The sequence below is a fragment of the Erythrolamprus reginae genome, chromosome 2, assembly GCF_031021105.1.
Source record: "Erythrolamprus reginae isolate rEryReg1 chromosome 2, rEryReg1.hap1, whole genome shotgun sequence".
NCBI classification, from domain to species: Eukaryota; Metazoa; Chordata; class Lepidosauria; order Squamata; family Dipsadidae; genus Erythrolamprus; species Erythrolamprus reginae.
This window is the reverse complement of record NC_091951.1, coordinates 285499441-285771933: the sequence shown is the minus strand read 5'-3', so window position 1 is coordinate 285771933 and position 272493 is coordinate 285499441. Positions and strand designations below refer to the sequence as shown.

At 41.8% G+C, this 272493-nt stretch overlaps 3 protein-coding genes across 4 annotated transcripts; 2 read left to right on the top strand and 1 right to left on the bottom strand.

Moving 5' to 3' along the window:
- Positions 1-43506: 43506 nt before the first annotated feature.
- GADD45G (growth arrest and DNA damage inducible gamma) lies at positions 43507-46006 on the bottom strand. 2 transcript variants are annotated; one of them, XM_070736294.1, is made up of 4 exons: positions 45748-46006; positions 45384-45518; positions 44862-45075; positions 43507-44242 (listed from the first exon to the last, which is right to left on the bottom strand). In XM_070736294.1, the coding sequence occupies exons 1-4, from the start codon at positions 45798-45800 to the stop codon at positions 44132-44134; spliced, it is 513 nt and encodes a 170-aa protein (XP_070592395.1). In that variant the 5' UTR covers positions 45801-46006; the 3' UTR covers positions 43507-44131. The 2 variants fall into 2 exon arrangements, with proteins under 2 accessions (XP_070592395.1, XP_070592396.1); XM_070736295.1 differs by having other exon boundaries at positions 45384-45515; positions 45748-46003.
- A 523-nt stretch (positions 46007-46529) lies between these two features.
- On the top strand, positions 46530-64780 carry LOC139158957 (uncharacterized). The gene is made up of 8 exons (XM_070736293.1): positions 46530-46544; positions 54044-54203; positions 56542-56631; positions 61250-61329; positions 62530-62638; positions 63471-63566; positions 63926-64036; positions 64668-64780. Exons 2-8 carry the CDS (start codon positions 54072-54074, stop codon positions 64728-64730), a joined length of 681 nt encoding a protein of 226 aa, XP_070592394.1. The 5' UTR covers positions 46530-46544; positions 54044-54071; the 3' UTR covers positions 64731-64780.
- Positions 64781-124432: 59652 nt separating this feature from the next.
- SEMA4D (semaphorin 4D) lies at positions 124433-270317 on the top strand. The gene is made up of 16 exons (XM_070742821.1): positions 124433-124757; positions 171635-171711; positions 233659-234040; positions 236520-236665; positions 237903-237965; positions 241561-241659; positions 251354-251447; positions 252038-252151; positions 253775-253926; positions 256107-256282; positions 256374-256530; positions 257998-258220; positions 261578-261693; positions 264519-264691; positions 266505-266548; positions 267953-270317. Exons 3-16 carry the CDS (start codon positions 233893-233895, stop codon positions 268867-268869), a joined length of 2622 nt encoding a protein of 873 aa, XP_070598922.1. The 5' UTR covers positions 124433-124757; positions 171635-171711; positions 233659-233892; the 3' UTR covers positions 268870-270317.
- Positions 270318-272493: the final 2176 nt, after the last annotated feature.

Below are 272493 nucleotides of genomic sequence, written 5' to 3'. Positions count from 1 at the left end.
GAGGCCGAAATGTGAAGGTGAAAGGATTTTCAACTTTAAAATTCCTATAATTAGCATGTAGGAAATAGATGTGTTGAAAGAAGAAGGGAAGCAAAAGACAACAGAGAAAGAGATAAAGAAAGACTTGCTCTCAACAAAATATTGTGTTCAGGGAGAAGCAGGAAAGGGCTTAAGGAGGAAAAGGCTTATATAAAGATCAACAATGCAAAATAAAAAAATAAAAAAATAGAGAATTCCAAGTGAAGATACAAAATAAGTAAATTCATTTTTTTTTAAAGTACATAAGTTGATCTTTTAGGTAAAGCTGAGCATGAGAAAAAGGCAAAAAGGGCAAAAATTTACAGGAGTAGGAAGATTTAGAGAAAATATGATATATAAAGTAAGTATACTGAATACCCATGCAAAAAAAAGGTTCCCAAATGTATACAATTTTATCACTGAATTAAAGCCAGATAGCCTGAAAAGTGAATGAGCTCTAGAAAACACTGCTCCCATTAAGCCGCAGTGGTTGAATTTTTTTTAATCAAATCTATGAAATTCTGGGACAGCCAAACTCCTGACTATTCTGAGTAGTTTAAATGAAGAGAAAATAATGAATATAAAAAGTCACAAATGCCTGGGAAAACAATTATTAAAACAACTATACCAGGGGTTTCCAACCTTGGCAAGTTTAAGAGTTATGAATTTCAACTGCCAGAGCTGAAGTCCACAAGTCTTGGACTTCTGAGCTATACTGGACTTCTGAGCTATACTGTAACTAAAGGGGGTTTCACAATTCCCTTCTCGTAGCCCTGGGAGAAGAACAGAGTTTTAACAGTGCATGTTCTCCAGTGGTTCTCCTCCTACCTCTCCGGTCGGTCGCAGTCGGTGTTAGTGGGGGGTCAGAGGTCGACTCCGAGGTCTCTCCCTTGTGGGGTGCCTCAGGGGTCGGTCCTCTCCCCACTGCTATTTAATATCTACATGAAACCGCTGGGTGAGATCATCCAAGGGCATGGGGTGAGGTATCATCAGTACGCTGATGATACCCAGCTTTACGTCTCCACCCCATGTCCAGTCAACGAAGCAGTGGAAGTGATGTGCCGGTGTCTGGAGGCTGTTGTGGCCTGGATGGGTGTCAACAGACTCAAACTCAACCCGGATAAGACGGAGTGGCTGTGGGTTTTGCCTCCCAAGGACAATCCCATCTGTCCGTCCATTACCCTGGGGGGGAAAATCATTGACCCCCTCGGAGAGGGTCCGCAACTTGGGCGTCCTCCTCGATCCACAGTTCACATTAGAGAACCATCTTTCAGCTGTGGCGAGGGGAGCGTTTGCCCAGGTTCGCCTGGTGCACCAGTTGCGGCCCTATTTGGACCGGGACTCATTGCCCACAGTCACTCATGCCCTCATCACCTCGAGGTTCGACTACTGTAATGCTCTCTACATGGGGCTACCTTTGAAAAGTGTTCGGAAACTTCAGATTGTGCAGAATGCAGCTGCGAGAGTGGTCATGGGCTTACCTAGGTATGCCCATGTTTCACCATCACTCCGCAGTCTGCATTGGCTGCCGATCAATTTCTGCTCACAATTCAAAGTGTTGGTTATGACCTTTAAAGCCCTTCATGGCACTGGACCAGAATACCTCCGAGACCGCCTTCTTCCGCACGAATCCCAGCGACCGATTAGGTCCCACAGAGTGGGCCTTCTCCAGGTCCCGTCAACTAAACAATGTCGGTTGGCGGGCCCCAGGGGAAGAGCCTTCTCTGTGGCAGCCCCGACCCTCTGGAACCAACTCCCCCCAGAGATTAGAACTGCCCCTACTCTCCCTGCCTTCCGTAAACTCCTTAAAATCCACTTTTGTCGTCAGGCATGGGGGAACTGAAACACCTCCCCCGGGCATGTACAATTTATGTATGTTATGTTTGAGTGTGTGTTTGTTAGCAAAATGGGGTTCCTTTTTTAAATATTTTAAATTATATTTGGATTTGTTATGAATTGTTATGTTGTGCTGTGGGCCGCCCCGAGTCTGCGGAGAGGGGCGGCATACAAATCTAAATAATAAATAAATAAATAAATAAATAAATAAATAAATAAATAAATAAATAAATAAATAAATAAATGTGAAGATTCAATTCAATTCAATTCAATTTATTAGATTTGTATGCCGCCCCTCTCCGAAGACTTGGTGCAGCTCACAACAATAATAAAAACAGTATAACAAAGAACAAATTTAATAATAAAATTATATTAACCCCCTCCCCCACAATTTAAAAACCATACAGCACATACATACCAAACATAAAATATAAGAAAGCTTGGGGGAGATGTCTTAATTCCCCCATGCCTGGCGATATAGGTGGGTCTTGTGTAACTTGCGAAAGACAAGGAGGGTGGGGGCTGTTCTAATCTCCGGGGGTAGTTGATTCCACAGGGCCGGGGCCGCAACAGAGAAGGCTCTTCCCCTGGGGCCCGCCAAACAACATTGTTTGGTCGACGGGACCCGGAGAAGGCCAACTCTGTGGGACCTTATTGGCCGCTGGGATTCGTGCGGTAGAAGGTGGTTCCGGAGGTATTCTGGTCCAATGCCATAAAGGGCTTTAAAAGGTCATTACCAACACTTTGAATTGTGACCGGAAACCGATCGACAGCAGTGCAGCCCATGGAGTGTTGTAGAAACATGGGCGAATCTAGGAAGCCCCACGATAGCTCTCGCGACTGCATTCTGCACAATCTGAAGTTTCTGAACACTTTTCAAAGGTAGCCCCATGTAGAGATTCTCAGTTATCCAGGATATGGTTGTCTCAAATGTGTTTTTTCCAAAAGAGGACTAGACATTCTTGGCTGTTGCTTTTTATACCGCATGCAATTACAAGATGAACAGTGAAAGCACTACCTTCGATTTGTCAGCAGAAATTGAAAATATAGCAGTGGCCAAAGGGGCTGAAAAGGGTCAGTTTATACACCACTACCAAAAAAGGATGATGCTAAAGAATGCTTAAAATACTAGACACTTACCCTTATCTGACAGGCTAGTAAGATAACGCTCAAAATTTTGCAGTCCAGACTTTAGCAATGCATGGAATGAGAACTTCCAGATATACAAACTGGATTCAGAAGTGGCGGGGGAAACAGTGATCAAACTGTTAGCATCTGAGGAATAACGCAGAGGGCAAAGTGCTCCAAAAGATACACTTTTTGCCTTATTAATGTGTGACTTAGTAAATCACATGGATAGCCCTTCAAAAAGATGGGTATACTAGACCACCTCATCTGCAGAATAGAATAGAATAGAATAAAATAGGAGAAGAGAAGAGAAGAGAATTCTTTATTGGCTAAATGTGATTGGATACACAAGGAATTTGTCATTGGTGCATATACTGTACTCTCAGTGTACATAAAATAAAAGATACATTTGTCAACAATCATGAGGTACAACACTTAATGATTGTCATAGGGTGCAAATAAGCAATCATTTGAAATATTTGTGGGATGACTGGAAAGTATCAGACTGGAATAGGGAGCAATTGACTTGCACTAAATTGGGAGAATATTTATTTAGAAAATAGATATGGCCACCCACTCATTCTCAGTGACTCTGGACAGATTACCAAAAAAATAAAACCCAACACAGAACAATAAAAATAATAACCTTTCACCCCATGCAGCAATCAATCAAACAAGCTACTGGATAATTCCCATTAAAACTGGGCCATGGTTGTATGCTGTCACCATATTTATTTCATATTTGTTTGGTGTCCATAATGAAAACATTTGATTGATTGATTGATTGATTGATTGATTGATTTTATATGCCACCCCTCTTTGAGGACTTTTCTATCCCACTTTTGTTGTAACCTCAAGGCAATAGGGCTAAAATTTCTGCCTTCTATTTTCCATATAGCCCTCTGACATGGGTTAGGCTGAGAGAGTGTGACCTTAATACTTTAACATTATACTACACTGACAGAAGATAGCTAGATGTTATCATTAATTAAAGAAGCATGAGCTGATAAGAAGTCAAAGAAGGAGTTAGTGACAGATAATCCTGGCAAAATGATGTCTATCTGATCATGAACTCTCCAAAGCAACTGGCTAACTGAATAACAAAAGGCCCATCTAGATCAAAACAAAGATGTACAGTATTTAGGCTCTTCACATTCTTTCCTGAGATTCTGACATTGTAACATTAGAGCTCTCTCCTCTGCTCCAATGAATCCATGATGATGGAATAAGTTCAGTGCAGATGGTTGGAGAACCTTGGCACTTGAATAGAACATTTTGTTTTAATGCAAGTATTCAGGAGAAGGGAAGATATATAACAAGGAGGCCGATAGAAGAGAATATTTGTTGCTCAGGGTTGGCAGGCAGGCAGGCAGGTAGCTAGGTTTAGGAATTGCCTCAAGGACACAGGTGTTATACAATCAGCATGTCTAGTGGTGAGTTACGAGCCGGAACGCTAAATTGCACTCGCCACTGCGGTTCATAAGTTCTTGCGGGACCAGCGCGATTTTGCTGCTGCACCTGTGGAGGTAGCAAAACTGCACACAGAGCCACAGGTAAAACCTCGCTGAAACATGGATAAAATTTTGGTACCTCCACAGGTGCAGCAGCAAAATCGCACTGGTCCCACAAGAACTTACAAGCCGCGACGGCAAGCACAATTTAGCCTTCCGGCTCATAGCCCACCACTGAGCATGTCATATGTAAGCTGTACATTGAGAAGCACTATTGTAATTCAAAATAATTTAGCATAATTGTTCTCTCAGAAATTATTTGAATTTCCCTCGCTCCTCATTTTGGCCACTGTTTTTTAAATTCCACTGTGCAAGCCTGCATGTGGAATGAGCAGTGGTTCAAATATCATCCACTCTTTGCCAACACCTTGCCTTTAACAAAAGCAATGTTAAGGTCATCTTGTTCCATTAGGCAGCAACTAGAGAGTTTCTGTTTGCAGGAACTTCATATGCTGCCAACTTAAACAGCCCTTGTGTCTCTACAAGAAACCCAAGAAAGTCTATAATTTTATACAAATACTAAGAAATGTTATGTTCAAAAATTCCAGTGTTATTACAGAACAGTATAACCCCTACAGAGAAAAGAAAGTTAAAGGGATTGACCAGAATGAGGGTCAATAAGGGTATGCATATTTTGAAAATGTTCCTGAAGAAGTGTTTCGGATCTCATTCCTGCATGTCCACAGCATCCCTTTACTATTTATTAATATAGTCTACTTTCGTCAGGGAACCACATGAATGTGAAAAAAGGTGCAGCTGATTTAAAGTACAATGGTACCTCTACTTACAAACTTAATTCATTCTGTGACCAGGTTCTTAAGTAGAAAGGTTTGTAAGAAGAAGCAATTTTACCCATAGGAATCAATGTAAAAGCAAATTATGTGTGTGATTGGGGAAACCACAGGGAGGGTGGAGGCCCTGTTTCCTCCCAGGAGATTCCAAGAGAGGCCCCATGGGGGCTTTTCAGGCCCTGTTTCCTCCCAGGAGATTCCTAGAGAGGCCCCACGGAGACTTCTCTCTGCCTTTTCCAGTTACAGTTTTGGAGGGTCAGGTTTGTAAGTGGAAAATAGTTCTTGAGAAGAGGCAAAAAAATCTTGAACACCCGCTTCTTATCTAGAAAAGTTTGTAAGTACAGTGGTACCTCAAGATACGAACCCCTCGTCTTACGAACAACTCGTGATACCAACCCGGGGTTCAGAAAAATTTTGCCTCTTCTTACGAACTTTTTTCGAGTTACGAACCGGCGTTCGGAGACTGCTGGGAAGCCGCGCGGCTGTTTTAAAAGGTGACAGCCAGGCGGTGGGGCTTCCCAGAAGCCTCCCGAACGCCGGTTCGTAACTCGAACAAAGTTCGTAAGAAGAGGCAAAATTTTTCTGGACCCCGGGTTCGGTTCGGGAGGTTGCTGGGAAGCCCCCCAGCCCGGCTGTCACCTTTTAAAACAGCCGCGCCGCTTCCCAGCTGTCTCCCGAAGCCGAACGCGGAAGTTCGGCTTTGGCGTTCGGCTTCAGGAGACAGCTGGGAAGCGGCGCGGCTGTTTTAAAAGGTCGCAGCCGGCCTGGGGGGCTTCCCAGCACCCACCCGAACCCCGAACCTGGGTTCGGGGGGGTGCTGGGAAGCCCCCCAGGCCGGCTGCGACCTTTTAAAACAGCCGCGCCGCTTCCCAGCTGTCTCCTGAAGCCGAACGCCAAAGCCGAACTTCCGCGTTCGGCGTTCAGAGACAGCTGGGAAGCGGCGCGGCTGTTTTAAAAGGTCGCAGCCGCACCCCCCCCGAACCCGGGTTCGGGGTTTGGGGGGGCTGGGAAGCCCCCCAGGCCGGCTGCGACCTTTTAAAACAGCCATGCCGCTTCCCAGCTGTCTCCTGAAGCCGAACGCCAAAGCCGAACTTCCGCGTTCGGCGTTCGGAGACAGCTGGGAAGCGGCGCGGATGTTTTAAAAGGTCGCAGCCGGCCTGGGGAGCTTCCCAGCACCCACCCAAACCCCGAACCTGGGTTCGGGGGGGTGCTGGGAAGCCCCCCAGGCCGGCTGTCACCTTTTAAAACAGCCGCGCGGCTTCCCAGCAGTCGCCGAAAGCCGTTTTTTTGCGGGGGGTTTTTTGGTTGCACGGATTAATTGACTTTACATTGTTTCCTATGGGAAACAATGTTTCGTCTTACGAACCTTTCGTCTTACGAACCTCCTCCTTGCACCAATTAAGTTCGTATCATGAGGTATTACTGTAGAGGCATTCTTAGGTGACACCGGATGGCCACAACAGGAGTATTTTGCATCTATTTGCTGCCAAAAAATGGTTTTCTGGGTGTTTCTGGTCCAGACGTTGTAGCACAACCATATCCTCTTTCACTAAATAGCTATTAAATAGTGCCTTCTTTATAATTCAGTTATTGATTTTTTCTAGTGATATAAATTATCCTTCCGTAATGAAGAAAGAAATAATACAGCAGTTATGTTTCAGTGGCTTGGAGTAAACCCAGAAAATAAACCCTAGTGAGATAGTACTAGACCCAGAGTTTTAATCCGACTGGCTTGTGTCACTGAAGGACCACAGAAATGACACCTTCCCTAATTGCCCTTACAAGCCATTAACTAAGTGATTTTGTTTTCCTAAAGAATTCCCCTCAGTGGATTCACTTGAGAATAATGTAACAATATCCGTTATATGGATTTGTCTGGGTGAGTTCAGTGAATTTTGCTTTAAAAAATTATTCAAAAGAAAAGCAATGAAACTTTAGACTAAGTAATAGAGTTTGTAGCAGAAACATTCTTCTGTGAGCACATTTTGCAACAATTTAAATACATGCTCTTAATTGCTTTCAAAAAACTTTATTCACTGTAGTAATAGTATCTATCCTATAAGTAGTTATATCATTGATATATTCTATACATCAAAATTCTTTTAAATTTAATACAGCTCTAACATAGAAAAATTAAAAGCCAGCCTTTTAAAATTAATCACAGTTATGCGATATACCCTAAGAAGAAGTTTTATTGAAATAATCACATTTTAGATCATAAGAAACATAGATCATAAGAAACATAGTATTGCATTGGCAGTTCTGTGTTAGCAAAAACTTCAGAACAGAAGGATTTAGGGGTAGTGATTTCTGACAGTCTCAAAATGGGGGAGCAGTGTGGTCGGGCAGTAGGAAAAGCAAGTAGGATGCTTGGCTGCATAGCTAGAGGTATAACAAGCAGGAAGAGGGAGATTGTGATCCCCTTATATAGAGCGCTGGTGAGACCACATTTGGAATACTGTGTTCAGTTCTGGAGACCTCACCTACAAAAAGATATTGACAAAATTGAACGGGTCCAAAGACGGGCTACAAGAATGGTGGAAGGTCTTAAGCATAAAACGTATCAGGAAAGACTTCATGAACTCAATCTGTATAGTCTGGAGGACAGAAGGAAAAGGGGGGACATGATCGAAACATTTAAATATGTTAAAGGGTTAAATAAGGTTCAGGAGGGAAGTGTTTTTAATAGGAAAGTGAACGCAAGAACAAGGGGACACAATCTGAAGTTAGTTGGGGGAAAGATCAAAAGCAACGTGAGAAAATATTATTTCACTGAAAGAGTAGTAGATCCTTGGAACAAACGTCCAGCAGACGTGGTTGGTAAATCCACAGTAACTGAATTTAAACATGCCTGGGATAAACATACATCCATTGTAAGATAAAATACAGGAAATAGTATAAGGGCAGACTAGATGGACCATGAGGTCTTTTTCTGCCGTCAGTCTTCTATGTTTCTATGTTTCTATCTAATATTCCTTAAACCCTGGAGTCATATCTACTCCAAATTTATTGTGCAAATTATTATTATTTAAATGGGAATAATACATTTTGCTATTCAGTTAAAGGTCTTCTCTAATACTCCCATTCTCTAGTACTCTGAAAGTTTACAGCCTGAGGGTCACTGAGGCCAAACAATATATATAACAGGTATTTTAACTATATTTATTACAACTTAGGTTTTTTTTTAAAAAAAAACAGTTTTAGAAATGTCACTGTTGATTTGTTTAATATATCTATATCTATATATCGGCTACAATGCATATAAAACAAAATACCAAATAAAATAAATAAATAGAATAATCAATATTCACTGCTGTTTTCTGAGCAAGTTTTTTAGAAGTGATTTGCAATTTTCTAGGGCTGAGAAAACGTGACTGGCCCAAACTCACCCAGTTGCCTTCGTGCTAAAGGCGGGACTAGAACTCCTGGGTACTTTCCCAGTGCTTTTAATCCCTGTATGAAACAGGCTGTTGAAGTTGGAATGGCAACAAAGAAAGCACGCTACTTGGTGCTGGACCAAGTCGCCAGGAGGCAAAGTTGGCTAATATGAACTCCAATAAACTCATCCACTCAGATTCAGTTTAAACATTGTTAGCCTTCTCATCTTCAAATTGCACATGGAAATTGTCATATAATGGACTGACCTAGTATTTAAACATAGCAGCGCGAGATCAGAAGGTATACTGACCTGTGCAGGCTGCTTTACTCATGAATTGGTAGGGAAGACACCAAAAATAGAGTAGATGTCAAGAATTTTAAAGGTCTCTCCTTCAATGATGGATCCATTCTGTCTCTCTACATTCCCCACCCTCATGCCCAAAGCAAAACACTCAGTATAATGCATTCATAAAGCTACAATGACAAATAACTCTAGAACCTGGTTCCCAACGTGGGGCCCATGCCCACAGGTGGGTGATTGGATTTTTAATGGGGGCAATTGGAACCTTGTTTAAACCAATTTAATGGCCTTTTAGGCTTTCTCTGTATGTGTAGTAGTTCATTTTTTGAATAGTTAGAATAATATGTCATGGGGGGGCATCAGGATTTTAGAGATGCTTGGGTGGGGCATGGCCAAAAAAAAGGTTGGAAACCACTGCTCTAGAGATTCTCAGTCATCCCGGTCATAATTGTCCCAAAGGTGCTTTTTCACTGTCTTGTTTTCTCTTTGGAGTTGTTTTGCTGCTCATCCAAGGGATTCCCCACTATCCTGTCAGAGCTGAAGAAGCTTCTTGGATGAGAAGCGAAACGTCTTCAAAGAACCTGGGAGAAACCCCTCTTAGCAGTAGCGACTGTGAAAGAGACCTTGGAGTCTTGGTGGACAATCAACTAAACATGAGCCAACAATGTGCAGCAGCAGCTAAAAAAGCCAACACAAACCTAAGCTGCATCAACAGGGGAATACACTCCAAGGCCAGGGAAGTCTTAATACCACTCTACTACGCTCTGGTCCGACCACACCTGGAGTACTGTATTCAGTTCTGGTCACCACACTTCAAAAGAGACATTGAAACTCTGGTGAAGGTGCAAAAAAGAGCAATCAAGATGATTAAGGGATTGGAAACCAAGACTTACGAAGAGGCACTGAGGCAACTGGGCATGGATAGCCTAGAGAAAAGGAGGGCCAGAGCGGACATGATAGCAGTCTACAAGTATACGAGGGGATGTCACAGAGAGGAGGGGATCACTTTATTCTTCAGGGCACCAGAGGGCCGGATGAGGAACAACGGCTGGAAGCTGACCAAGGAGAGATTCAACATGGAGATAAGGAGGAACTTCCTGACGGTCACAGCGATCAACCAATGGAACAACCTACCAGCGGACGTTGTGAACTCCAACACTCTGGACATTTTTAAGAGAAGATTGAACTGCCACTTGACTGGTGTACTATAGGGTTCCTGCTTGGGCAGGGGGTTGAACTGGATGGCCGTCATGGTCCCTTTCAAATAAATAAATAAATAAATAAATAAATAAATAAATGAATGAATGAATGAATGAATGAATGAATGAATGAATGAATAAAATAAAATAAATAAAAAATAAAAAAAATAAAATGAATTGAATTGAAATGAAATGAAATAAAATAAAATAAAATAAAATAAATACAAGAAAGTTCATTTGCCTCCTGAAAAAGCAGTTTTAGGACTACAATGACAAATGTACCATATTTTTCAGAGTTTAAGGTGCTCCGGAGTATATGACGGGCATTAGTTTTTTTAGAGGAAAACAAGAAAAGAAATTCTGCCTCTGCATCCATCAGTATTTATTTGGCTAGCATCCTTGCAGCAAACAGCAAACAACCTGATCAGTTTCAGAAGCTATTGCAGCCTGATTCAGCAGGAGCAGCTGATTGGCTGTTGGATTGGCCTTTCAGAATAGTACCAATCAGCTGTTCCAGGCTGCAGGGATCGCCACAGCCTATCGGTGCCTCCATGTGTTGTATTTTTGCCTCTGTGTGTCCAGTTTTCAGCATCCACATGCTCTGTTTTAGATCTGTTCCAAGCCTATGGGGATTGCCACAGCACATCTCTTCTGATTGCCGCCTTCAGGTGTCACATTTTTGACCTCCATTTTTGGCCTCCGCACACTCCATTTTTGGCCTCTGCGCATCGCATTTTGGGCCCATGACATTCCCTAACCTGGCTGCTGCCATCGCCACCAATCCCCACCGCTTGAACCTGGCAGAAAATGCAAAGCATGGAGGCCAAAAATTGGGTGTGCGGAGGCTGAAAATGCAACGCGCGGAGGTAGCAATCAGCAGCGATAGGCTGTGATGATCCCCGCAGTCTGGAACTGGCCATAAACAGGGCATGTGGAGGCTGAAAATGAGACACAGGGAATCCAAAAATTGCCGAAGGGTGGGAGCTGGTGGGTGGCCGGGGCTTCAGCAACATTTGCCCTATAAGACCCACAGAAATTTCCACCCACTTTTTTTGGCGGGGGTGAGGGAGTTCGTCTTATACTCCAAAAAATATGATATTTAAAAACAAGCCAATGTGATCTAATGGGCCTTACATTCAGCTTGCTGCAGAAACATTCAAAGTGGCAACTCAGTTGGTACCAAGGACATTCAAAGCTTTGAAATTCATCTCCACAAGACCAATAAAAAGAAAAGAAAGGGAAATTCAAAGTGTTGGTTATGGCATTGGACCAGAGTACCTCCCGAACCGCCTGCTACCGCACGAATCTCAGCGACCGATAAGGTCCCATAGAGTTGGCCTTCTCCGGGTCCCGTCGACTAAACCAGTGTTTCCCAACCTTGGCAACTTGAAGATATTTGGACATCAACTCCCAGAATGCTGGCTGGGGAATTCTAGGAGTTGAAGTCCAAATATCTTCAAGTTGCCAAGGTTGGGAAACATTGGACTAAACAAAGTCGTCTGGCAGGCCCCAGGGGAAAAGCCTTCTCTGTGGCAGCCCCGGCCCTCTGGAATCAACTCCCCCCTGGAGATTAGAACTGCTCCCACCCTCATTGTCTTTCGTAAACTACTCAAGACCCACCTATACCGCCAGGTATGGCGGATTTGAGACATCTTTCCCCCAGGCTCCTTATAATTTATGTTTGGTATGTATGTGTTCTTTGGTTTTAATATGATAGGGTTTTAGTTATTTCTTTTAATATTAGATTTGTGCCACTATAATATTGTTTTTATCATTGTTGTGAGCCGCCCCGAGTCTTCGGAGAGGGGTGGCATACAAATTATTGTTATTATTATTATTATTATTATTATTATTATTATTATTATTATTATTATTAAAATGCCCAGTCATATTCCTTAGCTTCTGAAGGAGCACTAGTAATTCCATGCTCTTCCCAATAGTCTTCCTTGTAAGGAAAGGAGCACTTAATAGTCCAAGTCCACTAACCATCCAGGGATTGATTCTTTTTCTTTCAAAGGCAGACTTCTACCTTCCTCTATGCAAGCTCTATTTATGTAGTATTATATAAGCAGTTTGACTGATTTCTGAGTAAACATTTTTTTAGAACAGACTCTAATTGTGTTACCTTCTTATTCATCCTACTTAGAAGAAATGATAAAACTTTTAAAAGTTATTCTTTAAACAGGGAAGTGCGCAATCACCAACCTATCATACTACATTTTTATTCCATAGGTAGACAGGATAATAAGCAGGGAAAGTAATTTTATCTATGCCTTTTGACAGTCATGAGAGAAAGAGATTATGGATAAAATGAATGTGCAAAGGATAATACAAGATTTTCTAAAGACTTTACAAAGCCAAACTCCATATTTGGTATTTCTTCCCCTCTCCTGATTTTCTTTCCTTTCCCTTTTTCTTTTCTGGATGAGCTTCATGTGATATTATCAGTATGGTCTCCTCTGAGGCACAGGAAAGATACATTATGTTCAGACATTTAACAGCAAAATCACCAAAACTTTCTCTCAGCAAATGCAGTTCTGAAAACAAAATTCCACCAGTAGGCTCAAAGGAAAGTTATTGCCTCTAGTTTCTCTAATTGGGTGCTGTCTAACAAAATGAAATTCAATGGTGAAAAAAGTAAGGTTCTACGTCAGTAATGGTGAATCTTTTTTTGGCTTGGGTGCCAAAAAGGTGCATACATGCGCAACAGCGCGGGTGCATGTGCCCACACCCATAATGCAGTGCCCTCCCCTGTACATGTGCAGAACTCCCCCATGTGCTGCCCATCCCCCTACATATGCACAGGCCTTGCTGAAGCTTCCAGTAGGCCGGCTGGACCATTTTTCACTGTCCTCGAGATTCAGGAAAGCCTCCTGAAGCCTGGGGATGGTGAAAAACGGCCGAAAAGATTGAAAATCAGCTTGCCAACGCATTTTTGGCCTCCACACATCACATTTTTATCCAGTTCCAGGCAGTGGGGATCACCACCAGAGGTGGGTAGTAGGCAGAACGGGGTGGAACGCAGTTCCAGCGGTGGAAATTATGATACATGCGCAGCTCCAGCTAATTGGTGGCTATCACTTCCTAGATTACTGGTCTCGACTCGGCTCTCCTTTTTTCCCCTGCTGCTGCTGCGTCTGCACTCCTTGCTTTTTTCCTCTTTCCTCCTTCCTGGCCTCGGACAAGCTTCCCCCTGTCCTGCCCGGCTCCCCTCCAGCCTCACGTGGCCATCTCCATCCTGACGTGCAAGCAGAATGCGTGGGTGGAAGCAGCGCTAGCAGCATTTATGCTTCTGGCAGAACCCATCTGCCTAGCTACCCAGCCTGAGGCGGGGGGCGACCCAGGAAGGGGAGCTTGGGAAACGCGAAGCAAATTGTCACTCCAGTGAGAGACACTGGTAAGGTTGTAAGTTGCGGACTTAAGAGTTCAAGCCACTCCCACCTGGTCACATGGCTGGCAAGCCACTTCTACCCAGTCACATCACCATTAAGCCACACCCACAAAATAAGCCACACCCACAGTGTGGCAATAAAAATGTTGGCTGCCCATTACTGATCACCACTACCGCCAATCCCTTGTGCCTGGGGACGCCAAAAATGTGATGCATGGAGGCCAAAAACTGGGTGTGCAGAGGCTGAAAATGTGATAGATGGAGGCCAAAAATACAAACCATGCGGATGGCAATCAATGATCCCCGCAGCATGGAACAGCTCTAAAGTGGAGTGTGTGGAGGCCAAAAATGCAACATGTGAAGGCCCAAAACATTACACATGGAGGCCAAAAACATGACTCACGAAGATGGCGGTCAGCTGCGGCAATCCCCACAGCCTGGAACAGCTGATTCGCAGGATTCTGGGAGGCCAATCAAACCACCAATCAGCTGCTCATGCTGAATCAGGCTGCGATAACGTGCTGAAGCTGACCTTGCTGTTTGCTGCAAACAAACACTAGCCAGATCAATACCGATGGATGCTGGTAGGCAGAGGCAGATTTTTTTTCTCTTGTCTTCCTCCCCAAAAACTAATGTGTGTCTTATACTCCGGAGCGTCTTATACTTCGAAAAATATGGTGTGAAGGGCTACCAAAATGTTTACTACCACACTGTGGCCGAGGCTTATGTAGGACGCCCTGCATTTTCTTTCAACATCTTTCAGTGCAAATTGGGTGCTCTGGGGTGGAGCTACCCCACTGCGTTCACACACACACTATCTGGGCAGTAGCCTACCTGCCGTATGTGTGTGTGTGTGTGTAATATTTGTGTCTATGTGCATCTGTGCGTGCATGCGTGTGTGTGGATGTACTGTATGTATGTACAGTAATCCCTCGCTACTTTCATCTTTTGGGCATTTGCTACTTCACGGTTTTTCAAAAGGGGCTTAAATCCATTAAATCCATTGAAAATTTTAAATCCATTAAAAATTCATAAAATTCTTCTACAGTATTAATGTACTCTATTAAAGAAACTGGTAGGTTATCACATGTAGTTCCAGCTGAGAAACATTATAGAATGACTGTTTAATGCAAAGGATGGGTTTTAAAAGTCCAAATACTTCTTAAATACATAAAAAATATCTTTCCTCTACTTCACGGAAATTTGTTTTTCACGGGTGGTCTTGGAACGCATCCCCCGTGAAAAACTAGGGATCACTGTATGTATGTATTGTGAAATAACTTCACATAACCTGATTCCCTGGAGTAAAGAAAGCCCCTCCTAAAAACTCATTTTAGCCAGCTTCTCTGCCTACCCTGGCAATTTATGATAAGGTACCCAGCAATATTTTTAAACCAGCCTTTCAAAACAATTCTGAATAGTCAGCTTTTCTGTGGGAATCCAGAGTCTTCCTTCCACATTGCTGAAGCTCCCACACACGCCGAGCCTCCGCTCACTTGTTGCACATTGGAATGAGAATGGCATTGGGACTATGAAGATGGAAATGAATATGGCTTGTTTTCATACTTCGCAGCATACCAGCTGCAGGCCTCCCTTTCTGAATGCTGACAACTGGTTAGAGGTGTCCATGAAAGGCTTTGTGAATAGAAATAACTGGGACTTATTATGGTTTGAATTTATGAACTAGATGCTGATCAGCTGAAGTAACTGCCCAGTGTTTAACAGGAAGCTTTCTGCTCTGGAAATCTCACACTACTTACCAGAGCTTACAAAACTTTCGCCAGACCCATCCCAGAATACAGCTCATATGTTTGGAACCCATACCACATTTCTGACATTAACACCCTCGAAAATGTCCAAAGATACTTCACCAGAAGAGCCCTTCACTCCTCTACCCGAAACAGAATTCCCTACGAAACTAGACTTACAATCCTGGGTCTTGAAAGCTTAGAACTACGACGCCTTAAACATGATCTAAGTATTGCCCACAAGATCATATGCTGCAATGTCCTGCCTATCAAAGACTACTTCAGCTTCAACCAGAACAACACAACAGCACACAACAGATTCAAGCTTAATATTAACCGCTCCAAACTTGACTGTAAAAAATATGACTTTAGTAATCGAGTTATTGAAGCGTGGAACTCATTACTGGACTCCGTAGTATCATCCCCTAACCCCCAACATTTCCCCCTTAGACTATCCATGGTTGACCTCTCCAGATTCCTAAGAGGTCAGTAAGGGGCGTACATAAGTGCACTAGAGTGCCTTCCGCCCCTGTCCTAGAGTCTCTTCTATTTCTCGTATTTCTTCTCTACTATATCCTCTATAACATTCATTTCCGGGCACAATTCAAAGTGTTGGTTATGACCTATAAAGCCCTTCATGGCATCGGACCAGAATATCTCCGAGACCGCCTTCTGCTGCACGAATCCCAGCGACCGATTAGGTCCCACAGAGTCGGCCTTCTCCGGGTCCCATCAACTAAACAATGTCGGTTGGCGGGCCCCAGGGGAAGAGCCTTCTCTCTGGCGGCCCCGACTCTCTGGAACCAGCTCCCCCCAGAGATTAGAACTGCCCCTACCCTCCTTGCCTTTCGTAAACTTCTCAAAACCCACCTTTGTTGTCAGGCATGGGGGAATTGAAACATCTCCCCCGGTCCTATATAATTTATGTATGGTATGTTTGTAGGTATGTCTGCTTAAAAATGGTTTTTTTTAACTATTTTAAATTTTAAATTGTATATTATTAGATTTGTTATGAATTGTTTTATTGTGTTGTGAGCCGCCCCGAGTCCACGGAAAGGGGCGGCATACGAATCTAATTAATAATAATAATAATAATAATAATAATAATAATAATAATGTGTATTATTGTGTATTGGACAAAATAAATAAATTAAAAAAATAAACTCTGAATCAGCCTTATCGCTCACTTCAATATGGAAGAAAAACAGAAAGAGCATTCAAACAGATGTGCTAACTATCACAAGGGGGGGAGTGAATGTATAAAAAAAGCAAACAAGAAGGAGGTCATGGGTATGTCATCATTTCACTCCTCTCCTGTTTTTCCCTCCCTTTTTTTGTTCTTGTTGCAAGAATCAACATAACACTTTTGAAACTGAGTTTTGATCCCATTTTCAAAGTGTTTGGTTCAGTGATGGGCTACCAAAATTTTTACTACAACACCGTGGCTTATGCATTTTGTTTCAACATATTTCAGTGCAAATTGGGGGCTCTGGGGTGGAGCTCCATTTTTGCTACCCCACTGTGTCCCCCCCCCATCCAAGCAGTAGCCCACCCATGATTATCTACTATATAAAGTATATGTACACACATGTACACACAGCATTCAACCTCATTTACTGCGATAGGAAAAACATACTCAGAGCCCAGAAAGGGGGGGGGGGATCAAAAATTTTGCTACTGGAACTGCATGCTTGATTGTACTCGTAGAAGCCCATCACTGGTTTGGCTGCATAGAACATGCCTGCCCAGATTTCAATGACAGTGATAAACAATACAGTATTCCCTCAATTTTCACGGGTTCGAACTTCGCGAATAGCCTATACCACGGTTTTTCAAAAAATATTAATTAAAAAATACTTCATGGGTTTTTTTCTATACCAGGGTTTTTCCCGCCCGATGACGTCATATGTCATCACCGAACTAATAATTTTTGCAAATAAATAACAAAAAAAATAATTATTGTTAATAAATAATTATGTTTATAAATATCAGGATCACTAAGTGTCTTATTCAATGGTGAGTACCAGTAATAATGGTGGGTAAATGGTTGTTAAGGGAATGGGAATTGGTAATGTAGGGGTTTAAAGTCTTAAGGGAAGGCTTGTGATACTGTCCATAGCCAAAAATGGTGTACAGTATTTACTTCCGCATCTCTACTTCGCGGAAATTCGACTTTCGCGGGCAGTCTCGGAACGCATCCCCCGCAAAAATCGAGGGAACACTGTATTCCAAAAAAATCATTTGTTTTCACAAAGTTGCCTCTTCTCTACCTGTGTGCACACATGCCATTTCTATGAAATAATTTACACCAGCTGTGGGTTGCTCCCAGTTTTGACCAGTTCTTAGAACTGGTAGCGCTAGCGGATCCACCCACCCGAATGTGCAGAAGTGTTGTGTGCACGCAAACCATTATTTCCAACCCACCACTGATTTACACATCATTCTTACAGCATGCAAACTACTGTGACGGTGATTTCCATCCATCATTACTTATTACATAAGGAGGAGCAGGATCAAAGTATCCTATCCTGTGTAGAGGTCAGCCCCTCCCACTCATTCATTCATGCTCTAACACAGCTCTGGCCAAAGAGTATATCCAGATACCTGCAAGGCCAACTCTCTCTTATGACTCAATGTTATGTTTCAAGGGTTGTGAACTGCATGGAGAACACATGAACGGGTCATTCCACGTATTGATTAGTCTGTGTCCTTTGCAATTTGTGACCTCCCTGTAATGCTGCCTGGCAAAATACTTCTGCAATCAATTTCTTAGTGAATTAGTTAGATAACTCTATGTTCTGTTTCATTTCAAAGCAACTTACTGTTTTTGAACTTCTTCATATTTGATTCGCTAATAATCTTTCATAAATATAGTAGAATAGACAACTGCAACAGTCTACGTAGCAGCAAAAAGATCCAGGCAATTCGACCTCTGCATCCATCTAGCAGACATCCTGTTTTTGCAAGCCAGATATGGCAGCTCTAGAGTTGAGATAGTTGAATTGCTGACAACACACATTTACTTTAGATAATTAAAGAAAATTCAGGAGAATGGATCTATTATACAGAAGGCATGAGCTTCCTGATACATATTTTACTTACTTATTTATTTATTTATTTATTTATTTATTAAATTTGTATGCCGCCCCTCTCCATAGACTCGGGGCGGCTCACAACAATAATAGAAAAACAATGTACAATACAAATCTAATAATTAAAACTAAAAACCCATAATTTAAAAAACATGCACACAACATACCATACATAAACAATATAGGCCTGGGGAAGTTATCTCAGTCCCCCCATGCCTGACGGCAGAGGTGGGTTTTAAGGAGTTTACGAAAGGCAAGGTGAGTGGGGGCAGTTCTAATCTCAGGGGGGAGCTGGTTCCAGATGGTCGGGGCCGCCACAGAGAAGGCTCTTCCCCTGGGACCCGCCCATATTTATTTATTTATTTATTAGATTTGTATGCCGCCCCTCTCCGAAGACTCGGGGCGGCTAACAACAATAAAGAAAACAATGTAACAAATCTAATATTAAAAAATAATCTAAAAAACCCCAATTTAAGAGACCAATCATACAAACAAGCATACCATGTATAAATTCTATAAGCCTAGGGGGAAGGGAAACATTTCAATTCCCCCATGCCTGACGACAGAGGTGGGTTTTAAGGAGCTTAACAGAGTTGGAAGGGATCTTGCAGGTCATCTAGTCCAACCCCCTGCCTAAGCAGGAGACCCTTACATCTGCCTCTACCTAGGATCAAACTCACAACTTCCTGATTGTGAGGCAAGAGCATTACCTCTATGCCACAGCAGCTGGGAATACAAAGGTAAAAGTTTGCCCTGTCCAGTCATGTTCGATTCTAGGGCAGGAGTCTCCAACCTTGGCAACTTTAAGACTTGTGGACTTCAACTCCTAGAGTTCCTCGGTGAACTGTGCTCATTTCCATTTCTTAGCCAAGGGAGCTAGTATTAGCCAAAGACATTTCTGTGGTCATCTGGCCACATGATTATATGTCATAGCACATGGAACATTGTTACCTTCCCACCAAAGTGGTACCTATTTATCTACTCACATTTGCATGCTTTTGAACTGCTAGGTTGGCAGGATACATATGAAAAAACAATTATTCATAAGGTTGATAGCAACCCTTCATCCAAATAAGAGATGTCTTAGAGCAGTGGTTCTCAACCTAGGGGTCGGGACCCCTTTAGGAGGGTCGAACGACCTTTTACCATGTGAAAAGACAAATTTCCTAATTTGTTAGGACCTAAAGCTTCTATTCTGGGGCCTTGGAACATATTTTTACAATCCAAACAATCAGGCATTTTCATTGGGCGTTTCCCTCTGACATTCCTGCCAATCAGCTTAAAGCTCTGTTGGCAGTATTGGCGCTATGATTGGCATATGAAGAACTGTACTAAGGGGTCACAACATTAGAAAGGAGTTGTTTATTATTATTATTATTATTATTATTATTATTATTATTATTATTATTTATTAGATTTGTATGCCGCCCCTCTCCGTAGACTCGGGCTACGGACTTATGTAGGGTCACTCAGGCTCTCATCACCTCATGTCTTGATTATTGCAACACGCTCAACATGGGGCACAAAACCCCTAAAAACATGGGACATGGAACACAAAACCCCTAAAAACCTCAGAAGTATCCAAAATAATATACAGAACTAAAGAAAACAAACACACAATTCCACACACTAGATCCCAATACCTAATATTAGGTCACTTGATAGTGGTAGTCAACTTTATGTTTGACAAATTATATCTTCTATAAAGCAAATAAATATTTCTGTGTAGTGAAAGAAAATATTAACTGAAGATAAGCAAATAACTATCTATGTGCATATATAGAATACTACTGAAACTGAATACGTTTTATATGTTGTTTAAGTTTATATGCTCATTTGTCTGTCTATCTTGGGTTTTTTTCTTCTTTCTTTTTTTTTATTTGTATGTTCTGTTTGTTGAAATTGTTTTTCTTTTCTTTCTATTTTATATGTAAAAACTTAGTAAAGATCATTTTTAATTTTAAAAAAGAAAGGTTGAGAATCACTAACCTTAGAATTACAAGATAAAATGACATAGAATTTTATAAAACATGGAACAAGTGGTACGTCTGGTTACACCAAAAGAAATATTTAATTACATAATTCTCACAAATTACTACCCACTACTTACAAGAAACATCAAAATTCGTCACAGATATGTAATCTTACAATCCAACGTTAAATAGTAACATAGAATAATAATCTTACATTATCAAACATACAAATAGTTAATTAATCAAAAGGCTGTGTAAATAAATACAATCAACAGTTTAGTTGACACTTTTTCTCTCGTTCTCTTCTTTTCTTGTCTATTTTTTTTTCTTTCCTTTTCACTGCTTTTCTTCTTCATTTTCTCTTTTTTCTCTTTTCCTTTGTTTTTTCTTATGACTTTGTAACTGCATTAGATATGATTTTCCTTTTCTTTTTTGTTCTTTTTTATATTCAAAACTAATAAAGATTTTTTTAAAAAAAAAAGAGAGAGAGAGAGAGAGAGAATCATTGCCATAAAACATATCCTATTTTTTACAGGCTAAGGTACAGGTGCTCATCTATAATGTCCACTTACAGCAATCTGATAAACAATTGAAACAACCTTTGACAGCTCTTGTTCAATTAGAGGTTTAGATCCTACAGTTTGTTGTATAGAGCAGACCAGGAGAAGATCCCTGTCAGTCACCTCCCCCATATCTAAAGCTATTATCCCCAGAAAAAAGCATAGCTTCATCCCTATTACTGTAAATCTCTACCCCTTCTGTTGGGCTCCGGGAATATATCTGGCATGTTATTTAGCTGTTCCCAAAGCTGAGAAGAGGAACCCAGGTGCATTGATTATTTTTATGATGGGTATTGCTCCTGGTATTATTATATTTATTTTTATATGCTAATTTTAATTACCAGAAATTGGAATTTTGACCAGGTTTATGGATTAAAGCTGCATAAGATTGAAGAAAGGGGAGGGGACTCAGACATCCATAGCGTGAAGCACTGAAAATAATCCCCCTCCCACAGATCTGCCATGGATATGTATAGGTGACAGTATGTAATTCAATCAGACGTTCTATGTTTCTGAGAACTAAGGGTGGAACATATATTGAGAAATGGAGACTGATAGATCAAACTGCTCCCTTGTCATGAAATTAATCTGTTCAGTGCTAGACTTACCTAGAACAAATTGGGTGTGAACTCGTTGACCTTTCTAGGTGTAACACAATGTATTTCTTTTATTTCTTAATAGCAAACTTGCACTTTAGTCAAGAATTAGCAAAACCTCCATTCAGACACCTTCCCCTTTGCCCTAAATAGCTCACTGTACAAATAAAGGCAGAGTAACATTTCCAAGCAAGACCTTAAAATTCCTTCATTTCCCTGCAAGTTGGAAAGTTTACACTGTGTCTGTCCAAGTGGATGTACCACAAAATGACCCCAAAGTGACCTATTTGGGCCAGGAGGCTCTGTGCACCATCACTCAGGCCCTCATCACCTTAGGTCTTGATTGTTGCAACACGCTCTACATGGGGCTACCCTTGAAGAGTGTTCGGAGATTGCAATTAGTCCAGAATTCAGTGGTGCAAGCTGTCGTGGGTGTACCTAGGTACCTCCACATAACACCTACCCTCTGCGTGCTGGGCTGACTGCCAATTGGTCTCCAGGCACAATTCAAGGTTTTGGTTGTCACCTATAAAGCCCTACATAGCTTAGGACCAGACTATCTATAGGACCGTTTCCTGCCGCATACTCCCAGATACCAATTAGATATCACAGGATTGGCCTTCTCTGAGGCTCGTCGACTAAGCAGTACAGGTTGGCAGGCCTGCGGAGGAGGGCCTTCTCTGTGAATGCCCCGGCTCTTTGGAATCAACTACCCCCCCCCCAACATCCATATTGCTCTCACCCTACTGGCCGTCCAAAAGGCTTTGAAGACTTGGCTTTGCCGACAGGCCTGGGGGCCATGAGAGTAACATCACTCACAGCCGAATTGCAATTGCTTGGTATGTATGTGTATATGACTGTATAGTGTCGTTCAGGGTTTTTTATTGATGAGTTCATCAGGGTTTTACTGTTCTTTACTGTTTATATTACTCTATAGAATCAACTCCCCCCCCAAAGTTCATACTACTCCCACCCTAAATGGCTTTCTATAAGTCCGGCAGGCCTGGGGGCCATGAATTAACAGCTATCATGGCCAAATTGTATGAATGCTACGCATGCATGTTGACTGTTTGGTTTATTTTGGGGGTTAACCTAGGTTTTATAGTTAGAATTGAATATTTGACTTATTTTAATTGGTTTTGTATTTTATATTGTTAGAGAGAGAGAGAGAGAGAGAGAGAGAGTGAGAGAGAGAGAGAGAGAGAGATTTCACTTCGACTGTAGCATTGTATTCTTTTATTGTTGTAAGCTGCCCTGAGTCCTATAGGATTGGGCGGCATATAAATCAATCAAATTAAATTAAATTAAATCATTTTTGCAATGAAGATGTTGTTCATTTTTACCAGCTTCCAGAATAAAGATTTATGCAGTGAAAAATGAGTACTGTAGTAGACAAATCTGGTATCAGAAAGAGTGAAAGATCCTCTTACTAGACCTATACCTTATTCTATAGACATCAGTCACTAGATTCCTCCCTGTGAAGTTTTGTTTGTTATTTCAGAAGAAACATGTGACGATGACAAATGTTGCAAGTGTTCATACCACCCTGTAAAGTGATAGGACCTTGAGTAACCTTCAATGCTATCATAGGAAGGAAACTTGACATTGTGATTGGATGCCAGCTGCTCTCTATTGAATTACCCGGTAGAGGGCTTCTTCAAAAGATTTGTTTACAAACACTAAATTGAAGAGTATCTAGTACAATTCTTCCTGGTACGATTTCCATTTCACTGTAAAATCAAATGATGACGATCATTTTCCCGCCTAATATTTCCATACAAAAGATTCAGGTGTTGGTGACAGCCAATTTCAGCAGACACCACTTTTGACACTTCCACATTTCATTTCCAAAGCACAGAACTACTACAAACTAATGCAAAATCTCCAAAGAATTAAAATTAGTAGGTTAGAGCAATAGCAGTACAGGTAGCACTTATTGTATTTACCGCTTCATACAGCTCCCTCTAAGCCAGTGATGGCGAACCTTTTTTGCCTCGGGTGCCGAAAGAGCATGAGTGTGCCCTATCGCACATGCCCGAGTGCCCACACCCATAATTCAATGCCTGGGGAGGGAAAAAACAGCTTCCCCCCCCCCCCGGAGGCCATCTGGAGGCCAGAAATGGCCTGTTTCCCAACTTCTGCTGGGCCCAGTAGGTTCATGTTTCACCCTCTCCAGGCTCCAAAGGCTGCCCTGGAGCTGGGGGAGGGTAAAAACGCCCTCCCCATCCCCCTGGAGGTTCTCTGGAAGCCAAAAACGCCCTTCCAGAGCCTCTGTGCGAGCCAAAAATCAGCTGGCCGGCACACACATGCACTTTGGAGCTGAGCTAGGGCAACAGCTCGTGTGCCAGCAGATGTGGCTCCCTGTGCCATCTGTGGCACCCATGCCACAGGTTCACCATCACTGTTCTAAGCAGTTTACAGAGTCAGCATATTGCCCCCAACAATCTGAGTCTTCATTTTTGTGGCCTCAGAAGGAGCAAGAGTGAGTCACCCTTGACTCATTAGTCTGCGGCACTACTGCATTCTAAACACTGCACCACCACAGCTCTTATTTTACACAACACAGATTGTCTTAAGGATGTCTATGATCACAGTATGGTGGTACCAATAAAGAAGAATGTTTGTCGTTCAAGGTTGAAATGAGGGGTCCTTGGTGCTCTTTGAGCTTGGTTTTCTCCTTACAGACATTTTATTACCCAATTTAGGAAACATTGTCACTGCAGGAATGAGTGGTGTGTGTTCTCAGATTATATTCTAGTGACTTGCCCTGTCAGTGTTGGTGAGAGTGATCTTGGAAGTTCTTTAATTGGACTGTTTACTGTTAGTTTCCTTGGAAGTCCCTTGATCAGTGCATTGTTTACTTCTTGAATGTTAGTCTGATGTTAATCTTGGAGTTAATCTATGCTCATCTGGATGTTGATTGCTGGTGAGGAGGTTTGTTTTTGGCTTGCTGATTGTCTCTTTTGCATAGTATGTAAACATTGTTTATGTCTATGTGTCTATTAATGGTTAATTTGCATGATGGTAGCTATCCTCAGGTTGGACTTACAAAGGGAATCCAAATAAAATTAACATGTTAATCTATTCCTCCAATTGTTTATTATATTTCATGTTATGTCTTTTAGTTATGCTATTCATTGTAAAACATGCTTTCTATTACATTTATACAAAGAACATTGCTATAGTCATGGAGTAGGCTGAGCGCAAATTAATGAATGATGAGTTGCAAACAACTATGTCAATGAAGGTACTGTACAACACATGTACGTAACAATGGTTATGTCTTTGTTAAACTTAAATGAAAGCTTTGAACATTTTATAGGGAAAATTCTAGCAAGGGAAATTGAAAACATCTTCCTCAAAATACTATTCCTCAAATGTGTGGCCCTGAGTGCTATTATACCAACAGTTTATCATTAGTGTTCTGATCCTGATGTCCTCTTAGTATACTAGGTCTTATTTTTTTCAAATCACATACAGTATTTGAAATAAACACAATTTCTTTTTCTAAATGCTGACAAGTAAACACTTTCATTCTTAGGTCTCCAAATGGACTGATTACTCTGTCTTATCTTATTCTCAGTTATTCTTGGAGCTCAACAGAATATCCCCCCACCCCATCCCATCTTTCAGAATATTGCACAATTTATAACAAACTCAAATCTAGTAGTTCACTCATCCCCCCCCCCCCCTTTGTTAATAGCCTGGACCAGTCTATTCCACATAACAAAGATCTACCCTCTTCAGACAGATCCTTATTAGGAATTGCCCAAAGCCCTTTCTTTACACCACATGGGACCTGGGAAGAAGATTGCATCAGCCAAGGGGGCTCAAACAAGCTTGGACTCAAGACAGCCTGCAGAGTTGTCTCTGCATGGCTCCATGGGAATTTGACAGCCAGTTGAAGTGCATTACGTATACAGGATCAGAAAACTAAAAGGTGGGGCCCAGCCAAGGGACTCAGCATCTTTTCCTTCCTTTTATCTTCATCCAACATCTGAAAGCATGTGATCCACCTTTTCTGTTCAAAAGCTCATGCCATGTGCTCCTGTCCACCATTTAACCTTCTTTCCAAGCAACTTCCATGAATCCAGTGTCTTTTTTCCCACTTGGAACTGAACCCAGAAAGATATTCCTGACCATACCCCAAAGTTATTAATGGTGGACAAAAACCCAGTTATATCTACCATCTCTCTTCCTTTGCATTTAAGTGCTTGTCATTGTCTATCAATAAGACAAGTCGAATGATGATAATGTTATTGATTCAGCTGTGTCCACCTCTTGGCGATTCTATGGGTAAGGTCTCTCCATATTTTCTAACCTTGCACCAATTCTTTGTGTTTTTCTATGCTCTGGTTGGTGTCAGCTTTGATGGTGTCCAGCCACCCTGCTCTTTGGTGGCCTGGTTTCCTTTTATCGCTAAGTTTTCCAAATATAATTTGTTTCTCCAGTGAATTGACACAGTCAAAATAAGTGAGGTGCAATTTTGTGCTTTTAAGACAAATCTAACGTAGTTAATATAAGGCAGGAGTGTGAAGAGCCATGTTTAAACCTACTGGGCAATTTTGACCAATGTCGCATTTCCTACCTATCCATGTATATACTTATAACACTGGGGAACAGCAATTTTGTTGTCTTAAATCTGTGACTAGTGTTGGGCGAACCGAACCTGCAATGTTCTGGTTCATACTGAACTTTACGCGGTTCGGTATACCGAACCCGAACCCAAATTTTTTCAAAAGTTCGGGTTCGGGTGAGTGCCAGGAAGCGCCGCCGCCCAGCTGTCACCTTCCGAAACAGCCGGGGAGCTGTCGGCCAGTCGGGAGGCAAAAAAGGAGGTGGGGAATCCCATGAGGAGATTACAGGGGTGGAGCTTTGACATCACTGAGACGTCCTTCCTGGCCGGCTGAAACAGGGACTCCAGGAAGGACATCTCAGTGACATCAAAGCTCTGTCCCTGGAATCCCCTTGTGGGATTCCCCACCTCCTTTTGCATCTCCCGACCGGCCGACTCCCTGGCTGTTCTGGGAAGTGCCGCCGCCCAGCTGTCACCTTCAGAAACAGCCGGGGCGTTTCTCGGCAGTCCCCCGAACGCTGAACCCGGAAGTTCAGCAAAATTTCAGGTTCGGGAGAGCGCCGGAAAGTGACCTGACTGTTTCTGAAGGTGACATCTGGGGGGCGGAGCTTCCTGGCGTTTTCTCAAGCGCCGAACAGGAAAGTTCGGCAAAAATTCAGGTTCGGGTTCGGGTGCTGAACCAGAACTTTTTTTAAAATTCGGGTGCCGAACCCGAACCTGAACTTCGTTGGGTTCACCCAACACTATCTGTGACTTGTTTACAATAATGTTTGGCCTCTGGATCCAAAAATAACCAGTTTTTGTCTAGCACGTCAAATTTTTAAGCTATAGGACACCCTCAAAAGTAATACAAATTGTGCATATGAAGGAAAGGAAAGTAAAAATGTACCAAATATACCATTTACAAAGAATAATTTTATTCATACAAAGGGTATAATAGTTACTGCAAGTTAAATTGTGTTCATACAAATAGTTGTTTTTTTATTGAATGGTAATTACGGTAAAATTTTTCACTTATAGCTTTTTCTGAAGTGTTTAATCTGTGGACATTCTCGCTTGATGTTCCAACAATAGTCAACCATCGTATGTATATCCCATCTACCCTGATACCGTGCCTCCATGACCTTCAAATTTTGGTGGAATCGCTCACCCTGCTCATCACTGACTGCACCAAGATTTTTTGAGAAGTTAGCAAGATGGCTATGTAAAAAAATGCAATTTGATGCTGGTGTTGCAACCTCATAACCTCATAATTTCCATAAGTTGTAGAGAAAAAGCTTGACATGGTAGAAGAAAACTAATTACAGTTTTGAAACCAGCATGCCTAATTAACTATAAAAAAGCTCAAAAACCAAACTCAACAGAAATTGTGTTACAAATTGTTCCCCAGTGTAATTGAAATACATACAGTAGGATAGCAGGAAGAATAATGCCTGCTGCTTTGAGTTTTTAACAGCAAAGATAAGATACAAATTTAATAGAAACTCTTTCCCCAAAGCCTGAAGAACTGTGGCTGGTCAGTGTAAAAAATACTCTGCTGTTTGAATCAGTGACTTGATCTTCTCCCTAAGGCAATTAAGGCAATTGTCCATGGTTTGAACTGTCTGTAGCCTCTCCAGAAGGATTCCTGGCTTTCCTATAACAACACAGTGAGCCAAATCTAATCCTGCAGCAGCTTTTTGTTCTCCAGGTTCACTTGTAGAATTTCAGCCTGATAACCACTGTTAAAGGCACAGGACTTTGATTAGAAGAAAGTTGCAACTGCAATATGACTCAGCAAGAGTTTTTGGTCTTTGGAAGGAGGAGGGGTAAAAACCCAGTGATTGCTAATGCTGAATTCACTACTTTCAGAAACCAGTTGAAATACAGTAATCATAGTAGCAAGAGTGGGCAGGTATCAAATATTCTTGGAGTTGTTTGAATTTTTCTCCATGGCTTGGTACATATGCATATTTAAATTTGGGGAAAAAATCAAAGCTGGGAATCAAATGCTCCCCGAAGAAACAGATCTGTTGGCAGCTCTCGCTTGGAAGGAAGTTGCTTCTGATAAGCAAAATAGCCCACATAATTACTCAGAGAAAGAGAAACTAAGAAATATTAGTTTCTCTAATTACTTGCTCTGGGAGTTGCCGGGAAGGGCAGGGAAAGCTTTCTCAGTTATTTATTTATTTGTGGCTGCAGCCTGTTTATTTCTCTGAAAATAAGGTGGCTATGGAGGGTAAAACTTTTTAGGTGAATCAAGGGACTTTTTTTTCCAGCTAAAATAAGAAGCTAGGGTTTTTCCTGCTTTCTCTATTATTTTCTCCTGGGCTCATGAAGATTTCAAAGAACTGATTTCTAAAGTATATACCCATCACTAAGAAAAACACACATAGCACTTGAGCTAAATTTAAATACTCAGTTTTAGAAAAGAAATCTAGTTTCTTTTCTAGTATCATCTCTAGTATCATCTGGATTAAGGGTGTACAGAGATGGAATTGAGACAACCATTGGATGCAACAAAACAATCTGTGTTGTGAGTAATTCTGTAGTAGAGTACAACCCTGGGGAGAAATAACCAGGTTTATTGCCATTGTTGAGTGCCTGTTGGTTTTACAAGAATGAAGAACCTGAAGGATGGGAAAGGACAGGTCTTATAAAGAGCTACAATGTGGGAGATTCTAGAGATCTATTTGCTAGGTAGTTTGGAGATGTTTTTGTCCAGGTAGTGCACTTAGAGTATCATGCTACTGTATTGTTAGGCAAAGCAGCCTTTTTGAAAGGAAGCAACAGAGCTGGGAAAGCGTCTTGTTAAGGAGAATGGAATGCTGAGATCATCAGGTGACTGAGAACGGAATGTTAGCATTTCTCACCTGGTTACTATGCAATTCCCTTATTAGGGTTGCCCTTGGCCTCTGTTGGAACTAATGAGCAAGGGTTTGGTTTTGTCCCATATAGATGGGTTTGCAGAGGGCTTTGTCTGAAGGCAGGGAGGATCAATTAAGGTCTAGTAGGATTAGTCAAAGAAGAGCTGGGTTTGGTTAGAAACATAGAAACATAGAAGATTGACGGCAGAAAAAGACCTCATGGTCCATCTAGTCTGCCCTTATGCTATTTCCTGTATTTTATCTTAGGATATGTATATATGTTTATCCCAGGCAGGTTTAAATTCAGTTACTGTGGATTTACCAACCACGTCTGCTGGAAGTTTGTTCCAAGGATCTGCTACTCTTTCAGTAAAATAATATTTTCTCACGTTGCTTCTGATCTTTCCCCCAGCTAACCTCAGATTGTGTCCCCTTGTTCTTGTGTTCACTTTCCTATTAAAACCCTCCCTTTATTTAACCCTTTAACATTTAAATGTTTCTATCATATCTCCCCTTTCCCTTCTGTCCTCCAGACTACACAGATTGAGTTCATTAAATCTTTCCTGCTAAGTTTAATGCTGAAGACCTTCCACCATTTTTGTAGCCCATCTTTGGATCTGTTCAATAGTTCTGGTCCTGTCCCCCCCAAAAAAAACCATGGAGGAGAAAGAATATAGCCTCCACTTTGTTAGGTTTATTTTTTCTATAACTTTTAGACATTCTTTGCTGAATTTGGGGGCCATCTGGATGTTTGTATGTCACATCTAGCAACGCTAAGCTCATTTGTTTCTGTCACAAGCTACTTGGGTGAATGCTGTACTCAAAATAAAAAGCCATTGCTTTGGCAAACAGTGGTTTCTACACAGGAACAGTGCAGGAATGGGTTTCTCACAGCTTCCCTACCGGTTTGAAAGTGTGTGCATCACATCAGAAGTGCATGTGTTACATTTAGGTTCTGACCCTCTGCACATGCACAGAAGTCTTTGCGCATGTGCAGAGGGTTCGTTTGCAACCTCTTTCATGTAGCGGCGACCAGGGAACCAATTCAGGGGCATGGTTAGGCAAATGGAGCCAAATCTCCACCACCGGCTCACACAAACTGGTCCGAACTGGTACCAACCTACCACTGGAACAATAATCATAACTGTCCAAAGCTGCAGCATTATGTGAATTTAAATAACATACATAGCTTATTTGGCAATTATTTTTCCTATCTTGCTTTGAAGGTTTTAAAGAGATCCAGCAGAGATGAAAAGGATTTATGGTATTTATATGGCTGAATATGGTCCATAATCAATTTAAAATTTTATAACACTCTTGAAAAACATCCTGGAGGTGTAAAGAACATATGGGGACCTATTATCACATCTGGTGGACCTGCCCAAAAATAAAGAAACTTTGGATTAAAATACAAGATTGGCTAACAGATAAACTCCAAATAAAAATAAACAGAAGACCGGAAGCGTTCCTGCTAGGAATAATAAATCAAAAATTAGACAAAAATAAATATTATCTGCTGATACACATACTGACTGCAACTAGAATGGCAATAGCCCAATGCTGGAAAAAACCTAACCTTCCGGAAGACTCATTAATACTAAAGAAAATTCTTGACTGTGCTTTTTAAAACAAATTAATAAAAATTACTTTAAAAAGAAAAGAAAAGAAAAGAAAAACATCGTAAGGATGGAATGTGATGGAATGCTAAATTTTAGCTCCCACAGAAGCTATGGGAAGGTCCCAGAGTCAGCAGGTACAAAATCCAGTACTGGGTTTCTGATGTGAAATGTTAATCAGAGACGTAGTATTTACATAACACATTTAACAATAACACATTTTCAGTCATGAATCATCGATGAGTGAGAGCATGATGAAAGAGGTAACGTGATATCTCCAGATGTTTTGAATTTCAGTCCTGATAAGTTAGAGTTGCCAGATCTAGAACTACAAAAATCTGGATGACCATCGAACAGCAGAGACAAAAATTAGAAAATTCTAACACTTTTCTGCCATATGGTGATTGCCCAGATTTTTGTAACCCAGATGTGGTAGGTCTACATCTAACCCAAAAGACTAATGGAAACTAATGACGTGCATTGTACACCAAACCAAAGAAGACAAGTAACCAACCATGTACAGCCATATACAGTGGTACCTCGAGATACGAGTTTAATTCGTTCCGGACCTGCGCTCTTAAGTCGAGCAGCTCTTATCTCGAACGACTTTTCCCCATAGGAATTAATGTAAATAATTTTAATTGGTTCCAGCCCTCAAAAAACTCACAAAGTTAGTCTAAATTATGCAAAAAGACATTGCAAGAATAAATGTAACTTTACTTATTAATAAGATGATAAGCTGAGAGTTTTCCTTCCCTTCCTCTTTTTACCCAAAACAATCAACATGGCAAACTTTTATTTTTATTCATTAAACTGTAGTTATTTATTCAACTTCACTGCCACCCAATCCTGTAGAGGGAGGAAAGAAGGGAGGAAGGAAAAGGAAAGCAAGAAATGGAGGGAGGAAAGGAAGGAAGGAAAGAAAGAAAGGAAGGAAGAAAGAAAGGAAGAAAGAAAGGGTGAAGGGACAGGAACAGAGGAAGGAAGCAAGGAAACTTATGAAAGGGGAGAGTAACTTCACTGCCACCCAATCCTGTAGAGGGAGGAAAGAAGGGAGGAAGGAAAAGGAAAGCAAGAAATAGAGGAAGGGAAGGTAAAAGAGAGAAAGAAAAAGAGCAAGAAAGAAAGCAAGCAAGAGAGAAAGAAAGAAAATGAAAGAGAAATAAAAATAGAGAGGGAGAATGAAAGAAATGGAAGGAGGGAAGGAAGGAGAGAAAGCAAGAGAAAGAAAGCAAGAGAAAGAAAGAAAGAAAGAAAGAAAGAGAAAGAAAGAAAGAAAGAGAAAGAAAGAAAAAAGAATGAAAGAGCAAGAGAGCAAGAGAGAAAAAGAAAGAGAGAGAGAAAGAAAGAAAGAAAGAAAGGCAACTTCAAAGAAAGGCTCACTGAGCATCTCTCACTCTCTCTCTCTTTCTATCCCTCTCTCTTTCTCTCCCCCCTCTCCCCCCCTTTCCCTCTCTCTTTCTCTCTCTCCCTCTCTCTTTCTCTCCCCCCTCTCCCCCCTTTCCCTCTCCCCCCCCAGGCCGGCAGCGATGTTTTAAAACAGCCGCGCCGTTTGCGAGCTAACTCCTGAGGTGCGGAAGTTCGCCTTTGGCGTTTGGGCCACTCGGAATGTGAAATTCAAAACAGCGTTCGGAACCCCCACCCCCAGCAGAAGCCAAGGACCCCCAGAGTGGGGCGGCAGGGGAGGCGACCGCCTCTCCACTCACCAAGTGCCGGGATACGAGCCGAGAAGAGCCGGGCTGGCTTACTTTGCTTCCTTCCCGCGCTGATGCAGAGCCACTCGAACAAAGCGTCACACCCCCCTGATGCTTTTGGCGGCAAAAGAGCCCAGCGTCGCTTCGGAAGCCGCCGAAAGCATCAGAGGGGCGCGACGCTTTGTTCGAGTGGCTCTGCATCAGCGCGGGAAGGAAGGAAAGTAAGCCAGTCCGGCTCTTCTCGGCTCGTATCGCGGAGAGGGGCGGCATACAAATCCAAGTAATAAATAAAATAAAATAAAAAAATGTCTCTCCTTTCCCAGCTCTTATCTCGAGTAGCTCTTAAGTCGAGCAGCTCTTATGTCGGGGTTACACTGTATTTCAATTAGACTGATTGTGTTGCGCCTCTATCATATCCAACTGAATAGACATAAAAAGGGGGATGAAGGTGAGAATCATCATCATCATCATCATCATTATTATTATTATTATTATTATTATTATTATTTATTAGATTTCTTTGCCGCTCTTCTCTGAAAACTCGGGGCAGCTCACAGGATACAAACAACAACACAACAACAAATCTTATTAATTAAAAATTCATTCATTCATTCATTCATTCATTCGACTTTTATGCCGCCCTTCTCCTTGGACTCAGGGCAGCTTACAACATGTTAGCAATAGCACTTTTTAACAGAGCCAGCATATTGCCCCCACAATCTGGGTCCTCATTTTACCCACGTTGAAAGGATGGAAGGCTGAGTCAACCTTGAGCTGGTGATGAGATTTGAACCGCTGACCTTCAGTCAGCTTCAGTGGCCTGCAGTACCTCTACCTGCTGCGCCACCCCGGCACATCAAATTACTACTAAAATCCCATATATATTAAAATCAGTCAGCCAATTCATTCAAAACCACACATTATATCTCATAAACAGGGGAAGGGGGGTGATCTAATTGCCCCATGCCTGGCGACATAAATGAGTCTTGAGACTCTTGCGAAAGGCGAGTAGGGTGGGGGCAGTGCAAATCTCTGGAGGGAACTGATTCCAGAGGGCTGGGGCCACCACAAAGAAGGGTCTTCCCCTGGGCCGATGGGACCTGGAGAAGGCCAACTGCCCTGAAGGCAGTGGGACTGCATGCCCGCACTGCCCTGAATTTCTTGAGAAATTAATAATATTTGGGGGGAGGTAAAGCAGAGATGAGTCCTTAGAATGTATACCACTCAATGACATGTATATACTAGCATTTATGAATTAGTCTTAAGAGTACAACTATATTCCAATATGATCAGGCAGGGATTGCTGCTCCCACTGCTACTGGTGTGCTGCACATGCAGCTTTGGGTGTCCAGCGCGCACAGGCCCACGTCCCAGTGAGATTTTGCTTCCGTGCATGCACAGGAAGCAAAATCTTGTGAGGGGACACGCACACTTGATTTTGGTGATTTTTTTTTGCTTCTGCATATGCAAAAAAGCAAAAAGTCATTGAGATCTCGTGGGCGTGCTTCCCCTCAAGAGATTTTCACACACACTTAAAACATTGCATGGTTTAACCCTTTGACTTTAGCACAAAGAGTAGTGATTAGTATCACCTGCATTTTGCCTGGGGGAAAAAAATCTAGCCAACCAATTTTCTATCCAATGGACTTCCAGATTTTGGGAGCTCAACCATGGTATGTTTACTTTACTTTCTGACATGCTTCTGTAGTATAATAGCTTAATGTAAACCATGCACATGTAGATACTGGATTTGAGCTTGCTATTAATTATCTGAAATAACATGTCCATTCATGCAATTCAAAGCCCAGGAAAAAAAGCAAGGCAATTTTCTCATCTGGCGTTTCCTGTTTTATTCCTTATCAGTTAAAGGCAGACTCTTCCATGTCAATGCTTTCCATATATCCTGGTTCACAGCTCCAAGTTTTAGTGGTATTTACTACGAAGGATGCGGGAGCTTTAGCCCAATACTTCTGGAGGGCACTAACTGGTTTAAGGGAGGTTGATGTAGAGACTACTTACAAAATATAATAGCCATTCTGCAGACTTGTCCTATTCTACATAGGGGGTGAATAGGGGGTGATGTCTAAGTGGCCTGAAGATAAAGCAAACTCAAAGATCTCCACTTCCTAATCATTTGTGTGCTCCTTATGAATTTATTTCATTTTTTTAAAAATTCAAAGCTAAGATTTCAAAGGGCATACTCCCTTGATATAATGTACAGTACGCTGCTTCAAATATATAAGAAACTGAAGTAATTGAAGTACAAAGAAAAGCAGCACCCAAGTAATTTAAAGATTTATAAATAATACAGTGAAAATCACCTTTATTAATTGAATTAAATATCCGGAGATGGGATGAAACTTGACTTTGGATGCTTACCATATTAGATAGCCCCTAATAAGCCTAATGTAACCCATTAAAGTTAAATAATGAAATATTCTCTTGCATGATCTGTTTGTTTACTTTTGGTGTACAATGAGGAATCAGATGCTTCACTGGGCTTATTAAAAAATAAATAATCGTGGCACATAGAAGAAGATCGTATTAAATGATGTCCGTCCATTGTGTTTGAAGAGGACCTTGACATCTAACAGGTTGTGATCTGTCCACGATGTATCTGCAGGTGACCACGGGAACTGGGAGGATGTCAAAACGTGTATGTGAATTGGATTAAAGTGAAGGGGAGGTGCTTATAGTCAGCCTCACTCTCTCTTCCCAGATTCCATCTTGCTCCAATAGCAGGATGAGTCAAGACAGTTGGAGATGGGTTGGGTGCAGTGGTTGACCAGGGTGTCTCTCATGTCTTGTCATGCTCTTGGTCTACCACATCACTTGCAGAGATCACTTTCATGACCATTGTCCTATTCTATTAGATTTCATCCTCTCAGTCCGCCGGAAACTGTCTTCACACGCTCAGGATAGACAAGACGCTATCTCACCGAAGGTCCATGACCCAACGGCTACTCTCAACCTGGTTTGGCCAGCCTCTTGAAGCTGTTGCCCGGGGCATGGCCGCTGCGCATGCTATAGCTACTAGGAGCCACAAATGAGAGCTGAGTGACAGGTGGGAACCAAAGGTGAACGAATTGCCCCTGCTGTAAAAGAACACAACATGCCCCTACACCAGAGGTGCTACCCCTCCCTGAACCCCCCATACATCTTATCATATTAGATACTGTTCTGTCGAGCTCTCTGGCAGACTCCTCCCGAAAATTCAGATACAAATTTCAAACACACACACGTTTGAAAATTCAAAACAATGTTCTTCATAACGAAAATTCACTTAACCTAAGCCCTCTTTTGGTATAGCAAAGAGCACTCGTCTCCAAACAAACTGGTAATTGGTACAAGTCCCTTATCAGTTCTGAGAGACTTAGCTTGCAGCTGTGAGGCAATTCACAGTCCTTCTTCTTTCACAAAGTGAAACACACTTTGCTCTGGTTTAGTTTCAAAGCAAGGAAAAAGCAGCACATGAAGGTCAAAGTCAGCAAAGCAGGCACGAAACACAATGATCAGATAATCCTCCACAATGGCCAAACCCACAGGCTGCTATTTATAGCAGCCTCACTAATTACCACAGCCCCACCCAACCACAGGTGGCCTCATTTTCTTTGATAATAATCTCTCAGTTGTTGCTGCCTATGCATCGCTCTCCGCATGCTTGGCTGTATCATTAACTCTTGTTCTGAATCCAAGGAGGAGCTAGATAATTGATCTCCTTCTGAGCTGTCTGCCACACTCTCCTCCTCCCTGTCACTCATGTCTTCTTGGTCAGAGGAGACTTCATCAGCAGATTCCACCGAGAGCAAAACAGGCCTGCGGCATGTGGATGTCTCCCCCACATCCACAGTCCTTGGGGCAGGAGCTAGGCCAGAGCTAACCACAATAAATACCAAGGTGGGGAATTACATAAAGTCAGTAGAGCTCCCTCACTTCACTCTACCAACTCCTTTCCACCCCCCAATATCTTTTCAGGAAGCAAAATCTTAATCTCTTCTGCAGTCAGATCTGTAATACGACTGATGAAGAGAAGCTTCACATTTGATTCTTAAGGACAATGGTATGCACAGAGCTAAATAAATGAACCAGTTCACTAGTATGGAATGCCTGTAAAGCCTTTGTCCAAGAGACAAAGTCTGCATGCCATTCTGATCAGCAAATTTAGATTTGGACTTTGCATACTGACTGGGGAATTCTGGAAGTTGAAATCCACACATCTTAAAGTTGCCAAGGTTGAAAACATTGGTCTGCTGCCTCTGAGATTATTCTCTGTCTTAGTTTTGATTTTGGAGAGATAAATAACTGAAAATAATATATCAAGAAGAGAGAGATAGGTAGCTGTTGCACAATCCTTTTGTGCTTTGCACACTATGTCATTTCCATACATTTGTTTTATTTATTTCTTGGTAATGTACCGCATATCTACATATGTGTAAACATACACAGAGCTTCATCAAGAGGTGGGGTTCTCCTGGTTCGGATCGGTTCTATGGAACCAGTAGTAACTTGACAGACTGAGTCACTAGAACCAGCAGTGACCCAGGCCTGCCACACCTCCAAACTAACTCTTGTTAAATTTTTAGTTATTATTTTGGTTTTCCCTTTAGATTAGATTAGATTAGATTAGATTTATTGGATTTATATGCCCCCCCTCTCCGAAAACTCGGGGCGGCTCACAACAAGATAAAAACAATACATAATAACAAATCCAATACCCACCAATCCAATTACAATTTTAAGCTAAAAATTCATAAAAACAACCCCAGAATATTAAAACACGCATACAATCAATCTAACATCAAAACAACATGGGCAAGGGGGAGATGTTTCAGTTCCCCCATGCCTGACGGCAGAGGTGGGTTTTAAGGAGTTTGCGAAAGGCAAGGAGGGTGGGGGCAATCCTAATCTCAGGGGGGAGCTGGTTCCAGAGGGTCGGAGCCGCCACAGAGAAGGCTCTTCCCCTGGGTCCCGCCAGACGACATTGTTTAGTCGACGGGACCTGGAGAAGGCCAACTCTGTGGGACCGAACCGGTCGCTGGGATTCGTGCGGCAGAAGGCAGTCCCGGAGATATTCTGGTCCGGTGCCATGAAGGGCTTTATAGGTCATAACCAACACTTTGAATTGTGACCGGAAACTGATCGGCAACCAATGCAGACTGCAGAGTGTTGGAGTGATATGGGCATACTTAGAGAAGCCCATAATTGCTCTTGCAGCTGCATTCTGCACGATTATTAATTTATTAATCTTAAGACCTGCTACTTTACCAAATTGACTTATTTCATTCAATAATATTGGTCCCACTTCTATTGGTTCTTCTATAATAAATACTAGGTCATCTGCGAAGGCCTGTACTTTGTATTCTTGTTCTCTAATTCTTAGGCCTTTAATCTTTGAATTCTGTCTAATTTGCTGCATTAATATTTCTATTGAGAAAATGAATAGTAGTGGGATAGGGGACATCCTTGTCTTGCTCCTTTTGATATGCTGAATCCATCCGTTATTTCTCCATTTATGATTATTTTTGCTATTTGATTTGAATAAATTGCTCTAGTCATTCTGATATAATTTTCATCAAAGTTCATCATGGTTAATTGATTAATTAAAAATCTCAATTTAAATTGTCAAATGCTTTTTCTGCTATAACCCTAGAGGTTATGAAGTGAACTTTGTATTGTGTTGTTTTATTTTGTCTACTTTTTGTATATGTCTTTTTATGTAGCTTTTTAAATGTAAATATTTGAATAAGATAGATAGATAGATAAATAGATAGATAGATAGATAGATAGATAGATAGATAGATAGATAGATAGATAGATAGATTATACTATATATTCCAATTTGGTTACATAAAGAGGCATGTTGACTGTGTAAATATGTCCAAACAGTTTCTAACATGATATTCTATACACCAAGGTGTCAATCAGATATCTGATTCCATATTCCATCATGTGTAGATCTAGAAGCCTACAATGCAATCAGCATTATCACTTGCAGGACTGGAAATGTTACATCCCAAAGCTAAATATAATTTCATCGGTACACTCTACTTATGTTGCCATTACAAACACTTTGTTTCCATATAACAGCAATAGCTATAGAACTTAGACTTATATACCACTTCACATTGCTTTAGAGTCCTCCCTAAGTGGTTTTACTGAGTCAGCATATTGCCCTCTACAATGTGGCTCCTCATTTTACTGACTTTGGAAGGATGGAAGGCTGAGTCAGTCTTGAGCCAATGAGTGTTGAACTGTGAACTGCTTGCAACCAGCAGTCATCAGAAGTAATCTGCAGTACTGCATTCTAACCACTGCGCCACCATGGCTCTTAATAATAGCATCTCTCAATTTGCTCCCATATGTGGGTCACTGGAAGTGTGTTACTGAAACTATGAATATGGTATACAGTTTCTACAATCCATGTTGTTTATTGCTGGTGCTATTAGCCTCTTTTCAGTCTCTAATACACCATAGTGTATTTTCAGTCTTTAATACACCATAGAGGAAATAGTGAAGCATATGACAGTCATCCATTCTAATGTTGTGTCCCACCCACTGCACATGGGCTCTGCTCAGAGACTCAATGCTGGTGGACTTTGCATAATCCAAGAATTTTGGGTTGAAGAGACAGTCTTGCCAACAAACACCAAGGATGGAGTGCACAAGCCACATGCAAACTTTCTCACATCTACCCAGAAGGGAAGGGATCATCATAGCACTATAGACTTTCAGCTTTGTGGCGATACAAACATGTTAACTGAGTGCTCTAATACGCAGTTGTCCCAGAGCCTGACTGACCTTGCTGATCTTGGAGTCCATTTCTTTGTCCAAAGAACCATTGTTCAAGAATTTGAAGTTATTTTCCTTCCTTCCTTCCTTCCTTCCTTCCTTCCTTCCTTCATTCATTCATTCATTCATTCATTCATTCATTCATTGGATTTATAAGTCGCCCCTCTCTGAGGACATTTGACAGCTGGATGTCATCAACAATTATTTTTGCATCTATTGGTTAGTATTTGGTATGTACTGGTAAAGTACTTCATTCTAGTTCAGGTTGATAGTCAGACTGAAGAGCATAGCAGCATCTTGGAATTCGTTCAGCATCAATTGTAGAATACTTTCTTGTGCACCAGGAGTGCATAGATATCAGCAAAGATGGGCTTTTTGAATGACCTTATGAAGATACTATGTGCATCCAAGCAGCAGAGATTCAAGAAACAGCCACCTAACAGAAACCTGATATACACTTCCTTCTTCAGATCTGCAAGTACAACGTACAAGGAAGAACAGATTGAACAAGACTAGGGCTAGTACACAAGCCTGCTTCACTCCATTAGAAATGGAAAATGCAGCTGATATATCAACACGCTAAAGGACCTGTTCTATTATTCCATCATGGAGTAGCTGAATCAACTTCCTGAATTTTCTTGGCCATCCCTAGTGTCTCAGGAAGGTCCAGAGTCTCCCTTTTGACAGTGTCAAAAGCTTTTGTTGGATCAGTGAAGACATAGTAAAGAGATTTGTTCTGCTCAATGCACTTTCTCTTTACTTCCATTTTTTCTTCTTCTGAATGTTTTGTTACTGCTATACCTATAATAGAAGCAGGAATAAAGGACCAAGCCATTGTAGTCATAGTTGAAGTCTGTGTTAATTTCAGCCAGTATATCCAATGGTTAATTAAGGATGATGGGGTGCAGCAATAATGGAGAAAAGGGGTTGCAAATTTCACATGTAGAGAACAGGAAAGCCTGTATATTAACTGCTCTTGCTTTAAGGGTTTGGGGGTCATTCCCAATCCAAAATGTGTGTGAGGTCCAATGAAGCTTATAGAACTGCCTGGATTTTCTATCAAATAGATAGATGTGTTCTACGATTAGTGTGCTAGTACATTTTGGGGTGGTTTATCAAGAAAATCAACCACAGATTTGATCTTCCATTCACCAACCAATTCTATGGTACAACTTGTCGCATGGTTGAAACAATGTCATCCCAGGGCAGCAAGTTCATTGAATGTTGTTTTGTTTTCTTGCTTAGACAAATGAAGTATAACCTTACTCTTGTATAAGTATAACTAGTGTACAGTGTTCCCTCGATTTTCGCGGGGGATGCGTTCCAAGACTGCCCGCGAAAGTCGAATTTCCGCGAAGTAGAGATGCGGAAGTAAATACACTATTTTTGGCTATGAAAAGTATCACAAGCCTTCCCTTAACACTTTAAACCCCTAAATTGCAATTTTCCATTCCCTTAGCAACCATTTAGATAATTACTCACGTTTATTTATTAAAAAAAATATTTATTAAAGTCAGACGAAAGTTTGGCGATGACATATGACGTCATCGGGCAGGAAAAACCGTGGTACAGGGAAAAGATCCGCGAAGTATTTTTAAATTAATATTTTTGAAAAACCGTGGTATAGACATTTCGCAAAGTTCAAACCCGCGAAAATCGAGGGAACACTATACACAACAAATTGTCTCTCCAGTTATAACATAATATGCCTGCTTTGTTCTAAGGTCTTCTTTCCATTTTATCAGCTCAATAGTTTGTTAATTTATTTCATGCCACTGCTTTTGACTCATGCTCTGCATTAAGGTATTCCAGGATAGTGTTTGTTTTTCTCTAGTTCTGGGGTACAGACCACATCAGGAGAGATGTACAAACTAGCAGAATCCTGTAAAGTCCTTGAAAAAATATATTTATCGACCCAAAAGTAACTGGGGTCTCCTATGCAATCTTTTGCCTAAGGCATGGTCAATGAGTTCCTCTAGAAACTTTGTAGAGATGTTCACTGATGAATATTTAGTCGAGCCATTTGTGAAAAGGCTTTAGAATAGTTTTGAGCTTCACCACGTCTAGTAAGAAAAAAAGAGCTTGAAATGATTCAGAATCTCTGTTTGAATTTATTAGTTCATATATAGGAAATATGATTCACTAATTGTAGCACAGATTCAGTTTGATATCAAGAACTAATGGAATTTCATTTCGCTGAATCTTACTGATATAAATTATCTAGTTGCTCTTGCATATTATAGAATTCAGATGACAAAGGTTTAACTCATAATAGGGAACCTGGTTGGCAAGGGAGAAGAGACATCGGGCTAGGGACTGAGAGATCATGAGTTCTAGTCCCACCTTAAGCACAAAGCCAGCTGGGTGACCTTGGGCCAGTCACTCTCTCTCTGCCCTGGGAAAGAAGCAGTGGCAAGCTGCTTCTGTCCAAAAAACCCTGCAGGGATTAGTTCAAATAGTCACTAGGAGTCAAAAGTGACTTGATGGTATACAAGTGTATGTGTGTGCACGCATTCACACAGAGAATCATAATTACATGTGAAGGGGGTAACAGTGCACTGTTAACTTGGGAATATATATTGTTTACATGGTGCAGTGTTCTTTCCTTATGTCAGCTGCAGCACCAATTAAAAGGTTTTTCATAGTTAGTGAAAGCATACACCAAATGGCACCGTGGAGAATGTGATATATACAATCATGCCAGGAATAGTTTTAAATGCCAGGGCTGCAAATGATTTTTCTCCCCAAGATGTAAACAGCTATTCAGATCCAAATGTAAGGATAAATATCAGACACTGGTGAGATAGCTTCGCAGTGCTCATTTGCTGGCGTGAAATGAAGAGACAAGATGTTCATTCCCCAAAGGCATCTAAACGACACCTGTTGTACTACACAATAAGATGAAAAATGTGGCTGATAAGATTAAAAAAATTAGGGAAAGGGGTGTTTATTGCTTAATTATCTTTTATGTAAACTGAGAGCATATGCACCAAGAGAAATTATTTGTGTGTCCAATCACACTTGGCCAATAAAATTCTATTTATTCTAGTGTTGTGTAGTGTAGTCTAGAGAAGTGTTTCCCAACCATAGCAACCTGAAGATATCTGGACTTCGACTCCCAGAATTCCCCAGCCTGGGGAATTCCCCAGGCTGGGGAATTCTGGGAGTTGAAGTCCAAATACCTTCAATTTACCAAAGTTGGGGAACACTGCTCTAGAGTAGTCTAGTCTAATCTAGTCTAGTCAAATTAACATAGCAGTATCTAATGCCAAGGCAAATAAACCATTCTTCGAAGAGCCAAACATCCACACGTTTTATTTTTATTTATTTTTGTCTTTGAAAAATGTTCTGCCAGCAAATGAGAAGATGAAATGGTTCTCTTGTTGCAGCAAATGGCAGATGGACAAACGGAGCAGGCAAGCTTGAAGCAGTTGCAAGTTTTTGGCACTCCATCTGCATATTTCCAAGTGCAATTCCATCCAATGCTTCAGCCTGAGCCTGCTTGTATCTATCAAAACTCAACTGTGCAGGATAAAATGTGTTTGAAGAGAAAGAAAGATGGGTATGAAACATTGTTCCAGTAGTTCCATCTTCGAAAGAACAGAGCTCATGTCAATGCCAGGCATCTGATACTACAAAACCATTTCTGTAATGTTTTGTTCCTTCAGTGTTTTGAATGTTCAGCTGGCCAGTAACATGTGCTGTGCCCTCAGTGCACAACAAAGGCGACCTACATTAGGACTCATTAAACATGCAGCTCTTTAGTCCTGCAAGCTGTTGTGAGAAGCAGCTGTTGCAATGTGTTGGGTGAAAGGTCAAGTCACTTCAATGGAAGGCATTTCCTTTGTCCAGCCACTCACTGCCTAAATCTTTCCCAACCAAGAATAAAAAAAACCCTCTACTGCTCCAAATCTTAAAATTTTAATCTATTGTGTTGACTTACAAAAATAACTAAGTCTCATTAATTTTTAATCATTATTATAACTTTAAATTTCAGGGAGCTCTGTTCTCCACAGTGTATAGTAAGCAGTACATTTGAACCACAATGACTGCTAGATCTGTAGGTAAGCAGTTCAAATCTCTTCACCAGCTCTAGGTTGACTCAGCCTTCCGTCCTTCCGAGATGGGTAAAATGAGGACCAGGATTGTAGGGGCAATATGCTGACTCTGTTAAAAAGTGCTATTGCTAACATGTTGTAAGCCACTCTGAGTCTAAGGAGAAGGGCAGCATTTAAAAAATTGAATAAATAAATAAATGTTTTGGAGCTACACTGTAGAAAATTGCATTATTTTAAAAAGCAACAGATTTATAGCCCAAGACTGTATCAACCCCGAGTAATGGAGTACCTCCTGTTACACCTTTTGAAGATTTCCCCCTCTCTATAGAGAGAGATGTTTAAAATTTTGATTGGAAATCCATTTCCCAACCACCCCTTGTAAGCAAGACCATCACTACATAGAAGTTAAGTCTTCAAAATTTATTACAAAATATATATTTGACAGCAACATCAATTTAAATTAAAAATTATTGCAAAATTGATCTTCAATGCAGAACATATAGTCCAAAGGCCTCTGACAGATGAGTCTTCATTGAACTTTTTTTTATCAATACAATGATATTTATGTTTAGAGTCTTTTGGGGACTTTTTAAGTACCCCCATCAATCATTCCTGATCACAGTGTCCACATATTGTTCACATGCCACCTGTATTTTCAAGTTTTCCAACTTTCTCCCCTATTTTTTGCTACCACAATCATTTCATCTCACTTGGAAACCAGCAAGAATGTTTCTTTTCTTCTGCTCCTTAAAACGTGAGACTTTTTCAGCTCCAGACGCTGCGCCAGCTTCCTTTACCACTGCGGTTTAGTGGGGACTTCCTGTTGGACTAAGCAGCCATCCCCGTCCCTCTTCTCTTCTCCACAAGATCCCACCGTGTGCTGACTGAGCGACTTAATCCAAGCTTGTTGACCGGGCTAATCCCCAGAATCAGCCACTTTGTTGGGTTGCCCAGATGCGTAACTCCAGGATGAGGGAATGCAACAAAAGGTATGAACCTCCTTCTATGCATTGGACGTGTCAAGCCTCCATCACTCAGGAAGGGCAATATTGGGCACCCAGTCGTTCACACTCCGACTCTCCTCGCAAAACAAGTTCAACTTGTCCAAGGCGGGATCTTTCCAAGCATCCTCGTTGGGATTCTACAGTGAAAAAATAATGCAGAAGCTATTAGTGAAAACTGTCAAAGTAGAAACCATTTAGTATTTGCATATAAAAACATTTTCATTACTTATAATAATAAAAGTGCTACTTTTATGGATTATTATTATTATTATTATTATTATTATTATTATTTATTAGATTTGTATGCCGCCCTTCCGTAGTGCTACAACAATATCCTATATATCAGTTGTAATGTTTTTGCATGGAAACCAATGTGCTTTTTAAAAAAAAAACCTCAGTATTCCCGTGTTATTTCAGGGCTGTCAGTCAATGTACAAAATTGGTTCCCCCTTGAGAATAATCTACTGCTGGAATAATCTTCAGTCACGGCTTTATTAGCTGCAACCAGAAGCTCAAAAAGTTGCTCTGGCAATCGAGAAATAGGACTCTAGCGCCACAGAAGCAACTCCGAGGGTGCAGGAAGGAAGAGAGATGGGGAAATCCCCACACACTCTACTTAATCCCTGCGTAAAGGTCAAGCATTCAAAAGTCACAAACCTACCGGGAAATTTTGCAAGCTCAAGGGACCACCCTCTCTCTTAAACAGATACCAAAAAAACCCACACACACAAACACACACACAAAAACCCAACTTACCGTAATGAGAATGCAGTGGAGATCTCGGGGCTCCCCGGCTTCCTCTCCGGCGCCCACGATGGCAGCCAATTTCTGGAGGTCGTTGGTCCTCACAATGTCAATGTCGTTCTCGCAGCAGAAAGCCTGGATGAGGGTGAAGTGGATCTGGAGGGCAATGTCTCCCTCGTCTTCCTCATCCGCCGCCAAGAGGCAGAAAGCCACGGTGTCTGGATCACTGCAAGGAATAAATGAAGGGGGGGGGGAGCAGATTAGCAAGGAATCCGGGGATTTTTTCCAACCACTTAAAAGCCTCGGCTTCCCCAATGGACCCAAATTAGCTCTAGTTCAGGGGTAGGCAAAGTTGGCTCTTGTGGACTTCAACTCCCAGAAATCCTGAGCTAGAATGAGTGGATCAGGAATTCTGGGAGTTGAAGTCCACAAGTCATAGAAGAGCCAACTTTGCCTACCCCTGCTGTAGTTGAAAGGCTGCCAACCACGGCCAGCCAACCCGCCGTAGATCGAGAGCGAGAATTGAATACTCACACGTTCATCAGCTTGGCGGATTCGTAGACGCCGGCGGTCAGGCAGCCGCGGCGCTGGGAAGCCACGAGCAGCTCCTGGAGAGCCTTGCCGGCGCTCTGCATCCTGGTGCCGCCTGCGCTGCTGTTGGCGCTGCTACTGCAAAGAGAAGAGAGCCGGGTCAGTGCCTGAGGAAGAAGGGAGCCGGCCGGGTCGATCCGCGCCGGGGCTTACGCGACGGAGGCGCCGCTTCTCCGTCCTCCGCCTCGCCACCCAAGGCGAGAAACCGAGATATTTTTTTCCCCCTCGTCCTCTTCTGTCTTTCCCTCCCGGGCTGAGCCTTCCGAAAACCAAGCCGTTCCCACGGAGTAACGAGTGAGTTAGTTACCTGTCGCTCGTTTCAGGCATTGATTCCTGGCCGTGAATTTCCTCCAGAGTCATAATTAAGTCCAAAAGACGAGGAGAAAAATGAAATTAAAAATAAAAACAAAACCAGGGTTTATCCACACCAGGCAGTTCGAAGGGAAATTAATAAGAATAATAATCTTCCGGAAAGCAGTCCGAATAAAGAAGGGAGGAAAAAAACCCAGCTGCCGAAGTTTCTCTCAGATAAATCCTCTCGTGTCTCTGAAGCGCTTCTGACTGCTGACGAGCCGGCGCTCGGCTCTTTATATAAGCGCTGCGGAAGCTACCGGGCCGGCAGCTGCCGGAATCTCGCCTCCTTCTGATTGGCTGAGTTCCTGGCGTTGCATTGTTATGTGAAAGCCGATCAAGTCGAGGAGAGCCGGCTCGTGCCGGGAGGCCACGTGGGAGGAGGGAGGGGGGCGCTTCTGTAGTGGGGGAGAGGGAGGGGGCAGAGAGCGGGGAAATGGCGCGGAAGAGGGAGGAGGCGGGGAGCGGGGGGGGGAATTTTCAATGGCTCGGATCTGCTGGCCGCGGGTGCTTTTGTTATGATGTTACTAGGCAGACTTGAGGGTCGGCGTGGTTTCAAACCTTGGAAGCCGGCGGAGGGGAAGAGCGGGAGGATTCCAAGAAAGGGGCTTGTGCTTAGAATGAGCAACTTGTGACAGGAGTTCCGCCGACCGCGCTTAACAACTAAAACTTGTGCAAATATGAGTTTTTTTCTTAAGGGCAGTGATAGGCTCCTACTGGTACGGTCAGGTGTGCAGAACCAATTTTGGTCAGGTATGCAGAACCGGTAGGAAAAATATGATTTTTTTTTCTTTTTTTCCCTTCTGGACGCTGGGTATGTTTTTCCTATGGTAGTAAATGAGATTGAATATATATAATTTTAGAAGAGCTGTGAGTGTACACATACATACAGTTTATATAGTAGATAATGTATATTTTGTGTGCCTGTGTGTAATATGTATGTACACATATGGCATATATACATAGAATTAATTAGTATATTTTGGATGTTCAGTAATAGTAAATAGATAAGGAAATTGTATCTCTTTGAGGCGAGGAGAGCCAAGCACCCTAACCCTTGACGTGAGTGACATCACGTTGGCCACCTTTAAGCCAATCACATGACCTTTAAGCCAGTCACATGACCTTTAAGCCATCCTCAATCACATTAACATCAAGCCATTCCCACCTGGTCACATGGATGGTAAGCCACACCCACAAAATAAGCCACGCCCACAGTGCGGTAATAAAAATCATTTGCAGACCTTCACTGCTTGAGGGGCATTACTTTCTTGTTCTGCTGTGACAATGGTGCCCAACAGGCGACAGAACATTTTGTGCCCATATAGGCCTTAACCAGCCACCTGCAGACACGTTGCATACAGCCCACAACCCATTGTCTTCGGAGAGGGGCGGCATACAAATCTAATAAATAAATAAATAAATAAATAAACAAAGAAGTAAATAAATAAAATAAATATATAAATAAAATAAATAAATAAAATAAATAAATGTCAAGGGACCTCTTCAAACATGATGGATGGACATCATCATTTCTTTCTGGTTAAGAAAGCAAGCCATTTGTTCTGTTTGCCAAACCCAAACTAAATGAACACGGTGTGGGTACTCTGTGGGAGGGGGGGCTCACCCCCACCCCCAATCTCTGCATCTGTCCCAGGGCTCAGGTTTCTAACAGCTAGGATATCCACGCACAAAAAACCCCCCTGTGGGGCTTTATTTTGCAGAAGCAATCCGACATAGAGGTTACAAGTGGAGACTGAACGTGTGGGGGTGGGAGGGGGGAATAGAAAGAGGGGGGCAGGGGAAGTTCCTGCAAAGTTCACCAGGAATGAGAGGGGATCCAGACCCGCATGTCTAATGAGCTGCTCGCTGTGAGCAGATTGTGGAAGGCACACGCTGCTCGTTTGCATTTCTATGGAGACCTCACACAATAGCCCGAAGTCTGGCGTGTGGCAATTTGGAAGGCAAGACAATGGAGGCTTTCTCTTCATAGCTGCACTGTCCACCTGCCACTGGCTGGAGATTTGGCTTTGTGCTGAAGGGCGGAGGGAAGGAGGGAGGGGGGACAATTGGCATTACTCTCTCGGGCCGGCCAATCTGCTCCTGCTGATGAATGTCTCCACTTGGGCGCATTGCACGCACATTTCCAAAGTGCAATTGAATTTGGGAGGCCTTCGGAGCGCGCATCCATCTCCTTCTCAAAAAGGCTCCGTTATTCGCCCTTTTGTCTTTGCCCCCGAGCCGTGCTTTCATCGGCCTTTTGTCTTCGCCCCTAGGGCCGCGCATTCAGACATTGCAGGGCATCACATGAGCACGCTTGGCCTGTGGCCCTCTCTTGCTTGACTGGGCCAGTCTCACGAAGTGGAAAAGCAGAAAGGGCTACACACAGAGGTGAGCTGCTAAGGTGGAACAGTCATATGTGCTTGCCCCCATGGCTCTGAGTGCTAGCAGAGTCCAGCGCAATTCTGCTACTGCACCTGGGCAGGTAACGAAATCGTGCGTATCCACGTGCGATTTTGCTATCTGCCCAGGTGCAGTAGCAGAATTGCGCTGGACTCCGCTCACACTCAGAGCCATGGGGGCAAGTAAACCGTTCCACCTTAGCAGCCCACCTCTGGCTACACACCTGTTCTCCAAAACAGGTGGGCTCCCAAGTTCGTCTTTGGGAAGTGAGAAATGGCGATTCGGATCCAAAGTGAAAGGAATTTCTCGGTGAGGGCCATAATTCATTCCCGGAATTCATTGCAACAAGGTACAATCGACACCAGCTAGGAAGATAAGGAGGCCTATCTTTGGAGTAATAGGATGGGCTGTGCTGACTCAGGAATTCTGGGAATTGAAGTCCACAGGTTTCTCACAGCTGTCTTGAACAATGAGGTTATCAGTAGTTAGGAGACTAGGCAGGATGGCTAAATATTCCAGTATTAGTGAATGGATGAATAGGGGAACAAAAGGTGCAAGTTTTATACTGTCTTCCTGGCCTGCTTGTAGAATTTCCACTGCAGGAATTAGATTGATCCTCAAGGCTGGAATTCTTTGCAATTAATGAAAAAGCGGGGAGAAGCCAATTGTTTCTTTATTGGATTATTTTTTAAAAACACTTTTTAAAATAGAGAAAAGAGCACAATTTGTCTTTTGAATTAAAGAAATGAACATCCTATTTATGCTGAGGTCTCACCTGTTTTTTCCCCCCAATTTGCAGTCTTATCTTTCATTTCAGTAATTTTAGGTTAACATCACCACCTGCTGGATGATTGATGCACATCTTTCTGATTGTAATAATTGACTAAAACTCAGGTTTTTCAGATAAGAAAAAAGCTTCCCAGTGGATAAAATGCAGGCTTTATTCTGCTTACAGCAGATCAAAAACTCCATGTTAACTCTTTTTGCAAATTCTCCTTACCCTCTGAGGTTTGTAGTCTTACGGTAGTTCTGGCATATGAAAGTTTCTATGTATTGGCTGCTATTTTGTTTCTATGTATTGGCTGCTTTGAAAGAACTTTTTCTATGTCAAATAGAATTCTGCCATCTTGTGGATATACAAGTCATGACTTCCAGGAAAAAAATATATTGGATGCAATTTAGCTTACAAATTCATAATCAAGTTGTATTGAAAATAGGCTCCCAAAAGTATTTCATTTACATACTACAGATAAGAAATGTGACAACTTAATGCAGTCAATTTATTTAGTCTGATCCTAACCAGCACTATTTCTAAAAAGGAGAGGCATCTGGATACTTCCAATCAGAGCAATTGTACTAAAGACCAAATATAACAGAGGTCTTCAAACATGGTAACTTTAAGACTTGTGGACTTCAACTCCCAGAATTCTCCAGCCAATTATGCTATTCAGAGTTTGCTTTTCTAAGTTTGAAGACCTGTGAAATAGGACCACAGACATTTATCAGCAAAACAGATATTGTGCCAAAGTGATTAGATTAGATTTATTGATTAGATTTATTGGATTTATATGCCGCCCCTCTCCGCAAACTCGATAAAGAACCTAGAGATCCAAATGTTGCAAAATGATATGTGGCTTTTAGAGCATAAAGTATTTAAAGAAGGAATCCAAATTGTTAGTAATCATTAGCAAGACTTTACCAATACTAATTAGTATTGGAGGGGGGGGTGTTTGGAATCCCTGAGGACTGGGTGATTTTCAATTAATTGCAGTGTAGATTAAGTCATGGGTTTGTGCTTAGGGCAACAAGGTCTAAACTGTGAAGAAACCAGTTTGTTCCCCTAAAAAAATGTAACTGGATTAAGAGCAGAGAAATCTGCAAATAAGAACCTATTGGTTCTGGTTGTTTCATCCAATTCCCAAGGAACCAATTGTTAGAACAAACCTCTTAAAGGAGAAGGCCATCATTTCAAGTGTAAGAATGTTTCACAGAAAGGGTGTTTGGCTGATGAACTTGTTTTCTCATATCAAGGATACTCTTCTGGAAATGGTCAACTTTTGGTTGTGGGTAATTTAAGTCATTACAAATTATCATTTGAGTCAAGATGAGGATTTTAGTTTACTGTTTAGTTGCAAAAGAGAACAGAAATATTTTCTATAACAGAAGCTTGATGGAAAAAAATTGAAAGAGTGGAACAATGAATACTAGACACAATCTTTATAGATAGAACAAGATTTAGAATGTTATTATATTAAAAAAGGTATACAATTCATTGTAGTAGAAGATATTGCAAGACAGAATCACAATTTACAGTAACTCTCCACCCATATGCCTTGGGTCTAAAAATATATCTTTATTATGATTAAAAATAACTTTTATTTAAATACATATATAGACACAATCCACAAAGCAACACAAAGACATTTAAAAAGAAAATTGGATGAAAGTGTAGCAAATCTTAATAACGGTTTAATTTATTATTATTAAAATATATCTGATGACAGGCAAACTTAAGAGAAAGAAGCCAGAGAGGCACACAAAGGGGAAATTATTGAAATATTAATTTTTACACATATCCTCACATAACTTTGGAATGTTTATGCTGCAGGCTCTTCTGCTATAAAGTTCCTCATCAAAGCTCTCTCAATAATCATGGGAAAAGAAGACTGATTGGGGAATTCTGGGAATTACAAATTAGGTTTGGCTTAATCTTTGCATTGATTGACACAAACAATCTGAAGTTGTTAGGTTGATTTGTTTTTATTGTTAAAATGATATTGTTTCTCATGTTAAACAAATGAGAGCAATGCTCAAGAATACCATTACAGTATATCATATTACTAATATCAAAGAAATTGCATAGCATATTCATGGGCCACAAATTAAAACAAATCCAGATCACCTCTAAGTGTCTTATAAAGTGGGTTCAGTTTGGTTGATGGAATAGTTGGTTTTCTGGAAAAGCAAAGTACACAGCTAGCATCAATAGCACAATAGGCAGTAAAGCTCAGGCTTTTGTTGAGCTGGAGAGAATTTAATGTTTAGCTCATTCATCTAAGAAAAAAGCACTGCATCTGATTTCTTCCACCCACAACAATCAAATAGTAAGGCTAGAACTTTAAAAGGCATATTTAGAGGTAGGTTGAACAGCTGGGAGTTCGTTTGGAGACCATATGCTTTGCCTGACCTAAAACAAATGACACAAAAGAACGGTTTCAAAGGTCACCCAATGACTTTTTCTCAGTTGCATTTCTATAGCTATAAAAGAGCCATTAGCAAACATTTTTTAGAGTACCCAGAGAAGGAAAAGGAAATAATACATTCAATAGGGACATGCATCTTCCCTTTCTGTTGAAAATGATACACCTACCAGCATCTGAGTTAAAAACAAAAGGAATGCTAGTTTAATTTAACAGAACCTCAACTGGAAAAAAATGAAGAGTCAGCATGATACATTTCTTTCACAGAATCAGAAAATCAGAAGAGAGCATTTTGGCTGTCAGATCCAATTTCCTACTCAATGCATCTTTCCAACCGAAAATGTATACAATAGATGCATGCTTCAGGGGGTGCTTAAATGGAATTATTAATATTAATTATATTTATTATATACTATATAAGTACTATAATTACAGTATTCACAAAAATTTATCCTGATATTACAGTTAATACATCAGTTAATACAGATAATACAGCCAAAGCCTAATTTATTTTGTTCAAACTTTAAATTTCAAATTGTAATATAAACAAAGCATCTTAAATCAGGCTATCACACTAGACACTTGATTCCAATGTTGAACTCAATTATTGTTAAATGTTCCAATTGAAGTAGAGCCTACCTTACTGTAATTTGAACCAATTATTCCAAGAAATGTTGAGCTTCTATGTAACAAACTTTCAGATACTGTTCTTTACAAGTACAGGAGTACCTCTATTTAAGTACACCTCTACTTAAGAACTTTTCTAGATAAGGACCGGGTGTTCAAGATTATTTTGCTTCTTCTTAAGAATCATTTTTTACTTAAGAACCCAAGCCCAGAAAAATTTCCCAGGAAATTTGAGAGCAGCATGAAGGCCTGGCCAGTTTCCTGCCATTCTCCTTGGGTTTCTCTCTCTGGTGCAGTGTATGGGAGGCAGCCTCGCGCCAGGTGTATGGGAGGCACATGCTCCTCCTCGCCGCCTCAGTGTCCCTCTTTTTTTTTTAAGCCTTAAAGTTTTGGATTTTTTTTTATTCCCCTCACCTCACCTTCTTCCTTCGGCAGCAACTGTCCTCCTCCTTTTCTTCCTCCTTCTCCCACCCAAATTCTGAACTTTTATTTCTTTCCTAATGGGTTTGCACGCATTATTTGCTTTTACATTGATTCCTATGGAAAAAATCGCTTCTACTTACAAACTTTTCTACTTAAGAACCAGGTCACAGAACAAATTAAGTTCTTAAGTAGAGGTACCACTGTAGTTGATGAACATCCTTTCAGTCTTCTTAAGGCAAAACTGCCTAAATTTCTTCATACTTTCTTCATAGGACATAGTTTGCAGGGCTCCTGGCCCTCCTTTGAACATGTTTCACTTTATCCAACTTATTATAAAAGTGTCCAGTTTTGGCCACCCTTCCTGAAGTCAGTTCTGCCCAATGCAAATAAGATGGAGTATCATAATATGGACAAGAGCAGTATTTCCCAACCTTGGCAACTTGAAGATATCTGGACTTCAACTCCCAGAATTCCCCAGCCAGCATTTTCTGGCTGGGGAATTCTGGGAGTTGAAGTCCAAATATCTTCAAGTTGCCAAGATTGGAAATTACTGGACTAGAGGACTAGACATTAGTCACAAGAAAATGGTGCAGCACAGAGGTGGGTTTGTCCCAGTTCAGACAGTTTGTTTGAACCGGTGGCAAACTGCTGGTGACATCACAGTGACATCACAGAACCAATTTGGTTGGTGCCAGTCCATGGGCTCCGCCATCTTTTAAAAAATATATATATATCACATTTTGGGGGGGGAGGGATTTTTTTTCCCAGGGTGTTTTTTCTTCTGCACATGTGCAGAAGTTTAGTTTCCTGCACTGTGCTTGCATTGCCATCTTGTTTTGGGATTTTTGGAGGGTTGGATTTTGTGTGTGTGCCCATGAGGCTCAGCCATGCAGCATGGGAGGAAGCGAACCGGCAGGGAGGTACGTTAGAATCCATCCCTAGTGCAGCATAGAAAAGAGACATAACAAAAAGTCATCATACAGCACCCTAAAAATGGATTTTTTTAAAAATAGAAAGAAAGAAAAAACCTTGGTGCTAAAATAGGGTAAATGCTTAAAGTTGCATCAGCTTGGTAAGGCTATTGTGACCTCTTTCCTGCTGTGTGTCGCCATTATGATAAGGTCTCCATTGTGAAATCATCTCCTGATCTCCAAGGTCAGAGAGATCCTCTAATAGTCTCCTGGGCCAGTTGGATCTGTGAGCTTTTGAATGACTTCTTTTCAATATGTTATTACATATTTATCATTATTGATTAGCTAGGATGCTTGAATTTATATATGTATGTATGCATTTTTTATTTATCAATTTTCTTCATAAAGGGAGTCATTTATTCACTTGATTACCTTTTTACAGCTATTTTGTTGATCATGTATAAGTATTTATTATTTAGGTCTGTTTGTTGATTGGTTGGTTGGTTTGGAAAAACAACACAGTGAAAGATACACAAAATGTAAGTATGATTTTTTTTAATGGCTTCTATATTCCAGAGCAGTGTGGAAAAGGAGATAAGAGCAATAAATTACAAATGAATTGCTTTCATGTACTGTAGATGAAAGTGCACTAATTCCTGTGGCTCATCCCCTTCCCCTGTTGTTCTAGGATAGAAGTGTGGTCCTTCTTTCACAAAATGACATCAAAGGTTTCCCCACTTCAGAAAGAAGACAAAAATAATCAAGAAAAACACGCCAGAAAACAGGACAACGGGGGAGATACTCCACCATCATATCCCCCTGATATTCAGATAAATCATGGAGAACAGGTAAAAAAAAAATTAAAAAACCCTCTCCCAGTGGATGGCTATTTTGGGGAATTGCAAAGTGCTGCAAGTTAACATCACACATGTCATGACATCATTGTACAAGTGGTGCAAGTTATATAATCTTCCTTTCTGGACTAAATAATTTATATAATTCACAACAGGTGTCTGATATCATGGATCAGGTGGCATCATTGGGGAAAATGTTTACTAGAATATTTGCACTGATTAGCTAAGTGTCAGCCTATGTCTGTGATGGCAAACGTGCAGCACGTGTGCCAGAAATGGCATACAGAGCCATTGCTTATTGCTCTTCTGAGTTTCAGCAGGCTGGCCAGCTGGTTTTCACGGGCACACCAGAAACCGGCAGAGCAGCTAGCCAGGGTGCATGCATGCGCCAAGAAGATAATCTTTGTTTCCAGTCTACAGAGAGGGGCGGCATACAAATCTAATGAATGAATGAATGAATGAATGAATGAATGAATGAATGAATGAATGAATGAATAAATGATGGAACAAACAAACAAATAAATAAATAAATAAATGTGCATGCAGGTCAGCCACTTGGTCTTCTGATTTCTGGCATGCATGCATGTGTGAAAACCAGCAATGGCAAGAGCAACGGGTGTGCATACCAAAAAACATAGAGAGGGGATCCCGGCACTCGCTTCCTAGGGGAGTAGAGTCTTTGGGCAGGATGGGCAGGATGGGGCTTCCATCCCACCTTGCCTGAGCGGGCTTCTTGCATCACTCAAAGCTCCAGCCCACTGGGCCAGCTTGGGTGCCCCAAAAGAGCAGGGGGCTCATGCATCGCCCTCCTTCCAAGGAAGAGCAATTGCTTCCCGGCTAGTGCTCTGTCTCTGGCATTCCCCCTACACAGCCCCGCTGCCCCAGATGAGCAGCAGCAAAAGCAGTAGAACTGCAGGGGGAAAGGCTGGAGTGACCAGCTGACTCGGGCACATGAGGCAGCATTTGCTGGCTGAATAACCAGCTGCCCTGCCCGCTGCTTCTACCGCTGCCATGAAACAGCAGTGCGAGAACCACCACCGCTGGGGATGAGAGGGTGGCGATCACTGATGGCCTGCTACCACAACAGCCAGAAGCTATGCTCTAATTGCGATTTTTGGGATGTGCATGCAACTACGCATCCCAACGCATGCACCCCATGTAAAATTTTGTTTCTGCGCATGTGCAGCAAGTGAAATCTTGGGTGAAGACATGGGAGTGAGATTTGAGTTATTTTTTGCTTCATTGTATGCACGGAAGCAAAAATATCAGCAAAAATCGCCGAAATCTCGCTCTCGCACATGTCCTCACAAGATTTTGCTGGCTGCACATTTGCAGGAGCTAAATCTCACGCCAAAGGGTGCGCGTGCAAGTCAGATGTTTGCGCACCTGCAATAGCCTTGGAGGGCGCACTACTAGCACTGAAGGCAGCAGTCCTTCGCTGGTGGCGATGACAAGAACAGGTGCGCCGGGGCTTTCCTCCCTCCTTGCCAGAGGCCTTGGGCCATGCAAGAAGCCTGCTCAGCGGAGAAGGAAGGAAACCCACCACAAGTTTGACTGCCGTGCACTAGGTCAGTGTTTCCCAACCTTGGCAACTTGAAGATATCTGGACTTCAACTCCCAGAATTCCCCAGCCAGCATTCGCTGGCTGGTGAATTCTGGGAGTTGAAGTCCAGATATCTTCAGGTTACCAAGGTTGGGAAAGATTGCACTAGGTCATGTGTATTTCCAATAGCATTCTTAATATTGAATTAAAAGTAATTTGTAATAGGTAATTAAATACATCTGGGAAAGTATATGTGGCAATATGTCAGAAGTGTATAGTGGACATATTCCTTAATTTTGCTTGATTCTCTAACCTCCCAAACAAGGACTTCTGTGTCTCAAATTTTAAGGAGAACAGGGCATATATACCACTTTATGGTGCTTTCACTAAGCAGTTTACATAGTCAGCATGTATGGACCCCAGCAACCTGAGCCCTCATTTTACCAAGCTTGGAAGGATGGAAATATGAGTCAACCTTGAGCTGGTGAAACTGCTAGCAACCGGCAGTCAGCAGACGTAGCCTGCAGTACTGCATTCTAACCACTGCACCACCACAGCTCAAGAATGAAGGAACCACTTAAAACATTGTCTTGGAGTGTTGTTATCCAGTTTCGAAAGCAATGGGTATAAGCAATTTCTCTGTGACTTAGGTTGTCCCAAAAGAGATTCTACTATAGCAGAAAGCAAAAATCTGCACCTACTTCAACCTAATATAGGCAATAATTATAGATAGTATACTTTGATCCTTTTAAACCTTCTGACTAACATTCTGACTTTTGTAACTTCCAGGGAATTGATATATTTATCAACTTTTTGAATGCCACGAATACTGTCTATGGCCCATTGGCAGAAAAAGTAAAAATAATAAAAACAATTGTGGTAAGTGTATTGTTCTGTACCATTTGTACCAACAGTATCAGAGTTATGATGATGATGATGATGATATTATTATTATTATTATTATTATTATTATTATTATTATTATTATTATTATTATTTAGATTTGTATGCCGCCCCTCTCCGTAGACTCGGGGCGGCTTACAGCAATAATAAAAACAATGTACAATAACAAATCTAATATTTTAAAATATCTAAAAAACCCTTATTTAAAAACAAGACATACACACAAACATACCATACATAAATTATATAGACCTGGGGAAGATGTCTCAATTCCCCCATGCCTGACCCCAGAGGTGAGTTTTAAGGAGTTTACAAAAGGCAAGGAGGGTGGGGGCAATCCTAATCTCCGGGGGGAGCTGCTTCCAGAGGGTCGGGGCCGCCACAGAGAAGGCTCTTCCCCTGAGTCCCACCAGACAACATTGTTTAGTCGACGGGACCCAGAGAAGGCCAACTCTGTGGGACCTAACTGGTCTCTGGGATTCGTGCAGCAGAAGGCGGTTCTGGAGATATTCTGGTCCGATGCCATGAAGGGCTTTATAGGTCATAACCAACACTTTGAATTGTGACCGGAAAGTGATCAGCAACCAATGCAGATTGCTGAGTGTTGGTGTGACATGGGCATACCTAGGGAAGCCTATGATTGCTCTCGCAGCTGCATTCTGCACGATCTGAAGTTTCCGAACACTCTTCAAAGGTAGCCCCATGAAGAGAGCGTTACAGTACTCGAATCTCGAGGTCATGAGGGCATGAGATATCAGTTATATAATGGTAGTCCTCAGGGTAACAGTAGAACTTGGGATCAGAATTTCTGTAGCTAAGTGCTGTGGTCATAAAGCACAGTGTCAGATAACTTCCAATTGTTAAACAAATCACTACAGGTTGTTAAGCAAGGACATCATGTTGTTGCCATTTGCAGCTTCCCTATCAGCTACCCTACTTTGCTTATAGGAAGCCAGTAAAGAAGGTCACAAATGGTGATCTTGTGGCCATGGGATGTGACTGACATAAGTATAAGAACTGGTTGTGAGTGTCACTTATTCAGTACATTGTAAATTTGTTCAATCACAAAAGTTTATGCACACAGAAATGCCTGCTTACTTTGTGTGGAAACATTGGTGATCAGTATAGAAATATCAGTTTAATCTGTTCCTTTGGAGAAGACAAGGTAGCAGAAGGCAGTGAACAGAAAATACCACCAATATGCAAAGTCACTGATGTAGGCGAACATTTTTTAAATTGATCCCAGTAGACTGATAGGGGCTGTTACAGGCAGGTATCCTATGGATACGGTCAGGTACGCAGAACCGGTAGGAAAGTTTTGGTCAGGTATGCAGAACCGGTTAAAAAATTTTTTTTATTTTTTTCCCTTCTGGGCTCTGGGTATGTTTTTCCTATTGTAATAAATGAGGTTAAATTTTTTATCTATTTATTTTGTCCAATAGACAATAATACACAATGAATGTTATAGAGCACTGATTTTCAACCTTTTTTGAGCCGCAGCACATTTTTTACATTTACAAAATCCTGGGGCACACCACCAACCAAAATGACACAAAATGACACTCTAACACAGTACATATTATACATATAGTTAATAATATAGTTTCTAAATGTATTTATACTCACTTAGTGTGAAACCTGTACCTGTTTTGATGAACACAAAAGGGATATCTTAGCAGGAATGGTAGTTTGTGGAGCCAATGTTTAATTTCCCCACGACACACCTGACCATGTCTCTCGGCACACTAGTGTGCTGTGGCACACTGGTTGAAAAACACTGTTATAGAGGATATAGTAGAGAAGAAATACGAGATATATGAGAGACTATAGGACAGGGGATGGAAGGCACTCTAGTGCGCTTATGTACGCCCCTTACCCAAATAATAATAATAATAATAATAATAATAATAATAATAATAATAATAATAATAATGTATAATTTTAGAAGAGCTGTGTGTGCACATGTATATGTACACATACATACACTTTATATAGTAGATAATAGTATATGTGTGCAATATGTATGTACATCATATGGCATATGTACATAGAATTAAAGAGTATATTTTGGATGTTCAGTAATAGTAAATAGATAGGGAAATTGTATCTCTGAGGCGAGGAGAGGCCAGGCACCCTAACCCAAACCCAAACCTTTGAGGTGAGTGACATCAAGTTGGCCATCTTTAAGCCAGCCACATGACCTTTAAGCCACTCCCCGGTCACATGGCCAGCAAACCACACCCACAGAATAAGCCATGGTCACAGTGTGGTGGTAAAAAGTTTTGCAGCCCTCCACTGGTTACAGGTTACATGTTAAGAGGTTTTGTTTTCCTTGATCACCAATAACCAGATTGACCCAAACCCAAAGAATGAAAATTTGGACAATTGATCTGATTTCAGTGGCTGATGTGTGTGGGGATGTGCATGCATCAACCTTACAAAAATTAGTACAGAAATGAATATCAATAATAAAATAATTTTCTATTTTACACATCTATTTTCTATAAACTCTTTATCTACAATGTATGCTGTATCACTATATTCTCACATCGTTCTATTTTTTAATCTATATTTGTTTATGACTGCCTTCTATGTTTATCGTTTAATCTGTCTACCTCTTGTCACTTTGTATAGTCTGTCTTTTATCTATTCCAGCTAGCTCACTATTGTTTATTTATTTAATCATTTTTATTTTCCTGGTTTATTCTCATTTATTATCATCATTTTCATCCTCCTGGTTTATTCTAGGCTGAACTTCCTGATTCCCTTCCTCTTCTTCACAGTCTTCGTTGAAAGGGAAATTTCTTGAAAAACTTTTAGCTCTTATCCCTCCTAGGGAAAAAATAAATGTTCCTTCCAAAATTTCTCAGTTGATGCCTTCTTTTCTGTTGCTGCTTCTCCTTGTCAGGGTTACCTGACTTTGAGTTTGCTTCTTTATTTGACTTCTGGGCCTAGGTTTGTTTATTCAGTATGTATGTATGTATGTATGTATGTATGTATGTATGTATGTATGTATGTATGTATTTATTTATTTATTTATTTATTTATTTATTTATTTATTTATTATCAGATTTGTATGCCGCCCCTCTCCGCAGACTCGGGGCAGCTAACAGCAATAATAATACAATATAAATCTAATATTTAAATTAATTTTAAAAACCCCAATTTAGAAACCAATCATACATACTGACATACCATGCATAAATTTTATAAGCCTAGGGGGAGGGAAAGTCTCAATTCCCCCATGCCCGACGGCAGAGGTGGGTTTTAAGGAACTTACGAAAGGCAAGGAGGGTGGGGGCAACTCTGATATCTGGGGGGAGTTGGTTCCAAAGGGTCGGGGCCGCCACAGAGAAGGCTCTTCCCCTGGGTCCAGCCAAATGACACTGTTTAGTTGACAGGACCTGGAGAAGGCCAACTCTGTGGGACCTAACTGGTCGCTGGGATTCGTGCGGCAGAAGGCAGTCCCGGAGATATTCTGGTCCGGTGCCATGAAGGGCTTTATAGGTCATAACCAACACTGAATTGTGCCCGGAAACTGATCGGCAACCAATGCAGACTGCGGAGTGTTGGTGTGACATGGGCGTATTTAGGAAAGCCCATGATAGCTCTCGCAGCTGCATTTGTATGCCGCCCCGAGTCTTCGGAGAAGGGCGGCATACAAATCTAAGTAATAAATAAATAAATAAATAAATAAATAAATTCTGCACGATCTGAAGTTTCCGAATACTTTTCAAAGGTAGCCCCATGTAGAGAGTGTTACAGTAGTCGAGCCTCGAGGTGATGAGGGCATGAGTGAGTGTGAGCAGTGACTCCCGGTATGTGTTAGGATATTATTGTTTTTTATGGTATTGCTCAGGGGTGGGCTACTGCCCGGACGGGGGAGAACACAGTGGGGTAGCAAAAATGGAGCTCCACCCCAGAGCACCCAATTTACATTGAAAGATGTTGAAAGACAATGCAGGCCATCCTGCATAAGCCACACCCACAGTGTGGTGGTAAAGATTTTGGTAGCCCTTCACTAGTATTGTTGATTTTATTGCTGTTGTATTTATGACTACTGTTAGCTGCTCTGAATCCTTTCTGGAGTAAGCGGCATATAGATACAAATAATAAAGAAACAAACAAATAGTTAAGATGTGAGTTATAGGTGAAAGAGAGCATCTGTGATTTTTACGATATAACAAGTTACCAAATTTGTTTGTATTTATTGTGATAGGGAAGGGAGTCAGTTTATATTTTCTTTTCTTTTCCATTTCTTCCTTTTTCTTTTCTATTTTTTCATTCTATTCTTTAGTTTATATTACTTCATATTTTTAATTACAATAATTAATAAAATGATTTTTTTTTTAAGGAAAGAGGATTGAGCCATTAATTTTTGCTTCCATTGGTATGAAAACAGATTTTGGTACAGACCATTTTCAATGGGTGTGGTGGTGGGCGAATCTGGAAAGAGAGAACAGCAGCTTCCTAAAGAAAAGAACATCTGGATTATCTGTAGCATATAGAATATCCTCAAGAAGTTGTAGGAACATGGGCCAATGCTTGTAATAGGCACAGAATTAATTTTCTGTTCTCTGTTATTTTCTTCTAGGAATCCTTGGAGGAACACTACAAACACCCTCTTGCTCTTTTTCTTCTGATAAATTGTATGAATGCAGTTGCTAACTTAAGGTGGGTTTTATCTTCAACAGCCCTTCTATAAAGAATATTATAGATATTTAAGATTAAAAATCATTCTCTGGATGGCAGAGAAAGCTTTGCTCTTCAGGAAAAAAAACAGAAGTGAAAAGAAAAAAGGGATAACAAATTAATGAGGACATACTATAATCTATTAATCCTGACAATTCAACAAATGGGGTCAAAAAATTGAATATTGTTGGTTCTTCCAAAGGATTTAAAGATGAATTCTGGATACTCAGGCGTATTGTTTACAAAAATCTGTTTTAAAAAAAGGTGCCTCAAGTATCTTTACTTCCTCCCCCACCAAAATGAACCAAGTCTTTTCATTTGTTCTTCTACCTTTTCTATGATGAACACACAGAAAATTGCATATATTGCAAAAATGTAAGACAGAAAATATTAGAATATGGTACTGCATAATCTACACGTAAACAGAATAATGTTGATTTTAAAAGAGTTGCTCCCTCGCATGAAGGAATGTGAACTGTCTAGGACAGGGATAGGCAAAGTTGGCTCTTCTATGACTTGTGGACTTCAACTCCCAGAATTCCTGAGCTAATTGTGCTAGCTCAGGAATTCTGGGAATTGAAGTCCACATGTCATAGAAAAGCCAGCTATGCTTATCCCTGGTCTAGGACAGTGATGGCGAACCTTTTTTCCCTTGAGTGCTGAAAAAGCATGTGTGCAGGCTATCGCGCATGTGCAAGTGCCCACACCCATAATTCAATGCCTGGGGAGGGCAAAAACAGCTTCCTTCGCCTCTCGTAGGCCCTCTGGAGTCCGGATATGGCCTGTATCCCAACTTCTGATGGACCTTGGAGCCAGAGGAAGGTAAAAATTCTCTCCCTCATCCCCCCAGAGGCTCTCTGAAAGCCAAAAATGCCCTCCCAGAGCCTCTGAGTGAGCCAAAAATCAGCTGGCCAGCACACACATGCACGTTGGAGCTGAGCTAGGGCAACGGCTCGCATGGCAGCAGATATGGCTCCGTGTGGCACCTGTGGCACCCGTGCCATAAGTTTGCCATCACTGGTCTAGGACCATAGCCTTATAGTGGATTCATGAGCAGATAATTAGGCTTTTGGCAGCATCAGGAACACAGAGTCTTTCCTAATAGCAGACTTTCTGTATATGTATATAGTTACAAGCTCTGGTCAGCATCTTGTTAACTCAGAATCTCACACCTCCTGCCAGCAAAATCCAGCCACCCATAACTCCAGACCTGGAAACACGGTTGCTGAATATTGTTTTGAGACGTCTCATAGGAAATGGACCTGAACGCCAACTAGAAATCTGTGATAAGGTAAATTTCTATTGAAATTGAATATGTGAGAATGTGCATCTAGCAGATCTATGATACCTGCCTGGTTAAAAGTACAAATTTATGCTTAATCTTGAAGGAGAAGGGAATTTTGCATCTTTCACGTAAAGTGAAGAAGCCAATATACATACTCCATTATTTTTACCACATGATTCTTACGGTATAAATCTTTTTTCCAAGATAGGATTTCATTTCATGAAGTAAAACAATATGTTTTTCTATAGCATTTTTTTAATTATTTTTTTTATTTTTTTATTTTTTTATTATTTTTTATTTACTTGTTTATTTATTTGTTTGTTTGTTTATTTGTTTGTTTATTTAATTGATTGATTGATTGATTGATTGATTGATTGAATTTGTATGCCACCCCTCTCCGGAGACTCGGGGCAGCCAACACCAATAATAAGACAGTGTACAATAATAATCCAATACTAAAAAAGATTAAAAACCCATTAATATAAAAACCAAACATACATATAGACATTACCATGCATAAAATTGTAAAGGCCTAGGGGGAAAGAGGATCTCAATTCCCCCATGCTTGGCAGCAGACGTGGGTTTCCTAAGAACCTGTTTGGGACAGTGCTTTAAGATAATATTCTGGGAGACCATAAATTCTAATCCTGCCTTAGGCAGAAAAGCCCCTTTGGGCCACTACTCTCTTTTAGAAAAAAAGACAATGGCAAACAACTTGTGTAAGCAATCACCAGAAGACTAACTCAAAAGAACAACCACCACCCGCAGAACTCAGATATACTATTTCTAGAGAGCAAGACACTTATTCAGCAATGATTTGCTCTTTCTCTTCTTGCAGGCCCTATATAGACAAGCTTCCATGGCTTTTGCAGCAATGCTTAAGGGCTTGTTGATTGAGGCACCAACTATAGAGCATCTCCATAACATCCTGGGAGTAAGTACTGTATTATAAAAAAAAGATGAGGGTGAATAATAGTCCATAGACAGAAGAAAGAAAGAAAGAACCAACCATGGTTTTATCATCACTTCAGCCTTTTGTGCTGTAGCACCAGAACAGTACAGAACAACAGAGTTGGAAGGGACCTTGGAGGTCTTCTAGTCCAACCCTCTGCTGAGGCAGGAAATCTATGAGAGAGCAGGCTTGGCATGTGCCATTGAAACAAGGCTAGGCAATGATGGAGGGGTCCTTCTTTCTGAAATTTGTCTGGCGGGATTTCATGTCACATCTACGCCCTGGAAAGATATTTATGTGATTAAATTATTCTGAAATAGGTTTTTTTCCTTCTTCCACAGCATTTCACAAAGTACATAACATCCAGCAATCGACTAGAAAAAGTCCAGGCTATCAAGGCCACCAATTATCTACTTATGGAAGCTTATCATAACCTTGGTCTTCATTATGATGTAAGTATCTCATCTTTGTACATGAACCTAAAGATCTAGAGAAACAATTATAGAGATGGGGCCAAAACATCACTGCTTCCACTTAATCTATGAAATCTACAGCAATGGAGGGTGCTCCTAGAGATGGCTTTATAGCAGTGGTTATCAACCTTTCTAATGTCGCAACCCCTTAATACAGTCCCTCATGTTGTGGTGACCTCCAACCATAAGTCTGGTGCTAACTCAAAAGAGCTTTAAGCTGATTGGCAGGAAGGTGAGAGGGACACCCCCACTGTAAATGCCTGATTGGTCAGATTGTAGAAATATGTTCCAAGAACCAGAATAGAAGCTTTAGTTCCTAACACCCTGAGAAATTTGTCTTTTCCCATGGTCTTAGGCAACTCTTCTGAAATGGTCGTTTGACCCCCAAAGCGGTCCCAACCCCCAAGTTGAGAACCAATGATTTATAGACTTTGATGCTTACCACTTGGAGAATGCAAGAGGAATTAGTATTTTTCCAGTCAAACCTTAATTAACTGACCAAAAAAGTAATAGAAATAGAAAATTTATTATTATTGGATAGAAAGTAAGAAGTGTTCAAAGGTTGGTTGAGCATTTCTAATTCTTCAATATTTTCTCTTCATTTTTCCAGGCTTATGAAATGAGAAAATATTTGGGAAAAATCTGGTACTGTCCGAAAAAAGTAAAACAATGAGAAATTTTCTTTCCTCCTTATCTACCTGTGCTCGGTCTCTCTCTCTCTCACACACACACACACATTTTGTTTCCTCCTCCTTAATTTCTTTGGCCCTACTTGGTTTTCATATCAAAGAGGACTCACCTCTAATCCATTTTTCTTAGCTGAAATGAGATAATTATATCCTTTAATAGACAAAGTCTGGGATTGCATTTTGGTGTCTATAGAGTGTTCCTCTGCTATCCACCAGGCTTTCTGTCTTAAGATTTATTTATTTTTTTAAGTTGATTGATTCTAAGTAAATTGTGTGTGTACATGCATCAATATAGTTTTTTTTTAAATTACTCTCTATGATCATCATAGCAGGAATGCCTACAATGTACTTTCCAAATTCCACATGACCCCACGGTTCTAAAAAGGAGTTAGGAACTATTGCTATAATGTTCTAGTGCCCAATCCACATTAGGAATCGGGGCAATAGTGAAATCTACTTACCTTCCCTACCTATTCAGAAGTGTGTCACCGTTGCACACACTTTTTCACCCTCTGTGCATGCACAGAACAATTTGCGCATGTGCAGAGGGATAACCAATGAAAATGGCAATGTCCAGATGGGTGGGTGGAGCCTCGTACTGCTGCCACTACCAGTACACCCGAACCGATCTGAACCAGTAGCATTTCGCGCAGTGAAGGGATACCAAAATTTTTACTACCACACTGTGGGTGTGGCTTATGCAGGAAGTCCTGCATTTTCTTTCAACATCTTTCAGTGCAAATTGGGCCCTCTAGGGTGGAGCTCCATTTTCGCTACCGCACTGCGTTCCCTCCCCCACCCCGTCTGGGCAGTAGCCCACCCCTGATTTCACCCCTGGATCAGTGATGTCCATAGAAAGCAATCAAAAAAGTCAAGATGGCAGCTGTGCACATTAAAACCAGATAAAGCTTTGATTGCACTGTCACAGCTGCTATATTGACTTTTTTGATCATACCTTGTAGACACATTGCAAGGGCTTCTTTGGTATATTTATAATAATAATTTAATAATTTATTAGATTTGTATGCCGCCCCTCTCCGAAGACTTATATTTGAGTTCAATATAAAGCAGTGGTTTTTTCAAGTGCAGTTGCAACTTAATTGGTAGATGATAATAAAAAGTAACTGATAACAATAACCTTTTTTCATGGCTAATGTGGTTTTGGATTTGACACACTGCATTCTGTTCATTTCTTCATATAAGGAGAGATGGAAAAGAAAAACTATAATCACCAAATTTTATACTATACATTACGCAGGTAGTTTTCAACTTACAATATTTTACCTTGTGACCAATAGTTACAACAGCACTAAAAAAAAGTGACTTATGACCATATTTCACACTTATGACCGTTTCAGCATCCCCATGGTCACACGTTTAATACTTAACAATTTATATTTATGATAGCTGCAATGTCCCACAATTATGGGATCACCTTTTGTGACCTTCTGACAAGCAAAGTCAATGGGCATTCTATTCGTTTAACGATCGCGTTACTGACTTAACAAATGCAATGATTCACTTAACAACTCTGGCAAGAAAAGTCGTAAAATGGGACAAACTTACTTAAATATTTTACTTAGCAACATTGTGATCGTAACTTGAGGACTACCTCAAGTACATTATATGAAGATTGTTTTCCTCTAAAACTATGTTCTGTCCACCAGAGATTACAACTGTGGTCACTACATTAAAAAAATAATTTTCTTTCCTATTCTATGAAGAATCTTTACTACATTCACAGCGACTTGATTTCCTGCTATTAACCACTAAAAAAACATTGCCTAGAGAGGAATTTTCTAATGAAATGAGTCTGATTAATGTACGTATTTGGCTTCAAATTTACTCTCTCGTTTAGCTTTTCATTAGTAGTTCACATTTTATCTTACCTGCCATTTAGATGCCAAAATCCAAATTAGAAATGCAAATGTTTAAAGGTACATTCCAGAGTACTTCACTTCTGTAGAAATTTGGGGTCAATTCCACTGCAGGGCATGTTATTTTTTTGATACACTGTGCTTTTTCCTTCTTCCGCCTTCCAATGGTATATAGCCATAATGGCAAACCGGTGGCAAGCAGAGCCCTCTCTGTGGACATGTGAGCCAGCTCAGCTCCACTGTACATGCGTGTGTGCCTCCTGCCAACTAGCTAGTTTTCGGGTATCTGCCACACATGTGGGGAGGGCGGTGCACATCTCCAGGCTCCATAGGTTTTTCTTTAGCCTCCGGGAGGGTGAAAATGGCCTCCCTCAGGCTATTTAATGATATTAAATAGAAATGTATTGAATAAAACTATTTTGTGGGAAGCAAAGATTTGGGTTCGGCTTTTTTTTTTTGTATATACAGTGGTACCTCATGATACGAACCCCTTGTGATACAAACACTTCAAGATACGAACCCGGGGTTCAGAAAATTTTTGCCTCTTCTTACAAACTTTTTTCGCCTTATGAACCCACCGCAGATCGCAAAATGGCGCTCTGCTGGCCGCCGCCGCCCGGCTGTCACCTTTTAAAACAGCCGGGGGGCTTCTCGGCGTTCTCCCGAACCCGAACCCAAACCTGAACTTTTTGGGTTCAGGTTCGGGAGGCCGCCGAGAAGCGCCGCCGCCCGCCTGTCACCTTCTTAAACAGCCGGGGGGCTTCTCGGCGTTCTCCCTGGAGGCCGCCGAGAAGCACCGCCGCCCGCCTGTCACCTTCTTAAACAGCAGAGGGGCTTTTCGGCGTTCTCCCGAACCCAAACCCGGAAGTTCGGGTTCAGGTTCCGGAGGCCGCCGAGAAGTGCCTGGCTGTTTCAGAAGGTTACAGCCGGGCGGCGGCGCTCGGCGGAGTGCCATTTTTGTGATCGGCGGCAGCATTTTCGGCCGATCTGGAGGCTGGAAAGGAGGTGGGGAATCCCAATAGGGAATTCCATGGGCGGAGCTTTGATGTCACGAAGATGTCCTTCCCGGAGGCCACACCGAGAAGCCCCCCGACTGTTTTAAAAGGTGGCAGCCAGGCGGCGGCGCCCAGCGGAGCACCATTTTGGGATTTTTTTCCCCCTTGCACGCATTAATCGCTTTTACATTGTTTCCAATGGGAAACATTGTTTCGTGTTATGAACTTTTTGCCTTATGAACCTCCTTCCGGAACCAATTAGGTTTGTAAGATGAAGTATTACTGTATATTCCTCTTTCACCATGATCTGACAAAAATTTTCCTTAACAGAATACAGTATCTACATTAGTTCTTATATTCTGAGATATATTGTGTGTTGCATGATAAATGATAAATTTGTTGCCCTTGACATCAATTTAGATTTGTTTCTTTTCACTGATAAGCAGAACTGTTTACATATACACTATATGTATTTTTAAATACTATTAGTATCCTTGTAGGGGGTAACGTGGAAAATCTTTTTCAGGAAAGAAATTTGTACAATTGTAGAATTATAACTTCTATATATACTGGCACTACACTAAATTTCCATTAACTCCATATCTTTCGTCTGCAACATTATCAATTTCGTAGCATACTGTGATATTATTAAATCTGAATTATAAAGAAAGTTAAAGAAAATTATTAAAAAAGTTCTACAGAATGAACATTACTCCTATTTCGATGTACACAGAACCATCTTCTAGTTTGGGTGCATATTTATCCTCAGGTGTTAATTCCACATGACCCAGTAGTACTTACTAAGTAAACATCCCTGGATAATTCCTTGAGAATACTAGTGAACTTAATGGAGCATTTTTTGTTTGAGCATTCAGTTATAAGATAACATACTTTATCCCTGATTTCTTCTTAAACAACATTCCTCAATTTCCTCTTCATTTAAGATGTGTTAGATTTTAACTCCCATTATTATCCATCCCAAAGATCATGCTGGTAGAGAATTTACAGAAAATGAAGTCCAAAACATCTAAAGTATCAACTGAGGACGACTGTCCTATATAGCATAGAGAACTAGTCTATTCCAGTTTTCCCTGTGCCATATAGAAATACAGGTCTGTAACTCAAGTATGTCAAGATCTGACCTGGTTATGTAAGTTATTATTGATTCCCTAATCTATTAAACCTCAGTTTAATTACACATAGACTATGCTAGTGCAAAAAAGTTTCCAGTTGCTAGGAGACATGCTAGGGAGAAAGAAAAATGGATTTTCTCAGGTTGAAAATATAAATACTATATTTGACCAGTAGATGGCAGAAGAGGCATAATCTTTCTTAATCCCAAAGCCTCGGGAATACAATGACATTGGGTGTTACAGCTTGAAAGGAAGTCCTTTTTAATAAATTTCTAATGGTTTTTTTCCTTCCCTTCCCTCTTTCCTAAAATGTTAAATGAACACCCAAATTTTTAAATGTATAACAACCACATTCACTTTGAGCCCATTTCTAGAAATGCTTTGGTTTTATTTTTATGTTTATTTAATCTATAAAGCTCTAAGTGAAACATTCTAATAAAGGAATCACACACACATGTGAATTATTTCATTGATACATAGCACAATTTTTTTCAATTTTGTCTACTGGTATATTATTGCGTGTGTATCTCACTTTTCATGTAGGAGCTCCAGAAGGTAAGTTTGAGGATTTCATCCCATGTTAGTTTCATAATAACCCTATGAAGTGGTTGGGCTGTAAGATAATAAGTCTGTAAACTCTTTAGTTAAATTGAACCAGAAGCTGGATTTCCTAGTCTTGTTGGTGTGTTGTGTAAACATGATTATGTAAAGATTGGAAATAATTAGTGGGGAATGGCTAACCTCGGTGTTCTGTCGGGCTCTCTGGTAGAATCCTCTCAAAAATTCACAGGTACAAATTTCAGACACACACACATTTGAAAATTCAAAACAATGTTCTTTATAATGAAAATTCACTTAAATTAAGCCCTCTTTTGGTATAGCAAAGAGCACTGGTCTCCAAACAAATTGGTAATTTGTACAAGTCCCTTATCAGTTCTGTGATACTTAGCCTGCAGCTGTGAGGCAATTCACAGTCCTTCTTCTTTCACAAAGTGAAACACACTTTGCTCTGGTTTAGTTTCAAAGCGGGGGAAAATCAGCACACACAAGGTCAAAGTCAGTAAAGCAGTCATGAAACACAATGATCAGATAATCCTCCACAATGGCCAAACCCACAGACTGCTATTTATAGCAGCCTCACTAATTACCACAGCCCCACCCAATCACAGGTGGCCTCATTTTCTTTGATAATAATCTCTCAGTTGTTGTTGCCTATGCATCGCTCTCCTCATGCGTGGCTGTATCATTAACTCTTGTTCTGAATCCAAGGAGGAGCTAGATAATTGATCTCCTTCTGAGCTGTCTGCCACACTCTCCTCCTCCCTGTCACTCATGTCTTCTTGGTCAGAGGAGCCTTCATCATCAGATTCCACCGGGGGGGGGGGACAGGCCTGCAGCATGTGGATGTCTCCCCCACATCCACAGTCCTTGGGGCAGGAGCTGGGCCAGAGCTAACCACAACACTCAGTACCTTAAACTTGGCACCAAGAGCTTAAATTGGCTTTCACTCTAACAAAACTCTTCAATGAGAGGAAAAACGAAGGTGCAGAATAAAATGTAATATAAAGTTGTGGACTAAGGTCAGCATTGCAGCTCCTGATCTGAGAGAAATAAGCTAACCAAAGCAGTGGGTTCACAGTTTTTAAAAATGTGGTTCTACAAATGTTTCATAGAGCACATTTATTTATGACTAAACGTGCACAAAGTTGTACCCTTATGCCTCAAAACATTGTTGTGTTAAATGAATTAAGTATTTAAACTTTTCCCTGCCCATTAAAGGGTTTTTTTTCAAGTTGTACAGATTCATTCTCCAAATGTTGAATGTAGGGACAATTAAATTATTATGGCTCCCATTTGATGACTGCCAAAAATGCAACACAGCCTTTGCAATCTACTTACTATGTAGATCAAACATTCTGGTGATAAGGTTCCCTGGAGTCTACTGAACCCTGTGTGACATCTTGTCAGCTAAATAAAAAGTTATGAGTAACTGTTAAGAGACTTTCCATTTTAAAGGCCTAATGATGAATAGATTTTGAGTCAACAGCTGCACTAACAGCTGTAAGTACTGGTAGGAGGCTGTCTTGGCATAAATATGTAAGTTATCTCTAAAACTAAGAAACGAAGAAAACACTGTAATATATAGTAATATGGGACATACATTTTGTGCTTTCCTACCAGAACATTTGATGTGCATTCATCAAAACATTATTCAAGAATATTAAATGTCTCTACACTACATGTAAACTAAGACTTTGATATCATAGAGACAGCCAAAAATGAAATTTTATGTGTGATAAAGAATTATTTGTAGCTATCTAAAAGATGTTAATCAGATAAACCTCTTCTAGCAAAAAAAGCTCTTCTTTTTTCTTTCAATCATTTGGATATTTTCTGACACAATTCCAGCAAGGCTAATTAGATTCAGAGTAGATATAGATTACATTAAAGGCTCTTCTCAAATTTGCTGGGAAGAAAAAACATGCAAATGTGTGCCCCATTTTTGGAATTATAAATTCCAGCTGTCATGGTTACATTTTTATACTATTTTTGCATGCCTATTGGCCTCTAGATCAGTAGAGTACATTTCATATTATGACATAAAATGTAATATAATGTTAATATATCATATATAGACGATACTAAGCTGGGAAAACCTGCTTTAAAGACTAGATGTAAAAAATTCTTGTTTGTGAAATTTAATAAAAGCTTTTGTAAAGTTAAGCTTGATTCCAGGTGCACAAGTCCAGTTAGATCCTTGCCAACAATAAGGAACAATTTTTCTACTGCCTATTTTTTTTAAAATATCCATAAATCATATATGAGAAGTAAAAATAGAAATATTATATTCTACACTAGATATTTGTCCAGATCAGTTCCCCTCTATTTATTTTAAAATAACGTTTCTCAATTTTGGCAAGTTTAAGATATATGGACTTCAACACCAGGAATTCTCCACTTCACACATCTTAAAGTTACCAAGTTTGGGAAACATTACTTTAAAGTAAGACAAGATACAAAATACAATTAACAGTGTATTGACAATAACACCTTAAGAGTTCCTTGTATCCATTTGCTTCCATTTAGTGGTTGTTTGGATTTCTGCAGTTCACTGCTGGTAGATGGTAAGCGATTTCTGAGACTGTGTGTAGATAATTAGGCTGCAACCTCAAATCTTGTGACAGCTGAACCTTAGGTTGAAGAAACTCCAGCAAGAATGAACTTGCTTGAAGTAGAGACACAATTTATTTGATGCAGCAAACTATTATCATTCCAAGTCAGCTGGATATGAAGTTGCATCATTAAAATCATTTCCTACCTCACCCATGGGCTGCAAACTCTTCACGGCTAGATGATATACAATTAAAGAATGTATTGCCTGCAGCACGGCCACACCTTGGTTCAGTCAACTAAAGATTAGTATGTCAACTTGGCCCCTTGCACGTATTTTGAAATTTAGTAGCCTTGCAAAATTACATGCACAGACACACACATTTATATTTGTATAGACATTTACTCAGAAATAAGTCACAACCAGCTAGGATTTTAAACAAAATGAACAAATACTGTACATTGTTCATCATGTAAATCAGAAATTACACTTCTTTGTTCACAGCAGGGAATATATTGGACAGGTTAGATTGCCTTGCATACTCGATATGCCTATAATATGAAAAGTTTGATTAACTTTCAATTAACCAGTGGAGTGGCTTACCTCTGGAACTTATGGGTGCTCCAATACTGGAGGTTTTTAAGAACAGATTGGGCAATCATTGGTCTGAAATTGTATATAGAGTTTCCTGCTTGAATAGGAGTAATCTAGAAAACCACGAGAGTCCCTTCCAATTCTGTTCTTCTATGTGAAATAGAATCTTTGCATACCATGAGAATACATTTCTATTAGTGCCATAACTGAGTGGGTTATTATTTTGTATCCTACTTTTCTCTATATCTACTCTAGTCAGTGAAAGGCTTCAAAAAAATTTACTATCATGCTGTGGGCGTGGCTTATTTTGTGGTTGTGGCTTGCCAGCTATGTGACCAGGTGGGAGTGGCTTGATGATCATGTGACCAGGGTGACTTAAAGGTAATGTGACTGGTTAAAGGTAGCCAACTTGACATCACTCACATCAGGGGTTAGGGCTAGGGTGCCTGGCCTCTCCTCAAAGAGATACAATTTCCCTATCTATTTACTATTATTGAACATCCAAAATGTACTGTTTAATTCTATGTATATATGCCATATGTGTACATACATATTACACACAGGCACACAAAAATATACATTATCTACTATAGAAACAGTATGTGAATGTACACACATACACACGCACGCACAGCTCTTCTAAAATTATACACATTCAATCATTTATTACGATAGGAAAAACACCCAGAGCCCAGAAGGGAGAAAAAAGAGGGGGGGGAAACAATTTTTTTTCTACCGGTTCTGCATATCTGACCAAACTTTTTCTACTGCTTCCGCGTACCTGACCGTACCAGTAGGAGCCAATCACTGACTCTAGTTGTTTATATCAATCTATAAATATGAGCCACTCCTCAGAAATACCAGAAAGGCTAGGAAACCATTTTATGGAGGCATCCCTGCATGTATTTATTTTTCCTCACCCACGTTATTTTTTCCCCCTTGTTACACTATTATTTATGTGAAGTAAGATGGTGGCGTTTTGTTTGCTAATTGTAACCTTTCTGAACACCATCAGTTGATAAGATATCTTCTGCCAAACACCCCATTGGTGTGAATGGAGTATAGTTTTGACATCTGACTACACCTGCAGAGGTCAGGCTTGCTATCTGTTATTTGATTACCTTCTTAAACCCAATGAATAAAGCTGATTGCTGGGTTAAGGAATGCTGCCTAGTAAGGCTCTCCCATTTTACAGCTCCCCTAGCCTGACAACGTTGTGTCGAGAACTTGTTTTGCAGACACATTTAGCACTTTTTTAATAGGGCACCAAATCTACCGTCAAAACAACTCCATCCAGGTCATCAGAACTGCCAGGTAAAGCAGGATAACATAATTTCTTTGCCGTCCAAAGACAGGCTACAAGAATGGTGGAAGGTCTTAAGCATAAAACGTATCAGGAAAGACTTAATGAACTCAATCTGTATACTGTAGTCTGGAGGACAGAAGGAAAAGGGGGAACATGATCAAAACATTTAAATATGTTAAAGGGTTAAATAAGGTTCAGGGGGAAAGTGTTTTTAATAGGAAAGTGAACACAAGAACAAGGGGGCACAATCTGAAGTTAGTTGGGGGAAAGATCAAAAGCAACATGAGAAAATATTATTTTACTGAAAGAGTAGTAGATCCTTGGAACAAACTTCCAGTAGACGTGGTTGGTAAATCCATAGTAACTGAATTTAAACATGCCTGGGATAAAGATATATCCATCCTAAGATAAAATACAGAAAATAGTATAAGGGCAGACTAGATGGACTATGAGGTCTTTTTCTGCTGTCAGTCTTCTACGTTTCTATGTTTCCACACCTCCCAAATCAGCTACTTGGTGGGCTGGTTTTGAGCGTGGAGTTAGCACTCCCAAAACACATTAGATTGTTGATTTGAATACAGTACTGGGACATGGATAGCAGGAGAGCCCAATTTGAAAAAGCAATTTCTTCTCGCTCCCCAAATTGGTCACCACCTTACAAAAAGAAAAAAGTTAAACTTTTGGAAAAAGTACAAAGAGCGATTAAGATGATTAAACGCCTGGAGGCTTAAACGTATGAAGAACGAATTGGGTTTGGCTAATCCAGAGAAAAAATAGACTGGGGGGAGTGTTATAATAGTATTCCAGTATTTGAGAGGCTGTCACAAAGACGATTTATTTTCCAAAGCACTAGAGGGCAGGAGAAGAAACAATGAATGGAAACTAAAGAGAAGAGCAACCAGGAATGAAGGAGAAACTTCCTAATTAATCAGAAGAACAGCTTGCCATTAAAAGTTGTGGGTACTCCATCACAGGAAGTTTTTAAGAAGAGACTGTACAGTCTTGCCTGAAATGGTATAGGACCATGATGGTGAACCTATGGTACGTGTGCCACAGGGGGCACGCAGAACCATATGGGAGGACTTTTCCACGTTTCAGCTCGCCAGCTGATTTTCGGCCTTGAGAAAGGCTGTTTCGTCCTCCAGATGCTTCAGAGAAGCTTCCCTGAAGTCCCGGAGGCAAAAAATATCCCCCAACAGACAAACCAGAAGTTGGAAAAACACACTTCCAATTTGCCCATAGGGGCTTGTTTTTTAAACTACCAACAGTGGTGGACCTGCGTGGTACTGAGTGCCACATTGGTAGGAACCCACTGATGCAATTTTCTGCAATTTTTTTCAGCGTCTCCTGGGAAGGATCTTCTCAGCTGTGCTTCGGATAAAGACATTAAGATGAGGGCAGGCTGGTAGGTTTCTTCTAACATGGAAATGCTGGGAAAAAAGAGCTGAAAATTGCATCAGTGGGTTCCTACCAGTGTGGCACTCTGGACCACACCGGTATGAACTCACCACTTCCTACCAGGTGTCAGAAAGGCCTGTGCGCATGTGCTGGGGGCAATATGTGTTTGTGTGCACATGCTTGTGTGCACACGTGTATGCATGCTAGCACACACACACACGCCCCTTTTGGCACGCAAACCAAAAAAAGGTTCGCCATCCCTGTATAGGATCTCCTGCTTGAGCAAGGGGTTGGACTAAAAGACCTTCAAGGTCCCTTTCAGTTCAATTCTGATTGATGGATTGAAATCAGAAGAGTTATGGAGGGTATTCCTGAGGCCTGGAGGGAAGAGGACTATGCCTTCATCAGCCTAAAATAGCTGGTAGGTGATAATAAGATAATTAACAGTAAGATAGTTTGATGTAGTAGTTAAATGCATCAGGCTAGACACTGGGAGACCATGAATCCTAGTCCTGCCTTGAGCATGAAGCCAGCTGGGTGAACTTGGGTCACACACTCTCTTTCAGCCCTAGGACAGAAGCATTAACAAACCACTCATGAAAAATCATACCAAGAAAACTGCAGGGATTTGTCCAGAACCCACCAGGTGTTAAAAACTAATGGTTCTACAGAGGAATCATTGAGTCTGTCATCTGCACCTCTATAACTGTCTGGTTTGGTTCTGCAACCCAACAGAACCGACAGAGACTTCAGAGGATAATCAGAACTGCAGAAAAAACAATTGCTGCCAATCTGCCTTCCATTGAGGACCTGTATACTGCACGAGGAGTATACATTGAGGACCATAGCACAGGTTTCCCACAATTAATGACAACTGGGAGGAAGGGTACACTATAGGAGAGGAATGAAATGTCTATACAGAATACAAATAAAAGGATGCATGGACAATAAGTAGCTTCATCCTTGCAATTTGTTCAAAAGATTACAGACCCATGCTACAAAGTGATATATTACACATTAAATCCTAATTCACTCAATGCTGACACTATCAACTCTATACATTACTGCGTGACTTAAAGGCTCATCCATAAAGCAGATGGGAGGCATATTTATGCAGTCACCAAATAATCCAATTCCTCTGCAGCTTTTAACCTCTAGGTCTTCTCATTTCAAATGCCTATCCTTAGAAAGGGTTTTTTTCCTTTGTTTTTTTTCTTCCCACAAAGTTAAAGACTGTGTTTTGGGCAGCATAATACCTATAGAGGTTTTCCTTGAAACTAAGAACAACTTTTTATATTACAGAGTATGGGATGCGTTAGTTATTTTAGCAAAGCCTCATGGTTAAGGAAGATGGTGCGGAGAGCTTGCTTGTTTGTTTTTCTAACAATTCTTGTTTTGTTTTCCGTTTTAATGCTGTGGGGAAGAAAAATTTCATTTTACTTCACAAAAGCTGCCAAATAATTCTTTTTTAAACAGTAAGATGTAACCAAAAGATCAGATCTTTTGCATAGTAGAAGGACAGTTTAAATTGACTCTCGCAGATATTTCCATTAGGAAAAGATGGATCTTGTTGCAATTAAGCTAATCGAATCAGAGAAATACAAGTAGACTCTTAGGTCATCTTTGCCTACCCTCAGGGGTTTGTGCATCAAGGGTTTATTTTTGCTTCCACCAACCTAATTTCAGGCATTCTGATTTGCTAATACTTATTGTTCTTTGATTAATGTCCACTGGAGTGAATAATTTATGCTCTGTTGTATATATAGTTTTCAAACACGAGGCCTAAAAACCTCTTCCAATTCACCAAATTGCAAACCCAGCAAAATTACCAGCAACCCTTGTAACCTCCTCGGTTCTCTCCCTGCCTCCTTCCCTCCCTCTCCCCATATTGCTGGGCTAGGAACCTGAAGGCAGCTCACTCTCAGGGGGAAAACAAAGTGGTTATTAGAGCCCAAACGACAGCCTTGAATTGACTGTGTTACAGCCTCAGTTGTTTAATATTGCAGGGTATCTTCTAGCATATATTTTTGTCCTTGTGCAGGTTATAATCATGTTAGCAAAGGCAACTACTGGCTGCTGAGACACTCCCTTTCCTGCCTCTAATCTGTACCCAATGGCATCTGGTGAAATCCACAGAGGCCGAGCTAACAATCTCATTTCCGCGCATACCATGGCAAGGAGAAGGGATTATGCTGGCATTCCCTCAGAGGTGTGGAACTGCTGCGTTAATTGTTAACCCCCACTGTAGACGCTGCCTCAGCTAAGGAAGAGAGGAAATCAGTTATTTGGGTTGCTGCAGCATCGGGTAATCTTAAGATTGCCAACAGTCCAAATCAGCTTCTATGCCTTTACAGCACTTTGATCTGAAAGAATCCGATGGAGAAAAACAATCGGAAGGAATTTGGTGTCACCTTTTCTGGCTAATACGTTTTATTAAAAGGCGTAATCTTTTGTAAATAAACATTCACAGAAACCTGTAGGTGATATTTTCATAGCAGTAGAGGAAAAATAAAAATCCTCTTTTTGCTAGTGACTGAATCCAGACAACATGTCTGGCTGATATGTGGTTGGCTTGTTTGTGGTCCAGAGTGTGATGTGGTATGAGGCAAGCCAACTAGTTATTATTATTATTTCAGTACAACACAGCAAACGAGATCACTATGCTGGATTTCGTATTTCATCACCAGTCGGGCGCTTCCCAAGCACCTAGGACTGTGTGATGTAGCAGCGAATTATATTTGCCGATCCCAGTAAAGCGGCCTTTTGCAATTGACAGATGGAGATTTTGTCAATTCCGATGGTTTTCAAATGTCCGCTGAGATCCTTTGGTACTGCGCCCAGCGTGCCAAGTACCACTGGGACTACTTTCACTGGCTTATGCCAGAGTCGTTGCAGCTCGATTTTTAGATCTTCGTATTTCACTAATTTCTCTAGCTACTTCTCCTCAATTCTGCTGTCTCCTGGGATTGCGATGTCGATGATCCATACTTTATTTTTCTCCACGATCACAATGTCTGGTGTGTTATGCTTCAGAATTCAGTCAGTCTGAAGTCGGAAGTCCCACAGTAGTTTTGCTTGCTCATTTTCGACCACTTTTTCGACCACTTTTTCGGGATTATTATTATTATTATTATTATTATTATTATTATTATTATTATTATTATTATTAATTAGATTTGTATGCCGCCCCTCTCCGTAGACTCGGGGCGGCTTACAGCAATGATAAAAACAATATATAATGACAAATCTAATTGTTAGAATCTAAAATAACAACAATACATTTAAAAAGTCTAAAAAACAAGAAACCCCAATATATGAAAACATACATACAGTCATATCATACACAAAAAACTACATAGGCAGGGGGAGATGTTTCAGTTCCCCCACGCTTGACGACAGAGGTGGGTTTTAAGGAGTTTATGAAAGGCAAGGAGGGTGGGGGCAGTTCTAATCTCTGGAGGGAGTTGATTCCAGAGGGTCGGGGCCGCCACAGAGAAGGCTCTTCCCCTGGGTCCCGCCAAACGACATTGTTTAGTTGACGGGACCCGGAGGAGACCAACTCTGTGGGACCTAACTGGTCGCTGGGATTCGTGCGGCAGAAGGCGGTCTCGTTATTTCAATAAACCATTGTTAACATGTTATGTAAACACAGCTATTCCAACCCGCCTGCTGTTAGAAACATTTTTTTTAAATGGAAGCTTTAGGCAGAATTGCCTATAAAATGCAATTAGTAGAAGAGCAGTTTTTTCGATCTAGGGGATCTATGAATATGTTGGTCTACAATTCCCATTATGTACATTTTCCAATTGTGTGTGTTAATAAATATGCTATATTAAAAAAATCTCCCATTTTTATGACCCTGTAATCCCTTAGTGTAGAGTCGGGACAATTGGATGGAGCTGAGCATTTACTGAGTGGGTGCCATGTGGAGTTTGCAGCAGATATTTTTTCTTGGTGCCTTAGGATAGAAACATCGGCCTCTACCTAGGATTGAACCCGCAACCTTCTGAGCGGAAAGTGAGCATCTACACCACTAGGCCAACACACTGCTATAAATGTACTATACACCTATATAAATATACTATATACTATATAGTATATATAATATATATATATCTGCGAGACCGCCTTCTGCCGCATGAATCCCAGTGGCCGGTTAGGTCCCACAGAGTTGGCCTTCTCTGGGTCCCGTCGACTAAACAATGTCATCTGGCGGGACCCAGGGGAAGATCCTTCTCTGTGGCGGCTCCAACCCTCTGGAACCAGCTCCCCCCAGATATCAGAGTTGCCCCCACCCTCCTTGCCTTTCGCAAGCTCCTTAAAACCCACCTCTGTCGTCAGGCGTGGGGGAATTGAAATTTTCCCTTCTCCCTAGGCTTATAGAATTTATACATGGTATTCTTGTATGTATGATTGGTTCTTTAAATTGGGTTTTTTTAGATTATTTTTAATATTAGATTTGTTCACATTGTCTTTTTTATTGTTGTTAGCTGCCCCGAGTCTTTGGAGAGGGGCGGCATACAAATCTAATAAATACAAATACAAATCTCCCCCTGCCTATGTAGTTTTTGTGCATGGTATGACTGTATGTATGTTTTCTATATTGGGGTTCCTTGCTTTTAGATTTTTAAATGTACAACTGTTATTTTAGATTCTAATTATTAGATTTGTCATTATATATTGTTTTTATCACTGTTGTGAGCCACCCCGAGTCTGCGGAGAGGGGCGGCATACAAATCTAATAAATAAATCTATTAAATAAATAAATAGTATATAAATATACTATACACCTATACATACAAATCCAATAAATAAATAAATAAATAAATATTGATATAACATATGTCTATATGTATATAAACAGACAAATGCACTGAGAGATATGAGTAAATTTTATCTAAAAGTGTGTAGTAGACACTCAATAGTTATTTTTATATTAATGACTAAGGCTTAACATTATGGACCAAGTATTACATATTTCAATCAATATAATTCCAAATGAAGAGAGAGAGAAAGAGAGAGATCCATGTGATTGTGTGTTTCCTGCAGCAAAATAAATAAATTGTAAAGAATCTTTGTGAAATTGCTCAAATTAAATGAACAAACATCAGAAGACAAAGAAACAAGCACTGACTTCTATATTGCTTTTGAGTGAGGAGAGGCTTCCTGCCATTTGCTTTGAAGATAAAACACTTCTGCTGAAACTTAACCTGCTGAGGAAATCAACAGCTATATGTCAACTGCTTTTTTTAAAAGACTTCTCTTTAAGATTCCATATTGTGCAAAACCCATCCCAATTAAGGGGAAAGGATGTTAAAAGATAGGACAGGCTTCATGTTCCTCATTTGAACCCAAGTTTTGAAGCTCCACCACAACTCTGCAGAGGTTTCAAAAACTAGGATCTGAAAGCAAAAAGGCCATTCTTCTCTGTTAAATTTTTACAGCAATCATATCCTTTATCCCTGAATGCACAACACGTTTTACTAGCAAATTCATCAACCTAAAAAATGCAATCTCAAATTGATTCTGAATTGCAGCTATGGGAGAGCAACTAATCTTAGCTAATCTCAAAATGTAAATTGGATTGGAATTTATTGGTATTTGTATGAGGCACCATCAGAGGATGCCAAGCTAGACTGGAATTTTTTTAAAAAAATACTGGAGGACAACAATGTCCTCAGTTTTATATTTTTGCCATGAATGCAACTGTTTGCTAAAATATTAAACAGCACAAATAAGTTTTCCTCTTTTTGTGGATTGTCTGTTTGCTCTCTCTGTGTGTGCAATAAATAGTGAATAAATGAATTCTTTCTTGTTCCTGCAATGCAACCCCGTTTACCTATTTTTTCAGTTACTTCCATTAAAATGAAAAAAAAAAATCTCTTCCCCACTACAGTTGTACCAGAGGAAAGATCTGTAACCATGATATCAGGCAAAACTAAGAAAGCCTTCTACTTGTTTAGAATGGACTTGGGGTTCAAGCCATTGTATTTTGATATAGAAGTTACTTATTTTATTTATTTCTTTATTTCTTTATATATTTCTTTATATATTTATTTATTTATTTATTTATTTATTTGATTTGATTTGATTTGATTTGATTTGTATGCCACCCCTCTCCGTAGACTCGGGGTGGTTTTTTTTTTTTAATAAAGTTTTATTGATTTTTAAAAGTTTACATAGAACAAACATATAACAGTGGTTAACAACAATAATAAAAACAGCATATAACAAATCTAATATTTAAAATAACTAAAAAAATCCCTTATTAAAAACCAAACAAGCACACACACAAACAAACAAACATACCATCTATAAATTGTATAGGCCTAGGGGGAAAGGATATCTCAGTTCCCCCATGCCTGACGACAGAGGTGGGTTTTAAGGAGCTTACAAAAGGCGAGGAGGGTGGGGGCAATTCTGATCTCTAGGGGGAGCTGGTTCCAGAGGGCCGGGGCCACCACAGAGAAGGCTTTTCCCCTGGGTCCTGTTTCTGACAGGGAAGCAATCTGTAGATTAGCTAGCCTAGGGATATGGAAGAGTGAGAAATCTCTTTGGCCTCATAAGCAACGAGTCAGGTGAACTAACGTGCAGATGGCCATTCTTGTTCACATAGCGGTGACATAAATGAAGCTGCACTATCTTGATCGGACACAATATCCATATAGCAATGAAATTGACTTCCCATCTTCAGTTTTTAATCCCCATCATTTCCTAGAGATGCTGGCAGACTTTCCAAACTTAGTTGAACTCAAATGGTGTGGAAGTTGGAGGGTCATACTCCTAACAGTCAGGCAGAGGTGATCTTCTGGTATATTTTCACCTTGTGAGATAAGCCAGTAAACACATTTAAACATTAAAATTGGTTCCCGTTTATCTAATCAAACAATGATGAAGGGGAGAGGTTTTAATATGGAAATGCTAAGCAACCCATTGGCCTGCCCCACTGCAAAACCACATTAACAAGTGTTTCCCAAGCAATCTCAGTGTGCAAGATAATAGGTTCCTTTAAAGATGCAAAGGAATTCACATTGATAAGCAAATAGAGGAACAAAACAATGAGGCATGACATAGCATAGGAAATCATGCACCATCTACCCCAAGTGTTCTAACTAATTGCATTGTAGGACGTTTGCACCCACCCCTAGGAAACACTTTAAAAGGCAGAACATTATACAGAATATCTCCACAAACCCACTTTTTAAGCAAGGAAAAAACCTCACTCTTAGTAGCCCCGACCTTTGTCAATGTGCCAACAAGGAATGGCCCAGCTCACCTTTGTTAATAGCTGGACCAATCTATTCTACATAACAAACCTCCTCCAGATAGACCCATATTAAGAATTGCCCAAAGCGCTTTCATTCCACCACCATCCAGCAAAAAGAGTCAGCCAAACTTGAACTCAAAAACATACCCTACCAAGTTGCTCTTGCATGGCACCATGGGAGTCTGACAGCCAATCAGTGCATTTGTTGCATAGGAGTAGGAGGGCCCCAGGGTAAGGTCCAAGAGAGAGAGCAAGGAAATTCTCAGTATTTCTGCCCTCTTGTCCTCCTGACCCAACATCTGGAAGCATGCGATCCACCTTTTATGTTCAGAGCCGTACCATGTGCTCCTGTCCACCATTAAACCTCCTTTCCAAACAACCTCCATGAATCCAGTGTCTTTTTCCACACTTGGAACTGAACCCAGAAACAATATTTTTCCAACAGTGTAAACCAAAGAAGATTAACTGTTCAGGGTTCTTGATATTTATTTTCTTGTCCAGTGACTTCAGATACAAGATACAAGCCAGGAACCTCAGGAATAGGCAAAGAAAAAACACCCACTATGGGCCTCTGGCTAGGTTCTGTGCTGTTCAAAAGGGATGACTTTAACTGACAGATGTCTGTTTCTTTAGGCAATGGAATAATTATTGTCATTTTTTTTTTCTTAGGTAGGTGTGAATGAAGCAGGAAGTGGCAACCTTCTGCCAGTCAACTTTGTGTATTTGTAGCAAAGAAATGTTGGCAGGAGTGAATTGAGAGACCAGGCAATGGAATAGCTTTCCCAGGCAATTCAGAACAGGTTTTAAGCATAGTTGGCCAGCTAGGATTCAGTTTCCTCAGAGCAAGGTTAAGTTAAAACAAAATATATTAGAGCACACCCACGAAGGGGTTGATGGATAGAAGAAGCTGGCTCTTTACTCCTGCTGTAAATAAACTCATGTTCAGCCAGATCTAAGTCTTGTTTTTTAAAACGCAATAATATCTGTGTATATGAGCATGATTCTGCCTGCCAAATTATATGGAAGTTAGGGAGGTGAATACTGTGGGAATGGGAGACAAAAGATATATAAAACAAGAGAATGTAATGTCAAGAATAAATGGGTAATGAATGAATATGTATTGAACAGAAAAGTGACCAGTAAAAAATAAGCAGTGTAGGGTTTACAGTATAGAGAGAATGAACGAGGAAAGCAAGTAAAATAAATAAAAAGTAGGAAAGGAAACTCGGGAAATATTGTGGTTGGGGGGAGTTATGTGATCTTCAGAAAGGAAAACTGAGCATGAAAAGTCAAGGATGACTTGCAAAGGCAGGAAAATGTGGAGAGGTATATACAGAATGGTTTGGGGTAGACTTCAGTTGTGTTTCTGACTATTTTATATCTCATGCCCTAATTTTTTGGCTTAGAGGTGGATTCGGAGGGGTTCGCCCAAACTGATATCAAATAATAATAATAATTTATTAGATTTATATGCTGCCCCTCTCCGAAGACTCGAGGTGGCTCACAACAATAATAAAAACAATATTACAGTGATCCCTCGATTTTCGCGATCTCGATCTTCGCGAAACGCTATATCGCGATTTTTCAAAAAATATTAATTAAAAATATTTTCCCACCCGAAGACGTCACTCTCTTCCTTTCTCATCTTTCTTTCTCTCTCTCTTTCTCTATCTTGCTTCTTTCTCTCTCACACTCTCTTCCTCCCTCTCTCATCTCTTTCTTTCCTTCTCTCTCTTTCTCTATCTCTCCCCCTCTTGCTCTCGAGCGGCGCGTGGGCGGCGGGGAAGACCCAGGGAAGGTTCCTTTGGCCGCCCAGCAGCTGATCTGCTCGGCAGCGCCGCAGCAGCGAGGAGCCGAAGATCCGGGTTTCCCCTTTGCGTGGGCGGCGGGGAAACCCGGATCTTCGGCTCCTCGCTGCTGCGGTGCTGCCGAGCAGATCAGCTGCTGGGCGGCCAAAGGAACCTTCCCTGGGTCTTCCCCGCCGCCCACGCAAAGGGGAAACCCGGATCTTCGGCTCCTCGCTGCTGCGGCGCTACCGAGCAGATCAGCTGCTGGGCGGCGGAAGGAACCTTCCCTGGGTCTTCCCAGGTGCGGAAGTAAAAACACCATCTGCGCATGCGCGGCCATGGGAAAAAAGGGTGCGCATGCGCAGATGGTGTTTTTACTTCCGCACCACTATATCACAAAAAATCGATTATCGCGAGGGGTCTTGGAACGTAACCCTCGTGATAATCGAGGGATCACTGTATAGTAGAACAAATCTAATATTAAAAAAAGCATATAAAACCCTATCATATTTAAAAAACCAAACAACACATTCATACCAAACATAAAACAAAATATAAAAAAGCCTGGGGGAAAGGTGTCTCAACTCCCCCATGCCTGGCGGTATAAGTGAGTCTTGAGTAGTTTACGAAAGACAGGGAGGGTGGGGGCAGTTCTAATCTCCGGGGAGAGTTGATTCCAGAGGGCCGGGGCCGCCACAAAGAAGGATCTTCCCCTGGGGCCCACCAAACAACATTGTTTAGTGGACGGGACCCGGAGAAGCCAACTCTGTGGGACCTTATCGGTCGCTGGGATTCGTGCGGTAGCAGGCGGTTCCGGAGGTACTGTGATGGCTGATGATATCACGATAACATCATGGAACTGGTTCAGTTGGGGCCAATCCATGGGACATGGGCCCCAGCATCTCTTTTTTTAAAAAAAAATTCAGATTTTTTGGGGGGAGGGGATTTTTTTGGATTTTGGGCCACTGTGCACGCCCACATGGCGTGGCAGGAAGTGAACCAGAAACGAAGTAAGTTAGAACCCACATCTGATTTGGCTGCCAAATTGGGATTTCCCCTTTGTCCCACTTTCGTTTACAGAAGCCAAATAGGTTTGTAATTATTCTTCGCAATGTTCCATGCCAAATCTTTGAGTAGTGGAGCAATTAGATTATTTGACTGATAGACAAATCTCTTTCCTGAAATCCAAGACACACAGTGGTTCTTTCCATCAAGTGGGAGGGTTGCAATCCATCTATCACTTGTTTTTAAAGCTGCAGCTAGAAGAAAGTAACACATCAGTCTTAAATCAAATCACATTTGCATTCGCAATGCAATACCCAACATTAAGAAGCACAAAACAGGTCTATGGATAAATTACATTTTTCTTCCATCATCTCATGCACATAAGCCCAGTATGCAGTAGTGGGTTGCAAATCCCATTACTACTGGTTCACCGCTTCTGCACATGCCAGAAGCATCCCAGGTAGGTGGGTGGAGCCTCCTACCACCGCCGCTATTGGTTCACCGAACTGGGCTGAACCAAGAGCAACCAACTACTGCTAATATGTAACTTTGCCGCTTCACTTCCAGTATCCGCTGCCACTTCACTTTACATAAATAACACTGGATTGATCTTAGTTTCATTTCCTCAACTATACTATTAGATTTAAATGTGCCAACATATTTCTTATTATATGTAAGCTGTTTATGAGACATATCTTGGTATTTGAGAACAGCATGTTACACTCAATTTCAAAAATATGTTCTCAGGTGCAAACCTAACACCTATCTCCAACGCTTTAAAGCTTCTATGTCATTTCCAAGACTGACACAGGAGCTGCAGGAAAACTGCATAATTGAAAGAAAAGATGGCATCGTTAAAGATTTGCAAACAGGTATTATATATGTGCTCTAAAGTTTCTTTGGCCTTATCCATCCATCCATCCATCCATCTGTCCGTCCATCTATCCACAGTAATTCATATACAATGGTACCTCTACAGTACTTACGAACTTAATTTATTCCGTGACCAGAAAATAGAAAGGTTTGTAAGAAGCAGCAATTTTTCCCATAGGAATCAATGTAAAAGCAAATAATGTGTGCGATTGGTGAAACCACAGGGTGGTTGGAGGCCCTGTTTCTTCCCAGGAGATTCCTAGAGAGACCACATGGAGGCTTCTCCCTGCCTTTTCCAGTTCTGTTTCCTCCCAGGAGATTCCTAGAGAGGCCCCGTGGAGGCTTCTCCCCGCCTTTTCCGGTTAAAGATTTGGAGGCTCGGGTTTGGAAAATGGTTCTCGAGAAGAGACAAAAACATCTTGAACAGCTGGTTCTTATCTAGAAAAGTTTGTAAGCAGAGGCATTCTTAGGTAGAGGTACCACTTTATTCCAATCCAAAACAGAGTTAACATTTTTTTAAAAACAACCCAAAACTGTTAGATCATACTGAAGCTTTATATAGATGAGTGAGCAATTTGTCACAATGGCCAGCCCCATGCTCTACAGGCAGGTTGCTTTCTCTAGGAACTGTTTTGAGAGCTGTATTACCTTTGTTCATTTAGCTATCAAAAAACCCATGGTTCTTGTTATGCAATTTCCATTAAATCATCTAATCCTGTTAAAACCAGCTAAGCTTGTGGGCATGCTCCTGACACGTGGTAATGAATCCTACAAATTGCCAGGTCTTGAGCCTATTGCCAGTGAAAATAATTGGGTAATTCCAGTCTTCTAGTATTGCACTCTGATGATTGTATATAAGATGTTATGCAAGAAAGATTTCCTACTTATTAACTGAAAAACCTGTACAGAGATTTATTATTTATTAGCATGAGCAGATCTGTCTGTGTGCTATTGAAATGAATGCAACCACTAGGCTTAGGCATTAGTATGCCTGAATCTAGACATTCTAGTTTGCGGAACATATGACTACTAAAAAATCATTCTACAGAAACACAACTGCACAAGCTAATACATTGGGATTCTCATTTCTCATTATGAAACTAACGGAGCTACACTGCAAAATGCAAATTAAAAACCACAGGGGAAAAAATGTACTTCCTGTTTCTGAACCTGATATATGCTGGCAGCAACATACCCAAAACATTCTTCCTTCTTCCTCCATCACAATCATTAAAATAACTTTTGTTATCACATAATTTTAAATCAATAAGTGGGAAAGAAGAGTGCATTTTCCAAAACATTGTTTCTCAAGCTTTCTGCATGCATCACTACATCTAAGTTTAGAAAATGTGTACACCCTACCTCTGTGCATCTGTGACTAAAGAACAGAGAAATACTTTTTTTTTTTGCAAATAAGACAGTGATAATGGTGGAATGTGTATATCCTTCTCCACCACCCTAATTTTTAAAGGTCTGTTTAAATCAAATCATGTTCAAAATATTTACTTAAATTATTTTATCTAACCTCATTCCATAGAAACTACTATTAGCACAATCTTTGAGTAGTAAGGCGCTACAGGCAAGTAGATGTCCAGTCCAATAAACTTTCATTTTAATACATTCATTACACTGGAACTGCTTATGCAGGGTCACAGTTCTCCTTAGGAAATTATAAAGGGCTTCACAGTTAATAACTGCAATTAAAATCTGTTAGCTATTATCAGTTTTCTAGTATTGAGTGTTACTTGTAGTTAGGCATGGGCCCCAGGCGGAACGGGCGGAACATCCGTTCCTCCCTGGAAAACGGAGCGCGTAGGCCTGCTCTGGTTGTGGTTGCTGTTTGGCAAATTGCTGGGAGGCAGAGGCCTTTTTCCCTTGTTTTCTTCCCCCCAAACTAGGGTGTGTCTTACTTACTTACTTACTTACTTACTTACTTACTTACTTACTTACTTACTTACTTACTTTACTTACTTACTTACTTATTTATTAGATTTGTATGCCGCCCCTTTCCGTAGACTCGGGGCGGCTCACAACATAATAAAACAATTCGGTGCATCTTATACTGCGGAAAAAACGATAATTACCCTTTTTTCTGTTTATTCCAGGAAAAAAAATGTATTTAAAACTAGAAACTTGCTGATCCAAAAGTTCCTAATAGCCAAACACCAGTTAACAAGGAATTTGCAGAAGGGATTGGTAAAAAAAGATATGCTAACCCATCATCCTTACACAGGCGCTGAACATAGTTTGAACAAGATGACTATCTTATCCTCTGCCAGAGTTTTGTTAACCTACTGGACATTACTGTCTTTCGGGTTCCTTGTGCGGAGTACTTGTCGGTATTCTCATCGGCTCTTCCTTCCACCACGATCATCTGCTCAGCTTTTGGGGGAGTTGTCTTCAGTTTTCCCTTTCTTCCCCAAAAGTCCCCCATGCTAGGGATGTCTCAGCAAAGCAAACTGTATGAAGTGCAGGCCAGGCCATTGTTCAGAGACATGGAATCTGAATCAAATTGATGATATCTAGGGAAGATTGAAATAATCAAATATTTGTAGTTGCTTGACAGCAGTTCTCAGAGCACATAACTTTTTGCCCACATTTTTATATTCAGTTAATCACACCCCCATTAGGCAGATGAGATCTACAAAGCCCACCAACATTCTGCTCCAACCTTCACAAAGAACCAACATTTTTAACTCTGTGTTGTAATTTTTCAAATGGTAAGACATCATCATCACCATCAAATAAAAATAATACAGTACCCTTAAGTTTTATTATTATTCTTTTATTTATTAAACATGATGTTCAGTTGACTGTTTCATGTTTAATGAATAAAAAAAATAACAACAACAACAACAGCAGCCTTATTTTGAGAAGTAGGGATAAAAAACCTAGTAAAATCAATCCCAGGAGGCCTCTATCTCAACTTTGTCAAAATCATCTTCCACTGCTCCCAACTCAAACCTCAAGTAAGAGCATTTTAGTTAAGAGGAAAAACAGCCCAAGAAGTACCAATTGTTGGAAGCAGCTCCTTGGAGGTAATAGTCTACGCTACTCAGAAAAAGGCATTTGCGCCAGCCAATCCAGAAAGGAATAGCTGGGCTTAGATAGCAGTAGAATATACTGGGATCAAACCTTTTGCTGGGATCTGTTCATACAGTGAAACAATATCTGAGGTAATAATGTTTGTCCATTGTGTTTGAAGAGGACCTTGACATCTAATGGATTGTGGGCTGTCCGCGATGTGTCTGCAAATGGCTGGTAAGGCCTATGAGGGCACAAAATGTCCTGCAACATATTTGCTAAGAGATTGTCTTGAAGCGTATATACATTCCATGTGCCAATGATGAGTGGTGTCACCTTACATTTTCTTTGAAATTGTTACTCGGCTGCATGAAACGGGATCCCCTCCTATCGCGGCAACCTGGACAGAGTTTTATAAAGCAACAATGTTTAAGGTACTTTTTCTAGCCCCTTCCTCTTACTGTGGAGGTGAGCAGTGTGGTCCTAGAGAGGGCTGCTCAACTACTAAGGTAGACGTCAAATTCAGCTGTTGCTTTGTTATAGGAGGAGCTGACAAAGCAACAGCTGAAGGTATCTGAGGTAGCTTGAAGGCAGCTGTTATTCAGTTACAAGGATAACTGCAAGTTCCAGCAAAAGTCGATTTGTTGACTTATTTGTCTAATTCTCTGATTCTTGCTTCGGACATGGAACCCTTTTATCTTTAGGCCAGAGTCATTTATATATTTTTTCCTAACTATTTCCAGCATGAACTATTTTTCATTATTATTCTTTACAACATCTCCCTGCCTCCCTTTCTTTGAAGTAAAAAGCAGAGCTGGCCCTTCAAACTGGGTGGATATCAACACCACTGTTTTAAAATGAAAACTTGGGAATATGTGCAGAAGATAAAATCTGTACTCACTCCTTGCTTATCTAGATCAGCTCTGGAGTAACAGACTTTCAAGTGGGCCCAGCTGCCAACTGAGGCAGGTACCAGCAGATCTACCTGTTAAGTAATCAGCCTCTCTATGCAACACAGTCTTGCTAATGAAAAGGCAAGAATTGTTTGTAGAGATCATTTACTGTAGATATACATACAAACCAAGTATTTTCACATATCAGTTTGATACCCAGCCAGCCACCTGCTTATAAAATTGCCACTCTCTACTACCCAGAAACAGTGATATAAAAACAAGCACACACCCTTTTCAAAACCAGAACTGTTTGTTTGCAGTAATTCATCAAGTTTAACTGTCTTTAAATGCTGTCTGCTTTTAAGTATCTTTCATTTCCACTTTGGCCTTTTTGCATATAGTGCATGTAGGCTTTCAATGTTCAATTTTAATCGAAAAGGTTAAAATTAGAATAAGGATGGAGGGGAGCTTTTTCAGAAATGAAAGGAATTTGGTAATTATGAAGTCAAGGAAACCAAAACAAGAAGTTGATTTTTGCTTCATTTAAAATTTAAAGGAGTTGAATCTGAATGTCGGTACCTGAGCTCAATCCAGAGTAATGTACATACCTCACTGGACAAAGTTCTAGTACAATTCCCCTCCTCACTTCTAATCATTATTTTAGCCATTGTCTATCCACTGTAGGATGAAGGCCTCTTCTGCATGCTCATTTCTTATATGTGGAGGAAATAGAAAGCGATATGAAACAGCCATAATGTTATATGGTGATCCTTAATAATAATAATAATTTTCTATCAATCTGTCCTATACACAGGGGAAAGAATGAGATAATTTATTAACATTGTTTGTTTTTGTCCTATCACTGATTTTTTGACTGCCCTTGGTTTTTCTCAAGCACCCATTTCTTTTCCAGTCAAAGTTGTCTTTACATCATGTGTCACAAATATTCTAGCTTCATTATTATTGCTTCTAGTAAATAGTCTGGTTTTACTTCATATAGTATTGAATGATTTGTTTGTCTTGTGATGTAAGGTACCGTATTTTTCGCTCTATAAGACGCACCTGCTGATAAGACGCACCTAGTTTTTAGAGGAGGAAAATAGAAAAAAAATATTTTGAGCCAAAAAGTAGGCTAAAATATTTATTACAATAACACTGCCCTAGGGGAATTGGGAAAATATACAAACAAGCCCCCCTCTCTCTTTCTTTCTATCTCTCCCTCTTTCTCTCTACCTTTCTTTCTCTTTCTCTCTCTCCCTTTCTCTGTCCCTCTCTTTCTTTCTCTCTGTCCCTCTCTTTCCTTCTCTCTGTCCCTCTCTTTCTTTCTCTCTGTCCCTCTTTCTTTCTCTCTGTCCCTCTTTCTTTCTCTCTCTTATCTCTCCTTCTCTCACTCACTCTCTTTGTATCTCTCTCTTTCTCTCTCTCCTTCTCTATCTCTCCCTCTTTCTCTCTCCCCCTTTCTATCTCTCCTCTCCCTTTCTCTGTCCCTCTATTTCTTTCTCTCTGTTCTTCTCTCTCTTTCTTTCTCTCTGTCCCTCTTTCTTTCTCTCTGTCCCTCTCTTTCTTTCTTTCTCTCTCTTATCTCTCCTTCTCTCACTCACTCTCTTTGTATCTCTCTCTTTCTCTCTCTCCTTCTCTATCTCTCTCCCCCTTTCTATCTCTCCTCTTCCTTTCTCTCTCTTTCTCTCTCCCTTATTTTTTCAGTTTTTCTGCTGTGGGCGGTTTAGGGCCCCTCAAACCCCGATGACCTCGCCCCCGGATCCTGGCCGGGACAGGGCAGCCTCCTCTGACAGGCGCCGCGCGGGGCCGAAGGGGCTCAGCAGGAGGCGCAGTGGCGGGCGGAGAGAGGGAGGGGGGCAGCGGCATCCCTCCTGGCCTTGGCAGGCCGCCCGATCCTCCCCACCTCCTGCAAACGCGGCGGGCAGTGGGGGGAGAGCGAGGAGCCGGCTCCGGCGGGCGCGGGGCTTGGCTGGCTGGCTGGCGGGGGGAGCGCCGCTGGTGGTGCGAAGGGAGATCCTCCTCCGGGAGGGAGGGGGCCAGGCAGCAGCTAGCCAGCCGAGTTCGCAGCCAAACTTTGCACAGGCGGCGGCCGGCTGCGAGCGACTGGCTGGGTTTTGTGTCTTCGAGACCTCCCCGCCTCCTGAAGCGATTCCCGTAGCCTTCCCAAAGGCTCGGAGCCGCCAACGCTCCTCCGGTGCCGCTCCGCCTCCTAAACCTGCGGGGTGGAGGCGTCCCCCGGCCCAGCACTTCCGGAGACCGAAAGGCGCGGCTCTCTTCGGGGTTGGGAAGAAGAGAGGCGGCGACAGAGGCGGCGGTCTCCAGATGAGTATATCGCCGCCCCCCCTCTCCTCCAGCGCCTCCCCCCCTCCCTGCCTGCATCTTCGCTCCATAAGACGCTGCTGATTTTTCATCCTACTTTGGGAGGAAAAAAACTGCGTCTTATGGAGCGAAAAATACGGTACTTCCGATCATTTTCTCCAGCACCATAGTTCAAAATATATATACAGTGTTCCCTCAATTTCCACGGGGGATGTGTTCCGAGACTGCCCGCGAAAGTTGAATTTCCGCGAAGTAGAGATGCGGAAGTAAATACACCATTTTGGGCTATGAACAATATCACAAGCCATCCCTTAACACTTTAAACCACTAAATTACCATTTCCCATTCCCTTAACCATTTACTCACCATTATTACTGGTACTCACCATTGAATAAGACACTTAGTGATCCTGATATTTATAAACATAATTATTTATTAACAATTTTTTTTGTTTATTTATTTGCAAAAATTATTAGTTTGGCGATGACATATGACGTCATTGGGTGGGAAAAACCGTGTTATAGGAGAAAACCAGCGAAATATTTTTTAATTAATATTGTTTGAAAAACTGTGGTATAGGCTATTCGCGAAGTTCGAACCCGCGAAAATCGAGGGAACACTGTATATCAAATTTTCTTCATTAAAAGCTTTTAGACCATGTAATTTCCAAAGCCAAACATCACAATTTGAAAACCATGGCCTTGATATTACCTTTCTTGTCAGTGTAAATATCTTTGTACTTTGATATTTTTTCTAGTTCTGTCACAGTTTTTCCCCAAGTAGCAGAAGTCTTTACTTGATGGCTCTATCATTTTGACTTTGAGTCTAGGAATATCTATTCTTCTACACATATTTGCATTGGATTATCTGCCTGTTGACATAATCTTAGTTGAAACTATAATTTTGGAAGAGGAAATTCAAGAGAAAATGATGCTGCAGACGGCATCGTTTCTTATTTTTGTTGACTGAATACATTTTCTTTTACTGGGGGGGAAATGTAGTCAGTGTGATTCCAGGGTTGTTTATTAGATTAGACTAGCACTGATGATGTTACCTAGTTTGGGTAATGAAATGTCTGCAAGGAAACAACCAAGCTTAGAGAGGACCAAGAACCCCTCTACAGTATTCCCTTGGCTTTCGCGGGGGATGCGTTCCAAGACCGCCCGCGAAAGTCAAATTTCCGCGAAGTAGAGATGCGGAAGTAAATACACCATTTTTGGCTATGAAAAGTATCACAAGCCTTCCCTTAACACTTTAAACCCCAAAATTACAATTTCCCATTCCCTTAACAACCATTTAGATTTATAAACATAATTATTTATTAACAATAATTATTTATTTTGTTATTTATTAGCAAAAATTATTAATATAATTAATTATTTTAACAACAATTAATGATAACAGCGCTGATTGGCCGAGATTTCGGCCAATCAGCAATGGTGGATAAAAGTTTGGCGATGACGTATGATGTCATCGGGCAGGAAAAACCATGGTATAGAAAAAAAAACGTGAAGTATTTTTTAATTAATATTTTTTGAAAAAACGTGGTATAGACTTTTTGCGAAGGTCAAACTCACGAAAGTTGAGGGAACACTGTAGTTCCAAGTGAAGTTGTCTGTTGCAGTTGTCTGATTTTGATAATGTCGATCACTGTTGGGCCGCTCTTCTTACCAGCTACCGGAATATCTTTGGAGGTTGTTGCAGGTGAACGTATGCACCCATCAACACGAGATTTGGCTTTTGCACATACCCCAAAAGCTAAATCTCATGCGAGAACATGCACGAGAGTGAGATTTCAGCTATTTTTGCTGATATTTTTGCTTCCGCACATGCTCTCACATGCATCCTCACACAAAATTTGGCCTGCTGTGCATGCGCAGAAGCCAAATCTCACACGGGGGTACGTCAGCTGCGCACACATCCAGGATTTTCTTAGCGAAACTGCACACCTGGGAGCTCTGGCTGCTGTCCATCAGTGAATTGTGGATGGTATTCAAGTGGTGCTCCAGATGCTTTAGAGATGTCTATTATTGTTGGTATTATCTTTGCTTTCTTTTACCTTAGGTGTTCTATTTCTATTTATTTCTCTTCCATTCTGCTGTTTCAAGATGCTGCCACTTCCAGTATCCAGCTTTGGTTTCTTTCTGATTGATAAATTGTTAAGTCTAAGGTAATATGTGGCAGGTGCTTGTCTGTTTGAATTCTAAAGTCCCAGAGCATTTTAGCTTCTCTATTTTTATTATTTTATTATTATTATTATTATTATTATTATTATTATTATTATTATTATTATTATTATTATTTATTATATTTGTATGCCGCCCCTCTCCGTAGACTTGTCTATTGGTAGTGATCCCACCAGTTCTTCTTGCTTGCAGGCAAATGGTGTTTCTTGCAAATATTTCAGTGCACTATTGTTCTTACTTTGTCATGCTGTTGTTTATAGCCAATCTTTACGATCTTCTCACAGCAACTAATTAAGCAGTCCATCATTTCCTTAGCTTCTTTGCAGAGGTGGCATTTGCAGCTTATTGCTGTCTTCCCAATTCTGGCTTTGTATGCATTTCTTCTTATGGTCTAGTCTTGGGCAGCCAGAATTAGGCCTTCTCTCTCTTCAGTTGCTCTTAGCCCTTGCCAGTTCGTATTGTTATATGCTTGGCCTGCTAGCTTTTTAAAAAAATGTACTGTAATGTTTTGCCTTCTTATGTTTATTTTCTAGTCTTTATTTGGTCTCCTAAGCCAGTTTTGGTCTGGCAGTACTCAGTAACCTTAATGATATACTAGCTTCAGTGCACCTTTTTCACTGTCCTTTAGATATTCTTCCAGTGCCCTTTTTTCTCCCCCAACTGTATACTTAGTATACTTACAATATTCCATGATCATTATTGTCCTTGATAAGGAAAATAATCATTTCATTATTTTCATTGATAAGCAGAGTCTGTCAACATGGATGAAGGGCATGATTCATTGTCATTATTTTTCTGATCTTCCTAGCCTGGCTTTTTTTAGTTCTGCTTGAGTCCAGTTCCAGCTGTGCATCTAATGATTGGGATTTCCTAAATGTTAATTGGCTTGATAGTATTTCCTCCACTGAGCTTGGCCTTCCTGATTTCAGTGTGTTTGATGTTGTCAGCTTGAAGGATGCCCAGATATTCATAGTTGATTGCCTTCATCCAGACTCTTGATGTGATTTTCATAGGGCATCTTGATTCCATCAGTTTTCACTATTTCCCTCCTTTTGGTGGTGAGGGTGGTCCACCTTAAATCCCAGTACAATATATTGCAATATATTGAGAAGCAATTCTTTTTCAGGTGGTGTTTTTCCATATAGCTTCAGATCATTCTGATTAAGGAGGTGGGATAGCCTGGCAGATGCTTTTGAAGTTTGACAGCCATGGCCTGAGTTATCCAGTATTGACAGAGGAATCAGTACAATGACAAACAATAATGGCAATAGTGAGTCTCCTTGAAAGACTCCTCTTTTGATATTAACCTCTTTTGGACTATCACCAGGGACTGGCAACTTTGTCTTCCATTGTGCCACCAATCCCAGAATAAATTTTCTGAAGTTTCTACTGACTTCTGTTATTTCTAGACAATTGATTATTCAATCATGTGGCGGTGAATAAAATGCTTTTTAAAAAATCAATCCAAGCAAGGGTGGGGTCCAAATTTGGACCGGTTCTTAGAACTGGTAGCAGCGACAGGAGGCTCCGCCCACTCACCAGGACATTTCTGGACATACACAAACTGGTAATAAAGGATTTTTGAGCTTTCTGCTCAGGTGGAAAGAGCTTATTTTTAACCAAATATTATTCCATCAGTAACTATGCCAGTGAGTATTTTAAAAGTCATAGGTGAACCGCCCCGAGTCTGCGGAGAGGGCCGGCATACAAATATAAAATATAAAATAAAATAAAATAAAATAATAAAATAAATAAAATAAAATAATAAAATAAAATAATAAAATAAAATAAAGCAAGCAAGCAAGCAAGCAAGCAAGCAAGAAAGAAAGAAAGAAAGAAAGAAAGAAAGAAAGAAAGAAAGAAAGAAAGCTGGAAATCGGTCTCTGTTTAGTTGCTATTGCCACATTTTTTGTATCTTTCATCAGATAGGTTTTACTAGATATTAACCAATCTTTAATTCTTTCCTCCTTGCAGTATGTATGTATGTGGAAATAAGTGGATGCAGTGCAGAGCAGCATCTCAGTCAAACTCCATGCAGTTCATCTTCACCTGGTGCAAACCAATCCTGGATCTTCCTTGCCCTTTCTCCATCATTTCTGTTGTTATTATATGTTCTTCAGTGTCTTTATCCTTACCTACCTCCTTTATTCAAGCTGCATTTTAGTTGCATTATATATTTTTTGAATTGTCACAAGTGCAACAACAAACTGCATCGTTTCTTCTGTGGTAGGTGTTTCTTCATTGATAGATTGAAATGTTTCTGATTTGGCTAGAATTGGATATTTTATCTAGTGTGGAATTTGAGCTTTGTATCTTGGCTATAGCTGTTATTTGCTGCTTTATTGTTTCCAGTACTTCCTTAATCTTCCTTGTTTCAAGGGATACTTATCAGGTATTCTTTCATTTTCTTGATCTTCAGCTTATTTTCTTTTATGCCTTCTAGCTAGCTTGCATCTGAACTTCGCATACTGATCTTATTTTCCAGACTGATTTTCCCTTTTGGCTGTGTACTGTTTGTCTTCTTCTTCTTCTTTTTTACTTAATATAATAGTGTTTCACAGCTGCCCAGATTTTAAACCATCTATCAAAGTTGCTTCTGCTCCTTTTAGGCTTGTCGTATAGCGCCCAAGAAAATGTAAAATTGTTCTCAACATCATTTATTTTTGCATTGCAATCTTTTAATAGAATTCTTTATTGGCCAAGTGTGAGTGGGCACACAAGGACTTTGTCTTTGGTGCATATGCTCTCAGTGTACATAAAAGAAAATATACCGTACATTTGACAAGAATGGGATTTCCTATTTGACTGGAAGAGTTTGTTTGTTTGTTTGTTTATTTGATTTGTATGCCGCCCCTCTCCGTAGACTCGGGTTATTTAGCATGGAAAAATTATAAACAATAGGTCTTGGCATTACTATTACTACAGTGGAACCCCGACATACGAACTGCTCTACTTACGAGCAACTCGAGATAAGAGCTGGGAGGGGAGAGATATTTTTGTTCTACTTACAAGCCCAAATTCGGGATACAAGCGCCAAGGAGCTGTCTCCTGAAGCCGAACGCTAACTTCCGCGTTCGGCTTCAGGAGACAGCTGCGAAGCGGCGCGCGTGTTTTAAAAGGTTGCAGCCGGCCTGGGGGGCTTGGGGGGTGCTTGCAGCCATCCTGGGGGGCTTGCCAGCACCCCCCCGAGCCCCCCAGGCCGGCTGCAACCTTTTAAAACACGCGCGCGGCTTCGCAGCTGTCTCCTGAAGCTGAACGCGGAAGTTAGCTCTTTTTCTTTCTCTCTTTTACCTTCCCTTCCTCTATTTCTTCTTTTCTTTCTCCTTCCCACCTTCTTCCCTCCCTCCCTCCCTTCACTCATTCCTCTCTTACTCTCCCCTTTCATAAGTTTCCTTGCTTCCTTCCTCTGTTCCTGTCCCTTCCCTCTTTCCTTCCTTCCTTCCCACCCTCCGTCCATTCATTTATCCCATTCCTCTCTTGATCGCTTAAAGCCGGTCCCTGGTGCAAAAAGGGTTGGGGACCTCTGTCCTACAGGATTGGGTGGCAGAGAAGTTGAACATATGTAAATTTAAAAGTTTAAGAAAGTTTACAAGTTAAGTGAAAGAAACTTCATTATTCATTTATATGTACATGTACATTTCTTCATTAAAAACTTGTCTTTCTGCATAATTTAGACTAACTTTGTGAGTTTTTTGAGGGCTGGAACCAATTAAAATTATTTACATTAATTCCTATGGGGAAAAGTCGTTCAAGATAAGAGCTGCTCGACTTAAGAGCCCAGGTCAGGAACGAATTAAACTCGTATCTCGAGGTACCACTGTACTAGTTTTTCTCATCATTCTTATCATCCATCTCCTCCCATTTATGACTGTATGACTGTAACTTGTTGTTTGTATCCTTACAATTTATATTGATTGTTTCCTGATTGCTTATTTGTATTGTATGACAATCATTAAGTGTGGTAACTCATGATTTTGAAACCAAAAGTAGTATACATACTCTTATTCATGTAATTTTACAAGATAATAGCCCAATAAAAGATATGATCATTTTCCCATTACAACACTGAATGTTTACAACAGAATGTTGAAACAGTTTAATCCTACCACAAACCTCACCCTCCACCCTCACTATTATTTCAATATTTGGCATTTGGATCTTGCAACTTCAGTATGACCTCCTCCACATTTATGTGCAGATTCTGCAAAACAAGAGATTGTGGCTTTTCTTTTATCTTTCAAAAGAATTCTGAGATACACTATTCAAAATCAGAATAGATGTGGAGTAAGGGAGATTGTCTCTTCCAAAATTAATAGTATCAATCTTCCAAGAGATTCCTAGGTCCCAAATAATACAATAGCCATTCAATTGATCTCTTTTCCTCCTGCACCCCTAATAATGCTCAGCAACCTATCAATTGCTTTTTTGCTTGCTTGTCTTCTTGTTCCAGTGTTTCAATCTCTTCAAAATCCAACATTCATAAACGGCAGATCATTATTTTTAGAATAAATATAATGAAAAAAAAGTAGGGAAAATCAAGTGCTGCTTTTTTTTCACATTCCAAGCTAATATGGCAATAAAGGCAGGGGTGAAATGCTATGGGTTCGACCTGATTCGGGCATACCGGTAGCAGCTGCTGATGGTGGTTCAGAAAACCGGTAGCAGCGACAGCGCAAGGCCTGCCAACCTGCACAGACATCACCATTTTCTTGTTTTTAACCCTCTGTGCATGCACAAAGTTTTCTGCACATGTGCAGAGAGTGAAAAAGCACGCATGGCGGTAGTTCGGATTTTTGAAGACAGTTTTATTTCATCTAGTTAAAAGTTATTTATCTCCATCTGAAGGGAGATTTATTATTCTTCATACATAATTTTATATTAAAGATTTATTAGAGATTTTAATTGCAATGATAAAAATAATACAAGAAATTCTTCATTCTATATAATTATTTATAAAGAATCAATTATGAATTATTGATTTAACATGTTTTAAAATGTTCACAAAGTTGCAACCTACTCTTTTGATTTTTGAAGCTATAAAACAAATAAATATTTCTTTTCTCAGTAGTCTTTTTTCAAGGCAAAGCATATCCTGATGGCCCAGTTTCTCCTATGTACCTTAGCTGTCTTTTTTGCCTTTTATCTTCTTTAACTTACTTTGATCTGCTCCAGTTTGTATGAATCCTCATTAACATAGCCAGACTAGACACATCCCTAGTGATAGACTCTAAGCAGTCTAAGGCACTGAGCATTGTTAATGATATGATGCATATCTGATGTGTGGTATGAGATTGCATCTCATATATCTGGCACATGCTAAATACTGCTACAATTTTCAAAACAAATTTTGGCAACTTTTGTTACATACTGCCAGGGGTGAGCTACTGCCTGGACGGGGGGGAACGCAGTGGGGTAGCAAAAATGGAGCTCCACCCCAGAGCACCCAATTTGCACTGAAAGATGTTGAAAGAAAATGCAGGGCATCCTGCATAAACCACGCCCACTATGTGGTAGTGAAAATTTTGGTAGCACAGATTTACATAACCATTGCTGATTGGCTAGTGTAGCGGTGGGAGAAATAAACTGCTGTCAGTGGCCAACCAGCTACGGGAAAGGCTTTAAAAACATCCCAAAGACATTGAATACAGGCAAACCCACTGTTCAGGTTGCCTAGGGAGCCATGCTAGAGTGCTTTGCCATTTTAAAGAGGCAATTTGCCGATGCTGCCAAAAAAGATGGCATATTGCAGAGGCCTGCAGGGCTACCCAACCCTTACCAACCACTCCTCCCTAAGCCATCCAGGGGGCTGGGGCGGCAAGGTCAAAACAGAACGGGGGGGGGGGCATGAAACAGACGCAGAGACAACCAATACAGGACAATAGAGGAATATTCCACACAAGAGTAGACCACTTGGATGCTGGTGGGGTGACAAGTTCCATATTGTGGTTTCCGTCAATGGTAGACCATGCAAAATAGAAGTGGACACCGAATCTATGTTTACTGTAATGTCCTGGAACACACTGAAACAACTCCATCCAGCTGCAGGCCTGTCCTCTCTCAAGCCGCAACCCATTCGCCTCAGAGATTTCCATGGGAACTCTAGGCAGAGTTGAGGTGCAGATTCAATTCAAGGATTTCAAGGGCAGGCTATCCCTAATCATTCCCATATTTCTGGGAATAGAGTGACTCAAGCTGCTGGAGATCGGCATCACCGGCCTACACCAGATCAAGGGAGATGAATTAGACCAACTATTGTCAGACTTCCAATTCCTCTTCAATGGCAGTTTAGGTAAATATGGTAAATGGGCAAGTCCCTCTCATTTAACCTAGACCCCAGCGTCACCCCCATTAGGTTTAAGCCTCAAAGAGTCCCTTTTATGTTGCGTCCCAAGGTGGACAAACAATTGGATAAGCTCATACCTTTTTAAAAAACTAGATGGCCTATATCTTTGATGCAAAGTACGCAGGATGAAATGGGCAGCATTTGCTCATCACTTTTGCTTTAGACATAAAAATAATCTTATGTGTGCAACTTTACTGTAGCAGACCAATGGTAAGGAAGTGGCTTCACATAAACTATCCACTGAACGTCAGGATCCGGTCAATGTACTGTATATTCAGTGTAATTCATTTGTTGTAAGGGTTTCTTCCCGTGTAGGAAGAAACCCGAATATCCCAAGACCGTCATATATATATATAAAATAAAGGCTAAAAAAAAAAAAGACCACAAAAAGATTTTATATCTGCTTTTTTTTTTCTACTGCCTTTGTGAAAATTAATTTGTACCTTTTGAAAACAGAAAGAAAACAAAAATAATAGAGATGGAAAGGGAGGTTGTCTTTTTTAGTTGGGTTTTCTTCAACAACTGCTTACTAAATGAAAAGACTGGCAACTATTACATTGATTGTACTTACTTGCTACATATTATACTGCTGGGTTAAGTGCAATGCATTTACAATATTATTCATAAAGTTGTCCCCAAAATGGATCAAGTGTGAAATTATTTTCAAATTTTTGATTAAATTATGATTGCTATTAGATATTCAATTGTATTTATTTTGTTTTTATTCAGGCCTATTTTGTTGGGTCCCCTCCCTTTTTTTTCCCCTTTCCCCACCCTCTAACACAAGGCAAGAATGCCTGAGGGATGGGTTGGCTCTGTCAGTGAATACAAACAATTCAGTGATCTTTTCTGGAACCTTTCTCTGCTTGAGACACAGATACCCTGTTCCGTTATGGAATTCTGGCAAAAGAAAAAGAAAGCTACTAAAAATAAAATAAAAAATAAAAACCCAAGTGGAGCCCTGTGGCTTGAGTTGGATAGACAACAAACCTCCTACAATATATGTAAGAACCTTCATGTTTGTGCCAGTCCAATTTTGCTAAAGCTACACTTGTATAGCTACAGATTACAGATAAACAAAAGCATGCTTATGTAGGTAGAAATATATATCCAGTTTAGCTAATTACAAAATGCTAACCAGGATCAGACCTGATTATTAGTAAGGTGGGAAGTAACCAAGAAATTCTAACACTAGATTGGAATGGTGGGGTAGGAGAACCCATCAAGAAAACATCAAAACAACCGTACAACAGATATACAAACCAACCAACCACAACATTATTTGTTGTCAAGAAATCTTATATAGAGAAATCCCTGGAGGTAAAAGGAGAGATTCAACCTAGAAGTAAGGAAGAACTTCCTGACGGTCAGAGTGATCAACCAGTGGAACAACCTGCCTGCGGAGGTTGTGAACTCCCCAACTCTGGACACTTTCAAGAGGAGATTGGACTGCCATTTGGCTGGGGTGCTTTAGGATTCCTGCTCAGGCAGGGGGGTGGACTTGATGACCTGCATGGTCCCTTTCAACTCTAACAAACAAACAAACAAACAAACAATAAATAAATAAATAAATAAATAAATAAAAGCTTCTGAGCTTCATTTCAAGTATACAATAAACAAACAAATAAAGGTTGTTCTGTATGATACTCAAAAATAAATATTGATTGGTTGTTTGTACATGATTCAGTAAGTTTCAGTCAAAAATCCTTTCCACGGGATAGTTCTTGGTATGTCATGGTTCAGTAAAGCAGCTTGAGTGGTTTATACAGATATATTTATTTTCCAGGAAGCATTTATTTGCTTTAGGTTTAGCTTAATGCTTATGTAAAGAGGAAAAAAGATATTTAGCTATTTCCACTGTACAAAGAAAAGAGTGAAGATTTTAAGTGCAGTTCTTCAGTTTTACTCTCTCTTGGGAGGGAAATCCTAATAAAAATTTCCCTACTTTGTTAAGCAGAGGAATCTTTCTTTCAAATAATATTCATATTTTAGTAAATGCAAATCTACCAGGAAAAATATGTCTGAAATAATTTCAAAACAATATGCATTTTCCTTATTGAAAATGCATATTGGAACCAGTTGATTATTGCACTCGTTAGTAGTCAATAATGACTTCAATTGCATAAGTTGTAGTTTAAATCATTCAAAATTATAAACACTGTAGCATGTAAATCTTATCAATAGTTGAAAGCGAAAATAAAAGTAAACAGAAGAACACTATAACAAAAGAAGTAAAAGCTTGAATAAATTTTCTTTGATATCCACAGAATGGTCATCTAGATAATCCAACTCTTCATGACCACAGTTATAGAACAGAGATTAAGGCTATTTGTGACCATTGAAGATTCCTAAAATGTTGTTTCTGCAATTGAATGAGTAAAATTTAAATGGGCTACCCATAAATCCTGAAGAGTTTTTCCAGTCTTTCACAGTTTATTTTTTTTATGCATGGGAGATTCACTCTACGTTTTATACCGCCATAAAATGTTCTTTTATGGTTTGTAATAGCTCTTCATCAAAGGACTGATCTTTATCTTTCTGACTCTGTTTTATGAGTCCGCCCGCAGTCAGAATTCTGTTCCCAGAAGATTTGTTTGTCCAAGACAGTCCCCCCCAGAAATAAATAAATAACATGATAGCAAACTATCATGTAGCATTTTATTTCATTGATGCTGGAGAGGTAATGAGATAGTGCACTACTGTTTGTTCTTTCAAGTAGGAAACTCAATAAACGCTAGTGGGGGGGGGAAAGTAAAATCTTTTGCCTGACAATAATAATAATAAACCTCCTCTCATCTCCAGGAAAACTTCTGTAACTCCATACTTGATGGAACAATGAACTGGTTTTACTTGGGCAAAAGGGATTCAATTAATAGGGCAGCATGTTATATCAGGTCTTTGCTTGTCTCTCAGCTGAGGACAAAGATCACAGGGACTGAAAACCTGCCAACACAACAAAGGCAGGTTAAAGGAAGGGAACAGATGAAAAGAAACTCTTCCTTTCCTTTTTATTCCCTGGGCTGTTTCTTTTATATATATTAGCAGTTTGTTATGTGAGAGCAATGTTACATCTATGAATTTTATTCAATTTCCTCAAACCTGTTCCTAAGCTTTACAGAGCTAACAACGTAGTGTGTTACAGGGCCTAAAGCACTTTTATACAACCCTGCCTTACTTAACTGTACCTACTCTTAGCATTTTGAGCAGTTTATTCTTCACTGAATGTATGATTTCTGTTATTATTTATTTGTGTTTTGCTGAATCCAAATAGACTCACAGATTTATGAGACAACTGATGAAACACCCATAATTAAAATGTTCACAGTAACTAATTAACCAATAAAAGGATAACTGACAGCTGATGAAAGCTACAATAATACAATGGAAAGTTATAACAATTGTGATAAATCAAACAGATAATCACACATTAGAATAAAATATCAATAATTAAATCAATGTGAGTAATTCAAGGGGTAATAAATTAAATACAGCAATAATGATCTTTTAAAAGATTTTGGTTTTAGTAGCTCTTAAAAGATGACAAGGACAAAGCAAGCCTTGATTCTAAGATGAAGACATTCCATATAAGTCCAGACTATCAACTCCTGGCCTCTCTTCCCATTATTTAATGCAAGTATGGTATGACCCAAAAAGAAGATATTCAATGGACCAAACCAGATAAGCAATTTATCCCATCAGATTGGACATTACTTTCACTGTTTTCTGCTGCTGTCTTAAACTAAGATCTAGTCTAGTACATCAAGAGTTTATATTTGCAGGTTATACAATTGTTGCAAGGCGTTGTAGCAAATTCATATACCTGCTACAAGACAATATTTAAGTGAGTGTACCAGCACATGTGTGCATAAAAATATTATATATTTCTTTGTAGTTGGTTGAGAATTAGCTGTCTATTTGTGGAAACAATGTTGTTTTTTTGATTTTGAGTTAGCAGTTCTTATGATGTGCTTTAAAAACAAACTACTGAAAGAGGCTTGAAGTGATAATGATAATGCAGATTTAGCTGTTCATTTGTGTCAAGTTGTCAACTTATATTTTGTTATGTTGATACAGTAATCAACTAATGTGGGAGAGATGCATGAATAAAAGTTCAATCACATATTCAGATGCCCTATGATGCAGATGTTTTTTTGAGTTTAATCTGTCCCTTGAAAAACAACAAAGCAGCATTTGATGCCAGCACAGGATAAATTTTAACAGCATTTTCTTTCATGTGTCCGTTTTATATTTTTACAAACTTAATGTTTATTAAAACATCAGAGTCATAGAAAAGAGACTGGTTGTTACAACTCAGTCACACATGTGTGTGATCACTTTGGGGCAGGCTTTTCCAACCTAGCATGCCCCTTTCTTGATGCATTACATGCATTGCAGATGAATTGCAACTCTTATTCTTGTTTGGAACTGTGGGGTTGGTGGCTCAATGCATTTGAAAACAGTAGGTCAGGGAGGGTTGCTTAATATCTCCCAGTAAAGGTGGCGATCTTGTTTTTCTATTCACTGGGACGTGAATAAATCAAGCTCACAAGTGTCACTTGGAGCTTTATTCACTCGTATTCTTGATAGGCAATGACAAGTGTGGAACTTTGCATTTTTTAGAAATTCACACACTGAACTTTTTCATCTGGTCTGATTCCACAGGGATATTTTGTTGTTCCTTTTAAATAGCAGACTGCTAATATTCTTTGCTCAGAAAGTGTATTGTCTGTGCATCAAAATCCCAGCCACTGGGGGCGGGTGGGGGTGTTTTTTGTTGCAGTTAAATATACTACAAATGAGATACTTGCATTGCATACTTCTCCCACTACCATTTTCAGTGTTGTCACAACTAAAACGTTTGTCATTTTGGCGTGTTTTTCTAATCTGAGAGTCTGCCATTGCCAAAGCCTACAGGCACAATAGCTTCCACTCAAGAGCGTGAGGACATTTTATATATGTATAGTACATTCAGGCTTTGTAGATTACTTTCATTCAGGTTTTCATTATTAATATCTGTTGCATCTAATGTGCAGAAAAAACAGTATTTAATTAAAGTATTTTATTTGCCTTGGGATATAAGGCTCCTCTGAAACTTTAAGATTAGGAGATATGTTCCAACTGAACCAAACTTTGAGGCACTTATTCATACCTATTTAAAATAATGTGTATAGCTTATAATGGCATTTAATTATGCTTTCTATATTTTAGAGGTTAGTTGGTTAGTTAACCAACATTAAAACCCTGGCTTTGCAAAATTCAGCAGAAAAGCTATGATTACTGCCTCAACCTGACTTGTCTGGTCAGTCATAAATCTTTTGTAATGTCTGTGGTTACTTTAAAGTATTAGTTAGGAGTCAGCTCCATGTCACACATCATATTATTAATGATCTTATCAGTACTCATTCTGCAGAGAATGACTGAATCATAGAGCTAAAGGACCAAAGATGCATCTTTGGATTAGACAAGCTAGAACTTAGCTGCTTTTCTTTTATGACACATCTCTTAGCATTATGAGGAGACAAAATACTGATTTTTTTCCAACAGCTTTCAGCTATATTGTCTTGAGACTCACACAGCCAGGTACTTATTCTAATGGTGATGTCGATAGTTTTGCAATTCCAACATCTTGCTCTAAAAATGCAATGTACAGTGAATACATTGGTACCTCTATTACAAACACCTCTACTTAAGAACTTTTCTAGATAAGAACCGGGTGTTCAAGTTCTTTTGCCTCTTCTCAAGAACCATTTTCCACTTACAAACCTGAGGCTCCAAAACTGTAATGGGAAAAGGCAGGGAGAAGCCTCCGTGGGGCCTCTCTAGGAATCTCCTGGGAGGAAACAGGGCTGGAAAAGGCAGGGAGAAGCCTCTGTGGGGCCTCTCTAGGAATCTCCTGTGAGGAAACAGGGCTGGAAAAGGCAGGGAGAAGCCTCTGTGGGGCCTCTCTAGGAATCTCCTGTGAGGAAACAGGGCTGGAAAAGGCAGGGAGAAGCCTCTGTGGGGCCTCTCTAGGAATCTCCTGTGAGAAAACAGGGCCTCCACCTTCCCTGTGGTTTCCCCAATTGCACACATTATTTGCTTTTACATTGATTCCTATGGGAAAAATTGCAGGTAGTTACTCTGGATGGAGTTGTGCTTTACCTCAGGGGTCTCCAACCTTGGCAACTTTAAGATTTGTGGACTTCAACTCCCAGGATTCCTCAGCCAGCAAGCTTTACTTGAAGGAAATCTGCTCTACAACTTGGTAGCTCTTTTGGACCAAAGCTGTTGCTTAAATGCATAGGTGGAAGTAATTGGCCAGAAGAGTTTCATTTGTTGCACCAGTTGACCAAGATGCCTTGACAACTGTAATTCATGCCTTGGTCATCAGGTGGCTGGAGTACTGTGGTGCACACAGGTGAGGCAGTGTTTGAAGACCTTCTGGTAGCTTCAATTAAAGCAGAATGCAGCAACTCTGCTAGTGGAACAGTCTATTCATTGCAAGGTTGCTGTTTTGCCTTCCTAGAGTATTAGCTTCTGGGCCCAATTCAAAATCCTAGTTATTTTTTATAAAGGCCTTTTAAGGATAGCACCAGCTTATATGAGACCCTGTCTTGCCAGAGTTTACAGTATCCATGTAGTATGGTCGTTTCATGAATCCTGCTTGGAGTGTCTCCTTTTTAGAGATTCATGGGACCTGAATGAGGTAGCAGGCCTGGGAGATGTTACTCTCAGAAGCTCAAACATCATCCTCTCTTCTTATATTTAGGATGACTTTCTAATCTTTGAGCTCCAGTTGATTGGCCTTAGTCATCAGGTGGCTGAAAAACATACACCTGAAATTTGTCTGCAATGGTATGGTATGTTACATTAATTTATATACTGTACATTAATTTATATAATTATACTGTATACTGCCCCCAGCAATACGATTGGATCAGTTAACAAAATAGGCAAATAAGCACGTTAAATTCATTAAAGTAATTTAAATAGAGGGTTGCCATGGGATAGAGAGTGTTTCAAACCTATTTACATAATTTCCTTCTGGTGTTCACTTGACTTAAAAACAATATTTTAAAAATCCACCAGGTTCTTCACAGCTAAGAGGAAAGACCACTAGTGTCCTCCCTTTTCTATATTTCTGACAGTCTCAAAATGGGTGAACAGTGCATTCAGGCGGTAGGGAAAGCAAGTGGGATGCTTGGCTGCATAGCTAGAGGTATAACAAGCAGGAAGAGGGAGATTATGATCCCGCTATATAGAGTGCTGGTGAGACCACATTTGGAATACTGTGTTCAGTTCTGGAGACCTCATCTACAAAAAGATATTGACAAAATTGAACGGGTCCAAAGACGGGCTACAAGAATGGTGGAAGGTTTTAAGCATAAAACGTATCAGGAAAGACTTAATGAACTCAATCTGTATAGTCTGGAGGACAGAAGGCAAAGGGGGGACATGATCGAAACATTTAAATATGTTAAAGGGTTAAATAAGGTCCAGGAGGGAAGTGTTTTTAATAGGAAAGTGAACACAAGAACAAGGGGACATAATCTGAAGTTAGTTGGGGGAGAGATCAAAAGCAACATGAGAAAATATTAATTTACTGAAAGAGTAGTAGATCTTTGGAACAAACTTCCTGCAGACGTGGTTGGTAAATCCACAGTAATTGAATTTAAACATGCCTTGGATAAACATATATCCATCCTAAGATAAAATACAGAAAACAGTATAAGGGCAGACTAGATGGATCATGAGGTCTTTTTCTGCCGTCAGTCTTCTATGTTTCTGTATTGCATGAAAACAAGTGTTTCTGAATGCTTTTCATTGCTTGCAGGGAAAAGTCACATATAGTTTGCTGGAAAGCAGTTCAAGGAAATGAAATCATTAAGAACTATAATGATAAGGACTAATGACCCATAGAGGCTTCCCACTCACTGTGCTGGCAGCAATTCCTTACAATGAAGCCCAGAGTGGGAACTGGGATGAGGCAAGAATCACACTTACTTTCTCACCTCTGAAAGCACAAACTGCCCCTTGAAGGCCAGGAAACAGGCTTTACCATTTCTATAGTAACATTTGCCAGGCTGTCAAGATACTTCCCCATTCAACTATAAAACAGCTTGACACAAGAATACCACACAATTGCAAAGGCCAGTGAGGATGCTATGCAAATGGCTAAAACTGCCTTGTCATCTGGAAAGCCTTTTCTTTGAAATGAAAAGTATTTCAAGGCTATACTTAATTGCACTGTCATTGCATTGACTTAGTTCCATAATGTGGGCTTTCATCAAAGATAATTTTAAATGCTCAACCCTGAGAAATTGATGGCAGAACTTTAGCTGACTCTGCACCATCACATTCACATCTAACCATCCCTGAATTTGCCTTCAGCTTCTTCGTATTGTTTTATCCGCTCCCTGTAACTCTGAGGTCCGGTTTGTTTGTTTAAATGGAACAAGTTACTAGACATCATTATTGTTTGCCTTACTCAGGAAATAAGATGATCTGGGAAAGTTTCCAGTTATTGACTGAGGCGGTCCACTCTTTCCAATACTGTATTCCTTCCCTTTGTCTCTGTTCCCTAACGTTGCTTCTTCTCGCTCACACTATTTGGCAATTAACAGTGATAAAACAAACACTACTTTGGATGGAATTTCTTTCACCAAAGTTGTTTTCACAACAGCTAATGCTGACACCATTAGCACCACATGGCCAATCTAGTGCTATAGTAAGAATTTTTGAAAAAAATATAAGAATATTGTTATCACCCTTACAGAAATCCAAGCACATATGTAACATGAAAGGGATTATTCGGAAAAAACAAGAAAACACAAGATTATCCAAGATACATAGATAAAGGACAGAAAAAGGGTCTTTCCTCTTTCGTAATTTTGGGGCTGTTTCCAAATGAGACTTTTACCATAAAATTGCCTTACTTTGTTCAAGCCATTTTACAGGGAATCCTGATAATATCTCCCACTTAAAAGTCTCTTATGTTTTCCTACTGCTTTTTCCATCCTTTTTTCTTACCACAGAATAACCCATTAGGGAGGTAAAAAAAAGAGGCATTGCTACACAATGTCCTTTGATTGGTAGCATTAGGAATCCTCTTGAAAGGGTCAATAAATTGATTGGCAGATTCAGGATAGATAAAAGAAATACATTATCTGGACAGTGCTTCAGTCAAAAGACACAGTGATTGCAACTCATTTAGATGCCTTCAAGAGAGGATTAGTATAACTCTATTAAGAGATATTTATGATACATGAAACCTAATTTGAAACAAAACCCATCTGCTGAACAAAGCTAAGAACATTTTGCTTTCATGCCATGTTTGTGATTTTCATAGAGGTATCTAACTGGCCACTCTGGGAAGCTGGGTATTGGTTTGATCCAGTAAGGCTATCATCTTTTTTAAAAAAACAACCTAGTGGTTACCTAATTAGAATATTGTGGCCTTCAGGCAGAGAGGAAGGGGGGAGGGCATGTATAATTTGCTTCTACTTTAATTGGAAACTCACTTTACTAGATTGGTCTGCTTGTTTGAATTTGTGGGAATAAACTTAATGGAAGTCGATCTACATTGGTTCTCCAATTTTTCACCTGGACACACTGGACAGATACGAGTATAGCTTCAAGCATGCATCAGATTCTAAAGTCTAATGATCAGTATAATACAAAGTGTATTGCCATGAAGTTTCTGCATCAGGTACTGAAAAAATAAAATTGCAGTTAGTCTCTGCCCAAATAATCAGTGTAATATAAAGTATTGCCTGAAGTGTAGGGCAAGCTTTCTAAAAGCAGAGGACACCTGTAAGATCAAAAACTGTCATCAAAACAATGAAAACAGTATTGCACCATGATGAAACACATATAAAAGGGCTATGATCATTTGTTTAATTTATTTATTTGTTTATTTGACTTCTATGCCGCCCAATCCTGAAGGACTCAAGGCAGCTTATAAAATAATAAAACAATACAAAAAATACAAAGCAATAAGAGAAGTTGAATATAATATCTAAAACTAACCTCATTATAAAACCCATTTATTATAAAAAGACATAATCACATGCATACACGCCATTCATACAGTTTGGCCATGAAAGATGTACAATTCATGGCCCCAGGCCTGCCTGCAGAGCCAGGTCTTCGTGGCCTTACGGAAGGCCAGTACGATGGGAGCAGTATGGACATGGGGGGGGTAATTGGTTCCATAGAGCTGGGGCAGCCACAGAGAAGGCTCTCCCCTGCAGTCCCACCAACCTGCATTGCTTAGTCGACGGGACCCGGAGGAGGCTAACTCTGTGTGTTCTTATTGGTCTCTAGGAGGTGTGTGGCAAGAGGCGGTCCCGTTAATGAACATTTGAAGTTGCAAATGTTGAAAAAAAATTACATTATTAAATACACTAACTGTTATTGGCCTTTTAAATATCAAGAGGTATGACTCTTCGGTTAAGAATGATCTACAAACAATCCTCACATTTATGACTGGTGCATTGTCCCCATGGTCACATGAACCTGATTCTGGCATTTGGCAACTAGCATGTATTTACAATAGTTGCAGTAACCCAAGGTCATATGATCATAATTCCCGACCTTCCAAACCAGCTTCCCACAAGCAAAGTCAGTAGAAGCAGAGTTGCTTAATGATTGTGAATTTCCTTCACAACTGTGACAAATCTTGTAAATTGGGCATAATTCACTAAACACCTGCATTGCTTAGCGCAGCGTTTCCCAACCGGTGTGCCACGGCACACTAGTGTGCCGCGAGACATGGCCAGGTGTGCCGCGAGAAGCTCCAGCTGGGCGGGGCGCTGCCGGCGCCCCTGCCTGAGTGTCGTCCTGTGGATGGTCTTGGGCTTCACAGTCGCTTCCTGGTTCCCTCTCCTCCCACCGCCTGTGTCTCCCGCCGTCACCTCCCACCAAGCCGTCGCCCGTTGCCGTGGGTTCCTCGAGTGGGAGCTGCCGCTTCCCTCCGTCCAGCTCAGCCACGCTGCCGTAGAAAGCACAGAGGTTATTGCCACCGCTTTTGCCTCCACTCAGGGAGCCTCCGTGGTCACAGCGCCTTTTCCTCTCACTCAGCTCAACCACGATGGCTCCCTGAGTGGAGGCAGAGGCGGCGGCAATAACTTCTGCACTTTCTATGGCAGCGTGGCTGGGCTGCCTGGAAGGAAGCGGCAGCTCCGAGGAATGAGGCGCTGGCGGAAGACACAGGCGGAGGGAGGAGAGGGAACCAGGAAGCAACCGTAAAGCCCAAGACCAGCCACAGGACAACCTTCAGCCAGGGGCACCGGGACCACGCGCAGCCATGGTGGGAGCAGCATGAGAAAGAGAGGATTCTATCCCATGAGGAGACGCCCACCGAGCTGCAGGTCCCGCTGCCGTCGCCTTCTTTCCCTCCGCCTCTTTCTCATGCAGCCTGAGCCCGCCTTTGCGAGTCCGCCCTGGCTTTCGCTTCGCCCCATGATTTCCCCGCAATTTCATCCAGGCCACCTCTTGCCTCCTTTTGAACTGCGGGGAAATCTGCGGGCGAAGCAAAAGCCAGGGCGGGAGAGAAGCGCGGGGGTGGGGAAGGAGGAGAGTCCCTCAGCGCTTCCCCTCCGCCAAGCTGCCTGCTTGTCCTCGCGCGTCGTTGCTACCTCCTGCCTTTTTCCAGGGGCCTTTGGAAGGCACCCAGGGAAGGGGGGGGATTGGGGGTGGCTGCAGCGGCTTCTCGTCCTCCTCATCGGGCTGCTAACGCCCGCCCGGCCCCTCTTGCATGCAGTCCCTTCACCGAGCGCTTTTTTCTTCTCACAGCTGAGGCAGGATTTGGAATGTCGGGTTTGTGTACGTGCGGGCTCCGCATCCCCCTGCCACCCGGAACATTTAAAATAAGAAAAACCTTCGCCGGCCTCCGCAGCGAAGAAAGGAAGAGAGAGCAAAAGAGAGAGAGCAAGAGAGACATAGCAAGAGAGGCAGAGAGAGAGACAGAGAGACAGAGAAAGAGAAAGAGAAAGAAAGAGAGCTAGCAAGAGAGAGAGAAAGAGAGACAGAGAAAGAGAGACAGAGAGAGAAAGAGATAGCAAAAGAGAGAGAAAGAGAGAGAAAGAAAGAGAGAGAATGAAAGAGAGATAGCAAGAGAGGCAGAGAGAGCAAGGGAGAGAGAAAGACATATAGGGAGGGAAGGAGGGAGAAAGAGAGCAAAAAAGGAAGGAAGAAAGAAAGAGGGATGGAGAGAGAGAAAGAAGGGAAGGAAGAGAGAGAAAGAGTGAGGGAGAAATAGAGCGAAATGGAGGAAGATTTTTTTTTGTCAAAACTTTTCTTTAGCGCGCCCCCCCCCCCCCCCGTTCAGTGGTCCCCAGGATTTTGAAAATATGAACAATGTGCCGCGGCTCAAAAAAGGTTGGGAAACACTGGCTTAACAATACAAATTCTGGTCTCAGATGTGGTTTCGGAAGCCAAGGACTATATATATTAGTCATTTCCCTCTCCTTGTCTACTTCTGCCCCTGAAAACACATTGACCTATCAGTGACCAAGTGGAAAGGAGAGAAAAGCAAAACATAATATCTTGATCATTCTTACACTTATTTCTATGGTTTAGTCACTTCTGAGGATTAGCCAACTTTATTCTGTGGAAGCTAGTAAATGGCCAGTAATGTAAGTCAAATAATCATTCAGAAGCTAGTATGCTAAATTTTCAATGGCAGCAGGATGGTATCATATTTTAACTGTTTTGTGAAGCCAGAAAAAGCAGACTTAACAGGTTATTTCCCCCATGTCTGAGAAAAAAAGGAAGTGAAAAAGAGACCGAAAGCCAGAATTAGTAGCATGAAAGAACCCATGAACAAATTGACAAGAGATACTAAATGTAACTCAATGGTACTAGCATAAAAGCATTGCCCAGTGAAGTAAAGCAAAACATGGCAATTTACAATTTCCCTGTACTAATCAGGGTTGATTGGTCTCAGGCATTTATTTTTATTTTATTTATTTATTTTTATTTATTTATTTATTTATTTATTTATTTATTTATTTATTTTGTCCAATACACAATACATATTGAAGAGGATAGAAATATAGAAACATAGAAGACTGACCTCAGAAAAAGACCTCATGGTCCATCTAGTCTGCCCTTATACTATTTCCTGTATTTTATCTTACAATGGATATACAGTGATCCCCCGATCATTGCGAGGGTTCCGTTCCAGGACTCCTCGCAATGATCGGTTTTTCGCGAAGTAGCGCTGCGGAAGTAAAAACACCATCTGCGCATGCGAAGATGGTGTTTTTACTTCCGCAGCGCTAGCGAGGAGCCGAAGATTGGGGTTCCTGGGAAGGGGACTCAGCTGGGAAGCGGCGCTGGGGTTTCCCCACCGCCCACGCAAACTCCTCGCTGCCGCTCGCCCGCCCTTCGCCCGCCCACGCTGCTCGCTCGCGCCGCTTCCCAGCTGAGTCCTGAAGCCAATTAGCTTCAGGACTCAGCTGGGAAGCGGCGCGAGCGAACGGCGTGGGCGGGCGAGCCGCGGGTGCGCGGGCAGGCAGGCGGCGGACAAGCCGTTCGCTCGCGGCGCGAGCGAACGGCGTGGGCAGGCAAAGGGCGGGCGAGCGACGGGCGTGCGGGCAGGCAGGCGGCGGACAAGTCGTTCGCTCGCGCCGCTCGCTCGCGCCGCTTCCCAGCTGAGTCCTGAAGCCAATTCGCTTCAGGACTCAGCTGGGAAGCGGCGCGAGCGAACGGCGTGGGCAGGCGAAGGGCGGGCGCGGCAGCAGCGAGGAGTTTGCGTGGGCGGTGGGGAAACTCCTCGCTGATGCCCGCCGCTCGCCCTCCCGCCAGCAAGAGGGGGAAGACCCAGGGAAGCCGCCCAGCAGCTGATCTGCCCGGCGCCATCTACGCATGCGTGCCCATAGAAAAAAAGGGCGCGCATGCGCAGATGGTGTTTTGACTTCCGGGTTGAAAAATCGCGATTTAGCCCGTTCGCAATGATCGGGATCGCGGTACCAGGGGATCACTGTATGTTTATCCCAGGCATGTTTAAATTCAGTTACTGTGGATTTACCAACCACGTCTGCTGGAAGTTTGTTCCAAGGATCTACTACTCTTTCAGTAAAATAATATTTTTTCATGTTGCCTTTGATCATTCCCCCAACTAACTTAAGATTGTGTCCCCTTGTTCTTGTGTTCACTTTCCTATTAAAAACATAGACATGAAGTATTATATATAAAGAAAAGATATAAAAGTAGAGGAGAAGATATATGAAAGGAAGAAAAGATATATGATATATAAGATAAAGAGAGACAATTGGACAGGGGACGAAAGGCACACTGGTGCACTTATGTACGCCCCTTACTGACCTCTTAGGAACCTGGAGAGGTCAATCGTGGATAGTCTATGGGAGAAATGTTGGGGGTTAGGGGTTGACACTACTGAGTCCGGTAATGAGTTCCAGCTTCGACAACTCGATTGCTAGTCATATTTTTTACATTCAAGCTTGGAGCGATTAATATTAAGTTTGAATTTGTTGCGTGCTCTTGTATTGTTGCGGTTGAAGCTGAAGTAGTCATTGACAGGCAGGATGTTGCAGCATATGATTTTGTGGGTAATACTATCGTGTTTTAGGCATCGTAGTTCTAAGCTTTCTAGACCTAGGATTGATAGTCTGCTTTTGTAGGGCATTCTGTTTCGAGTGGAGGAGTGAAGGGCTCTTCTGGTGAAGTATCTTTGGATATTTTCTAGGGTGTTGATGGTATGGGTTTTGTTTTATATTTGTTTCCAAATGCCTCCCCTCCCCCAAAGTCTTTGGTGATCAGATAAATTAGGGCGTAAATACAAGGGTTCCACCCCATTTTTAAAATAAAGTCTCTGTGAATCAGAAGGAATAAGAAATAAAAGTATAACAGCGGAGAACAGCTATGGTTAGAACTTCCACCTAACCTCAAAATGGCCATACTTCTATGTTGCGATGATACAGTAAGCAAAACCACAAAAGCATAGTGTGCCTTATGAATATGATCTATGTCTGGGTCAAGCCCAACTTAACTATCATGCTTATTAGATAATTGGGCAACTCATCTTCCTGTCCCAATCTTGCTCAAAGAGAGAGTTTAGGAATAAAATGGAAGAGTGAGTGGCAAAGTATAAACACCATGTTAATTATTTTGAAAGGGAAACACAATATACAAATGATAAGTCCTACTCTTAATATTTAAAAGGCCAGCAATACACTGTATTTAACAACTGAATTATGTTGAATACTGTGACAGCCATACACACCATAGATTGTTAGCTTCCCCCCTCCCGCTCTTTTAAGAGTTGCATATTGAGATGCTATGATTTTAAGAAAAATATCAAGGGGGAATACAAGGGGGCACAATCTGAGGTTAGTTGGAGGAAAGATCAGAAGCAACATGAGAAAATATTATTTTATTGAGAGTAGTAGATGCTTGCAAGAAACTTCCAGCAGACATAGTTGGTAAATCCACAGTAACTGAATTTAAACATGCCTGGGATAACATATATCCATCCTAAGATAAAATACAAGAAATAGTATAGATGGACCACAAGATCTTTTTCTACAGTCAATCTTCTATGTTTCTATCAAACAAGAGTGGATTTAGTTAGTACTTGAATAAAGCGTAACATAAATTAGACTTGAAAGTGTCAATGATGAAATACTATATACAGTTGCCAAGGGGAGACACACATTTGGATAAATTTTACTTTTTCTGCAGTTTTGACAATAAGAGTGTTCTGTGTTTATCAACCTGGATATCAGGAAGATTATTTTTCTACCAAATCAGACTAGCACATCTGTTCCATTATTGGAGAACCTCTGGTCCTCCAAAATTTACTGAATGGTAGCATCTTATATCTACTGCTAATCCTAATGGATGAATCTACTAGGCATTTGGTAACATCTGGAAGGCAAAAAGTCCCTCTTCAGAACAGTTCTGAATTTTCCATGCCTATGTTTGACTTCTGGATTTAAGACAAAATTCTTTCGTAAGGTAAGGAGATCAGAATAGGAAATGCAAAACATTTACTCTATCATTTAGCTTACCAATTCATAACAATGATGTGAAGGTGTAGCAATTGCATTTGTGATTCCCAGCATGCAGATTTTAAATGTGATTGTGGGGAAAGGTTAAGTGGCAACCTTAACATGGCATAACTATTGTGCCAGATTCAGTGGAATTTTTTATCAGTTTCAAAAGCAAACTCTCATTCTTTCATTCTCCAGAAAAAGATGATTAAGACACAGAAAAGTCTGTTTAACAAATATTTGAAAAAAATATCAGATTGCCTCACATTCTGTTAGTAAAACGGCGTATTCTGGAAGACCAGATTTGGATGTTACCTGTCATGTAAAAGTATGTTTTCAAGGATAAAATAAACTTTTACTTGCCCGTGTTGGGCTTTTTTAGGAGCCTTTGCAACTAATTATTTTTTCTAGAGAATTAATTTTAACTAATTTATAGGGGTTTTTTTTAAGGATGGATGATTGGAATGGGTGGTGTAATTTTTATATGAATGAGTGGGTTGGATGGGATGGGGATAGTATGAATGTAGAGACTAGCCTACCTGGCGGTAGAGAGACGGGAGGGATGGGGATATCGATCTCCGGGGTGACACAGGGCCAGAATATTCCGGTTGTGCTGGGGAGAGGTAGATATGGCGGGAGTCACGGGGCGAGCCGTTCTGGAGGAAAAAGAGATCGCTGCCTAAAAGCGATCCCTTGTTCAGGCCCCGTGAGCTCAACCCGGGACCCTGGTGACGAGTGTAATCCGGGCCCTGGACCCAAGCTGCTGCTACTCAATGCCAGATCGGTCGTGAATAATGCTCTCCTCATCCGGGATTTGATCCTGGATGAGGAGGCCGATCTGGCATGTGTTACTGAAACCAGGCTGGGCCCAGAGGGAAGGGTGCCTCTCTCGGAAATATGTCCAGCCGGGTTTCAGATATGGCACCAGCCTCGACCCCAGGGAAGGGGGGGAGGAGTGGCTATTGTAGCCAGGGAGAGCCTCCATCTGCGTAGACTCGTTGCTCCTGAGATCGTGGGTTGTGAGTCACTCCTTGTGAAGTTGGACTTAGGGGTTCAGGTGGGCTTGTTACTCACGTACCTGCCTCCCAGCTGCGTGTCAACAGCCCTGCCTGTGCTGCTCGAAGAGGTGGCCGGGTTGGCGGTGGAGTTCCCCAGTCTCATTGTCCTGGGGGACTTCAATCTGCTGTCGCTCGGCGGTTCCTCAGGATTAGCACAGGAGTTCATGGCCACCATGACAGCCATGGACCTGACTCAAGTAGTTCAGGGTCCGACTCACGAGGGTGGACACACACCCGACATGGTATTTTTCTAGGAGCAATTGAATAGTGGTCTGAGACTAAGGGGCTTAGAAACATTGCCTTTGTCATGGTCAGACCATTTTCTACTGTGGCTTAACTTCCTGGCTCCAATCCTCCCCTGCAGGGAGGTGGAACCAATTAGGAGGTTCCGCCCCAGACGCCTGATGGACCCTGAGGGCTTTCAGAAGGCGCTTGGGGTTTTACCAGATTCGCTCGTCCACAGCTCGGCAGAGTCTCTTGCTGAGGCCTGGAACAAGGCTGCAGTGGAGGCTCTTGACCGAATTGCGCCACTGTGACCTCTCTGTGGCACTAGACCCCGTAGAGCCCCATGGTTCAACGAGGAGCACCGGGAGTTGAAACGCCAGAAGAGACGTCTAGAGAAGCGATGGAGGAAGAGTAAGTCCGAATCCGATCGAACATTTGTAAGACCTTTTATTAAGACTTACAAAGTGGCGCTCAAGGCGGCAAGATGCGCGTACCATGCCTCCTTGATTGCATCAGCGGAATCCCGCCCGGCTGCTCTGTTTAGGGTGACCCGCTCCCTTCTTAATCAGGGGGGAGTTGGGGAACCCTTGCAGGGCAGTGCCGAGGAATTTAACTCATTTTTCGCTGATAAAGTCGCTCGGATCCGAGCGGAAAGTTGACTCCAATTGCATAGCAGTATCGGCTGACAATGAGTCAGTCGAGGCGACTGGGGCTAAACGTCTTTGTCCATCTGTCTGGGAGGAGTTTGACTTGGTGACACCTGATGAAGCGGACAAGGCCATTGGAGCTACGAGTTCTGCCACCTGTTTACTGAATCCGTGTCCCTCTTGGTTGGTTTCGGCCAGTCGAGAGGTGACACGGAGCTGGGTCCAGGAGATTGTCACCGCCTCCTTGGGGAGGGGGTCCTTCCCGGCTCCTTACAAGGAGGCACTTGTGCGCCCCCTCCTCAAGAAGCCTTCCCTGGACCCAGCCGTGCTTAATAACTACCGTCCAGTCTCCAACCTTCCCTTTATGGGGAAGGTTGTTGAGAAGGTGGTGGCGCTCCAACTCCAGCGGTCCTTGGAAGAAGCCGATTATCTAGGGCCTCAACAGTCGGGTTTCAGGCCCGGTTACAGCATGGAAACTGCTTTGGTCGCGTTGATGGATGATCTCTGGCGGGCCTGGGACAGGGGCTTGTCCTCTGTCCTGGTGCTTCTTGACCTCTCAGCAGCTTTCGATACCATCGACCATGGTATCCTTCTGCGCCGACTGGAGGGGCTGGGAGTGGGAGGTACTGTTCTCCAGTGGTTCTCCTCCTACCTCTCCGGTTGGTCGCAGTCGGTGTTAGTGGGGGGTCAGAGGTCGACCTCTAGGTTTCTCCCTTGTGGGGTGCCTCAGGGGTCGGTCCTCTCCCCCCTGCTATTTAATATCTACATGAAACGGCTGGGTGAGATCATCCAAGGGCATGGGGTGAGGTATCATCAATATGCGGATGATACCCAGTTGTACATCTCCACCCCATGTCCAGTCAACGAAGCAGTGGAAGTGATGTGCCGGTGCCTGGAGGCCGTTGGGGACTGGATGGGTGTCAACAAACTCAAACTCAACCCAGACAAGACGGAGTGGCTGTGGGTATTGCCTCCCAAGGACAATTCCATCTGTCTGTCCATTACCCTGGGGGGGGGACTATTGACCCCCTCAGAGAGGGTGTGCAACTTGGGCGTCCTCCTCGATCCACAGCTGACATTAGAACATCATCTTTCGGCTGTGGCGAGGAGGGCGTTTGCCCAGGTTCCCCTGGTGCAACAGTTGCGGCCCTATTTGGACAGGGAGTCATTGCTCACAGTCAATCATGCCCTTATCACCTCGAGGTTCGATTACTGCAATGCTCTCTACATGGGGCTACCTTTGAAAAGTGTTCGGAAACTCCAGATCGTGCAGAACGCGGCCGCGAGAGCCATCGTGGGGCTTCCCAGATTCACCCACGTATCTACAACACTCTGTGGCCTGCATTGGCTGCCGATCAGTTTCCGGTCACAATTCAAAATGTTGGTCATGACCTTTAAAGCCGTACATGGCATTGGACCAGAGTACCTCCGGAACCGCCTGCTACCGCACGAATCCCAGCAGCCGATAAGGTCCCACAAAGTTGGCCTTCTCCAGGTCCCATCGACTAAACAATGTCGTCTGGTTGGTCCCAGGGGAAGAGCCTTCTCTGTGGCAGCCCCGGCCCTCTGGAATCAACTCCCCCCGGAGATTAGAACTGCTCCCACCCTCCTTGTCTTCCGTAAACTACTTAAGACCCACCTATACCGCCAGGCATGGGGGATTTGAGACACCTTTCCTCCAGGCTTATTATAATTTATGTTTGGTATGTATGTGCTGTTTGGTTTTTAATTATGATAGGGTTTTTAGGGTTTCTTTTAATATTAGATTTGTGCCAGTATAATATTGTTTTTATCGTTGTTGTGACCCGCCCGAGTCTTCGGAGAGGGGCGGCATACAAATCTAATAAATTATTATTATTATTATTATTATTATTATTATTAATACAGCAACCGTAAATTTTTACAGAAATTGCTAGTCAAGACGAGGTCAGTAAAGATTGGTTTTGCCATTTTTCCACGAGGGAACGGACCTCCTAAACCAATAGGTTAATTACAGGTAGTCCCCAATTTACCACAATTGAGACCAACCTTTCTATTGCTAAGAGAGACATTTGTTAAATGAGGATGGTTTTCACTTCCCTTCCCTACTGATTCGCAAATGTGAGCGTGCATGCCCCCGCCTATGGCCACCTGCACATGCGCTTTACTCACACATGAGCCTTCCATGCATGCACCTTGTCTCAAAACTGTGTACAAATAGGATAGCATAGAGCCTGGGAGGGGGGAGGCACCCATCATTTCCACTACTGGTTTGGGAGAACTGGACCAAACCAGTTGAATACATGGGGCTACCTTTGAAAAATGTTCGGAAACTTCAGATTGTGCAGAATGCAGCTGCGAGAGCAATCATGGGCTTCCCTAGGTATGCCCATGTTACACCAACACTCCGCAGTCTGCATTGGTTGCCGATCAGTTTCCGGTCACAATTCAAAGTGTTGGTTATGACCTATAAAGCCCTTCATGGCATCGGACCAGAATATCTCTGGGACCGCCTTCTGCCGCACGAATCCCAGCTACCAGTAAGGTCCCACAGAGTTGGCCTTCTCCGGGTTCCGTCGACTAAACAATGTCGTCTGGCAGGACCCAGGGGAAGAGCCTTCTCTGTTGTGGCCCTGACCCTTTGGGACCAGCTCCCCCCAGAGATCAGAATTGCCCCCATCCTCCTCACCTTTCGTAAGCTCCTTAAAACCCACTTCTGTCGTCAGGCATGGGGGAATTGAGATATTCCATTCCCCCTAGGCCTATACAATTTATGCATGGTATGTTTGTGTGTATGTTTGATTTTTAATAAGGCTTTTTAGTTATTTTAAATATTAGATTTGTCACATGCTGTTTTATTATTGCTGCTAGCGGCATACAAATCTAATAAATAAATAAATACCACTTCAGGTCTTGTCCCATTTTTTGAGTTTTCTTGGCACAGTTAAGTGAATCACTGCAGTTGTTAAGTTAGTAACGCAGATGTTAATTGAATCTGATTTCCCCATTGACTTTGTCAGAAGGTCACAAAAGATGATCACTTCAGCCAGTATACCGTAGCTCCTACCCGGTACGGGCCAAAATGTGCACCGGTAGTAAAATGGGAGCTGCGTGCGCAGCTTTGGATGTCTGGCGTGTCATGGTGAGATTTTGCTTCTCCGCATGCACAGGATGCAAAATCTCACTAGGAGATGCGTGCACATGTCAGATTTTGGTGATTTTTTGCTTCTGTGCATGCTGGAAATCTCAAAATTGCTGAAATCTCTTTCTCGCATGTCCTCCCACGAGATTTTTCTTCCTGTGCATGCGCAAAGCAAAATCTTGCTGGGACACAAATGTGCGCACACCAGACCCCTAAAGCTGTGCACGCAGTGCACCAGTAGCAACAGGAACGTTCACCCCAGGACACTCCAACTTTTATAAATATGAATCAGTTAGCAAACATCCAAATTTTGATTACATGACCATAGGGATGCTGCAATGGTGGTTCTGCCTCATGTACCCAATGCCTCATGTACCCCAGTGGCCGGTTACGTTCCATAGTCTGCCTTCTCCAGGTCCTGTCGGCCAGACAATGTCATCTGGCATAGCCTAGGGAAAGAGCCTTCTCTGTGGTGGCCCCGGCCCTCTGGAACAAACTCCCTCCGGAGATATGTACCGCCCCCTCTCTCCTGGTCTTTTGCAAAGCCCTGGCGGGCATGGGAGCCATGAGTGATGAGTCTGTCTCTGGTCAATGTTAAATGATTGAATCAGATGAATGTGAATGATGGTATTGGGTTTTTTAGGATTTTATTAATTTTGCATAATTCTTTTTAAAGGTAATTAGATTTCTCCATAGATATTGTTTGCATTTATAATGCTGTATGCCGCCTTAAGTTGTTCTAAGAAGGGCAGCGTAGAAGTCTAAATAAATAAACAAACAAACAAATGTGAAAAACAGTCATGAAGTCACTTTTTTCAATGCTTGCTGTAACTTTCAAACTTTTGTAAGGCAAGGAGTACCTGTAATCTGGTTTACATTATTAGCAAGAATAAGCCGAGATTCTCCCACATCTCAGTGGGACAGGTGTGTAACTAGCAACTAAACAGGACTACTGAAATGAAGAGTGTGTGAGCAAAGTCTGAACAGAGGACCAGTTGAGTCTAGCTTGTCAAGAAGCTGGCAGTTTAAGAAGCAAGCGCTTCTTAATATTTATTTTCTCAGGATTCTGGGAAATGAAGGCCTTTAATCATTGACTTTTTTTGGGGGGGGGGGAGAGAAGATGGCCATGTTATGAGCAAACAATGATTCAAAATGAGCACCTCTTAGACAAAGTGTAAATATACACCATCAGACGATTATGGTTGCTTGCCTTAGCCTACAAAACCATTCTAAAAAAAAGGACTTTTAAAAAAAAACAACACACAAACTTTTAAGCTCTGTGTACTAATAGCAAGAAAATAGGAAATGACTAGGAACGGACCATTCCGGAGTGACCCTTGATCCTTGTTTGCAACACACACCTATGGTTGTGCAATCTCTTTTCGCCTGTCTGTCCTGTCGGTTCCCAGAAAAACCACCAGCTAGACGGTTAACAATAGCATGCTGCCTCTCACAAGCAAAAGGGCTGTTGCAATCTTTTTTTGTGGGGTGGGAGCGAGGAGAGGTGGGGGGGTGGAAAGGGAGGCAAAGATAGATGGATGCCTATGTCTGTGAATTTCTACTAAGGTCTTTCTAGTACGAGCCACCACCCCGTCCCAATTTGCTCATGTGATCTTGAAGATTGGTTGGTTTATTATTTATTATCATCATAATTATTACTATTTATTAGATTTGTATGCTGCCCCTCTCCGTAGACTCGGATTGATAATGATAATAATAATAATAGATGAAATACAGCATAGTAATCCATTTGCTGTGTTGTATTGTTGAAATAATAATAATAATAATAATAGATGAAATTCAGCATAGTGATCTCATTTGCTGTGTTGTATTGTTGAAATAATAATAATAATAATAATAATAATAATAGATGAAATTCAGCAGTGATCTTGTTTGCTGTTATATTGTTGAAATAATAATGATGATGATGAAATACAAAATCTAGTATAGTGATTTCATTTGCTGTGTTGTATTGTTGAAATGATGATGATAATAATAATAATAATAATAATAATAAATAAATAATATTAATTGGGAGCATATGCACCAAAGACAAATTCCTTGTGTGTCCAATCGCACTTGGCCAATAAAGAATTCTATTCTATTCTTATTACGAATTGAATGCCCGGAATGAGAAAGGAGGTGGGGGGAATCCCAGCCTAAATAAATCCAGTCTTATCCCCCCCCCCCGTGATTCTCCTCGCCTCAGCCCGCTTTTTAAATCTCCGCCCCCCCCCCCCCCCCCGCTACTCAAGGCATAACCCCCTCTCACACACACACACACACTCTTCTCCCCTGGCTTCTCTCCCTAACCCCGAAGCGGATCGCTGGAGGGCAGAAAAGCTTTTCTGTGAGCCGACCGCCGTTGCATGGACTTGCTCGGCCTTCTCCTCCTCCTCCCTCGCTAGAGCCACCGCCGCCATATCTGCGGGGCAACCCAAACTTGTTACACACTGGCACCAACTCCTCCCTCCCTCTCTCGGTGCGGCCGGGCTCCTGCTTTTATTTCCCATCAATTGACGCGCGGGCGGGGGCGCGGCCCAGGCCCAGCTTCAACGGTTGCCGGGAGGGCACGTTCTTCACAAAAAGCCGCGACTAAACCAAGTTGGGAGGGCGGCGTTAGCAGGTAAAAGCTCCCTTCCGACGCCTCCCGTGCGCGCCGCTGACCGCAGTCTCCTTCTTCCCAGACTTGCTGCAGCGGAGCGCGGGGGCGGGAAAGGAGGAGGAGAAAAGAGGCGGCGAGGACCAGCAGCACCAGCTCTCCAGGCTTTTGCAAACCCCCGTTCAGCCGCCGGAGAGGAGCTTCTTGTGAGAGCTGCGAGGCTTTTTCTTTTTAATTTTTAAACCCAGGTTCGTATTTGCACAACGCTGGAACTCGGGGGAAGGGGGGGGAGAAATCGTGGAAGGGGTGATTGGTGGTGAGGAGAGACGGTGTTTTTGAGCCAAGACCGGGTCGGCGTAGGCAATTTGAAACCAGCCGGTGTAGGAGTAAATCGGTGTTGCGGTCGGTTGTAGCTACATGAGACAGGCGGGGTGTCTGCATTGGAACTGTATCCCCCCCGCCAGGAGTGGAATAAACACTATATAGTCTTGTCTTGGGAGGGGAGTGGAGGGGGAAAGAGGGACAAATGCGAGAAGGCATTTGTGGCCGGTTTTACACAGTCTTTGTAGTATGGGAGTGGGTTTGTTTTGTTCGTTTTCTTCTCGCCCCCCGATCTAGTTTGCAGGGAGTGGCGGGCGAGTATAAAGGAAATGTGGAGTTGCAGTGGCTTGGCCGCCCTAGTTTTCTACTACGGGGAGAAAGGGGTTCGTAAGACCGGTGGATATTTTGAAACGCATCCCTTACCTTCCGCAGGCGGCTCGCCTTACAACGAATAGCAAAAACGTTGCCACTGCTTAATGGATTAGGTTTGGAGGAAGAGGGGGGAAAATACCACACACCCTAGAATGTGGTGCTGCATTCGAGCGTTGGGGCAGAATTCCCACTCGGGAGGGCGCTTTAATTGCTTTGGGGATCTGCATGTTGTATTCGTTTTATATCACTCTTTTTTTCCCACAGGGTGGTTGACGCCCCCTCTCTCTTTTTGCTTTTGCCCAGAAATGTCGGATGACGTGACCTTTGGCTTTCTTTCTTTCTCAGCAATCACTGTTCATAAAATTCACCTGCCTCCTATAATCTCCAACCACCCCCACCCCCTTTTAATAGTCCGAATCCCCTTTGTGTTTAAGGTTCAATGGTAGAGGTGGATTTCCACTGTTGCTCTGTCATGATTTACTGAGGGCCGCTTAACCTTAGTTGTTGCTGACCATTTCAAAGACCTTTTCTGCTGTCCCAGTGACACTTTCATAAAGCTGAAAAGAAAAGGGCCTTTTGTAAAGAAACATAGAAACATAGAAGACTGACAGCAGAAAAAGACCTCATGATCCATCTAGTCTGCCCTTATACAATTTTTTGTATTTTATCTGGATGGAGATAATATTGGGTGGGGTGTGTGTGTGTGAGACATACATAGGGAGGAAACAAGGTGAAATTCTGTTATGTTAGCTTTACATTTAAGTTGGAGTTATAGTTGATGTGTTACCTTAAAATTTCTTACACTGTTATTTGTTACAGTTCAGTTTAAGGGCTCAAGACAAAATACTACTTCTATAAAGAGGGGGGTGGAGAACATTTGGTCCCCCAGATGTTTTCCGAACTAGAAGCCCCAAGCAGTTGTGGCTGGCATGACCAATGTGAAGGATGCTGAAAGGCGCAGGTCAGCAATTTCTGGAGCACTCAATTTCCCGCTGCTGTGCTGAGAGTGGTAGCCTCGGACTTCACGAGATTTATTGGCTTGCTTAAGGGTAGTAATAATTACACATTTTGACTAGTCTTTGGATAGATTGGTTTTTCAAAGAGTTGCCAAGCTAGTCTTTTAAAATGCTGTTTGACTAAAGAGAGTAAAAAGGAGAACCTTCCTTGACCTGAGACCTTGGCACATTTCGTCTAGTGGGAGTAGGTATTATTTGGAGTTGTAATAATATCCTCAGGAAGCTGGGATGGATAAAGCCAAGAGCGCCTTCTCAGCCTGTGTTTCTTCAGGTCATGAATAGAATGTTTTGGAATTTGCTCTTTCAAACAGAGGAGGGGATGTGGAGTGGGGTTGAGCTGCACCTGTTGTGCACATGAGTTTGTCCTCCAGGCAGCTCTTGCTTTATTGGCCCCAAAATCCCCACAAAAAACCCTTGTAATGCATGAGCCTGTTTCTACCCACTCTTTGTAGCCTGAAAGAACTTTATTAATCTTCATGCTGAACTGCATTGTACCAGAATGTTATTTTTTTTTCTTAGCATCCATTCAAGTTATGTTTAATTTGGCTGTTTTAAAAAAATGTGATCATTTGGTGTGGTTGGATTTTGAATCAATTCTCTGCAGTGATCCTGACATTAACGCATGGAAGACATGACATCGGTTCTAAATGTACTTTATTCACTGATTTTTATACATTAGCTTGTGTGTCCTATCTCCGGGTGAGCTTCCATGGCTGTGGCTGTCCCTGAACTTCAGTCTCCATAACTCTTAGTCATATTGAGTTCCGATGGACTCCAAAGTGGATATAAAAGCTTTGCTTATAACTGTCCCCTATGTGGGTGTGATCTTACGTTGCTGTGTAACCCCCATATGGAGGTTTTGCATCTCAGCAAGAAGTACGTATAACTTTTATACCACAAGGAGTGAATATTGCCCAGGATTAAAAGGCTTTGTCAAGTGGGTGGTGCTGTAGTGTAAATAATCTTGTGGTGTTGTACAAGAGATCTTTTCAGCATTATGCACAAAATTTCGTCTTAAGTGTGTGCATTGGTCAGAAAACGAGTTTCTTAAAAAAATACCATCATATTTTTGAATGGTTGCTTAGCTAAGTGAGGTAGCTGCCAACCAAAGAGTAGCTGGTAGTTGTAAGGATGACACCAAGAATTACTATGTTCATGTCTTAGTTTCCCCTCCGTTAAAATATGAACACATCGCTGCCTATTCATTAGAAACCAGTGGTTCTCAACCTGGGGGTCGAGACCCCTTTGGGGGTTGAATGACCATTTCACAGGGGTTGCCTAAGACCAGGGAAAAGACAAATTTCCCATAGTGTTAGGAACTAAAGCTTCTATTCTGGCACCTTGGAACATATTTTTACAATCCGACCAATCCAGCGCTTACAGTGGGGGTGTCTCTCTGACTTTCCTGCCAATCAGCTTAAAGCCCTGTTGGGAGAATTTGCGCTAGACTTATGGTTGGGGTTCATCACAACATGAGGAACTATATTAAGGGATTGCAGCATTAGAAAGGTTGAGAACCACTGCATGGTATGCTATGAGGAATTATGATGGTGCAAAAATTTATTACATGACGGATAAGTCATACATGCAGTTAGTGTAACACACTGTGAAAGGGGCTACAAATGGAGCAAATATGATATTTAAGGTTGAATCAAAGTGCATAAGATATAAAAGGGATTCCTTGCTTTGAATGGCCTTAAGCCTACAAACCCCCACCCCATCTGTTTAAATGAAATAATAAATAGTTTAGTGGCCTTCAACATTTCCAAATGTAACAGTAATGTCTTATCCTAATTAGTCTCATAATGGTCTCCAGGTTTTGTCTTTTTTGCTTTCTCTTCTCTCTTGCACAAGTTTGAGAAACATCTGCATGAGATTTGGGAAATCTTCGAGATATTGAGTAGGGGGCTACATGTACATGTTTGCATAAATTCATGTCCAGTAGAAATTTTAAAAAGACAAGGAAAATGTTTCTGATATATATTTCTTTTATTAAAAAGAAAGTCTAAACAAAATTTTTGTGGTTCCCCTCTCATATCATTGAGGAGAGGGTCTAACTTGCTAGACAATTGTATTAAAATAGGAACACAGACATTACTAGATCTGAAAGTTTTATTTTAGCACTTGGATCTGGCAAAATAGATAGGAAGAGCTTTGTGCAACCCCTACTATTAACTGAATTCATTCATTTTTGAATGAGATGTTTTTTTCTTCTCAGTGATGTCCCTTGCTGCTTATGGAACAATGAACTAGTTTATAGACAAGGCTAGTAGATTTCAGTCTATTGGTTGCAGACAAATGTAGATTTATTTATTTTTAATCTCGCCTTCATTATTTTTATAAATAACTCCAGCCAGCAAACATCGCTATAATGATCCTTCCTCTTATTTTCCCCACAACACCTTGAGGCTGACAGAGTGTCTGGACCAAGTCACCAAGTTGGCTTTCATGTCTAAAATGGGATATGAACTTACAAGTCTTCTGGTTTTTAGCCTGCTGCCTTAGCCACTAGATCAAATTGACCAATGTATGAAATAGCCTCTCCCACCCTGCATTCTTCAGTATACAGTAATACCTCATCTTACGAACTTAATTGGTCCTGGAAGGAGGTTCGTAAGGTGAAACGTTCGTAAGACGAAACAATGTTTCCCATAGGAAACAATGTAAAAGCGATTAATGCGTGCAAGGGGAAAAAAAAATCACAAAATGGCGCTCCTCTGGGTGCTGCCCCCGGCTGTCACCTTTTAAAACAGCCGGGGGGGCTTCTCGGCGTTCACCCGAACCCGAATTTTTGCCGAACTTTTCGGGTTCCGGAGGCCGCCGAGAAGCACCTGACTGTTTCAGAAGGTTACAGCTGGGTGGCGGCGCCCGGCGGAGCGCCGTTTTTGCAATTGGCGGCGGCGTTTTCGGCCGATCTGGAGGCTGAAACGGAGGTGGGGAATCCCAATAGGGAATTCCATGGGCGGAGCTTTGATGTCACGAAGACGTCCTTCCTGGAGGCCACGTTTCGGCCGAGAAGCCCCCAGGCTGTTTCAGAAGGTGACAGGTGGGCGCTGGCACTTCTCGGAGGCCTCCTGAACCCGAACCCAAAAGTTCGGGTTCGGGAGAACGCCGAGAAGCCCCCCGGCTGTTTTAAAAGGTGACAGCAGGGCGGCGGTGCCCAGTGGAGCGCCATTTTGCAATCTGCAGTGGGTTTGTAAGTCGAAAAAAGTTCGTAAAAAGAGGCAAAAAATTTCCGAACCCCAGGTTTGTATCTCGAAATGTTCGTATCACAAGGGATTCATATCACGAGGTACCACTGTATATTCCTCTGTAATATCTATCTTCTCCATCTGGTAGAAAGTGTAGTTTGGGAAGAACATTCCTTTTTTTTCAAAGATGTTTTCTTGAGCTTTCACACAAATTAAGTTATATTGTCTTGGCTTCAGTTCCTTTCTTTAACTACATAAAACATACCAGAAATTATTTTTTAGATTAAAACATAAAATGGCTTGGGAACTCCAAGCCTGGAAGGCAGGTGACTTCCAGGATGTTCAATGAAATAATTTGCTCATAGCAGTTTGCTTACTCATGATATTTACTGGAGGATCTAGGTCAATTCAGTACTTCAGATCACCCCACCAGTCTTCAGCTACACAGTACATGCTGGACATACAGTCTTAAAATGTCCTGAGGGCACCTGGTTGAGTAAGACTTCCATACTGTCTTGACTCCTGTTGTTCTATAAAGCAACTCAGCCTGACAGAATATCTGTGTAGATCTTTCTGGTTATTTAATTCAGTTACTGGAGTTCTACAGTACAGTGATCCCTCGATTTTCACGGGTTCAAACTTCGTGAAACGGCTATACCACGGTTTTTAAAAAAATATTAATTAAAAAATACTCCGCGGGTTTTTTTCTATACCACGGTTTTTCCCACCCGATGACATCATATGTCATCACCAAGAGTCACTTCTCTCTCTCTTTCTCTTTCTTTCCTGTCATTCTCTGCTTCAATCATTTTCTCATTTCTCTTTTTTTCTCCCTTTTTCTATAATTTTTCTCTCTTTCTCTACCTTCCACTCTCCCCCCTCTTGCTCTCTCTCTCTTTCTCCCTCTCTCTCTCCCTCTCTGAGGCCGGCAAAGATTGCTTTGAATGTCGGCTGCCCCCACCCCCCCCAGCGCCTCTGGCCCCCTCGCCGCTACCGCCCGCCCGCCCGATCCACCCCTCTCACCGGCTTTCTTGGGACACGGGTCCTCCTGCAGCAGCACTGGCAGCTACGGCTTCTCATCCTCTTCATTCGGCCGGTAGCCGCTCTGAGCGCTTTGAGAACACCTGCCCCACCTCTCCTGCAGCCCCCTCGCTGATAGCTGGGACGAAAGCGCTCTCAGCTAAGGGACTGTGAGGGGGGCAGGGCGGGCATTCTCAAAGCGCTCAGAGCGGCTACCGGCCGAATGAAGAGGATGAGAAGCCGTAGCCGCCAGCGCTGCTGCAGGAGGACCCATGTCCCAAGAAAGCCGGTGAGAGGGGTGGATCGGGCAGGCGGTAGCGGCGAGGAGGCCGGAGGCGCTGGGGGGGTGGGGGCAGCCGACATTCAAAGCAATCTTTGCCGGCCTCTGCACTTTCGTCGCTCCCCGCCCTAATTTCAAGCCCGGCTCCTTGAAAAAGGGTGCGTGGGGGTAGTTTTTGGCTGTCCATAGCCAAAAATGGTGTTTTTACTTCCGCACCGCTATTTTGCGGAAATTCGACTTTCGCGGGTGGTCTTGGAACGTAACCCCCACGAAAATCGAGGGAACGCTGTACATCTTTCTCATTGTTTTCATACTTCAGTTTCCCAGTTTGTTTCCATACCTTTTTGTATCAGGGTTCCCCCCTTTAACAAGTTGAAAGATCCAATACATAATTGCAAATTATATCGAATAATACTGAATTTTAGTGGAACAAAATTTATCATAAGCTGCTCTTACAAAGACAAAGTATATTATCTCTTAAATTATTATCTTGAGTTTTAGTTAAGATATCCTAAATTGGTCATGTGGGAATATTTTATTTACATTTTCATCACATTTCATCTCCATCAGTTTTTTAATACTACGTTTTTACTTATTGTTTTTAGTTTTAATAATGTGATGTGAGACATCCATAGACTTTCGAGTAGAACAGAGTAAAAAATGGCACAACACATACATAGTGCAGAATAATTATGCTGGAGTAAAGCTGTGCTCTTACTAAGAAGATAATTTTCTTATTTGATTAAAATTCTGCCTCTGCTCTAAACTTTTTCTCTGCTACTACCTTGTTTTTCCAATCACTCAGTGTGGGAGCTTAATCATGTGAGCATGGCTAACATACAATTAACTTTGATGCTAGAGTGCCTTCAGATATTTTTCTAGATAAGAATAACTTTCCACAGTAAAAGGAAGCACAAACATTATACTATATCCAACTACATTTAACAAGTGAAAGTTTATTTTTGATTAGATTTAGAATCCAGCAATTAGTTGAATTCTAAAAGGGACCATTCGTCAATTATTTAATCAGAAAGAATGTCTCATGCCCTGATAATACTTTGTGAAAAACAAAAGATGTTGCAAGTGTACCAAAATTTCTGTCATTGTTTTCCCAGAACATTGTATTCCACTTTATCAGTTCTCTGTGCATTTGAGAAATAAACTTTGACACAGCAGTTTAAGAGAGAGACTTCCACCCACCATCATGTTTAAAATAGTACTGTATTTATAGGTAAATAATAAAACATTAAATCACGTTATCTAATTTTGCTGAGAAGAACCATGTATAAACGCAGTAAGTACAACATTCCCTTTTTAAGTATGGTCCCATTTCTAAAGTGTTATGTTTAACCTCTGTCTTCATTGTGTATCTTAGTTGAGTATATGCATTTTGCACAATTTATCTGTTACACCTCAGTAATAACTTATAACTTACAAAATACTCAGATTTTAAAAGTTGAATGGTTAAAAGATTTTTATATGCAACTTTATTCCCAACTAATATTACTTAGCTAGTAAATTAAAAATAAGAGATGTCATTAAATCCAGCAACACATGAACATTTAAACCACTGCTAAGCAATGAGTCATATGACGCAGGGGTAGGCTAGCATGATTGGCTCAGGAATTATGGGAGGTGAAGTCCACAAGTCATAGAAGAGCCAACTTTGCCTACCCCAGATATAGTGTGACTGATAATTTAGTGACAGCAATCCTTGCAGTCTTGTTGTCACTGAATCCCACAGTCCTTAGGCAAGGCAGCTTCCTGATGGTTTCTCACCTCCAAGCCAGTGGGGAAACTTTCAGGAAGTTGCAGCCCCAAACGGCTCATTGACAGGCTGGCAGGCAGGTAAGTTGGTAGTCCCAGGTGAGGGAGGTGAGGGTACACTGAAGGATAGATGTTACTGTTGAAGCTTGAGTGTAGAAGGGCTGGGAGAGTGTGAACAGGTGCTGGGACTTACCCTAGTGACTTGCAACATTTCCTGATGGCTTGCTCATTAATTATTTGGGGAAATAGTAGGGAAAGTCACAAGTAAGTTCTTGTAACTATCATAAGTGCAAACTGGCAAACTCCCAAATCACAAATGCAGCTTCATTTGTGTGAGTGGTGGGCGCAGGTGTCTGATGCTTGTGCAAATTCTTGCTTAAGCAACTTGAGAACGTTGTCATTTTTCTGGAATTAAAAGAAAAGTGTTTCATCCCTTTTTACGTAAGTAACATTTAAAAAAAAAAACCTCTAACACTGTTCTGAGGTAATCTGGAAGGATGACATGGTAGATAATCTTGAGAGATCCAAGAGGCATGTTCTCCCAGTATCCAGATCTTGGCAGAGATCATCTGTATACCAGAATTTGAAACTACAGTGGTACCTCGTCTTATGAACCCCTCGTCATATGAACTTTTCGAGATATGAACCCGGGGTTTAAGATTTTTTTGCCTCTTCTTCTGAACTATTCTCACCTTACGAACCCGCCGCCACCGCTGGGATGCCCCACCTCCGGACTTCCGTTGCCAGCCGAAGCGCCCGTTTTCGCGCTGGTGGGATTACCCTGAGGCTCCCCTCACTGGGAAACCCCACCTCCGGATTTTGCGATGCTGCAGGGAATCCCAGCAGGAGAATCCCACCAGCGCGAAAACGGTTGCTTCGGTTGGTAACGGAAATCCGGAGGTGGGGTTTCCCAGCGAGGGAAGCCTCAGCGAAATCACAGCATCGCAAATGCTGCAATTTTGCTGAGGCTTCTAGAGAGCCTCCGGGAGGATCGGAGAGGGTGTTTTTACCCTCCAGAGAAGCCTTTGGAGCCTGGGGAGGGCAAAACATGAGCCTAATGGGCCCACCAGAAATTTGGAAACAGGCCATTTCCTGCCTCCAGAGGGCCTCTGGGGGCAGAGGAAACTGTTTTAGCCCTCCTCAGACATTGAATTATGGGTGTGGGCACTCAAGCATGTGCGATAGCGTGCACCCATGCTCTTTCAGCACCCGAGGAAAAAGTTTGCCATCATTGGCATAGATTGCCCTGATCGTCCCCCTTCCTAAGTACAGTATTTATATACCCTCCTTGCCCCATAGTATTTATACTTTTAGTTTTTAAATTGCCAGGGTTTTATCTTCTTGCTCTTCTGTTTTGTCCTGAGTTTATATTGTAAAATAAATAATTGGCAATGTGTAAATATGGTATTTGCACCTCGCACCTAGAGTTTACTCTACTATTATTTAGTGAATGCAGCTCAATCTTGTAGACCTGTTAATACAGTATATGACTTGTTAATAATAGACCCTTAATTTTGCTTGGTTACAGCATGAAACATTTCTAAGAAATTATTCCCTCGAACATAGTTGAATTTATTTGTGGGTAAATATGCTTGGATGTATACTCAAAAGCATTGAGTATCAAGAACTGTGGTGATGCAGTGGTTAGAATGCAGTATTGCAGGACGACTGCCAGCAGTTCAAGTCTCACCTGGGTAATATGAGGACCCAGATTGTTGGAGGCAACGTGCTGACTCCAGAAACTGTTTAGAGAGTGTTGTAAAGCACGCTGAAGCAATATATCTTTAAGTGCTATTGTGATTTTGTTAAAGACTGATAAAGAGGTATAGTTTCTGCATTTTGCATTATGTTTACCGGTTTAATAAAACTGGCACACAGCTATTTTCTAAGGCAAGGTTTTCACACCTTTGAGACCCCAGAATGTTTTCATTAAAAAAAAAAAAGTAGCCTTAACCCCTCTGATCAATAGATTTTGGAGATCTTGAATGTCAGCTGTCAACACTTTCTGTTGTACCCAGTGGTGAGCTCCAAATTTTTAAACAACTGATTCTCTACCCCAGAGTTTCCCAACCTTGGCAACTTGAAGATATCTGGACTTCAACTCCCATGTCTGCATTCGCTGGCTGGGGAATTCTGGGAGTTAAAGTCCAGATATCTTCAAGTTGCCAAGGTTGGGAAACACTGCTCTACCCTAATGACTGGCTGGGTGTGGCTGGGTGGGTCATGTGACTGATTGGGCATGGCCAACTCTAGTCACTTGTGTGGGCGGGTACCTTTATGGGACAGACCGGATTGAGGAGGGAATCCAGGCGTCTTGGGTGGGGGAGCAGGAGGGCAGGAAGATCCAACCTGTTTGTATGTGCGCACACGTGTGTGTGTGTGTGTGTGAGAGAGAGAGAGAGAGAGAAAGGGAGAGAGACAAACTGTTACAAGCTAAACTGGGAATGCTGGATGTGAGAGGAAAAGTAGCTGGATCCAAACGTTTCCAGATCTTCTTATCCCAGAAGCAGCAACCTTGTGCTCTTTCGTCTCTGCTAGCCTCCTTCTTTGCACGGGATCACCCAGCAGTGTAGATGGAGAGGGAGAAGGGGGCAGTGGCGGCCACTAGCATTGAGGGGAGACTACCACACAGAAAGGGGAGCACATAAAAACATCTTTCACCTGGCCAATTTTGGGAGGCTTTTTTTGGACTATTAGGTCATTTTTGAGGCCGATTTTGGCCCTGAAAAATGGCCTGAAAAATAGGTGGGAATGGAGCCAGCTGATGGTTCAATTTGCCGGGTTTTGGGTGAACCGGTCCAGTCAGGCAGCAGCCCTCCAAAGGTTGGGGGAAAAAATCTATGGGCTTCTCTGGACTAGTGTCCATGTGGAAGTGGAACTTCCCCACCCTCACCTCACTTGTTGCCTTGTAAAGATTTTAATATTTGTGCCAGGGACTAAAGAGTAAAAAAATCTCAAACATACTCATCATTTCCTCTTGCCTCAACACTGCTTTTCAGTGGTGTCCACAGCAATTGTTCCGAGAGGCTAAAGGGGAAAAAATTGCTCTCTCTACAAAAGGCTAAAAAGAAGAGTGTTTTTTTCCATCTTCTATGGAACTAATTCTAGGGGGCCTAGCACAAAAAATGAAAATTCTAGGACCTTATCTAATGGTATGGAAAGCCGTAAAGACCTGGATTTTCCGATAGGCCTGGGGGGAAGGGAATACTAGTGAGGTCGGCCCATGAATGTATGGATGGCTGCAATTATTTTACACTGAAATGTTTTTATATTGATCCATGTTTATTTTTGTTGTGAGCTACCCTGAGTCCCTAAGGAGTTGGGTGGCACAGAAATATTATTAAACAATTAATTAAATAAATAAATATGTATGCTTGCTATAATTAAATGCATCTAGTTCAGTGGAGAAAAGTGGGCAAAATCCAATCCAGATTTGGTTTGAGGAAAATGTAAAGTTGAAATCTTCTCACTCTTTTATATTTTATCACTTTTGCTTGTTTTATCCAATAATATTAAGTAACATAATAAACTATGTTTCTAAAGTGCATACAGGAGAGATACAGCAATGTTATATTATTTAGAAATTATTTTACTTGGGTGTGGAACAAATGAGTGTTTTAATTTTACTAATTACATAAGCCACATAGGTGATAGATATATTTTGAAAAGCTATTGGAGCTTTATTTCTTGAGGAAATTCTGAAAATATTTTATTGTGTCTGGTGAGTATATGAGCTTATGTGAGAGAGTTATGGGTAGTCCTCATTTAGTAACTGCAGTTGGGAATTGCAGCTTTGTCAATAAATTAGTTAATTGTGAAGTGAAATATCACACAACTGTACTTGACTTACAGTTTGACTGTCAGTTTGTTTGACATGCATCAGTTTGACTGGCATCATGAAGGAAATAACTGTAATTTGGGAATTCCTGCTGGCTTGTGCCCTGCGACATTGCTTGTCAGAAACTGGGTGTGAAGGATGCAAAAAGTAATCATGTGACTGTGGACAACTGTCCTGCCATAAATGTACTCTGGTGGCCATGTGCTGTACTGCAGGCCACTGAAGCTGACTGTAGATCTGTAGGTCAGCAGTTCAAATCTCATCACCAGCTCAAGGCTGACTCAGCCTTCCATTCTTACGAGGTGGGTAAAATGAGGACCCGGATTGTGGGGGCAATATGCTGACTCTGTTAAAAAGTGCTATTGCTAACATGTTTGTAAGCCGCCCTGAGTCTAAGGAGAAGGGCGGCATAAAAATTGAAAGAAAGAAAGAAAGAAAGAAAGAAAGAAAGAAAGAAAGAATAATCACATAACCAATGGCAAACTAACAGCTGCATTTCTCAGGCCAGTTTTAAGTCTCCTTTTTTAGCAACATCATAACTTTGAAAGGTCATTTGAGTGGTCACTAAGCAAGGACTATCTGGAACAGTCCTTGCTTATTCCAATACTTGTTCCAATTAGTATTGGAATAATGCACATGAATGTGCTAGGAATCGAAAGATCTCTGACTGACTTCTGCTTCTACCCTTTCATATCAAGGTGCCTGCAATATATCCTGAACTAGTTCTGACTAACTTTGAATTTTTAGGAATATTTAATATTTGTACAAAAGGATGCAAAAGAAGGGATGGAATGAAACACGAATAACAAAAATTACAATATTTTTATTTATTTTAAATAATTAAATTGCATGGTTAAATTATCCTGTGGTGAGTTGTCCAGCGGCAAATTGGCTGTGGTGTGTTGGCCATGGTGAGTTGACTGTAGCAAGTTGTCCCATTCCAGCTTGTAATAATGGTGGTTGAAATTTTATTTATCAGAGTTATATCAGTGTTTCCCAACCATGGCAACTTGAAGATATCTGGACTTCAACTCCCAGAATTCCCCAGCCAGCGTTTGCTGGCTGGGGAATTCTGGGAGTTGAAGTCCAGATATCTTCAAGTTGCCATGGTTGGGAAACACTGAGTTATATAATAATACTAAGGCAGTAATAGCATCTTAATATATAATAAGGACCCTTTCATCTGCTTTTTAAATCCTCTTTCCCTTTTTCTTGGTGCTATTCACCTGCAGCTGATCTGGTTTCATGGGTGTGATGGGGTGTGATGTCTGCCATTACCAAATCCATATCTCAATTGATGTCAATTATTTGAGACTTAGGAGAGGTAATTCTGTGATAAGATTAGAGCAAGCTGTTGGGAACAAAAGGATGATCAGATACTGTAGAAGCTACAATAATCTTCTTTCCTTTGAAGGTGCTGATTTCAACCCTTTTTATAACAACTAAAAAGTACTTGTTGCAGTTTTCCCTTCCAAGTCCAGGTCCCTTTCATGTAGCAATGATGGTTTGATTGAAAATAGGGAATGCCAAATCGGTTAAAAAAGATATTTGAATCCCGAGAAAGTAAAAAGCTTCAGAACGAAAATCAAAACAATTCCCCTTTAATTAGATTATGCTTAATTTGAAGTAGAGAAGGATTTTGACAATTTTAATGAATTATTATTATGGTTAGTCGGCAGTCAAACAGATGATTAGACTGCATTTTGCATTTGTATCTTATTGAGTTCTTCCTAAAGACCTGGGATAGTCAGATATTGTTTGATTATATCAGCAAATAAAGGTCTATTATAAAGCCAGGATGTAAGCGCTTACAAGTAAAGCTACCTTTCCCAATTGACTGAAGGTGATTTTGTTATTATTGACACCACCTTTGAGTTTTATTCATGTTTATTTTTTCTGCTATTTTTCTACTTCTATTTTCTATTTGAATTCTAAAATCCTGAGCACTTTAGCTTCTTTTGCTATCACTTTGTCTATTTTGTGGGTCCACCCCTCCTTGGTCTTTCTTGTAGGGAGATGGTATTTCTTGCAGATGTTGTTCCAACACATCGTGTTGCCGTTGTCTGCAGTTAGCCTGTGCGATCTTGCAGCAGCTAACTAGGTGGTCCACTGTTCCTTCAGCTTATTATTATCATCATCTATTAAAGTTCTTTTTAAATCGCCTAATGACTCTTACCTGCCTCAGAGGATGACATCCTGTTTCTCTTTTACTGGTTTTGTTTTTTATTTTCCTATTTAGTGTTCTTGCTGCAAGGAGGGAAATATGCATGGCGTGTGCTTTTGGACGGGAGTGATTTGCATGATAGAATGCTTGATATATGCAGGTGGAGGCCCATTCATTCTTGTAAATGTGATACCTTATTTTCCAGGCAATTAATTTTAATTAGCAGTTATTAAAATGATTATTCAGTTAGTATAATTTTTCGTCCTTGCCCTGTCTTCTAGCAGTATGTGTATGTACTGTATATAAATATAGATGCCATACACATTACCACACACAAGCATCTGTAAATTTATTTATTTATTTTGTTTGTTTGTTTGTTTGTTTATTTACTTACTTACTTACTTACTTACTTACTTACTTACTTACTTATTGGATTTGAATGCCGCCCCCTCTCCGTAGACTCGGGGCGGCTAACAACAGTAATAAAAAACATCATATAAATCCAATACTAAAACAACTAAAAATTGTAAAGGCCTAGGGGGAAAGAATATCTCAGTTCCCCCATGCCTGACGGCAGAGGTGGGTTTTAAGGAGCTTAGGAAAGGCAAGGAGGGTGGGGGCAATTCTAATCTCCGGGGGGAGTTGGTTCCAGAGGGCCGGGGCCACCACAGAGAAGGCTTTTCCCCTGGGCCCCGCCAAATGACATTGTTTTGTTGACGGGACCCGGAGAAGGTCCACTCTGTGGGACCTAACCGGTTGCTGGGATTCATGCGGCAGAAGGCGGTCTCGTAGATACCCTGGTCCGGTGCCATGAAGGGCTTTATAGGTAATGACCAACACTTTGAATGGTGCCTGGAAACTGATCGGCAACCAATGCAGACTGCGGAGTGTTGGTGTTACATGGGCACATGTACATATTAATTGAGTGGAGAGCAGAAGGGAGTCTTGGATTCATTTCAACTAGAAATGGCAACTTGAGGAGAAAGCTGACCATTGCACATGACTTCCATCTGTGTTCATATGTTGTTTCTGAGGTCTTACATTCAGGATCGAACATTGCTTCATCAATGCAAATGTGTTACCTAGAGCAGTGTTTTTCAACGAGTGTGCCATGGCACACTAGTGTGCCGCGAGACATGGTCAGGTGTGCCGCGAAGCTCAGAGAGAAAGAAAGCAGGAGAGAGAGAAAGCAAGAGAGAGAGAGAAAGAAAGCAAGAAAGAGAAAGAGCGAGAGAGAGAGAAAGAGAACAAGAGAGAGAGAAAGAAAGCAAGAGAGAGAAAACAAGAGAAAGAAAGCAAGAGAGAGAGAGAGAAAGAAAGAGAGAAAGAAAGCAAGAGAGAGAGAAAGAGGGAGAGAAGGGGAGAGAGAAAGACATAGAGGGAGGTAGTGAGGGAGAGAGAAAGAGAGCAAAAAAGAGAGGAAGGAAGGAAGAGAAAGAAAGAGGGATGGAGAGAGAGATAAAGAAAGAGGAAGGAGGAGAAAGAGGGAGGGAGAAAGAAATAGAGTGAAGGGGAGGAATGTGCCCCAGGGTTTCGTAAATGTAAAAAATGTGCCGCGGCTCAAAAAAGGTTGAAAATCACTGACCTAGAGGGTGTGGGTGTGGGTGGGCGGGTGGGGTTACCAGGATTTTGTAAAAAAATAGCAAATAAATCCTTTGAAGAGAAGCTGACACATCCCTAAATCTTTGATAGAAAATACAGCATGGGGGCAAAAAGAACTGAAAACTTCAAAAATAGTTCTGGATAAGAAATTATCTAGAAGAGTTTGAGTTTCAGTTTGCATTGGAAAATATTCTGACATTAATTTCTCACACACACTCAAGCACCTGAAAATATTCATTTACATTTCAAATTGCCAAATTTGTCCAATGCAGAATTAACAGTTCATTTCCATTTCTTATTATCAATGAATGAGCATGTATAATTGGGGTGGGGTATGTGTGTTTATTTTTTGGAGAAAGGAATTACTGGATTTTTTTTCTGGAACACCTCCCCTCCCCATATTGAATAACTCTTCCATTGAATTTTTTTAACTCCACAGTATAAAATTGAAGTAGGGAGAGGCCTTATCCAATTTGTTCCATAATGCAGCAATTCAGGAATGACAGCAGGTGTCTAGAGATTACCCATTTTTCATGTACTGAATCTGCACATAGAATTTATGTTTTAGCTACATGGGACTGCTTTTCTCACCAAAAGTCCATTTTGATGTTTGAAGTAATGAAGCATGCTATATCATCCTCTAGGCCTTTTCCAATATCTTTTTAAACCATGGGCTGATATTTCAAGTCATACTGGTAGAAAGCCTATTCAGTTTGAAATAAGAATACAGTTACAGAGCTTTAGTGTTATTTGGCAAGTATATTTAATGCTTTGGTACCATGTCAGACTATTTTTAAAAAGCTTTAAAAGTAAGTGGGCTATGGGAGAGCACCTGGTGTAGATGTGTGCAATCAAATCTCCTCTTGGATTGACAGCAACGCAGTTATTTTGGGGAAGGTTTTCTGATAGCTGTTACTCTGCCATTTCCTGTGGGGCTGAAAATGACAGGTGAGGACAGGAGTTAATGGGTTTCGGTGTCCTCTGATGGAAATATTATATTTCTTTCTGTCAGAAAGAACATGGGCATGAGTAGCTTCAGCAATTTGCTAGATTATGTTCAAGCATGCTAAAGTTTGTGCACATTTATTTCCAGGGCAGATAATGTGTTTTGAAATCACTTCCACAGAAACTTTGGATTGGGACACAGTTGTGCCACAAAAACTGGGATATTTCGCATACGGCAATGTGGGTTATTGACATACAATAGTGATTAAAATCTTTCTGGTGCTCAGGTTCTCCCGCAGCTCTCTCTGTCTCAGCAAAAAGAGTGATGTATGGGCCTTCTGGAATTGTAAGAAATACCCCAAGCTTCTGTTCCAAGTGTTTGTAAATATTACAAAGACTAAGGCAGATGAAACATTTGGCAACTTAAATATCGTAATACTTTTTCAGGATTTATTTGCTATGTATCAGTGATGGTGAACCTTGTTTATTTATTTATTCAATTTTTATGCCGCCCTTCTCCTTAGACTCCGGGCGGCTTACAACATGTTAGCAATAGCACTTTTTTAACAGAGCCAGCATATTGCCCCCACAATCCGGGTCCTCATTTTACCCACCTCGGAAGGATGGAAGGCTGAGTCAACCTTGAGCCGGTGATGAGATTTGAACCGCTGTCCTTCAGATCTACAAGTCAGCTTCAGTGGCCTGCAATACAGCACTATTCTTGCTGCGCCACCCCGCCTTTTTTGGTTCGCATGCCAAAAGGTGGGGGAGCACGGGAAGTGTGCCCATTATTCCATGCGCCCCAATGCATGTGCGTGTGACACCCACATTCCTGGCATGCGATGGCATGCCCATTTTTTGCTCTTCTAGGCTTCAGAGCCTTTCTAGGAGCGGGGGGGGGGGGGGAGGGATGTAAGGGCTTGGGGAAAGCAAAAAATCGGGTCTTCCCCACTCCCTCCGGAGGCTGGAAACAGCCTGTTTCTTGACTCCGTGGGCCCACAAGGCCTGAAAATCAGCTGGCTGGTGCATGCACGCATGCTGGACCTAATCTCACATACCATAGGTTCGCCATTATGGTTATATATTGTAAAAAATGAAAGTTCTTCTAAATCATAGCGCTGAAAAGGACCTGAGAAATCTTCTACTCCAACCCCTTCCTCACAGCAAGAAGCCTTCCCAGTCAAATTGTTGTCCAGTCTATTCTTGAAAACCTCCAGTGATTTAGATATTTTTAGTTGCAGAACCTCACTATCACTAGCTAATATAACCTGGGAAGATTTACATACTGGCCATGAAATCAAGAACTGAAGACTGGTGGTGATTACTGAGATGTAATTTGCTAAATAATTCCTAATTGGCTCAGTTCTCAGTTTTGTCAATATTTCTCATATTTCTCAATAATACTGGCTGGAGAATTCTGGGAGTTGAAGTCCACAGTCTTAATTGTTAGGACTGAAGCATTGTTCTAAACCATGAACTATACAAATTTATAGTACGATTTAGGAAGTACCATTGACTGCGATTAATTTGCTGCAGAAATTCAAAGAGAAATTTTAAAAAATTATAACAATTTCTAATTAGCAAATACAGACACTTTTTAAAGTAATAGCTATAGTCTGGATTTAGCAAGTTTACATACTGTATAACACCTTCATAATTATAGAATGAGACATAGGAGACTGCCTTTGAAACTGCAAGGTCAAATGTTGGGAAAAAATATTTTAGGTGGTGAGAATTTTGTGACATTTATTGACCTCAAAGCTTACTTGGATGTGTCATAAAATAAGACATGTTGTGTTAAGTACTCGTTTGAGGCGTTTTGTTATGCTTACTTTATGTCAAAAACGTTTTACAGGATTTGTGGGGAAGAGCTAGCTTTCAAGTAGCAGCTTTCTATTCTTTTAAACATTAATTTTTATTTCCATCACTTTTCATGGTTTTGCCTACTTTCTTTTCTGGCAAGCTGATGCAGTTTGCAGCAGAATGCTGATTGTATCAGTGCTTGCTGAAAAATATAAGAATATGAGATCAATCATTAATACAAATCTTTATTTTGTACAAAATAGTTTTGTTGAATATAATATGGGTCTGGTAGATCGGAGTCAGTAAATGATTCAGGTGTCCATAAGGTGCTTTTTCAAGAGACAATTGGATTTTCTTGTTTTTCTTTGAAGATGTTTTGCTTCTTATCCAAAAAGCTTCAGCTGAAGAAGCTTCTTGGATGAGAAGCAAAATGTCTTCAAAGAAAAATAAGAAAGTCCAGTTGCCTCTTGAAAAAGCACCTTTGGGACAACTATGACCTGGATGGTTGAGAATCACTATAGACCAGTGATGGCGAACCTTTTTTCCCTTGGGTGCCAAAAGTACATCCACATACACTATCACGCCTGCACGAGTGCTCACACCCATAATTCAATGCCTGGAGAGGGTGAAAATTAAGAGATTAAGATTATTATTAATAATGACCAATAATAATAATAATAATAATAATAATAATAATAATTTATTAGATTTGTATGCCGCCCCTCTCCGAAGACTCGGGGCAGCTCACAACAACAACAACACAATACGGTGGGGGAAGAGATAGTTATTCCTCCCATCCCTGGCGACATAGATAGGTCTTCAACATCTTGTGGAAGGCGGGAAGGGTAGGGGCAATTCGAATCTCTGGGGGGAGTTGATTGCAGAGGGACGGGGCTGCCACAGAGAAGGCTCTTCCCTGGGTCCCGCCAAATGGCATTGTTTAGTTGACAGGACCCAGCGAAGGCCAACTCTGTGGGACCTGATTGGCTGCTGGGATTTGTGCAGAAGAAGGCGGTCCTGGAGGTATTCTGGTCCGATGAAAATTGCTTCCCCTGCCCCTCTGGAGGCCAGAAACAATCCATTTCTCAACTGGTAGGCCTATTTTTTACCTTCCCCAGGCTCCAGAGACTTCTTTGGAGCCTGGGGAGGGCAAAAACACCCTCCCCCCATCCGCCCAGAGGCCCTCTGGAAGCTGAAAATGCCCTCCCAGAGCCTCTGTGCTATTCGAAAATCAGCTGGCCAGTGCGCACATATGTGCTAGAGCTGAGTTAGGGCACCGGCTCGCGTGCTGGCAGATATGGCTCTGCATGTCAACTGCGGCACTCGGGCCATAGGTTCGCCATCACTGCCATAGACAAATGATTCAGGTATTTCATTAGGAACTTCATGTGTAAGTTCATATGTATTTTTACATCACTTTATCAAGACAAATATGTCACATTAAGGATCCAGTGGGGTTTACAAAGACTTCTAATTGCCCCCCCCTTTGTCTTGCCTGTTCTCTCCCCCCCCATAATGCTATACACAAATCACAGACTTGTCTGCTGTTGATTTATATGTTCCATATTATGATTTGCTGCTTTGTGCTTAATGTATTGAATAACATCGCTGCCCTGTCTTGTTGTGGTGTGAACTCACAACTGTCCAGTTTCATGCTCAGAATATTTTGAGATTGGTCAGAATATAATTGAAGTACTACTGTTAATTTGTAATAACCTATCATGAAATTGAAGCAATTGTTCTAGGCTCAAAACTTGTACATCTCTATGTTTTAAACCTCCCAAATCCTATTTCAGTGATGGCTTTACTGTTTTGAGAGAAAGGGGAAACTAGCTGTGTTAGATCTATATTTTCTGATTTAAGGTTTTAAAGGTTTTTGTATTAAGGTTTATTTGTGTGTATTAGCATGTTGAAGGAAACAAAGAAAACTTCACTTTTTATGATCCTCTAGTCCCTAAAATGGGTGTCAAACTGGATTTCTTTCAGGACGGGATCAACATTGTAGTTCTGCTCTATGGGCCAGCTGAAAGGGGGAGGGGAGACGGGATAGATGCCTCCTGCACTTTGCTGGCCAAAATGTGCCGTTCAGGGGCCATGTACGGCTCCCGTGTGCCCCATTTTGGGCCTGGACCGACTCCTGCAGCACTTTTCTGACCAAATCAGCAAGGTTTTGACTGCCAGAGGCACCGCGGGCCTGTCCTTTTCTATATCCAGGCAAGCCCCATGGACCAGCATCTCACATGCCATGGGCCTTGGGTTTGATACCCCTGCCCTAAAACATTTAAATTAATGTTGATTTTTTTCAATGCAAATGAATTATCATTTTTATTACTTTAAATTCCTAAAGGAGCCTGGGTGATAGATAGACAGTTCCAACTTTTCCTTCTAACTACTTCATTAGTTAGACTAGGTTAAAAATCTATATCAGTTCCAAAATTGCCTATTGAATTAGAGCTGAAACTTTATCTTCCTGTGCTCCTCTCTCAAGTACCCATGTTAATAATCTGCGTCAAGCAGAGATGAGTGATGTCTCCTTCATCACCTTGCATTGGCTTGGAAGGGAAACCTCCTTAATTGCAAAAATATGAGATGGTCACAAGTTCAATCCCTGAGATTTCCTGTCAGAAAGATCTACATCAAGAAAGCTTGATGGACAGAAATTAAGGCATCTCTGAAATAGTGTCATAAGCAGTCAGAATTTATGGGTTTGTTATCATATACATATTTCTTAGTTCTATATTTCATTTCTTACTTTATTTGTGTTTGAAAGCAAACTCATTTCTAAAGCAGGATGACAGCTTTTTTTGTTTGTTTGCCAAATGAATGATTAAGTGCTTTTGGTCACTTGCCCAATTTTGATGTATTTTCCTTGATTGAAACTTGCTGTAATTTATACAAAATTCGTATGAATTCATCTTAACTTTTGGAGTAAAATGAATGCTTTTTATTTTAATAATCACTGTTCTGATAGTGTTTGTATTTTCTTGTCCCTTTTCTTCATTCTGTTCTGATCCATAATATCAGTCAAGTGCTAACTACTCAAGGAGTACTTAGAATTAAGTAGAATGTTTTATTGTATCAAGTCATTATCACAAATTTATTTTATTTATTTCATTTACATTTAAGAACCACTCATGTCCTTCCCATAGGGATTCTGGGCCTAGTACAATATATAGTACATGCATGTTGGAGCTGAGCTAGGGCAAAGGCTCGCGTGCCAGCAGATATGGCTCTGTGTGCCACCTGTGGCACCTGTGCCATAGGTTTGCCATCACTGACCTAATTATTAATTGCTCAAACACTTCCGACATCATTTCACCAATATTGACTATCCTAATTGCTTTGTTGAATTCTTATACTTTCATATCTGTGTCATCGGTGACAGCATCAAGTCACTTCTTCTAATGTTTTAAACTCTCAATTTAAGAGCTAAGGGGGAAAATGTCAGTTTTGATAAAAATGATTGATAGAATGGATGCATAAACAATGCATTACAGTACAAGTATTTTTCATTTAACACAACTACCTTATTCAGCAGCCATTTCAGTTATGATAGTGATGACAAAGTAAGTTTATGACTTTGAATTTATGACCTTTGCAGGTTAAGTTACCAACCATTTCGCTTAATCACTGAATTGCTGGTCCCAATTGTGGTCACTAAACAGGACTAAATGTTATGGCAAAATGTTATGGCACAAAACAAGCCATAATGGGATTATGTAAGAAAACAGGAAGGATTCATGTGCTTCCATTAATTTATATTTTGTGGAAAGTTTCATGATAATGACTGAAAAGGAATCTCTCATCTGATAATATGAAATCTTGTTTATAAAGAAGACTTGATTGCCTAATATTTGACAAAATTTGCCCTACTGCTTTCAAATAATTCTACTGAAAGGTTGACACAAGAGTTTAAGACTTGGAATTGTTTTTCCATAAAGCTGTGCAACCTTACTAATGTAATTAATCCATTGATTTGGTTTAATTTGATTTCTATAGCTGTCCATCTTAACAAGTAACACCGCATTATAAAATGTAAAAACAAAAGTAGTAGTAGTAGTAGTAGTAATAATAATAATTTATTAGATTTGTATGCCGCCCCTCTCCATAGACTCGGAGTAAGACAAATACAGTGGTACCTCGTGATATGAACCCCTCGAGATACGAACATCTTGAGATACAAACCCGGGGTTCGGAAATGTTTTGCCTCTTGTTACGAACTTTTTCCGGCTTACGAACCCACCGCAGATCGCAAAATGGTGCTCCACTGGGCGCTGCCGTCCAGCTGTCACCTATTAAAACAGACAGGGGGCTTCTCGGCGTTCGGGAGGCTGCTGAGAAACGCCGCTGCCCGGCTGTCACCTTCTGAAACAGCCGGGGGGGGGAGGGGGGGCTTCTCGGCGTTCTCCCAAATGTTGAACCCGGAAGTTCGGGTTCGGGTTCCGGAGGCCGCTGAGAAGCGCCCGGATGTTTCAGAAGGTTACAGCCGGGTGGCGGCGCCCACAGGAGCGCCGTTTTTGTGATCGGCAGCGGCGTTTTCAGCCAATCTCGAGGCTGAAACGGAGGTGGGGAATCCCAATAGGGAATTCCATGGGCGGAGCTTTGACCACACGAAGATGTCCTTCCTGGTCGGCCGAAACGTGGCCTCCATGGTGTGAGAATCATATGCTGCACTGGTACATTTTTTTCTCTTTAAAATAGTGCTGGGAATATGATAATCAACATTTATTCAATTTCTAGATGGAGAGTGAAATATTTTGGAACCAGTATGTTAACCGAAGAGAGAAAAAATGCTTCTAATTGCTCTTTTTCTGGCAAGGGATTAGAGACTGACACAGAGTACTTCCAGTGGGAATTTTACAGAATTCATTTGGAGCCAGAGAGATAATTATGATATATAGTTTAAGAGAGGAGACAGTGAGGCCCAATTACATTTTTGTTTCCATTCTTACACAAATGAACAAAAAGTGAGCTGCTTAATGGGTAATTCCCTGTGCAAGATTTAGATAACAATCCAACATATGCTTATTATGTATATTAAATTTAAAGAGACTTAATAGACTTCTTACTTAATAGGCTTGAGCTCAGCCATTTATGTCAGTGATTTCAGTGATAGATCTTTAGAAGAAATGTCATTAGAATTCAGTGATGCCTTTTAGAATCATCAATGTACTTTGGATTATTAGCCAAATTCAATAACACACAAGGATTGCTTTGTTAATGTTAACATTAATGTAATATAAAATGCGATAGTGTGATCTCTTCCCATCATAATTTAAACAGAGTTGCCAAGGCTGGTACCGTCACAAATGACTGTTTGACCTTTCTCTTCAATATTGGATTTGTTTTCCTTTAAAGAAAGTAGTATTGATCTCAAATGCTGTTGGGACTGCGAGGGATTTAAAATTTAAAATAGTCTTTAGAATCTTGTCATTCTCAGGAGTTTTCTTAGGATCTTTCCACTCGATAGCAAATCTCATTTCCCGGGACTCAAGTAAGCCTTTATCTTCAAACGGTCCAAACAAAAGCACGAAACTTTACAGTTTCTTGCTGTACAAGATGAAGGAAGGAAGGAAGGAAGGAAGGAAGGAAGGAAGGAAGGAAGGAAGGAAGGAAGGAAGGTATTTGAGTAGAAAGATTACAAGGAACCAGGCTAAGTATCAATTCAATTCAATTCAGTTTATTAGATTTGTATGCCGCCCCTCTCCGAAGACTGATTAATGGACCATTTCTGGCCTCTGGAGGTTCGGGGGGGGGGCATTTTCACCCTCTCCAGACTCCTAGAGTAATGTTTTTGTTATGCAAATAAAGGTTGTTATTAAATTGTATTAGGTTCATAGTTGTCCCAATGTGAATTCTTTTCAAACATTTGATTTGCGTTCATGAATTAAATATTTTTGTGTATCAGAAACAGTTTTTTAAAAATGAAATTATAATTAAGTTACCAAGAAATGCATTTCATTTAACATAGAGGGTGGGGGGGGAGAGAGAGAGAGAGAGAGGATATTATGGTCTAGAGCAGTGTTTCCCAACCTTGGCAACTTGAAGATATTTGGACTTCAACTCCCAGAATTCCCCAGCCAGCATTCACTGGCTGGGGAATTCTGGGTGTTGAAGTCCAGATATCTTCAAGTTGCCAAGGTTGGGAAACACTGGTCTAGGGAAGTGATGAGGAACCTTTTCAGCACTGAGTGTCGAAAAGGGAGTGTGCATGCTTTGCGTGCTTGTGCTGGTCTGGGCTGCAACATGGAAGAGGAACTGCCCAGGACACATGTGCCACCCCTGAAATGAACTTCCAGTTTCCAGCACATATATGTGTGGTAGCCAGCTAGTCTTCCAGTTACTGGCACGCATAGGTGCCAGAAATACAGAAGAGGCCATGCTGAGTGTGCCAGGCAAAATGGCTCCGTGTACCACTTTCAGCACGCATGCTATAGGTTCGCCATCATGGATTTAGGGTTTATATAGCAAAAACATTACTCTAGGAGTCTGGAGAGGGTGAAAATACCCCCCCTCCAGAACCTCCAGAGGCCAGAAATGGTCCACTAATCAGGTTGTGTTAAATTATATGATACTTTAGTAGCCTAATTTATGCATTGTACAGACCCATTCAATGGGACATAATGGCTTTGCTACGGGTAATACAGTGCCTAGCACCCAGATTAAGCCAAATCCAGACTATGTTAGCAATAACCTTCTATTTACCTTGTTCTTTCTCAGTTTCCAACATGCTTGGTCATCAACCTTATTGGCTGGGAATTATTAAGGCGTCTAAGAAAAGCCAGAGCAAAGTAAACTTAGTATAAGTAGTGTGTGAAGCTGTTTCTCCTAAGGGAACCACAAACTGATTAGAAGAATGTAGAAGTACCAGTAATTAAGTTTATGCCATCTAGAAAATCCACCACCATGATGGTTCTGATCACATGAAGAGTTGCAGATACCTTTTCATAAGATCGTGTTTTTATAAAGTAAAATGTAAACATTTTTAAAAATTTTCAGAGTTCAGTTCAGATAAATAAGGTTGAGAGAAAGGTTAATAGTTCTCTTTCCCTTTTTTCTCATTAAAGCAAAATTGCTTTGTATATCAAGCTTTTTATTTATTTATTTATTTATTTATTTATTTATTTATTTAAACAAACAAACAAACAAACAAACAAACAAACAAACTTCTATACTGTCCAATCCCGAAGGACTCAGGGCGGCTTACAATAAACAATATAAATACAAAAACAATAAAAAGAATTTGAATATAAAATCTAAAACAATAAAACCCTTCTTACAAATCCATTATAGAACAGTCAGGACAACATGCATTACATACTATTCATATGATTTGGCCATGATGGTTGTTAGTTTATGGCCCCCAGGCCTGCCGGCAAAAGGTCTTTGTGGCTTTACAGAAGGCCAGTAGGGTGGGAGCAGTACAGACATTGGGGGGGGGGGGGGAGTTTATTCCATAGAGCCAGGATTCCAAAATATCTTGACAAAGTACCTCTGCCTGTGTTTCTTTAAATTAATATTAGTTTAGGCAGAAACTATGGTAATACTCCGTAACCGGAATGTTTCTTGTCTATTTTAAAAGAGTTAAATTTAGGATATCTTGTTTTAAATTTGCACTACAGGCATGTCTCTAGTAACAGGGCTTAGCATGCTTAACTACCCAGGTGGAACTATTGTATTCATCCTCTCATTTTGATTGTGGTAGGAGAAAAGAAAATCCTTAATACGCTTAAACTATCAAGACTTTAGCATAATTGCATTTCTGGAAGCGCTTGAAGGTAACATATATACAGGATATAAAATTGAGAAAGTATATTCACTTTTCCAATACAGTTTAGTATTGGCTAATATAGTTTTAATAATTCAAAAGTGGTATCTAGTGCATCATAAAGTTGCTGATTCCTCTTTTATTTCTATTTTTAATTTTTTAAAATTGGTTATACCTTAGTTACATGCCAGGCAGATCTTTCCTTGAATATGTGTATGTAGTGATTTTATTTTTTGTTGAATTCCTTCTAGTCAATTTCTGAGTATGGATTATGAAAAGAAGATAAAATTAGTCAAGTCTTTTGTTCCTTGGTCCAGTACAGGAGATAAAGAGACTTTAAAATATCCTAAAGATCTTACAAAAATTCAAAATTGTTTTGAGTAAACTTTCTTCTGAAATTCAATTGGGACCAACTTCCAAGATTCCCCACAAGCACAGAAAACTGCTGGATAGGAATTTTGGAAAGCGCAATCCTAGCATTGCCATAAAAGGACCCTGGATTGGCAGTGCAAAGTATTAAGCAAGCATGTCTTACCCATCATGTTTGTGTGTTTAATAATTTGTTGAAAGAAGGAAAAGTCATTTAATTTAATAATCTACCTCAACATTGCACATTTTCTAAATACAGTGTTCCCTCGATTTTCGCGGGTTCGAACTTCGCGAAAAGTCTATACCACGGTTTTTCAAAAATATTAATTAAAAAATACTTCACAGGTTTTTTCCCTATACCACGTTTTTCCCCGCCCGATGACATCATATGTCATCGTCAAACTTTTGTTTGCCTTTAATAAATATTTTTTTTGATAAACTTTAATAAATAAACATGGTGAGTAATAATCTGAATGGTTGCTAAGGGAATGGGAAATTGCAATTTAGGGGTTTAAAGTGTTAAGGGAAGGCTTGTGATACTGTTCATAGCCAAAAATAGTGTACTGTATTTACTTCCGCATCTCTACTTCGCGGAAATTCGACTTTCGCGGGCGGTCTCGGAACGCATCCCCCACGAAAAGCGAGGGAACACTCTACATACTGCATTGCATTAACATTACCTTTGCTTGTCCCAGCAAACCTGATAGAAAAGGTATGATGTGTCTCCTGACCATCAGGGATCTACATTTGCCCTCCCCCCAAAAATACCCCCAGCCCTTCTCTACCACGGCATCCCCTCCTCTCTGAGTTTAGCTCCATTACCTTGAGTTACCTCAAAATCTGGCTTCATCACCAGTCCTGGGTGTCTCCAGGGATTCTGTGAAATCTTAGAATAGTTCAGTCATTGTGGCTGATAATTACACTCTCCTGTGCCCTATGATTTTTCATTTTTTTTAATATTGTTACATTTTACATTTTATATATTTATTATTTTAGTATACTGTTGTACATTTTTCAGAGTCATTTTTTGTAAGATGGATGGCTAAATATCCATATACAGTAATACCTCATCTTACGAACTTAATTGGTTCCAGGACGAGGTTCGTAAGGTGAAAAGTTCGTAAGATGAAACAATGTTTCCCATAGGAATCAATGGAAAAGCCAATAATGCGTGCAAGCCGATTAGGAAAATCCAAAACATTAAGGCTTTAAAAAAAAAAGCTGCCGGCAGACGAAGCTGAGGCGAACGGAGTGGGGGGAGGGAAACCCATGGAGATCCAGAGGGGAGAATGGGGCAGCAAAGAGTGGAGAAAAACAGAGGAAACCCATGGAGATCCAGAGGGGAGAATGGGGCAGGACAGGGTGGAGAAAAACGGAGGAAACCCATGGAGATCCAGAGGGGAGAATGGGGCAGGAAAGAGTGGAGAAAAACAGAGGAAACCCATGGAGATCCAGAGGGGAGAATGGGGCAGGAAAGAGTGGAGAAAAACGGAGGAAACCCATGGAGATCCAGAGGGGAGAATGGGGCAGGAAAGAGTGGAGAAAAACGGAGGAAACCCATGGAGATCCAGAGGGGAGAATGGGGGCAGGAAAGAGTGGAGAAAAACAGAGGAAACCCATGGAGATCCAGAGGGGAGAATGGGGCAGGAAAGAGTGCAGAAAAACGGAGGAAACCCATGGAGATCCAGAGGGGAGAATGGGGCAGGAAAGAGTGCAGAAAAACGGAGGAAACCCATGGAGATCCAGAGGGGAGAATGGGGCAGGACAGGGTGGAGAAAAACGGAGGAAACCCATGGAGATCCAGAGGGGAGAATGGGGCAGGACAGGGTGGGAAAAAATGGGAGGAACTCAAGTCTGAAGGTGGGGCATCCCAGCGGCCCGGCGGCAGGTTCGTAAGGTGAAAAAAGTTCGTAAGAAGAGGCAAAAAAATTCCGAACCCTGGGTTCGTATCTTGAAAAGTTCGTATGACGAGGGGTTCGTATCATGAGGTACCACTGTATAGATATATACAGTATATATCCATATCAGATGTATGGATGGATATTTTATCTTGAAACAACAGAATTCTGCTTTCAATATTTTCAGTAAGCAGGTCAGAAATCTGAAATCTGTTGTGACTTTTCAAGGTGTGTTCACTCTTACTCGTTTGTTCTCACTCTCTCTCTCTCTATGTAATGTGATTAATTTATTGGAAGGAGGTAAAGGAAATAACTTAATGGCATTCTGATATTAACAACCTCACCCTTGTTGTTTTCCTTAGGTGGCAGGGTGATACCTTCAAATTGCCATGGAAATCAATTGGAGTCATTCCTTTAAATAACTCAGGGCTAGTGAATCATCAGCACACAACCGTTGTCACATGCAGCATTATTAAGAAGGCATTTCACTAATAAATAAACTCAATATTTATTAAAAAAAACTCAGTAATGATAGATTATTTTAATTTAAAACAAATAGGCTTTTAAAAACTCTTGGTATATTACCTAATTACTTCTTTAGAGTGAAATGTTAAATATTATTACTATAGTCCAGTGATGGCAAACCTTTTTTGGTTCACATGCAAAGGGGGGGGGGGGCTTTGGGGATGCTAGCATGCATGCACATGTTCACAACCCTTCCCTTCTCCCCATGCATGCTCACCCCCTCTGTGCTGTCCCCCACGCATGCACACATGCCTTTCTGAAGCTTGGTAGCCAAGGGTGGGTTCATATCGATGTGCTCGGCCTTCTCTTAATGTCTTCAAAGGACAGCTGAGAAGCTCCTTCTCAGGAGACGCTGGAAAAAAATCACTGAAACTTGCATCAGTGGGTTCCTAACAGTGTGTCACGGTGTCGTATCACCCACCATGGAGAAGAGTGCGTTATTTTGAGACCCAGCATGACTGGTCCTGATGTCAGATGCCAGCATATTTAGTTGGGGCACCCATCTAAACAACAAAGTCACTCAGGGTCATTGTTCATGATGAGACATCAATTGGCTAGAGCTGAGGATGGCCCATCTGGTGCGCCGTCATTTCTGATGGGATCTTTCAGATCAACACATCCTTCTGATCACGGGCAATGTCACAGCAAAGGTACATGTGAACAGATGGGGGGTCACTCCAGAGTGTTGCTGCGCAACTCTCAGAGCTTATTCATCTGGGCAGAATCTTACCTCCAGCCCTGCAGACCACAATTTGGAGTAGCCAACACCAGATGGACTGGTTGAGCAGGACAACATTCGACTAGTCCAAATGGCAACTCCACACAGTTCTTTTCGACCAGATTGTGACCAGATTTGGCAATCCGTCTCTGGACTTATTCGCCAGCGCTCAGAATGCACAACTTTTGCAATTCTTTTCCCGTTTCTGCAACCCATCAGCGGAGGGGACCAATGCACTATGACTTCCTTCGGCAGCAGAATTGTTGTATACCTTCCTTCCAACCCCTCTGATTCCATGAGTCATTTGGAAGATCATGGAGGAGGAAGCAAAGGTGATCCTGGTGGCTTCTCATTGGCCGAGTAGGACCTACTAATGTCCATTGCACACCCTTGGATAATTCCCCCTCGTGAGATTTCCCTTTGCTTAGATCCACAGTGGCTCAAGCTAGCTGTGTGGCGATTGAAGGGAAACGTTGAAGAGAGGACACTGTTCAGGAGATGTGATTAATACCATTCTGGCCTCCAGATGGCCATCGACCAGAATATATGAGGCTACCTGGAGGGCCTTCAGCCATTGGTGTGCCACTCAGATCTTGTTACCTACAACTGCGACTACCACAAATTTTGGACTTTCTATATGTAGGTTTGGTCAAAGGGCTATCCACCAGTACCCTTTGTAGACAGGTGGCTGCCTTAGCAGGGGGAAGTCACCAGTCTTCTCTTGCATCACCCAAGAGTGAGTGGTTTCTTGAAAGGCGTTTACAAGTTGCAACCGTCCCGATCACAGGTGCTCTGCTTGGGACCTGTCAGTTGTACTGCAAGTGCTCACTACATTGACGTTTGGGCCTCGCTAGTATTAGATTGTTGGCTTTCAAAGTTGCCTTTCTCATTGCAATAACTTCAGTGCACAGGATCTCAGAGCTTGCTGCCCTGTCAGTATATCAGGAGTTATGTATTTTTTATGCCGACAGGGTGGTCCTTCGATTAGACCCTACATTTGTACCGAAGATCAATACCTTATTTCACAGGATTCAGGAAGTTATCTCGCCGGACCTCTGTCTGAATCCTATGCATCCGAGTGAGAGACGTTGGCAATACGTTAGATGCTCATCAGGCGCTACGTAAATATGTCAAGTGGATGGGATGATTTAGACATTCGAAGACTCTCTTTGTCCCTTTTCAACCCAGGACGATGGGCAAGAAAGTATCACCATCTACCATCGGTTGTTGACTGAAGGCCTGCATCATGTTGGTCTGTGAGCATCGGGCCAGGCCACTTCCTCGCTGCATCATAGTGCACTCAACCCAGAGTACTGCCACCACGGATAGGACCTTGTAGGTCATCTAATCCAAGCCTCTCCTCAAGCAGGAGACCCTACACCAGCGGTAGGCAAAGTTGGCTCTTCTATAATATGTGGACTTCAACTCCCAGAATTCCTGAGCCAATCATGCTAGCTCAGGAATTCTGGAAGTTGAAGTCCACATGTCATAGAAGAGCCAACTTTGCCTACCCCTGCCCTACACAATGTCTGACAAATGGCAATCCAATCTCTTCTTGAAAGTCTCAAGTGATGAAACTCGCACAACTTCTGTCTCCTGTGATCACTGTCTTAACAGTTTCCATTATATCTTGTCTGTCCTTCAGGTTCTTTGGAGAATAGTTTGACCACCACCTCTCTGGCAGCCCCTCAAGTATGGGAACACTGCTATAATGTCTCCCTTGGTCCTTCTCTTTGCTTGACTATCCATATTCTAATCTGAGTTACCATTTAGCAAAATCTAGGGTTGAGGCTTTTCAGACAAAATATATTATTCAAATAAGAACCTTGTGTGTGCTGAAATTTAGCAAAATTTACCATTGGAGGAAAGAAAAACCTGCCCTGAGTTCAAAAGGACTGCCAGCTTTTTTTTTGGCTTTTTGTTCAAAAGCTTTACAATTTAACATTACAAGAGGGCATGACTAGCAGGAAATGCCATTATTCATAGGAATTGAATTGTGTCTGTCCTTTGTCATGTTGCTTAGTCACACAATATTACCTGGAAGAAGGTAAAGACATTAATTTACCCCAAAGGACTGTTGCAAGAAAATATTTCATGTGGTAACTTGAAGGCTTACAAATTGCAAACTACAGTTTATACAGTAATGAATTAGTCAGTCTTTAACTAAAGTGCCATTAGACTCTTCTTTTTGATTGAAGAAGTTGATAGCCTGAGGTCTGGTAATGCTTGTAGGCATTGCAGATGATTTCATGACTCAGCCATAAGAAGTCTTAATACCCTACCTGCAAATAATTTACATATTCTGCCTGTTCTGTTGACCATTTATTCTGCCTAAAAGGAATGGGTATGGTTGGGAAAAAATGCAGGCTTCAGCATGTACTCAAAAATGTTTATAATCCATTTAAACTGAATTGCAGATTTGTGCAATAGTGGTATTTATAGGTATGAGAAATATGTCTTTGTTACCGTTATGATTGCATTAAAGGAATGGATAGGTATCAAGGCTAAGAGGTTGGATTAATCTGCCTATCAGCAGTGCATGTGTCTAAATTCACCCATCCTTTTGCAAATAAATTTATACGTCATAATTTGTGATAAATGTTAAATTTCATATTTTAAAAACGTATCTACTGTCTTATACAAAAGCAGTATATTAGCTACAGAAGCAACCCAATCATATACCTGATAGGAGCTGAAGAAAAGAGCAGGACTCTTGAATCACATTTTCATGGAGAAACCAGCTGCTGTTTGTTTTTACTCAATAGCAGCTGTCATTCCAATATAGTATCTGCTCTACTTCTGTCCCTGCTGGGCATGGTAAAACATTTAAAACTGATAATCGACCTTGTTTTATTCTTCCTCCCTTCCCATTTTGGGCCTTTTAGACTGTTAACTATAAGGTAGAAACTGTCCTACTAATTACAGGCTATGTTTATACATTCGGGAGTACAAGTCAGCTTCTGCTTGAAACACTTAAAGAGACAAGGGTGACCTTTGGTCAGGAGGACTGCTTTGGAAGCTGCTCAACCAGTGAGTGTAGCTGCAGAAACCAACACACACAATCCCATTGTAGCAGCCTGCTTTAACCTTGAGAGGTGGAAAATCCTTCTGTGGAAATAATTGATTTATTGAGCTCTTATCTGAATGAAACCTGGTTGAGAATTTAACTATTTTGTCAGCTTTCAACTCTCCTTTTTCACAGGTGTATTGAAGGTGTTTTCCAGCTCATTAGGATAAATGGCAGTGTTGATTACTTTCAGTTTCCTTATTAGAAATGTGCTTTAGGTATGTATAAATGAAAGCCAGTTTGATGCTTAAGACATCAATCTAGAAATTGGGAGACCATATGTTTCAGTCCCTCCTTGTGAACAAAACTAGCTGAGGTGAGGCTTGAGTCACACAGGCTTGCGCCCAGAGGTGGGCTACTAAGTTGGAACAGTGATGTGTGCTCACCCCCGTGACTCTGAGTGCTAGTGGAGTCCAGTGCAATTCTGCTACTGCAGTTGTGCAAGTAGAAAAATCTCACACGGAGACGCAGGTACACCCAAAGTAAAAAACCATGCCGAAACGGGCACACCTATGTCACCACGCATGATTCTGCTACCTACACTGCTGCAGTAGCACAATTGTGCTGGACTCCACTAGTACTCAGAGCCACAGGTTCCACCTTAGCAGCCCACCTCTGCTTGTGCCCTTTCTCAGCCCAAAGAAGCAAGTAATGGCAAATCACCTCCTAAAAACCTTGTGTCAGAGTGTGCACAGCCTGACTAGTATTTTGAGACAACCCAGGAGCAAAATAACAGTATGCAGAGGTTTGTCTTAATAAACAAGGGTTTATATAAAAGACTTCCATATGGTAGGCACATACCAGGCAATCAATCATTCTTCACTTCTACACGAGAACTACAATGCAGATAGAACACTAGGAGGTGAGGGGGATACGCCCTTTCACGGCCTCCCTTATATAGACAGCTTCTTAAAGTGGCAGTAACCCTGCTGACCCATCCTCATTGCATCATTATTTCAGTTTATAACCGTACATCAGCTGGTCAGGTTTAAATCATCATTACTCTGACACCTTGCTAAGAAAACTATGGGAATTTGTCTAGGAAATCTTCAACACTGACTCAAAGGCACGCTCCTGCCAAATACTATGTATATACTTTTTTCATATATGTATGAAAAAAATAATGTTCACCAAGGAGGACAATTCCTATTTTCAACATGCAAATGATTTAGACTGTCTGTTGGTATTTTAGAATAATAATGTTCACAAGGAGCATTGTTAAGCTATCATATGGTTTCAACAGGAGCAGATGGAGTTGTAAAGCACAGCATGCCAGAACAGGATCCAAGGCTCTAATTGTTAAATGTTCTATAAAATACTGCTTGTATTGTCACCCTGTCAAGTTGGCTTTCAGAACGGCACAATTTTAGCTATGTATGAGGTTTTATCGAAAGTAATGGGTAAATTTTGCTTAGCTTTCTGGATTTGGGAAGTGCTGTTTGCCAAAATAGATTATCTGTCTTAGCATTGAGGCCTGCAATTGAAGCCATCTTTTCAGTCTTAATAAGGGGCAAGTTAAGGAAAGTGTCTGATGGATTTTCCTGACATTGTTTCCCTTGCCACTAGGTATCATTTGTCAGATAATATATTTACAAGTAAATGTGTCAGCCCTTGGGTCACCTGAGGCTCCCTTTTGGGTGGGGACCACCTCAGCTGGGCAGTGTGACCAGGTCTGCACACCACATCTGGAGCCACCAGCTGATCACAGTTGGGGAGTTAATGAGAGCTGCTATGGTATACTTTAGATGTCATTGTCAGATTATATATACTCCCAGTCAAGAAAAGTACTGAATTTTACTTTCTTCCCAATCAACCAACTTTGCAAGTGCTGGTGTAATAGGGATAAAATGAAAATAAAACTGCCTTTGAGATTTCAGAGAAAAGATGAAATATTGATATGACAAATTAATTAAATAAGCTCAAACCTAGGTAGGGGATTTTGTAATTTGCCATTCAGTTTGTGATTTGGGGTAACTTAGCATGGATTGTTTTAACATTTGCTTTGGTGGATCAGTAACAGTATTTGGAGGTCTATCTTTTCATTGGCTGGTTTGGTTTTAAAGCAGAACCATCTTAATTTTGCTAGGGATAAAATAAAACTAGAAAAAAAAGACTTCAATTCTCCCAGTTTCCCCTCTCTCCCGTGGTGGAAACTTTTGGAAATTTGTCTTGAATTATTTTAATACTTTTTCATACTAAGCATGACTTCCTGTGTCAAGTTCCAAGCAATGGTGCATCTTAAATATAGTTAACAGGAATAAGCCAGCTTCAAACAATGGCTTATTTCCACTCATAGATAGAAAGTTGAGTACATACTATGACACTATTGCAACAAGCAATAATGTCATGATATCTAATGCAGGTTTATAATGTCATGACATCTAATGCAGGTATCATCTGATGGATGTCCAGGAAGCGGGTAGTCTATTTTTGCAAGACCTTTTGGTAGGGTTTGCAAATAGAAAGGAATTAGTTAACTGTTAAGCCAATGATATTTAACTGGGTTTGTGATATATAAATATAAGAGCCAGGGTGGCGCAGCAGGTAGAGTGCTGTACTGCAGGCCACTGAAGCTGACTGTAGATCTGAAGGTCAGCGGTTCAGATCTCATCACCAGCTCAAGGTTGACTCAGCCTTCCATCCTTCCAAGGTGGATAAAATGAGGACCCGGATTATGGGGGCAATATGCTGGCTCTGTTAAAAAGTGCTATTGCTAACATGTTGTAAGCCACCCTGAGTCTAAGGAGAAGGGCGGCATAAAAATTGAATGAATAAATAAACAAACAAACAAACAAACAAACAAACAAACAAATAAATAAATAAATGGCACATGCTGAATAGTAAACCTCACCCATGTCCTTCTGTGTCTAATTTTTTTTCTTTTTCATGTAATGACTTCTATGGGTTAAATAATAAATTAAAACTGTTAGAAGATGACACATAGCTTTGTTTTGAATGATGCTGCATGTGAGAAAGCAGACCCTCTAGTTCCATTGCCAGCCATTTCCTACCGGCTATAAATCATTTAAACATTGAGATATGAGTTTCATTTCAGCAAATTTGCTTTGGATTGTAATCCTCCGATTCTTATGTTATAAAGAAAAGCTGACTTTTGGAAACATTCTTTTCCAAATAAATGGAACCTCCTATTATTCATCGTTAACAACTATACTAATGAATAATGTAACTATTAATTAGTATATGTATGGACATTTTTTTCAGGGGTGACATAAATATACATTCCTCTGTTCCCAATAAACCATTTACTTTCTCATTTATTGTTAAAAAATGTGTCCTAATGAAAAGAAAGTATCAGGTCCTCAGCGCAGTGAATCTTAAGTGATGAACCTCAGGAAACATTTCCATTCTAAAACATTTCCTTTCAGAGGGACTTCATTAAATACTTTTGATATTTCAATTAAGTAAAAATTAACTTGACAATTGCTAGAAGGAGCAAGGCATTGAGAGGGAAATTTTATCCATTTCATTGTAAGTTTCACAAAGAAAGGAATTCAGTTGCTCAGTTCAAATTGTATGTGGGTATAAATAAATTAATAGGGCATGCTGCTGTTTCCAGAAAGTAGTAGCAGGGCAGACTCGCAATACATTTGTTTTAGCGTTGGCCTTCTCTTTTTGGAAATAATGCTAAAATAAATCATTTCCCCTCAAAGTTCTTCTCAGTTGTAGTTCAGAACAACTGTCCCCCATCTTTTGGGCACCAGGGACCAGTTCCATAGAGAGAGTCCCATGTGTCACCCCCCCACCCAAAAAAAACCCCTAGAGGGGCGTGGGCTTGCTTCGCTTGTTTCTATGGATCTGTTTTTAGCATGCCATGGATGAATGCTGGTTCACGGACTCGGGGTTGAGGACCCCTGGTCCTAAAAACTAAGATCTTTTTTGAAAAATTATATAACCCTGAGCAAATGGGTTGCAGGAATCCTGGGCAAGAAAAGATCAAAGTTTTAAAACAGACCAAGGTGATGCTTTAAAACTTGGTGTTCCCTTAGCATTGTGGATTCTTTCGACTTATTTCCAAATACTGTATAGTCTTTTTAAAAAGCAGTTGTTTCACTTGCGCAACCTTGGCTTTTTCTCATTTGTACTTTCCCAAGTTACTCAGTAGTATAACCTTTTCACAGATTATAATATCTCTGTAAACATCTGTATTGGTAGTAGTAAATTCTTTTCCTGCATGACTCATACTTTAGTCTTTCTAACAGCTAAGTCTAAGCTATCACCTGGAATTGATGTAGCCATTCCAAATACCCTCCAGGAACATAATGTTTCTGCTTGTTAGACTTCCTGACATAGATAAGAAATTGTTATTTGGAGATTCTAACTAATGCATTGGATCAGTAGAGGCATGCAACTTTGTTGAATGAGAAATGAAGATTGCAGTTCCAGTTGTTCATGGTTTCCCTTGCTGCCTTCACTGCACAGAAAAGGGAAGGGTGAGAAAATGCCTTGGGAACTGGTAGCAAAAGGATGTCCCAGAAAAAAAGATGAGAAGCAACAAGGAGTTTGACATGGGGTGGTCCCCAAAACTCCTCTATTGTAGGACATTGCTTCAGGCATTGTTCAAGTCCATTTCCAAGTTGTGTGCTGTCTCAAAGCTTGCTCTATCTGCCACTTGGAATTTTGTAAATTCCCATTAGCCTGGGAAAGATTGGTTTCTGTTACTTTTCTATGCTGCTGCTTTTGTGAAGTTATCAAAAGTCACATTCAGCAGAAGAAAACTCTTTTCTTTTTGTCTTCTTACTATGGGTTTTCTGTTGAAATAAAAGTCTGAATTGTAAACCTCCCTTAGGCATGAACGTGTGTGTGTGTGTGTGTGTGTGTGTGTGTATACTGTATATATAGAATAGAATAGAATTTTTTTATTGGCCAAGTGTGATTGGACATACAAGGAATTTGTCTTGGTGCATATGCTCTCAACGTACATAAAATAAAATATACATTTGTCAAGAATCATGTGGTACAACACTTAATGATTGTCATAGGGGTCAAATAAGCAATGAAGAAGCAATATTAATAAAAATCTTAGGATATACGCAACAAGTTACAGTCATACAGTCAACATGGGAGGAAATGGGTGATAGGAATGATGAGAAAAAACTAGTAGAATAGAAGTGCAGATTTAGTAGAAAGTCTGACAGTGTTGAGGGAATTATTTGTTTAGTAGAGTGATGGCGTTCGGGAAAAAACTGTTCTTGTGTCTAGTTGTCTTGGTGTGCAGTGCTCTGTAGCGACGTTTTGAGGGTAGGAGTTGAAACAATTTGTGTCCAGGATGTGAGGGGTCAGTAAATATTTTACCCGCCCTCTTTTTGACTCCTGCAGTATACAGGTCCTCAATGGAAGGCAGATTGGCAGCAATTGTTTTTTCTGCAATTCTGATTATCCTCTGAAGTCTGTGTCGGTCCTGTTGGGTTGCAGCACCAAACCAGACAGTTATAGAGGTGCAGATGACAGACTCAATGATTCCTCTGTAGAACTGAATCAGCAGCTCCTTGGGCAGTATATATTGTAGAATAGGAACTCTGTTTTTGATGTTCTATGGAAATCTTTGATTATGATGCATGCAGGTTTCCACCCAACCTGCCCCCCCCCTTGGCACAAATAGCCCAGGAGGAAAAATATTGCTAGTTGTTTATAGGAGGGCTTCTTGAACTTTTTGCCATCACACTTTCTTTAGTGTAACTTTAATGTTCACATCTCTCTTAAAAATCTTTTTTTTAAAAACACTCATAAACAAACAATGAAAACAATAGAATGATTTTTTTTTTTTGGCAAATGTGGACTTATAACTTATAAGTACAACTAAAAGGTTCTCGCCTGGATTCTATATGTACCTCCTCAAGGAAATATACCTGTTTGTTTGTTTGTTTATATTTATCTGCCCTTTATTATTTTTACAAATAACTCAAGGCAGCTAACCAGTGGTAGGTTGGTCCAGGTTCGGACCGGTTCTTATAACCGGTAGCTGTGGTGGTAGGAGGCTCTGCCCACTCGCCCAGGTTGCTTCTGCACATGTGAACCGGTATGAAAGTAATTTAGAACATCCAACTAGTCTTTGCCCTCTTATTTTCCCCAGAGCAACAACTCTGTGATGTGAGTTTGGCTGAATTGAGCCAAACTCACCTGGCTGACTTTCATGGCTTAGGCTGGGGTTGAATTCAAACTCTCCAGTGCCTTACTAGATGTTTGGGAAACCCTGGTTTGTTTGTTTGTTTGTTGATTGATTTGATTTGATTTGATTTTTATGCCGCCCTTCTCCTTAGACTCAGGGCGGCTTACAACATGTTAGCAATAGCACTTTTTAACAGAGCTAGGCTATTGCCCCCACAATCCGGGTCGTCATTTTACCCACCTCGGAAGGATGGAAGGATGAGTCAACCTTGAGCCTGGTGATGAGATTTGAACTGCTGACCTTCAGATCTACAGTCAGCTTCAGTGGCCTGCAGGACAGCACTCTACCTGCTGCGCCACCGCGGTTTACAACTATTATCAGTTGATGCAAAGTGGTTAATGGGCCTAAGGTGTATAGTTTAATATTATATTAAGAATCATTACAAAGCTTCATAGTATTTCAAAATTTCTTTAGAAGAAATAATATCATTTAGATTTAAAGAGTTTGAGATCAATAGTTTTCTCAACCTGGGGGTTGGGACCCCTTTGGGGTCGAACGACCATTTCACAGGGATCGCCTAAGACCATGGGAAAAGACAAATTTCCCATGGTGTTAGGAACTAAAGCTTCTATTCTGGCACATATTTTTACAATTCGACCAATCAGTTTGGTGGAGGTGTCCTTCTGACCTTCTTGCCAATCAGCTTAAAGAATTGACACTAGACTTATGGTTGGGGGTCATCACAACATAAGAACTTTATTAAGGGGTTGTGGCATTAGAAAGGTTGAGAACCACTGCTTGTTTTGCTATTTGGGTAATTTCAAAAATAAATGAGTGGTTTCACAATAACTGTTTCACATGGCTTTCTGAATACATGAGACCAGATAAATATATCTGAGGGTTAAACGCTTTGCATTGCATTGCAGTCAGTACAAATGGCTCTTTGCAACAGCACATTTTCCTTCTTATTTTGTGGTGAGAGGCTGTTGTGGACATGATGAGGCTTGACTATGTTAAGAAACGCTTCAGTGGGGAAAAAATAAATGCATTTGGGCTAAACTATGTGAGGATGCAACGTTTTCAGCTTTTGAAGTGTTCTGACCTGTGGGATAAAAGAAGGTCTAAAAAATGAATGGTGTTTTGACTTGCAGCAAAAAAACCCCAGATTGTCAGTTTAAAGTGTTCCAACTTGCAGTTGTGTGACAGCTGATCAGAGACTGATAATTTCCATTTGATTCAGTTCCAAATGGATTTGGGGGGAGAAGGGGAACACATGGTGACCTTGCAAAGCTACTCTGAATCTTCTATTAACATTTGGAAAGTGGGGAGGGGGGAAATGTGTTGCTTATTAAATCAATTAAGCTTTCCAGCTTCAGCAGGAGCATTTCTAAAGCAATCAGAAGTAGCAACAAAACCAAGTAATTAAACAGGCTTGCTTTTTTACGCGTTATTCTAGGAAGGCTGTAACTTAAAGAAAAAAAGTGTATTTATTGATACAGTCTGAATTAACAACATGTGTATAACCTCCCAAATAGATTTTATTTTAAATTCTGTTTTTTACTTGCTTCATTATTTTTTTTTTACTATTACTATGTTTAATTTTAAAAAATGACTTAGTTTTGGATATTAAGTTATTTTTCTCTAACCTGTCGTCCTTGGGTGCTGTAATTTGAGAATTTCAATTTAGTATGAGAAATTATGGTAAATGAGTCCCAGTAACTCTGCCAGGTTTACAGAAACCAGCAGGAAGAGTTTCTGTTCTGTCTTTAACTTAATAAAGGTACCCTCTAGTAGTGGTAGGAGAATGAATACTACTGCTCACATATGGCATGAGAAGCTGTTTGTTAGTATTACCTAAAATTAATGTAAAAGCAGGGGGTATATGTGGAATGGAAAAATATGCTTTGTTTCCAACCTGGAACAAAGAGCCAGGGTGGCGCAGCAGGTAGAATGCTGTACTGCAGGCCACTGAAGCTGACTGTAGATCTGTAGGTCAGCGGTTCAAATCTCATCACCGTTCAAGGTTGACTCAGCCTTCCATCCTTCGGAGGTGGGTAAAATGAGGACCTGGATTGTGGGGGCAATAAGCTGGCTCTGTTAAAAAAGTGCTATTGCTAACATGCTGTTCTGCCCTTTGTTAAAAGGGCATTATAAAAAAACATTTAAAATAAAAAATAAAACAAACTACAGGTAGTCCTGGACTTACAACAGTTCATTTAGCGATTGTTCAAAGTTATAACAGCACTGAAAAAGTGACGTTACTGTTTTTCACACTTATGACTGTTCCACTATCCCTCTGGTTATGTGATCAAAATTCTGATGCTCAGGAATTGGTTAATATTTTTGACAGTTACAGTGTCCCGGGATCATATGATCCACTTTTGCGACCTTCTGATAAGCAAAGTCAATGGGAAAGCCAGATTCATTTAACAACCATGTTACTAAGTTAACAACTGCAGTGACTCATTTAACAACTGTGGCAAGAAAGGTTGTAAAATGGGGCCAAACCCACTTAACAAATGTCTCACTTAGCACATAAATTTTGGGCTCAATTATGGTTGTAAGTTGAGGAATACCTGTATTAAGTTTGAGAAATTCTGCTAAACCCGTCTCAGTACCACCAGGTTTAGCAGAACTGCCGATCAATTTCCGGTCACAATTCAAAGTGTTGGTTATGACCTATAAAGCCCTTCATAGCATCGGGCCAGAATACCTCCGGGACCGCCTTCTGCCGCACAAATCCCAGCGACCGGTTAGGTCCCACAGAGTTGGCCTTCTCCGGGTCCCGTCGACTAAACAATGTCGTTTGGCGGGACCCAGGGGAAGAGCCTTCTCTGTGGCGGCCCCGCCCCTCTGGAACCAGCTCCCCCTGGAGATTAGAACTGCCCTCACCCTCCTTGCCTTTCGTAAAGTTCTTAAGACCCATCTCTGCCGTCAGGCATGGGGGAACTGAGACATCTCCCCTGGGTCTATACAGTTTATACATGGTATGTTTGTGTGTATGTTTGCTTTTAATAATGGGGTTTTTAGCGTTTTTTCAAATTATTAGATTTGTTCTTACATTGTTCTTGTTATTGTTGTGAGCAGCCCTGAGTCTACGGAGAGGGGCGGCATACAAATCTAATAAATAATAATAATAATAATAATAATAATAATAATAATAATAATAATAATAGAATGCTTTGTTCTGGGTTCCAGATAAGGCAATAGTTTTCCAGAGAAATAGAATAAAGCTGATGTGTAGCATACTATCTCTCTCACTGTTGCTCCTCACAGCTCCCATCCCACCAGTTCCCCCATACTCCAGTGTTTTCAGTGCCTTCCTTACCACCCTCCCTTCAGCCACTTACAGTGTGACAAAAAGGTTACATGGGAAGACTCTGGTTGCAGCTCCTTCAAATAACTGGATCTCTTTATCCAACTACTTGTCCATCCTTTATGGCTCCAGTGTGATCCTAGGAGAAGATTCGCCTGCACAGGAGTTGCACTCACCAAAGCACCTTTTTGCCCTCAGATGCAAAATGATGCACAGCTGCAAAAGACAGTGTTGCTTATAGTGCCATAACAATATAGTGCCTTTGGCAAGCCTTTTATTGAAGCATTCACAAAATGCTTTTAACGTTATAGTGAACCAGAAGGTCAAACAATTGCCTACTTTTCGTGTAAGAAATATTATTTACCCTGTTACTGAGGGTCATTGAGATATACTTCTTTTTGGCTGTCAGGAAAAATATAATCTTAACTCTCTTAACATTTTTACTTACTGTACAGTTGATAAGAATTAACCAACATTCTTCCTTGGTGGAGTTGTTTTTAACAGGGTGTCTGTGGATGGGTGCTGACAAAGGGGAATGGGAAAACCTGCCTGAACTATTTATTTATTTTATTTATTTTATTAGATTTCTATGCCGCCCTTCTCAACTGACTCAGAGCGGCTTACAATAACTACCGGTATATGAAATTAAGTGAACCAATCCTCTATCACAGTGATGGCGAAACCTTTTTCTCTCGGGTGTCGAAAGTGTGCACATGTGCGAGTGCCCACACATATAATGCTATTATTATTATTATTATTATTGTTGTTGTTATTGTTATTATTAATTAAATTTGTATGCCGCCCCTCTCCGTAGACTCGGGGCGGCTCACAACAATAGTGGCAAAACAATGTAATACAAATCTAATAATTTAAACTAAAAACCCATAGTTTAAAAACATCCCACACATCCCGTCCCCTGCACATGTGCGCATGACTCCCCTCTGTTTTGGCCTCATGTTCCAAAACAGCGGTGGGAGAGGGGGAAAAGCCTCCCATCCTCAAACAGATATGGGAGGAGGGGAAAGCCTCTTTCCCCAAACGGAGCTGGGGTGGGGGGAAGGCTCCCATCCCCAAACACAGCTGAGAGGGGAGAAAAGCCTTGCGTGGCCAAAGAGCACTGGGGTGAAATCTCCAGAGATCTGGGAAGGCATGGGCCTCAGAAATTGAGGAGAAAGCTTGAGCTTGTCAGACCCAAAAATCAGTTGGCCGGCGAGAGGTGCTTGCACATGAATAGAATAGAATAGAATTTTTATTGACTAAGTGTGATTGGACACACAAGGAATTTGTCTTGTTGCATATGCTCTCAAGGTACATAAAAGAAAAAGATACAGTTTATTGATTTGATTTGATTTGATTTGTATGCCGCCCGTCTCCGAAGACTCGGGGCGGCTAACAACTATAAAGAAGACAATGTAACAAATCTAATATTAAAAAATAATCTAAAAAACCCCAATTTAAGAGACCAATCATACAAACTAGCATACCATGTGTAAATTCTATAAGCCTAGGGGGAAGGGAAAAATTTAAATTCCCCCATGCCTGACGACAGAGGTGGGTTTTAAGGAGCTTGCGAAATGCAAGGAGGGTGGGGGCAACTCTGATATCTGGGGGGAGCTGGTTCCAGAGGGTTGGAGCTGCCACAGAGAAGGCTCTTCTCCTGGGTCCCGCCAAATGACATTTGTCAAGAATCATGTGGTTCAACACTTAACGATTGTCATAGGGGTCAAATAAGCAATGAAGAAACAATCAATATTAATAAAAATATTAGAATACAAGCAACAAGTTACATGCACAGTGGAGCTGAGCTGTGCCTGCAGAGAGGACTCTTCGTGCCACTTGTGCCATACGTGACAGGTTTGCCATCACGGCAATTTAACCTCCAGAGAAAGAACAGCTCATTGTCCTTTTTTTTTTTTTGGAACCCTGTACACTCAGAGACAGCCTAAATAATAGCATTTCTGGACATCATTCTTCTATAAATGCTGTGTGCTTTATTTATACATACAGAGAATTAGCCCCTTAATCAATGTATCACGTGTTCAGCTTGAGACGTTTCTTAGGGCTCATATTGACTTGCACTGCAAAATGGCAAAAGAAGGCAATTGTTGAAAGGATTAATAGCTCTTTATTATTGGAGGAACAGAGATTATTTGTTGAGCAGCAGTTTTATCAGCCAAGAAGCAGTGACAGGACTTTCCAGTTTTTCCTACCAACTGTAAGTGAAAGGACTGGTTTTTAGATAAATTGCTGTATAGAATTATCATCTTAGACATTTTTTTTAAAAAAATTTCACAATGTGAAACAATTCATATACTTTTAAACATAAATGGTGTAGTTCTTCAAAGCTGGCAAAATTGTGGAACTCCTGAAAAATTATTCTGCTTTGGTTTTATGTTAATTATAAGTTGCCACCCTTTCCAATAACAATAAACCAAAAAGCAGAGTGCTGTCGAAGGCTGTATACAGATGGGAAGGGCATCTTTAGTTCAGATGTCAACAAAACATTTAAAGGTTTTCCTTTACTTGAAGGTCAGCATTCCCACCATGTTACTTTAAAAAAAAATCCAATGGGTCAAATTATATTACTTTCAAGTGCCTCAGAACACTTTGTTCTTACGTAAATAACCTTACATTACGGAATTTAATTTTGATGAGCCATGGTGTTTTTTGGAAGGATCATAAAAACATGCTTTTTATGAGAACTACAGTAGAAAGGGAGTCTGAATAAGACTTATCTTTGGAATTTGGGGCATAGATTTAATTTCTCATAATAAGTTTATTTGTAGAATTTAAGTGTCTTGGCATCTTCAGGTAAAGCAATGTTAGTTTTGACCTTGTGGAAGGGAAGAGATAAATCTTTTATTCTGATGCAGTGCCCAGTGTGTGCTTGACCAAGGAGGGAAGAGAAAAAACAAGCTAAGAAGTATAAATACTATACAGCACAAACACAAAAAGACATCAGTGATTTTAGTGTAACAGCCTACTTCATGAATCGGGACTTCAAGAGTGCGAAATTGACAGACTGAACGGGAAGTGATCTGTCATGCTGTCATCAGATTTTAGACATAAACAAACCCTGAGCTGCAGCTATCACAGGCAAGGGTATTGTGACTCAGCCTACAAACATTCCAGAGACCTTTGACTTGAAGTTGTTTCACCAGAAGTATATTTTACTGCCACACTTCACAGTGGGTGGAAGAAGATATAAAACCAAGAATCAACACATAAGGATGGTTGTGGTATAAAGTGCAATGGTGGAAAGTTCCTGTATCTTGTAAAATATATTAGTTCCCATAGTGGGAAACTGATTCAGCTTTTCATTACAACCTACTATGTCAGTGATGGCAAACCTTTTTTTGTTCAGGTGCCAAAATAATAATAATAATAATAATAATAATAATAATAATAATAATAATTATTATTATTATTAATTGGATTTGTATGCCGCCCCTCTCCGTAGACTTGGAGCAGGTGCGTGTATGTGCCTACACTCATAATGCAATGCTCACCTCCACATATGTATGCACAATCCCCCCCATGATGCCCCCCCCATGCATGCATGCAGGCCTCATTGAATCTTCCGGACTTCCGGTAGGCCTATTAGGCCATTTTTCACCGTCTCCGGGTTTCAGGAAAGCCTTCTGAAGCCTGGGGAGGACAAAAAACAGATGCAACGGGCCTACGAACTTCCAGTAGGCCTGTTGGATCCATTTTTTTTCCAATCCACAGGCTCCGGAGGTTTTCTTGAAGCCTAGAACGGCCTCTCTCCAATGTCCGGAAGGCTGAAAATCAGCTGGCCAGTGTGCACATGTGTGCTGGAGCTGAAATAGAGCAACACTTTGCGTGCCCTCAGATATGGATTCGCGTGGACCTGTGGCACATCATGGCACTATATGAAATCAGAATTCTGAAATGGGATGTTTCATAAATCCAACTCTTTCCACACATTGCTTCTGAGGCAATTCTTTCCTCCCCTCCCCATTTTCTATTTTAAAAAAGTAATGCTCTACATCATGGGTGTCAAACTCGCCATGTCACATTGCCGTCGTGGGTCGTTTCATGATATTTTCCCCCTTCGTGGAGCTGGGGTAGATGTGGCCTGCACGTGATGTATCTGACCACGAGCCTCCAGTTTGACCCCTCAGCTCTACAGCAAGGGTGGGCAATTAATTTTCCAAAGGGGCCACATAAGAAAATTTTTTAATTGGATTTATATGCCCCATCTCTTTCAGGACTATATGGTGGTACCTCTACTTACGAACTTAATTAGCTCTGTGACCAGGTTCTTAAGTAGAAACTTTTGTAAGAAGGAATCAATGTAGGAATCAATGTAAAAGCAAATAATGTGCGCAATTGGGGAAAACACAGGGAGGTGGAGGCCCTGTTTCCTCCCATGAGATTCCTAGAGAGGCCCCATGGAGGCTTCTTCCCGCCTTTTCCAGCCCTGTTTTCTCCCAGGAGATTCCTAGAGAGACCCCACAGAGGCTTCTCCTTGCCTTTTCCGGTTACAGTTTCAGAGGCTCGGGTTTGTAAGTGGAAAATGATTCTTGAGAAGAGGCAAAAAAATCTTAAGAACACCCGGTTCTTATCTAGAGGCGTTTGTAGGCAGAGGTACCACTGTATTTATATTTGATTTCTAATTTCCAATTGACTTTATGAGGGCCAGACAGGGACAACCAAAGAGCTGGATGTGGCCGAAGAGGCTGTAAAGATCTGCCTTAGAGAAATAGAGGAATAAATCTATTGTAACAGTATAGAGGAAAGTAGGTGAAAGTCATAAGTGATGTATTATTAGAGGCATTTGTTGAGTGATTGTAGATTTTAATAATGCTGTAAGAATGAGATGCTTAATAATGTTACAAGAAAGATGTACTTAGCATTCCAAATTTCTCCTGGGCATAAAGATATCTTGAGATCAATTTCTTTGAGAAGGTATTTTCACTAGGATGGCATTACTAACAAGACATTCTCCTTTCTCTTTCTTTTTTCTTCTTTCTCTTTCGCTGAACCTATTGTAGGATTTTTTTTCTCATCGTGGCTTCTGTGGATACCATGTAGGAAGATTCCTTCAGCAGCTACAAGGCTTTTGTTGCCAGTAAGTTGTATTTTTTGTCTGTCTGTATGTATGTGTGTATCTCTCTCTCCCTCTTTCAGAATCTTTGGGAATAAAGTATATTATTGCTTGTGTCCTCTCATCTTCATTCTGTGCAGAGGGCAATTATGATTCTGAAAACAGAAATATGATGAGGGAGTAGAAAATGTCAAAAGAAATTAATGTAATACAAGGTAGTTGGATAAATTCAAATTCTATTCTTTATTTTGATATGTTTGAGAACAAAGGAAAATGCCAGTTTATACAAAGACTTTTCATTTAAATCGGAGAAACATAAAGCTTTTAAAATGCCAATAAAATTCATTGAGGCTTGTTACCACATATAGTTACATAACTTTAATTAACAAAATGAGTATCCGTAGGCTCTTCAAACAATCTGATCTTTAGAATTTTTGTTACCTTTGTCCTTCATTGTTCTATATTCCTTCCTTCTTTCTGTTTTATTTTTTAAAGGGGGAAAACTATTTTAATAGCTCCTTAAACCAACAAAACACTACCACTGCTGGCTTTTTTTTGGCAGGATAAAAGTCTGAGACGAATACATTTAGATGAAATGTAATTATAGATTATAAATTTCAATTATTTTTGCACATAAAGTTTCAAGTGCAGTTCTCTAGACCATCTACAACCAGTGTGACTGACTACACAACAACCAAGAAGTCTTGCATGTTGCTAGTCATTTGGTGTCCTGCATGGGCTGTAACCTAAATGTATGAATTCGGTATGGACTACTAAGAGCAAGATGAATAGCTTTTGTTTTTCCTCAATTCTATTACATGGACTTCCTGTAAAGTGGTGTTATTGATCTCACATCTTACTCAACCATTATGCAATCAGTTTTATTTTTAGCTTGGCATAATGGCTAAATAAGCAGTGATATGATCTAGAGCCAAAAGAGCATAGGCGTGCATTTTTGCGCATGCACGAGTGCCCAGACGCATAATTCAATACCTGGAGAAGGTCGAAAACAGCTTCCCCTGCCGTCCGGAGGCCCTCTGGAGGCCAGAAATGGCCTGTTCCTCAACTTCTTGTGGGCCCAGAAGGCTCGTGTTTCGCCCTCCCCAGGCCCCAAAGACTTCCCTGGAGGCCGGGGGAGGGTAAAAATGCCCTCCCCCATCCCCCTGAAGGCTCTCTGGAAACCTAAAATGCCCTCCCAGAGCCTCTGTGCAAGCCAAATATCAGCTGGCTGGCTGGCTGGCATATACATGCACGTTGGAGCTGAGCCAGGGCAGCAGCTCACGTGCCAGCAGATATGGCTCCATGTGCCACCCGTGGGATTCGTGCCATAGGTTCGCCATCATTGATCTAGAGCAATACCACAATTTTGTTGACTTTGTGATTTCACAAAGAGGTCTGGGACCTCTTCTGCAGTGGCCCAGCACCATTGGGCCCTGAAAACCTGCAGATACTGTTGGCAGCAGCGATGCAACAGGTCTTTGGCTCTGTTTCCACTGGGGCTCAAGTTATCAAGGCCCCGCTGGTCTTGACTTTTTTATGTTTTACCATTTTATATTTATATTTTACCATTTTATAACTTGTAATGGTGAAGGCACCCAAGATGGGCACCAGATAAATTAGAAGGAAGGGATAGATATATATTGATCGATCAATAGATCAATCAATAGATAGATAAGATTAGATGATGGAGGGAGGGAGGGAGGGAAGGAAGGATGGATAAGATAGATAGATAGATAGATAGATAGATAGATAGATAGATAGATAGGGGTTTGGAATACTTCAGATCCTTGTTTAAGGCTTCCTATTCTTGGCATGCCTCAAACTTTTAGCAGAAAATAATCTCTATTTTGATCATTCCACCCTTTCTGAGAAAAGATTAACAAACTGTTAAAATATAGCTTGGGGGAAAAACTGTTATGCTGTGGAAAAATATTTTTTATCCTGTCCATGTTCCAATTTGAAGTATGCTGGCTGAGAATCTTGGGAGATAAGTTTCTGACATATCTGGATGGGAATCAAGTTGGAAAAGAACTTCTATAAATTCCTGAAGTAGCCAATGAGATGGTTTGCCAGTAACAGCTTCATAGAATTAGAATAAGATGAGAAATGTGAGCCTCTGATTTTTGGCAACACCTAGTGGCTTTAGCTCAGGGGTGTCAAACTCGTGGTCACAGCGGTGTCATGTGATATATCAGGACTTCTCCACCCACCTCCCTTCACTTAACTAGGTGTGAGCATGGCCAGCATGAAGCATCCAGCCCATGGGCTGGTAATTTGAAATCCCTGCTTAAAACAATTATTATTGAATGTGTTACAGTTAATTGGACTCCTATATTTGTTAGCACATAATTTGTGTTTGACATCCAATAGATTTCCTCAAGATTCTAAACCAAAGCTAAACCGAACTACAGTAAATGGCTTAGCATAATGTGTGAATTCCATCTGTATGTATTATTATGAAGATAGGAGTCCCCAAACTTGGCAACTTTAAGACTTGTGGACTTCATCTCTTCATCTGGGAGTTGAATTCCACAAGTCTTAAGGTTGCCAAGTTTGAAGACCTCTAATGAAGCTACACTTTCTTAGAAAAAGTAAGTAATGTTTTAACACATGAAAAATTCCATATTATTTCTGGCATCCTCCTAAAGAAAGAATCTAGTACAAGTTTAGGCAAAAGAGATTCAGAGATAGGGAAAGTAGTAATATTCGTACTCTTAAGTATCTGAAAGAAATTCTTTTCTTTGTAACAACTCTGGTTCATCATGACTCCCGTGATCAAGTAAGTCTTAGTCAAGGCTAATATTCAAGTTGTTTCAGAGTTCCAGGTTCTATATAGGTAATCCTCGACTTATGACCATGTTTGAGCCTTTTTTGATCATTTTTGCCATTCAGCATGACGAGAGAGTTTGGTCCTGTTTTATGACTTGTTGTTAAGTGCATCACTGCAGTTGTTAAGTTAGTAACCTGGTTGTTAAGTGAATCTGACTTCCTCATTGATTTTGCTTGTCAGAAGGTCACGAAAGATTATCACATGATTCTGGAATACTGCAGCCATTAATAAATATATTCCAGTTGCCAAACATCTGAATTTTGATTATGGTGATGATGATGATAAAACACAGCAAACGAGATCACTATGCTGGATTTCGTATTTCATCACATTATTATTATTTATTAGACTTGTATGCCGCCCCTCTCCGGAGACCTGGGGTGGCTCACAAAATACAGTACAAAAACAGTATGTATATAAATCTAATAATAGAAACATAGAAACATAGAAGACTGACGGCAGAAAAAGACCCCATGGTCCATCTAGTCTGCCCTTTTACTATTTCCTGTATTTTATCTTACAATGGATATATGTTTATCCCAGGCATGTTTAAATTCGGTTACTGTGGATTTACCAACCACGTCTGCTGGAAGTTTGTTCCAAGGATCTACTACTCTTTCAGTAAAATAATACTTTCTCATGTTGCCTTTGATCTTTCCCCCAACTAACTTCAGATTGTGTCCCCTTGTTCTTGTGTTCACTTTCCTGTTAAAAACACTTCCCTCCTGAACCCTATTTAACCCTTTAACATATTTAAATGTTTCGATCATGTCCCCCCTTTTCCTTCTGTCTTCCAGACTATACAGATTGAGTTCATTAAGTCTTTCCTGATACGTTTTATACTTCAGACCTTCCACCATTCTTGTAGCCCGTCTTTGGACCCGTTCAATTTTGTCAATATCTTTTTGTAGGTGAGGTCTCCAGAACTGAACACAGTACTCCAAATGTGGTCTCACCAGCGCTCTATATAAGGGGATCACAATCTCCCTCTTCCTGCTTGTTATACCTCTAGCTATGCAGCCAAGCATCCTACTTGCCTTTCCTACTGCCCGACCACACTGCTCACCCATTTTGAGACTATCAGAAATCACTACCCCTAAATCCTTCTCTTCTAAAGTTTTTGCTAACACAGAACTGCCAATGCAATACTCAGATTTAGGATTCCTTTTCCCCAAGTGCATTATTTTACATTTGGAAACATTAAACTGCAGTTTCCATTGCTTTGACCATTTATCTAGTAACACTAAATCATTTACCATATTACAGACCCCTCCAGGAATATCAACCCTATTGCACACTTTAGAGTCATCGGCAAATAGGCAAACCTTCCCTACCAAACCTTCCCCTATGTCACTCACAAACATATTAAAAAGAATAGGACCCAGAACAGACCCTTGTGGCACACCGCTTGTAACCTCTCTCTGCTCAGAATACTCGCCATTAACAATAACTCTCTGATGTCTATGCTTCAGCCAGCTTGAAATCCACTGAACTATCCAGGGATTAAGTCCAATCTTCACTAATTTATCTATCAGCTCTTTATGTGGAACCGTATCAAAGGCTTTGCTGAAGTCCAGATAGGCAATATCCACGGCACCACCTTGATCCAACACCTTTGTGACATAGTCAAAGAACTCAATGAGATTAGTCTGACACGATTTGCCTTCAGTAAAGCCATGCTGATTTGGGTCCAATAAGTTATTGTTTTTTAGATGCTGATTTATCCTCTTTTTGAGTAGAGTCTCCATCATTTTAACTACAACTGATGTCAAGCTAACTGGCCTGTAGTTTCCAGCTTCTTCTCTACTGCCCTTCTTGTGGATAGGCACAACACTGGCCATTCTCCAATCCTCAGGAACATCTCCTGTTAACAGGGATTGGTTAAACAAATCAGTCAGGGGGGTAGCAATGACAGATCTGAGTTCTTTAAGAACTCTGGGATGGATGCCATCTGGACCCATTGCCTTATTTATCTTTAATCTTTCAAGTTCTTCTAAGACATCGGCTTCTAAGATCACTGGAGCTGAATCCGTACAGCTGGAAGCAATGCTATATCCCTCTATAGTATATAATTAAAACTATAAGCTAAGATCCCATTACCTTAAAAAGCAGTCAATTTACTCATTATGTGACTATGAGTAAGTTGCATCACAAGTATGAAAAAAGGTCATGAGTCACTTTTTGGGGGCTGTTGTAACTTTGGTCACTAAACAAATGGTTGTTAGTTGAGGAGTATCTGTATAGAAATTCATTTTGTAACTACGGTATCTCCTTTGTGCTATCTCCTTTCTGCTTTGAATCTCCATTTATGAATCAGAGAAAGTGTGTTACTGTTTGATAAAGGAACTGGAAATATTTCAGTGCAGTTTAGACAACAGTGTCTCTCTGGTATGTAGTTTGAACATCAGGCTTTGCCAGTGTATGTAGATGATTTTGTTCTGTAAGCTTAGCCGGTCCTGTACTTTTAGTTTTTAAAATCAGTGTCAAGTTCCAATAACAAATGTCCTTTCCATCGTATAAAAGACATACTAGAAATCATGAAAATCAGATAATTTTCAGTGCGGGTGTATAATAGTTCATAATTTATCCTGATGCTCAGAATGAGATAGCAATAGCACTTAGGCTTATATACCACTTCACTTTACAGCTCTCTCTCTCTCTAAGTGGTTTAGAGCAGTGATTTTCAACCTTTTCTGAGCCGCGGCACATTTTTTACATTTACAAAATCCTGGGGCACACCACCAACCAAAATGACACATAATGACACTCTAACACAATACACATTATGCATATAGTTAATAATATCTATACACACCATCAGAATAGACATAACCAGCTGAGGCTGAGCCTTCATCTAGTGGTGGCAACATTTCCCTCCAGTCCTGACCAAGATTAGAAATCGGGACCATGGGGAGGAGTAACGGCTTCAACTACTCGCTGCGGCCACACAATGACAAGTGCAGGGCAGCCCGAGTAGGGACCTTCCTGGATGTGGATGAGAGGCGGCCTGCTATTGGTTCATCGCTAGTGGTCGGGATTAATCCTAGAAGGTGATTGGTCAGTGAGCGTTCCCTGTGCCTCCACTCTTCCTGTTGCTGATAGCTGGAGGGATTGTGAGGGTAATGTTTATGTTCAGATGGAGGCGGCTGGCGGCAGGCTGGATAAATGGCTTCCACGTGCCATATTCGGCATGCAGGCCGTACTTTGGGGACCCAGGGTTAATTTCCCCACGGCACACCTGACCATGCCTCACGGCACAGTAGTGTGCCGCGGCACACTGGTTGAAAAACATTAGTTTAGAGAGTCAGCATATTTTCCCCAACAATCTAGGTCCTCATTTTATTGACTTTGGAAGGATGGAAGGCTGAGTCTTGCTGAGGTTTCAAGTGATGCAACCCAAAATTACACATTCTTCCTCTGTAGTAAGGCCTAAAGCCCATTCCTGCAAAGAATGAATTAATTATTAGAATACTCACACTGTGTACTAAGTATGCAGTGCCCAACAGCCTTCTGGAAGGAATGTTTCATCATTGCAGAAACAATAACGCAAACATTTCTTAGCATGCCCTGAAGGTGAACTTGAATTTAATAGGTTTTCTTTTTTTTTAAAAAAAAGGTCCAAGTGAGTGTATGTATTTGTGTGCATGCTTGCTTGGTGCAGAAAACTAAATGAAGCTTGTCTTTTAAAATGATTTAAACATGTGCCTAATAAATGATAATCAACAAAATGACCCTGAGGATGAAAGGTTTCCTAGCAACAAGTGCTAGGATAAATTGAAGTCTGAATTTAGCTAGTTTTTGTTTTGCTTGGTTGGATTAGTGTCATAGCCCAGTTTGTGTGGGAAGCAGACCTGTTCACAATTAGAGAGAAATATTGCTTCTTTAGGCATTCACCCTCCCCCCTTTTAAATGGCATTTTATTGATTGCCAATTAGGTTGGCAAATTCCAGCAAATTTGAAAATTATACAAGATAAATTTTGTATATGATGATTTATTATGGTAGTGTATGTATTTTGTCCTTGAGGCTCTGTACATTAATTATTTGACATAGAAGAAAACATGATAGTTATCTTCATTGGGGGTGGGGTGAGGGTTGATATACAGAAGAGACAATGGACTTGTTCATTATTGCTCATTCTAACACTATTCCCTTCATGATCAATGAGATGTTTACTAGAAGTGCATAGGAACACAATCACACGTTTCCTTAGGGATCCCAACAACTATCAGAGAGAGAAAGAGAGATTGCCTCTGATATGAGAAATAGCACATAGTCATCATGATGAGTAGCCAGACAGTTTTATCTTATTTGAATGGATGTCATTCCTTTATTACAATGCGTAATATATAAGGTGTGGAAAAAAGGCTGTCTCATTTGTAACAAAATACCCCTTAATTTAGCTTAATTTAGATGATTCTGGCTTCTAGTTTATGAGCTAGATCCCCCCTGATGATCTTCTCCCCATCATCATTGCCTTACCTTCAAGTTTAAAAGAAATCTCAAATATTGCAATCCTTTTTTCATAGGAAATGATTCAGATTCCTCTTTCCTCTATAAACTTTGGCACAGAGTCAAATCTAAAGGGCATGCTACATATTTTTGGCATAGATTAGAAACTTCATTATTTTATCTTGGCGTTTAAGCTTTGAACATCAAGGAAAATAAGCTGTTGGCTTGGCACTGAAACAACAGCAAACCATGCATCAAATGAGCCTTCCTGGAGCAAGAAATCTAAAAAATAGGAAGCGAGGGCACCACTGGGAGACCCCTACTATGCTCCCGAGAGGGGTTCTGGTGACAATCCAACACCCAAAAAGGCTGATATGAATGTTAGTTCCGTTGAGTAACCAGCTCAAATTGAACAAATAGCTTTAAAGGCACGCACTGGCAATGGAAATTGTGTTGGGAACTGTATAATTAATTAGCCTTGGGCATCAGATGAAATCCATGTAATTAAATTTATTAATGACATTAAGGTTCTAATACAAATCGTTGCCCAGTTTTTCTGCAGGAACAAAGACACACGAAGGGATGTAAAACACAGGCGGGTTGTAACTGAAAACAAATGTTATTATTTCAATACAATAAATAAATAATACTGATGTCGAGAGCCCCTTTCCCCCAGACACACCTATGGACATTTCTTGTTTTAGAGATGATTGTGTCTGGAAATGAAAAGTGAAAGGCATACCTATCCTACAAGGACAGGATGCTGTTCAAAATCAAAATATTAAAAAATTGTGTATTTATTTGGCCTATTATTATTTTTGAGAGTAGTATTTTTTTTTACAAAGTAATTTTCGGAGTATAAGATGCACCATTCCCTCCCCAAAGATGATGAAAACTTGGGTGCATCTTATATACACCGAATGTAGCCGTGTTCAGCCACCCCCCACTCTTTAGCTTCTGCCTCCCATCAATTTGCCTCCTTGCAGCAAACAGTGCAGAATCTGATTAGCGCAAGCAACTGATTATTGGCTTCCCAACAATCAGCTGATTCAGGCTGCCGGCAGGTGGCAATAGGCTATGGCAATCCCTGCAGCCTGAAACTATTAGCTGCTTGTGCTAAAACTGAAAATGAAACTAAAACTGCAAGGAGGCAATTTGCTGGGAGGTAGAGGCAGATTTTTATTTTGTTGTGCTAAATCAGGTTTGTGCTGAAATTGGCTGTTTGTTGTTTGCTGCAAGGAGGTAAGTCAATAACGATAAATGCCTACAGAATGTTCAAATTATTAGACTTATTTTTAAAGACTGCTTTATTATTGTTCTAGAAACTTAATAAAAGGAAGCTTTTGAAAATGAATGCTTGATCTGAAGAGGCCGAATGCTATTGTATCTTTTTTTAAATAGCAGAGAATACTTCCAGATAAACCATATCAATTTTAAAGATCTGTAAAAGTATAATCTGAAATATAACAGTGTCATGTTGTAGTATTAAGGCTGCTGAGGTAGACGCTGACTTAGTCATGTTTGGAGTAGATCTATTTAAATAATTGGGAGGAGTTATTGTGACTACATTTAATAATAATTTAATAATATACTGCCATACTGTACATTCTCCAATTCTTTGCTATTTCTATGGGTCAGACACACATGCACAGAAATACACAGCAAACAGTGTATATCATCTGTACTGTTTGCTGTTGGCTGGGAGGCAAATTGCTGGGAGGCATAGGCAGAATTTTCCCCCCTTGTTTTCCTCCCCCAAAACTAAGGTCCGTCTTATACTCTGAAAAATACGGCACATCTAAGCATTTCATGTTTGGAAAGCCAAAAACAATCTCTCAAAATAGTTTGACTAATCTGACTAACTTCGGAATGTTACACAAATCCTCAACAATACAAAATTTACAAATCCATCTTTCGAAAATGTATTGTCTTACTAAAATATGTTTTCCAAACAGATTGAAAATACAATTTTGCATCAAACATGTTCTAATCTTTTAACTGTTCCTTGTAGGGCTTCATTTCTAGACCTTAAATAGCCAATCTCTTTTAACTTCTTCTAGTTCAGAGCTGTCAAACTCCGGGCCCATGGGCCAGATGTGCATCATGTGCTGACCACGCCCACGCCTGGCTTAGTGGAGGGGGAAAACAATATGTCATGTGATGCTGCCGTGACAACATGAGTTTGACATCCCTCTTCTAGTTTGTCACGGCTTTTTTTTTTTTTTTAAATGACACCAAGAACTGGACACAATATTCAAAATGGAGCCTGAACAGAGTACAGTAATACCTCATGATACGAACTTAATTGGTGCAAGGAGGAGGTTCGTAAGATGAAAAGTTCGTAAGATGAAACATTGTTTCCCATAGGAAACAATGTAAAGTCAATTAATCCGTGCAACCAAACCCCCCCCCCGCAAAAAAACGGCTTTCCGGCTGTTTTAAAAGGTCGCAGCCGGCCTGGGGGGCTTGCCAACACCCCCCGAACCCGGGTTCGGGGTTCGGGGGGTGCTGGCAAGCCCCCCAGGCCGGCTGCGACCTTTTAAAACACCCACGCCGCTTCCCATCTGTCTCCTGAAGCCGAACGGCAAAGCCGAACTTCTGCGTTCGGCTTCAGGAGACAGATGGGAAGCGGCGCGGGTGTTTTAAAAGGTCGCAGCCGGCCTGGGGGGCTTGCCAGCACCCCCCCGAACCCCGAACCCAGAGGTTCGGCAAAAGTTCAGGGTTCGGGGGGTGCTGGCAAGCCCCCCAGGCCGGCTGCGACCTTTTAAAACACCCGCGCCGCTTCGTAGCTGTCTCCTGAAGCTGAATGCTAAAGCCGAACTTCCGCGTTCGGCTTCGGGAGACAGCTACGAAGCAGCGCGGGTGTTTTAAAAGGTCGCAGCCGGCCTGGGGGGCTTGTCAGCACCCCCCCGAACCCCGAACCCAGAAGTTCGGCAAAAGTTCGGGGTTCGGGGGATGCTGGCAAGCCCCCCAGGCCGGCTGCGACCTTTTAAAACACCCGCGCCGCTTCGTAGCTGTCTCCTGAAGCCGAACGCTAAAGCCGAACTTCCGCGTTCGGCTTCGGGAGACAGCTACGAAGCGGCGCGGGTGTTTTAAAAGGTCGCAGCCGGCCTGGGGGGCTTGCCAGCACCCCCCCGAACCCGGAAGTTCGGCAAACGTTCGGGGTTCGGGGGGGCTGGCAAGCCCCCCAGGCCGGCTGCGACCTTTTAAAACACCCGCGCCGCTTCGTAGCTGTCTCCTGAAGCCGAACGCTAAAGCCGAACTTCCGCGTTCGGCTTCGGGAGACAGCTGCGAAGCGGCGCGGGTGTTTTAAAAGGTCGCAGCCGGCCTGGGGGGCTTGCCAGCACCCCCCCGAACCCCGAACTTTTGCCGAACTTCCGGGTTCGGGGTTTGGGGGGGTGCTGGCAAGCCCCCCAGGCCGGCTGCGACCTTTTAAAACACCCGCGCCGCTTCGTAGCTGTCTCCCGAAGCCGAACGCTAAAGCCGAACTTCCGCGTTCGGCTTCGGGAGACAGCTGCGAAGCGGCGCGGGTATTTTAAAAGGTCGCAGCCGGCCTGGGGGGCTTCCCAGCAACCTCCCGAACCGAACCCGGGGTTCAGCAAAATTTTGCCTCTTCTTACGAACTTTTTTCGAGTTACGAACTGGCGTTCGGGAGGCTTCTGGGAAGCCCCGCTGCCCGGCTGTTACCTTTTAAAACAGCTGCGCGGCTTCCCAGCAATCTCCGAACGCAGGTTCGTAACTCGAAAAAAGTTCGTAAGAAGAGGCAAAATTTTGCTGAACCCCGGGTTCGTATCACGAGTTGTTCGTAAGACGAGGGGTTCGTATCTTGAGGTACCACTGTAGTTTAGAAAGTAGAGGTTTGTTTTCATAATTTAACTTTATGCTTCTGTTAGTACTGCCCAACATAGCCCTTGATTTTGGAGCACTGTATCACTGATCAACATGGATATTTAGATGCTTTCCCCATATACGATAAATGTCAAGTCAAGTCTTTTCCCTTTCTATCCTTACACCATATATTTTCCTCACATAGGTGCAAAACTTTGCATTTCTTGTTAAATTACATCTTGCTTGTTTCGGTTCACTACTGAAGCCTCATTACATCTTTCTGAATATTCTCTGTTTCATATAATGTTAGCCACTTCTCACAATTTTTTATTCTCTGAAAACTTTAAAAGCGTCCATAAATACCAAGCTATTGATAAACAAATTAAATATAGTTTACAGCACAAAATCCACCCATCTAAGCTATTGCTCAATATATCTGTCCAAGCTGAGATGGAACCATTAGCTGCAGTTGTTCAACCAATTATGAGTTCATCTAAATAGCAATAGCACTTAGACTTATATACCACTTCACAGTGCTTTTCAGCTCTCTCTAAGCACTTTACAGTGCCAGCATATTGCCCCCAACAATCTGGGTCCTCATTTTACTGACCTTAGAAGGCTACGTCAGCTTAGAGGTGGTCAGGATCGAACTTGTGGAATGAGCAGTGAGTTAGCATGCAGTATTGCATCCTAACCACTGCGCCACCATGGCTCAAGTAGGAAGAGTCCTATTATCTCATCCACAAAGATGATGCTAGATAATCTGTACAAAAAATGCTTGGTGGAGACATCAAGCTGATGGACCTGTTGTTCCCTGGATCCTTCTTTTTGAAAATCAGTTCAAGAAGCAGCAAATAATGTACCTCATTTTGTATGGGTGGATTTTGTACTAATACAGTGGTACCTCATCATACGAACTTAATTGGTTCCAGGAGGAGGTTCGTAAGGTGAAAAGTTCGTAAGATGAAACAATGTTTCCCATAGGAATCAATGTAAAAGCAAATAATGCGTGCAAATCCTTCAGGAAAATCCCAAACTTTAGAAGGGAGGCGAACAGAGGGCAGGGAGGAGAAGCGAAAAGGGGTCGGGTGGAAGAAGCAAGGCTAGGCTAAAGGGTGAGTGGGAAGGAAGAAAGGCAAGGGGGGCGCCCCTCCCTTTTCTTTCTTCAAAAGACACCCTTTCAGTTCCTTTGCAAGCACATTGTTCTCTGAAAATTTTTTCCTCCCCCAAGCTGCCCCTCCCTCCTTCCTTTTCTTTCTTAAAAAGACACCCTTTCAGTTCCTTTGCAAGCACCTTGTTCTCTGCAAAATTTTACCTCCCCCAAGCTGCCCCTCCCTCCTCCCTTTTCTTTCTTAAAAAGACACCCTTTCAGTTCCTTTGCAAGCACCTTGTTCTCTGCAAAATGTTTCCTACTCCAAGCAGCCCCTCCCTTTTCTTTCTTCAAAAAAGGGGGGGGAAGAAACCCCTTCATCCCAGCAGCAGCTGCTTGGGTTGGTAAGGTGAAAATAGTTCGGAAGAAGAGGCAAAAAAATCTTAAACACCGGGTTCGTATCTTGAAAAGTTCGTTAGAAGAGGCGTTCGTAAGATGAGGTACCACTGTATTAGATGAGGAGGGTGGGGTGGGGAGTAAATTGGCAGACTTTAGCTAATGTAACATATTCATTATTAACGTCCCATCAGATTCTAAATTGTGTATAACTCAGATACAGAAATGTGAAGAGGAGGGATGAAAAAATGTCAAGAAATCTGTTCATCTGTAGGTAGCATACGAATTCCATGCTTTAAATGTTTCAAATTCCATAACTTAAATGCCCAGATAACAAACTACACTTAAAAAGTTATGTTTTTTCTGTTTCTAAATCTTTTCCACAATTTTGTAATCTAGTGTGGTGATTTAGTAAGTTGGAATCTTGCCGCAGATTTTACAAACTTTCTGAGTTTGCTTGAATTTGCAAATACATGGGAACTGCCAAGGAGCTTCCAGGTGTCAGAACATCTGTGGCAGGCACTTTTCAATATAGTGGGTAACAAGGTGCAAAAGACTATTTTAACTGAAACAAAATTGAGACCTCAATTAATGGTATAAAATGGCAAAATATTATTAAGTGGGAAGGTCAGAGCGATTGATATGCTTGAACCAGAATAATCAAGTTATTGTGGCGCATTCTTTCCAGGGCTTGTTCTCAGGAAAAATCAACATAATGCAATAGACTATACACCTTGAAATGTGAAGCTGTACTAGTAACTTAATCTGTGAATTCTTTGCTTTTGTACATGAACGTGGAATACAAATATTTATGTGGGACAGAAGAATGGGCTTGGTATTTGCCCTGACTGGTAGATCCTTCAATCCAAGCTATCTTGTGAACACAAGAACAAGGGGGCACAATTTGAGGTTATTTGGGGGAAAGATCAGAAGCAACATGAGAAAATATTATTTTACTGAAAGTGTAGTAGATGCTTAGAACAAACTTCCAGCAGACGTGGTTGGTAAATCCACAGTAACAGAATTTAAACATGCCTGGAATAAACATATATCCATCCTAAGATAAAATACAGGAAATAGTATAACGGCAGACTAGATGGACCATGAGGTCTTTTTCTGCTGTCAATCTTCTATGTGTGTTTGTATCTGCTAGGTTAATCACTAATTTTAAGTTTTGCTTGACATGTTGGCTTACACATGAAACTCTAATTTAAAATACGATTGTCACTGTTCTGTCTGAGCCATGAATACATTTTGAAAATGTGCCTCTTTTTCATAGTTAATTATTAGCTTGTAATAATGCCTCCCGTCGCTGTTATTCAGTATTGCTGAACAGTGGTAGAGGAGAGGTCATTTGGTGTTTGGCCGAACTCGAACGTAATGCAACTGAGAAATTTCAGCAGGCAGAGGTTCTATTACTGTAATTCTCACATAGTCATGTTCTCCCATAACTTGATACCAAATTCAAAGAGCGTATTACGAAAGATCTGCACCTGGATTTCTGAATGGCATAAAAATGCAGTACGTTTTTTATACCCATTTATTAACATAAAGTTCACAGTGACCTGTATTTAATCTCTGTACAATGGATAAAAAAACGCAATCATTCTTCCTGAAGTATTATGATTAATATCACTGCTTACTTTGAATAAGAGGTAAAGATAAAGGTTCCCTTTGCACATAAGTAGTTTTTGGAGAGGAGCGACATACAAATCTAAATAATAATAATAATAATAATAATAATAATAATAATAATAATAAGTAGTAACATTAATTCATGAAGGAACACTGGTCCGATGAATAGCTGGCTTGTACAGCAATAAAGCATTCTCGATTGTTGTATAGAATGCTGTCCTATACTTAACTACAGTGATCCCCCGATCATTGCGAGGGTTCCGTTCCAGGACCCCTAGCAATGATCGGGTTTTCGCGAAGTAGGTTCCTGGGAAGGGGACTCAGCTGGGAAGCGGCGCTGGGGTTTCCCCACCGCCCACGCAAACTCCTCGCTGCCGCTCGCCCGCCCTTTGCCCGCCCACGGCGCTCACTCGCGCCGCTTCCCAGCTGAGTCCTGAAGCCAATTCGCTTCAGGACTCAGCTGGGAAGCGGCGCGAGCGAACGGCGTGGGCGGGTGAAGGGCGGGCGAGCCGCGGGCGCGCAAGCAGGCAGGCAGCGGAGAAGCCGTTCGCTCGCGCCGCTCGCGCCGCTTCCCAGCTGAGTCCTGAAGCCAATTCGCTTCAGGACTCAGCTGGGAAGCGGCGCGAGCGAACGGCGTGGGCGGGCGAAGGGTGGGCGAGCCGCGGGTGCGCGGGCAGGCAGGCGGCGGAGAAGCCGCTCGCTCGCGCCGCTCGGTCGCACCGCTTCCCAGCTGAGTCCTGAAGCCAATTCGCTTCAGGACTCAGCTGGGAAGCGGCGCGAGCGAACGGCGTGGGCGGGTGAAGGGCGGGCAAGCGGCAGCGAGGAGTTTGCGTGGGCGGTGGGGAAACTCCTCGCTGATGCCCGCCGCTCGCCCTCCTGCCAGCAAGAGGGGGAAGACCCAGGGAAGCCGCCCAGCAGCTGATCTGCCCAGCGCCATCTACGCATGCGTGCCCATAGAAAAAAAGGGCGCGCATGCGCAGATGGTGTTTTGACTTCCGGGTTGAAAAATCGCGATTTAGCCCGTTCACAATGATCGGGATCGTGATACCCGGGGGATCGCTGTACTTCCATTTTATATTCTGGAGAATACTGTAACTTGTTATTTTTATACTACATGACTCTGCATCTGAAACATCTCATAACTAAACTATATTTTCTGAGGTTGGAACAACATCATAAAAAATAAAGCAAGTGTATCCTGACTGCTTACTTAATGTTACAATATCAAGAAATTGTTCCCAAATGCATAAAAAAATAATTTGCAACTCAGTGGTGAGAAAGACCATGTTGTGTTTGATACGTTTGCAGGTATGCATCCAAAGGCTGAAATATTAAAAAAAAAAAGTCAATAAATACAAAAGGTTCTCACTTACAATTCTGCTCAAGGCGCTCTTTTAAAGCTGAAGTTATATATTGAAGTCTCAAAGAACAACATTTTGCTTCTTATGTTAAGAGACCGAATTTAGATAATCCAAATGGATAAAGTAAAAGAATTCCACATCAACAAAATGTTTTATTGTCTCTTCCTTGACAAGAAATACCAGCAAAAGCCACACTTGCACATTTACACACTTGCACTGTTGTATTATTGTTTAATAAACTGAATACTGTATTGCAAATACGGAATAAAAATTGGATGGATGGGAAGGAAAATGTGACAATTCAGAAGTTATTGTATCTGAGTTTAGTAGTAAAATATAATCAGGATGACAGTAAATGAAAATGTGGGTGTTTGTTCTCTTCCATCTGATTCTATCTATTCATCCATCCGTCCATACATCCATTTATTGATGAAAATAATCCAAAGCTATGTATTTGTTGTGGCAAACATATGCGAACATATTGATTATTGGTTCCTTTGAAGGGGAAGTTAGGTCAGATATTACAATCAGTGGCATGGTAAGCATGAGTATGAGAAGTCCTAAAGAAGATTTATTGTTGATGCTCACCAGATTGAAAAAGGCCACAATCGGAGAATAAGATGCACCAGTATATAAGATGCACCTTAATTTTAGGGGAAGAAAATAGTGGGAGGAGAGGTGGAGGGGAGAGGCCTACCAAATATTCATCTGGCTAGTCCTTAGCCTGGTCAGCTTCAGCACCTTAGTTCACTTGCTGGTTTTGAGGTTGGGGTTGCTGGGAAGTCAATTTCAGCGCAATTTTATTTATTTATTTTATTTATTCAATTTTTATGCCACCCTTTTCCTTAGAATTTGCTCACTGGTTCTGAGATTGGGGCTGGTTGGGGCTGTGCTTCTAAAGCACAGCCTATTGTCAGATCAGCTGATCTCAATTAGAAAAGCAGGCAAAGCATGGAAGATAGCTTAGCTCGTCTTGGGGCTGAAAAACAGCTTCAAAAGCACAGCTGAGCTCTATGGCTAAAACAGGCAAAGCACAGAAAGGAATAAGAGAAGGTAGCAGTTGTTCTGGGTAGCCATTTTGGGCACTGTGTGTTGAGCATTTGGAGGCTAAAAACACACCACATGGAGTGCAAAAACAAAAGCCATTGTCAGTGGCAATCTCTGCAGCCAGGAAAAGGACGTGTGGAGGCCCAAGGGTAGGGGCCAGCAGGTGTGTGTGTGGGTACATTTAGAATATAAGTCGCACCCAAATTTTCAGCCTCTTTTAGGAGGGGGAAAAAGTGAGTCTTATATTCAGAAAAATACAGTACAGTGATACCTCGTCTTACGAACCCCTTGTCATACGAACTTTTTGAGATATGAATCTGGGGTTTAAGATTTTTTTTCCTCTTCTTCCGAACTATTTTCACCTTACAAACCCAAGCCGCCGCCGCCAGGATGCCCTGCCTCCGGACTTCTGTTGCCAGCCAAAGGCTCCCCTCACTGGGAAACCCCACCTCTGGACTTCCGTTGCCACCGAAGCGCCCATTTTTGCGCTTCTGGGATTCCCCTGCTGGGATTTCCCTGCAGCATCGCAAAAACACGCAAGTCCGGAAATGGGATTTCCCATGAAGGGGAGCCTCAGGAGAATCCCAGCAGCGCAAAAACGGGTGCTTTGGCTGGCAAAAGGGGTGAGTTTTGGGCTTGTATGCATTAATCGCTTTTCCATTGATTCCTGTGGGAAACATTGTTTCGTCTTACAAACTTTTCACCTTACGAACCTCGTCTTGGAACCAATTAAGTTCGTAAGACACAAGGTATCACTGTACAGTACTTCCAAAGAATTTCGATGCCACCAGTTCACTGCTAGGCAGACCATGTACAAATGGAAACAATTCAACACTATTGTCACACTACCTAGAAATTGTCAACCAACCAAGATCACACCAAGAGCAAGGCATATAATAATCTGGGAAGACTCAAAGAACCACAGGGTAACATCTGCAGCTCTCTCTTGCACCCGTCTTGCAATGCCAGCCTCTATGAGATCACCATCAGAAGGACACTGAACAACAATGATGTGCATGGCAGAATTGCAAAGAGAAAGCTACCACTCTCCAAAATGAACATTGATGCCTGTCTATAGTTTATGAAAGACCATGTTGATAAGGCAGAAGGCTACTGGAGGAAAGTTTTGTGGACAGATGAGACCAAAATAGAATATTTGAATTTGAATGAAAAGCATTGTTTAGTGAAAGGCAAAGACTGCATTCCAGCATAAGAACTTTATGTCATGGTGGCAATATCATGATTTGAGCCTGCTTTGCTGCCTCTGTACAGCTTGCCATCATTGTTAAAAGTATGAATTCTGAATAGTACCAGCAGTTCTACAGGGAAATAGGGTAAAATCAGAGTATCTTATCTGTGAACTGAAGCTTTAAGAGAAAGTAGATTATACAGTGAGTAAACATAAGCCATGGTGGTGCAGTGGTTAGAATCCAGGACTGCAGGCTCCTTCTGCTAACTGCCAGCTGCCTGCAATTTGGCAGTTCGAATCTCACCAGCCTCAAGGTTGACTCAGCCTTCCATCTTTCTAAGGTTGGTAAAATGAGGATCCAAATTGTTGGGGGGGGGGGGGGAGGCAATATGCTGACATACTAAACCGCTTAGAGAGGGCTGTAAAGTGGTATATAAGTCTAAGGACTATTACTATTCCAAAACACATACGTTGTATGGCCAAAGAATGGTTAAAGCAGAAGAAAATCAATGTTTTGGAATGACCAAGTCAAAGTCCTGATCTTCATCCTGGAGCAGTAGTCTCCTACCTTTCTGGCTTGGCAGACTGAGGGGGGGGGGGTTGGGGGGGGGGAGGGGATGATTCTGTGTGAGTGACAGGTGTAAAGTGCCCACGACTCCATTTGCACAAGCAGAATACACACTTGCCCTTTGTGTAAAAGGAGCTTTGAGCAGACGTCCACTGCTCATGCAAATGAAGCATCATGCATGAATGCCTGCCACTTGTGCAAGTAGGGCGGCGTTTGCACTCACACTCTCTCACCAGGCCCGACAGTGGGCTGTTGCTCCAGGGGTTGGGGACCTCTGCCCTACAGAATGTTGCGGAAGGGCATGAAACGAGCAGTTCATGCAAAGAAGCTCCAGCATCTTCAAACTGAAGTGGAATTCTAAGGCAGAACGGGCTAATGTTCCTTAAGCTGATGTGCAAGAGTGATCAAAAGTGTTATTGGAAACATTTGGTTGCAGTTATTACTACTCAAAGAGGACACACCAGTTAACTGAAAGCACAGATTGACACAGTGATTGCTATACCGAAATGGGTAGCTTTTGCTACATTATCAATAAATCAATGAATAAGGATAATGTTTTGGCACCTTTGTTACATTGGGGTCCTCTTTATACAGTTTTAGGACTTGTGTGAAGAACAGATATCTTAGGTCATATTTATGTGGAAATACAGTGGTACCTCTACCTACAAATGCCTCTACTTAATTAACTTTTCTCAATAAGAACCGGGTGTTCAAGATTTTTTTGCCTCTTCTCAAAAACCATTTTCCACTTAAAACTCCAAGCCTCCGAAACTCTAACCAGAAAAGGCAGGGAGAAGCCTCTATGGGGCCTCTAGGAATCTCCTGGGAGGAAACATGGCCGGAGAAGGCGTGGAGAAGCCTCTTTCCGTCCTCTCTAGGAATCTGGGCTGGAAGAGGCGGGGAGAAGCCTCCGTGGGGCTTCTCTAGGAATCTCCTGGGAGGAAACAGGGCCTCCATCCTCCCTGTGCTTTCTCCAATCGCACGCATTAATTTGCTTTTACATTGATTACTATGGGAAAAATTGCTTCTTCTTACAAACCTTTCTACTTAAGAACCTGGCCACACAAACGGATTAAGTTCTTAAGTAGAGGTACCAGTGTATTGACAATTCAAAAAGATTTATAGATTTTTAAGTGTCACTATATCCATTTTCTTGCTCAGCTGCTCTCAGATACTGAACTTTTTCCAGAACTTTTAATTTGGCAGAGATTTCAAATTGAAAAGCAGTGCAGTGAGTAGGATTTAGCTCTTGGGTGTATTCCTGTGCCATTCCAGTGAAGAGCCATCAACAGGAAGCAAAAGGATGTGTGTGAGAGAGCTATAAATGCTTTAATTGTCACTTGGAATTGAATTTACTTGGATTTTTAGACTTGCTGAACATTACACAGCATAGGTGTAATAATTCTTGCCTTTATAATAAACCTAGAGCTTTTGTTTTAATTCTTATAATGGAGCCTTGAAAAAATAAGAGTTTCTTTTGAAGACTGTAATTATGCTATTCCATTTAAGTAGTTCCAGGTTTTCAGTCATTCATATTCAAATGGATTTTCCTTTGAATCCTTGTGGGCATGTAGTTGCCAAAATAATTAGCAGTTTATTTTTCTTCTTGAGTAAATAATACACGCGCATCTCTTATAGTGTGTGTCTGTGTATGTGTGAAAAAATTATCCAGCAACGGCTATTACTATTTAATAATTTGGTCTTCAACATTCATCGCTCCTGATCAACATTATTACAAGATATTGTGATGTTAGTTTTATGCATTGCATAGCTGTATAGTAGCCTTGGGCACCATAGGGATTAACCACCATTATGAGGCTGCCCTTAAATTCCCAGAGAGGTTGCCTTATTTACTTGAAAATTGTGAGAATTGCAGTCCAGATTTATGTACAGCAGCAGGTTAGAAACAAATTCATTGTTTTGTAAACAATGCAGAATAGGATAAGAGAACATAAAAAATCTCTACAACTCTTGTTTAGTTACTATGTATACTAAAGCCATCTGCAGATAATCTGGTGGTCAATTTTTAAATAAAAATACTGTGTAAATGTGCCAGAAATAAGTCAACCCTTTAGAATTTTGTTACGTTTTAATTTTCACATTTGGTTTATCCCAACGCATGTGATTTTCAACCTTTTTTGAGCCGCGGCACATTTTTTACATTTACAAAATCCTGGGGCACACCACCAACCAAAAGGACACAAAACGACACTCTAAGACACTCTCCTCTCTTTTTCCATCCCTGTCTCCTCCCCCTCTTGTGTGTGTGTGTGTGTATACATACTCTTGAACCATTTCCAAAAACAGGTGAGGGCTGGGGGGTTTTCTCTCTTATTTTTTGGGTGCTTTTTATCATATGTTTTAAATCATGAGTCACTTCTCTCTCTCTCTCATTTCTCTCTCTTTCCTCTCATTCTCCGTACTGAAGGAGCGGGTCCAGCAGTCACATGGGTTGCTCATGTCCAATCCGGTGGAACTGAGCCTAGTGTTAAAAAAGCTTGCCGGATCCGCCCCTTCCCCAGAATTCGCTCAGTTCGCATATCCTGCGGTTGTATTGTGATAGCTCGTTCAACATTCTAACACCTTCCCTTCGATCTTTTCCTTCAAAAGTAGTAAGAATTGTTTATCCTTATTTGTTTACTTGCACTAATAGCGCCAGCCGTTTGTGGCTCGGCTTTTTTCCTTGGGAGAAGTTGCGGTTTCGTTTTCCCCCGGCTGTTTTTGCCGTTTACGATCCCCGCTGCCGCTTGTGGATTCTTTTAATCCTTTGGCCTGGAGGTCCTGGTGCAAGTATTGATTTGAAAAACATTGATTCATTATTGTATATTGTAAAAGGGCTTAAAAAATACCTCCTGCGGAGTGAGACGCTTGTATCTAGTCTCCTGGACTTAGTCGATCGCTTCCCCTTTAAGAATTCTATTACGGAGCGATTTTTCGGCGCGAAGGCCTTCGCGCCCTTTTTAAATTTAGGCCTCTCGTGTTGGCCTCCTGCCAGCCGCGTAGGCCTCAGTCCACCGCGTGGATCCCGGAGTGGGCTTTGGGACGCTCAGGCTTAATTCTCCACCGGCTAAGCCTCCAACCAGAGTGCCTTGGTTTACTTTAATTTAAGTTTAGGGAGGCTGGGCCACGCTGTATTTGGGGACACGAACTCTGGGTTTGCCCAGATTGCCCTCAAGTCTCAGCAGCTCCGAGGCCTCGGAGCAGGATCCATACCTCTTGGGAAGTCCTTGAAATCTTCTCCCTAATTATTCAGTTTTTGGCTCAGCCTGGTCTTCTGTTAATTGTCAGACTATGGCTACTTTTCCCAAGAGAGGCACAACTAAAGGTCCCAGAGAGGCCAGGCCTACAGGCGATGAGATTACCAGTATCCCCCAGGCCTCGACCTCCTCTTCTTCAGGGGCCCGCCCCTCGACCAAGGTCACCAGGGCTGAGAAGAGAAGGGACCTAGCCCTACAGAGAATCCATGACAAATCAGCAAAGCGTTTGAAAGTACAGGCCCAAGTACTCAGTAGTCAAGACCCCCCAGAGGCTTCTAGTCTGCCTCCTTCTGGGGTCCCTGTGTTATCTCTGGATGAGCCAAACCTAGACAGACCCCAACCTAACCTATGGGGAATAGGTCCAGAGGAACCAGATATTATTGAAGATTCCCCCCAGCCAGGATCCTCCCAGGCCTTCAGGGATTCTTCTGCCATTCCTGCTGATATTTCTAGTTTACCTCCTGAATTCCAATCTATTTTTTCTGTGTTGTCCAAGGCCATTGATGCCAAATTCTCTACCATCAATGAGCTTCCCTTACCTCCTCCTCCTCCTCGCCCCTCCCGCCCCTTGGGTTCTTCCCCAGCGGTTAGAGCTCCTATTCAGGATGATTCAGATTCCTCTCAGGACGAATATGAGGATATGGAGGAGGATGAGGATCCCTTTCAAGGCCTCTCAGATGATGAGGAATCCCAAATAAAGGTTCCTTCTCCAATTACTATTTTTCCTTCTCAATTGTTCAAATCTCTCCTCCTCAAAGCTAGAATTTCTACGGGATTGGCGGCTCAGGAGAAACAGGCCTCCACATCCACTGATCCCCCGGAGGAGAATTTACCTTACTTCACAGAGGAACAGGAGGATAACGAGGTAATTCCTATGCCTAAATTGTTTAAAGATGCCTTACTTAAACAGTGGGATTTCCCAGCCTCTGGGCTTAATCCCTCAACCAAAGACAGAAAATTGTATAAACTCTCCTCTTCCTATGAGGAGCTCTTATCCTTTCCTAAACCGGATGAACCTGTCAAGATCCTTCACTCGGCGGCTGCTGTTCCAGGCGAAGCAGAGGAAGTCCTCCGCCCAGAGGACAAGCGGATTGAACAAATGCTCAAAAGAGGATTCACCGCAGATTCCTGGGCCATTAAAAGTTCTGCAGCGGCTTCCTTTTTCTCCAGAGCCATGCTTCTGTGGCTTCGCCAACTTCAGCAGCATATTCCTCCCGATGACTTGAGAGGTCAACAAGATTTCAACAAGGTATTTGCAGCTGCCCAGTACGTGGCTGATGCCACTTTACAATCTACTAGATTCTCTGCTAAGTCTATTGCAGCTTCTACAACGGCAAGAAGACTCCTATGGATTCGCCCTTGGCAAGCGGGAGTACGCCAGAAGTGGCAGTTATCCCTGGGACCCTTAAAGCGCGACCTGCTTTTCGGTGATCTTCTGGATCCACTCCTCACGGAAACCACGGACAAGAAGAAAGTTTTGGGTCCAACCACCAAAAAGGCTACCAAAACGCAGTCCTTTCGTCGCCCAGGGCGTCAGCAAGATCAAACGGCTTCCTATCAGAGATCTCCAGGTCAGTATTCCCCCCGCTTTCGTTCCCAAGGTAGGAACTCCAGGGGCAGAGGCTTTCGCTTCCAAAGGGGAGCGTCCTCTAACAGGGCTTCAAAGAAACCTAGATGGTAATTTTTCCTCAATTCCCATAGGTGGTCGCCTAGCCCATTTCGCCTCTAGTTGGCGTCTCACCTCCAAGGACCCCTGGGTCATTGACACTGTTCAAACAGGCCTTCTTTTAGAATTTATCTCTCCCCCTCCGAAACGTTTTATTTCCTGCCCTTCTCCCAGGTCCTCCTCAGATTGTAACCGTATGGAGGAGGCCATTTCTCACTTATTGTCCATCAGAGCCATTCAACCGGTTCCCTCCGATCAGAAGGGTCTAGGTTTCTATTCCATCCTATTTATGGTTCCAAAATCCTCCGGAGGTTGGAGAGCTATTTTGGATTTAAAGAAGCTTAACCTATTCATCAAATATAGGAAGTTTAAGATGCATTCCTTATCATCTATTTTGGCCGCCATCCACACGGGAGATTTCATGGTCTCTTTAGACCTCACTGAGGCCTACCTCCACATTCCTATAGCCAAATGCCACAGAAAATTTTTACGTTTCTCCTTTCAAGGCAGGCATTTCCAGTATAGGGCGATGCCTTTTGGCCTCTCCTCGGCCCCTCGGGTCTTTAAAAAGCTCTTGGGGTCCCTGGCGGCCTATATCCGGGCGTCTCCCATTCACATTTTATGTTACCTTGATGATATTTTGATTCATGGGAACTCCCTAGAGAAAGTGAAAACAGACCTTTCTATCACCATGTCAGTCCTTCAGGACCATGGGTTTTCCATCAACTTTGTTAAAAGTCATCTCCAACCTTCCACTTCCATCTTACACCTGGGATCCATTATTAATTCAGAATCCTCCCAGGTTTTTCTCTCTCCCGAGAGAAAATTCAGTATAGGGGAGTTAATTTCTTGCATTTTATCTAAACCTTCAGTATCCATAGTAACCCTGTCTTCCCTTTTGGGGAAGATGGTGTCATGCATAGGCATCTTTCCCTGGGCTCGCCTTCATGCTAGGGAACTTCAGTGGCTCCTATTACCCTTTCAGAGATCGGGGCACAGCAACTCAAATCGTCGCATTGTCATCCCACCAATGGTTCGCAGATCCTTCAAGTGGTGGAAGTCTCCGGCCATGGACAAAGGATCCCCGTTCAGGTGCCCGGATCAATTTGTCATCACCACAGATGCCAGTCTATCGGGATGGGGCGCCCACGCCCAGGGGATGATAGCCCAGGGCACGTGGTCCCCGGAGGAAGCTTCCAAGCCAATCAATTGGCTAGAGTTAAGAGCCGTTTCCCTGGCTCTGAAGCACTTCTCTCCTCGCATCCCCAACCGGCACGTTCTCATTCTCACCGACAACATTGCCACCAAAAGCCATATCTGCAGACAGGGGGGCACGAGATCCAAGGCCCTCATGAGGGAGGCCCTCAAGTTAGGCCTTTGGGCGGAAAAACATCTTCGGTCGCTCCTAGCCGACCACATCTCGGGGAGCCTCAACGTCCAAGCGGATTGGCTATCTCGAGCAACGATAGACCCAGGAGAGTGGAATCTCCATCAAGATCTGTTCCATCAAATCACCCTCAGATTCGGCCTACCAATTCTGGATCTCTTCACGACCAATGCGAACGCCCAGCTCCCTCACTTCTTTTCCAGATTTCCATCCCCGGGAGCGGAAGCAATCAATGCCCTCCGGAGCCCATGGCCTCCAGGCCTACTTTACGCATTCCCTCCAATTCCAATTCTCCCGGACGTGATTCACAAGGTCCTCACCGAGAGGGCCCGAGTAATCTTAATCGCCCCTCATTGGCCCCGCCGGCCCTGGTTCGCGGATCTCCAACAGTTATCCGTACAGGACCCTTGGCGACTCCCCGTTTCGGGGGATATGCTGCGGCAGGGGGCCTCATTCCATCCAGATCCGGAGTGGTTCCACCTCACCGCCTGGCTGTTATCAGGAGAGACTTAGAACTGCGTGGTCACGACCCCGATACAGTGGAGGTCATTTTAAAGGCCAGAAGGGGTTCGACCAATCGAATCTACGACCACACGTGGTCCAAGTTTCACCAGTGGTGTCTACAGGAAGGCCTCTCTCCCCTGTGCATTCCCATACACAGAATCATTTCCTTCCTTATGCAAGGTTTCCATAAAGGACTTTCCACCAGCACCCTCCGGCGTCATCTGGCAGCCATTGCATCTGTCCTAGGGGGCCCCCGCAGACAGCCTCTCCGATCCTTCCCAGAAGTTCAGGAATTCCTCAAGGGCATAGCCAACCTCAGACCTTCCAAGGTTCACAGGTATCCATCCTGGGATTTGCCACGGGTTCTCCATTCCCTCACGCAGGCACCATACGAACCCCTAAAATCGGCGTCCCTCAGGTACCTATCCTTTAAAGTAGCCTTCCTGGTGGCTATTACCTCTGCCCGACGAATTTCGGAGCTGGCTGCCCTCTCAATCAGGCAGGACCTTTGTCAATTTCATCAGGACAAGGTAGTCTTGCGACTGGACCCTACCTTCTTACCCAAGGTCAGTTCCATGTTCCACAGAACTCAGGATATTGTCCTACCTTCCTTCTGCCTCCAACGAGACCATCCCTTGGCAATTAGATGGCACACCCTGGATCTCATTAGAGCGCTGAGAATCTATATCCAACGCACAGGACCCTTTCGGAGGTCAGAAGCACTTTTTATAGCCTATCACCCCAGAGTCATGGGTGCCAAAGTGTCTTCAACAGTAATAGGCCGTTGGATCAGAGGGACTATATCTAAGGCCTATGAGTCGGCCTCCCTCTCAGTTCCAAGGAACATCACAGCGCATTCCACCAGGAGCGCAGCCACCTCGGCCGCTTGGGCGACTCAAGCCCCGTTGGAGGAGGTCTGCAAAGCAGCCACTTGGGCCTCGCCAAATTCCTTCATCAGGCACTACAAGATTGATTCTTACGCTTCAGCGGACGCTGCCTTCGGCAGAAGGGTACTCCAATCCGTTATCTCACATGATAGCAATTTAATCCCACCCTAGGGACCATCTATTGGGTATGTCCCATGTGACTGCTGGACCCACTCCTTCAGTACGGAGAATAGGCGTTGATTGCTTACCTGAACGCCTCTTCTCGTACGGTGAGCGGGTACAGCAGTCACTTCCCGCCCTTGTATGTGTCTTCTTTACCTTCCTATAACCTTTCTTCCTCTAACAATGAGAGTTGAACACTACAGAGCTTCACAGCTGAGCCTAGTCTATGGATTCGCGAATTCTGGGGAAGGGGCGGATCCGGCAAGCTTTTTTAACACTAGGCTCAGTTCCACCGGATTGGACATGAGCAACCCATGTGACTGCTGTACCCGCTCACCGTACGAGAAGAGGCGTTCAGGTAAGCAATCAACGCCTATTCTCTGTCTCAATCATTTCCTCATTTCTCTTTTTTCCTCCCCTCTGCTCATTTCTCTCTCTCTCTCTCCCTTCCTCTCCTTTTTTCTCTCTCTCTCTTGCTTTCTTTTTATCTCTTGCTTTCTTTCTCTCTCTCTTGCTTTCTCTCTTTCTCTCTCTTGCTTTCTCTCTCTCTCTTTCTCTCTCTCACTCTTTCTCGCTCTTTCTCTCTCTCTTTTCTCTTTCTTGCTTTCTTTCTCTTACTCTTTCTTTCTCTCTCTCACTCTCTTTTTCTCTCTCTCAGGAAAAAGTTGTGAGACCAGAACCTGAGCTTCCTTCTTCGCGGCACACCTGACTGTGTCTCGCGGCACACTAGTGTGCCACGGCACACTGGTTGAAAATCACTGGACTATACATTTGTCCTAACATTTTGGCTAAAGATTTGAGAGTCAATTTATTTTCAGGTAGATCTGCAAGCATATATGGCTACTTTTAAAGAACACAGGTAGTCCTTGACCTATAACAGTTAGTTTAGTGATTGTTCAAAGTTACAAATTCATTGAAAAAAAGTGATTTTTTAAAATCATTTTTCACATGTACGACCTTTGCAACATCTCCTTGTCACATTATTAAAATTCAGAGGCTTGGCAACAGTTTAATATGACTGTTGCAGTGTCCCATGATCATGTGATCCCCTTTTATGACCTTTTGACAATAAAATTAATGGGAAAGCCAGATTCCCTTAACAACTGCAGTGATTTGTTTAACAACCATGTAGGAGAAATTTTGGGTTCGACAGTGGTTGTAAGTCAAAGACTATTTGTATCCCCATACAGGTTGTCCTTAACCTGCACCAATTCATTTAGTATCTTTGTGAGCAGTCTTACAAAAAAGCACGTTGGCTTTACTCTCTGTAGCCCACCATTGGGAGGGGTTGATATTTCTGTCCTCTCAAATTCAGAGAACAACCGGGGTTTGCCTGCCCTACCTCTTCTGCCTACTCAGAAGGCAAGTCCACTGATGGTTTTGGAGCAATGTTAGCAAAGGAATGTTTGCTCGCTAGGGTGATCTGGGGAGCCACATGAGGCTGGGGAGAGAAATGCTTGTTTCATGTCATAGAACGTCCATACTAGCTATAGAGAAGAATACTGTAAAAATTGTGTTCCTTCAATGCAAACATACAGGTATTTCAAATCTATGATAGTAGGAACTAACAAATGATAATTATCTTATTTTTACTGTAGGTTAAAATGTGATTTTGTGCAAGGTATTTATTTCATTTCACAATGAAAGAATTGCCAAATTTAGGTCATGTTAGCTCTTGCCTTTTTGCCTTGTTCACATTTTGTTAATGCAGCAATTTCGTCAATGTAGAAAAAAAAGAATATATATATCATCTTGAAAAATAAAGACATATATGCAAGTACACACAAAGACATCTCCAGCTTGTGTTCATTAATTGAAAGTGAAACATCTTCTCTTGCTTTATAACTTAACAATAATATCCAAAATTATAGGTTGTAAGATGAATACCAACAACATTTCTTAGAAAGTACATTTATCTTCTGAAACTCAATAGTTTACTTGAATTTAGTCATCTTCTATAGTCATACTAAAGTTCAGTTCTCCTGCAGCAGCTGTTTCATGCCATTTAGGATCAATCTTGTCACAAATTACTGCAATCTGATATTGTTGTAGATATTCAAGAGACCTTAAAATACTTAATGGTGCGATTATTTAAAAAGGTCTATTACCTTTGTAATAGCCATAAAATGCTTTGATTAAAAAAAAATTGAACCACCTTGGATGGGGAACATTAACTGCAGACATAATTGCAAATTAAACAGCCACTAACTTGAAAGTGGTGAACAGTGACTGCTTTTATTTCATTCTTAAAATGGGCTTTTCTAGTTAGCTCATCATAGTGGCAGCTGATGTTTTAACTTTGCTTGGCTTCTAGAATTAGAGGCATAGCAGACTATGCACTGAGTTAAGTGGGAAATTGTCCCATGCAACTGAAACTCCTATTAAAATTAATCCTTGATGCATTTAGTTTATGAAAAATTTTCTTGCCTTGTCTATTCAACAAATATATATATGTATATATGCTGAGATACCGGTACTAAACTTTTGGGAAGTAATCTACTCAGTCCCACTAACTATAATTAGAAATTAAAGGGTAAGAGAATCTCTATAAAATAAGAATATTAAAACTTCATGGATATATGCAGAAAGAAAAGGTTATTAAATGTATGTGTTGATAATGATAGGAACCATGGCTGGTTTGTAGCATAGTATCTCTTCTGTAAATGTAGAAGAAAAGGTTCTGGCCCATTAGGGTGTCGATACCTATTTTACAGCAGATAACGCATCATTTTCCAAATAATTCTCTTGGCTCGTCATTTGTAATTCCATTTCCTTTCAGCCTTGTCAGATAATTTTGATCTAATCTGTTATTTTCTCATTAACATCTTTTTCAGATAATACATTCATTGAGTCAGACACTATTACTAACACTGTTGATATTTGCTCCATTGCTCAAAGATCTCATTTAATACTTTCACTGTTATGATGTGTTATGATGTATGATACCCTTTTGTAAATCCTAACTGACACCAGAAGTTGGCCTGTATTTTTCCCCCTTCTACTTAGAATCTTTATTCCTCTGTTATGTCTTATCTTTGTTAACAACCAAGGTAGCCAAAAATAATTTTGACTCTCACAAGAAGCTCTTTACTTTTTATAATTAGTTCCAAAATATTATAATAAAAGTCAGTATTCTAAATGTAACGAAGAATTTCATTCATGTAAACCAATGACAGTTGAGACAGATGGCTAAATAGGAACTAGTGTGATAAGAATATTTTTGCCAGCTGATCATATTGGCATGCAGACAAGGCTGATGGCCAGTAAAAGGGGGGAAATTTTAGTAGACCATCTGGTAGACTTCCGAGCTCAGTTTGAAAATCCCTCTAGGAGTCACAGTCCTAGAGGAATTGTTCAAGTCAGTGTTGAAAAATGCCCTTGAGAAAGGTCATTAGACACTAGATAGTTTTTAACTATGAATTATCTAAATTAACTACGAAGCCGCCCAGAGTCCTTCGGGAGATGGCTAAGTATATTAAACAAACAAACAAATAAATAAATAAATTTCAGTTACATATTTTTCTGGGAAGAATTCAATTCTCTTTGTGTGCAGTTTGTTCGTTTCAGGTTCCGTAGCAATAGATGTACAGAAGGTAGGACATTAATGAATAGTTTCCCTTCCTATTCATTCTAAACAGCATTTTAGTTTTTCCTTTTCCTTTTCTTATGAGGTCTTTCATTAGCACTGGATTAAAGTAAGGAAGTGTGGGTTCCCCAAGAAATTCAATTCATGGGGACAAAACGATGGCTATTTAGTGGGAAATAATTGGCTATGGCTGTGCTGATAAATTCCAAAGCCAAACCATTTCCAGTACTAAGACTGCTGAGAAACTTTGCTTTCAAATCCCAAAGGCTACATAATAAATTAGAGATGGATATATAGGGATGAAAGGATATGCAATGAAAGAAAAACTGGTTTATTTATTCTCCGTACTGAAGGAGTGGGTCCAGCAGTCACATGGGTTTGCTCCTGTCCAATCCGTTGGAACTGAGCCTAGTATTAAAAAAGACTGCTGGATCCGCCCCTTCCCCAGAATTCGCTCAGTTCGCATCCTCGGATGTGTGTGAATGCTCGTTCCTCTCGATAAAACACCTTCCCTTCGATCTCTCTTCAATAGCAAGTAAGATTTTTCCATTACTCAGCTTGCCGGCAGTTTTTTTCTCAGCCCTACAGGGCTTTGAGTTGGGGGAGAAGTTAGCGGCTCAGCCATTTGCGGTTTTTCCCTTCGTGCTGTAGCCGCGGCCGGTTTGTTAATTCCGGCCTTGGAGGTCCTGCCGTGAGCAAGCTTTATTTTTTTCAACTAATTAAGGGCTATTTACCTCCCGCGGTGTGGGACTTGTTTTGTCTCCCGGGCTTAGTCGCTCCTATTGCAAATAACGGAGCAGTTATTTTGGCGCCAAGGCTCTGACGCCCAGTAAGTTGCACTTTCGGTTCTGCCCTAAGGGGTCGGCCATTAGTGCCTACAGCCCGCCGCCTGACCCTGGAGTCGTCGCTTTGAGTTCCCTCGGGCCTATTCTCCACGGAAGTGGCCTCCAACCAGTGTGCCTTGGTTTTTCTTAAAGTTAAGTTAGTGAGGCCTGCCACGCTGCACTTAAGGACAAGAACTCTTGGTATCGCCCAGGATTGCCTCTTAAGGCGCAGCTGCTCCTGGGCCTAGGAGCAGGGTCACCTATCCTCTTGGGAATTCCACAAAATAATTCTTCTCTCCCCTATTTTTTGGCTCAAGCCTTGTCTTCTGTAATTGCTCAGACTATGGCTTCCCTTCCCAAGAGAGGCACTACCAAAGGTTCCAAAGAGGTTAGGCCTACTGGTAATCCTTCTGAGCTTCCCCAGGCCTCTTCCTCCTCTTCCTCAGGCTCTCAGTCTTTAGCCAAGCCCACTAGGGCTGAGAAGAGAAGGGACCTAGCCCTACAAAAAATACATGATAAATCAGCCAAACGTTTTAAGGTGCAGGCCCAAGTGCATATCAACCCTACCCCCCCGGAGGCCTCTAACCTGCCTCCCTCTGGGGTACCTGTGCTATCCCTGGATGAGCCAAACCTAAATCCACCCCAACCTAACCTATGGGTTTAGGTCCAGAGGAGCCAGATATTACCGAGGATTTCCCCCAGCCAGAACCTGTTCAGGGCCTCAGGGATCCTCAGGCTTTTCCGGCTGATATTTCTTCCTTGCCACCGGAGTTTCAGTCTATCTTGACTATTCTGACTAACACTATTGATGCTAGACTCTCATCTTTAAATGTACCTCCTCTGTCTCATCCTCCCCCTCGCTCCTCCCGTCCCGTGAGTTCTTCTCCTTCCTACAGAGCCCCAGTCGTGGAGGTCTCTGACTCCTCTCAGGAAGAGGATGAGGACGTGGATGCAGAAGAGGATGATGACCCCTTTCAGCGTCTGTCGGAGGATGAGGAATCTCAGATTAAGATTCCAGCCCCAGCTGCTATTTTCCCTTCGCAGCTTTTCAAATCTCTCCTGCTAAAAGCTAGAGTTTCCACGGGGCTAGCCGGGCAAGAGAAGCAAGCTACTCCTTCCACAGACCCCCCAGAGGAAAATCTTCCTTACTTCATGGAGGAACAGGAAGACAATGAGGTAATTCCTATGCCCAAGTTGTTTAAGGATGCCTTGCTTAAACAGTGGGACCACCCAACCATAGGCTTCACTCCCACTCCCAAGGACAAGAAGCTCTACAAGCTCTCCCCCTCCTATGAGGAACTCCTAACATGTCCCAGGCCAGATGAACCAGTGAAGACGCTCCACTCAACGGCTGCCATGCCTGGCGAGGCAGAGGAGGTCCTCCGGCCAGAGGACAAACGACTTGAACAAATGCTCAAAAGAAGTCTCCTTGCAGACTCATGGGCCATTAAGAGTGCTGCAGCGGCATCCTTCTTTTCCAGAGCTATGCTCTTATGGCTTCGTCAGCTCCAACTACACCTGCCTCCAGATGACTTACGGGGCCAACAGGATTTCAACAAAATTTTCGCAGCTGCCCAATATATAGCAGATGCTACTCTCCAATCTTCCAGATTTGCAGCCAGATCAGTAGCAGCCTCCACAACGGCCAGAAGGCTTCTATGGCTCCGCCCTTGGCAGGCGGGGGTAAGACAGAAATGGCAGTTAGCTATGGGTCCACTGAAACGTAACCTCCTCTTCGGAGATCTTCTGGACCCTCTCCTTACGGAAAACGCAGACAAGAAAAAGGTCTTGGGACCTACCACCAAGAAGGCCCCGAAACCGCAGTCCTTTCGGCGCACCGGGCGTCAGCAGGATCAAAGCTTCGCATTTCACAAGAGCCCAGGTCAGTATTCCCCTCGCTTTCGATCCCAAGCTAGAACCACCAGGGGCAGAGGGTCCCGCTATCAGAGAGGATCCTCTACTACCAGAACTTCCAAAAGAACCAGATGGTAAGTTTTCTCACCTGCCTATAGGCGGTCGCCTAGCCTGGTTCTCTTCCGCCTGGCACCGCTCTTGTAAGGACCCCTGGGTCATTGACACAGTGGAAAGGGGCCTAAGGTTAGAGTTTATTTCTTCTCCCCCTAACCGTTTTATTTCTTGTCCCTCTCCCAGTTCCTCTCCATCTCGTATTCGAATGGAGGAGGCTATTTCTCATTTGTTGACTATTAGAGCTATTCAACCGGTCCCCTCTCTCCAGAGAGGTTTAGGCTTCTATTCCATCCTCTTCATGGTCCCTAAGACTTCTGGAGGCTGGAGAGCCATCTTGGACCTAAAGAAATTAAACCGCTTCATTAAATATAGAAAATTCAAAATGCACTCCCTATCTTCCATTTTATCAGCTCTTCATCGAGGAGACTTTATGGTGTCTCTAGATCTCACTGAGGCCTACCTCCATATCCCCATTGCCAAGGTCCATAGGAGATTTCTGCGCTTTGCCTTTCAAGGCAGGCATTTCCAGTATAGGGCTATGCCTTTTGGGCTCTCCTCAGCTCCCAGGGTTTTCACTAAACTCTTGGGATCCTTGGCGGCTCATATCCGGGCCTCTCCCATTCATATTTTATGTTATTTAGATGACATTTTAATTCATGGTAATTCCAGAGCTGGTGTAGCTGCAGACCTCTCCTCTACCATGTCGGTTCTACAGAACCATGGTTTTTCCATAAACCTTAACAAGAGTCATCTTGATCCATCCACTTCCATCCTGCATCTGGGGACTATCATTAATTCCGAAATATCCCAGGTTTTTCTCTCCAATGAGAGAAAACGCAGCATTTTGGATCTCATTGCTCGCATCCTGCCCCAGCAATCGGCCTCCATTGTCACCCTATCCTCCCTTTTGGGTAAGATGGTGTCATGTATTGGTATTGTTCCCTGGGCCCGCCTTCACGCCAGGGAACTTCAATGGCTACTATTACCATTTCAGAGATCAGGCCACAGCAACTCGAACCGACGCATCACCATCCCACCGACGGTTCGCAGATCCCTCAAGTGGTGGACTTCTCCAGCCCTAGACAAGGGATCCCCCTTCCGGTGTCCCGACCAGTTTGTAGTCACCACAGATGCCAGCCTCTCGGGCTGGGGAGCCCACGCCCAAGGTCTTTTAGCTCAGGGCACATGGTCACCGGAGGAGGCTTCCAAGCCCATCAATTGGCTAGAATTAAGAGCCGTGTCTCTAGCTCTAAAGCAATTCCAACCTCACATATCCAACCAACATGTGCTGATTCTCACCGACAATATAGCCACCAAAAGCCATATTTGCAGACAGGGAGGCACAAGATCCAAGGCCCTCATGAGGGAGGCCCTGAAGTTGGGTCTTTGGGCAGAAAAAAATCTCCAATCGCTTCTAGCCGATCACATCTCGGGGAGCCTCAACGTCCAAGCGGACTGGCTCTCACGAGCCACCATAGATCCAGGCGAGTGGAATCTCCATCAGTCACTGTTCCACCAAATCTGCCTCAGGTTCGGCCATCCAGTGTTGGATCTATTCGCGACCAGAGACAATACCCAGCTTCCCCGCTTCATCTCCAGGTTCCCGTCTCCGGGAGCGGAGGCAGTCAATGCCCTCAGGAGTCCTTGGCCTCCAGGCCTACTGTATGCCTTCCCTCCAATTCCAATTCTGCCAGACGTGATCAACAAAATCCTCCTGGAGAAAGCACGTGTAATCCTGATTGCCCCTCACTGGCCTCGCAGGCCCTGGTTCGCGGACCTTCAACAACTGTCCGTCCAGGACCCCTGGCGACTCCCCGCTTCGGAGGATATGTTGCGGCAGGGGGCCTCCTTCCATCCGGATCCAGAGTGGTTCCACCTCACCGCCTGGCTGTTATCCGGAGGGACTTAGACCTGCGAGGGTATGACCCAGACACAGTGGAAATCATTCTGAAATCTAGAAGGGGGTCTACCAATCGGATCTACGACCATACTTGGTCCAAATTTCATCAGTGGTGCTCGCAGGAGGGCTTATCCCCCCTGTGTCTTCCCATACACAGGATAATCGCCTTCCTTATGAAAGGTTTCCACCAAGGTCTCTCTACCAGCACCATCCGCCGCCATCTGGCCGCTATCTCTTCCGTCTTGGCGGGGCCTCGCAGGCAGCCCCTACGCTCCCTTCCAGAAATCCAAGAATTTCTAAGAGGAGTGGCCAATCTCAGGCCTTCTAAAATCCACAGATATCCAACCTGGGACTTGCCACGGGTTCTCCACTCTCTTACTCAAGCACCTTACGAACCCCTGAACTCTGCGTCCCTCAGGTACCTATCCTTCAAGGTAGCATTCCTGGTGGCGATTACTTCCGCCCGACGCATATCTGAGTTGGCAGCCCTTTCTATCAGACAGGACCTCTGTCAGTTTCATCAGGATAAGGTGGTTCTGCGGCTGGACCCCACCTTTCTACCCAAGGTCAGTTCCATGTTCCACAGATCTCAGGATATCGTTTTACCTTCTTTCTGTCTCCAACGAGAGCATCCCCTGGCGATTAGATGGCACACTCTAGATCTCACTAGAGCGCTAAAGATTTATATCCAACGCACAAGATCCATCCGGAGATCTGAAGCACTCTTCATAGCCTACCATCCCAGATCCTTGGGATCCAGAGTGTCTTCCACAGTAATAGGTCGTTGGATCAGAGGGGCCATCTCAAAGGCCTACGAGACAGCTTCCCTCTCAATTCCAAGGAATATTACAGCGCATTCCACCAGAAGTGCTGCCACATCTGCCGCTTGGGCGACTCAGGCTCCGTTGGAAGAAGTCTGCAAAGCAGCCACTTGGGCCTCGCCAAATTCCTTTATAAAACACTACAAGATTGATTCGTACGCATCAGCAGACGCTGCCTTCGGAAGAAGAGTACTCCAATCCGTTATCTCTCACGATAGCAATGTACTCCCACCCTAGGGACCTATCTCTTGGGTATGTCCCATGTGACTGCTGGACCCACTCCTTCAGTACGGAGAATAGGCGTTGATTGCTTACCTGAACGCCTCTTCTCGTACGGTGAGTGGGTACAGCAGTCACTTCCCTCCCTTGTGTGGTCTTCTTTACCTTCTATTCTAATTTCTTATAACACATGAGAGTTGAACATTAAAGAGCTTCACTACTGAGCCTAGTCTACGGATTCGCGAATTCTGGGGAAGGGGCGGATCCAGCAGTCTTTTTTAATACTAGGCTCAGTTCCAACGGATTGGACAGGAGCAAACCCATGTGACTGCTGTACCCACTCACCGTACGAGAAGAGGCGTTCAGGTAAGCAATCAACGCCTATTTTATTTATTTGTTTGTTTTGTCAAGTACGTATTGGTGGTATACAAATATATAACAATATTTATATACGTGATACTAGTAAACGAGAAACAGTAGGACAGGGGACGGAGGGCACTCTGGTGCACTTATGCATGCCCCTTACTGACCTCTTACAAATCGGGAGAGGTCAACAATGGATAGTCTAAGGGTAAAGATTTTGGGGTTAGGTGATGATACTACAGAATCAGGCAATTAGCTCCATACATCAACTACTCAGTTACTAAAGTTGTATTTCCTGCAGTCGAGTTGGAGTGATTTACTTTAAGTTTATATCTATTGTGGGCTCGTGTGTTGTGGTTGAAGCTGAAGTAGTTATTGACAGGAAGGACGTTGTAGCAGATGATTTTATGGGCTATGCTTAGGTCGTATTTAAAGTGAGGTAAAGCTTTCTAAACCTAGGATTGTAAGCCTAGTTGTGTAGGGTATTCTGTTGTGAAAGGAGGAGTGGAGGGCCCTTCTAGTAAAGTATCTCTGGACATTTTCTAGAATGTTTATGTCTAGATTTGCCACTATATTTGAAAAGTTCAGTAGTCTAGTGTTGCAAAACCTCTTGCTTTCTAAATTTGAGAACCTATCTTAAAAATGAATGCTCAGTAACAAAGGATAATTCATCAAGCAGAATTACCTGAGTTATATTCTCTTTCTACTACAAACAGTCAGAAGCTGAGCATGAGTCAGTTCCCAATATATGGAGACCTACTTATTCTGCCATGAAACATGCATATGATAATCCCATTTAACATATAATATGTAAAAGTCCAATTCTGGAAGAGGCAGGATTCAGTGAAACTAAGTGTCTCTTATTTGTCAGAAGCATGTCAGTTGTTTTCTCCTCTGGGCAAAACATACTATAAGAAGCATCACACTGAGAAGCGAAACAAGATTTTAGGTGAATTTTGTGTCAAGAGGCTTCCAGGGCGGTTTGAACTTTGGAATTTCTCACTTCAGTGTTAAATCACTGCAATAAAAGACACCTCTCCCCAAACCAAAACACACAATGAGGAGTAAAATAGTGCTTACTTTCTATTAAGGAAAGCAACTGTCAAATTTGTTTAGTTCTGAACTGAAATGCCAACACTTTTTTTCTCATAGTTTACTAAGAGTAAAACAATACTTTTATTAACAGTAATATAATATAAAACAATGTACCTTTTTATTTCATTTTTAATAATAACACTGAAGATTTATGGGCTATAATGTTAGAGTTCATGTACTATGTTATACAGAAAATATATCCTGCCCACTTAGCAGTTCGAAAGAATGTAAATACAAGTAGATTAATTCCCACATTGGTGGAAAGGTAATAGTGTCCCTGATCACAGAAACTGTTGTTGGACAATGCTAGGTTCCCTTAGCCAAAAAACCCACAAAATTTAAAAATGGAGATAAGCATCATGCCCTAGAATCAGGCACAATTAACAGGGAAACCTTCACCTTTTACTTTTACAGAAAACTTGCTTAAAAGTAGTTGATTCGTGAGGGAGAAACTGACAAGTTCCAAGTGGTGACAGGTAGTGTTGGGCGAACTGAACCCGCACAATTTGAGTCTGTACCGAATTTTGTGGTGTTGCCGGACCTGAACCCGAATTTTTTTAAAAATTCATGCTTCGGTTTGGCGTTTGTGCCGAACACCGCAAAAGCCACCGCCCGGCTGTCCTCTGCTGAGAAGAGGAGGAGGAGCCAGACGCCGGTGGCGGCGGAGGAAGGCGAACACCGGGGAGCTGTCGGCCGGTCGGGAGGCACAAAAGGAGCTGGGGAATCCCACAAAGAGATTCCGGGGGCGGAGCTTTGACGTCACATATACCAGCAGGTTGCTAAGGACGCCAAGGTGATCACTTCCTGGATTCCATGGAATCCAGGAAGTGATCACCTTGGCGTCCATAGAAACCTGCCGGTATATGTGACGTCAAAGCTCCACCCCCGGAATCTCTTTGTGGGAGGGATTCCCCAGCTCATTCAAAGGGAAGTCTTTTCATGAAAAAAAAAAATTACGAAAAAGGACGCCGCAGCAGTGCCGCAAGCAAAGCAAGGTCTTTTCACGTAAAAATAAAAAAAATATATTTTTATGTGAAAGGACCTCTCTACTTGCGGTGCCGCTGAGGCGTCCTTTTTCATAAAAATAAATAAAAATAAAAAATCTGTTAAAATAAAAAACGATGGGATTCCGGGGGCGGAGCTTTCATGCCATGGACCGTTCGGGTTTGGCCAAGCTTTGCGTGAAGTTCGTCTGAACTTGCCGAACCTGAACACCGTTGGGTTCGCCCATCACTAGTGACAGGCCTTCCTCCCAACCAACCAACCAACCAACCAACCAACCAACCAACCAACCAACCAACCAACCAACCACATCTCAGTCTATAAATGCATTTTGTCACTTTTAATGTCCGTGGTACAATATCTGAAGTGACAAGTGTTTTTTATGGGATTTTATATTAGAATGTCTAAGTCTTAGATATTCTTATATACTGTAAAATCCCTTGCATCTTTCAATAGCAGTGCATTAAACCTCGATAAAATAATCATAACATTATCTATCTGTCTGTCTGTCTTTCTGTCTGTCTGTCTGTGTGAAATACCACCCATACATCATCACGAAATCTCCAGAACTGTAAAGTCTACAAACCTGAAACTTGGCACATATGTTCCTCTTGGCTTTTATGTGCTCATTAAAAAAGGATTTTTCGAAATGACCATCATATCATTAGTATTTCTTTTTTTACACATTCTGATGCTAAGGAGTTAGATGTTCTACTCCCCCTCCCTACCTGAAAAGAACACTGTTGCAACTGCTAGTTGCCTTATATTAACTCCCCACTTGAAAGGGAGAAAAAGGGATAAGATAGGAGAGGCTTCTGTTGGGCAAGCCAGAAGGGGAGAAGAGAGGCTTCTGTGGGGAAGCCTGAGGGTGAAAAGGGGAGAGGAGAGGCTAATATTAACTGCTCATTAATGTTCAAGCTTTGACTGTCAATTTATCAAGCCTAATCACATAGTTCCATAGCAGAGCACGGGTACCCAGTACTAGTGTTTTTATATAATAATTTTGCCCATCAAAAATAAACTTTAACTCACCCAAAAGCTTGATTCAGGATTGAAACAATTATGAAGGTAATTTGCTACTAGCTTACTAATATATAGAATAGTTTCTAACAAGTTACTTTATCAATAATTTTTGGCTCAGTAAATTTTCTTCTTTACCTTCCTGAAAGTTACTTCTGCCTTTTCTTTATATAGTATAAAATAATCTTTAAAAAACAATGACATATGGCTGCATGTTGATGTTAATGTACAGTATTAAAAGAATAGATAGATAGATAGACAGACAGACACTCATAGATCTTAGCTGTTTTAGGCTGGTGCTGCTGTAAGCATTTTCCTGGCATCTATCATCCCACAAAGATCAATCCACATAAATTATCAAGTGGCCTTTCGATAATCCTTTCCCTGTTTTCAAAAATAGCTTTATGTGCTACTCCAATTTTGCATGGAAAACTATAAAAACAAAGAGAGTTTTATCCTTAATCTGTTTTTTAAATAGAAATTTTGGGGGATAAATTGTGTCGAGGAAAAGAAATGATGCCATTTTTCAAAATGAACAATGGACGTTTGGTTATTGAAACTATAATACAATATTTTTCAGGCATCTCTGAAATTATATTCTTAAGCAGACATGAAATACTTTCTATTTCTTTTATGTTTGGTTTTATTTTGGCTTTTACTTATTTTCTTCCAGTGGCGCCACTGATTTTTAAAAAAAACCTGACCTTGAAGAGATTGCTCTAACAATAAACGTAGAAATTGTGCAACTTTGCTAAAGCCAGACCATTTGTGAGTTTTAACCCGCCCATTAGTTACAATTTGTCTGGATCTTCCAAGCGGTTAGAGGTCTCATCATACATTAGTATATGCATACATCCAGTCTCCAGACTTCTTTGGCTTTTAATTTATTGTGTGGCCAAGGTTTGGGAATCCTGTCTGACAGATTTTCATGCACCTTGGCCTGCAACCTGAGAATATCAGAATTAAGGCAGAAAAAAAGGAGACAAGTTTCCCAAACAAATCAGCAGTAATTTCTTCTGACTGTTGAAAAATGCAGCTTCTCTTTCTGCCATTAGAAATCATTCCACTGAAAACAACATGAAAACCTGTCTGCCTATATGTATTGAACTTATGCTTTTGACAACCATATAATTAAACAATTACCGCTCTGGAATTGTATTTGGGGAAATGGCTTTCTGTATTCGCTTGTCTGAAAAGACTGTCATTCGTGCTTGGGAATGAGGGATGACAAGTATTTCATGGCAACTAATGTCTGACAGATAGTTAACTTTAAGCCCTTTAACTGATCTTGACAGACAAAAACACTGAAGGCCTTGTGGCCAAACATTCAACAGTGTAAAATCCATTACATTTTCCTTTCTACACAACCTCTACTCTTCTAGCAGCATGTAAGAATCCTGCTGCCCGAGGAATCCTTGTCAAAACATTCTGTTAACTCTTGGGAAGGCAAAGGATTTAAGGCTTTGTTTTCATGAATGGCTGCTTTTGAATTCAAACTGCCAATCTCCTGCACCCCCAACCCCCAGCCTGCCTCTCAGTCTCTGCTGGATAATCCCACAGTATTGCATGGAGAACAGATTCCAGAGTCTACTCCTTTAAAGCCCAGCAATAAAAATCATCTTTTTAATGGTATTCAGATAGTCTAGAGCAGTGCTGGGGAACTTTGCTTTCAAATCCCCAAAAGAGGGTGTATGTGTCTGTGTATACAATAACAACAACAACAACAACATTATTATTATTATTATTATTATTATTATTATTATTATTATTTAGATTTGTATGACACCCCTCTCCGAGGACTCGGAGCGGCTCACAACAATAAAACATCATATACAAATCCAATGTTAAAACATTCTTTAAAAAAACCCTATTAAAAACAGTCATACAGCCCAAACACACCATCCATAAAATCAAAGGAAGCTAAGGATATATCAATTCCTCCATGCCTGGTGATATAGATGAGTTTTCAAAAGTTTGCGAAAGGCAAGGAGGGTGGGGGCCGTCCTAATCTCCGGGGGGAGCTGATTCCAGAGGGCCGGGGTCGCCACAGAGAAGGCTCTCTTTTTTAAATTGATAGGGTTTTTAGTTTTTTTCTTAATATTAGATTTGTGCCTGTACAATATTGTTTTATCGCTTGTTGTGAGCCGCCCCGAGTCTTCGGAGAGGGGCGGCATACAAATCTAATAAATTATTATTATTATTATTATTATTATCTTCCCCTGGGTCCCACCAGACGACATTGTTTCATCGACGGGACCCGGAGAAGGCCAACTCTGTGGGACCTAATCGGTTGCTGGGATTCGTGCGGCAGAAGGCGGTCCCGGATGCTATGAAGGGCTTTATAGGTCATAACCAACACTTTGAATTGTGACCGGAAACTGATTGGCAGCCAGTGCAGGCTGCGGAGTGATGACGAAACATGGGCATATCTTGGAACTCTCATGATAGCTCTCGCAGCCGCATTCTGCACGATCTGAAGTTTCCGAATACAGTGGTACCTCGAGATACGAGTTTAATTCGTTCCGGACCTGGGCTCTTAAGTCGAGCAGCTCTTATCTCGAACGACTTTTCCCCATAGGAATTAATGCAAATAATTTCAATTGGTTCCAGCCCTCAAAAAACTCACAAAGTTAGTCTAAATTATGCAGAAAGACATGTTTTTAATGAAGAAATGTACATGTACATATAAATGAATAATGAAGTTTCTTTCACTTAACTTGTAAACTTTCTTAAACTTTTAAATTTACATATGTTCAACTTCTCTGCCACCCAATCCTGTAGGACAGAGGTCCCCAACCCTTTTTGCACCAGGGACCGGCTTTAAGCGATCAAGAGAGGAATGGGTGAATGAATGGGCGGAGGGTGGGAAGGAAGGAAAGAGGGAAGGGACAGGAACAGAGGAAGGAAGCAAGGAAACTTATGAAAGGGGAGAGTAAGAGAGGAATGAGTGAAGGGAGGGAGGGAGGGAAGAAGGTGGGAAGGAGAAAGAAAAGAAGAAATAGAGGAAGGGAAGGTAAAAGAGAGAAAGAAAAAGAGCAAGCAAGCAAGCAAGCAAGCAAGCAAGAAAGAAAGAAAGAAAGAAAGAAAGAAAGAAAGAAAGAAAGGGGGAAGGGACAGGAACAGAGGAAGGAAGCAAGGAAACTTATGAAAGGGGAGAGTAAGAGAGGAATGAGTGAAGGGAGGGAGGGAGGGAAGAAGGTGGGAAGGAGAAAGAAAAGAAGAAATAGAGGAAGGGAAGGTAAAAGAGAGAAAGAAAAAGAGCAAGAAAGAAAGAAAGAAAGCAAGAAAGAAAGAAAGGGGGAAGGGACAGGAACAGAGGAAGGAAGCAAGGAAACTTATGAAAGGGGAGAGTAAGAGAAGAATGAGTGAAGGGAGGGAGGGAAGAAGGTGGGAAGGAGAAAGAAAAGAAGAAATAGAGGAAGGGAAGGTAAAAGAGAGAAAGAAAAAGAGCAAGAAAGAAAGAAAGAAAGAAAGAAAGAAAGGGGGAAGGGACAGGAACAGAGGAAGGAAGCAAGGAAACTTATGAAAGGGGAGAGTAAGAGAGGAATGAGTGAAGGGAGGGAGGGAGAGAAGAAGGTGGGAAGGAGAAAGAAAAGAAGAAATAGAAGGGAAGGTAAAAGAGAGAAAGAAAAAGAGCAAGAAAGAAAGCTGCAAGCACCCCCCGAGCCCCCCAGGCCGGCTGCAACCTTTTAAAACACGGTCGCCGCTTCGCAGCTGTCTCCTGAAGCCGAACGCGGAAGTTAGCGTTTGGCTTCAGGAGACAGCTCCTTGGCGCTTGTATCTCGAATTTGGGCTTGTAAGTAGAACAAAAATATCTCTCCCCTCCCAGCTCTTATCTCGAGTTGCTCTTAAGTAGAGCAGCTCTTATGTCGGGGTTCCACTGTACTTTTCAAAAGTAGCCCCATGTAGAGAGCGTTGCAGTAGTCGAACCTCGAGGTGATGAGGGCATGAGTGACTGTGAGCAATGACTCCCGGTCCAAATAGGGCCACAACTGGTGCACCAGGCGAACCTGGCTGAACGCCCCTCTGCCCCCATGCTTGTGCACAACTTATGATGCCCACCACGCAGGTGCACAGACTCACAATGGACTCCTGAAGCCCTTTTCTGAACTTCTGGTTGGCCCATTTGGCCATTTTTCACTGTCCCTAGGCTTCAGGAGGTTTCCCTGAAGTCTGGGGAGAGCAAAAGCTGCCCCAAAGAGCCAAAAATCACCTAGCCAGCACACACACGCATGCTGGAGCATATGGGCATAGTACAACACTTTGTGTGCCCTTCACGTGCCACTGTGACACGCATGTCATAGGTTTGACACCACAGGTCTAGAGCACAGGTCACCAACCAGTGGTCTGTGAGCAAATTTTGGTGGTCCGCGGTACACCCGGGTGGAGGAGGTGCTCCGGGATAACTAATGGCCAGTCCTGTGACTAGAGCTCTGGAATATGGGACTGGCAAAGCAGCTCATGGTGAGGTTGGAAATTTCTGCCATAGAGGGAGCTATGTGAAACTTGCAACTATGTTGAAGCAATGGATGTCACCAACCTGTGACTTGTTCTTTCCCCTGCTGTGGCTTGTCGGCTGAACACACCAGTGGTTGGCCTGCCCCTCGCACTGCCTTCCCAGTCATTCCTTGCCTGACCTGAGAAAGGAAGGGCAGGGGATGGAGATTTGCTCCAAATTCCAGAACGGGAGCAAAGCTTCATCTCCTGCTGGGTCTTGCCGGCATTTCTTCCAGGCCTTGTTGGTGTTCCGTGCCCCTTGGTTCTCTGGGAGATGCCGGAAAAGCAGAATGAGAGAGAGGCACAGAGAGGGGGGGGGAGGGGGAGAGAGAGATGAGAAAAGGGGGAAGAAGAGAGAGGAAAGAGGTGAAGAGAGAAAAAGGGGAGAGAGAGAAAGAGATGAGAGAGACACAAAGAGGGGGAGAGAATGCCTGAAGGACCCCATCCCATCACTGGGAGTCCAGGTGCTTCAGCAGGCGGTGTGCTGAGTTCATGTTAGTGGTCCACGGGATTTAAAAGTATGAATGTAGTGGTTGCTGAGGTCCAAAAGGTTGGGGACCCCTGGTATTGATGAGTATCCTTTTTTCTATTGGAGGCATGCACTAGAACAGTGGTTCTCAACCTGGGGGTCGGGACCCCTTTGGGCGTCGAACAACTGTTTCACAGGAGTCGCCTAAGACCACGAGAAAAGACAAATTTCCCATGGTGTTAGGAACTAAAGCTTCTATTCTGGCACCTTGGAACATATTTTTACAATCTGACCAATCAGGAGTTTACAGGGGAGGTATCCCTCTGACCTTCCTGCCAATAAGGTTAAAGCTCTGTTGGGAGAATTGATGCTAGACTTATGGATGGGGGTCACCAGAACACAAGGAACTGTATTAAGAGGTGACGGCATTAGAAAGGTTGAGAACCACTGCACGAAAGTGTAGGCAGATTTTTCTAAAAGAAAATAAGTGTTGGGAATGAGGAATAAGGTTTTTTCTCTATCACTCCAACTGAAATCAGCTCTTTTTCTAAATTATAATTATAAATAAATACAAACAATAAGGGGGTAAGCTTCCATGCATTGCAAATGGGGACTAATTGTCCCTGAGAGACAGGGATAATACATTTTGCATAGGGATGTTTCCTTCTTGCATAAGAACTCTGTGTCTGAGCTGAAGCAGTTCAGCCTGTAGATAAAATATTTATTTTTGTTAATGTATTTGTATGATTTATATAGGTTGATATGAGAGGGTGTGCCTCCATATACTGATAAAGCCACAACATTTGATTATGAAGTGAAGCTTCAGCCATTCGATATGTCAATCAACCTAGTGAAGCTGTCCAATCCACATATGGGAACCAAGCTGTATATAAATGTAATAAATAAACAAATGCATAAATATATTTATGTAGAAAAATAATGTTGCTTTTGAAACGTGCATTTTTGCTGGAGGAAAGCCAATGGAGAACTTGCTTTGTGAAAGTTCCTTTCAACAGCCGTCGAGTCTGCTCATTTTAGAATTGTATCATAATTGGAAACCTGTCATCGTTTCAAAAGTAATACCTTACGATCAACCACTTATGAATGGAAGAAAGATTTATATGGAATTATGTCAAGCACCCGGGAAATCGGGAGGTTCGGGCGGTTCAAATGAGTATAAAGGTTAATTGCAAGCTTAAACTCTTTACAAGAATCTGAACTATTAATGGCCAAGGGACTTTAGTGGGAGTTAAGAATAGAATAGAATTCTTTATTGGCCAAATGTGATTGGACAAACAAGGAATTTGTCTTGGTGCATATGCTCTGAGTGTACATAAAAGAAAATATAGATTTGTCAAGAATCATGTGGCACAACACTTAATGAAAGGAGCTGGGTTTAGATATTTCTAAGCTGGACTTAGATATTTTTGACTCATGATACCTTTAACACCCTTCCTAAGGCTCAGCTTGGTCATGTCCAGCAAATTCCAACATCTGATTCTCCAGTCATTGTTGCAGTCCACAGTCAGTGAGTTGACCTCAGTCTGTCAACCAATCGGGACTGAGCCCATGTTATAAAAGCTCAAGTTCTGTCAATCATCCTGCTTTTTTCCTCAATCCTCAGCAGGACAGGACGTGTGGTCAACTTACTGACTGTTGTTTATCTCTTACCTTTGATCTTTATCCACCTTTTCACCTCAGGTAAATTCCTTAAATATACTCCTTCTGATTGACCAGCAATTGTATTAAAGGAAGAAAAAAGGCAAAATTTTACATGTCTAAACGTTTACACCTGGCGTATTTTTAAAAATTTGTTTAGGTAGTATGCATAGCTAGATTAAAAAAAAAAACATTTTGCATACATAGGAAGTTCTTGATTTCGAACTACAACTGGCACTGGAATCTCCATCACTGAGCAAGCAGATGTCATATGCAGCACGATGGTTACATTTGTGGTTGTCAGTAAGCGATCTCATGAGTCATTAAGTGGATGGTGGATGGAATCAGAGGTATGACATACCTAAGGGAGTGGGGGAGACCCAGCATAGGCTGTAGGGCCCATAGCAGCATGCAGAAATCTGCTATGGCTCAAGAGGCCTTGGGCAGCTATAGGGCCCGCCTAGCAAGCACAGGTTGCATTCCTTTGGCATGTTTTCTGCAGCTGCTGATAGGTACACCCTACTTATCGTAAGGTGCAGTCTCAACAAAGGCCTTCTTGTTCCATTCTGCTTGTGGGCCTCATTTATGTGATCATTCAGAAGGTTCCTTCTTCAAATTGGGCAAATTGGTGAAGGAGCCTTTTAGACAATTGCAAGGGTGATGCTTACATGCAGAATGGCATGGAACAGTCTCAAGAAAGGCCACATCTCACAATAGGCTGACTGGGCCTCCCTGCCAACACTGCAGAAAAACCTCAGAGGTTATGAGGCAGTTTGTGCACACCGGTGGGTCCTGTAACTTTCGGGCCTGAGGGGGCAGGGAGCAGTCCTGGGCTTCCCAGGTGTGGTGATCTGGGTGGATGGCTAAGATGGCGGGGCGAGAAAAGTAAATGGGGGACATTTCAGTGTCCATGCAACGTATTGTGAACAGACTGCCAAACACTTGCATTTTTATCATGTAATCACTGGAGCACTTTAACAGCCATAACATTGGGCACAAATAAGTCCCTTCATTCATCATGTTGTAATTTTGAATGGTCACTGAACAAATAGTGATAAGTGAAGGACTACTTGTATTTATTTAGTACTTTCTAAGCAGTAGCTTTTAATAGTATGATGAATTGTCTCCTACAATATTTCATACAAACCAAAAGTATGTTTTGTTTTGCACTTAAAACATAAAACATTCAGTGTGCTGCTACTTAACTGGAAAGCACTACAAGAGACTCCCATTTTCACAAAAGATCCTTTCAACAAAATTATTACCATGTGTTTAAGCTATGATGGAAACATTCCAAAGTTTAACTGTTGCAGTCTTAAATTTTTTTCTTTCATAGCCAAGTTTAGAGATGCAAAGCCCATTATTTTGTCTTTTCTGTCTTATAGATCATTTTAGCAGCGCTTGATATACATACTTGAAAAAAGGTACTCCACACCCAAGGGCCACGTTAAACAAGTTCTTGGCTTGAAGATGATTTGTCAAACAGATTTTACTAAGCATCAGCAATTGCCAGACTGCTCACCAATAATAGTGTATGGCTATGTTGTAGATATGCAGCTGCTTTGCAAACAAAGAATATACTTGCTAGAGTGAAATGCTGTTCACAGGTTGACAACCTACAAATCTTGAATAAGCATATTTCTCAGATCTACACCGCGTCTTCATAAAAGACATATGCTGCAGCAATTAAAAGAACAGGTTTGTTTCTTAATGCCATGTGTCTAGTATTCACTATACATGTGGAGAAAATGACAATAAGATCTCCCTCCTTTAAGGTTGCTTGGACCAAGAATGCTTATGCGGAGTGTGTCTCTTGCAAGCCCCCAGGGAAACTGCAATATACAGTGATCCCTCGATTTTCGCGATATCAAGCTTCGCGAAACGCTATATCGCGATTTTTCCACCCGATGACGTCACTCCTTTCCTTTCTCATCTTTCTTTCTCTCTCTCTTTCTCTATCTTGCTTCTTCCTCTCTCACACTCTCTTCCTCCCTCTCTCATCTCTTTCTTTCCTTCTCTCTCTTTCTCTATCTCTCCCCCTCTTGCTCTCGAGCGGCAAGCGAGCAGCCGGGGCGAACGGGCAAGCGGCAAGCGAGCAGCCGGGCGGGCGGTGCGAACGGGCAAGCGGCAAGCGATCTTGGGGTTTCCCCTTTGCCTGGGCGGCGGGAAGACCCAGGGAAGGTTCCTTTGGCCGCCCAGTAGCTGATCTGCTCCGCAGCACGGCAGCAGCGAGGAGCCGAAGATGGGGTTTCCCCTTTGCCTGGGCAACGGGGAAACCCCATCTTCGGCTCCTCGCTGCTGCCGCGCTGCGGAGCAGATCAGCTGCTGGGCGGCCGAAGGAACCTTCCCTGGGTGCCGCCCGCCGCCCACGCAAACTCCACCATCTGCGCATGTGCGGCCATGAAAAAAAAGGGCGCGCATGCGCAGATGGTGTTTTTACTTCCGCAACCTACATCGCGAAAAAATCGATTATCACGAGGGGTCTTGGAACGGAACCCTCGCGATACTCGAGGGATGACTGTAGGACATTCTCTCCATTGGCAAGCTTACTGTTTCCATCAAAGAAATGTGTTACCTTTGCCTGTTGGAAGCACATTGTTTGAGACTATTTTTTTAGATGCGTTCTAAAGACACTCTTGCATCCTAAGAAATTAGAACTTTGTTACAATAATACACTTACAAGATGGTGCATAACAGAACATTATTTTATGCCCATGTTATTTGGTGGGAATTGGATTTGTTACTATGTAATCTAATCTATTTCTCCATCTTTCCAGTTATTAATTGTGGTTGGCATTTGAATTCAGACGATATCAAAAAGCATTGGCTGATAGCTTATTTGTTCGCAAACTTTCCTGAACCATTTCTTCTATCCTTATATAAAAAGGCAGTAATTTAATCCAGCTAGGCATGTATTTGTTGTTGTTGTTGTTGTTGTTGTTGTTGTTATTATTATTATTAATTAGATTTGTATGTCGCCCCTCTCCGAAGACGTGGGGCAGCTCACAGAATAGATACAAACATAAGGATATAGCACAAATCTAATAATTTAAAATACAACTAAAAACCCTAGTTTAATACACAATCATACAGTCCTATCACAACAGTCCAATCACACCATTTCCATTTTCCATTATATGTTTGTCTGCCCACTTAGTTTGTGTTAGCCTGAAGTAGATGCAAGCACTTCCAATGTATGGTTATGTATGTTTGTATACCATACCATGCATACAAATATATACTACTACAATATATTTGAAATATGTAGTCATTTAATTCAATTTATATGTTGGTATATGTATACCTATAGATAATTGTAATAAAATGTAAAACAACGTCTTAAAATAATTTTGTTTGGAGGGATTTATGGAGACTTAAAAATGGGTAGATCATTTGCAGTAGATAACACTGCTTAACTATAGCAGCTGTTTCTTGGGTGACACATACTAATTTATCCCAAAACACAAAGATTATTACTTCTGCCATTAAACTAGTCCACAATAAAAAAGATAAATATATTTTAAAAGGAGAGTTAACAGATTCCGTATCCATCTGCCTGGCTTCCAATTTTGTGCAGCACAAGATTATATAGTAACACAGATCTTCTGTCATACAATTAAGAAGAGAGTTGGATTTCATTCTAAGTGTTCCTCTGTTATTTTAATGGTCTGCTTGTTGCATGCAAAACTTTATAGCACTTATTCTTGTTCTTTCTGGCCTCATTTCTCATTTTTATTACCCAGCGCTGGCAGGCTTAATCACATGTATGCTTTCTTTTAAGTTTCTCAAACCTCTGAATATGTGGAACTTTAGAGGCCTAAGGAGTCTAGCAGGTGATCTAGCCCTACCACCACATTTATTTATTTATTGATTTATTTATTTATCAGATTTGTATGCCACCCCTCTCCGCAGACTCGGGGCGGCTCACAGCAATAATAATACAATGTAAACAAATCTAATATTTAAGTTAATTTAAAACCCCAATTTAGAAACCAATCATACATACTAACATGCCATGCATACATTTTATAAGCCTGGGGGAGGGAAAGTCTCAATTCCCCCATGCCTGACGACAGAGGTGGGTTTTAAGGAGCTTACGAAAGGCAAGGAAGGTGGGGGCAACTCTGATATCTGGGGGGAGTTGGTTCCAAAGGGGAGTTGGTTCTAATTTATTAGTCTGATTTGGTTTATTCCCCTTAACCCAGAGTTTAATGTTACTGAATTGGTGAGTTTTTCTGAGATAAAAGTTTTAGTCTTCAGGGATTTCTATTGAATATTCTTTATGAGCAGGGAAGACTCACGGCAGGAGTTGTTTATAAAATACGGGTATACACAAACTAAGATGAAGTTTACATTTAAGAGCTAAAAACATTTAATGTTGGATTAATTTTTGGGTCAAAATTTAGTTTTAAAAGATCTTCAAAATGGAACAGGAGATGGAAACTCACACAGTAATCATTATTTTATTTGCCAGAAAGTATGAATATCTCTGCTGTTAAAAAACAGAAACAAAAGAGGGGTAATATCCACATTTTCTGAACATTTATTTAGTGATACTATCTTAGAAAATTTTATATTATTATTTTATGTATTTGTTTAATGTTGGCAGTATTTTTTAGAAGTAATATAAATCGATACAAAGTTACCAAAAACATTTTTATCATTTTATTCCAGTTTTCAATATATAATATAAATCGATACAAAGTTACCAAAAACATTTTTATCATTTTATTCCAGTTTTCAATATAAAACATTAATATGGTTGTCAATGAAGATGAGAATAAATAAATAGCTATCAGAAAAGAAAGTAAACTAGTAGATCAGGATTTTTAATCTTTCAAAGAAAAATTAGAACTAAAAGATTGTTATTCAAAGCTTATAATCAACGTCAGAGGAAGTTCTAATTCCAATTAGTAATCAGCTTCTTCAAAAAGTTTAAAAAAGTATCTTCTTCCTTGTATCATAAGATTTTCTTCCACATTCAACCAGAGACACTATTCCAGAAATAAATCACGCACAAAACATTTGTCTATGAGCTATTTCCATAACTGAATTTGCCATTGAGTTGCTTGTCAACAACTGGTTTCGTAGATGAGGTAAACGGGACTTCTCTCTACATTGCCTCATGATTTTAAAGAACTGTAAACATTTAGGTTATTGCATAATAAAATGTTTGCAATCTAAATCTAAGCTTATGTAACAAAGATACATAATTATCTGAAAAGCACAATATATATTGAGGTTGTGCTCATTTGTAAAAGGATAGCGTTGAAAAGCCATATGCTGTAATTCTGTATTAACTTTTGGAGTAAATATTTAATATTTTTTTGTCAATCAAATAACTTTTAAAAAACCCTCTGTGAATTCTGTGGAACAGGGAAGTTGAATAGGGGTTTTCAAACCATAAAACCTGTTTGTTTTGTTGTTTTTTCAAGAGGCAAAGCTCCAGAGATAGAAACTGGCAATAAAATGAAAAGTAAAATGTTTACTATAATTACAAAATTAAAATTCGCAATATTCCCAATTGTTTCCCCACCACCACAAAGACCCTTTAATTTAACAGTTACTGTGAGGATATTGTTTTAGCAAAACAAATCAGTGATGGGGTATAATTGTTTTATTTGGATAAAAGTTCAGTATTTGTAAAGACTACTTGTAAATATCTTCTGTATTTAGCCTGCTTCTGCAAGCAATATAAAGATAAGTTTTTTCTCACAAAGAACATTTCAGTAGTTCAGTGTTTCCCAACCTTGGCAACTTGAAGATATTTGGACTTCAAATCCCAGAATTCCCCAGCCGGCAAATGCCGGCTGGGGAATTCTGGGATTTGAAGTCCAAATATCTTCATGTTGCCAAGGTTGGGAAACACTGCAGTAGTTGACCGGCAGTTTCAGAATATTCTTTTAAATCTTTATCCAGAAATTTGTAAATTTTACGAGGAAACATTTGTCAAGTGAAATCAGATGGATTTAATTTTAATTTCTCAAAATTTGTGTCAAATTAATTTGGCTTTTTGGCTGCCATCTACAAGAATCCGCAGGGAGTTGGGGGGGCATACAAATCAAATGAAACCAACCAACCAATCAATCAATAAATAAAATTATATCAGTTTGTAGCCAGTGATCCCATTTCTGGAAAAATGTTCACATTACTGAATGAATGGTAATGGTAGCATTTTTAAATTAGAATTTTTAAATGAATTGTTTTAAATGTATTATTAATTGGATTGCTTACTGTTTGTTCTCTGTTTTTGTATATGCCATGAGCCGCCCCGAGTCCCCGGAGAGGAGGGGTCTACAATTCCAAATCCAAATCAATCAATCAATCAATTTACATAAATATTTAGAAGGCCTAATAAAAATGTATACAGTGTTCCCTCACTTTTCGCGGGGGATGCGTTCCGAGACCACCCGCAAAAGTCGAATTTCCACGAAGTAGAGATGCGGAAGTAAATACACTATTTTTGGCTATGAAAAGTATCACAAGCCATCCCTTAACACTTTAAACCCCTAAATTGCAATTTCCCATTCCCTTAGCAACCATTTAGATTATTACTCACCATGTCTATTTATTAAAGTTTATTAAAAAAATATTTATTAAAGGTGGACGAATGTTTGGCAATGACATATGACATCATCTGGCAGGAAAAACCGTGGTATAGGGGGGGAAACCGCAAAGTATTTTTTAATTAATATTTTTGAAAACCCGTGGTATACACTTTTCGCGAAGTTCGAACCCGCGAAAATCGAGGGAACACTGTATATAGAATAATTTATATCTGGAATGAATGTTGATGGCACATATAGATTTTCTTGTGAATGCCAGGATGGAGCCTCTTAAGAGCAGCCATCTTCTCCGGCTTGATTTTGTTAACCTTGAATGTTTGCTTCCATAAGTCTCACTTATAAGGAGGGTATTGCAGCTGATTAGTGCAGTCCTAAATTTCTTTATTGATTTCCCAGCTCAGTACATGAATGCACAAGATGCTACTTTGATGATTAAATAAACCTTTTAGAGACACATGTGTATGCACACAAATACTGTCCTCAACATGGTAAAAGAAGAGTGGAGGAAAGAACTGTTTTGTTTGAAGGCAGGAAGCTAGTCTGGTTTTTGTGTATTACATATGGCAAAAGAAAGAAGCCAGCTGTCTTATGTGTAGACCACAGCTGTGGTTGATGACAAAAAGTGGTGATTGCAGCCTGTGAGAAGGGAAGAAGAGTGTTGAGAAGCGGATGGCTGAATGTGCATCTGAGACGCAGTATGGTTGTAGTTTGTGTCCCCATAGAATTAAATTTAAATATATATAATACAAATTCCACCATGGTTTTTCGGTTTTGTTAAGTTTTACTTACTCCTTATTCATGCCTTGCAGATTATTCTTTCTTTAAAAAAAAAATCTTTATTAATTATTTACATTAAGAAAAAGTACATAAATATCACAAAACAAACAGAAGAAAAAACAAAACACGACCTATACAAATATATAGAGATCGTCTTTCATAGTTACAATTATATATCAGGTCTTAAACACTCAACAATTTACACATTTGTCAACCTACCCGTTGACATTATTTCTACAGCATTTTGGAATTTTATTTTATCAGCCTACTAGTTCTGCATTGCTATGTTATATATTGTTACCTAAATCTTAATCTTTATTAATTTCAATCATATTACCTAAATCATAAATTGCTCCAAATTTATTGCTAAACAACAGTTTTATTTTGTATATCTAGTAAATGAAAGGAGTATTATTATTTCATCATTACACTGTTACTTTTTACTATGTTAAATTGTAATGAATCTTCTTCCTTTCTTTTATCCTTATTAGCAGCATCCTTCAGTTTATTGTTGGTCCCAAGGGAATAGAACGTGGAAATTGGATAAATTGTTCTGGCAAAGGATTAATTCAGGCCACTGGTCTGAATACATTTTTATTCAAAGTGTAATATGAGTCAAATTCTATAAAGTTTGGGTTTTAACCTCAAGAGTTTAGCCTTTCTTGCAGATTTTGTTCCATTTCGGGGGGGGAAATATGGAGACATCATTTAGTTATTTTCCTATGTATTATGGAAGATGGAATTCTGACTTTTCCCCACCTCCAGTTGATGTTCCAGAATCAGCATCAAGTCAGGCTAGGCAACCATTAGGCATATCGTATAATATACAGTGGTACCTCTACTTAAGAACGCCTCTACAGTGGTCCCTCGAGTTTCGCGATCTCGATCTTCGCGAAAACGCTATATCGCGATTTTTCAGCAATTGTTACCATCTCGATCTTCGCTAACACTATACAGTGGTCCCTCGAGTTTCGCGATCTCGATCTTCGCGAAAACGCTATATCGCGATTTTTCAGCAATTGTTACCATCTCGATCTTCGCTAACACTATATCGCGATTTTCCCCACCTTTCTCTTCCTTCCTTTCTCATCTTTCTTTCTCTCTCTCTATGTTGCTTCTTCCTCTCTCACACTCTCTTCCTCCCTCTCTCATCTCTTTCTTTCCTTCTCTCTCTTTCTCTCCCCCTCTTGCTCTCGAGCGGCCGCCTAGCAGCTGATCTGCTCGGCAGCGCAGCAGCAGCGAGGAGCCGAAGATCTTCGGCTCCTCGCTGGTGCTGCACTGCCGAGCAGATCAGCTGCTAGGCGGCCGAAGGAAAGTTCCCTGGGTCTTCCCCGCCACCTCGGATCCTCGCTGATGCCCGCCCGCCGTTTGCCGCTCGCCCCGTTCGCCCGCCGCACGTCCCGTTCGCCCGCCGCTCGCCCCGTTCGCCCGCCGCTATCGAACTTGCTATCGAGCCTGCTAATGAAATCCAACCCGCAGCGGCCCTTTCCCTCTCCAGGCTGCGGGAGGGGTCCGGAGAACAATGCCTGGCGCCGCGCTCCCGGCTGGGCTTTTTTCCCCCATTTCCCCTCGGGTGGAATTTCAGACCCTCCGCCGGTTGGATTTCATTAGCAGGCTCGATAGCAAGTTCTTCCTCCCTTTAGAAAGCCCCGCAGCCTCCTCCGCCCGGCGAGGCCGCCAGCGAGGACCCGCAAAGCCGCCGCCGCCGCAGCGAGGCCAAGCCGCCCGCTCCCACGGCACGGGCTCCCAACACAGCGCCGCTCAGCCCGCCCTCGGCGATGCCTCCGCGGATCTGCAAGCCCAGCCGAGCGACGCCTCTGGTCTGGGCGAAGGCAGTGGGCAGGCCCCGCCGCAGCAGTCCCCGCGGGCACCGCGCGCCAAGGGCCGGCCAGGCCGCTGGCCAACAAAGGGGCTCCCTCGCCTCCCTCGGGCAGGTTTACAAAGGCAGCGCGGCAACTTGGAGCCCGGCACGCCCCGCAGCCCTCGCCTCGCCCGCCCCTGCCTGGCCGGCGCTCCGGCTACCCCCGGCTGAGGAAGAACCGAGTAGCCCCCGCCATCCCCCGCCCGGCTCCCTTCAGCCCCCCGGGGCCAAGCGGGCGGGGGGCGGGCGGGACTTCGCCTGTCTCCGCCGCCCGCATCGCCCCTCCGGCGGGCCGGCCTCCCCCGCCCGCCTCTGCTGCAGCCGCCGCCGCCTCCCCGACTGGCACAAAAGGGCCCCGCCCGCCCCGCCCCGAAGCTTACCTTGCGAGTTTTTGGCTGCGGGGGGAGAAGTAGGACTTTCCTAAGTCCCTCCCCCCGGTCGCCGTTTGCTGCTCGCCCGTTCACCTGCCCGCCATCAGGACCGCCGCGCACTAACTTGATGACGGCCAAGCCGTCCCAGATCGTGGGGAGGGGAGCTCTTCTCCAGCCAGGGGACGGCGAGGCCCTCCCAATGCCCCGCGCTTGGAGCCGGAGTGAGGCCACTTCCGCCTCCGGATGAAGGAATCTCCTCAAACTCAAAGCCTGTATCCTGCCGCCCGGTTTACCCAGGACACGAGCGGCGAAGTGACTTGGAGGAATGGAAAGTCCAAACCTGGGTAAACCGGGCGGCAGGATACAGGCTTTGAGTTTTTGGCTGCAGGGGGATAAGTAGGACTTTCCTAACTCCCTCCCTCACCACAATTTAACCAGAAGATGTATCGCTCCCTCCCTCCCTTCCCCTCCCCTCCGTTCCCCACTTCCTCACCGTCTTCCCACACCCTCGGATTTTCCCACAGCCCCAGCCGTCCTTCCCAAGCCTGTTTTTATTAGTTGGGGGTAGCAGCAGAGAGGGAGTGGGGGGTGGGCGAGGACCAGGGAAACTAAGCCTGGCATCTGAATGTAACACAGCACGGACAGCCGCAACAGGTGGCGTCATTTTGAGAGACAGCCGAGAGGTGGGAGGGAGGGAAGCATGCCCAGCCATCAGCACAGGGGAATTCATAGGGAGAAGGGGAGGAGGGTGTGTGTGCAGAGATAGGCCGATATAGGGGCCCTCCCCAGGGTGAAAATCTATCTTCCGGGCAAGGAGGAAGAAGGAGAAACTCAAAGGCTCATTTTTTGTCACTCCTGAGCATCAACCCAACAGATAACAGGGAAGAGATTTTCCCCAATGGAAAGGGTCCTATCTCAGGAGGGGATGGAAACGGGAGAGAGACAGGAGAAAGGAGAAAGAGAAAAGAAGGAAGGGAGGAAGGAAGGAAAAGAAAAGGGAGAGAAGGAAAGGAACTGAGGGAGGGAGGGAGGAAATAAAAAGAGAGGAAGGAAGGAAGGGAAGGGAGGGAAAGGAAAGGAACAGAGGGAGGGAGGAAGAAAGGAAGAGAAAGGGAAGGAGAAAGGAGGGGAAGGGAACAGAGGAACAAAGTAAGGAAGGAAGGGATAAGGGAAGGAGGGAAGGAAAGGAGGGCTGGAAGGGGAAAGGAATGGAGGAAGGAAGGAAAGGAAGGGGAGGGGGGAAAGAAGGAAGGAAAGGGAAAGAGGGAAGGAAAGAAAGGAACAGAGGAAGGAAGGAAGAGGAAAGGAAGGAGGAATGAGAAAGAAGGGAAGGGGAAAGTACATAGGAAGGAAGGGGAAGGGAGGGAAGGAAAGAAGGAAGGAAAGAAAGAAGAGAGGGAAGATAAAACCCTGAAAATATCCTCCCCTTGGGGGAAAATGACACCTCCCAAATCCTTTCCTTGAGGCACTCAGTCTATGTGTCATCCCAAATTCTTGTGGGCCACCGCATAACCCTCAAGCATGCCAGATTAAACGAAAGCGACCAATCTATTTTGGGAGTCCCCCATCCTGCCAGATGCACAGCGTGCATTGCTGTTGTGTTGACTTCACAGCACGAGGAGCCACTCTTTCCTGAACCCACCACAGCCACCTCCGTTCGGGCGAAGGAATCCCTGGGCAACGGGGAAACCCCACTGAAACCGGGCGGGCGGTTTGGACTTTCCATTCCTCCAAGTCACTTCGCCGCTCGTGTCCTGGGTAAACCGGGCGGCAGGATACAGGCTTTGAGTTTGAGGAGATTCCTTCATCCGGAGGCGGAAGTGGCCTCACTCCGGCTCCAAGCGCGGGGCATTGGGAGGGCCTCGCCGTCCCCTGGCTGGAGAAGAGCTCCCCTCCCCACGATCTGGGACGGCTTGGCCGTCATCAAGTTAGTGCGCGGCGGTCCTGATGGCGGGCAGGTGAACGGGCGAGCAGCAAACGGCGACCGGGGGGAGGGACTTAGGAAAGTCCTACTTCTCCCCCCGCAGCCAAAAACTCGCAAGGTAAGCTTCGGGGCGGGGCGGGCGGGGCCCTTTTGTGCCAGTCGGGGAGGCGGCGGCGGCTGCAGCAGAGGCGGGCGGGGGAGGCCGGCCCGCCGGAGGGGCGATGCGGGCGGCGGAGACAGGCGAAGTCCCGCCCGCCCCCCGCCCGCTTGGCCCCGGGGGGCTGAAGGGAGCCGGGCGGGGGATGGCGGGGGCTACTCGGTTCTTCCTCAGCCGGGGGTAGCCGGAGCGCCGGCCAGGCAGGGGCGGGCGAGGCGAGGGCTGCGGGGCGTGCCGGGCTCCAAGTTGCCGCGCTGCCTTTGTAAACCTGCCCGACGGAGGCGAGGGAGCCCCTTTGTTGGCCGGCGGCCTGGCCGGCCCTTGGCGCGCGGTGCCCGCGGGGACTGCTGCGGCGGGGCCTGCCCACTGCCTTCGCCCAGACCAGAGGCGTCGCTCGGCTGGGCTTGCAGATCCGCGGAGGCATCGCCGAGGGCGGGCTGAGCGGCACTGTGTTGGGAGCCCGTGCCGTGGGAGCGGGCGGCTTGGCCTCGCTGCGGCGGCGGCGGCTTTGCGGGTCCTCGCTGGCGGCCTCGCCGGGCGGAGGAGGCTGCGGGGCTTTCTAAAGGGAGGAAGAACTTGCTATCGAGCCTGCTAATGAAATCCAACCGGCGGAGGGTCTGAAATTCCACCCGAGGGGAAATGGGGGAAAAAAGCCCAGCCGGGAGCGCGGCGCCAGCATTGTTCTCCGGACCCCTCCCGCAGCCTGGAGAGGGAAAGGGCCGCTGCGGGTTGGATTTCATTAGCAGGCTCGATAGCAAGTTCGATAGCGGCGGGGCGAACGGGACGTGCGGCCGCCGAACGGGGCGAGCGGCAAACGGCGGGCGGGCATCAGCGAGGATCCGAGGCGGCGGGGAAGACCCAGGGAACGTTCCTTCGGCCGCCCAACAGCTGATCTGCTCGGTAGCGCGGCAGCAGCGAGGAGCCGAAGATGAGGTTTCCCCGTTGCCCAGGCAAAGGGGAAACCCCATCTTCGGCTGCTCGCTGCTGCCGCGCTACCGAGCAGATCAGCTGTTGGGCGGCTGAAGGAACCTTCCCTTGGTCTTCCCCACCGCCCACACGCAAACTTCACCATCTGCGCATGTGCGGCCATGAAAAAATGGCCGCACATGCGCAGATGGTGTTTTTACTTCCGCACCGCTATATCGCGAAAAATCGAGTTTCGCGAGGGGTCTTGGAACGGAACCCTCGCGAAACTCGAGGGACCACTGTACTTAAAAACTTTTCTAATAAAAACCGGATGTTCAAGATTTTTTTGCCTCTTCTTAAGAACCATTTTCTACTTAAGAACCCGAGCCCAGAAAAATTTCCCAGGACGTTTGAGAACGGCACGAAGGCCTGGCCAGTTTCCTGCCATTCCCCCTTTAATCCCGGCCATCTCGGGCTTTTCTGGGCTGCCAGAGGAGCCTTTTGATGGTGCTTAAAGAGGCTTCCCTCCTCCTTTCGCTGGTTAAGAAACACTCCCTTCGCTCTGGGCAGCCGAGAAGTCATCACAGTGAAGGAAAGTTGCTGGCTACAAAGCGAGTGAGGGAGAGGAGAGGGGAGCCCTTCAGCAAGGGAAGGAAGAGGCAGCAGGTAGCAGCAGCAGCCAGTGTATGGGAGGCAGCCTTGCCCCAGGTATATTGGAGGCACATGCTCCTCCTTGCTGCCTCAGACTCCCTCTCTCTCTTTTTTTAAAGCCTTCAAGTTTTGGATTTTTTTGATCCCCCTTACTTCACCTTCTTCTTCTTTCGGAGCGACTGTCCTCCTTCTCTTCGTCCTCCTCTTCCTTTCACCCAAATTCCGAGTTTTATTTCTTTCCTATTGGGTTTGCACGCATTATTTGCTTTTACATTGATTCCTATGGGGAAAATTGCTTCTACTTAAGAACGTTTCTACTTAAGAACCTGGTCACGGAACGAATTAAGTTCTTAAGTAGAGGTACCACTGTACTAAGTTATTTAGTCGATATAATAGTGATCATAATAACACTCTCAGTGACTCCTCATATCCCTTGTATGCCACAATACCACAGTACTTTTTATATTTTTTTTGTTTACATCTCCCAGTTCATACTTTATGGTGGTATAAAAGAAAATGAACTAGAACAAACAAAATAAGGTAGAATATGCTTTTGCCTAAAAACAATTATAACTAAGTAACCTATTAAAGCAACAATTCTGTACAGGTTTAATTGCATTCTCAGTAAAATTTCTGACATTTTTAAGTATGATATGACATGTGTGATGTTGAAATGGATAAAAACATCTTTGGGTAGAAAACAGATTGGTTACATAAATATTAAAACACATTGCTGTAATTACGAGGCGGGGGGGATGCTGCAGGCCTTCCAGTAGATGATGTCATGTGTATTTTACACATCTATATTATGAACTGCAACATTGACCCTTGTGGAAAGAGGAATAACTTTACTTGGTAGTCTTTCTTGATTACAAGACTTGCCTCCCATAAGAACAATCACTGCTTTTACCTCGCCTAATCCCAGCCTACCCAGTAATGTGATGAAGTTGGAATCTTAATACTGCAGGGTCTTGACTCACAGTAGGCACTAAAGTAGCCCTTAATATGCATATAGTACACAGAGGTTTAATTTTAACTTATATATCCAGCATATGGAGCCCAGGAATGATACTTTGTCCACCATTATGTTTCCTGATGCTCACCACGTTTTCTAATCTTGCATACAGGTAGTCCTCAATTTACAGCAACTATTGGGACCAATACTATTGCTAAACAAGCTGGTTGTCAAGTGATTCAGCCCACTTTTACAATCTTTTTTGGCATTGTTGTTAAAACAAATCTTTGCAATTGTTAATAGAATCAAGAGGTTCTTGTGTGAATCTGGCTTCCCCATTGACTTTGCATATCAGAAGCCAACTGGGAAGGGCATAGATGGTGATCACATGACTCGAGGATGTTGCAATCTTTACAAATACATACAGGTTATCAAGTGGCAGAATTTGTTCTGCCCCAGTTACGGACCATAAAGAACGCACCACATATTAAGTTAGTCCAAAGATTTGTTTACTCATTTAACGACTGCTAATAAGCTTCCTTAGTAGTTGACACACACAAACACAAGTTAAAGCTATCTTTTCTGAAAAGCCGGCTGTTAATTAAACTGCATTAACAGCTAGCGTAAGTCCACAAACTGATAAATTAAATCTAAGCAAATTGTTTTATATATATCCAGCGGTGGGCTATGAGCTGGAATGCTAAATTGCGCTTGCTCCCATGGCTCGTAAGTTCTTGTGGGGCCAGGGCGATTTTGCTGCTGCACCTGTGGAGGTAGCAAAATCACGCACGGAGACGCAGATAAAACTTCACCAAAACACAGGCGCACCTGCGGCTCCATGTGCGATTTTGCTACCTACACAGGCTCAGCAGCAAAATTGCCCTGGCCCCTCAAGAACTTATGAGCCGTGGTGGTGAGCGCAATTTAGCATTCCGGCTCATAGCCCACCACTGGATATATCAAGAAGTTTACAAGGGTTGGCAAAATGCCTAGAACCAGTCCCCAGAAGAATGCCAAAACAGATAACAAGAGCTGAGTAGACATTTTCAAAACATGAAGGCACATGAAGGAATGACATCCCTTAAATAGCCCAAAGCCTTATTCCTGAGGAGACCTTCTCCTGAGGGAACCATTCCTGCCTTTTGGCAGCTCTGCGTACCCATGCATTAAGAAGAGGCTCCTCCTCTTCTTCCTCATCACTGATGGGAGATGCTGGAGGTTCTGAAGGACTAGCTGAATCTCTGCCTCTGGCACCGAATCCTCTCCAGCCTCTTCATTGTCCGACTCAGGTGCCAACTGCACAGGCCGCTGGTGCATCACCACATTGGCCTTTTCTCAGTGGGATCTACTACCAGCTGCATGGGTTGCTGGCGGGTTACAACAGAATTTTGATCACGTGACAATGGGATGCTGCAATAGTTGCAGGTGAAAGGACCAGTTGTAAATCACTTTTTTCACTGCCATTGTAATTTCAGATGGTTGCTAAACCAATGGTTGTAAGTTGAGGACTGCCTGTACTATATTTTTTTAAAACAAGAGACACATTCATATTGTGACAGCACCAGCTTCAGGAATAATGTGTATTTCCCACAATATCCTGGATCAGAGAAGTAACATTATTACATTATTTTGGGTTCTTGCAATCCTGTACATTTTTTAATTGATGCTGTGTAATTGGTTACACATGAACATACCTATTTAATCATTTTTTGAGAACGTCTATAATGTTGGGAATAGATTTTGAAACTTTTAATACCGGTAGTTTAGATACCATTACATGATACATTTGTGCAGAATTTAGAGAAATACCTCAAGCTTCCTCTATCTCAAACATCTGTGAGTATACTGTATATGGTTTATTCTATTTTGGGAGTTTTCAAAAAAGATTAAACCACATCTTTTTCTTCTGTGCAAATGTGTGTCTAAATATATTGAACTTCTATTCATAAATAAATTTCAAGACCACATGGAAAATATTACTGTCAATTTCCTATTTTTAAAAATGAACTAGCCTTTCCTTTTGTAAGATCAGTCTTCTATACTACAAAGAACGGAGTAGTTTGGAAATCATTTGTGAAAACCTTTGCCCATTTCATTCCTTCCTTTTCTTTTCTTTCTGCAGTTTTATATTCCAGTCCAACTAATCAGAAGCATGTGCTTAAGAAGCAGAAGAGTTACTGAGACTCCTTCTGGAAACTTCCTCTGCTCACCATTGTGGCAAATATATGTTTGTTGGAAGAAGTGATCCAATAATAGACATTTGCAAACACTCTGGCAAGAAATCAACAGCATATTTAATTGGATTTCTATATTTGCACAAGCTGTTTAAGTTAAAAGGATTTTTTCCCCCTGCCAAATGAACGTTTTGCTGCTGCACTTACCCATCTCCAATTGTAAAACAAATTTTTTTGACATGGCTCTTGCTCTATATGGGATTATGACTTTATATCTTGGAATGTCAGTGGCATTAGGTCCAATGCCCCGAATATCCTGGGAACATAAAGGTAAGAAATAGTTTTAGATTATGATCATGATACATGCATTTAATGCATTCTAATTATGTTGCTTATCTGCCTTTACAAGTTATAGAAATAAAAACGCTAGGTAAATCTTACTTGTAAATACTGTGTAAATACATTGAATGGATGATATTAAACTGACAGTTATATAAATAAGTGGGAATTTAATTTAGGTCATTTATGTACCTTATTTAATCCTCTTTTCTTTGTGATAAGATACAGTACTGGAAATAGTGTTCATTTAGGAAAGAATGCAAACTTGGCTGGGCAAGTAATTTAGTGATCAATGTTTCGTTCCTAAGCTTACTACATGGAGCTTATTTTCATATACCGGTAACTGTTTTTACAAACGAGAGAAACAGAACCAAGCAGATATAAACAATGATGAGTTCCCATTATGTAATGACAAGAATTAAATGCAAATAATTTCCATGTAACAAGAGCTGGAATTTTATTCCCATAAATTCAGTATGTGTATGGCTAATCTATTGATTAAGGAGAAATTATCAGGGGATAAGTTATTTTAACTGGTAAATGTAACCCAATTGGTGGATATTCATTTTAGCACTGATGATAGTCCAGTCTGTTACCTGGTTCATAGGGAAATGTTTCATTATTAAGTTGTCCGCTTCAAGGGTTGGCTTCTAAAGGAAAATAAAAATCAGAACTTGATAAGATTATTTGAAATACTGCAGTTCTCAAGGCAATTAAATAGAAAGCCAAAGAGTGACACATTTTGTACATTACGTGCATTGGCAAACGGTTGCTCTTAAATAGCTGCTATTCAAAAGACCTTGTAAACTGAAGGGTTCTGTAATCTAGTCCTCAGCTGGTGTTCGTACTACTTGTGTAATTGCTTATTCAGTGTTTCTTCAAGGAAAGCTGCCCCAATAATTTCTCTTGCAGTCCCTCGGAGACTACACTTTGCTCTTCCTTTAAATACACTGTGCTGGGTGGCCTCATTAAACTCCACAGCTGTCAGCACCATGCTTGTGGTGCCCAGCTGTATCTTCCCTCCCTCTCAGTAGGTCTATATCTTGAAATGCTTATTTCTTTGAAATTAATTACATCCAAACAGCATTTCTTACACTGTCTGCAACAGTATGTCTATATCTTGAAATGCTTATTTCTTTGAAATTAATTACATCCAAATAGCATTTCCTACACTGTCTGCAACTATTCCTAATGGTTTGGACTAACATATCCTTAAATCTGTATGTTGGATCTTTCAAATTGCTTATTCTTGCTTTCAGCTCAAATTGATAAATAGCTTTCTTTTAAAAATGCACCTAGTTTGATTATTTTCAATCATACTTTCATTCATCGTGGAAGGGAGGAGTTAAACATGCTAAAACAAGGCAGTATTGTAGTTACATATCTATAGAACTTGGCAGAAAACCAAAATAAAATCAATGGGAATGCCAGTTCCATTCAGAAGTTTCTAAAAACACTTGGAACCGTGACAGTGTATAGAAAGCGACATTATATGCTGCCATTTTATTCTTTGCCTTTGGTTATTTCTCAGTGTTTTCCGAGGCAACCTTGTAAGGCAATTCATTGTTATTTATGACTTTTCATTTCCCCTATTCAGAATACAATTCATATTGCTATTCAAGAACATAATGAAACAACAAAATATGAATAGACTTTTCAACAACAGGACAGATAATTAAAGTTCTTCATTCTTCAAACTATTTGTAAAGATGTTTTAATAAAAGGGTAGGAAACAAAATCTGAGAAATGTTTGGATCCATCTCCCCAACAAAAAACAGACTTCTTTAAAAGAATAGTTGTACTATTAAAAATAAATTAGACTTTTATTTATTTAGGTTAATTTTCCATCTAATAGAGGTGGCCCTTGCTCCATTTAGGTTTTAGTCTAACACTGAAACTGCTTATCATAAACCCATGAATAACAAGTCTTTGAAAAAATATATGATTAAGTAAAGGGTTGTTCTCTTCTTATTGTAAAGTGATAAAAACTAATCTAAAAATTGAATATATGATATCTTTCACTGCAGGTCATAAGATCTAGTGTCTTTGAATGAAATCTAATTCTCTTTACATTTGCTCTTTGACTTGTGAAGAACAGGTATAGTCAGAAAACCAAACACCGCTTTGTCCCAGTAGCTGTCTCAATGATTTTGACCTTGAAAGTAATCAAAATATACATACTAATATTTATAATATGTGTATTTCTAGTTAATTCCTCAGTAAGGGATCCTTTTTTTCCCTTTTCAGTAAGAGCCCCAAACTCAAACAGGTTTCTTCATACAACTGTGAGCTACAAATTTATTTTCACAAAGTTATTTCTGACTCTTTCCCTAAATCCTAGTTAGTAGATTGTGCTGTTTTAATGTAATATTGCATGACTCAAAATGAAGACCTTGTTTTGATTAATGTTTGCCTTAACATTGCTACATTTTGAATTAACATTTGCTTTGAAATCATTGTTTATTAACAGAAGTTCATCTGGTACATTTTCAAGAGCCAGAAATATCTAACTACTCAACCTTGTTACTAGACGAAGACAAAGATATTTTATATGTGGGAGCTAGAGAAGTTATATTTGCTTTGAATTCATTCAACATTGTGGAAAAAAAGGAAGAGGTAGGTATCCAGTTTTATGGTTCTCGGATTTTTCTGCCCGTGACCAATGATGCAATCGTACATATGCTTACTCAGAGATAAGACTCACTGAATTTAGTAGCATTTGCTTCCTAGTACCATTTTAGGGCAATATTAAGATTTTTGTAGTTATAAACATGTTCTGAGTAGAAGCAGAGCACTGGTGAAATTCTGCTAGCATAATAATTCTGGCATAGAGTTATGAAAAGCTTAAAAACTCAATCTAATGCTTTTATTGGGTGGAACTTGTCAGCTATTTTCCAGCTGCTGAGTCTTTGATTCACAGTAGCCTTTTATATTATTGCTCTCCTGCTGTTCATATTGCCTATTCACTGGAAGAAATGTCTCCAAGCATGGAGAAGGACCTTTTAGGTTTCAGAGTACAGTGATCCCCCGATTATCGCGAGGGTTCCGTTCCAAGACCCCTCGCGATAATCGATATTTAGGGATGTAGTGGTGCGGAAGTAAAAACACCATCTGCGTATGCGCGCCCCTTTTTCCATGGCCGCACATGCGCAGATGGTGGCGTTTGCGTGTGGGCGGCGGGGAAGACCCGGGGAAGACCCAGGGAAGGTTCCTTCGGCCGCCCAACAGCTGATCTGCTCCGCAGCGCGGCAGCAGCGAGGAGCCAAAGATGGGGTTTCCCCGTTGCCCAGGCTTGCCGCTTGCCCGTTCGCCCGCCCGCCCGCCCGGCTGCTCGCTTGCCGCTCGAGAGCAAGAGGGGGAGAGATAGAGAAAGAGAGAGAAGGAAAGAAAGAGATGAGAGAGGGAGGAAGAGAGTGTGAGAGAGGAAGAAGCAAGAGAGAGAAAGAGAGAGAGAAAGAAAGATGAGAAAGGAAGGGAGTGACGTCATCGGGTGGAAAAATCGCGATATAGCCTTTCGCAATGATCGGGATCGCGAAACTCGGGGGATCACTGTATAATGAATCACTGCAGAAATCCATTCAGTATGTATTAGGACATATAATGTGTAATAATTCTGCACTTTGTTGGTTTCCTTAAGCTTAGTTGATATAGCTCCAGAATAGCAGCTATATGTAATAATAATAATTTAATAATTTATTTGATTTGTATGCCGCCCCTCTCCGAAGACTTTGTCAAGAGGGTACCTAGTTAATCTTGAACTTTCATTTGTTTGTCTTGGACTGCTGTCTGTTTTCTGGCTTTAGTGTTAATTGCAGAGGAAAGGTTTTTGATTGGTTCTTCTGTTTTCCACCAGGTGTTTTGGAAGGTAACAGAAGACAAGAAAACAAAATGTGCAGAAAAGGGCAAATCAAAACAGGTGAGTAAATATTGTTTGTCCCATATCCATTTTATTTGAAGAAAGCATTGGCATGAAGAAATCATTTTCTTTTAGGGGACCTTATAATCAAACTACAATAGAGTGATTTTTCCATGGTAAGTTATATTGCTAAAAGTGCCATATTTGTGTACATACATATGGCAATACAGTAGTTGATTTTTTAAAACGTCAAAGCACTGTTAAGAATGCCTACTCCTGTACATTCTTTAAATGTGGTAGAAACAGTATCCAACTGGGCCAATCACTCCCTAAACCAGTTACTGCTTCTGTCTGTTGTCTTCACCTTCCACTAAGTTTACAGGCTTGGCTTTGTGTTGCAACATTTTGGAAACACTAGTGTTGAAAGTTTAGTAACCTATTGGGGAAAAAAACCCACAGGTATTTGATTTGCATCTTCGTAACTGCTGCTTTGGAACCAAATGGGAGTGATTTCCTCTCCCACTCCATCCCTACTAGGATGATAAAATTATCCCCTTTGCTGTTATCATCAGGTTTTGATTAACAGCACAAATGTGGAATCCATCATTTGGCATCTCTCCTTTTTTCACTTGAAATGTTCCCACCTCCATGCTGTGAGGCTGTGGTTCTTTTTGAGAAGTATGGATGCCAGAGGAAATAGCCTCAAAATGAAAGGAAGATTAAATAATCATTTTTCATTCTTTGCAATCTCTTTGGTAGGTTCATGCAGTGTTTGTATAGATGTAGGATTTCGGGGGGGGGGGGGGGGACCAATTTCTCAAATGCTTGTGGAAAAGTTGTTGGATATTAGTGATAATTTGTTAATTTTTCATTATATTTGAGAAGATTTTTAAAGATGGAAAGTAGGCAACTGAATTCTGAATTTTTGAAGCATCCTGCAATGGTTGGAAATGATACTTAGATTGGCAGCTCACAAAAAAATACAATGAAACTCTATTAAATTAATAAAGCAATAAGTTTCTGTTCTATACTTACACATGTATATGTGCATACGTACACATCAATAGGTATACAATATATTCAAGCCATGTAATATACTCAAACTGAGAATGATTAAAGAAAGGGTTTTAGCTATAGAAAGAAAATAGAGAATTTGCCAGATACTGTACTTCCTATGTAGTTTTTTCTGCTTAATGAAGAACCTTTTTTAGGACTGTGATGTCTTACCTGTCACAGCCCTCAATGGGAAATCTACTAAATCCCTATGTTTAAAAATTTTGTCTAAAGATGGGCTAATATAGTGAACAATTTTTAACTACTGTATTTGATCGGCTAATTTTAATGGTTAACATTTTTAAACTTATATTTAATATTGGCTATTTGCCCTAGTTATTGATTAAACAAATTGTCTTCCTTTTTAATTGTATTTTTGCTGACTTTATGAAATTCTGATAGTCTACTACAAAATTCTTTAGAACATTGTTTATTGAATTGGTTATTGGGCTCAGTGTTCTAGCATCTTAATTCCTAGTTCCCAGCAGCAGTTTTCTACTAATGCAGTATTTTTAGCTTTTATTTTTCCTAGTACCATAATTTGTACTCTTTCATCTTGAAAAGCTTTCACAGCCGCAGAATAATAATAATTTTAAAAAGCATTTGTACCTTTAGACTTTATAGTCTATAACAGCGTTTCCCAACCGGTATGCCGCGGCACAGTAGTGTGCCGCGAGACATGGCCAGGTGTGCCGCGAGAAGCTCAAGCTGGGCGGGGCGCTGCCGGCGCCCCTGCCTGAGTGTCGTCCTGTGGGTGGTCTTGGGCTTCACAGTCGCTTCCTGGTTCCCTCTCCTCCCACCGCCTGTGTCTCCCGCCGTCGCCTCCCACCAAGCCGTCGCCCGTTGCCGTGGGTTCCTCGAGTGGGAGCTGCCGCTTCCCTCCGTCCAGCTCAGCCACGCTGCCGTAGAAAGCACAGAGGTTATTGCCACCGCTTCTGCCTCCATTCAGGGAGCCACCGTGGTCACCGCGCCTTTTCCTCTCCCTCAGCTCAACCACGGTGGCTCCCTGAGTGGAGGCAGAGGTGGCGGCAATAACCTCTGCACTTTCTACGGCAGCGTGGCTGGGCTGCCTGGAAGGAAGCGGCAGCTCCGAGGAATGAGGCGCTGGCGGTAGACACAGGCGGAGGGAGGAGAGGGAACCAGGAAGCCACCGTAAAGCCCAAGACCAGCCACAGGACGACCTTCAGCCAGGGGCACCGGAACCGCGCGCAGCCATGGTGGGAGCAGCATGAGGTAGCAACGAGGCGCGAGGACAAGCAGGCAGCTTGGCGGAGGGGAAGCGCTGAGGGGCTCTCCTCCTTCCCCACCCCCGCGCTTCTCTCCCGCCCTGGCTTTCGCTTCGCCCCATGATTTCCCCGCAATTTCATCCAGGCCACCTCTTGCCTCCTTTTGAACTGCGGGGAAATCTGTGGGCAAAGCAAAAGCCAGGGCAGGAGAGAAGCGCGGGGGTGGGGAAGGAGGAGAGCCCCTCACGCTTCCCCTCCGCCAAGCTGCCTGCTTGTCCTCGCGCCTTGTTGCTACCTCCTGCCTTTTTCCAGGGGCCTTTGGAAGGCACCTAGGGAAGGGGGGGGGGGTTGGGGGTGGCTGCAGCAGCTTCTCGTCCTCCTCATCCGGCTGCTAATGCCCGCCCGGCCCCTCTTGCAGTCCCTTCACGGAGCGCTTTTGTCCCAGGCTGTCAGCGAAAGGGCTGCAGGACAGGCGGGGCAGGCGTTCTTCTCACAGCTGAGGCAGAATTTGGAATGTCGGGTGTGTGTGCGTGCGGGCTCCGCATCCCCCTGCCACCCGGAACATTTAAAATAAGAAAAACCTTCGCCGGCCTCCACAGAGAAGAAAGGAAGAGAGAGAAAGAGAGACAGAGCAAGAGAGACATAGCAAGAGAGGCAGAGAGAGAGAGAGAGAGAGCAAGAGAGACATAGCAAGAGAGGCAGAGAGAGAGAGAGAGAGACAGAGAAAGAGAAAGAGAGAGAAAGAGAGCTAGCAAGAGAGAGAGAAAGAGAGAGAGAGAAAGAGAGACAGAGAGAAAGAGAGAAAGAGAGAAAGAAAGAAAGAGAGAGAATGAAAGAGAGATAGCAAGAGAGGCAGAGAGAGCAAGGGAGAGAGAAAGACATATAGGGAGGGAAGGAGGGAGAGAGAAAGAGCAAAAAAGAGAGGAAAGAAAGAGGGATGGAGAGAGAGAAAGAAGGGAAGGAAGAGAGAGAAAGAGTGAGGGAGAAATAGAGCGAAATGGAGGAAGTTTTTTTTTGTCAAAACTTTTCTTTAGCCACCCCCCACCCCCCCGTTCAGTGTTCCCCAGGATTTTGAAAATATGAATAATGTGCCGCGGCTCAAAAAAGGTTGGGAAACACTGGTCTATAAGGTCAGGGCACAAAGGAAGAGGTGAATAACAAGGGGTGAAAAAGGTAATATAATTATTAATCCTGTTAGTAAGCAGCTGTAATAGTAGCAGGATGTTCAGAATGGTTGAGATGAAACTTACCTGTATATACAAGTTAAAGCCATTTATTTGTGTTACTAATTTGGAGGTTTTTTTCAAAAACATTGAGGTTTTGATTGATTGTCTTTATTTTCTCTCCTGTCAATTTTGTTTTGTTTTGTTTTACAGACAGAGTGCCTTAACTATGTTCGTGTCTTACAACATTTGAATGATACTTTGCTCTATGTGTGTGGAACAAATGCATTTCAGCCTATTTGTGACCATCTGGTAAGTGTGAAAACAAAGTTTATTTAGGGGCAACTGGAAAATTATGTCCAGTAGTGTAAAAGCCAAAAACCCAGGTTGCATGATTGGAGCTCAGTTAAAATTTCTTAGAAAATACAGTAGTACCTCGTGATACGAACCCCTCGTCTTACGAACTTTTCGAGATATGAACCCGGGGTTTGGGATTTTTGTGCCTCTTCTTATGAACTTTTTTGAGCCTTACGAACCTGCCGCCACGAACGCCGAACCCGGAAGTTCAGCAAAAGTTCAGGTTTGGCGTTCTGGTTCGTAAGGCTGCTGAGAAGTGCCGCCGTCCAGCTGTCACCTTTTGAAACATCCGGGGGGCTTCTCAGCGTTCTCACGAACACCGAACCCAGAGGTTTGGCAAAAGTTTGGGTTCAGAAGGCCGCCGAGAAGTGCCGCCGTCCAGCTGTCACCTTTTGAAACAGCCGGGGGACTTCTGGGCATTCCCCCATACGATGAACCTGGAAGTTCGGCAAAAGTTTGGGTTCGGCGTTCAGGAGGCCGCCGAGAAGCGGCGCCGCCCGGCTGTCACCTTTTCAGAAAAGCCACGGAGCTGTCGGCCAGTCAGGAGGCTCAAATGGAGGTGGGGAATCCCAATAGGGAATTCCATGGGCGGAGCTTTGACGTCACGGAGACGTCTTTCCTGACCAGCCGAAACGTGGACTCCAGGAAGGACGTCTTCGTGACATCAAAGCTCTGCCCATGGAATTCCCTATTGGGATTCCCCACCTCCATTTGAGCCTCCCGATCGGCCGACAGCTCTGCGGCTTTTCTAGAAAGGTGACAGCTGGGCCGCGGTGCTTCTCGGCGGCCTCCCGAACGCCGAAACCAAACTTTTGCCGAACTTCCGGGTTCGGCGTTCCCACCCGGCTGTTTCAAAAGGTGACAGCCGGCCCACGGCACTTCTCGGCACAGGGTTCTAACATTTTCTCATTTTATCAACAGTGAGAAAATAATGTTACTTCCGAACAAACTAGCAGGTCAAAATAGTTATAAGCACTTATTTCAGGGTTCCAAAAAATATAAGACAGGATCTTATTTTCGGGGAACCACGGTAAATTCTAACACGTTGTGAAAACAGGGTAGACACAATAATTCTCAAATAGAAGTGATCTTCGGTTTGATCCCAATCCACAAATAAAGGGCAACTGTTTACAGCAAATAGTGTCCAGAACTACTGGAATTTCCCTATAGTTTTATGGGTCCATAATTCCACGCAATGCAGCAAAACATTAACAGAGAATAGGCGGTTTTCAGTAGCATTACCTCTCTATGATAACTTGCTGCAGGACAACTTGCCATAGCCAATTCGCTGCAGAATAGGATAAGAGTTCCACTAATATTGAAAAAATAGCGGAATAGAATCATTAAGGTTGCCAAAGGAGGAATAAATGAAATGTAAATGACAGAAATTAAAATAATTTCTAATTATTTTACATAATTAAATTGAATGGTTGAATTTTCCCGTGGCAAGTTGGTCGTGGCAAATTGGCTGCGGCAAGTGGGCCGTGGAGAGTTAGCTGTGGCGAATGGTGCCATTCCACCCTTTCTATATAGGGAAAACATAGAATGTGAATGAAAAAGGGGCAGGGATGTTATTCAGTTCCAGGTCTTTGCAAAAAGACTGAGCTGAGCCCTGTGGTTCACATGAAACAGTCTCCTTAGACATGTACCTGTATATGCAGTGGAAGGTAACAATAGTAATTTATTACAAAAGCAAATACCTTACGATTCCAAGCACACACATAACTTTGATTTGGGTTCGTTTGTTAATTAATATAGCAGTGTTATAGGGTTGATAGTATTCAGTGATTTAATAAAGTACAAATATATGAATCTTGCTAAAGTTAAACGCGTTCTGCATTTTGTTCATTTTTAAGTACAGGGCTTTTAGTTTCATTAAAATAATTGCAGCTGTTCTGAAATTTAAAAAATGGCATATTTAAGATGTCAAAAGCTGATTTTCTTAATACATTTAAATTCCTTTCTTTTATGTTGAGATGATGGCATAGGGAAAGACCCATATTATTTTAGCATCTAAGGTAGCATCTCATTTATTATTTAAATTAGGTCTTGGGATATTTACCAGGAGATAATGAACTGAAGTCTGGAATGAGTTGAAACAGTTATGAATATTTCAACAGATGATTTCAACAATGATTGCATGAGTTTGGTCTTTTGTATTCCACTCTCATTGACATTTTATTTATTTTGTTTTTGTTGTTTGCCAATTTGAATTTCCGTTAGCAGTAATAAAAGTATTTGAATAAATTGAATAATCATGACAGCATCCTTTTGCCAGTGTCTGACACCAAAATGAAATGTTATTAGCTCTGTATGTGTCTATGTGCATTCTCCATTGCATCTGGAAGGAGAGTCCAATATGGGTTATTCTCAATCCTATTGGTCGAGACTGAGTTTAAAATTAGCATAATATTAGGCACCGCCCCTTGCCTGCCCCCAGTGAGCTCAGTTTTAAAAACTCAGTCATGGAACGAGACGTATGAGTTGGTTGTTTAAATAATAATAATAATAAAATGTTTATGCTAATTGTTTAACCTGTTTTCCTTGTGTTTTTTTCTCTGTCTTTCAGATGCTGCTGAAGATCAGGAGGGGTTTCTGTCCTCCGTGGACAGCACCCCCATCGATTTTTCCCCCTGGAGGCCTCTCCCCTCAGAGGGTACCGTCTCATGGAGGGGTGTCAGCCCGGTGTCACTGGCCTCCGCAGCCAAACTCGGCTGAGAGCCGAAGGTGGGGGGGTCCGCCCCCCCCACTGGGAGGCTCGGGGACACGAAGTTTCCCCCCGAAGACTAGGCCATCTGTCAGGCAAAAAGGATTTGTGGCCAGCCTGCTGAGATCGTCCGGCGCCTGTCTGAATGCCGCCAGAGCACGCAGCCGCCGCTTCTACCTAACGCGGCAGACTTCAAAGGCCCGCCGATCATATGTTTAGCGGCTAAGCCGCAGAAGCCTGGACGCTGTTGTCTGCGAGTGTGGGAGGGAGACTGAGGTCTCTTCCTCCAACCAGGGACTCGCGCACCCGAATCGGCCAGGGGAAAATAAAGCAGGCTAAGGGAATGTGGAAGCATGATCCCTTCCCCTATTCGGCAACCGACGGCGGGCTGAGGGCAATGAGGAGAGGCACCGCGCCCGCCATTTTGGACGGTTGGCGGGAAGCCCCCCCCCCCTACTTCTGCCTGGCAACAGCCTGAAAGGGCGCAAAGCCTGGCTGACAGGGCTGGAACGCGCATGCGCATTCCATTGCTAAGCCCGGGAGCCATTTTAAGCTCATTTATCTGCCTAGCTGTTAAAAGAAAAGAGAGTCATTGTCAGAGATCCGTTCCTGTTCTCCAAGACATTGTTGAATTGTGAGTAATATGGAGCCTAGTGGCAGTGGAGAGCAAAGCCTCCCACCTACCCCGGTGCCCAAGCCCAAAGACAAGGGGAAGATGAAGGCCAAGTCCTCACAGTCTTCTTCCTCTGCTATCAAGGAGGCCGAGAGGCGCATTCAAGCCCTTGAGCAGAAGTTGGAAGCAGCCCTTAATGCAGTCCCTTTGGCCAGAGCTGGTCCCTCGTTGGAGCCTGGGCTGGGTGTCATAACTACCCCCAGCGCTCATGGGGAGGCCAGAACCGAGATGGGTTGGTCTCCAGACCACCAAGTACTGCCTCTGCTGCATGCTCCCCGCAGTAGGCCTGGGTCAGCAGGCCAGGAAAGATCAGTGTGGAGAGGCTCACCTCAGCCCAACGTGCTTCCACAGCTACCTTTACCCCTACGGCTGCGGGACTCAGGGCTCAGCCTGATACATGGCAGAATATGTCACCAGACATTCAGGACCTAATCTCTAACGCCTACTCACAAGGCATAGCAGTTGGAGCCCAGCAAGGGCTTCAGCAACCAAAACAAGCCACAAGCCGGGATCTCTGGTCTGCACCGCCCCTTTCGGGTTTAGGATCTGTAACTGAAGAGCCTGTATTAATGGAGGATAGTGACAAGGACTATGATTTGTCAGAAGATGAAGCTCCTCCAGAGCAACCGCAGGTGGCTGGCCTGTTTAAACAGTCCTTCTTCAGGGCACTATTATATAAGGCAAAACAGACAATGGAGTTGAAGGATCCGGCTCAACCTTCCCAAACTTTGCCATCCAGATCATCTACCCTGTTGAAGGAGCCTAAGCCTGAAACAGACCATGTCCCGGCATCTGAGATCTTTGTCCAAAGTATTAAGAGACCGTGGCAGTATCCGCCGGCGGCCCAGGGGCCATCAGTGATAGAGAGGAAGTTTTACACGTTTGACGACGAAATAGAGGCTCTCCTACAATTCCCTCCAATAGATTCACCAGTGGTGACACTGGTTTCCAACGCTCTGGTCCCTGCTGAAATGGGAGACAACTTAAAGCCAGAGGACAAAAAAGCAGAGGTGCTTCTGAGAAAGACCCACATGATGGCCGGATGGGGGTTCCGGGCAGCAGCGGCTGCATCGTTTTTTAATAGAGCCTCCATCGTCTGGATCGAGGACATGCTGTCTCGCTTGGGACCAGATGAGGGACGGATGCGCCAGGATCTTAGTAAGTTGTTGGCAGCGGCAGAGTTTTCCGCCGATGCCACCTTACATGCCTCCAAATTCGCAGGTAGAGGGATGTCCGCCACCCTTGCTTCACGCCGACTACTGTGGCTGCGCAGCTGGCAAGCTGACACCAAATCTAAATGGCGCCTGGCATCTTCGCTTTTCCAAGGGTCTCAACTGTTTGGAGACATCTTGGAAAAAGTCCTCATAGAGGACAAGGATAAACGGAAGATACTTCCAAGATCCAGGAGGGGACAAGATCGTCGCCAGACCCCTTACAACCGGCGCCAGTCCTTTCGCTGGGACACCTCACGGTCAAACCAGCCATTTCGGTCCTTCTCTCAAGGCAACTTCAATCAAAGTGTCTACAGAACTGACCGGGCCCCCTTCCAGGACAGAACAAGGGGCTACCAGTCAACTAGACGCCCATTTCGTGGCTCCAACCAGCGGGGTTTCAAACGCCCCAAATGACTTTGCTATGACACAGCCAGTAGGAGGGAAGCTCCATCTTTACAGCACCTCCTGGCGTGCCACGTCCTCAGACAAATGGGCATTGTCTACTGTAACACACGGACTGCGGTTGGAGTTCATCCAGCCCCCACCCAACCGATTCCGTCACTGTCCAAGGCCACGGAACCCTGCCAAAAGGAAGGAGCTACTCCAAGAGGTAGGCCATCTCCTGCACATCCAAGCCATAGAGCCTGTGCCGAAACACGCAGAGGGCACGGGGTTTTACTCTATGGTGTTCATCGTCCCCAAGTCATCCGGGGGCTGCCGCTTGATCCTAAATCTGAAGTTATTAAATCAATTCATTCTTTACCGGAGATTCAGGATGCACACACTACACACCATCCTAGCGGCAGTCTGTCCTCAAGACTTCCTTACCTCTTTAGATCTAAAAGAGGCTTATCTACACGTGCCGATATTCCCTCCACATTGCAAGTATCTCCGATTTTGTGTGGAAGGGAAGCATTATCAATATCGGGCCATGCCATTCGGCCTATCGTCGGCTCCTCGCACCTTCACGAAGCTGCTGGATGTGCTCACACCGCATCTGCGTGCACGATCCGTCTGCCTGATGGCCTACTTGGACGATATCATCGTTTTGTCCAAGTCCCAGGCAGGAGCGCACCGAGACCTCCACCTTACAATGACATTTCTGGAAGAACACGGCTTTACCATCAATTTTCCCAAGAGCCAATTGACTCCCTCTACAAGACTACTACATCTGGGATCAGTGATAGACACCACTACGAGCATTGTGTCACTTTCCCCAGACAGACTGGACAATATCTTGGCCTTGGTAGCCTCCATCCAAAGACAACCGAGGGTATCCCTAGCCCTTTTGTCCAGGGTGCTGGGAACCATGGTTTCCTGTATAGGGATTGTGCCATGGGCCAGGCATCACATTCGCCTATTACAAGCCTTTCTGCTACCGGCCCAGAAGGCGAAGCTAAGTCAGTCACACCGGCAAATCAGACTACCACAGGGGGTCAGAACCTCCTTGGCCTGGTGGACTTCACCAGCCCTATTTCAGGGCTGTTCCTTCCAGACTCACGACCAATTGGTCATGACAACAGACGCAAGTTTGTCGGGCTGGGGCGCACACATCTGCCTCCAGGTGGCACAGGGACTCTGGACCGAGGAGGACCTCAACCCGGTGAACATCAACCTTTTAGAACTCAGGGCTGTGTTCTTAGCGCTCCAACATTTTGTGGCCTTGGTCCACAGGAAACATGTGTTAGTGCTAACGGACAATGTGGCAACAAAAGCTTACCTCAACCATCAAGGAGGCACGAGATCGCCTCGTCTCATGAGGGAGACCATGGCTCTTTTCAACTGGGCCGAGTACCACCTAGCCTCTCTATCTGCGGAGCACATAGCAGGCGTCAACAACGTCCAGGCCGATTGGCTGAGTCGGACCACCTTGGACCCCACAGAGTGGCGGCTGGATCCGCAGTTGTTCCACAGGATTACACTACGATTCGGGACACCACTGGTGGACTTGTTTGCCTCTCACGCCAATACACAGCTCCCCAGGTTCTATTCTCGGTTCCTCTCACACAGGGCAGAGAAGGTCGACGCCCTGAGGTCGAGCTGGCCTCGCGGCCTTTTGTATGCCTTCCCTCCAACAAATTTGATCCAGAGAGTGATAGACAAGATCCTGCTGGAGGAAGCGGAGGTGTTACTTGTTGCACCACATTGGCCACGTCGCCCGTGGTTCTCGGACTTAATAGCGCTGTCCATCTCCCCACCTTGGAGGATCCCGGACAAGATAATCTCACTCAGTCAAGGGTCAGTCTCTCACCCAGACCCTCAATGGCTCCAATTAGCCGTCTGGCATTTGAAAGGAACAAAGTGAGGGAGCATTGCTTACCGGACAGTATCATTGCCACAATGCAGGCAGCCCGCCGGCCATCCACGTCCAGGGTTTACCAGGCTACATGGTCGGCCTTCTGTAAGTTTTGCACCGAGAAAGACATGCAACCAGAAAGAGCCCAAATACTGACAGTCCTGGAATTCTTGCAAGCAGGCCTTGAAAAGGGACTGTCTCCAAACACACTTCGGAGACAAGTGGCAGCACTGGCAACTGTTATTAGGCTACCGGAATACCGGTCCTTGGCAGTTCACCCCTGGATACGGGATTTTCTTAGAAGTGCTACTAACAGACACCCTCCACCTCTCCATAGGTTTCCTTCGTGGGACTTATCTCTGGTGCTGAAGGCTCTGACTGGTCCACCCTTTGAGCCTCTCAGATCCATTCAGCTCAAATTTATTTCCATCAAGACGGCCTTTTTAGTGGCGGTCACATCGGCCAGACGTGTATCGGATTTATCTGCATTGTCCATCAGACCAGACCTTTGTATCTTTTATCCGGACCGAGTAGTCCTACGTTTGGATCCGACCTTTCTTCCTAAGGTGAACTCGTTGTTCCACAGGAAACAAGAACTGATTTTGCCAGACTTTTGCTCGCACGGGAGTCACCCTACAGAACTTAGGTGGCACAAACTAGATGTTAGGCGAGCAGTTAAAATCTACATTAACAGGACCGAGTCCTTTAGAAGGTCCGAATCCTTGTTTGTCTCATTTGTAGAACCAAAAAAAGGCCTGGGCGTCTCTCCCAGTTCAATTAGCCGATGGATCCGGGACTGCATAGGGGAGGCGTATAAGGCTAGAGCTCAGAATCCACCTCAAGGGGTCACGGCACACTCTACTCGCAGTGCAGCCACGTCTGCAGCTTGGAGGACTCAAGCCTCGATTGAGGATATATGTCGAGCTGCGACGTGGAAGACTCCGTCTACATTCACCAGACATTACAAAATGGATGCCTTTGCTTCTGCTGAGGCATCTTTTGGGAGAAGGGTATTACAGAGGGTGTGCTCCTCTCCAGCTGCCCTGACTTAACAATCTCCCTCCCACTTAATTTGGAACTTGGGTATATCCCATATTGGACTCTCCTTCCAGATGCAATGGAGAAGAACCGTTGTACCAACCTGAACGGTCTTCTCAGTGCACTGGAAGGAGAGTCCAAACCCACCCAGTATTGGATTGTTTCAGGGAAGCTGGGTTTGTTTGGGTTTAGTTCCTGTTATATATATATATATATATATATTAGTTCAATAAAATGGTGTTGGATTACATTACCTGTCGTTTTTAAAACTGAGCTCACTGGGGGCAGGCAAGGGGCGGTGCCTAATATTATGCTAATTTTAAACTCAGTCTCGACCAATAGGATTGAGAATAACCCATATTGGACTCTCCTTCCAGTGCACTGAGAAGACCGTTCAGGTAGGTACAACGGTTCTTCCGAATGATGTCTTCCATTTGTAAATTCCAATCTCCCCCCACTATATCTTTTTTTTTCTTACCATGGAGATGGAAAAGAAATATGGTCCTGTGTGGTATAGCAGCTCAGGTATTGGACTAGGATCATACTCTCAAGCATAGTAACTCATTGGTAATTCTGAACCAATCATCCTCTCTCAACCAAATCCTCTCTCATAAGATTGTTGGAGAGAAAATTGGAAGGAGGAAGTACTGTGTATACTACTTCAAACCAAATCTAATACAAGGTGCATTCCAAAAGTAATGCAATTATTTCTTTTAAAGTCATTTATTGAACAGATTTGCACAAACACTTAAAATTCTTCAAAGTACTGTCCTTGGGCCTCTGTACATTTTTTCCAGCGACTCTGCCATGACCGGTATGCGCCCTGGAAGGCGTCTTCGGGGATCTCTCGCAAGGTCTTCGTCACAGCTGATTGGATCTCTTCTGTGGATGAAAAACAGCGGGTTTCTTTCAGGGCTGGGAACACAAAGAAGTCTGCTGGGGCAATGTCAGGACTATAGGGGCAGCGTTGGCACCTGGTGTTTGTCCAGGAACTCACGGACTCGTAGCGCGTTGTGGCAAGGCATGTTTTTTGTCCATAGAAGAGATCCAATCAGCTGTGACAAAGACCTTAGGAGAGGTCCCCGTAGACGCCTTCCAGGGCGCATACTGGTCATGGCAGAGTCGCTGGAAAAAATTTGTAGAGGCCCAAGGACAGTACTTTGAAGAATTTTAAGTGTTTGTGCAAATCTGTTCAATAAATTACTTTAAAAATAATAATTGCATTACTTTTGGAATGCACCTTGTAATTACATAAAAAGAATACTCTTTTAATTGGTAGCACTGAGAAATATTCCATATGTTTACAACTGTAAGGTGGAATGTACGGAGCTACTTATATTTCAAATCGACTGGTAGGTCTGTGGGAGAGGACCTTCTCTGTGGCTGCTCCTAACAAGTTACTTCCTGAGATCTGGATTACACCCACCCTACTGGTCTTCCGGAAAGCAGTAAAGACCTGGCTTTTCCGGCTGGCCTGGGGCCGTTGATCTGATGGTGGTAACTATCGAGATCCGGCCATAAATGGTATGCATAGGTTTAACTGTTGTATTTAAATTGCTTTTAGAGGTTTTAATATTAATTGGATGTTTTATATTTTTGATTGTAAGCCATTGGGTGGCATAAAAATTGAATGAATGAATGAATGAATGAATGAATGAATGAATGAATGAATGAATGAATGAATGAATAGGTTTTTAAAAAAAATATGAACTCTTTTCTAGAATCTGGCAACATTTAAACTTATGGGGAGAAATGAAGATGGTAAAGGAAGATGTCCATTTGATCCTGCACAAAGTTATACATCAGTCATGGTTGGTAAGTATATAATTTCAACAATGTAAACAAAATCAAGAAGATATATATGATTGTTTAGCAGTAGTAAAGTTTCTTTTGAGTTATTTTTTAAGAACAGCATTTTTCTGATTTAAAAAGGTAAAGTAATTCTTTTAGAGATTTTAGAAATCTCTCTCTTTTCTATTTATGCACTAAAGAACCAATGAATGCTAAGCTTATATAGGAATAGAAAAGAGGTACATTAGAAATAAATATGTAATCAAATAATAATTGCATTAAATAACTACAGAATTGTAATTATTTACATTTGCACCATTTTATTTTTCTTTTGTTAATTTTTTAAAAAAAAGGTTTTTCCCTTTTCTTTGACAATGCATTTATTTTTATCTTTTGTGGGTTTCTTCCATTTATCTGTCATTATCTTAAAAGCAATACAGAGTAATTTAAGACAACAATAATAAAAGAAGTGGCATATAGAGATTTGACAGGTGGAAAGAAAGTAGTTTAAGCTTTGTACAATTTTAGTCAGGATGGAAAAGCAAAATAGTATGTCATATAATATTTCAAGGGAAATACATGTAGTTTTATTTTCTTTTGTTATTGTTCTACAGATGGGGATCTTTACTCTGCAACATCGTACAATTTCTTAGGAAGTGAACCTATTATTTCTAGGAACTCGCTGCAAAATCCACTAAGGACAGAATATGCAATTCCTTGGCTTAATGGTAAGGAAATTTAGAGGGGGTTTGATCCTAGATACTAAAAATGACCCAAATTTTTAAAAGAACTACGCTAAAATGTTCTTCAACAAACTGTCTAGTTTTATTTGATGTAGATTCTCCCCCTATTTTTTCTATAAAAAAACCCAACAACCAGTGTTTCTTTCAAACCCACAGCTGCAGAAAATAACCTCCCCCCTCCCCCGAATTTTCCATCTATGTTTGAAAGAGATGCCAAAATTCCAAGTACTGATTTCAATATTTAGACCCTGGTTTTGATTTAGCCAATTTGGTTTTGATTATGAATGACCTGGAGACTTTTCAACCAGGAAAAAGCAAGGAAAGTAACCTGCTTAACATACTGTTTCTGCAACCCCCAAAGAATATTTCACTGGGTTTCATTCAATGCTATTCTCTGAGATGGTTGGAGTCAGCCTTCAGATAGGGTTTTCCTCGTCCAATCATATTGAGGACTAAGCCTGTCAATCAAAAGATTGATAGATCTGGCCACCGTCTTGCCTCTATATCCAGTTTGAGACTCAGTCTTCCATGAGGATGGACCATGAAGATGGACGTGAAACACTAATCTGACTGCTGACGTCAATAGGTAGGCCTTAGAAAATAAATGGACTAGAGCAGGCAGCTGTCTATCTTGCTGGGATTGTTATTACAGATCAGCGGAGCCTGCCTTGCTTCCTTTCTTTCATTTGGCACTGACCGCACCTGTTAAGCTGCATCGGTAGATTGCAGACACACAAAACCAGCACTTCCGATCTTTTTTATTTAATTTCTTGCTGGTGCTTGCCATATCTCAGGGACCGCCTTCTGCTGCATGAATCCCAGCGACCAGTTAGGTCCCACAGAGTGGGTCTTCTCCGGGTCCCATCAACTAAACAATGTCGCTTGGCGGGACCCAGGGGAAGAGCCTTCTCTGTGGCGGCCCCGGCCCCCTGGAACTAACTCCCCCCAGAGATTAGAATTGCTCCCACCCTCCTTGCCTTTCGTAAGCTTCTTAAAACCCACCTCTGCCGCCAGGCATGGGGGAACTGAGATACTCTTTCCCCCTAGGCCTTTACAATTTTATACATGGTATGTCTGTATGTATGTTTGGTTTTACAATAAGGGTTTTTAACTGTTTTAATATTGGATTGTCATATGCTGTTTACTACTGTTGTTAGCCGCCCCGAGTCTACGGAGAAGGGCGGCATACAAATCCAATAAAATCAAATCAAAAATCAATCAAATCTTTTGCACAGTGACCTTTTGAGCTTGCTCCTCATTGCCCCGAATTTGAATTTCCCGCTTGTGGCCCCCATTTTGAGGCTCTGGAGGCTTGCCAAAGCACCTCAATTAACGGCTGACGCCTGCGCACTCTTATTTGCGCGCTGCTTTCTTTAAACTTACCATCAAGGAATTTAGATTGGAACCACTCATTCAATCGTGCACGTAAGTCTTGACCTCTGAGTTTAATCCATGAAAAGACTTTGTGGTGTCTCAGAGTTTTTCCTGTGAGGTTTGTGAAACATGGAAATAATAATAAAAAGTATCCAGTGAACCATTACAGAAAAGGGGACCACAGGGAGAATAATTAAAATGGCAGTCAATTTTGTGTATATCTTCTTTATACAGAACCAAATTTTATTTTTGCTGATGTGATAAGAGCTGATCCAGAAAGCCCTGATGAAGATGACGACAAAGTGTACTTCTTTTTCACTGAGGTGTCGGTGGAATATGAATTCCTTAACAAACTGACGATTCCTAGGATAGCTAGAGTTTGTAAGGTGGGTCATAGTGAAAACATTTTCTATTTCTTTCTGGGATGGAGGGAGGAACCAGTTGAAACAAGAATTTATTTTGTCAGTCCAGACATGCCTTTTCTTTGCAATCTATCCCCAAGGGCAACAGTGTTAGTCTGTTTGTCCTTTCTGCTTAAGAGCCAAACTTGCCATTCTTTAAATTAGATCTGCTGTGCTTCCAACAGAGCATTATAACATTAAACTGGACTGTTCGTAGAGAGCCATAATTTTCATGGCTTGCCAAATGTTGCTAACTCCTGGCAATCCAAGCCAGCATAGCCTATGGTGAGGGTTTTCAAAAGCTGTGTTCATTAGTATCTTGAAGGTCATAACACGCCTCCGATAAAGTTCTCCAGGAGAGGGAAACATTTTAAAAATCCCAAATTACTTTCAACAATTATTCTTGGTATATGTTTTTTGCTGAGAGAACAGAATTGCTCGCTAGAATTGCTAAATGTCTTTGAAAATTGGAGGGGCGGGTATGGTATCCTGAAAAAGGCTTGGTATGGTATCCTGAAAAATCAAGAGCTTTTATGATATTATTGCACATATATGCTTAACGGTCATTGTCAGGCTGAGGGAATTGGGAAATAGTGACCACTTGGCCATCAAGGTATCAAACTTGTTTGATTGGAATGTGTCCTTCTGTGCCAAGAGAAAACTACTGATAACCGATGTGCTTCTGTCACTATGTGAGTGCAGTAAAAAAGTTCCTTTTACCATGAAACAATGTGACACCCCCCCCCCCTTTGAACATTTAATGCTCACCTTCTACTTGCATTGCCACCTTGTACCTTTATTGTGGGTGGAAGGGTGCGGGAGTTTGTAAAATATTAGACTCCGCATTTAACTTGCAACATGTAATTAAGCAATTCAAACTGATTGAAGCCTGCGAGATTTGTGAAATCCCAGCAGTTTTACCAAATGTGCTTTGGTGTGGCAATGATGGTTCTCGGCCCACTGACAGCTTGTCATTACTTTGAAATGGTAGCACAACTAATAAGTGATCCGGATTCCCATTTTTAAATATGGAATTATATGGAAGGGGATAGGAAAATATGAGAGCAAGCTTGATGTAATGATTAAGGTACCAGGCTTAGAAGCTGAATTCTAGCTCCGTCTTAGGCATGAAAGCTAGCTGGGTGACCTTTTGTTACTTACTCTTTCTCAGCCTGAGGAAGCAGGTAAAACTTCCTATATTTTGAAATCTTGATCAGATTTTGAAATCTTGGCAAGAAAACTCCAGGGACTAGTTGAGGCAGTCATCAGGAGTCAACAATATATTGAAGGCACACACATACATACCCAAAAATGTGCATATCTTTTTGATTGCTGGTGGTAGAAAAAGTATGGTCACAGCAAATTCTGGAGATCAGGGATATTTTAAATTATAATTCTTTCAGTGTTATGTATTAAGCTCTGGCTAAAAATTCATTATTTGGAGGTTGTTTGGGGTATGGGAAAGAGCTCAAGTCATTAACATTATAGAGACCCTGAATTGCGTTTATTAATATATAATTATGTAAAAGCAGAGACTGCTTACAGGACCTTACTCGTTTATTTGAAAAGTTTTGTTGGGATGGTGTATGAGAGTGTGTGTATCAGTATTGCTACCAGTTCGCCCTGGTTCAGGCAAACCTGTAGCAGTGGTGGTGGGAGGCTCCGCCCACCTGCTTGGATGTCATCACTGACGATCTGCACATGTGCAGAAGCAGCGCACACAAGAGTGAAGTGAGAGTGTACAAACACACACATCTCCAAACCAGTGGCAAAGGTAAGTGAAACTCACCACTGGTGTGTATACAATATGTTCTGAAGTCAAAACATTTCAATTCTCAAACCATTCTGATTATTAATATCACGTTGAAACTTTGGCGAAGACATGCTCCAGAATTGTTTTAAACTCCGGAAACCTCATAGGCACCTCCATATTGTAGCAGAAATGTCCATGTTGTGATGGACATTTCTAGTTTAAGTTTGGATATGGATATTTCGAAGTTGGAACTTTTCCTCAGTGCTTGGCACTTTTTAAATACCGTAAGTGCTTAAAATGTAAAAGTGGCTTGGCGAATTTCCTATTTTTATATATACTGATGCTTTTACAAAACTGTTTTAAAAAAATGTTGTTCTTGGACAATGAAAATGCTTTCTTTTTTCTTTTTAAGGGGGACCAAGGAGGACATCGAACTTTACAAAAAAAATGGACTACCTACCTCAAGGCTCGGTTGTTTTGTTCGGTCCCAGAGAAGAATTTATTTTTCAACATTGTCAATGATATTTTTATCCTAAAGACTTCACATTTAAAAGAACCAGTGATTTATGGGGTTTTTACTCCTCAGTTGTAAGTAATAGCTTTTTGTTTTGTTTTGAGGCCCATTTGTTACCACAAGAATGTAAAAAAGTTGAATAAGTTTCCATCTTTTTTCTTTAAGGAATAATGTGGGTCTCTCAGCAGTATGTGCCTACAATATTTCTACAGTGGAAGATGTTTTTGCCAAAGGAAAGTACATGCAAAGCACCACAGTTGAACAATCTCATACAAAATGGTTGCGATACAATGGAGAGATTCCTAAGCCACGGCCTGGAGCGGTAAGTTCTGGATAACCTGCAAACTACGAGGGTCGCCCAGAAAGTAATGCACCACATTTTTTTCTTTAACAATTATTTATTGAACACAAGGAAACTTACACACAAGAAATGATGATGTTTCTTCTATACTCCCTATTTTTCCACGTGATCTCCATCCCATTCTATGGCCTTCCTCCAGCAAGACACTAGGGCGTGTATGCCCTGTCGGTACCACTCCTTGTTCTGGACACAAAGCCATTTCTGCAATGTGCGAATCACCCTCTTTGCCATTCTTAAAATGTCTTCCACGAATGGCATCCATTCAGATCCATGCATATTCTCCATAAACTGTACACAATGACGACATGCTGCTTGTAATCACTTACAGGTGCCATTTTGAAACATTACTGCAACTACGCTATCTGTCTGAAGAAACGCAAAATTTACACATGCACTCCTGACACTTCAATTAATGTATATCTACAAGTTTTGCATTCGTATCATTTATTTAGTTATTTATTTATTTATTTATTTACTTACTTACTTACTTACTTACTTACTTACTTACTTACTTATTTACTTACTTACTTATTTACTTATTTATTTACTTATTTATTTATTTATTTATGCCGCCCCTCTCAAGGCAGCTAACAACAATATAAAAAGACAATGTAAACAAATCTAATATTAAAAATAATCTTTAAAAACCCCAATTTAAAGAACCAATCATACATACAAGCATACCATGTATAAATTCTATAAGCCTAGGGGGGGAGGGAAAATTTCAATTCCCCCATGCCTGACGACAGAGGTGGGTTTTAAGGAGCTTGCGAAAGGCAAGGACGGTGGGGGCAACTCTGATATCTGGGGGGAGTTGGTTCCAGAGAGTCGGGGCCGCCACAGAGAAGGCTCTTCCCCTGGGTCCCGCCAGACTACATTGTTTAGTCGACGGGACCCGGAGAAGGCCAACTCTGTGGGACCTAACCATTACTGTAGCCTGAGGGGAAAAAAAAGATGCATTACTTTCTGGATGTTTCCTCACCTTGATTTCTAAAAACCAATTATAAGGACAGTTTTTATTCAATGATAGGTAGCAATAGCACTTAGACTAACATAGCCTTCATGATGCTTTACAGCATAAAGTAGTTCATGGAGTCTTAAGTTGATAAGTAACTAACCCAGTTGTTAAGTGAATCCAGCTTCCCCACTGACATTGCTTGTCAGTAGGTCACAAAAGGGAATCACAAGACCTTGAGGCACAGCAATATGAACCAGTTGCCAAGCATTTGAATTTCAATCACATAATCGGAGGGATGCTACAATAGCCGTTAAAAGGAAAAAATTGTCATCAATCTATTTTTTTCAGTGCCGTTCTGATTTTGAATGATCACTAAAGGAACTATTGTAAGTCAAGGTACTGCCCGTATTATTATTTTTTAAGTGTTCATTAATCATATTGTGTCTTTTTGTTTATTTTTCATGGAACAGTGTATAAACAAGGAGGCCAAAGCAGAAAATTTCAGGAGTACACTTAACTTACCTGACAAAACCTTACAGTTTGTCAAAGACCATCCTTTGATGGATGATTCTGTGACCCCGATTGGAGACAGACCCAGATTGATCAAGCGTGATGTGAAGTATACCCAGATTGTGGTGGACCAAGTCCGTGCATTGAATGGCACATTATACGATGTCATGTTTATCGGGACAGGTGAGTTTTCCATTGGCTACAAGACCATTAAGTTGAGGTGGCGTTTCAGTGAAGTTGAACAGGCCAATCCAGTGTTGTGTACTGAAAGTGGAAGAAAAGTGGGCCCAAAGTGCTTCCTTATGACTCACGACTAGTTGTTTAATGACCATTAAAAGTCACTGCATTTTTTAAAAAAGCTACTTACAATGCAGTCCTTGAAATTCAATTCAATTCAATTCAATTTATTAGGTTTGTATGCCGCCCCTCTCCAAAGACTTGGGGCGGCTCACAACAACGATAAAAACAATATTATAATGGCACAAATCTAATATTAAAAATAACTAAAAACCCTATCATAATTAAAAACCAAACAGCACATACATACCAAACATAAATTATAATGACCCTGGGGGAAAGATGTCTCAAATCCCCCATGCCTGGCGTTATAGGTGGGTCTTAAATAGTTTACGGAAGACAAGGAGGGTGGGAGCAGTTCTAATCTCCGGGGGGGAGTTGATTCCAGAGGGCCGGGGCCACCACAGAGAAGGCTCTTCCCCTGGGGCCCGCCAGACGACATTGTTTAGTTGACGGGATCTGGAGAAGGGCAACTCTGTGGGACCTTATTGGCCTCTGGGATTTGTGCATTAGCAGGCGGTTCTGGAGGTACTCTGGTCCAATGCCATGTAGGGCTTTAAAGGTCATAACCAACACTTGTGACCGGAAATTGATCGGCAGCCAATGCAGGCCACGGAGTGTTGTAGATACGTGGGCGAATCTGGGAAGCCTCACGATGGGTCTCGCGGCCGCATTCTGCACGATCTGGAGTTTCCGAACACTTTTCAAAGGTAGTCCCATGTAGAGAGCGTTGCAGTAATCGAACCTCGAGGTGATGAGGGCATGAGTGACTGTGAGCAATGACTCCCTGTCCAAATAGGGCCCTCCTCGCCACAGCCGAAAGATGATGTTCCAATATCAGCTGTGGATCGAGGAGGACGCCCAAGTTGCGTACCCTCTCTAAGGGGGTCAATAATTCCCTCCCAGGGTGATGGACGGACAGATGGAATTGTCCTTGGGAAGCAAGACCCACAGCCACTCTGTCTTGAAATTACAACTGCACTCTTGGTTATGTGATCACATTTCAGGCGCCTGGCAGCCAGCTTAATTTTTTGTCTTGAGTGCAGTATTCTATATCGGTGTAACCACAATATATGGCATTTTTTAGTATAAAATATGAAAAGCTGCCCATTGAATGTGTGGATTCTATTAATAAACATGCAATTCCCTTAATGACCACGTGGCTCCGTTAATGACCGTAATTATTCATTGTGTAAAAATGGTTATAAAATCAAGTTCTCTCACATGGTATCTTGACTTATGACTGCAACAATTTAAGATTGAAATTCCAGCCTCCACCAGGGCCGTAAGCTAAAGACTTACCTGTACTCACCTTCAGAAATTTTCCTTCGTGTCTTTGAAGACCTTAACTAAAATTCAGCAATTAAGTCAAAGAGAGATTATTTTTTCAGTCCAGGAATTTTTATGAATTATCCTGGTTGTCTCATTGTCAAATTTCTATGACTGGATATATATATTTTTTAATCTGGGTGTTTCTGAGAAATGCAGTAGCTACTGATACTACAGGTAAACAGTCTCTTTAACATAGAAACATAGAAGTCTGACGGCAGAAAAAGACCTCATGGTCCATCTAGTCTGCCCTTATACTATTTTCTGTATTTTATCTTAGGATGGATATATGTTTATCCCAGGCATGTTTAAATTCAGTTACTGTGGATTTATCTACCACGTCTGCTGGAAGTTTGTTCCAAGGATCTACTACTCTTTCAGTAAAATAATATTTTCTCATGTTGCTTTTGATCTTTCCCCCAACTAACTTCAGATTGTGTCCCCTTGTTCTTGTGTTCACTTTCCTATTAAAAACACTTCCCTCCTGAACCTTATTTAACCCTTTAATATATTTAAATGTTTCGATCATGTCCCCCCTTTTCCTTCTGTCCTCCAGACTATACAGATTGAGTTCATTAAGTCTTTCCTGATACGTTTTATGCTTAAGACCTTCCACCATTCTTGTAGCCCGTCTTTGGACCCGTTCAATTTTGTCAATATCTTTTTGTAGGTGAGGTCTCCAGAACTGAACACAGTATTCCAAATGGGGTCTCACCAGCGCTCTATAAAGCGGGATCACAATCTCCCGATCTTTCAAAGTTATAACAGTACTGGGGAAAAGTGATTTATGCCTGTTTTCACTGTATTATCTCCATGGTCATGTGACCAAAATTTAGACCGTTGGCAGCTGACTCATATTTATGATGGTTGCGGTGTCCTAGGGTGATGTGATCAGCTTTTGCGATCTTCTGGCAAGCAAAGTTAATGTTGAACCTAGATTCATTCAGCAATTTTGGCAAGAAAGGTCGTAAAATGGGTCAAAAGTCACTTGACAAATGTCTCACTTAGCAACATGAATTTTTGACTTGATTATTGATTGATAGTCAAAGGCTACCTGTATATTGTTGCATGTTCATTTGGTAGAGGTGTGATGTATGTTATATAATTCATTCTATTTTTCAAGAGGTGCATACATGCTGTTTATCTAAAATTAAAATCAACAGAATGGAGATTTTTAAAATGAGCCAAAAATTGAATCAGAGGAAAAACTGCTGAAGCAGGCAATTTATTTATTTTATTTTATTTTTATTTATTTATTTATTTTGTCCAATACACAATGAGGGTTTTAGTGGGTATATATCTATATACACATAGTAAAATACATGATGAAGGTTATAGAGGAGATACTCATAGTAAAATATATCTATGAAAGAATAGAAGGTATAGTAATAGAACATATCAATGAAAGAATAGAAGAAGAGATATAGGAATAGAAGAAAGGTATAGGAGATATAGGAGAGCAATAGGACATGGGACGGAAGGCACTCAAGTGCACTTGTACTCTCCCCTTACTGACCTCTTAGGAATCTGGATAGGTCAACCGTGGATAATCTAAGAGTAAAGTTTTGGGGGTTTGAGGATGACACTATGGAGTCCGGTAATGAGTTCCACGCTTCGACAACACGGTTACTGAAGTCATATTTTTTACAGTCAAGTTTGGAGCGGTTAATATTAAGTTTAAATCTGTTGTGTGCTCTTGTGTTGTTGTGGTTGAAGCTGAAGTAGTCGCCGACAGGCATAGTGAAAAGCAATTACATAGTGAAAAGCAATATATAAAACATTGAACAAGGAGGGGAAAAAATCAAAAAGGGTTTGAAATCTCTTGTGAAGAAGGAATCTATAGACTCCCAAGCATGGTCAATGTATGTTTATTGTTACACGGCTGCCAAAAAAGATCACCTTCTGTCATTTCAGATCGAGGTGCTCTACACAAAGCAATCAGCTATGAAAATGGAATGCATATTATGGAAGAAATTCAGCTCTTCCCCAATTTTGATTCTATTCAGACTCTCTTGCTTTCTTCAAAAAAGGTAGGGCTGAGTTGAGATCAAGGAAATCATAGTAATCCGGGGGTGGGGGGGGGGGCTGGGGCTGGGGGGAGAGGCCTGGGGGAAGCAAAGCTTGCAATATGTAAAGATTGGGAGGGAGGGGAATCAGATGCTGAATTCAGAGACAATGGCTGGGAAAATTGTTTGTTGGGCTGCAAAATAGATGCAGTTCCCTAGCTGGAGGTTAAGTCTGAATCTGTGCCAAGACTCAAAAACCCAAATAGACTCTCTTGATATGCTCACTTTTAGTCTGGAAGCATCAAGTTGTAATTGTTTGTATTCGTGCAGCCTTTCAGAAACTACAGATAGCCTTCAGTTAACAAGCACTCGTTCAGCAACCAAAGTTATCTGTGTGGTGGTTTCAACCAATGTTGATGTTTCAAGCCATCCCAGCACACCCGGGATTGCGTGGTGCCCGGCAACTGGCTTCCACTATGATGCTTGCAGCGTCCCATTGTAGAAAATTAGCACCCATCCCTCCTAGAGAAATGAAATATTTTTCAGTAGGAAATACTTTAAAAGACAGAACATTACATAGAATAATCCCAGAAACATGCTTTTAGGCAAGGAAAAAGACTCACTCTTAATAGCCCCCCAACTTTCTCAATGTGTCATCAAGGAATGGCCCAGCTGGCCTTTGTTAATGGCTGGAACAATCTATTCTACATAACAAACAACATCCATATTAGGAATTGCCCAAAGCCCCTTCCACCATCACACAGCAAAGGCTCAGCCAAATTTGAATTCCAAGCCTACAAAGTTGCTTCTGCATGGCATCATGAGAATCTGACAACCAATCAGAATGCATTTCTTATACTGGAACAGGAAACTCTGAGGTGGGACCCAACAGAAGTTGTGAAAAGTCAGGGACACTAATCAATGGTCTCTTTTCCTCCTGACCCAACATCTGGAAGCATGGACAGGAGCTCATGCCATGTGCTCCTGTCCACCATTAAACCTTTTTTCCAAAAACCTCCATGAATCCAGTGTGTTTTGCCCCACTTGGAACTGAACCCAGAAAAATATTACTTCCTACACCATAATTATGTGATCACAATTTGGGATCTTCCCTGCCACCTTCCCACCAGTCAATGGGGAAACTGACAGGGAAGGACACAAATTGCTTGGATTAATCTTGCTCACACATTCACCTTTGGTGCTGTGCATCGCCAGCCACCTGCACACCTGTATGCATCTTCCCTGAGCATTGCTGCACCCATACCACACCTCCCAAGCCACTCTTGCACTTTCTCCCACCCAATAGCACCTGCTACCCTTGTGCCTCACCTATTCCATCATTCACACATCCTCTTCCATGTGGCACCACACCTCCTCTACTACTTCCTCACCCAGCAATAGCCATGTAATCCACTTGCCAACCTATTTGTAATCCACCTGGGATTTGTAATGCATTTATGTGTATCATGCATTACAACTGCATCCCTTCCCAATTGCAGTCCTCTGTAGCTTTCTGATTTGGGACTACAGGTAGGAAGGAATGTGATCATTCAGAGATAAAGTCTATGCATGAAGAATGAAAAGAGTTAAGGTGTCTTAATTTTATTCTCTTGGCTAATAGCTTGGAGAACTAGTGTCAGTATATGGATAGATATATACTGTGCTATATCTGTCCATATAGTATATCTGTGCTATATGGACAGATATAGCACAGTATATCTGCTATATCTGTCCATATAGCACAGATATACTGGGCTATATGGACAAATTGTATGTTGTATAGTTTTAAATTGCTGGGGTTTTAGATATGTTTTATTTTAATATTAGATTTGTTTCACTGTTATGTTGTTTCTATTACTGTTGTGAGCCGCCCCGAGTCTTTGGAGAGGGGCGGCATACAAATCTAGTAAATAATAATAAATAACAAATAATCTGAGTGTCATTGAGGTTTCTGTGATTGAGTTCACACTCAGTACTGACCACAATTTGTTTATTATAATTTGTTGAACAAATCATTGTTGGCATCTTGTAATTCAGCAGCAAATTTCAGCAACGTGAATGTTACCTATTGCCACCTTAACATGGCAATTTTGCTACTGAATTTAAATAGCAGGTTAATTGAGAAATGGACTTAAGAATGAGTGTGTTTGCTATCCGGCACCTAAAAACTATTGGCCCCCATCTCACCAAAGGCATCGTAGTTGCATTCGTAGCTCGGAAAAAGATTATCCATCCCTGTCATAATCTTTGGCTTACAAACCACTATGATTGAAGTTACGCAACAAGCCAAGTCATAAATAAGCAAACCACATTGATGGTTTAGGAGGCGTGATGGATGAGTTCTGCTTGTTACAAGCTCATTCCCATTGTTTATCTACCTCCTGCTTTTTTAAACCAAGCGGTGCATATCTTAAAATAATGATAAGCTATTTTAAAAAGATTAGTACTGGGAGCTTATATTAACATCCCAGTCATCTGTTTAATGGAGAAAAGAATGTTGCAGGTCTACAGTTGTCTTAATACTCTGTCCATAGATGTTTGATGTTTCTATTATTCCTCCTGTTCACATTAAAAAAAACCCACACACACTATAATTTATTAAGTGAAGGTCCTTGGAATCAGTACAAATTGGAAGTCTGAAGTTGTTTTAGGCAGTTTAGTCCCATAGCAGACCAACATTGTTAGTTTTGAAAATGGTTGTATATCTTGGCTTACAGGCTGATAGTTCACAACAGTGCAATTTTCTGTTAAGAAATACTGTTGCTCGATCTTTTATGAAGCTTCCTTCTTGCTTGAGGTGGGAAGGGAAATATGCTTTCTTCTACCAATTGCCTTGGTATTTTCTGCAGGGAAAGCAATACCTCTATGCAGGATCCAATACAGGAGTAGTCCAGTCACCTGTTGCATTTTGTGAGAAGTATAGTACCTGCGTGGACTGTGTCCTGGCAAGAGATCCATACTGTGGTTGGAATCCCCATAAATCCCTTTGCAGTGATATTTTTAAGGAGAGTGAGAATAACAGGTAAAAGTACTGAGATGCATTTACATTATATATTGGAGTCACCAACCTTTCAGACCTCATAATTCAAAAATTCATAATTTTAAATCCCACAGACCACTAATATGATAAATAGTATTTAGTGCAATATAAAAAATGCATATAATTTTTCTGTGGACCACCAAAATTTTCTCACGGACCACCAATGGATGATTGCTGTTATATATTACAATGTAGATCAAATGTGTTTATGTGGCTCAACTAATAAAATGTTATTCAGTGAGCAGATTTAAGCATGCATATTGCACAAAATGCAAAATTATGAGAGTCCTATATTATTTTTATTCTTTTGAAATTATTTCTTGTTCTAATTCCTTCTGCCTCCTCTGGAAAAAGAACTTTAAGCATGTTAATAATTAGTGAAATCTGAGGAGGAGTAGGGATGGGATGAAAGAGAAAATATCTCTGAAAAACTTGGTTTCTAACACTTTAGAAAAGTAATGGGATCAGAACAATATACAGAGTTCTGTGTATGTTTACTTAGAACTAAGTCCAACTGACTTCAATGGATTGTACTCATATTTTTTTTAAAAAACTATATAAATTGCAACTTTAACTTGTTTGTAGATCTAGAGAAAATAACATGAATTTAATATTGATCAGGATGTTGTAATTTAACAGAAATTAATTGATCGGGATGTTGTAATTTAACAGAAATTAATTCTAAACCAAACTCAAATATAATGCAGAATATATAAAATGCAAAGTAAAATATTGAATATGAATTAGGTCATGATTAGTTTAGCTTGGGTATGTGTAACCTGCAGCCTACAGGTCGTAGGAAATTGTAGACAGGACACACAAAATAGCTAAAAATAATAAAGTTTTTAATACAAACTGAGATAATGTTATACATTAACTATATTATATATTTTGTATGTGGCCCAAGACAATGTTTTAGTATTACTGTGTTTCTCTGAAAATAGGACATGTCCCTAAAATAAGGACAAGCCTGATTTTTGGAGTGGTCATAAATATACACCCTCTCCCGAACATAAGTGCTTAACAAAGGGGTGGCGTGGCCAGCACAGGAGGTAGCCCTTTGCTTCCCTGTCACCTTTTTGAGGTCCAGCCCCTTAATTGTTGCCCACTGATCAGCTGGCCATTTGCTTCTCTCCCCTTCCCAAAAAGGGATTTGTCCCCCCCCCCCCACTGTGGATTGTACTGATTTGCAGAGAAGAATTATTCCAAACCCTTCAGATTGACATATCAAAGGATTGTACACAGACACATACCCAAATTGGCTTCAGATGTTATATCTTTTCCTGTTTGCATTTCTGTACTTAATGTCACATTGGTGTATGAGGACTTCCATGTGTTGGCAGTCTACTGATCTCCCCTTTCTGTGAAGGTGGATAATAGATCCTAGGATTAAGTGAAAAGAGACTTTTGGCAAGAATGCTAGAGAACCAAAGGCTGGTTGGTGGTTGAAAATAGTAAGAGGAGCACACCATCTTTCTTCATTGATAAATCATAATGAATCATTCATCCAGCCACCTATGTCACTATATCACCATAAGAGACAAATTATCAGTAGCATTGCAAATTATTTTTTTCCTTCATGAAATTTATTTGCTGCAAGGAGCAGCTGTTTATAAAAATAAAAACCAGCATAACCTTCTGCAAACATATTTCTCCCCTACTCCAATATTTAATATTATTAGCTATAATTAGTGGTGCATTTGTGTAACTTAAAAAAGTTCTGATGATTTTGTAGTAAGGTTATACATACAGGATGTGACAATTTATTATATCTGAAGCTATATATTCTTCCTAGGGATTGGATTCAAAATATAAGTGGAGATGCCTCTTCTTGTTCAGGTAAGCTTTGGTTTTCATAAATGAATAACACATAATAAATGTATTTATTTATTTATTTCTATAGGCAATGTTTCCCATTTGCATATAATATATAAATTGTTACCACATTACTTGTATTTTTAACATGCTCCATATTTTATTCTGTAACTATCCTTAAAAATCTTGAAGAAACGGGACTGTGATCTTCTCTGAATTTATAACCAAGTCCATTATGGAATTGCCTAATCAGGAATAGCCCACACATGAAATCATGGGATTTTAAAAAAGAAACTTTGAGAAACACCAAACCAATAGCCTTACACAATGACCTTGTGTGAGTCTGCCTACATATGGATCATTTAGTCAATTTTTAATTAGACTATTTTTAATCTAGCATGGCTTCAGTGTTTTTATTTAGTTAGTAACTGGCAAAAAAATAATAATTGCAAGCTCTTGCCTCCCAAAACAATTTTTTTATGTCCAAGGATGATTATTACTGTTACACAGAACTGTTCTAGCTGTGATCTATTTTCAAATTCTGGTAAAATCTCCAAATAGGTTTTTGCAGTGCAACCTTTTTCCAACTGGTGCGTGCATAAGTGCAATTGGTGCATGCATATAAAAATAGCATTTGGCATATTATTTGTCTTTTAAAACAACAGACATTCCTTAATTAAGCTGTGTTCTGAACATTAAAACCGTGTCTATCCAGTGATTCTGTTTCTGGTTTAGATTGCATATTAACTAACCTATCAAAAGTACCAAGAATCGTAAGTTGTTTTAAAAGCATTAACTGTTTTAAACTACAAGTTGTTCTATACAAGAGTATTTAAACACAAGGTCCATTTTCAAAGGTTATAATTATTTTCAGATAGTTTATCTTTCCAAGATTGTGTTATATTTGTTGTTGTATTCGTTGTTTGTTTGTTTTTAAGTTAAGCCTGGGTACCATATTTTTTACAATGATCTGCTCATTATACAATTTTTTAGGCATTTTCCTCTGATCTGTTATGATCAGTCATACATTTTTCCATGTGCCTCCTTTCAAATATAAGAGCAGAGAAGTTCTAGACATATTTGTTTAGCTAAACCTGGGTATAATTTATAGTGTAAGTTGTATCTTGTCTTGCACTGATAATAGTCATATCCATTGTGAAGTCTTCTGACGGAGGCATTCATCAACAGAATAAAAAATGATTGTTTTCCAATGATACCATGAATGTCTGCCATTTGAAGGACCCCATTCCATTGTATTACCCTGATTGATGCTTCCTGTCAACAGAAGGATACCAGTTGGGTACTGCCATAAGCTACCTGCACTGACATTATATGAGCATTTCATATTCCAACATGGCTGAATTGGTCTTCCCTTCTCTTCAAAAAAATCATTTCTGACGTGGTTTCACATTTATTTTGCCATTTCAGATAAAGTCAGAGAGCATTCTCTGCAGCACACTTTCGGGCATGGGAGCACTGCAGAGTTAAAATGTTCAAAGAAATCCAACTTGGCACAGGTGGTTTGGAAATTCAAGGATGATGTGCTCAAGGTGGAAAGCCCTAAGTACCGTCTTCTGGAGAAAGCGTTGCTCATCTTCAATTTGTCTGAGGGTGACAGTGGTGTGTATCAATGCCTGTCCGAGGAAAAAGTGAAGAATCAAAAGTTTTCACAAGTGTTGGCTAAGCATGTTTTGGAACTAAGAAAAATCCTGCATACCACCCTGAGCCCAAACCAGCCCATCCCACAAACAGAGAGTAACAACCGAGAGGCATCTAAAGTGGCTTCTTTTTCTACTGAAGGATTAGCTGTTCACATTCCAACAGTTGTGCCACTCACAACAGCCAGGATAGAAACAAATCCTCATGTCCCAATGCTAATGAGCACTGCCTCCAGTCTTGAACGTACCAAGTCATTTCTTGAGGTCCCTGAAAAGACCATGTTTCTAAAATCAAACGATAGTTCCCTTTTGATGTTTCTCTTTTTGTTCTTCTTTGTGCTGTTCTTGAGTCTGTTTGTCTACAATTGTTACAAAGGATATTTACCAGACCAGTGTCTGAAGTTCCGCTCTGCTCTGCTATTTGGGAAGAAGAAGCCCAAGGCGGATTTTTCTGATTGCGAGCAAAGTGTGAAAGAGACCTTGGTGGAACCGGGCAGTCTTATGACCCAAAGTGGAGAACATCCAAAGCCAGCACATGACACAGGCTATGAAACCGAAGCAGACTATGGAAATGGGCACATTCAGCATGATGAGGACCATTCACAATCTTACAAAGATGTCAAGGACAAACCATTTGATGTTAAGTGTGAATTGAAATTTGCTGACTCAGATGCTGAGGCCGATTAAAGGCAACAGGTCCCAGTTTTTCTGATGAAAGTTTGATTATTCTGAATTGTTTTTATTTTATTTTAATACACTGCATTTAAATGTGATAAACGGGGCCACAAAGGGCTATCCATATGCCATCATTCTGTATGTGATATTTTCTCATTTCACAACTGGATTGAACAAAGAACCATCTGCTGTGTTCTAAAAACACATTTTGTTCCACATTTATTTTCCTCATGTGATCATTGAATTTTTATTTTAAATGGCCAGTTGTAAATTTCAAACTTTTTTTCTCCCTTGAGGTTGATTTAACATTTGCACATACTACTTTTTATTTCCTGTTTCCATAGAAAGTAAAATTAACTCTTTTTGCAGATCCATGCCAAAAAGGATTTAAGTAGCTACAGCTTGCATATATTTAACTGCTGTTAAAAATCTAATTTCAGTTTAATTCCAAATTGGAAATAATATTTAGTTTATCAGATTGGTAAATTATAGGCTTTTTGTCCAGTTTTGGACATTTCTTTGCATCTAGTGATTTATAATGCTTAATGTACTGCCATCGTTGTATTTTGTCTGTTAACTATATGAAAGAAGCCTTTAAGTTTTCCCAAACAGTTTGTGTACTTTTTGTAGAATATGCTGTATATTGGGACAGGTCTGGATAGTTTTGCATAAGGTTCTCAGGGATACGTTTTGGTTAAATGATTTTGTTTTATTATTTTTAGAGATGCTATGGTAATCACTATAAGTGCTCAATTTTGGATTATGGGGAAAGGTAGCTTAGAAAAGAGATTTCTTTTTTTAAAAAAAAGATGGTAGACACTGCCACATTAACTGCATTTTGGGATTTTTTAAAAGTGCACAATGGGAGGCACTTTCACCAATCTACACACATTTTGAGAGCCTTGTGTGTTTTACAATGCAGAATTTGAAAAAACATTTGATGGATGTCCCTGAGGAGGTGAGAAAAAATACTTATTTTTCAACTTTCTTCACAGTTGGAAAGTAATCAGATTACACCACCCATAGCCAACTTTGCCAAATGTTTTCACTCTTTTGTCACATCATCCATCAACATTTGAAAAAAGCAAGTGAAGAAACAAGACAGACAAAACCAAAACTGCCCGAAACTCTTTTGTCTCTTTATGGATTTAAAATACATTAAATGTGGTTCACAGTGGCACTATTTGTATGTAAAATTCTTTTGTGATGTACAGTTTTAATACTTGTAATTTGCTGTCTCTGTGTCTCTCCTTTGTGTTACAAGAAAGGGAGGTTAGGAATAGCATCCATGCTCAGTAGGCAAATTTATCTTCAAACTTTTTTTTTTTTGTTAACTCCCCAACCTCTCTTAGATGGTATTGCTGTGAATAGTTTTATATTTTGTATGGTTCATTTTGCTTTTATTTTTCTATCTTAACTATGTATATGTAAAAAGGTTATGGAATAAATACTGAAATTGATTGCATTTCATCTTCATTATCGAGCCTTAGATTGATTTTATCACAATAAAATCCACAACGGTTTGGTTTCTTGTTTGGTGGATACGGAATGGAGTAAAGACTGGATCCCAGTGACATTTCTGTTTTCTACTTTTTCCCCTCTTCTTTTTTCTTCCCTGTGCTCATTATTTCTTTGGCATGTGAAGCGTTTCTTGCAGACTTTTTTCCTTAGTGTCCTTTTCTTCTTCTCTTTCCCTTTCTATCCTCTTTTGCCACAGCTTCCACTTCTGTAGTTTTTCCTCCTACTGGTACCTTTTTGTCCTATGTTGGAAGTGACTTCCCTTCACCCAGCTGCCCCCAGCCTGAAGTTTGTTTTATCACAGATCATGCTCCAGTTGCATTGCTACCACCTTTCCTAAGTGACCAGATCCTGCATGTCAATGCTCATAGCACCTTCCTCCTCTTCTGTCAAGCCACAGGTAAGTGACAAGATCCTTCCAGCGGCCACTGCCTGGCTTTATTCACCAAACTGCCTTTGTTTACTTTTTTGTAACATGCCATCTTAAGCCTCCAATAAGTTAGGAAGAAGTTGGGGCATTAACTTATTCAAACTCAACCTGTGGTTCTCAACCTGTGAATGTCACAGGGAGTGAGGGTCCTCAAAAGCTTGAAGAAATGTTATGATTTAAATCTTAAATCTTGGGGATCTGTAGTCATGGCCTGTGGCCACAAAAGGTATTTAATAATAATAATAATAATAATAATAATAATAATAATAATAATAATTTATTAGATTTGTATGCCGCCCCTCTCCGAAGACTCGGGGCGGCTCACAACAACTCGGGGCGGCTCACAACAATTTAAAGGGGGTCCATGATAAAGAAAAGGTTGAGAACCATTGAGCTACCTGGTTTATGTCCTACAGGTGAGCGAATATAGCTCAGCACTTGCTTTTAAGCTTCTCTGAACAGATAAATGTAACTAGCGATGTTATAAGAACATTTCCCTGACCAGAACGTAATCTATAATCTTGATTTCTTGGTATTGTTTTGTTTTTGTCTCTTGCATACATTTACACACTCACACACGATTCTTAGCACTGTTTTAATAACACGCTCGTACTGTATCTGAATTAAAAAATACTTGTTTATATTTGATAGAATTTTTAAAGTTAGCTTTTGGCGAGGTGTTAATTCTATCTTCTATAGTGAGATAAATTGCACATCTCAGAATAGGAATAGAACTCTATTGATGGATTTGGGAATTCATAGGATTATAGAATCTAAGGGTGGAAATAATAACAACAATAATAATAATAATAATAATAGTAGTAGTAGTAGTAATAGTAATAATAATAGTAATAATAATTATTATTATTGTTGTTATTTATTAGATATTAGATACAGAATTTCTTAAAGCTGAAGAGGCTTGCACAGGCAAAACAGGGAGCAAAATTCCAAATGAATGTTAGGAGATAACTAAATCTGTGGACAAAGCCACCTGTCAAAGCCTTCATAATTACAGCATTTCTTTGCTTTTATTCATGATACAGATTGCACAAATTCACTTTATCATAACAGGAAGTTCAAGGTGTCTATATCATCCCTCCTTTTTTTCAGAAGAGATTATTACAGTCAGGTAGCAATATCTTTGAAACTCTTTCTATATGTAAATTTTCCTTTGCTGAAACATTAAATCACTCCTTACACGCCTCTTGTTCCTTCTCCTGTCTGATCATCTATCTCTGGTAATACTTTGACTCAATTAGCATTTAGTCTTGATTTCCTTATCTTTCAACCTCCCCCTCTCATTTCCCAGAGTAATTTGTTCTGCTTTTTTCAGTTTCTATCTTAAAACCATTTGTCTTGCCAGTCATCCTAGTGTCTAAAGGAGCATTATCTACATTTTCTACCAGGTTTGACAATCTCCAACACCTGGCTCTAAAAATATCTTGGTTGTTTCCCCTTTGTTACAATTACCAATATGTTTTTAGAACTTTTGTGTACAATTCCTGGATCTCAGTACATGGCTCAGTACTTGCCTTACCGATCATGCCATTTCCCCCTTAAATCTGTGCTGCTCCTTTTGAATAAGTTACACCTTTTTGAATTCTATTCATGACTTTTAACTGACCAGATGTCCATAATTCCCACTAAATCATGTTTACCGTCCTGCATTGAGAGTTCTAGTTCTTCAT

Excerpts from the sequence above, each read along its gene's own strand:
- GADD45G (XM_070736294.1), bottom strand. The coding sequence starts at position 45,800 with ATGACTCTGGAGGAAATTCACGGCCAGGAATCAATGCCTGAAACGAGC. Across the intron at positions 45,076-45,383 it reads TCCGCCAAGCTGATGAACGT|TGATCCAGACACCGTGGCTT; the intron begins GTGAGTATTCAA and ends TATTCCTTGCAG. Across the intron at positions 44,243-44,861 it reads TCCACTGCATTCTCATTACG|AATCCCAACGAGGATGCTTG; the intron begins GTAAGTTGGGTT and ends TTTTCACTGTAG.
- LOC139158957 (XM_070736293.1), top strand. The coding sequence starts at position 54,072 with ATGACATCAAAGGTTTCCCCACTTCAGAAAGAAGACAAAAATAATCAA. Across the intron at positions 54,204-56,541 it reads AGATAAATCATGGAGAACAG|GGAATTGATATATTTATCAA; the intron begins GTAAAAAAAAAA and ends TGTAACTTCCAG. Across the intron at positions 63,567-63,925 it reads ATCTCCATAACATCCTGGGA|CATTTCACAAAGTACATAAC; the intron begins GTAAGTACTGTA and ends CTTCTTCCACAG.
- SEMA4D (XM_070742821.1), top strand. The coding sequence starts at position 233,893 with ATGAACGTTTTGCTGCTGCACTTACCCATCTCCAATTGTAAAACAAAT. Across the intron at positions 261,694-264,518 it reads TCTTGCTTTCTTCAAAAAAG|GGAAAGCAATACCTCTATGC; the intron begins GTAGGGCTGAGT and ends TATTTTCTGCAG. Across the intron at positions 266,549-267,952 it reads AGATGCCTCTTCTTGTTCAG|ATAAAGTCAGAGAGCATTCT; the intron begins GTAAGCTTTGGT and ends TTGCCATTTCAG.